The sequence below is a fragment of the Pelobates fuscus genome, chromosome 1 (genome assembly GCF_036172605.1).
Source record: "Pelobates fuscus isolate aPelFus1 chromosome 1, aPelFus1.pri, whole genome shotgun sequence".
NCBI classification, from domain to species: Eukaryota; Metazoa; Chordata; class Amphibia; order Anura; family Pelobatidae; genus Pelobates; species Pelobates fuscus.
In genome coordinates, this window is record NC_086317.1 from 496,309,480 (window position 1) to 496,553,272 (window position 243,793).

Below are 243,793 nucleotides of genomic sequence, written 5' to 3' on the forward strand. Positions count from 1 at the left end.
TACTGTATTAACTCAATTATCTTCAGGCAGAAAAAAACAAATTTTCCCCCAAACTTCAAAAGCACTCCAAAACACATAAAATCCCCTAAATGTTACAACCCCTGATAGCCCTGATCTGAGTGACCAGCATATCCAAAAATCACCCAGTTCATTTCAGGAGTTTAGGAGTTGCATGGATGTCTTAGTGTAACCGACTGGACACGAGGCTCCTGCCCAGAAATAGTTCCATGAGTTCAGATTGTGCGGTTGGACTATTTCAGAAACTCTTGAAACCGAATAAATCCACGAACAGTACCCCCTGGCTCAAAGTAGCGTTTGTTCTCCTAGTTTGTGGGAACAAAACTACCGAACAGCGCTTTCCTAGCTGTTCGGTAAAAGGAAGGAGGCTGTGACAAACTGCCCTTTGCGACTGTTTTTTTATATGACAAACGGCCCTTTACCCCTGGCTTTTGGAGAAGCCTGATTGCCAGCCTCCTACCCTATGACTATGGGCCCTGTAACTTTCTGAGGTTTAAGGCACTTGGGACAGAACCCTCTGTCCCTGGATTGCATCTTTTGCCTTACTTGTTTGGATTTGAACATTTCCCTGTGGATTCGCATATTGGTTCGTGCAGTTCTAGCTCTATTATAGCCAGGATAATGCTGTTTGTACAGACGAACAAACTGCTGAATGGCCGACCACCCTGTCTGTGGAGTGTGCTGCTTGTTAGCCACCCAGAAGCTGTGGTTAACTGCAGCTTAATTGACAAATGCCTGGGTGGCCGGCGTTCATATGAACGAACACGTGGTGGTGGCCATTTTGTTTAGTCGAACGCGCTCAGCGGTGTTTGGTCATCGAACTCCTGGAACTGTTTTCGGCTACCAGTTTCACGAACACCGCTGAGACTTCTACCTTCCGTGCGTTCGGCTAAATTCATACGAATGGAGCGCTAATTTCAGGGAATAAACTGTTGAACGTGCTGATTACAATGAAGCAATGCACGAACGGATCTGTTCGTGAAAATTGTACTGTATTTGAAGGTGAAGATAGACCGACCGCACAGCCTAAATCTATAGAACTCTTTTGGGCAGGAAAGCCATGCTTGAGGTCGGTCAAATATGACTTCCAGCTATCTTCCGAACCACTGGACCAATTCGTATGCTTTTTGAATATGTTTGTTCACTGATTATGCTGGTTCAGAAAATATCACTTTTATGGAAATTGCATGTATAGTTTTGAAGTTAGGAATATTGTGTAAAACTGTATATTTTCTGCCTGTGATAATTAAGTTAGAGCTCTTGTTCCTGATCCTGCTTCACTCTCTGGGAGGAAGAGAGGTTTCCCCACTGGAACCTGGAACCTTGTCGTAGGTCCAGGGTGGATAGGAGACGACGAGACACCAACCCAGCAGCGGCGGTTTATGGGGTCTGCAGTACTTATGGTGTCTGTGGTGCTGATGGTCCTTGGTGAGCGCTAGGAGCATCCTTTCTACGGTCCAACCCTCAGCTAGCCTGGGGCAACCGTAACACAGGCGTTCGTAAAGTTTGACCGATGTTCGGTAAGTCGAGTGTCCGATTTTAGTTCCAGACACTCGACGACCAAGTCCCGCTGCCTCCTTTCGTGCGAACAAGATGGCCACCATTTTTCTCCTACACGTGGCATTCTACTGTACACACAAGCAGTAATTCCTTGTTCTCTTTGAAATTAATGAGCCAGGGGGTGGTCTTTGTTTGGTAGTTTCAACTAGTGTTTCTTCACATTGGGTTACTGTTATTCTGTGGATCTATGCCAGGGTCTCTAGGTTTCCTGGGTGTAACGGAGCTCCCTGTACCCCTGGCTGGGTACCTCCACCAAGGACTTCTTCCCAATCTAGAACAGGGGACAAACCACAGCACTTCTGCCCTCAGTCACCATGTCTTGACTGGGGCCCTGGAACCGCTCTCTCCTGGAGCCAAATGGGGAACTCGTTCTAGCAACCCCCAGTCCTGGGAGCTCTAATCTTTACAAGGACTTTCCCAGTTGAATCCTCCATACTGGAACAGTGAATAATGAGTAGCAGTTTCCCCAATAAGATACTTATACTTGGGTGCCTCCACTAGTCGCCTGGAGTACTATAAGCTCTGCACCAGATACCATAATCACCGTAGCCCCTTAGCCAACATAGCTTGGCTGGGGTCTCCCTGTCCTCCACCTACCCTGGACCCAAGTCCAAGATCCAACTTCACTGGGTGGACCTCTCCTACTCCAGAGAGTCTAGCAGGTATAGCTATGTAGCTCCTACAAGAGCTAGTGATTATAGCCAGTATAGCAATCCGAAGCAGGTATAGCTGGTATAGCTGGTCCCTACAATCACGAGACAAAGCTGTGTGTTGAGGGTGAAGTGAACTGACTTTAATGGGACCACACTCTGCCTTATATGCAAGTCCCCATGCAAGGGGCACTCCCCCCATGGACCACAGCAGAAAAAAACACAAAATTACATTGGCTCTCAGATCCAGGACACTCCCATACATAACAAGATAATCCCTCCTCTGTGCCTGGGAGATAATTGGATCAAGAACTGTACTCATCTAATCCAAATATCTCCAAGTACAGAAAAACACTTTTTCCCAAATGTTAAGACCTGCAGGGGTGATGGTGCTGCGGTCTCTTGTTCCTTTCCCAGCTGCTGAGTATAAGTGATCATAGCTCCAGCAGGGGGTAGAGATGAATACAGCTTCCAGACAATCCTTCCCAGTAGATAGAATATTCCTTCCCCAAACATGAGCCAAGACTTCATGAAGGGTGTAACAGAACTAAAGCTTTATTGAAACAGGCTGGCTTTTATGGGGGTCCTCATGCAAGAGGACCTCCCAAAACAAACAAACATATCACCAATCACTGTACAGTATTTTCTTAATACACGCCCTCCCTCTGCCTGGGAGATAGTGAGATAAGTTAAGGAGTAAATCAATTATCTCCCGGCAGAGGGCACACATTTTACCCAAACGTTGGAACACCCCTTTCCCCACAAGGTATCCCCACAAAATACATATCCCCTGATAGCCCCGATCTGGTTCAGAGGTTCTTAAAAAGTGTGGAAGTCTTGTTTTACCGACCACACACAAGGCTCCTGCCCAAAACAGTTCCACGAATTCAGTGTGTGTGGTCGGTCAATTGTAGAAAAAGGCGAAAGCGGTCAAAATACCGAAGATACCCTCCTGGCTCATAGGAGCGATTGTTCCCCTGGTCCATACGAACATAACTACCGAATGCCGCTCTTCTGGGTGTTCGGCAAGTAGGAGAAGCGGGCGTTCGGTAGTTCTCAGCGGTACTTCGTACGGTCGAGTGTCCGATTTTAGTTCCAGACACTCGACGACCAAGTCCCGCTGACTCGCCTCGTGCGAATGAGATGGCCGCCGTTTTCTTTTCCTCGTGGCGTTCAGCTATACGAACAGCGGCCACCCAGGGAACACTTAATTGCCGGTGCTTTAGATCACAACAAGCCAGGAGGGAGGTCGGGGTTCGGTAGTTGCAAACTGCCAAACGAATAATCCACTATAGGCAGAAAAAGGAAACAAAATGCACAGAAATAGAAGAAAAGGTCGGATGAGGTCTCTTTTCTTCACACCAAACACCCCAAAAGTACCCCCAAAACACACAAAACCCCGCAAAAGTTACATCCCCTGATAGCCCTGATCTGGGTGACCAATGTATCCAAAAATCACTCAGATCAGTTCAGGGTTTCAGGAATTTCCTGGAAGTCATTTATTTGACCGCCTGCAGGCATGGTCCCATGCACAAAACAGTTCCAGAGAACCAGGGCTTGCGGTCGGTCTAGTTCAGTAGTTTGAAAACGAACTAATGAACAGGGTCAATAGTCTTACCCTGGAGCTTGTTCCCTTCATCCAGATGAATTATTTCACTGAACAGTGTCCTTCTAAGTTGTATAGAACCGAACGCAGGTGATGATGAAAGCCCAGCGGTGTTCGTGAGTTTCTGTGTCCAATTTTTGTTCCATGAGATTCATGCCCAAACACCGCTGCCTGTGTTCATGCAAACAAGATGGCTGCCACCTTGTGGTTGTCCATAGGAATTGCGGCGACCCAGATGAACAATTATAACACTGCAGTGAAAATGTTACAAAGTAGCAATTTAGGCTTTTTTTTTTATATAAATCTTTATTTTTCGTATGTGAAAATGATGAACATATGTGTAAGGTCACAAAAGCCTGTACACATCGAAACAGTAAATATCATGCGCATGGATGACTAGAATCGTTTCACAAACATTTTATAATTACAGTTGGTCTCAATGTTATAATGAGTAATGTAAGTCGTGTAATCGTGATGGTAAAGGGTACCTGTCTGCTAATATCACCCCTTGTATTTCAGGGTCGTGCGCTGCGGGGAGAGGGTGGGAATGACTAAGTCTGGGTACTATGTCTAACGTCTTGCCCTATGTCCCGTGGATGTGGGTTTATGATGTGGCCCATCTGTACATAGGTCCGGAGTAGACCATGGTGGTCGTGGGATCCCTCTGTGGGTGTCTCTTTTAGGTCTGGGTCCGCTCTCATGTTCGTATCTGACTAAGGTTATTAGGTGCACCTGTGTGCATGGCATGTAAGGAGTCTTAAGGTGCCCCTTCTGTCTATTGGTGGCTGCGTATAGTCGCTAAATCAGTTCACAGCTATGGCTAGTATGTCTAGACGATTACAGGTCGCTATAGTATGACAGGTTCAGGTCGAACCCGTGTGGTTCCAGGTTATGGTCCGTGTAGTTATGTCGCCCTCGATATCGGTTCCCTATAACCCCAGGGAGAGGGGGGGGGAGGTGTCGTCGGAGCAAAGGTGGTTGGCTCTAGTGAGCCTCGTTCGTACTGCAACAATTGTGAGAACGAGAAAAAATAAAGAACCACATATGGTTTAAAAATCAGGGTTAGCTACACAAAACATTTAAACGAAATAAAATGTTCGAACAGAAGCCTAGTCGGCTGTCGGCTTAAGTATGTCCCTCAGGTCTTGGGTTTGGCACCTCTGCCTCTTCCAGGAGTCTCGGTTATGTCAGCTTCGGATGTCCCAGGCTGAGGGTCTAGTGGTGTCCCCATATTCGCTGTAATGTTTGGTAGTCCCAGGGCAGTCATCAGTGCTGGGCCCTCCGTGGGTTCGGTGGCCTTGAAGTGCTTGTCGTCCTTAGTGATCCAGAGAGTTCCTGGGGTCGCCCACCTATAGGCTATATCCGCCGCTTGGAGTTGCTTGGTGATCGGGTGCATGCTTTTGCGCCACTGTAGTGTGGCTCTGCTCAAGTCCTGGAAGAAGGAAATTTTGCATGTTTCGAAGTCGAATGGGGTCTGCCCTTGTATTGCTGCCATTAGCCCCAATTTGTCTGCCATTGATTGGCATCTTAATATTACATCCCGTGGAGCTGAGGTGGGTGCTTGTGGGGATTTAGCTATCCTATAGATCCTGTCGAATTGGAATGTTTTGGCCTGTTTGGCTGGTAAAAGTGTGGCCACAAGGCGTCTAGCGAAGTGCGGCAATTCTTCCAATGGCACTGATTCCGACACCCCTCGAATTTTAATATTTTTGCGGCGCCCTCTGTCATCCAGGAGATTAACTTGCCTGGCCATTATCAATTGTGAGGTGTGTAAGTGTTGCACTTTCTCCCCTAAGGCTAGGTAGTTCTCCCTCAGTCCCTTGACCTCTTCTTCGATTGTCTGTGTGTGCGTTGACACCGCGTGTACGTCCAATTTGAGTATTGCTAGATCTGCTTCCCACATTTGTCTGAGATTCTGCTGAAGGCCTGTCAGCATGGCCTGTATGTCACTTTTGGAGGCCGGTGCGCTAGTGTCTGCTGTCTATGTGGGTGTTGGATGCTGGGGACTGGGGTGTGGATTGTCCTGTGTGTCTCCTTCCTCTGAAGGCTGTGGGGATGTGTCTCGGGGAGTTTGGGCCTTTACTGCGTTTGAGGTCTGTAGCATTTGGCCTATATCGCGCTGTGGCTTTGCGGTGTTTTGGGGCGTTTTTTGTGTCTTGCGGCCCATCTCACCTGAGCTCAGTGTGTCGGGGTACCAGTCCTCAAAGTCTGGGACGTTCCAGGGCCAGTGCGTTCCCGAATGGGTCTGAGGTTGCCCTCCCGTCCTGTAGGCCTTGCCGCCTCGGCGTTTAGTTTTGGAGCCGGGTGTCAGGAGGAACGACATCGGCGGGTCAGTGTGGTTCTCCGAGGTCAGTGCTCGGTTGTGTGGCTGTGGGTGATGTGGATTCTCCCCGATTTCTGCAGATTGCAGTGGATTGTACCGGAGCTCCGGTAATGTGCGGCCGCTCCGGTCCGTGTCAGGCTCCGCCCCCTCTAGCAATTTAGGCTTAACAAACTCCAGGGTGGTCTCCGGTTTGTGCGGTTGTTCGGTAACGGAACCATACAGTCCCAATTGCACGAACAGAGTCTTTTTAAAGTATTTTAGCCAGGTCTATTGCAGGGGTCATAGTCCTGGGGCAGGAGGCTAGGAAGCAGGCTCTTCCAAAGGCCTGTGGCGAGGTCCAGTTCGCCACAGAAAAAAATACACAATTACATTGTTTCTCATTGTTTCCTCCCCCCCCCCCCCCCCCCGCCTGGGAGATAATCGAGTCAAGTACTGTATTAAACTAAATTATCTCCAGGTACAAAAAACACACACATTTCCCAAACACCCCAAAAGTACCTTAAAAATACATAAAACCCTGGGGCTGCATGGCCCAATATGGCGCCTCAGTATGATGCATACTCTTACTCCTCCGAGGACTTCTACACTGATGTGGATGAAGGAGCCGTGCTGGGAGCAGTGCCGAACGTATGACATGCACCACCTGCTGACCAAGAACCGATCACTAAGGCCATGCTGCAATCCCAAACACCCCAAAAGTACCTTAAAAATACATAAAACCCTGGGGCTGCATGGCCCAATATGGCGCCTCAGTATGATGCATACTCTTACTCCTCCGATGACTTCTACACTGATGTGGATGAAGGAGCCGTGCTGGGAGCAGTGCCGAACGCATGACATGAACCACCTGCTGACCAAGAACCGATCACTAAGGCCATGCTGCAATCCATGCTGGCGGAACTGCGCTCCAATATAGCAGCCAATATCTCGCAATTTAAAGCGACAGTAAATGGGGCACTCACCCGACTTACACTCCTAGAGGCCACCTCCAGCCAACATGACTCTAGGCTAATCACCATGGAGCAGAGGCTGAAAGGGATCCACTTGACCCAGAGAGGCATGGAGGCCAGGGTTGATACCCTAGGAGACCAGAAGCGACGGTACAATCTCAAGCTGGGGGGATCCCCGACACAGTGAGTACTGAGGAAGAACCGCATTATATAAGGCAGCTCATTACCACCCTGTTAGCCTTAATTTTATCGGCGGTGAAAGGGAAAACCCCAATACAATTTTTAAGGATCACTATAGGGTCAGGAACACAAACATTTATTCCTGACCCTATAGTGTTAATACCACCATCTAGCCCCCTGGGCCCCTCATGCCTCCGTAAAAATAGCAAAATCTTACTTGGATTCAAGCCTGAAACTGTAACCCTGAATGCTGTTTGACTCAGAATAGCAACCTGTCTGCTGACATCATCAGAAGTGGTGGCCTGATCCAATCACAGTGCTTCCCCATAGGATTGGCTGAGACTGACAAGGAGGCAGATCAGGGGCAGAGCCAGCATGCTTCAAACACAGCCCTGGCCAATCAGCATCTCCTCATAGAGATGAATTGAATCAATGTATCTCTATGAGGAAAGTTCAGTGTCTGCATGCAGAGGGAGGAGATACTGAATGTTTGGATGCATTTTAGGCAGCCAAAACCCGGGAAGGATCTCTTACAGCCATCTAAGAAGTGGCCAGTTAAGTTATCACTAGGCTGTAATGTAAACAGTGCATTTTCTCTGAAAAGGTAATGATTCTACTCACCAGGACAAATTCAATAAGCTGTAGTTGTTCTGGTGACTATAGTGTCCCTTTAAGGCTCATAACTACTAGTGTTCCCTGACCTAACAAAAAATACATTACTCTGGCGTAGGTCCATGAAACCTCTGTTAAGATCCCAGGAAGTAGCATACTGCTGGGAAAGCCCCATACTTCTAATACTTACCCATCAAGGAGGCACCTACAGAGCTAAGAACCCACAAGACCTAGAGGCCAGCATGCGCAGCCTGAAGATGCTACCTCAACCTCTCGTATTCAGAACATGGATTCGTCCAGGTCAACCCCTGGATGCCTGTCTGCAACACGATAACCTGAATGACCCAATACACACAGTCCTCCTGCTGGGGGTATCTCCATCAACAAGCCAGAAGGACTATATAAGACCGCACAATCTTGCCTAAAAGTTACCTGTCAACAGTTCCATAGGTTTTGTTTTTTATTTTTGTTGGCTTTCCTTTTTATCCGTTGCTGTGCTCCCACTAATTCTTTGTTACCCTTCTCACCCTCTGCGACACTGCACTTTAACTCAATGGGGTGCTGACATACCCTGACCTGGACACTATCCAGATATGATCACTCAGAGGGTGTCATGATCTGCTCTGCTCTGTTCTGATGTCTGGACTTGACTTCTGGTATCCAGTACTCTTTTTGCTATTCTTGCTTAGTTTTCCTTGGTTTTTTGGTTTTCTATTCAATGTCTGGTTTTCTTTATGCTGGGATTTCTGGGTTAATTCCTATAGTCCGTCCCTGGATTTCCCAGTCTCCAGGTTTCCTTTAAATGTTTGTTTTATGTTGCCACACCCGTTTGTTTTCCATTATTCCTTTCTGTTTCAGAGTCCTGCAGGCAGCTGCTCAAAGCTTCTGCCCTTTCTTGCAGGTAAGTGCTATATATGTCTACTTAGGATGTTTTAGCATACATTAGGCAGTGTAGGACCTGCCAGATATGGGGTACATTGGCGTTGTTGGCAGGCTTATGCAATGTATGATCATATAGTGTGACTAAATCCCCATGATTTCCATATGTAGTACTTAGTTATTTCTCCTCTTGTTTTGCCTATGTTATCTTGTCTTGTTTTAGTTTGTATCCCAGTCCATGTACAGTCCTGTCCAGTCTTGCCCATGTTATGTTCATGTTTTCCTCATGTCTTGTGTATATGTTCTGGGTTTAGCTTACTATCTTTCTCTGGTTCTGGGTTCTATTAGTTCTGTCTTGTTTTCATGTTTGGTGCCTATCTCTAGTCTTGCCTTGTTTCTAGTACTGGATACAATCTTGCTGCAGAGCCTCCCTATTCAGCTCCTGGGAGGTCTGCTTAATTTCCAAGCTCCTAGTTCCTGGTATCCGCTGAAGCTGATTCAGGGTCTTGGTATGTGGCTGCACAAACGCTGGTGCTCAACACCAGGGGGCGTGCGGTTACCCTGCACCAGACCCTGCTAATCCTTCTCCACGCTGAAGACTCCCACTTAACATCAGGCATATTGGGTCCCGGTCCACGCACCGCCGCCTGGACACTGTGTCTGGGTTCTGGGCACCGGACCGCCACCCTAACAGAGGGTGCATAACACTAAAGAGGACCTGGTCTAGATGATAGTACAACAACAAGTAAGCCTGTGAATGATGGGAAATAAAAAGTCTCACTAAAATAGTAGGATAAAATAAGGGTGTAAAAAGTGTGAATAGTCATATAAAAGTCTCACTAATATAACAGGATAAGATAGGGGTATAATCCTCAGGAGTTGATCCATCAGTTATAGCTCTTACAAATGTGAGTTCTCCTGGTTATATTAGTCTATGGTTCTATGCTGGATTGTTTGTATCTTCTGCTTTGTTTTAGTTAATGCTTCTTATCACATTTTCCTTTAATTTCTTTAATTATTGTTTTATAATAATTTTTGTGGATCAATTTAAAAAAAAATATTTTTAAAATAAATTACTTTTCTTTTTCAATAGGATTGTCTCGGAATTGCCTTTACAGCCCCCCATTACAGAGCGAGCCCGGAGTGTTACACAGTTGACTGGATTTGATGCAGCAGATCTGCTTGTCCGATACAGACACCTAGAAAAGTGTGTGTTTCTGTATCTGAACCATGACAAATCCCTTCACTCCTGGTAAGTACACCATTCGAGGACTTTCTGTGATGATAGGTTTAAATCCCAAGTGCTGCAGTGATTATAGCTCTCCTGTTTCCAGCAGAGTAGTGATTAGAGCTCTCCAATCCGCCAAACGTGAACCTAGACTTCATGAAAGGGTAAAACGAATGTCTTTAATCCAGGCTCAATGGCTGCTTTTATACAAAACAGGCAGGGCCGGCGCTACCTGCAAGGCAACCTAGGCAGCCGCCTAGGGCGCACCTTAGCAGGGGGCACCGGGTCCCTGTGCCCGGAGTCCCCGCTGCGGCTCCTCATGCTGTGCCACCTGATCGCTTTAGCAAGCCCCAGGCAGCGCAGCACTGCTGTATGGAGGGCGGCCGGGTTTGAGTGACCGGCAGGAGGGAAGCGCAGAGCACTCCCTCCTGCCGGTCTCTCAATGTAGCGTGGCCGGGCGGCCGCGGAACGCGGGATAGGAACCTCTGTTTCCTGTACCCGGCCGCCGGCGGACTGAAGGGACTGAAGGGACAGAGGTTCCTGTCCCGCGTTCCGTGCCGCCCGGCTATGCTACATAGGCAGGAAGGAGGGTAAGGACCATTAGGGGAGGGGGGAGGAGTAAGGACCATTAGGGGAGGGGGAGGAGTAAGGACCATTAGTGGAGGGGGAGGAGTAAGGACCATTAGGGGAGGGGGAGGAGTAAGGACCATTAGGGGAGGGGAGGGGGGGAGTAAGGACCATTAGGGGAGGGGAGGGGGGGAGTAAGGACCATTAGGGGAGGGGAGGGGGGGAGTAAGGACCATTAGGGGAGGGGAGGGGGGGAGTAAGGACCATTAGGGGAGGGGAGGGGGGAGTAAGGACCACTAGGGGAAGGGGGGAAGAGTAAGGACCATTAGGGGAGGGGGAGGAGTAAGGACCATTAGTGGAGGGGAGGGGGTTAAGGACTACTAGTGGAGGGGGGGGAGTAAGGACCACGAGGGGAGGGGGGGTAAGGACCACTAGGGGAGGGGAGGGGGGGGTAAGGACCACTAGGGGAGGGGAGGGGGGTGAGGACCACTAGTGGAGGGGGGGTAAGGGCCACGAGGGGAGGGGGGGAGAGTAAGGGCCACGAGGGGAGGGGGGAGAGTAAGGGCCACGAGGGGAGGGGGGGGGGGTAAGGACCATTAGGGGAGGGGGAGGAGTAAGGACCATTAGTGGAGGGGGAGGAGTAAGGACCATTAGGGGAGGGGGGAGGAGTAAGGACCATTAGGGGAGGGGGAGGAGTAAGGACCATTAGTGGAGGGGGAGGAGTAAGGACCATTAGGGGAGGGGGAGGAGTAAGGACCATTAGGGGAGGGGAGGGGGGGAGTAAGGACCATTAGGGGAGGGGAGGGGGGGAGTAAGGACCATTAGGGGAGGGGAGGGGGGGAGTAAGGACCATTAGGGGAGGGGAGGGGGGGAGAAAGGACCATTAGGGGAGGGGAGGGGGGGAGAAAGGACCATTAGGGGAGGGGAGGGGGGGAGAAAGGACCATTAGGGGAGGGGAGGGGGGAGTAAGGACCACTAGGGGAAGGGGGGAAGAGTAAGGACCATTAGGGGAGGGGGAGGAGTAAGGACCATTAGTGGAGGGGAGGGGGGGTAAGGACTACTAGTGGAGGGGGGGGAGTAAGGACCACGAGGGGAGGGGGGGTAAGGACCACTAGGGGAGGGGAGGGGGGGGTAAGGACCACTAGGGGAGGGGAGGGGGGGGTAAGGACCACTAGGGGAGGGGAGGGGGGTGAGGACCACTAGTGGAGGGGGGGTAAGGGCCACGAGGGGAGGGGGGGGAGAGTAAGGGCCACGAGGGGAGGGGGGAGAGTAAGGGCCACGAGGGGAGGGGGGGGGTAAGGACCACTAGTGGAGGGGGGGAGAGTAAGGGCCACGAGGGGAGGGGGGGTAAGGACCACTAGTGGAGGGGGGGGTAAGGACCAATAGGGGAGGGGAGGAGGGGAGTAAGGACCACTAGGGGAGGGGGGGAGTAAGGACCACTAGGGGAGGGGGGTAAGGACCACTAGGGGAAGGGGGGGTGGTATGGACCACTAGGGGAAGGGGGGGTGGTATGGACCACTAGGGGAAGGGGGGGTGGTGGTAAGGACCACTAGGGGAGGGGGGGGTGGTAAGGACCACTAGGGGAAGGGGGTGGTAAGGACCACTAGTGGAGGGGGGGCGTAAGGACCACTAGGGGAGGGGAGGGGGGAGTAAGGACCCCTAGGGGAGGGGAGGGGGGGGAGTAAGGACCACTAGGGGAGGGGGAGTAAAGGCCACTAGGAGAGGGGAGGGGGGTAAGGACCACTAGGGGAGGGGAGGGGGGGTAAGGACCACTAGGGGAGGGGAGGGGGGTGAGGACCACTAGGGGAGGGGAGGGGGGTGAGGACCACTAGTGGAGGGGGGGTAAGGGCCACGAGGGGAGGGGGGGAGAGTAAGGGCCACGAGGGGAGGGGGGGTGAGTAAGGACCACTAGTGGAGGGGGGAGTAAGGACCAATAGGGGAGGGGAGGAGGGGAGTAAGGACCACTAGGGGAGGGGGGGGGGCGTAAGGACCACTAGGGGAGGGGAGGGGGGGAGGAAGGACCACTAGTGGAGGGGGGGAGTAAGGACCACTAGGGGTGGGGAGGGGGGGAGTAAGGACCACTATTGGAGGGGGGAGTAAGGACCACTAGGGGAGGGGAGGGGGGAGTAAGGACCACTAGGGGAGGGGAGGGGGGAGTAAGGACCACTGGAGGGGTTTGGGGGAGGGAGGACCACTAAGGAGAGGGGAGGAGGGTAAGGACCACTAAGGGGGGGGGAGAGAGGGTAATGACCACTGGGGGGCGGGGGTAGGAGATTACCACTGAGGGGGTGGGAGGAGGAGGGGAAGGTCTACTAAGGGGTTTGGGAGAGGGAGGACCACTAAGGGGTTTGGGAGAGGGAGGACCACTAAGGGGTTTGGGAGGGGGGGACCACTAAGGGGGAGAGGGGAGAGTGAGAAGACCACCAAGGGGGGACTGCAGAGGGACAGGGGGCTAAGGGAGAGCACTAAGGGACAGAAGGGGAGAACACGGAGGGACAGGAGGGAAGGGGAAATCAATAATTGACAGGATGGGAGAGCACTATGAATTTTCTTTTAAAAAATAAAGAGCTGCTTCCCTCTCAGTCCCTATCCTACCCCACAAACCCTCTCTTTTACATTACACACATACATAATGCATCCCCACACACACAGCAACATACAATGCATTCCAACTCACACACTGACACACCCGAAACACACAATGCATCCCTTACGTTCACACAAACACTCATTCTCTTACACACAGAAACAAAATGCATCTCTTACACAATCAATGCACCCCTTACAGACACACACTGCATTCAATTACATACACAGAAACACACCTTGCACCCCTTATGTAGCGGAGAGCCGATCTTGCACAGCTATTCTCCACTAGAGATTCCAGTGAGGCTCAGGAACAAGGTGATGTTAAGTCCATAGGCAAGGTTTCCAGCAGGTAAAGTAATACAGCAGTATCCCCATCGCAATCCCAATAACTGGACGACACACAGTTTCAGGAGTAGACTGACAAGCTTTATTCCACAGTTCCTTATAAAGCCCTCTCCCATGCAAGGGAGGAGGTTCTATCACTTAAGACATTATCCAATCTCTAAGTAGTAACCTCCCACAGATCTCCTCCCCTCCTCTAGCATCATAATCCCCTTATTGTGTACACAGTTTTCCCCGAGTTTTGGATGTACCCTAAATACTTGGGGTACATCCACAAATCCAACATCCCCAGATAGCTCTATTCTGGGGGACCAACATACTTAAAAATTAGCCCATTCGGATGAATGGTTCGTGAGATATGGGGTTCCAAAGATTTGACCGACCGCATGGGTAAAGTATCCGAAAACAGTTCCATGCATTTTGGCCCTGCGGTCGGTCACAAACAAGGGAATGAAAACAGGCGAATTGCCTGTGTTATAGAGCCTGGAGAGGGTTTGAATGAATTCCCTTGTTTATGGGGCTCTTTCTACCGAACGGCGGGTCATTCGGTAGTTTCCATACGAATTTCTGGAAGTATGGAGGTCTCAGCGGTGTTTGCCTAGTCAAGTGTCCGATTTTAGTTCCAGACACTCGACGGCAAAACACCGCTGTTCGGTAGTTTAAGATGGCCGCCGCCACGTGTTTGTTTCCCGAATGGCGGCCACCCAGAGGACAAAGACCACACTGCACTGATTGCCAATTACCTGTTTGCAACATTGTTGCAAACGGTAATTGGAGGCACACTCATTCCTGGGTGGTCTGGTTGTTCGGTAGTTTCATTCCCTTGTTTTATTTGAATGATTCTACCGAACAACTAGAGGAATACAATTCTTTACATACATTTAACTGTCATTATACCCGGATACCATGCTTTCTATACATGTACATACACATTAAACCAGCCATATGACCAAATACACTTATTCTCATACATGTCGTGGGACAGCCCGGTACCAATCCGCTACACTGCTCCCCCTTGCCCACAAGCCGGCATACACAGTCTGATCCAACACGGATCGGCTTGGGGATGTCCGGGGGCTCACGGATCATTTCTCTAAGTCAGTTTGTCTTGACAACCCGTCAGCATTTCCATTCTGCTTACCCGGCCGGTACTGGATATTAAAGTCAAAAGGCTGTAGCGCCAAACTCCAGCGCAGCAGCCTGGCGTTGTCTCCAGCCACCCGGTTCAGCCAGACTAACGGGTTGTGATCCGTGAGCAAGGAAAAGGGCTGTCCATATAAATAGGGTTGTAGCTTCTTTAGGGCCCACACCACAGCCAGGCATTCCTTTTCGATGGCGGCGTAGCTTACTTCTCGAGGTAACAGTTTGCGACTGATGTAAGCCACTGGATGTTCCCCGCCATCGGCCCCGACTTGACTCAGTACTGCCCCCAATCCAAACATAGAAGCGTCTGTGTGAACAAGAAAACGTTTAGTTGGATTGGGAGCTGCCAAGACAGGGGCATTTATCAGTGCATTTTTCAATTGTTGGAATGCCTGCTCACACTCCGGGGTCCAGTTTACTTGGCGGGGAAGGTTCTTACGGGTCAGGTCAGTGAGGGGTTTGGCCAGGGCGCTATAATTGGGAACAAACTTCCGGTAATACCCTGCTGTCCCTAGAAACGCTAAAACCTGGGTCTTAGTCCTAGGGGTGGGCCACTGGGCTACAGCCTCTACTTTGGCGGGTTCGGGTTTTTGTTTACCGCACCCTACTCTATGTCCCAGGTATTGTACCTCAGCCATGCCGATACTACACTTGGCCGGCTTCAAGGTCAGACCTGCTTCCCTTATCCTATCTAGTACAGCTCCGATGTGAGCTAAGTGTTCCTGCCACGTATTGCTAAAAATAGCAATATCGTCCAGGTAGGCACATGTATAGTCCTGGAATCCATCTAGGAGTCGATCCACCATCCTTTGGAAGGTGGCTGGGGCGTTTTTCATCCCAAATGGCATGACCTTAAACTGGTACAAGCCAAATGGGGTGACAAAGGCCGACTTCGGGATGGCGTCTGGGGCCAGGGGGATTTGCCAATACCCTTTACACAAGTCAATAGTAGTGAGGTATTGGCCCCTGGCCATTCTGTCCAGTAACTCGTCTATCCGGGGCATCGGATAGGCGTCAGATACAGTCTTCTCGTTCAATCTCCTATAGTCCACGCAGAAGCGGGTCGTACCGTCTCGCTTTGGTACGAGGACTACAGGAGATGCCCAAGGACTGTCTGAGGGTTCAATCACCCCCAGTTGGAGCATTTCGTCGATCTCCTTACGCATGTTTGCCCGTATCGCTTCTGGAATGCGGTATGGCGTCTGGCGCATGGGTAGTTGCCCTGGGGTCTCGACCCGGTGAGTTGCCAGAGGCGTGTATCCAGGTACATTAGAGAACGTGTCGCGTTTCTCTTCCAATAGTTGCTGTACCTCGATCCGCTCCTGTGGGCTCAGCCGATCTCCCAGCGTAACCTCCCCTAAATCTCCGGACAGCTGCCCATCCCCCAGCAAATCGGGGAGGGGTAAGCTGTCAAACTCTTCCGTGTTAGGGGCACAGATGGCGGTTACCTCCTCAGTACGCTCGTGGTAGGGCTTCAGCATGTTCACATGGAGCATGCGTCGCCCCCCAGTCCCTGTGCAGGGGCCGATAATATAGGTGGTATCGCATCTTTGCTCCACCACCTTATATGGGCCCTGCCAGGCGGCCTGTAACTTATCATGTCGGACAGGTTTTAAAATTAGTACCTTCTGCCCGACCTGAAAGCTACGGTCCCTGGCTCCCCGATCATACCATGTACGCTGGCGGGTCTGGGCCTCCTGAAGGTTTTCCCGTACCGTCTTGGTCAACGCTTCTAGGCGGTCCCGAAAGGCCAACACATATGGTAGGATGGGAGTGCCATCTGTGCTCCGGTCTCCCTCCCAATGCTCTCTAATAAGATCCAATGGGCCTCGGACCCTCCTTCCAAACAATAATTCAAACGGGGAGAACCCTGTGGATTCCTGCGGCACCTCCCGGTATGCAAATAGGAGGTGCGGCAGGAATCGTTCCCAGTCCTTGTGGGTCTCTGCGAAGGTTCGGAGCATCTGCTTCAAGGTACCATTGAATCGTTCGCAGAGCCCGTTCGTCTGGGGGTGGTAAGGGGCGCTGATAATAGGCTTAATGCCACAGATCCTCCAGAGGTGTTGGGTGAATTCTGCGGTAAACTGGGTACCCTGATCCGAGATAATCTCCCTGGGTAATCCCATCCGGGAGAATATCCGCATGAGGGCATCCGCGACCGTCTCAGCGTGGATGTTGGTCAGAGCCACTCCTTCTGGATACCTGGTGGCATAATCTACGACCGTTAAAATATACCGTTTTCCTGACGGGCTAACTTTATTGAGGGGGCCTATCAGATCCACCGCTATTCGGCTAAAAGGTTCCTCTATTATGGGTAAGGGGTGAAGTTTAGCCTTCCTGCGATCCCCCCTTTTTCCCACTCTCTGGCAGGTATCGCAAGTCGTGCAATATCTGCGTACTTCCTGGCTAATCCCTGGCCAGAAGAAACTCTGGGTTAGTCTGTACCTGGTGCGACTAACCCCTAGATGTCCGGATAGCGGAATATCATGCGCTATCCGGAGTAATTCAGCCCGGTACCGCTGTGGTACCACTAATTGTCTCCTCGCTATCGGGTCTAACCCCGTAATCTGTTTGGTTGTTTCCCTGTATAAAAGTTGTTTATCCCAGATAAACTTCTCTCCCTCCGCCCCGGGGGAACCCGTGCCAACCTTGTCCCTATACACCTGAAGCGTGGGGTCTGTTGCGACTTCAGCTACAAATTCATTAGGTGGAGCCCAGGGGACACATTCTAGAGGGGGGGTAGGGTTGCTTACCTGGACCTCCGGCAGTGTGTTGTGGTCCTGGGTGCGGGCCTGTTGTCGGGTGACTACAGGGTTGACCTCTCCTGTGGTGGGTGACTGGGGCTCAAAAGCAGAAGTGAGCCTCCCCAGATCGTTCCCCAATAAAACCTCCGCCGGTAAATGTGGCATCAACCCCACCTCCACTTCCCCTGCCCCCGCTCCCCAATGTAAATGTACCCTTGCTGTAGGTAGCCGGTACACTGCTCCCCCAGCTACCCGGACGGCAACAGTTTTGTTCAGTTTTGCCTGATCTGAAATCAGGTGGCTCTGTACCAAAGTGATGGTGGCTCCCGAATCTCGTAATCCCCGGACTGCTGTACCATTCAGATATACCGTCTGTCGATGGTGCCGTAGATTATCCACATTGGCCTGGACCGGATCTGCCTCGTGCAGTACCTCCCATTGTTCCACAGTAGTAATGGGGACTGCGGAACCATATGGGGTGGTGACTAGGTCCTGGTAGTGGTGGGCTGCGGCCGCCCTGGGTGGAGGTGGGCCTGGACGAATCCAGGTGGAACGGTCCCGTAGCTGTGGGCATTCCCTTTTATAATGTCCCCACTTCTGGCAGTGATGACAGGGGCCAGCGGTGGGTTGTCGGAACCGGGGCTGTGCAGCGGGTGGTGGAGGTGGTGGTAGCGGTCTCGGTGGAGCTGGGGTGTAGTTGTTTCCCCCGAATGTTTTAAAGGTTGCTTTTGGAGCTGCAGGTTTTTGTGACCTGCGTGCATCCAGGTAGTCATCCGCTTTCCTAGCCGCCTCGGTAAGGGAAGTAGGGTTTCTGTCCCTTACCCATTCCTGGACCTCATTGGTTACTCCCTCATAGAACTGCTCCATCAGCAACATTTGTATTACATCCTCCATAGAACGTGCCTTGCTAGCTTGCACCCACCCGAGCGCTGCCCCCTGTAATCGGCATGCCCACTCTGCGTGCGAGTCCTTCTCTGTTTTCTTTAGATCCCGGAACCTCCGCCGGTATGCCTCGGGTGTTATAGCATACCTGGCGAGTATAATTTCTTTCACTTTACTGTAATTCCTTATTTCGTCATTAGGTACAGTCCGATATGCCTCTGCTGCCCTCCCGGTTAACCTTCCGGCCAAAATAGGTACCCAGTCCTCTGCGTTAATTTTATGCAGTGCACACAGTCTTTCAAAGTCTTGCAGGAAAGCGTCTATATCTTCCTCTGCCTCCACATATGTTTTAAAAGCCTGGTATGGTATTTTAGGCTTACCTTCCTGTGGCACATTAATTGCAGAGCTTTGTTCTGGTGCCTGTGTCCTTAGGATGAATTCTTGTACCTCGGCCATTGTCCTGGTAACAATTTCTGTTGGGGGGTTTTCCCCATAAAAGGATAGCCTGAACTGAACCTGCCTCTGGAATTCCGATCGTTGTGGTGTTCCTCCCGGCTCCCTCTGTGCCGGAACTGAATCGCCCTCCATTCTGTACTCTGCCATGAGTTCTGTAACAAGTACTGCTTTCTTCTTATTGCTGGCTTGTATACCCCTTGCCTCTAGGAGGTCCTTTAGCGTGGAGCGTTTTAGCGCTGAAAAATCAATCTCCATCCGTACTCCATTTACGCTTGTTCCTCTGTGAGTTTGGATCCCAGCGCTGCCAACCAATGTAGCGGAGAGCCGATCTTGCACAGCTATTCTCCACTAGAGATTCCAGTGAGGCTCAGGAACAAGGTGATGTTAAGTCCATAGGCAAGGTTTCCAGCAGGTAAAGTAATACAGCAGTATCCCCATCGCAATCCCAATAACTGGACGACACACAGTTTCAGGAGTAGACTGACAAGCTTTATTCCACAGTTCCTTATAAAGCCCTCTCCCATGCAAGGGAGGAGGTTCTATCACTTAAGACATTATCCAATCTCTAAGTAGTAACCTCCCACAGATCTCCTCCCCTCCTCTAGCATCATAATCCCCTTATTGTGTACACAGTTTTCCCCGAGTTTTGGATGTACCCTAAATACTTGGGGTACATCCACAAATCCAACATCCCCAGATAGCTCTATTCTGGGGGACCAACATACTTAAAAATTAGCCCATTCGGATGAATGGTTCGTGAGATATGGGGTTCCAAAGATTTGACCGACCGCATGGGTAAAGTATCCGAAAACAGTTCCATGCATTTTGGCCCTGCGGTCGGTCACAAACAAGGGAATGAAAACAGGCGAATTGCCTGTGTTATAGAGCCTGGAGAGGGTTTGAATGAATTCCCTTGTTTATGGGGCTCTTTCTACCGAACGGCGGGTCATTCGGTAGTTTCCATACGAATTTCTGGAAGTATGGAGGTCTCAGCGGTGTTTGCCTAGTCAAGTGTCCGATTTTAGTTCCAGACACTCGACGGCAAAACACCGCTGTTCGGTAGTTTAAGATGGCCGCCGCCACGTGTTTGTTTCCCGAATGGCGGCCACCCAGAGGACAAAGACCACACTGCACTGATTGCCAATTACCTGTTTGCAACATTGTTGCAAACGGTAATTGGAGGCACACTCATTCCTGGGTGGTCTGGTTGTTCGGTAGTTTCATTCCCTTGTTTTATTTGAATGATTCTACCGAACAACTAGAGGAATACAATTCTTTACATACATTTAACTGTCATTATACCCGGATACCATGCTTTCTATACATGTACATACACATTAAACCAGCCATATGACCAAATACACTTATTCTCATACATGTCGTGGGACAGCCCGGTACCAATCCGCTACACCTTACACACACACTCACACGCAGAAACACACACTGCATCCCCTATAAACACACTACATCCCTTACACAAATTGGTATCCCTATACACTACATTCCATAAGAACACACACACATTGTGTGACGAAACCAATCTCGCCACATTGTATTGGAGGAGCCTGGTTGCCCGCCTGCTGCCTTTGGACTATGGCCCTGGGAGATTGGGCCCTTTACAAACAGTATTCGGCCCTAACAGAGTGCATGTCACTCATTCTGGCCCTTTAAATACAGTGGGGCCATTCGGTAATTGCCCTGTGTGAGCAGTGATACCCCCCAGATAGCTATGCCATGGAGCCTATTCATATAATGAAAGACTATGGGAAAGACTTTGGCTCCATGGCAATTAAACTGTATTTGTGTGGTCTGCGTGCCATTCACCTAATAATGTGCACGCAGACCTGAGCTATCTGGGGATATGTTAAATGTCTGTGTTTAATGTATAAAATATGACTTTATGTATTTTAAAGAGTTTTATGTTGTTTTGCAACCATGTGGTTAATGGAGTCTGCCTCTAGTCCTGGATAATTAGATTTCTTCTCCAATTATCTCCAGGGCAGAAGGGAGGAAGCCAGGATGCATTGTGGGGATGTTTTACTTTTACTGTTTGAGCCAGGGGGAATAAAATATACTTTTACTAACTTTTGAACCCCTGGTCTGATTCATGCCATTTTTTAATATGTTGTTCCCCTGAATGGATTGATTGTGGATATGTATTTTTATGTGAATGTGATGTATGGTTTTAAAGTTATGAAAGTTGTGTAAAAGTATATTTTGAACTGTACACATAATGGGATTAAGTGTCACACTAAGGGGAGGGGATGTGTGGGAGGTAACATCTATGTTATTGGTTATTTTATGCCTCCCCCTGGGTGTGGCCTGTATGTGTACTCATGTAATAAAAACCAGGCTGGGTGCCCAGCACCTCAGACCACTGCTTGACCTTCAACACGGAGCCTTGTCTCGTTCTTGGGGGGATTCACTGTATGCTGTTGGAGATTTGACTGCTAGGAGTGTAAGCTGATGTCTGCTTTTCCTATTCATCTGCTAGCAGCTATTCGTGAGGTTCCAGCTTGGAGTGCTATCTTATTCCCTGGTATGCAGTTCGGGAGTTTGATGCATTCGCCTGTATCTAGTTCATGAGTTTTGATGTTCTGCAGTAGCTGTGCCTTTCTGAGAAAAGGGGATTATCGCCTAAACAGATTTTAACCCCTCATATGCTGAAACGGTCCGTTACACATTGCATCCTCTACAAGAACACATAAAACATCCCCTACACACATACACTCCACTTCCTGTGAGAGAACTCATGGGTGGGCCATGTAGGTGGATTTATGGGTGGGCATTGTAGGCATACTCACGGCCAAGCCCTGGGGGCCCAGACCTTGAGCTGTGTAAGGGGCCCTAAAAAATGGAGCTGCTTCCTGTTCGTTAATTGTTGTGAGCACTGTTAAAAACAGTCTCCAGAGAGCCTCTTCTACACCAGACCTGTGGAGCCTCTGTGTGTGGCTGTCTGCCTGTGTGTATGTGTTTTACTGTCTGCCTGTTTGTGACTGTCTGCCTGTGTGTGTGTAGGTAACTGACAGTGTGTGACTGTCTTCCTGTGTGTTTGTGCGACTGCCTGCCTGCCTCTGTGTGTCTGTGTCTGTCTGTCTACCTGTGTGTATATGTGTGGCTGTCTGTGTGTGACTGCCTGCCTTTGTGTAGCTGTCTGCCTGTGTGTGGCTGTCTGCCTCTGTGTATGTGTGTGTGGCTGTCTGTGTTTGTGGCTGTCTGCCTGTGTGTATGTGTGTGGCTGTCTGCAGTGGTTTATCCTGGTTTTGTGCTGCCCTCGCCATGACAAAACTCAGGCACCCACCCTGCCTTGTAAAAACACCTACACACTCACTGACAGCAGGGCCGCCATCAGGGGGTTACAACCATAACTGTTGTCACGGGCCCGGCGGCCCTGGGGGGCCCGGCCGTCCGGGCCCCACGTGGAGCGGCAAAACTGCCGCAAGTGCATCTGCACCAGGGCCCATCAGGTGGCCCAAGCATTTAGGGCCACCCGATGGGCCCCATATCTTCAGGGGCCCGGTCAGCGCTGCGGCCGGGTAATTGCGCGACCGGGCCCCTTTAAAAAAAAAAATGCGGCTACACTGCAAGGGCTGCTGGGAGGAAGTGACGGCCGGTCACTTCCTCCCAGCTTACTGCGCGCGGGAGGAGACCGGAGGGAGAGGAAAAAGGACAGGAGAGAGGAGAGGCATCCGCTCACTCCCATCATCCCCAGCCACCCTCCTGCAACTTAAAGGTAAGAGAAGGGTGGCTGATAAATGAGGTGTGTGTGTATGTGTCTGCATATATGTATGTATGTCTGTGTGTATGTCAGTATGTCTGTGTGTCTGTATGTGTATGTATGTATGTCTGTGTATGTATGTCTGTATATGTATGTCTGTCTGTGTGTGTGTATGTCAGTATGTGTGTATGTATGTCTGTGTGTATGTATGTCTGTATGTGTATGTATGTATGTATGTCAGTATGTATGTATGTATGTCAGTATGTATGTCTGTATGTGTATGTATGTCTGTATGTGTGTGTGTATGTATGTCTGTATGTGTATGTATGTGTGTGTATGTATGTCTGTATGTGTATGTATGTGTGTGTATGTATGTCTGTATGTGTATGTATGTGTGTGTATGTATGTCTGTATGTGTGTGTATGTCAGTATGTATCTCTGTGTGTATGACTATGTGTATGTCTGTGTGTGTATGTCTGTGTGTGTATGTCAGTATGTGTGTGTATGCCTGTGTGTATGCCTGTGTGTATGCCTGTGTCTGTGTGTATGCCTGTGTATGTGTGTATGTCTGTGTGCGTGTATGTCTGTGTGCGTGTATGTCTGTGTGCATGTATGTATGTCTGTGTGTATGTCTGTGTGTATGTCTGTGTGTATGTCTGTGTGTATGTCTGTGTGTATGTCTGTGTGTATGTGTGTATGTATGTATATAGATGTCAGTATGTATGTATGTATCTGTGTATGTATATATCTATCTGTATGTGTGTGTGTGTATGTCTGTATGTATGTGTATGTATGTCTGTTTGTATGTATGTGTGTCTGTCAGTATGTGAGTATGTATGTCTGTTTGTATGTATGTGTGTCTGTCAGTATGTGAGTATGTATGTACGTCAGTGTGTGTATCTGTGTATGTGTCTATGTGTGTGTGTCTCTTAGTATGTGTGTATCTTTCTGTGTCTGTGTCCTTTTGTGTCTGTGTGTATTCCTGTGGGCGGGGCTTGGAGGCGGGCACACGGGGGCCCAGACCTTGAGCTTTGTTAGGGGCCCCACAATTTCTGATGGCAGCCCTGACTGACAGACACTTACACACTCACTGACAGACACCTACACACTCACTGACAGACACCTACACACTCACTGACAGACACCTACACACTCACTGACAGACACCTACACACTCTGTGTCAGACACCTACACACTCTGTGTCAGACACCTACACACTCTGTGTCAGACACCTACACACTCTGTGTCAGACACCTACACACTCTGTGTCAGACACCTACACACTCTGTGTCAGACACCTACACACTCTGTGTCAGACACCTACACACTCTGTGTCAGACACCTACACACTCTGTGTCAGACACCTACACACTCTGTGTCAGACACCTACACACTCTGTGTCAGACACCTACACACTCTGTGTCAGACACCTACACACTCTGTGTCAGACACCTACACACTCTGTGTCAGACACCTACACACTCTGTGTCAGACACCTACACACTCTGTGTCAGACACCTACACACTCTGTGTCAGACACCTACACACTCTGTGTCAGACACCTACACACTCTGTGTCAGACACCTACACACTCTGTGTCAGACACCTACACACTCTGTGTCAGACACACATACAGTAGCTAACATACATACACACTCACTAGCAGACACACACATTCACTAACAGACACGCACACACTCTCACTAACAAACATGCAGATACACACATAATAACACTTTCGCTAATAGACACACATGCTGAAAGACGCACACACTCGCTAACAGACACACACACTCCCTAACAGACACCCTCACTAACAGACACACACACTCACTAACAGACACCCACACACTCACTAACAGACACCCACACACTCACTAGCATTCACTCAATTTTTTTTTAATTCAATCCCCCATGCCTCCCTATTATGATTGCTGGGGTGGATTATCACTTTCCCTGTGGGGCTGCTGGACGGCCGGCCAGTGACTACATTTTCCTGTTCAGCTCCCTCGTGCACCGCGTAGTGATGCTGTGACGACATATTCAGGCTCCGGCATCACTGCGGTGCGTGCGAGGGAGCTGAACAGGAAGATTAGTGCTCCCTCGCCGCCCGCCCGGAAAGTGCCACCGCTGCCAGCCTGGGGGACCCTGAGGTGGCCACCTGGCCAGGGCGATTGGGGAGCGTTTTTTTTTTGCCGCCCAAGGCAAATGCCATGTTTGCCTTGCGGTAAACACATCCCTGGCTGTCTGTGTTTGTGTGGCTGTCTTTGTGTGTGTGTGTGTATGTGTGGCTGTTTGCCTGCAATTGTGTGTGAGTGTGTTTATCTGCCTGTAACTGTGTATGTGTATTACTGCCTGAAGAGGAAGATTCGTGCTCCCTCGCCACCCTCCCGGAAAGGCCGCCGCTGAGATGGCCACCGGCCAGCTCCTGGGCCCCCCAGGACAAGAGGCTGGCAATGCATTTGCCAGGGCGATTGGGGAGCAGCTTTTTTTGCCGCACCGCAGAAAGTGCCGCCCAAGGCAAATGCCTTGTTTGCCTCGCGGTAAACACATCCCTGACTGTCTGTGTGTGTGGGGCTGTCTGCCTGCAATTGTGTGTGAGTGTGTTTATCTGCCTGTAACTGTGTATGTGTATTACTGCCTGTACCTGTGTGTTTCTGCCGCATCCTGTGTATGTGACTATCTGCCTGAGACTATGTGCATGTGGTGGATTTGACAGTGTATATGTATAACTGTGTGCATCTGACTGTGGGACTGTGTGCACATAACTCTGCAAAAATATACACCTGCATTCACACACATGCCTTAATGCATACATTACAACATTGTTAACTGAATAAAACAAGGAGATATTAACCATGGGATGGGTCAGAAAATCTTCTACCAGCTAGAACCATAGGCTAGGAGAGACCTATGACCACATACCCTGGTCAAAAAGAGGTCACCTAGTTGTACTGGTTGAGCAGAGGATAACCCTAATTGCTAGACATAGAAAAAGAACAATGTCCAAGACATTCACTCCAAATGGAAGTGGTTATCTAGGAATAAGTACAACTTAAATTAAATTAGTAGCCTAAATGCCAAACAAAAATGTAAAACCTTTATTTGTCCTTAAGACATAGAGCTACCATTACCAATTAAAGGGTCCTAAATATGAACAGTACTACCTAACAAGTGCAAAAGTGCATGATTAAAAAGTGGAACCTGACGCGCGATTCAGCATATTATAACGCAGTCGTCAGGGGCAAAGTGAGCTCTCTCATCAATTCAATTCAATTCAATTAAATTCCATTTAAATACCCAAGGGTTCATTAACCCTAATTAGGATCAGCCGTTTAAGGTTTTACATTTTATTTGGCGTTTAGGCTACTAATTTAATTTAAGTTGTACTTATTCCTAGACAACCACTTCCATTTGGAGTGAATGTCTTGGATATTGTTATTTTTCTATGTCAAACATTACATCATATTATAGTATATAAAATGCATATTACTCTGTGTTTTATAGTTAGGGAGCTCGGTGATACACTAATAGACACATTACTTAGAGTTGTATTGTTGTGTAGTGTATGATCTTGTCACAGAGCTCCACATTGCTGGTAGTTTTATTGTTGTGGAGCTCTGATAAATGGAGAAGTAGCACACATATTTTTATTCCAAACAGGGCCAGATTAAGAGCCCATTGGACCTGGTGCTGACAATTATGAGGGGCCTAAGTACAGAATCCTATCGACCAAAAAACCCTAAAACAGTCATAACTCTCAAGCGTTCCGTATCTGGTGGAGATGTTGCTGGAGGGAAACTCGTAGGATGCATCTATAAGAAAACTCACATTCTCTTAATATATGCTAATTTCTCTCTAATTCATACTTTCGTCTTTCAAGTTAATCCATACCCCCTAACAGCAGTGTCCAGTGATGCAGGGAGTTAATGGGCCGTGTAAAAGGGTGGGCCACTGGCGCTTGTCATCTAACCAGATCTCCTGAAAGGGAAAAACATACCCAAAAAGGAGGAGTCTGCCCAAGGAAGTGGAAGGCTAGTCTGGCAGGAATGCATGTCAGGCTGCCTGACAATCATGCATGTTGGCCAACAGCTTCCTGAGCTTGACATAAATGCATCTCGCTCCATGCTTCTTAAGGACTGTCCCCTAGCACTCACATGTCCACATGTCTCCTTACCTTCTTACTAGCAGGCAGAAGCTCCTGGTATACAGCCTGAGACTGCGTAAAGGTGGATGTAGTGAGTGTAGAGGAAAGGGAACATGGCACAGTGTTAGAGAGACCAACGTCAGCACTAACTTAACTCATTTCATTTTAGCCAGTCCTCACACGTTTTGTTTCCATATATCCATCTTAAGTTTCCATTTTTAAGCAAGAGTATGTGAAGAGTAGTTAGGGTTGCCACCTTTCTTGGGGAAAAAATAGAGGCCTTACTAATTTGCATAACTATTTATGTTTGTGTGACATCACATGATGTAAATCACAAGAAGTAAGAGAAAATTCTGTGAAATCACCAAAAAACGACTTCCAGTTTGATTCTGCTGTATAGATGGATTGCTCCCAGTGTCTCCCTGTCTCCCAGTGTCCCAGGTTCTCCCTACATGGATTCTTAAATTGCTATCTGTGTCAAAAAAAATCAAGATTTTTTTTTTTTAAAAAAAATTGGCATAGATTGGTGGTTTCATAAAAAGAGTCAAAATACCCCAAGTTTAATACCTTAGGTTGTGTTCTTATAAAAAATATATACATGTGAATGATTATTCAGGGATTCCTGACAGATATCAGCGTTACAATGTAACGCATTAACTTTGAAAAAAAATGGTTTGGAAATAGCAAAGTGCTACTTGTACGTATTGCCCTATATATATCTAAAAAAGCTAAGAACATGCTAACATTGGGCATTTCTAAACTCAGGACAAAATTTAGAAACTATTTAGCACGGGTGGTTTATGATGGTTGTAGATGCGTAACAGAGTTTGGGGGTCAAAGTTCGAAAGTGTTTGTTTTTTTTACATATATTTCATCATATTTTATATATTTTTTTTATAGTAAATTATATGATATGATGAAAATAATGGTATCTTTAAAGGCAAGAAAAACGGTATATAATATGTGGGGGTACAGTAAATGAGTAAAAGGAAAATTACAGCTAAACACAAACACAGCAGAAATGTAAAAGAGCCCTGGTCCTTAACGGTAAGAAAATTGAAAAACAATCTGGTCACTAAGGGGTTAAAACACATAAAACCCCCCACAAAGTTACATCCCCTGATACCCCTGATCTGGGTAACCAACATATCCAAAAATCACGCAGATCGGTTCAGGGGTTTGAGATTTTCCTGGAAGACATAATATGACCAAACGTACACATGGTTCTATGCCCAAAACAGTTCCAGGGGAAAAGTGGTAGCTGTAACGGAGCTCCCCGTACTCCGACCGAGTACCCTCCGTTGATGGACGGTTCCTTGCTTGCTTGACCACAAGCACCGGACACCACAACCACCGCAGACTCCACAACCGCCGTAGCTTAACTGGAGTCTCGCCGTCTTCCTTCCACCCTGTATGAACCTTCAGCATCCAAGACCGTGTGGGGAAGACCTCTCCTCCAAGAAGAGCGTAACAGGAGCAAGCTCTCAAAAGAGCTAAGTGATTAAAGCCCAAGGGAGTATGCAGAGCATAGCAATCCCCAGTGTGATATAGCAGTTCCCTCCAATAACGAGACAAGGCTACGTATTGAGGGTCAAGAAGATCTGATGTTTAATGGCAGGTACTCTGCTTTTATGCAGTGCTCCCCTGCAAAGGAGACGCCCACAGGCAATTAGGCATTAACCAACCAGATAACGGTTACATCCCACACATTCCCTCCCCTCTGCTTGGGAGATAATTGAGTTTCTTACTGTATCTACTCAATTATCTCCAAGCTAAAAACTTATACTTTTTATACATTTTAATAACTTTCTGATTTTTCATCACACAGGAATAAAACTTATATTTTTATAATCAACACAACTTGGGAAAAAACATATTCAAAATTCGTACAATTCCGCTCAGGGGTTCCAGAAATATTAAAAAGTCTCTTTGGACCGACTGCACGCCTGTTTGCATGCCCAAAACAGTTCCACAGATTCAGGCTGTGCGGTCGGTCTAATTCTGCCCTGAAAAGTCCCATCCGAAGGTGGCGTTCGAATCGTTGAACGCACTTCGATTTGTGTCGAAGTGAAACCAGGCTTGCGTTTCCGTGGTGTTCAAATGTCTACTGGAGGTCTATTTTACACCCAAAATGACAAAGTCCTGTTCGAACGGGACTTGGTCTCCAGCCGCAGTGTCGAAGGGACAGGGAAGGTACAGGTCAGCGGTGTTCGTTCAAATGTGTGGCCGATTTCCGTTCTAGGGATTTGACGGCACACACCGCTGACCGCGTTCGACTGCATTGAAATGGCCGCCGCCACGCGTTCGATTGTCTAATGGCGGCCACTTCAACTACTTCGGCACTTTGATTACTTCGGCACTTCGACTGCATCCGAAGTGCCAGTTTAAAAGTACAAACCCTTTCTTTGTACAACACAGTTAAAGGGCCAGAAACAGTAGAATATAAGTCTATAAGCCCCAACTCAGTTCCTTAAAGGGCATTACATCCCAGGGCCATGGTCGCAGGGCAGGAGGCTAGCAATCAGTCCTCTCCAATGCCCAGTGGCAAATGGCAGTTTGTCACAGTAGCGGTCGGTCAAGTTCGGTAAATTTAAAAGAGAACAAACTGCCAAACAGAATCCATCGCCATACTGTGGAGCTTGTTCCCTTCATCCAGACGAACGATCCCATCGAACAGTGATCTTCTAAGTTATATAAAACTGAAAACAGGCGGTCATGGAAGTCCAGCGGTGTTCGGAAGTTTCAATGTCCGAAAATTGTTCCATGAACTCGACAACCAAACAACCCCTGCCTGTGTTCATGCTAACAAGATGGCCGACACCTCGTGTAATTCATACGAATTGCGGCCACCCAGACGAACGATAGGAACACTGTGGTTAGGATTGTTACAATGTATGTATTAGGCTTAAAAGACCACTATAGTATTAATAGGTCCCCCCCACCCTCATGGCCCCCTTCCCACCGGGCTGAAGGGGGAGGAAGGGGTTAAATCACTTACCTTTCTCCAGCGTCGGACTCCCTCGGCGCTGGGGACTCTCCTCCTCCTTGGGAAATCATCGGCTGAATGCGCATGCGCGGCAAGAGTCGCGCACTCATTCAGTCAGTCAATAAGATTAAGTCAGTCTAGAGGCTGGATTAACCCATATGTAAACAAAGCAGTTTCTCTGAAAGTGCTCTGTTTACAGCAGGCAGGATTAAATCTGAGCTTAAGTGGTCTGGGTGCCTATAGTGGTCCTTTAACAAGCTCCCGGGTGGTCCATAGTTCATGCATCTGTTTTGGTTTTCCGAACAGCATAGGTAAATCACACAAACCAAGCCAGTTTAATAGTCTTTTACAGGTTTCCCTGCCGGGCCCATAGTCTCTGGGCAGGAGGCTGGCAAGCAAGCTTCTCCAGGAGCTTGTAGCAAATTCATGTAGGAAGCAGAGTTTGACACAAGGTGTATTTCTTATCTATAGCTTGACCAGGCTCGACAAAATGTCTTGAAGAAATAAAGTAACATCTACCTAAGTTCTTTAGCCTGCTGAAGAACAGGTTACCAGTGATATAGAATAACCAGTGTTCCAGAATACGGATAGTTGATTGCCTAGTCAATGAACGACAACTTCAGTGGAAATGTTATTTAGGCTATAATGACTAAGAATGGCATGTAGCCCTGGGTAGCCGGAGTGCACCTATACACATACCCTCTCATAAAACTTTCAAATCCTATGTGACGGACCGCTGGCACTCCGACAGAGTACCTCTGCCAATCGATGCTCCTAGTGCTCGCTGAGGACTCCAAACACTCCAACCGACGCCATCAGCACTGCAGACCCCATTTCCATGGATGCAGCTGCGCCGGTGTCTCGCCATCTCCACCCACCCAGGACCCAAGGCCAGGATCCAGCTCCCAGTGGGTGAACCTCTCTTTCCCCAGAGAGCGTAACAGGAACAGAACAGCTCTTACAAGAGCTCAGTGATTATAGCAAGAGAGTATGACCAGCATAGCAATCCCTTGTAGCAGATTCCCCCAATAAGAGACAGGACTCAGATTGAGGGTGAAGAAGAACTGCGATTTTTTTAATGACACACACTCTGCTTTTATGCAATTCTCCCGTGCAAGGGAGATGCCCACAGACAATTATGAATTACCCAATCACACACTGGTTACATCCCACTCATCTCCTCCCCTTGGCCTGAGAGGTAACACAATTAGCCGTACAGTTTAAAACATACTTTTTACCCAACTTTCATAACTCTTAAACTATACATCCAATATTAATAAAACATATTATTAATCAGTTACATATTATTAACCCTTTAAGTCCGGCGGGCGTATATTTACGTCCTTTTAAAAGCGGCTCTAAACGCCGCAGGACGTAAATATATGCCCGCCGTTTTTTTTTTAACTTACCCGGTCGCCGGTGGTCCCACGCCGGCGATCGCGGTTGGGGGGACTCCCAGGGAGCCCCCCGGCGGCAGACCTTCCTCCTCCGGTCCCTCCCGGTCATGTGAGAGTGAAGTCCTTGCGAGGACCTCACAATCACATGGCCGGTATAGCTGGCTCAGGCATTGCCAGCAGGGGGACCAACTGTAATGACAGTTGGTCCCCCTGCTGGATGGAAATAAAATTAAATAATGTTAAAAGTGTAAAAAAAATAATAATATATATACTTAGATCATATATATATATATATATATTATATATATATGATCTAAGTATATATATACACATATACACACATACACATACACCGTCTAGGTGTATTTTAATATTAATATATATATAATTATATATATATATATATATATATATATATATATATATATATATTAATATCAAATTACACGTAGACTGATACTGATTAAATATATATATATAATTATTGTTATATATATATATATTTATAAATAATATAAAAAAATAAATATGTAAATACGTAAAAAAATTAAATAAAAAAAATAATTAAAAATAAAATATTAAATATATAGATGTGTTTTATTTCGTTCTAACTGTATTGTGATATTAATATATATATATTTATATCAAAATACACGTAGAACGAAATAATATATATATCTATATACATAAATATATACGAATATATCACTATATATATATACCTATATATAAATAAAAATATTAAAAAATATATATATATACGTATATATACACATATGTATATATATACATATATTAATTCTACACATATATTTATGTAATCATTTTACATAATTAGGTATGCTAATTAATTACAATTAGCGGGACCTGCCTGACAACCCATGCCGAAAGTATAAGGAATTTAATTTGCTAGCACTATATTTAACCCTATAACTTTCCAAGACACCATAAAACCTGTACATGGGGGGTACTGTTTTACTCGGAAGACTTCGCTGAACACAAATATTAGTGTTTCAAAACAGTAAATTGTATTACAACAATGATATCGACAGTAAAAGTGACGTTTTTTGCATTTTTCACGCACAAACAGCACTTACACGGACGATATTATTGCTGCAATACTTTTTACTGTTTTGAAACACAAATATTTGTGTTCAGCGAAGTCTCCCGAGTACAACAGTACCCCTCATGTACAGGTTTTATGGTGTTTTCAAAAATTACAGCGTCAAATATAAGGCTTGTGTTTCATTTTTTTCACATTAAAATTCGCCAGATTGCTTACGTTGCCTTTATGACCCTATGGTAGTCCAAGAATGAAAATTACCCCTATGATGGCATACTATTTGCAATAGTAGACAACCCAAGGTATTGCAAATGGGGTATGTCCAGTCTTTTTTAGTAGCCACTTAGTCACAAACACTGGACAAAATTGGCGTCTTTTGCATTTTTCACACACAAACAAATACTAACGCTAACTTTGGCCTGTGTTTGTGACCAAATGGCTACTAAAAAAGACTGGACATACCCCATTTGCAATATCTTGGGTCGTCTACTATTGCAAATGGTATGCCATTATGGGTGTAAATTTATTTCCTGGGCTACTATACAGTCTCAAAGGCAACGTAACCAATCTGACGAATTTCAATTTCAAATGTAACACGCTATATTTGACCCTGTAACTTCCCAAAACACCATAAAACCTGTACATAGGGGGTACTGTTTTACACGTGAGACTTTGCTGAATACAAATATGTGTATTTTATTGCAGTAAAAGCAAACAGTATTATGACATTGACAGTTAAAATGTCATGTAGAACTAAAAAAAAAAAAAAAAAAATCTTATTTTCTCCCACGTTTTTCATATTAAATTATGTTTCATAGCTAAATATTTGATATTAAATGAAAGCCCTGTTTCCCCTGAATAAAATGATATATAATAAGGGGGGGGTGCATTTAATATGAAAGAGGTGAATTACGGTTTGACAGACATATAGCGCAAATGCCAGGTTTTGTTTACATTTTGTTTCGTTCACAACTTGTACATTTGGCTGCGGTGTTAAGGGGTTAATCAGCACATTTCAAATACAAACATACCCAAAAATCATTCAAATCCGTTCAGCTGTTCGGGAGATAGATATAAGTCACCTAGATATAAGTCAATTTCACACAGAAAAAATGTCTAAGTCTCATTCGAATGCACGAACGGGGCAGTTCGTGCAAATAGCCCAGTCTAACAGTGCGTTCAAATTGTCGAATGCACTTCGATTCCAGCCGAAGCGTCAAAGTTCATGAGAAGGTAAAGGTCAGCGATGTTCGTGCCAATGTTTAGCCGATTTTAGTTACATAGATTCAGTGGCACGCACCGCTGACCGGGTTTTACTAAATTAAAATGGCCGCCGCCATGTGTTCAGTTTATGAATGGCGGCCACTTCGACTACTTCGGCACTTCGACTGCATCCGAAGTGCCAGTTTAAAAGTACAAATCCTTTCTCTGGGAGTTAAAGGGCCAGCAGCAGCACAACAAAAATCCATTATGCCCAAATCTTGTATTTAAAGAGCCAAACCTCCCAGGGACCATAATCACATGGCAAGAGGCTGGCAAGTAGTCCTCTCCAGGCACAAGTGGCGATGTTAATTTTGGCACATCCTACTCCCACCTTCTCTTCCTTTCTATCCTTCTGCTCCTAGCAGCTGGAGATGTCTCTCCAAACCCCGGTCCCACCTCAGCAAACCCACCATGTACTATCTCATACCCATCTAATGTTACTCTTCCTCTAAATCCTGCCCTCTGGAATGCACGCTCTGTTTGCAATATTACTAAATCCACTGCTGTCCACAACCTTTTCACCTCTTGTTCCCTAGACTTACTAGCCTTAACTGAAACATTGCTTTCCCTCTGACACTCTGATGGTCTTCAACTTACCCACAACCCAAGACACTCTGAATGTAAAGGTGGTGGTAGGGTTTCTAATCTCACCTCACTGATCCTTCAACCCTCTACCCAACCCCCCTTTCCTCTTTCTCATTATTTCAAATTTGTATTAAATTCTGCTTCTTCTGTATCTTTCTGTGATTTCTCCAGTTGATTGATATATATATATATACGTCTTTTGTATATATAGTCTTGGGTCAAAGGTTCGCAACATTAATATACATCTATATAAATGAAAAGTACTAATACGCAATCTGACTTACGGTTTCTTACGGTTTATACTTAGTTACTGATAAATAATAAAACAACAAAGGATGTTACATGATCATGGATGTTCAACAGCAGATGGTAATTGCTGGACTCCTGAAGGGAGAGTTACATCGTTACATCGAGAGAGAGAGAGAGAGAGAGAGAGAGAGAGATCTCGTGTCCCTTTGTTCAGTTACTATATAGATGTGCCCATACTGACGTCAGAGTATAACTCTAGCCATATAAGGACAAGACCCCCAATCCACATTCCAGACTTCTCAGACAAATAAAGCCTTGTGACTTATACCATCTGTTACTTATGTCAATCCAGACATCCATAAATAATCAATAGAAACATAGAAAATGCAATATTCTACAAAATTCATTCAATTCGCCTTTTCAAACCCATCTCTGCTAACATTGCCGTTATTTATTGCCCCCTCCCTGGTTCCCCTCTCCTCTTCCTTGATCACTTTGCTGCCTGGCTACTTCTTCTCCTGTAATATTCCTTCCCTAATTCTCGGGGACTTCAATATTCCCAATAACCCACAATTGACCTCAGCAGCCTCTAAACTACTTTCAATTACTTCCTCCCCCTGGCTATTGCAGTGGGCTAATTCTCCCACCCATGTAGCTGGCAATACCCTCAACCTTATCTTCTCTTATGCATGTACAGTGTCTAAATATCTGCAACACTCCATTTCCTCTGTCTAAACACCACCGTTTAACATTTGCTCTCGAGAACCCAACAACCTCGGCCTAATCCGCCTCAACTCAGGAGGAACCTTAATTCTGTTGACCTCCAGCAGCTGTCAGCTGGTATTGATTTACAACTCCTATCCATCCCTTAGGTCAACTGTCCCTCACTGGCCATCTCTTCATATAACACTACCCCTTCGTCTCTGTGAAAGCTGCAGCAAGCTCCTAACATGCACCTCGTTGTGCTGAACACTCATGGAGGAAGTCTCGCACCCAGTCAGACTTTTTCCATTATAGATTCATATTTTGTTCCACAACACAATATGACCAAACAGTCATACTTTTCCTCTCTCATTAGTTCATGCTCCCACAATCCCAGGTGTCTCTTTGACATCTTTAACTCTCTTCTACGCCCTGCTGTGGCCACTACCCAAACTAACCTTACAGCCGATAGCTTTGCATGCTACTTTACCGACAAGATTGAACAGCTAAGGAAAGAATCCCCTCCCCATCTTTCCTCTCTCTTTCTCAATCACACGTAGATCATGCCTTTTCTACCCTTCATACTTTCTCCACAGCTACTGTACAAGAGGTGGCTGCCATTCTCATTTCTTCTCGCCCCACCTCTTGCCCACTTGATCCTGTCCCATCTCACCTTATCAGATCTCTTTCCCCTTTTCTTGTGCCTTCCTTAACACACATCTTAAACTGCGCTCTCTCTTCTGGCGTTGTCCCTGCTGACCTAAAACATGCCACTGTAGTACCCATCCTCCCACCTCTTTAATGACTCAGAACACCGACCACCCCTGGCTGTTAACGGCAATTAACCTCAGTGCTCGTATAACCAAACACACATGGTCCAGTGCATGGGGGCCATTTTGGCCATTTTTGCATTCGCTACCTATGAACCTGGGGGAGCATTTGTTAGTGTTTGTACAGGAACCCCCTGTAGACGAGCTCCCTGTACCCTGGCTGGGTACCTCCGCCATGGACCGCTTCCTAGCTGAAACAAGGGACAAACCGCAGCACTTCTGCCCACAGTCACCGTGACTTGACTGGGGCCCTGGAACCGCTCTCTCCTGGAGCCGAATGGGGAATTCGCTCTAGACACCCCCAGGCACTGGATGACACTCAGTCCTGGGAGCTCTAGTCCTTACAAGGACTTTCCCCGTTGAATCCTCCACATTGGAACAGTGATTAAAGAATAGCCCTTTCCCCTCCCAGTATATGACACATAGTTCTGAGAGTAGAAGCTGGAATGCTTTAATGGCAGCCACAACTGGCCTTATATGCATGTCCCCATGCAAGGGGCACTCCCACTTGGACCTGAGGGTAACCCTCCTCTGTGCCTGGGAATATTTCCATCATGTGTCCTTAAGGGGTTAATGGCAGCCACGACTGGCCTTATATGCATGTCCCCATGCAAGGAGCACTCCCACTTGGACCTGAGGGTAAACCATAGTAGAAACAAATACACAATTACATTGGCTCTCAGATCCAGGACACTCCCACACATAATCAGATAATCCCTCCTATGTGCCTGGGAGATAATTGGATCAAGAGCTGTACTTATCTAATCCAATTATCTCCAAGCACAGAAAAAAACATACTTTTTTCCCAAACACCCCAAAAGTACCCTGAAATACATAAAACCCCCACAAAAGTTACATCCCCTGATAGCCCTGATCTGGGTGACCAACACATCCAAAAATCACCCAGATCAGTTCAGGAATTTCCTGGAAGTCATTTGTTTGACCGAATTTCTAATTCCTAAGTCGGTCTTATCCTGGATCTTGTTCCCCTTGTTGTTGGGAACGTTTCCACTGAACAGTGTCTTTCTAAGTGTTGTCGAACTGAACGCAGGCCATCATGGAAATCCAGCAGTGTTCGGGAGTTTCAGTATCCGTAACTAGTTCCATGAACTCGGCGACCAAACACCACTGCCTGCGTTCATGTGAACAAAATGGCTGGCACCTCATGGTCGTCCATAGGAATTGCGGCCACCCAGACGAACACTTGGAACACTGAGGTGGAAATACAAAGTAGAAATTAGGCTTAACAAGCTCCAGGGTGGTCTCCGGTTCGTGCGGCTGTTCGGTTCCTATACTATATAGTTCAAATACACAAACGGAAACTTTCACATCACATTTTACAGGGTCCATAGTCTATAGGCAGGAGGCTGGCAAGCAGGCTCCTCCAGGAACTCGTGGCAAACTCACTTGAAAAGGGGAGTTTGTCACACCCCCTAACAAAACTTATCCCGAATGGCCATTTTGTTTCACCGAACCAATCGGAGTGCTTTTTAGATATGTTGGGGCTATTCTGGAATATAAGACTTGTGTGGACCCTATAATATTTTTGGGTAGGAGCAGTGTGGCGAAACCAACCTCGCCACTGTGCACTGGAGGAGCCTGGTTGCTCGCCTGCTCCCTTTGGACTATGGCCCTGCAGGTTAAAGCTTTTATTTTCCCTGCAGAAAGGCTTGTTCGTGCCTTTCTGCCGGGGTGTTCGGTAGATTCCAGCTACCGAGCAAACTACCATACGAGGGACCATCTAGGAGCTGGAGTGTGCCGTCAATTAACCGCCCAGAAGCTGCGGTTAACCGCAGCTTAATTGATGAACGCTGGGTGGCCTTTGTTCGTTTGCCGAATACGCTGCAGGGGCCATTTTAACTCCAGAACGGCCAGTGGTGTTCAGCGCTCAAACTATGGAACGGAAAACGGACACTTTATTGCGCGAACACCGCTGAGCCGCTAGCCTCCTTACCTCGGCATTCGGTAGTGGAACCGACTGGCTGTTCATTCGGTAGTTTGACCGTATGAACAGCCTCACCCCAGATAGCCATGCCATGGAGCCTATTCGTGTAACGAAAGACTATGGGAAAAACTTTGGCTCCATGGCGATTGAACTATATGTATGTGATCTGAGCACCATTCGGTAATAATGTGCGCTCAGATCTAAGCTATCTGGGGATATGTTGCATATATGTGTTTTGTGTACTAAATGTGTCAGTGGGTAATGTTGTGTCTTTTACTGTCCTTTTGTCTGCCATGTGGGTAATGGAGTTTTGCCTCTGTCCTTGGAGATAATTGGATTACTTCTCCAATTATCTCCAGGCCAGGAGGAGGGATTGTGGTGCATTGTTGGATTGTTTAAAGGTGTATGTCTGTGATTGGTCAGTGTCCTATATGTTTCCCAGTTTCCCATCTGGTCCCCTAGGGTGGGAAACCTGCATAAAAGCCGGGCAGGTAGCCCCAGTAAAGGAGTTCCTGCTTAACCCTCAAAGTGAAGTGTCGTCTCATACTTGAGGGGAATTTGACTGTATGCTGATTGCCAGGAGTGTAAGCTGTTCGCAGGGCTTTTCCTGTTCGGCTGCTTCCAGGCTTCGTGTGTTTCCTGTTCGGGAGTTGGGGGGATTCGGGAGATTGGTGATTGCAGTAGCTGCTGGTCTATCTGAAAGGGGATTATCGCCTCAATGGTTTTTATCCTCTTGTGAGCGAAACGGTCCGTTACAAGCAGTGGACAGGAGAAGGTCATGGGCTGAGCAGAGATCTGAGCAGAGATCTGTGAAGAGATATAAGAGGGGCAAGAATTGGTCAATGCTTTATAGGTGTGGATTAGTACCTTGAATTGACTCCTATAGAATACTAGAAGCCAATGTAAGTACTGAGGGGTGATGTGTGAGAGGAGCGACTGGAGAGGAAAATCAGTCTGGCCGCAGCATTCATTAAAGACTGTAGCAGGGCAATACGGCTTTTGGGAAGACCAATTAGGAGAGAGTTACAATAATCCATGCAAGAAATTACTAGAGCATGGACAAGCTCCTTCGTAGCAACTTGCGTAAGAAAGGGGCGGATGCAGGCTAAACACAACTCTAGTGGATGTCTTCCCTACAGATATTAGAGGGTGCTGCGCAAGTTAGACTTGGTTGTTTGACGTTCGACAGCTGCACGCATTGCATGAGAATACCAACTTTGTATTCAATGTTTGTCTACGCAATGCCTTTCATTGAGGTAGTTGCATGCTGCACATGCAGTTCTCATCCCCATTGCTTCTCTATTTGAAGCATTGGATTGGACGAGAAGTAGGGAGGAGGTCTGCACTGGAAACAAGGGGAGTAAAAAATATTACTTAACTTTACTAAATGGAAAATGAGTAGGGACTGTGGTCAGTGTAATGGCAGGAATCTCATAGTCCTGAAACAGAGAATATTATTTTCAGGACTATATATTCTATAGCGTGCATAGTCCCATACTTTGGATCCAGACCTGAAACTGATATTGTGTCCGTCACTTCTTCATGCCACCAGGGACATCCAGCAGCTACTGCAGTAAGCTGGTTCCTTATGGTTCAGGAAAGGGATGGACGCAGTAGCAGATCAGGTCTGAATTCATACATAAACACATCATGTATGCTTGTTGGTGGCGACTAACTTTTAAAGCCTGACTAATATGTCAGGAAGTAAACTTTTAATCAAATGTCAGGAAAATTTGCCTGTGTGCTGTAAAGTGTCAATGCATATTGTGCCGGACCGCCTGGCACCCTGACTGGGGCCTCCGCCAATCGATGCTTCCTAGCTGACGATGAGGAACATAGGCACAACACCTAGTGATTATAGCCAGTATAGTAATCCACAGAGCAATCCCAGGAGCAGGGATTATAGCTGGTATAGCTGTTCCCTACAACAAGAGACAAAACTCAGTGTTGAGGGTGAAGTAAGACTGTTTTAATGGTAGCCACATTGGCCTTTTATGCAAGTCCCCAAGCAAGGGGTACACCTCATGGACCTTGTTGGGAACAGGGACACAAACTTACAAACCAATAATAATACATTTACAATGTAAGGCACTCCCACACATGGCAAACAATCCCTCCCCTCTGCCTGGAAGATAATTAAATCAGATACTGTATTAACCCAATTATCTCCAGGCAGAAAAAAACACACATTTCTATGAAGTCCCAAAAGTATCCCAAAACACATATGTAACAGAGCTTCCTGTACCCCGGCTGGGTACCTCCAATGACGAATGCTTCTAGTGCTCACCATTATCCCATCAGACACCATCAGCTCTGCAGTCCCCACATCCAGCGTTACAACTTGGCTGGGAACTTGCCGCCCTCTACCCACCCTGGACCTATGACAAGGCTTCAGGTTCCAGTGGGTGAACCTCTCCTCCAAGAGAGAGCAGCAGGAACAAGCTCTTAAAAGAGCTTAGTGATTATAATCCCTGGGAAGTACAGTGATATAGCAATCCCCAGGGTAGATGCAGCCTTTCCCCCCCACACATGAGACAAGGTTCTATGTTAAGGGTAAAACAAGAACTCAGCAGATCTGAGGGTTTATACAGTTTTCCCCTCAAGGTTACCACCCAGGTGGACCTTGTGGGGCACAGGGACACAGGAACAACACGCCAATGAAAACATAGTTTTACATTCAGTCACTCCCATACAGTGTACACAATCCCTCCCCTCTGCCTGTGATATAATTAACAAAGACAAAAAACATAAATTTCTCCAAACCCTAAAAAGTACCCCAAAATACAACATATCCCCTGATAGCCCCGATCTGGGTGAACAACATATCCAAAAATCACCCAGATCGGTTCAGGGATTCAGGAATTTCCTGGAAGTCTTATTTTTGCCCCGCCGTGCACATGGTCCCTTGCCCAAAACAGTTCCATACACTTGACGACAAAACACTGCTGGACAATTTAAGATGGCCACCGCCACATGTTTGAATCTGTTCCAGTTAAAAGTCCAAGGGGCAGAAACAGTACTTTTGAACATGGGTTATCACAATACCCATAGTCCCAGGGTAGGAGGCTGACAAACAGGCTCCTCCAAAAACCAGTGGCGAGGTTACTTTCGCCACAACATAATATCCCCACAAATGTTACATCCCTTGAAAGCCCTGATCTGGGTGACCAACATATCCAAAAATCACCCAGATCAGTTTAGGGGTTCAAGAATTTTATGGAAGTCATTTATTTGACCGACTGCATACATGGTCCCATGCCCAAAACCGTTCCAGAGAATCAGTGCTTGTGGTCGGTCTAGTTTGGTTTGAAAACAAACAAACTACCAAACAGAGTCAATAGTCTTACCCTTCATCCAGACGAATGATCCCACCGAACAGTACTCTTCTAACTGGTATAGAACCGAACACAGGCGATGATGGAAGTCCAGCAGTGTGTTCGAAAGTTTCTGTATCCAAGGAGATTCATACCCAAACACAGCCGCATGCGTTCATGTGAACAAGATGGCCGCCGCCTTGTGGTTTTCCATAGGAATTGCGGCAACGTAGACGAACAATTAGAACACTGCGGTGAGAAACGTTCCAAGTTGTTAATAGGTGTTAACATGCTCCAGGGTGGTCTCTGTTCGTGCAGTTGTTTGGTAAACGAACCATATAGTCCCAATTGCACGAACAGAGCCTGTTTGAAGTATTTTAGCCAGGTCTATTGCAGGGGCCATAGGTAGGAGGCTGGCAACCAGGCTCCTCCAAAAGCCAATGGCGAGGCCACTTCCGCCACACGTATAAAATTGATGTACTGGTACCTGCAAAAGTAAATTCTCATTAAAACATATAAAATTAGACAAAGATGAATATATAGTGTAGTATATTTAATATTACATAAAAAGATATAGAAATATTTTTATATTGTAAGCTCATGGGCTATCTAACTGAGCACTTTGTATAAAATAGCTTCAATGGCTAAATCCCAGCTCATGGACAGGGTCCTCTTTACCTTTTGTATTTGTCTGTGTATATTGTTGCAGCAAAGCTCTAGTCCTGACAAGGACTTTTCTCTGCTGGATCCATGGTAACAGGAACTCAGGAACAGGGCGCTGTGAAGTGAATAGCTCTCCTCCTACACAGTAACTGGATGACACACAGTTCTGCGAGTACAACTGAGGTTTATTGAGCCACAACCGTCTTTTTATGCAAATGAGCCCCCCCAGCATTGGCTCTCCATTCAACACAACACAAACTCCTCCCAGGCGTCCCTGCGTCTGTGAGATAATTGAGGCATAGACCAGTAACATATACAAAATACCCCAAAAATGCATTCAAACGACACAGGAACCCCGCAAGTAGGGTAGAATTGAATCGCCATTCCGGTGAAATTCTGACTGGCCGGCCACGAGGTGACAGCCCAAAACAGTTCCAGAGAAAAGGAGGCAATGGCCGGTCAACTTTCGGGAGTTCCTGTGCGAACACCAATGAATGCTCCCCCTGGCTTTTATGGAGCGAATGGTCCCTTCAGTCACTAATCTTTCTCCCGAACAGTGATCTCCTAACTCGTCTGGGAACAGAACAGGCAGTGGTACAGTTTTCTCCTGGTTGGCGGGATCGCATAGCCGAAAAGAGTGCCACACGCTCGACAACCATGTACCACTGCCTGCATTCGGAGGACGAAATGTCCACCATTCACTAAAGCATGTGTGTTAGGTTATACAACCGAACGGATAGGTGAACAGGTCTGCTACATGATTGTACATTCACCCCCAATTGTACAGCGCTGCGGAATATGTTGGCGCTTTGTAAATGCCAGTAATAAATAAAAAACAAATAAAAATAAAAGCAATGGAAATCCACACACAATACAAAATTGTGCAAACTGCACTTTGACACAAATAAACCTCCCGATGTGTTCCCCCTGCCTTCGTACACCCCTAATTTTCATGCCATTTTTATTTGTCCAAATTGTTTTTTCCCAAAACATTGCTTAGATAAAATTTGAAATACCACATGGATGAAACATGAATTGCCACATACAATATTTACTTAACAAATGTTGTGAAAGATCTTATTTTTCTGTTTGCACAAGTCTATCAGTTACCCCTCTTCTGGTTGTAATGTATAATTTGGTGGCTGCCGCATAATGACTATTCATCTGTGATACAGGGTATGTGGTGATTTCTATCTAATGGAAATTTTTGTTGTGTCACTTTCATGTGGGCTTTGTAAATCTTTAAATGGGCATTAATCTAAGGTCTGGGGTAAAAGCTTGTATCATTGGCGATGAGACTTGTCATCACCATGACAAGATTTCCTTGAGCAGAAACCATGTATTCTTCCTGGAGGTTCATTACAAAGACTATCCGACAAGCAGCTTCACATGCAAAGTTGTAAGCAGAGCTTATTTAGTTACCTCCAATGGCCATTAGAGGGAATGCCGACCTGCCACGTCAAGGCAAACCTCTTAGGTGGGTCCTACACTAACCATTCACCTTGCTTCCCTGAGCTTCAGGCAAAAATATCTCTAATGAGACAGATAGGGGTATTTTTTATATATATATATATATATATATATATATATATACCCCTACATGCTTATTAACCCTTAATGGCCATTGGAGTAATTAAATAACCTCCATGTGTTTAAATATACATAGAGATTTGGGAGAGAGTGCAGGTAACTTTTTTCCTTTGGTTTTTACTGTAAGCAGAAGGAAGATACAAAACCATTGTTCCTCAGAAGTCAAATAATTCCCTAACCAGAGCAATGCCTTTTGTGAAATTAAGTAAATGTTTGATGTTAACAGATTCAACTGTAGAAATGTATAACATGGACCTGTACTCTTGTTTTGCAGTTTCTATGACCTACTAGTCACATCACCATCCTGTCTGCAGCCGGACCATTGGGTCTTTTCATGTTTTGGGATACTCCATGTTAGCCCAGAGCATGGCACTGAAACCCTGGAGCTTGGTGCTTGGCATCGGGAAGCCATTCTGTGTAAAGCCCTGACAAACATTCCATTCTTTAGACACTTCCTAAAGATGCGGACTTTCAATCGGTGAGAATTACGTTATTAATATTGTTAGTTACAGTTAGATCAGCAATAATATATCAAATAAGAAATAAGCATAAGCTAAGTAAACTAGAAAAAACATTCTAGAATCATAATTTACTGATAAACTCATTATACTCAAATCATACCAGTCCATTTATGGATACCATACCATCTATCCTACCTCCTCCCCATTCACTGATACACCTACCATCCATCTATCATACAGCCACCAATGCACTGATACACCACTATCCATCTATCATACTGCCTCCTCATTCACTGATGCACCTACCAGCTATCATACAGCCCCCATTCAATGATACACCTACCATCCTTCTATCATACAGTCTCCCCATTTACTGATACACCTACCATCCATCATACAGCCCTCCCATTCACTGATACACCTACCATCCCCCTATCACACAGCCCATCATTCACTGATACACCTACCATCCATCTATCATACAGCCCCCATTCACTGATACACCTACCATCCATCTATCATACAGCCCCCATGTACTGATACATCTACCATCCATCCATACAGCCCCCATGCACTGATACACCTACCATCCTTCTATCATACAGTCTCCCCATTTACTGATACACCTACCATCCATCATACAGCCCTCCCATTCACTGATACACCTACCATCCTCCTATCACACAGCCCATCTATCATACAGTCTCCCCATTCACTGATACACCTACCATCCATCATACAGCCTGTAACGGATTCCCTGGCACCCCGACTGGGCACCTCTGTTGACGGGCCCTTCCTAGCTGACACCGAGGACCATAAGCACCGGACACCACAACCACTCCACAACCGCCGTAGCTTAACTGGAGTCTCGCCATCTTCCTTCCACCCTAGATCAACCTCTGTCCTCCAGGAGAGTGTATCAGGAACAGCTCTTAAAAGAGCTAAGTGATTAGAGCTCAGGGGAGTATACAAAGTATAGCAATCCCCAGTGTGAATATAGCAGTTCCCTACAATAACGAGACAATATTGAGGGTTAAGCAGGAACAGAATGAACTGAGGGTTATTGTCTCTTTTATACAAGTTTTCCCACAAGGTTACCACCCATGTGGACCTTGTGGAACACAGGACACGTAGTTACATAGTTATATAGCTGAAAAGGGACTTGCGTCCATCAAGTTCAGCCTTCCTCACATTTGTTTTTTGCTGTTGATCCAAAAGAAGGCAAAAAAAAAACCCAGTTTGAAGCACTTCCAATTTTGCAACAAGCTAGGAAAAAAATTCCTTGTTGACCCCAGAATGGCAGTCAGATTTATCCTTGGATCAAGCAGTTATTACCCTACATTGAAAGATTATATCCTTGAATATTCTGTTTTTGCAAGTATGCATCTAATAGGCGTTTGAACATCTGTATGGACTCTGATAAAACCACTTATTCAGGCAGAGAATTCCACATTGTTCTTACAGTAAAAAAGTTACAAAGCCAATCAAAACACTCTTGTACAGTTAGGCACTCCCAGATAATGCACACAAGCCCTCCCCTCTGCCTGTGATACAATTACCAAACACAATGGACTAACTCAATTACCCACAGGCAGAAAACACACATTTTTCACAAAACACAGAAAACATCCCAAAACACCACATATCCCCATCCAACATCCCTGGATAGCCCTGATCTGGGTGAACAACATATCCAAAAATCACCCAGATCAGAGCAGGGGTTCAAAGGTTTTGTGGAAGTCACATTTGACCGACCGCAAGCATGGTTTTCATGCCCAAAAGAGTTCTACAGATTTAGGCTGTGCGGCCGGTCTATCTTCTCCTCTATCCGGAAGATAATTGGCTTAAGTGGATGTCCGAAAAGCACTCAGATCTCACGAATACAGTTGGATCGCCATGGGGTTAAACAATAGTAAGGGCTGATGAGAGATTAAGGACGGACAAAGCAGCCAGTTTCAACTGGTCTGGCAGTGTCCCTGGGACAACACCCTGCTGGAGAACAATAGGACAGGAAAAAGGGGGAGAGGAAGATGCGCATTTTCCCATGGAAGTCCCTTTTTAGCATGTCTTTATGCTAGTCTTGGTGCATGAGGCTGGCAATCAGGCCCCTTCAGAAGCCAGTGGCAAAGGGTAGTTCGTCATGCAGCCCTCCCATTCACTGATGCACCTACCATCCTCCTATCATGCAGCCCATCATTCACTGATACACCTACCATCCATCTGTCATACAGCTCCCTATTCACTGATACACCTACCATCCATCTATCATACACCTACCATCCATCATTCAGCCCCCCATTCACTAAAACACCTACCATCCATCTATCTTTCCCCTGCTCGCCTGGCAGTTCCGTAAATACCATTCTCCTGGCCTACTACCTTGTTTGACAACCGGGATCTTGTTTGACAACCGAACAAAGTACCGAATGGCAGGCCACCCATATGTGGAGTGTGCTGCTTGTTATCCCCAATTACCGTTGTTCACACGGTAATAAACCACAATTACATGAACGTTCCAAGCGGCTAGGTGCCCACCTTTCGTATGTGCGAACTCGTCCCTGTTCGTATTTTTAGATACGAACAGGGACAGCAGTGTTTGGTCGTCGAGTGTATGGAACTAAAAACGGACACTCGATGGCGAGAACACCACTGGGACTTCCACCTTCAATCATATTTGTGGGGATTCAGACGAACTGAGTGGCATTCGGCGGGAGCGAACTCCCGAACAAGATACACCTAACGAATGTACGCACTAACAGTTTTGTATTAGTTTTTCATGTAGTTTATACTCCTGAAAGAGACCGACCGCACAGCCTGATTTCATGGAATCTTTTTGGCAGGCGCCTCGTGTGTGGTCGGTCTAAATTATATCCTGGTGGTGTTTCTGCTGCGTTAGTAAGTTCTGAGCACTTTTCGGATATGTTGGGCGCCCAGATCCAGGCTATCCAGGGATTGTGACAAACTACCCTTTTTTTACATGAGTTTTCCACGAGATCCTGGAGGAGCTTGCTTGCTAGCCTACTGCCCACAGACTATGGACCCTGTAAAATATAATGTTAAAAAGACTCTGTTCGTGCAATTGGGATTATATGGTTCAGTTATCGAACAACTGCATGATCCAGAGACCACCATGGAGCTTGTTAACACCTATTAACAACTTGAAACGCTTCTCACCACAGTGTTCTAGTTATTCATTGGGGTAGCAGCAATTCCTATGGACAACCACGAGGTTGGGCCATCATGTTCGCATGAACGCAGGCAGCAGTGTTTGGGCATGAATCTCATGGAACTAAAATCAGACACAGAAACTCCTGAACACCGCTGGACTTCCATCATTGCATGCTTTCGTTTCTTTACAACTTAGAAGGGCACTGTTCGATGAAATAGTTAATCTGGATTAGGGGAACAAGCTCCAGGGTAAGACTATTGACTCTGTTTGGTAGTTTGTTCATTTTCAAACTACCGAATTAGACTGACCGCAAGCCCTGATTGATCTGGAACTGTTTTGGGCATGGGACCATGCCTGCGGTTAGTCAAATAAATTACTTCTAGGAAATTCCTGAACCCCTGAACTGATCTGGATGATTGTTGGATATCTTGGTCACCCAGATCAGGGTTATCAGGGGATGTAACATTTGTGGGGATATTATGTGTTTTTGGGGTACTTTAGGGGTTTTATAAAAAATGTGTTTTTTTCTGTCTGGAAATAATTGAGTTAATACAGTATCTGACTCAATTATCTCTTGGGCAGAGGGGAGGGATTGTATGCTATGTGTGGGAGTGTCATGTATTGTAACACTAATTATTGGTCTGTGACTTTGTACCGTAGTCCCCCACAAGGTCCATGTGGGAGTGCCCCTTGCATGGGGATTGTCTTAAAGGCCAAGTGTGGCACCATTAAAATCAGATCCTGCCTACTCTCAACATAGTCTCATCTCATGTGTGGGGGGAACAACTGTATCTGCTTGGGGTATTGCTATATCACAATACTCTAATCACTAGCTCTTATAAGAGCTGTTCCTCTGGAGTAGGAGAGGTTCACCCACTAGAAGCTGGATCCTGGTCTTGGGTCCAGGGTGGGTGGAGGACGGTGAGTCCCCAGCCAAGCTGTGTTGGCTAAAGGGACTTTGGTGTCTGGTGGAGTGCTTGGGTCCTCGGTGAGCACTAGGAGCATCAATTGATGGAGGTACTACCATCCATCTCTCATACAGCCCCACCATTCACTGATACACCTACCATCCATCTCTCATACCGCCTCCTCATTCACTGATACACCTACCTTCCTGCACCACTACTTCACAGTACCCCAATATCAGTGGATTCTACAATAATTCCAATGTGGGGGTGTGTAGGATTAACCAATATTGGGGTACTGTGGGGCACTTTTGTTAAATTGGAAATTTTAAGGCATTTGTGGGTATTGTTATATATTTAGCGACTGTGATTTCCTTGGTTCTAAAAAAATCCATAAAAATCCAGGTAATTATTGGCTTTTAAGACATTGGTACGTTGTTTGAAGGGAGCGCTGTCCAGTAAAACAGATGCTCGGATTTATGACTGTCTATAGGAAGTCATTTGGGAGTTTTTGTAACTTTAAGTCTTTGGATTCCTTTAGAATGTTTTTAATGGGATAAGATGATAGAAACGGCTTACTGTTAGGGAATGTTATTAGCATATGTTGTTGGATGCCTGTTAGATCGTGTTGTGCGACAGTTTTTTAGTGAAAGATGGAAACTAGAGTTTTGACAGAAAACTGATTTATTACGTGAAAGTGGGAAACACATTTTTCAAATAACTTCTATGCTCTGCTGTAAGATTCTTGTATTATCAGACAATCCAGCTTAGTCTAGTATTTTGCTGTGAATTAGGAGTACATTTAGTCCATGATTAGTTGATATATAGCTGTGTAGCGTTTTGAACCTATGTTGTAAAGAGACAGGTATAGTATTAATGTTTTCTATTGTGAGGAAGTTGTCTAAACAGTGTATCACCACTGGGCATCTGCATTTGTTGAGGAGCCAGCATAACATTTCAGCATAAACAGTTTTGGCTACTTTAAGTGCGAACGTTGGCCTTGTAGCAAGGAAATACTGGGTCTCCAATTTAACCCCATGCAGCAGCCGCAGAGCAGGGTGTATAGGAAGGAGGTTAAATGCATTGGCTATGTTACTTTTACTTATCGGCCCCCGTGCCCTGTGTCAATTATTGCTTTGATAGTGTTGTAACGGAATCCTCCATTACCTTGGCATTTAGAGAGGACTGCAGGTCAGCCCCCTTACCACTGACTATGGGCCCTGGCCTCGAATGGAGTTCTGTTTTGGTGAGGCAGGTACATGGGAGTCATTCGGACTGCTTTCCCCTCCAGGTTGGGTTTGCAAGAATTCCTTGACTCTCCATTGCACTCTGTTGGTGAAAACTGAAAAATGCATTGATTTATATAATTAGCAATATGCAAATAGTAAAACTGACAAACAACTGACCAGTTGCATCTGTACCGCTGTGTATTTCTATAGTTTGAAAAGCTTTGGAAAGCTTTAATTGTATTATATATTTGATACAGTATTATGACGTTTATTTTTCAAGTTATGTATGTTTGTTTATATTTTTATATCGTTTTCACCACATGCTTAAGGACTAGTCGGCTGAGGCTGGTCCTTTTTCAAAATAAATGTCACGACTGCTAGTGTGGTCCAACACGCAGAAACTATGTAAACCTATACATAGAAATAAGAAAGGAAATAAAAGGACAGAACGTAAACCGGACCTCAGAATGGCCGGACTAATACGTTAGAGACAGAGAATGGTCAAATGGAAAGCCAAGGAAACCAGAAAATACACAATACCATTTAAACAAACCAAGTCAGGGGAACCAGAAATCGGAATAACCAGGAAAAGCCAAGATCAGAATACCAGAATATCAATGTTTTTTGGTACTCCATGTAATCGAAAGATCTCCTTCATGAATATTTTGACAAGATCTTGAGCAGACGGCAATTTTTTAAGAGGTATAAAATGTGCCATTTTGGAGAATCTATCTATAACCATCAGGATGGTATTATACCCATTTGAATTGGGGAGATCCACGATGATATCCATGGCTAAATGGGTCCATGGAGCGTGAGGGATAGGAAGTGGTTGTAACAACCCAGGAGGAGGTTTGTGGGGTGTTTTAGAAACAGCACAGATTTTACATGCCCCTACATAATCTTTAATGTCGCTCCTAAGAGTAGGCCACCAGAACTTCCTGAAAATAGCAGAGGGTCTTATTTTTGTTATGTTTGTTCTGAGGTTTTTCTACAGGTGCCTGAGTTTGATCTGCTATGATGGCACAGAAGAGTGGAGAAGACACTTCGGAAACCGTAGTAGTAATAAAACATTCTAGGGGTACGATTGGGAATACCTCTTGTTCAGGAAACTCATCTGTCTCAAACTGTCTAGAGAGTGCATCTGCCTTGGTATTCTTTGTCCCGGGCCTGTAATTAAAAAATTGAAACGGGAGAAGAATAATCACCATCTAGCCTGTCGGGAGGACAATCTCTTAGCTGTAGCGTTACTCACCTTTTCCAGGGGCCGGCCGCGGTCCTCTCTTCAAGCCGCGCGTGGTCCTGCGGCTGCACGAGCCGCGCGCTGCTCATCCGACTCTTCAAACAGGAAGGCGGGCAGTGACCGTGAGATGCGGTCACGTGTCCCGCCTGAATCTAAGAGCGTGCCGCGAGTCTCGGGCGCGTTCTTAAAGAGACAGTGGGAGCCTAAATTACCAAAAGGCTCCCATTGGCCCCTGTCATGCCACACACCCCATACACTTACCTTTTGGGGGTGTGGAAGTGACAGGAGCCAATCACATTAGTTTGGATGCTACTTATACTTACCCTTTTCCCTTAGTTCCTTGCCCTATCGTGGTTTCTGCTACAGTTCCCTTTAGCGCTTGTGGTGTTCAGTTGTGTTCCTCCGTATTTGACCTTGGCTTTGTATTCTGACTTCGTTTTCACTTTATCCTTATTTGTTCTGTTTGCCGGCTTGCTGTTTCCTGTGTACCAGACCCCGGCTAGTCCTAGTTTACGCTGTCTCTTTGTGCCCTTGACCTCGGATCATTCCTGACTCTGTACTTCTCCTATATACGTCGAGTCCGGCCACTCTAAGGACCGGTAGACTATATTCCCTCTGTGTTGTCTTCTGTTTTGCTGGATCCTGCGTGTTGGGGTATAGTCTCGTTACATTACGATAGGGCCATGGACCCCGCAGATTTAGCTCAACAGATGGCGTCCCATGAGGCTAGATTTGTAGAGCAGGATCACTGAATGGATCAGATAGCCCAGGCTCTCCAGACGCTCTTAGCTAGAACCATTCCAGCAACCACACCTAACCCTCCAGCACCCCTTCTTCCTGAAGTATCTACTTTGCCTAATACTTCGGCCCATTTAACACCTCCTCCTAGGTATGGAGGGGACTCTAAGACATGCAGAGGGTTCATTAACCAAATAGAATTCCACTTTGAGATGTATCCACATTCATTTCCCACAGAGAGGTCTAAAGTTGGGTTCTTTATGCACCAACTTACCGATAAAGCACTTGAATGGGCAAATCCTATTTGGGAAGCTAATGGACCTATGGTGCATGATTTCAACAGTTTTCTTAAAGCTTTTCGCAGAACTTTTGACACAATGAAAAGGTCTAAGAATGCCGCAAGAGCATTAATGAGAGTTAAACAGGGTTCTAGGTCTGTGGCTGATTACGCCATTCAGTTTCGTACCCTTGCCTCACAGGTAGATTGGACCAACAATGGGTTAACTACTGCCTTCATGGAAGGTTTATCAGATGAGGTACCAGCTATTGGATGAGGTACCAGCTAAGAAGCTTCCTATTGCCTTAGAGGACCTTATTGACTACCTCATTGATATAGATAATAGGATTCGTGACAGGCTCTATACTAAGAACAGGAATAGACGTTTTGTTACACCTATTCACCCCAGAGTTAATATACCGGAGAGTGTTAAAGTATCTGAAGAGGAACCTATGCAATTAGGGGTTGCCAAACTCTCTGATACTGAGAAATTACATAGGAGAAGGGAGGGACTCTGCCTATATTGTGGTAAGAGAGACCATATGGTAAAGGAATGTCCTTTGCTCCCGGAAAACTCTTGCACCTAAGACCTTATAGGGGACTGGCCTTGGGTGTGATTTCTAAGTCTCCTACATTGCCTCCTAACCGACTGCTTCTCCCTGTTTCTTTACATATGGGAGAGAGTTGTATAGTTGAAAACATAGACGCTCTGGTTGACTCCGGGGCAGCTGAAAATGTTATAGACTCTGGTTTTGTAAAGAAAAACAACATTCCCATCAGAGAGAAGGATATACCCTTGGCCGTTGAGGCCATAGATGGTAGACCATTAATTTCTCCAGTTGTTACTCATGAGACTGCACCGTTACACATGTACACAGGGGTTTTACACTATGAAACCATTCAGTTCCAGGTCATCACCTCTCCCTCTTCACAATTAGTGTTAGGGTATCCATGGTTACGTGCCCACAATCCCATTTTTGACTGGGAGACAGGGCAGATAAAATCATGGAGTGAAGCCTGCCACGAGTCTTGTACTATTGAAGTCACGCCTGTGAATTCTATTAATGTTCCTACCATTCCTCCTTTGTCTACGGCTATACCCTCTCAGTACTTATCTCTAAAGACTGTCTTTGACAAATTACCGCCTCACAGACCCTACGATTGTGCTATTGACTTGTTGCCTGGCACTATACCTCCAAAGGGCAGAGTGTACCCTTTATCGGTTCAAGAAAACCGTGTCATGGAGGAATACATTAAGGAATCATTAGACAAGGGATTTATTAGGAGATCCTCTTCTCCAGCTGGAGCGGGGTTCTTCTTTGTATCGAAAAAAGAAGGTGATTTAAGACCGTGTATCGATTATAGAGGTCTAAATAAAATCACCATCAAAAATGCATACCCAATACCGTTAATTACAGAATTGTTTGACAGGCTCAAACATGCCACGGTATTCACCAAACTGGATCTTAGAGGAGCATACAATTTAATACGTATAAAGAAGGACCACGAATGGAAGACAGCATTCAACACTAGATCAGGCCATTATGAGTATACTGTTATGCCATTTGGGCTTTGCAATGCCCCAGCAGTATTCCAAGAATTTATTAATGATGTCTTAAGAGACTTTATTCACACGTTTGTTATTGTATACTTGGATGACATTTTTATATATTCTACAGATTTACACACTCATCACAGACATGTTACAACAGTTCTGAAGACCCTTCTTGCTAATGGTCTTTATTGTAAACTAGAAAAATGTCTATTCGACCAATCCGAAGTCCAGTTTTTGGGGTATTTGATTTCCGCTAAGGGTTTTCGTATGGATCCCCAGAAGCTCGCTGCTGTCATAGAATGGTCTCTACCGCAAGGTCTGAAAGCCATTCAGCGTTTTCTTGGTTTCTCCAATTATTATAGACTTTTTATCAAAGGTTTTTCGTCTATTGTAGCACCTATTACCCGTATGACAAAAAAGGATGGTAATACTCGTGTCTGGTCTACCGAGGCACTTCTGGCTTTTGAATTTCTTAAGCCTACGTTCGCCTCTGCACCTATTTTACAGCATCCTGTCCCCTCACTGCCCTATATACTTGAAGTTGATGCTTCCGATATCGGGGTAGGTGCTGTCTTATCTCAAAGAGAGTCACCTGAAAAGCCATTGCATCCTTGTGGCTTCTTTTCTAAACAAATGTCCAAAGCAGAAAAAAATTATGATGTGGGTAATCGCGAACTCCTTGCTATCATTTTAGCACTCAAAGAATGGAGACATTTGTTAGAAGGCACTAAGGATCCCATCCTCATATTTACGGATCATAAGAACCTATCCCACCTTAGCGAAGCTAAAAGATTGTCTTCCAGGCAGGCTAGGTGGTCACTGTTTTTGTCTCATTTCAATTACATTATCACCTATAGGCCAGGTGATCGGAACACTAAAGCGGACGCTCTGTCCAGACAGTTCGAAACTATTGACAAACAGGAGATTGATGTTACTCCTGTCATTTCCCCAGACAGGATAATAGCAACTACTATATTGTCTATTTCCTCGTCCCTCTTGCAGGCCATACAAGCGAAACAAAGCATGGCACCTAGCGAGAGGCCTAATGATAAATTGTTCGTTGATGTTCCCGAGAGACGGGATATTCTGTCACTATATCATGATATTAAGACTGCTGGACATCCAGGTATTTCCAAAACGGTGTCAGCTGTTTCTCGGTATTTTTGGTGGGATTCCTTACGAAAGGATGTCACTGACTATGTAAGTGCTTGTACTACTTGTGCCTGTATGAAATCCTCTCGTAGAGTTCCTTGTGGGCTGTTGCATCTGTTACCCGTTCCCGAGAGACCTTGGTCTAACCTATCAATGGATTTTATTGTTGAATTACCCCCTTCGAATGTTAACACAGTCATCCTGATGATAGTAGATCGGTTTTCCAAAATGGCTCACTTTGTGTCTCTTCGCAAGTTGCCCACATCCAAGGAACTGGCTCTTATCTTCGCTAGAGAAGTGTTTCGGTTACATGGTATTCCCGTATCTATTGTGTCCGATAGGGGTAGCCAATTTATTTCCAGGTTCTGGAAAGCCTTTTGTTCGGAAATGGGTATTTCTCTCTCATTTTCTTCCGCTTACCATCCCCAGTCTAATGGAGCTGCTGAACGTGCCAACCAGTCTCTGGAGCAGTACCTCCGTTGTTTTGTGTCTCACCATCAGGACAATTGGTCTGACCTGCTTCCTTGGGCTGATTTTGCTCGGAATAATGCCACTCATGATTCTTCCGGCAAAAGCCCTTTTTACGTTGTCCATGGCCAGCATCCCGTTGTTCTTCCGGCTGCATTCTCCTCACAGGGCATGCCAGTTCTGGATGAGCATTTGGCTAGTTTGCGTAATACTTGGGAGCAGGTTCAGTGTTCTTTGGTGGACTCTGCTGCTCGCCAGAAGGCTCAGGCTGACAAACATCGCAGAGCGGCTCCTTCCTATGTTGTGGGGGACAGGGTTTTGCTTTCCACACGGAATATTCGCCTCCGGGTGCCTTCTATGAAATTGGCTCCACGCTTCATTGGTCCTTATCGTATTATACATAAGGTTAATCCCGTTTCTTATGCCTTGGGTCTGCCTAAGAATCTGCGTATACCTAATGTCTTTCACACCTCATTGTTGAAGCCTTACGTACGCAACCGCTATACCCGGGCATGCTCCTCCTCCCCCTCCTTTCTCTGTGGAGGGTCATGAGGAGTTTGAAATGTCTGCTGTTCTTGACTCTCGTTTCCTTAGGGGTCGGCTATGATGGCACAGAAGAGTGGAGAAGACACTTCGGAAACCGTAGTAGTAATAAAACATTCTAGGGGTACGATTGGGAATACCTCTTGTTCAGGAAACTCATCTGTCTCATCTGGTACATTGGAAGGGTTATGGGCCTGAGGAGCGCAGTTGGATTTCTGCTGATGCTGTTCATGCTCCCCGCCTTGTGCGTTCTTTCCATTTGCGTTTTCCTGCCAGACCTGGTCCTGTCCTCAGGGGGGGGTACTGTAGTGTTACTCACCTTTTCCAGGGACCGGCCGCGGTCCTCTCTTCAAGCCGCGCGCGGTCCTGCGGCTGCACGAGCCGCGCGCGGCTCATCCGACTCTTCAAACGGAAGGCGGGCAGTGACCGTGAGATGCGGTCACGTGTCCCGCCTGAATCTAAGAGCGCGCCGCGAGTCTCGGGCGCACTCTTAAAGAGACAGTGGGAGCCTAAATTACCAAAAGGCTCCCATTGGCCCCTGTCATGCCACACACCCCATACACTTACCTTTTGGGGGTGTGGAAGTGACAGGAGCCAATCACATTAGTTTGGATGCTACTTATACTTACCCTTTTCCCTTAGTTCCTTGCCCTTAGTTTCTGCTACAGTTCCATTTAGCGCTTGTGGTGTTCAGTTGTGTTCCTCCGTATTTGACCTTGGCTTTGTATTCTGACTTCGTTTTCGCTTTATCCTTATCTGTTCTGTTTGCCGGCTTGCTGTTTCCTGTGTACCAGACCCGTAAACTAGTCCTAGTTTACGCTGTCTCTTTGTGCCCTTGACCTCGGATCGTTCCTGACTCTGTACTTCTCCTATATACGTCGAGTCCGGCCACTCTAAGGACCGGTAGACGTATCTTCCCTCTGTGTTGTCTTCTGTTTTGCTGGATCCTGCGTGTTGGGGTATAATCTCGTTACATTAGCGTCCCCAATATAAGCCAAATTCTTATGATCGGTGAAAATCAAAAGTGGCTCTTTGGAACCTTATAAGAGTTGCCTCCATTCCTTAAGGACAAGTACAATGGCCAGTAATTCCCTATTCCCAATGTCATAATTTTTCTCTGCAGGAGTTAGTTTTCGAGAGAAAAACCCACAGGGATGTAAAGGCGCATCAGGACTCTCTTTGAGACAGAATGGCTCCTACTCCTGTTTCTGACGCATCTACCTGTAAAATAAAAGATTTGGTCAGATAGGGGTGTGTCAGGACAGGTGCTGAGGCAAATAAAGATTTTAATTTTTCAAATGCCTCCTTTGTTTCCTTGGGCCTTGAATTGCAATTTGCTCCTTTCTTGGTTAGGTTGGTAATGGGAGCAATTACTGATGAAAAACCCTTAATGAATTTACGATAATTATCAAAACCTATAAAGCGCTGTGTAGCTTTCAGACCTTTAGGTAACGGCCATTGCAATACTGCATCCAGTTTGCATGGGTCCATTTTAAAACCAGAAGGGGATATAACATATCCAAGGAACTGTATCTCAGTCTGGTCAAACTGGCATTTTTCAAGCTTACAATATAAGCCGTTCTTTAACAAGGTTTTGGTAGCACGATTCTCACATGTTCGTGATGTGTTTCTAGATCTGGGGAATATATGAGAATGTCATCTAGATACACCAGTACAAACATGTGGAGATATTCTCTAAGGACATAGTTTATAAAATCCTGGAATACCGCTGGGGCATTGCATAAGCCAAACGGCATAACCAGATATTCATAATGTCCCATTCTCGTATTAAACGCTGTCATCCACTCATGTCCCTCCTTTATTCTGACTAGGTTGTATGCACTCCTTAGGTCAAGTTTAGTGAATACTCAGGCACCTTTCAACCTGTCGAATAGCTCAGAAGTAAGGGGAATGAGTAGGCGTTTATCGTTATTTTATTCAGACCTCTATAGTCAATGCAAGGGCGTAGGTCTCCTTCTTTTTTTGGATACGAAGAAGAACCCAGCCCGAGCAGGTGAAGAGGACCTTCGAATGTGGCCCTTTCTTAGAGCGTCTTTAATGTATTCCTCTAAGCAAAGGGTTTCTTGAGGAGACAGTGCATAAATTCTTCCTTTAGGAGGCCTAGTGCCTGGTAACAAATGTATGGCACAATCATAGGGTCTGTGTGGAGGTAATACCTCCAAATACAGTGGTGGGATTTTTGTGGTTAGGGGGGCGCTATAGGTACATTGATGGTACCAATTCGTTGTGGCATCTGTAGTAAACAATGACCTCTGCAATTCTCTCCCCAACTCACAATTTCTCCTTCAACCCAATCCAAACGTGGATTATGTTTCTGGAGCCAAGGAAAACCGAGTATTATCGGACATGTAGGGTTAGATATAATTTGAAAAACCATTTCCTCAGAATTTAAGACACCTACTGAGACAGTGATTGCCAGTGTTTTGTGTGTGATGAGAGGTTGAGTAAGAGGTCTCCCATCGATAGCCTCTACTGCTATGGGTCCGTCTTTCTGCCTTAAAGGCAGGAGATGTTTGGCAGAAAATTCCTTATCAAGGAAATTCTCCGCTGCCCCAGAGTCAATCATGGTCTCACACTGAACAGTAGTTTTCTTATAAGACAGAGTAATCATTATAAGGAAGCGGTTCTTAGTCAATTTAGGGGACATATACATCACACCTAAGGTCGGTCCCCGAACGTGCCTTAGGTGCGCAAGTTTTCCGTCCGAACCGGACTTGAAAGCCTTTGATGTCCTCTCTTACCACAATACAGGCACAACCCCTCTGCCTCAGTTAAGAAGTGGTGAGTGGTTAAGAAGGTCTATATGAAAAGAATACCATCCCCACTGTGAAGCATGGTGGTGGCTCACTGATGTTTTGGGGGGGTGTAAGCTCCAAATACATGGGGAATCTTGTGAAAATTGATGGCAAGATGAATGCAGCATGTTATCAGAAAATACTGGCAGATAATTTGCATTCTTCTGCATGAAGGCTGCGCATGGGATGCTCTTGAACTTTCCAGCATGACAATGACCCTAAGCACAAGTCTAAGTTGACCCTACAGTGGTTACAGCAGAAAAAAATTAAAGTTCTGGAGTGGCCATTTCAGTCTCTAGTGCCAGGAAAACAAACCCTTTTTAATGGCACTCTAAAATTCTACAGTGCCCCCGTCTTCTACAGTGCGGATTGTCTTCATTTTATCCCTGGAGTACAGTAACACAAGTAATCTTTACTTAGTATTAGTAAATTTTAAATCATTAATACGTCATTTTTATTGTTTGTTTAAGAAATGTAGGGTGCAGAAGGGAAAAGTCAGTTGTCACATTAACAATCGCATGGATCACGTCATAGTTCAGATACATCTGTTATACACATATTATACTGGTACGCCTTTATGTTCTCGCCTCATGTATTTGTGTGGGGGGCTTTTCTTTTTATGGTAATACGTCTTTGGTCATCTCTAGCATCCCTGTAAACCCTTTCAGCTATTCTCCCCTAGGTAGGTCATGTAGCCTCTTTGGTTGATTTAGGGTTAGGTTGGGGTGATTCCTGTATCGGTTTAGGCTGTCAGGGGAATCTGTCATTATGAGCGATGGTTTCTAGGTTACTAGGGTGGGTCCCTGTCAACCCCTGGCTCATGGCTGTTTTATGTGTGCCCAGTCCGTCTGAGGTGTTGTCGCCTACTATCTCCTAGCAGAAGTGGGTTGTGAAGTGGAGGTAATGTCACTGGCTTCACTAAGCATTTTATGTTTCCCAAATTAAATTCACCTTAGATGTTCTATCAATCGTAAGTTCGTCATCTTGTAGGGTCGGGCCTCGCGAGCCTCGCCAGTTATATCTTTAAATAGGTGTTGGAATCATGAGAGTCCAAGCGTATCTCAGTTGCCATCATTCTATATGTGTGTTTTTCTAATGTTGTGTGGTTCGCTTGACAACCATTAGGGGCCCAGTATTGGTGCGTGTCGTGATAGAGGTGTGCGTTTTGGTGCTATCCATGTCTCACACCTGTGCATTGCATTCTCAGTGTGGTCGTTTGCCTTTCAGATTGGGCTGGTGAGTATTATTAATTCTGCAGGGTGATGTACCTCTTGCCATCTCCCCCCATACTACCCACCTCTGGGGTTCTAGGTTCAGGCTGATAGGGTTCGTGGCCTGGGCTTCCTTGGGGGCCCAGGTCGGGTCACGCTGGCGCCGGGCTAAGATGCATGGTTGGGGTAGGTCCTACGGGGGAACTGGGGCACGCACGTGTCCCCAGCTACCACCTGCAGTGTGTTCCTCACCCCCACCTTTCCATGTGTGTGTTAGGTCTCCATAGTTCGGTATGTTTGGTGCTTCGTCCCAGCAAGTCTGCGTATTTTGCTTCTGCTGTACGGATCTCCTCCACTCTCTGTAGCCATTGTGTCGTGGTAGGTGGTTGGGTTTGTTTCCACATGGCGGGGATCAGTGATTTAGCTCCATTGCGCAGATGTCTCAGGATTGACTTTTTAAACTGAGCGGTTTCGATGTTGGGGGAAGCTCGTCCAGGACATTGGTCCAGTTTGATCCCTTATCGCAGTCCCACCAGATATGTTGGATAGTCTCTGTCTGTGTTTCGCATCTCCAGCAAGTGTCTGGGACCTCTGGGAATATTCGATGCAATAACGAGGGCGTGCGATACCAGTGGGAGATCAGTTAAAAGTTGACTTCCTGGTATCTGGAGCTGATCGAACTTTTGTGTTGCATAAAGAGAATCTGTTCCCATTGAGCATCCGTGAATGTCCTTTCTGTCAGGTCTTCCCATTGTCTCTTAACCCCTTAAGGACACATGACGTGTGTGACACGTCATTATTCCATTTTATTCCAGAAGTTTGGTCCTTAAGGGGTTAAAGGCGATATTCCTGACCCGATCTCCCAGTATGAGCTGTTGGTATAGCACGGATACTCTGACGTCTGCTTCAGTTTCTGTCATACACAAATCTTCTAACTATGTTGTTTCCCGATGAACCGCCGCTCGGTTTGGAAGGTTGTAGTAAAAGTGGCGTAGCTGCGCGTAGTGGAACCTGTGCATCAGTGTGGGGTTGTCAGCAGTGGACTATTCCTGTATGTTTTTCAGTCCTTAGCACTGCACTCAGGGGGATAAACTCACCTCCATCTGCAAGGAGCCATGAAGTCGGTGGCACTCCGCCTGCTATGGCAGTGTTGTTTGTCAGTGGAATCAGCGGGCTCGGTTGCAGAGATATTTATGAGTCCTTTCTCAATAAGGCCCATGTCTTCAGCGTCTGTGCGATGGGTGAGGTTTTGCATATGTGTTGCGTCGCTCCAGTCTGTTGGTGCCATATGTGTGTGTAAAGGGTTTTATTCGTGCTTTCTCTGTCTAGTGACACCCATAGTCTGTGGTCAGGTGCTGCATGCCAGTCCTGTAACTGTTGGAGTACGGCCGCGTGAAAGTATTTGCACAGGTCTGGTAGTGCTAGTCCACCCCAAATTAAGCATAATTTGTCGTAACTGAGGCGCACTCGGTCCCCTCTCCAGACATATTTACTGATCAACTTTTTTAGTGTTGTGAAAAAGTCTGGTGGTGTGTGCCAGAGGATAGTGTTGAAGTAGTAGAGAAGCCTCGGTAGAATGTTCATCTTAACCACCGCTATGCGTCCTTGCCAAGAGATGTATTTGTGGTTCCGTAGTTCAAGGTCCGCCAGTATTTGGTTGAGGAGCGGGGTGTAGTTTCGGGCGTATAGGTCTTTAGGGTCATGGGGGATCCAGATTCCCAGGTATTTCATTTGTTCGCTGCAACCGAGGAAGGGGAAGATTTGTTTGATTCGGTCCTTTTCGACCTTCGGGGTTGTGATGTGTAGGATTTAGCATTTTGACTGGTTCAGTTTGAGTCCCGAAAGTTGGCCATACGCCTCGAACTCCTCCAGCAATGCAGGCAGGGATTGCAAGGGGTTATCTACAAGAAGACCATATCATCTGCGTATGCCGCCACCTTATGTTCCCATTCTTTATATTGAAATCCTCGGACCGCGGGTGTTTGTCGGATCTTATTTTATTTATTACTGGTATTTATAAAGTGCCAACAGATTCCGCAGCGCTGTACAATTAGTGGAGAACATACAATATACACACACAAATACAAAAGGTAGAGAGGGCCCTGCCCGTAAGCTGAAATCTATACAAAGTGCATAGGTAGATAGCCCGTGAGCTTACAATCTAAAGGATACCATGGGGATTTGAGACAAGAGGTAGCAGGGGAAATTTGGAAGTGATGACTAAATAAGGAAACAGAGAGTTGCAGCTATTGGTAGAATATAGAGGGAATGAGGAGGTAAGTGAGTGAGAATTTTAAACAGCTGGAGGAGCATGCTATAAATTTAGGGGGAACCTGGGTGGGTTGAGCCGAGTAGAATTGTAGAGGCATGCAGTAGGGATGGTGTGGAAAATGGGCCTAGAGAGGGAGTAGAGACAAACAGTTATATCAAGGTATTTACTGCTAGGAGTGGCAAGCATGGGGGGAGGAGTGGGAGGGGACAAGAAACAGTTGTGGTTTACAATTCAGAATTTTGCCAATCAAATCCTAACAGCCAGATTATTAATGAATGCATGTAGCTGCAAGTACAAGATACTACAGTAACACACTATAGATAACAATGAAAACATTATTAAAAAGAAGCAATCTAATGGCAAAGGTGAAAGAAATCTGGTGGAGCATCTTCTGAGTTCCAAATTTGTACCTTAAAGCTGTTGTGTTCAATTGTAGAGGCTTGCAGTAGGGATGGTGTGGAAAATGGGCCTAGAGAGGTGTGACAGATCCATCTGTCCAAGTAGTATCTGCTGGTTCATCTATTTTGTTATACATTCGTGGAATTACCTGCCCGTACATCCCTGTTCGTTTGTTTCAGTTTATACCGAATAAAACTACCGAACGGCCGGCCACCCAGAAGAGAAGTGTGCTGCTGGTTAACCTATTGGCCTCAATTAGAAAGTTTTGGTTAACCGCAGACACCTCTTCATTGGAACCGTATGCTGGGTGGTCGTCGTTCGTATGCCGACCACGAGGCGGCGGCCATTTTAAACACGCGAATGAACAGCGGTGTTCGACGATGAACTTATGGAACTCAAAGCGGACACTTTTTCTACCGAACACCGCTGAAACCACCGACGCCACGCGGTACAGGCCTTGCCCCCCCCCCCCCTTTGGACCGGTGGGGGTCACCCTGGTCTCAGGAGACTGTCTTCACGATCCACAGCACCTATGCCAAGGAGGGCTCCCCATAACCAAAATGGCAGAAAAACCTCAAATGGCGACACAGCCAGAGATCACATGTCACAGCTGATCAGCTTTCTCAAGGCTTTCCTGATGGTGAAAAGGCAGAGGGGCTCCTCAACACAGCTAAGTTACTACTTACCGATCTATAAACATGTGGGATTCCCGGTGTGGCGAAACCGACCTCGCCACGTGTCCTTGGAGGGGGCTGATTGCCCGCCTCTTGCCTTTGGACTATGGACCAGACTTTATGGGAATGTGATACCCCAGATAGCTATACCATGGAGCCTATTCATATAATGAAAGACTATGGGAAAGACTTTAGCTCCATGGCAATTGTACTGTGTGAGTAGGATCTGCGCGCTATTCGGTAGTTTTGTGCGCGCAGATCCCAGCTATCTGGGGATATGTGAAATGTCTGTGTGTAATGGTTAAAAAGTAACTTTCTGTATTTTAAAGTGTTTTATGTCTTTCTGTAACCATGTGGTTAATGGAGTCTGTCTATGTGCTGGAGATAATTAGATCACTTCTCCAGCACAGAGAAGGCTCTGTAAAAAACAGTCTGAGCTGGGAAGCTAGGGGTTTTAAAAGATACTTTACTAACTTTTGAACCCCTGGTCTGATCCATGCCATTTTTTAATATGTTGTTCCCCTGAATGGATTGATTGTGGATATGTATTTTTATATGAATGTGATGTATGGTTTTAAAGTTATGAAAGTTGTGTAAAAGTATATTTTACACTGTATGCATAATGGGTTTATGTGTCACACTAAGGGGAGGGGATGTGTGGGAGGTAACATCTATGTCATTGGTTATTTTATGCCTCCCCCTGGGTGTGGCCTGTATGTGTGAGTTGGAAATAAAAGCCAGGCTGGATGAGCCAGTCCAGAGTTCCTGTTTTACCCTCAAAGTGATGTGTCGTCTCATTATTGGGGGAAGGATTTATTGCATGCTGTTCCAGTTGACTGCTAGGAGTACAAGCCTATTCATATGGTTCCTATTCAATGGTCTACAGCATTCATATGCTTGGGAGAATTTAAAGGTTTCTCGGATTCGGTGATTGTGGTGTCTGCCAGAGTGCTTGGAGTCCTCAGGAAGCACTAGGAGCATCCATTAACGGAGGTACCAAGTCGGGGTGCCAGGCGATCCGTTACACCCGGCTCCTGCTGTAATGTGCAGTCAGGACTTGCTACCCGGTCCCTTATCACTTAACGCTGGTACCCCTGCCGACCTGCATGGCACTCCTGCTTTCCAGCTGACTCCGGTTGAAGATCGGGTAGAGGCAAGGGATCACACACTAGGAGTGCACTCACCCCTCTCATCACACATCATGCTGGACTCACTCCTGTCATGCCAATGGCTTTGCAGATTGGGGGTTGGTTAAGCCTGAACTGTCTGAGGGACTCTCTCATGGTCTGGGCTGCATTAGGTGGAGATGGCTCCTGTTAATCCTTCCATCTATGCAACCTGATTTAATCTCTCTATACACTAAGCAGTTGAAATTACTTGTATTGCTTAAGCTTTATTCATTACCTTCTCTCTTAATAATTTAGCTCTGCATTAAGTCTCTCGTCTTAAATTACTAAAATTGTGCTGTTTACCATTTCTACAAATCCAGCAATTAAACTGTTAACTCTTATGCCAACTCTTATATATGTTTGTACCATTGTTCTTGCTATAAACAAGCACATCAAAAACAAAGAATTGTAAAAAAAAAAATTTTGCAAAATTAATTATATATGTGTGGCGGGACTGCTGCTTGTTTGTGAATTGCTGTAGTATATTTTGTGTATTTCCCTGTACTTTTCCTATGAATATGCCTGCTTCCCATTCGGGAGGTCCTACATAAAGGGAATGCATTTACCTCCCGAACTGGGACCACCCCGACAACTCATTTAGAATGTTGGTTTAGAACGTTCACACCTCGTAATGAGGTGTCGAAACCACAAACTGCAAGGTATGCCTCAGAGCATGCCTCACTGGGGAGGCGGGCCATTCATTATACGAACGCCGTTTGGGGGGAGTGTTCGCGGATAGCTTACCACCTCATTCGGTTCTCAAACGAGGAACTCCCCAGTGCCCCTTGGAATGTTCGCACCAATCAATTAGAACACTGGCAACTTGCAACATAAGTGTGAAACCGTAAGATAAGTAATTAATGAGTGCTCCCCTGGGTCGCCGCTATTCATATAGACTAATTTGATAGGGAAATGGATAGCTAGGCTAGTGTATTCAGTGTCCACTACAGTCCTGAAGGACTCATCTGATCTCTGCTGTAAGGACAGCACCCCAAAAAGCCCTTTTTAGGGCTAGAACATCAGTCTGCTTTTTTTTTTTCTGTGTAATCTAATTGCAGTTGCCTGCCTGCCAGCTTCTGTGTCAGGCTCACAGTGGATACTGTGCCCACTTGCCCAGTGCCACCACTCATATCTGGTGTCACAATAGCTTGCATTTAAAAACAAAAAAGTTTTTTCACTGTTATAGATTGAATAGCAGTTAGTTGTCGTCAAGCGTGTGTGTCAGGCCTACAGCGTGTACTCTGCCAACCTCTGCCAGTGCACAGTGCCACTCATGTCTGGTGTCACAATAGCGTGCATTTAAAAACAAAAAAGGTTTTGACTGTAATATAATAGCAGTCAGTGTCTTTCATAAGTGTGTGTCAGGCCTACAGCGTGTACTCTGCCAACCTCTGCCAGTGCACAGTGCCACTCTTATCTGGTGTCGCAATAGATTGCATTTAAAAACAAAAAAACGTTTTTCACTGTTATAGATTGAATAGCAGTTAGTTGTCTGCAAGCGGGTGTCAGGCCTACAGCGTGTACTCTGCCAACCTCTGCCAGTGCACAGTGCCACTCATATCTGGTGTCACAATAGCGTGCATTTAAAAACCCAAAAACTTTTTTCACTGTTATAGATTGAATAGCAGTTAGTTGTCTTCAAGAGGGTGTCAGGCCTGCAGCGTGTACTCTGCCAACCTCTGCCAGTGCACATTGCCACTCATATCTGGTGTCACAATAGCGTGCATTTAAAACCCCAATTTTTTTTTACACTGTTATAGATTGAATAGCAGTTAGTTGTCTTAAAGCGGGTGTGTCAGGCCTACAGCCTCTACTCTGCCAACCTCCGCCAGTGCACAGTGCCACTCATATGTGGTGTCACAATAGCGTGCATTTAAAAACCCAAAAACTTTTTTCACTGTTATAGATTGAATAGCAGTTAGTTGTCTTCAAGCGGGTGTGTCAGGCCTACAGCGTGTACTCTGCCAACCTCTGCCACTGCACAGTGCCACTCATATCTGGTCTCACAGTAGCTTGCACGCATAGTACCTCTAATCCAAAAAAAAATGACAGGCAGAGGCAGGCCACCCCACAGGGGCCGTCGTGGTCGTGGTGCTGTGATTCCCTTTTTCCCTAGAATAATGCCCAGTTTTCAGAGGCCACGTACCATGAACTTGAAAAGTTCTGAGGACATAGTTGACTGGCTAACACAGGACACCCAATCTTCTACAGCTTCCGCTCAGAACCTTGACGCACCATCCTCCAGCTTAGCTTCGGGCACCTCTCAAGATACCTCTCACCCACCTGCCGCCACCACCAACACTAGCACCACAGCCGCTTCACTTTATCTGTCAGAGGAGTTATTCACACATCAGTTTGAAAAAATGAGTGATTTGCAACCATTATTGCCAGAGGATGTAGATAACAGGGATATGTCTCAGTCAGGCAGCATTACACACATGGATGTACGGTGTGATGATGATGATGATGATGTTGTACCCGCTGCTGCTTCCTTTGCTGAGTTGTCAGATACAAGTGAAGCGGTTGATGATGACGATGCGTCCATGGATGTCACGTGGATGCCCGCTCGGCCAGAAGAAGAACAGGGCGAAAGTTCAGATGGGGAGACAGAGAGGAGGAGGAGACGAGTTGGAAGCAGGGGGAGGTCGTCGCAAGGAGCTAGTGGCACAGTCAGACAGCATGCATCGGCACCCGGGGTCAGCCAGACAGCACGCCAATCAACGCATGCTGTGTCCACCACCAGAATGCCGTCATTGCAGAGCTCAGCAGTGTGTAATTTTTTGTGTGTGTCTGCCTCTGACAACAGCGATGCCATTTGCAAGCTGTGCCAAAAGAAACTGAGTCGTGGGAAGTCCAACACCCACCTAGGTACAACTGCTTTGCGTAGGCACATGATCGCACATCACAAACGCCTATGGGATCAACACATGCTCTGAAAGCAGCACACAAACTCTAAGCCGCCATCCTCCTCCTGGTCCAGCATCTTCAGCCACATCAACCACTGCTGTCCTCCTTGCCCCCTCTCAACCATCCGCCACTCCGTCTCTCACCTTGAGCAGTTCCCGCTCATCTGCCCACAGTCAGGTGTCTGTCAAGGACATGTTTGAGCGTAAGAAGCCAATGTCAGAAAGTCACCCCCTTGCCCCGCGTCTGACAGCTGGCTTGTCTGAACTATTAGCCCACCAGAATTTACCATACAAGCTGGTGGAGTCTGAGGCGTTCAAAAAATTTGTAGCTATTGGGACACCGCAGTGGAAGGTACCCGGACAAAATTTCTTTGCACAAAAGGCAATCCCCAACCTGTACTCGATTGTGCAAAAGGAAGTAATGGCATGTCTGGCACACAGTGTTGGGACAAGGGTCCATCTGACCACTGATACCTGGTCTGCAAAGCATGGTCAGGGCAGGTATATCACCTACACTGCGCATTGGGTAAACCTGCTGACGGCTGCCAAGCATGGAATGCGTGGCTCTGCAGAGGAGTTGGTGACACCGCCACGACTTGCAGGCTTGACCTGTGGCCTGAGCTATCCCAATTTGCGATAGAACTTCTGGCCTGCCCCGCTTCAAGTGTCCTGTCAGAAAGGACCTCCAGTGCAGCAGGAGGTATTGTCACTGAGAAGAGAAGTCGCCTAGGTCAAAAAAGTCTTGATTACCTCACCTTTATTAAGATGAATGAGGGATGGATCCCAAAGGGACTGACAGTGGGCGATACATTCGACTAAAAAAGGCCTGATGAGATGAGCTGCCTTGGGCTAAAAATGGTCCACACGCTGCTGTATTTTAGCTCTGAATGCCGGTTGACTTGCGTGACTTATCCGCCACCAACTAGGGTTCAAGCCGCAATGTTTTAGGGCACTTTCTGCCTGGGAAACAATACCTAATTTAGCGGCTGCAACAATACCTAATTTTTCAGGCATGTGTACATGCCTAATTTTTCTGCCCTCTGGTGCTGCTCTGTGGCTTCAAAAACCAAACCAAAAAAAAGGCACATAACGGGGATTAAACTGATAGGAATAGTACTACTTAACACACCACTACTATCTGGTGGCACATTAGATTGCACGCGCAGTGCCCCAAATTTGAAGTAGGAGGACCGACCAAGCATCTTTTTCCATCTCCCGGTTCCTAAAATCGATGCCATATACACGTCCCCTGATAAGGCGTCAGCTCGTTATTCTCTTGGGCTCCAGCTCGTTATTCTCTTTTTCACTTCACTAGGGACACTTTACTGCACTATGGGCACTATTATACTGTGCTGACCCTTTAAGAACTGCATTTGGGCTTATGGACTTTTATTGTACAGTGCTGACCCTTTTAAAAAACAGTGTACGGACACATGGAAACTTTTTGGACACTTTTCCTTCCCCTTTGAATCCCTGGGAAGGTGAGGCTCTTCCCCTCCCCCAGCTCCATTGTTCTCCAGCAGGGCGTTGTCCCAGGGACACTGCCAGACCAGGTAAAGCCCTGCTGGCGAGGGATAATAAAGGGACCTCATCTAACTTTTTAACCCCTGTACGGATTCATTTTTACATATGTTGCTCCCCAAGTTATGCTGATCACAGAAATATAAGTTTTATCCGTATGTGATGTAAGATCAGGGGGTTATTAAAATGTATAAAAAGTGTAACTTTTCAGCTTGGAGATAATTGAGTAGATACAGTAATTGACTCAATTATCTCCTAAGCAGAGGGGAGGTATATGCTGGGTGTGTTTCTATTGTCCCATTGTGTCTGATTGGCTGCTGTACTTGCATTGTATGAGTTGTAATGTGTTTATTGGTTGTGGACCCTGTGGACAGTACTATGTTTTGTGGATTGTAAATAAAAGAGGATATATGTGCCAGTACAGGGAGTTCCTGTTTAACCCTCAAAGTGAAGTGTCGTCTCATTATTGGGGGAGGATTTATTGTATGCGGTTCCAGTTTGACTGCTAGGAGTACAAACCTATTCGTATGGTTCCTATTCAACTGTCTACAGCATTCAGAGGCTTGAGAGGATTTATATGCTTCTCAGATTCGGTGATTGTGGTGTCTGCCAGAGTGCTTGGAGTCCTCAGGAAACGCTAGGAGCATCCTTTAACGGAGGTACCCAGTCGGGGTGCCAGGCGATCCGTTACAAGTTGGTTAAAAGGTTAAACTACATTTATATGTGCAACTGTGTAAACATTAGATGACTCTTTACAGGAAGAGGCCCTGGGGAGTCATCGCAGCTAAACGGACAAGGGCACATGGATGAGTGTGGGGATGGTGCTAGTGATTGTCTATATGTGTTTAGGGGAGTGGTTATGGGTTTGTAGTGGGGCAGGATCATCTTACCTCAGTGCCTTTTGGGATTCTGCCAAACAACTTCCCTCCCACCCACCCTAATTTTCTGTTTTTGTTCCGTCACAGCTAGCCGGGAGCGTGTACTTGCCAACAGGGTTGGGTAGCAGATGGCATGTCAGGAGATGGACATGGTGGGTCTCAACCTCCCCTGCTCTGTAAGGTAAACTTTTAAGTTACCGAATAGGACGTGCCCACCGAGCAAAAAGCCGGCTGGTGGTAGAGCATTTAAGATGATGGGAATTTTTGGTTTGGACGAGGGGGGAGGCGAGACACCAGTGGGTAAAGTTTTTGGTGCATAGGCACCTGGTTAAGTTCGTTGGCAAGGACAGTTATTTAAGTTGGAGGCTGTAGGGCAATAAGTGTAATTTATATGTTAATTATGGTATGTATATATATATATATATATATTTATGTGTTTATTTATATTTGAATTAAAGAAAAATAATAAAGTTCGGATGAGTCCTACAGTTGTAAGTTTAATAAATGCTGTGGCCTGTTTCATCCAATATTCGTTGTTGTCATTATTGGGGGGAGAATTGGGGTAGTCTCCTTACTCTTAGTCGCACCACATTCCCCGGTTTCTAGTATTGTCTTATGTATCAGGGTCCCCTGTGAGTCTCCATTCCGAAGGGTCAACCAAATTGTACGGGGTTGATACTCTGGACTAAAACACTTAGGTTCTCCTGCTCCTAAATGGCATACACTATAATCTATACCTAAGTATCTACACTTAGATACATATCCTTTACACTCATATTGTGAATGCCAAATAAGGGTCTGGGAAATATGATTACCTGTTTTTGTAGTCTTAATGCAAACCTCACAGCCAGGTGTGTCGGTACCTCTACCTTCCTGAATAATTAAAAACACAAATATACACATTATCAAATGCATTTCTCCTGACATCTTTATCCTAATTCTTCGTCCGTGCGATGGCACCTCAGCTTCCAGAATGCAAGGGCTGCAGGGAATGGAGTTCTTCAAGTCCTCTCTTCCCTTCACAGAGGTCCCTTCAAGACACTCTGGCTATGTAACATGGGTAGGTGGTCAGGCTTTATTATGGCCGTCAAAACACCTACTTGCTGATCTCTTTGTTTACTCTTATTATTATTATTATTGCCATTTATATAGCGCCAACAGATTCCGTAGCGCTTTACAATATCATGAGAGGGGATTTAACTATAAATAGGACAATTACAAATAAACTTACAGGAACAATAGGTTGAAGAGGACCCTGCTCAATTGAGCTTACATTCTATAGGAGAGCTTACATTCTATAGGAATTCCCAATATCTCCTCGTCACTCCGACTGAGTCGTGCGCTTTAACCGGATCTTGCAGGGATTCTCTGGATCTGGTGTAGCTTGCCAAGAATCTACTGCTGCTGGTTTAACCCTGGAGTGATGAATCCACAGAGTCACTTCAGCCACCTTTATAGCTGTAGGGGTAGACAAAAGAACAACATAAGGACCCCTCCACTTTGGCCCAAACGGTACACTGTTCCACTCCTTTATCCAAACTTGATCTCCTGGATGATAACAATGGACAGGTGGATAAATATTCACAGGTAATCTATCTTGTACCCATTTCTGTATCTCCTCCATAGTTTTACCCAACTCTACAACCTGTTGCCGGGTAATTCCTTCTCCCAACTGACTCAAATCCCCCCTTAAGTTACCAAGTACAGGAGGTGGACGCCATACATAATTTCAAAAGGTGAGAGACCCATCCTTCTGGTAGGTGTACTACGAATGCGCAACAGAGCTATTGGCAAAAGAACATTCCACTTAAGTTGAGTTTCTTGACACATCTTTGCCAATTGGTTCTTAATAGTTCTGTTCATCCTTTCCACTTTCCAAGAGCTCTGAGGCCTATATGCCGTATGAAGTTTCCACTTAATACCGAGCATATGAGTCAGTTGTTGTAGGCACTGGTGAACAAAGGCTGGACCATTATCCGATCCTATAGAACATGGTAGTCCATATCGGGGTATTCTTTCCCGCAACAGAAATCGCACAACTTCTCCTGCTTTCTCTGTACGAGTGGGACATGCTTCTACCTAACCTGAGTAGGTACACACAACTACTAGTAGGTAGCGATGTCCCCCGGATTTAGGCATTACCGTATAGTCTATTTGGAGATCGGACATAGGGAGTGGACTCCCGGTGGTTTCACTGGACCTTGCCTTGCGTTGTTCTTGGCACATATCACACATCTTCGTACAATGGCTTGAGTCAAGTTGGACAATCTTGGTATGTAGAAATGCTTCCTAAGAGATTCTTCCATACTATCTCTCCCGGAATGTATCCCATTGTGATAATTCTGGACAATTTCTACAGCTAGCGATGCTGGAATAACTATTCTTCCATCTTCTAACTGATACCAATTGTTCTCCAGGTACTTCCCAGCTTCAGTCTTTAACCACTCTTCTTCTTGAGCTGTATAAACTGGAGTCCATTGAGACAGAGGGGTCGGTATAAGAGCAGCTATATGTTCCACATACTCCTGTTTTCCTGATTCAGCGGCACGCTTGTGTCAGGGTACCTGTGGTCTCTACCTCCGAAAGAGGTATAGACTTAGCTGTTCCTCCATCCAGACGGTCTGATGGCTCCCTTCCCCGCGGTCTATCCGGTCATGCTAGGCCGGCCGCGAGGGAGTGACTGCCTTTTACAGCATCTAGGCAGGAAGTAGTCATCAGGACACTCCCCCGGAACGACCTGTCAGTCAATTGCTGCAGGACCAATCAGGACGCCTCGGAGGCGTGGTTACTGCTCTGAACAGGGTATTTAACAGAGCTTCTTTCATTAGCTCATTGCCCTGTCGTGGTTCTAGCTTGTTCTAGTCACTCAGTGCTTGTGTATTCTATTTTCCCTTTTGGTTTTGACCCGGCTTGTTTACCTTACTCTGCTTATCTCTGTTACCCTTGATTCGGCTTGTCTCTCGCTTATCTGTCTTCTGTTACCCTCGACCTCGGCTTGTCTTTGACCATTCTATACTGTACTACTTACGTTAGTCCGGCCATTCTAAGGTCCGGTATACGTATCTGGCTACTGTTTGTACTCTGCGTGTTGGATCCCTGTCCCGATCCTGACAGCTTGGCTGCATTATCTGCCATCCGATTTCCTTTTATTACATCACCATCACCTTTCAGATGCGCTCGACAATGTATGATAGCAACTTCTTTCGGTTCCCACACGGCTTCCAATAGTTGTAATATCTCAGCTGCATACTTGATTTCTTTACCCTCTGAGTTCAGTAGTCCTCTTTCTTTATACAAAGCTCCATGGGCATGAGTGGTTAAAAACGCATACTTGGAGTCCGTATAGATGTTCACCTTCAATCCTTCAGCCAATTGTACTGCTCGTGTGAGTGCAATTAGTTCTGCCTTCTGTGCCGATGTTCCTTTTGACAATGGCCGAGCTTCTATCACCTTGTCTATGGTTGTCACTGCATATCCTGCATAGCGAATCCCTTCTTTCACATAACTACTGCCGTCCGTATAGTACTGGACATCAGGGTTCTGCATGGGAAAATCACGAAGGTCCGGTCTACTTGAGAACACTTCATCCATCACCCCCAAGCAATCATGTTGACTCTCAGTAGGTTGTGGCAAAAGGGTAGCTGGATTCAAGGTATTGACAGTCTCAAGATGCACTCTCGGGTTCTCACATAACATAGCTTGATACTTAGTCATGCGGCTATTACTAAACCAATGATTGCCTTTATAATCTAGCAACGTCTGTACTGCGTGCGGGACTCGCACGTAGAGTTCCTGACCCAGAGTGAGCTTATCTGCTTCGGCTACCAGCAGGGTGGCGGCAGCTATGGCTCTTAGACAAGGTGGAAGACCACTGGCCACTGCATCCAGTTGTTTGGACATTTATGCAACAGGTCGTTGCCATGATCCCAAGTACTGTGTCAATACTCCCACAGCCATTCTTCTTTGCTCGTGTACATATAAGTAGAATGGACGTGTATGATCAGGTATACCTAATGCTGGGGCGCCTTCTTCACATCTTCAAATGCCTTTTGCTGTTCGGGGGTCCACAGGAAGGGATCGTGTTCTGTACCTTTTATAGCTGCATAAAGAGGTTTGCCAATATCGCATAACTGGGAATCCATATCCTACAGAAGCCTGCTGCCCCCAACAACTCCCGCACTTGTCTTCTATTCTTGGGTATTGGTATTTGGCATACAGCTTCTTTTCTCTCTGGCCCCATTATCCTTTGACCTTCAGAGATATGGAATCCCAGATACTTGACAGTTGGCTGACACAAATGGGCTTTCTTCCTGGACACCTTGTATCCTGCCTTCCAAAGAATGTGCAGTAAATCATGTGTTGCTTGCTGACATATTGCTGACATATTTCTCTTGTAACTGCCGCTATCAACAAATCATCTACATATTGCAATAGTACACACTCTCCTGGGATGGACTTGAAATCCAGTAGGTCTTGACTTAAAGCTGATCCAAATAGGGTAGGTGAATTTTTAAACCCTTGGGGTAGTCTTGTCCAAATCATTTGGCGCTTCGAGCCCGTTACAGCATTTTCCCATTGGAATGCGAAGATACACTGGCTTTCCGCAGCAATTCGTAGACAAAAGAAGGCATCTTTGAGGTCTAAGACTGTAAAATAGGTAGCCCCGCCTGGAATTAAAGCAAGCAGGTTATATGGATTGGGCACAACTGGATGTATACTTACTACCGCATCATTGACTGCTCTCAAGTCCTGCACAGGGCGATACTCATCTGTACCGGGCTTTTGAACAGGCAACAATGGGGTGTTCCAGGGGGAAGTACAGAATTTTAGGATACCATACCGTATGAACTTATCCAAATAAGATTGTATGTTCTTCTTGGCCTTTTGTGGAATGTGATATTGTCTCAGGCTTACTGGATAAACCCCAAGCTTTAGTTTGATACGAATAGGTGGAATATTGCGAGCAAGTCCTGGTGGGTTATTCTCTGCCCACACTCCTGGTATATTAAACAAGGATTCATCACTCTTAGGGTTTTGGCTGGTCAACACTGTATAAAGTCGCCACTCTTCTTCCTTTGGTACTTGTAACGGACCGTTTCAGCATAAAAGGGGAAAAATCAGTTTAGGCGATAATCCCCTTTTCACAGACAGGCACAGCTACTGTAAAAGCACCAAAACTCACGAACTGGATATAGGTGAATGCACCAAACTCCCGAACTGCATACAAGGGAATAAGGTAGCACTCCAAACTGGAACCTCACGAATAGCTGCTAGCAGACGAACAGGAAAAGCTCCCAAGCGGCTTACACTCCTAGCAATCAATCTTCCAGCAGCATACAGTGAATCCCCCCAAGAACGAGACAAGGCTCCGTGTTGAGGGTCAAGCAGTGGTCTGTTTATTGAGGGCTACCTGCCCCGGTATTTATGCAGGTCTCCCACCTGGTGGACACTCCCCTAGGGGACCAGATGGAAGACAAACAGCAGACAGACATGTATCATTTTCGTACACACAGCCACAATACTTTCCCACCATGCATCCTGGTTTCCTCCTCTCATGGTATTGCTATCTGGGTTAGAACATTCACATAAAACATAAAATACCGAATTTCCCTGCATTCACCAAATTCATACGAATGAGATCCAGGGGCTGGAGGTTCAGCGGTGCCTGCACGGAAAAGTGTCCGATTTTGGTGCATGAAAGCCGGGCAGAAAAGTGCTGGCTGCCCGGGCAGCTCCAGAACAGCGCTACCTAGCGGCCGCTTAGTGTAACAGCGGCCACACAGTTAACAAGCAATTAAGCTGCGGTTAACCGCAGCTTCAGGGAGGTAAATAGGAGGCACACTCCAGCTTCTGGGTGGCCAATTAACAACGCCGGCCGGCTTCCCACGGCTCTGGGGAGGTTGGTGAACGGCTGTTTGTTCGGTAGATGAAATCTACCGAACTGCTGTGCAGAAAGGGAGAAATAAATCCTTCTGCACAGTAAAATTAACCCTTTAGCTGCCGGTCCATAATCCAAAGGCAGCAGGCGGGCAACCAGGCTCCTCCAATACAATGTGGCGAGATTGGTTTCGTCACATCTCTCCCCCTTTCCAAAAAGACTAACAGGGTACCTGACCTCCTGCCGGTCAGTGCCCTTGTTAGTCCAGCAGCCCACCCACAAAGGAGAAAAAACAGTACAGCCCACCCACAATAAATGGTTACTACACCTGGGTAGAGGAGAAGTTTGTCCATGTCCAGGTGCCTCACCACGGCTGTGTGGGGAACCGGTAGGCTGCCTTGGTGACCAGCGGTACTCTGTCCTGGTGCCAGCACTACCACCGGAGTAGTCTGGTTGGAGCCTGGTTGCTGGAGACGGACTGTCTCCCCCTTAGCTGCATAGCTCTGCTGTGGAATGGGGAGACCGGTTGTCTCCCCCTTGGATACACAGCTCTGTCGTGGGGGGGTAGGACCGACCATCCCTACCCCCTGTGTGGTAAGTGCAGAGACCACGGTCCCATCTGCACCGGTGGGGGGCTTACAGTCTCCCCCTGGTACATTAAACTGCCGCTGGGGAGAGGGGGTAACAAGCTCCTCTCCCGATAGAACACTCTGCCCATTGATGATCCGCCGCTGGGGAGAGGTGGTAACAATCTCCTCTCCCATACATGCTTCTAGTTTTTGCGGAGGGAGACCGACTGTCTCTCCTCCCAATACAGAGTCCTGCTGCTGGGGAAAGGACTCTGTATTGGGTCTCTCTATTCCCTGCTGGATACTCTGCCGCTGGGGACTGGAAACTGGGCTCCCAATTCCCGGCAAATAACACTGCCGCTGGAGAATGGAGACTGGGCTCCCAATTCCCGGCAAATAACACTGCCGCTGGAGAATGGAGACTGGGCTCCCAATTCTCGGCACATCACACTGCCGCTGGGGAATGGAGACTGGGCTCCCAATTCCCGAAAAATCACGCTGCCGCTGGGGAGGGAGGACACTGCTCTCCTCTCCCTGTATTTCCCACTGCCTTCCTGGCATACCGCTCTGCTGCTGGGGGGCAGGAACAACTACCTCTGCCCCCTGTAACTCAGCCTGCCGCTGGGGAGGGAGGACGCTGCTCTCCCCTCCCTGTACTTCACATTGCCCTCCTGGCATATCACTCTGCTGCTGGGGGGCAGGAACAACTACCTCTGCCCCCTGTAACTCAGCCTGCTGCTGGGGAGGGAGGACGCTGTTCTCCTCTCCCTGCACTTCACACTGCCTTCCTGGCATATCACTCTGCTGCTGGGGGGCAGGAACAACTACCTCTGCCCCCTGTAACTCAGCCTGCCGCTGGGGAGGGAGGAAACTGCTCTCCTCTCCCTGCACTTTACACTGCCGCTGGGGAATGGAGACTGGGCTCCCAATTCCCTGCAGGACCGGTGGAGAGACCTCGGTCCCATCTCCACTGGCCACCTGGGGTTCTTCCCAGTAAAACTGTACAATATCTTCCCAGCTGAAGGGGTCTGGATCTGGGTCTGCGCTTCCCTGCTGAGCCTTCTCACTGGAGTGGAACAGATTTTGGTAGCCCTGTTCCAGCTCCATCTCCCGTGTCACCAGGTGGACCAGGTCTTGCTCAATCTTATGAGTGTCGTCCCAGTCATACCTGCTCTCCCTCCACTCAAAGAGATCCTGGAACCGGGCTTGTGTGGTGCTCCCAAACTCAGGCTCTGCAAAAGTCTCCCATAACAAGCCAGGACCATCAAACTCGTCTCCCTCTGGCTTGTCATGCTCGGCTGTCCAGGGCAGGTACTGTGCAACATACCACCAAAGCGCCTGGTAGGCATCCTCCAGCCACATCTCCTGCCATACTAGGTGTTCCAATTCTCTCACCCATTCCTCCAGGGGCTGCTCTCCCAGGAAGGGCATCCGCAGGGCTACTCGCTTCTGCAACCGCTGCTCTTCCTTGGGGAATCTCCCGTCCTGCTGGTATTCCACAATACCCAGTGCCTGGTACCAGATGCCTTTGCGTACTGCATCTCGGTCATCCATGTCACCCTCATCGAACTCCACTGCTGGTTCCATGCTGGTGCTGTCAGGGTCGCTGTACTGAGACATGCGTTGCCCTCAAATTGTAAAATCCAGAGCAATGGTGTCTCCTGTAGCTGTCCTTCTGGCTGTAGGAACGATCCTGCCGCTTGCCACCAATTGTTACGGACCGTTTCAGCATAAAAGGGGAAAAATCCGTTTAGGCGATAATCCCCTTTTCACAGACAGGCACAGCTACTGTAAAAGCACGAACTGGATATAGGTGAATGCACCAAACTCCCGAACTGCATACAAGGGAATAAGGTAGCACTCCAAACTCCCGAACTGGAACCTCACGAATAGCTGCTAGCAGACGAACAGGAAAAGCTCCCAAGCGGCTTACACTCCTGGCAATCAGTCTCTATCAGCATACAGTGAATCCCCCCAAGAACGAGACAAGGCTCCGTGTTGAGGGTCAAGCAGTGGTCTGTTTATTCAGGGCTACCTGCCCCTGTATTTATGCAGGTCTCCCACCTGGTGGACACTCCCCTAGGGGACCAGATGGAAGACTGTAACAGCAGACAGACATGTATCACTTTAGTACATACAGCCACAATACTTTCCCACAATACATCCTGGTTTCCTCCTCTCTGTCCTGGAGATAATTAATAAAGTAATTAAATTATCTCCCAGGACAAAGGCCAGACTCCATTATGCACGTGGTGACACAGAAACAGACTATCACTTTAAAATACATAAAGACACATTTTATACACAAAACACAGACATGTAACATATCCCCAGATAGCTCAGGTCTGGGTGCACATTATTAGGAGAATGGCACCCAGATCACACAAATACAGTTTAATTGCCATGGAGCCAAAGTCTTTAATTATACGAACAGGCTCCATGGCAGGCTATCTGGGTTACTACAGTTCACATAAAACATAAACTACCGAATTTCCCTGCATTCACCAAATTCATACAAATTAGAACCAGGGGCTGGAGGTTCAGCGGTGCCTGCACGGAAAAGTGTCCGATTTTGGTGCATGAAAGCCGGGCAGAAAAGCGCTGGCTGCCCGGGGAGCTCCAGAACACCGCCACCTAGCGGCCGCAAAGTGTAACAGCAGGCACAAAGTTAACAAGCAATTAAGCTGCGGTTAACCGCAGCTTCAGGGAGGTAAATAGGAGGCACACTCCAGCTTCTGGGTGGCCAATTAACAACGCCGGCCGGCTTCCCACGGCTCTGGGGAGGTTGGTGAACGGCTGTTTGTTCGGTAGATGAAATCTACCGAACTGCTGTGCAGAAAGGGAGAAATAAATCCTTCTGCACAGTAAAATTAACCCTTTAGCTGCCGGTCCATAATCCAAAGGCAGCAGGCGGGCAACCAGGCTCCTCCAATACAATGTGGCGAGATTGGTTTCGTCACAGTACTGATATCGTCATTATACCTGAAGGTCCATTGAACTTCAAAGATGTTGTTCCGTTAGGCAGAAATGTTATTTGTGCTTGTAATTTCTACAACAAATCTCGTCCTAACAGTTGGACTGGACATTCAGGTATGTAAAGGAACTGATGTTTTACTACGTGGCCTCCCAATGTACAGAGTCGACTTTTAAGACCCGGTTTAGCGGCACTCCTTGCAGTTGCTCCTATTACGGTAATAGTTCTTCCTGAAGGAGGAGCGACTAGGTCAGTCCCCACCGAATGTTCAGCACCAGTGTCAATCATGAAAGAACTCCTTTTCCCCCCTATTGCTACATCGACCATAGGCTCCGCTCGGCCAAGGGGGATGGAGCACAGTCGGTATCAATAGTCCTCCATGACTGTGTCAGCCAAACCCACGAAGTCCCTATCCTCTCTCTCTCGGGGTCTCTGCGCTGCTGGGTAATACCTATCTCCACTAACACTTCCTCAATTATTCCCACTATTTCCTCCAGGACCTCCTCTTCCTCTCGCTCTGCCTCTATAATTATTACTATACCCTGCCCTAGGTCTGTCTCTCTCATATTGTTCCCTTCGTGGACACTCACTTCTCCAATGCCCTTCTTCCCTACAGTACGCGCATTGGTTCCTACTCAAAGGCTCCCCACTCCACTTATTCTCGCCTTTATCCGTTCCCCTATACGCTTCCTTTTCCCTTCTATCTACGCCTGCGATAGCTACCGCTAGCATATCTGCTTTCCTTCGCATCTTTCGCTCTTCCTCCTTTTTCATCTCTGTCTCCCTATTCATATAGACCTTATTTGCTATTTCCATTAGTTGGGTTATAGACATCCCTACAAACCCCTCTAACTTCTGTAGCTTGCGCTTTATATCTCCGTAGGCTTGGCTGACAAAGGCAGAGTTAACCATCCGGGAATTCTCTGGAGCCTCTGGAGTAAAGGGGGTATACAACCTGTATGCCTCCAGTAATCGATCATAAAAGGCACTGGGCGATTCATCACATTTCTGCAATACCTCAGCCGTCTTAGACATATTAATCACCTTTTTCCCTCCGACTTTCATGCCAGCAATAATAGCGTCCATGTATGCTTTTAAATGGGCCATATCTGCGCCATTGACATTCCACTCCGGATCAGTATTTGGATAATGGGCTGCGGCCCATGCTGCCGGGTTGGCCTGGTTTTGTGTACGGACCACTTCTTCCAGCGCTTTAATTGCCGCTTGGTTTATCCGTGTCCTTTCCTCGTTATTGAACAATGTCATAAGCAATTGCTGGCAATCAGCCCAAGTGGGATTATGAGTCTGGATTATGGAGGTAAACAAATCCGTCATGGCTTGAGGTTTATCGGTGTATGAGGAGTTATGGGTCTTCCAGTTAAATAGATCAGTTGTAGTGAAGGGAACATAAACGAATACAGGATCTGCGTGTTGTAACTGGCCCTCACCGTTAATGTGTGTCGGGCCCGGTGTCAGTCGGAGAGGCATTTGATAATGTCGGGGTTGGAGGGTACCGGTCAGTTGTCGGATTAGTATGGGGCTTCGTTTAGGAATGTCAGTTAGGGGTTCTGGTCGAGGGGTAGTAAGACGAGGGGAAGGGGACACTTTTTCTTTACTAAGGGGGAGGTCAGTAAGTAAAATATTCCGTGCCGGGCTAGGAGGAGCCTGACCAGGAACTAGAAATGGCGCCAAATCTGGATAGGTGGGGTTAACGGAGGTAGGTACCGGAAGGGGAGGGTTTAAAACAAGAGGGCTGGACTCTGAGCTAGAGGAGGGGGTAGGTGGGGACAACGAGCAAGGGGAGTAGCGTTACCAACTTCCTCTTCCTGTGGAGGAGGAGTAAGGGGGCGGCATGGGGATCTCTGACTCAGGAGGCGTGTCCAAAATGGGCGTAATTACGGCCTTAGTGGACAAGCGAGTTCTGGCCACCATGAGGCAACATTGTTCCTCGTGGCATACCCGGATCCATTTTGGCAAGTCATTTACGGCCTTCTTCCAACAGTCAATATACGGAAACTGGCCGTAAAGTTCAGGCCTACCTGATACAGCCACGTGTACACGCTGTACCAGATTAGGATCCAAACTGCCACGTGGTGGCCATGCAGCCAAAGTAGGCTATTCCCTACTACATAAAGTAGTGTTGGAGACATCTTTACCCCCCAAATCATACACATTGTATCCCTTTTTAAAGTTTTTCAACATACATCCTAAGGGATCCATAACCGTTGAATCTGACGCACCCATACTAACAATGAAGCGTCGTCTCCAACAGACACCAAACAAACACACTCCCAACGGTCACACCCGTTCCCTCGGCAACAGCACCATGTGGTACAGTTACTAAGCGAAACGCACACAACAAAACACACAGGGAATTCCCGTACACACACAGCTGTTACACCAGTCACTAAATAACTATTACTGTGCCTTTTGGCGAAACTATACAGTTACCCATGCTATAATTCCCAGTATCTGAATTACCCGTCTATAACACACCCCAGTAACATTGTCTTTACAAACAGTAGTTATAGTACGGTTAGCATTGGTTAGAGTACAATTTAAAGTCACAGTTCAATTAGTAGTGGTTATGGTGTTAAACATACAACATAGACGACAGTTATTAGTAGTTATTTACAGTATCAGTAGTTATTATACATGGTTATGGTACCGTGCGCTATAATACAGTTACACACTATTCACACTCTCGCTAGACGGCAGAGCTCACGCTATCTAGCAAGATATACACGCTACTACAACAATCTTTAACACATTTACAATTACCAACTAATCTATTAGCCAGTACCTCGATGAACTACCTAAAACTATTTACATCCGTTTTGGTTAGCCACGCTGCCCAAGCACCACATATAGTGAACTAGAGGGCGGAATTTACAGCAGCACCCTCTTAGTCTATATACTCTATCAAAAGTCTAGTGGGTTCCAAATTTACATGCCTTCCCACTTAGCCAAGATAGGTTGAGATCTAGCGGACCGAATTTACACAGACGCCGCTTAGTCTCCCGGTCCCTCCGACCTAGCGAACGTAATATACACCCTAGAACGCTAGTCTAGACAAGACACCGGTGTCCGGCTTGGGCTATTTACACAGAACCCAGCCTGACTCCAAACCAAAATTAAACGGGCTGACTACAGGGCGTTTAATTACGAGCGGTGCGCCTTCGCTCCTTCCCTCCACTGGAGGGGGCAGATTCCATACACAAATAACCACTTATGGGCCTACCGCACAATCGGTATCCAATACCCCTAGTGGGTCCACCGTCTAAAACAGTAGTCGTCTTACCTCCTCGTTCCTGAACCTGAGTTCACACTCATCGACGGGGACACCCCAGCACTTACTACGTAGAGGCCGATGATCTCCTGGACAACAGACCAGTGGCGCTGAGACGAAGGGAGGTCCACGCAGAAGTTCAGGGGTGCAGCCGTAGAGAGCGTGGGCAAAGATAGACCGTCTCACGCAGGGCCAGATTAAGAGCCTAGTGGGCCTGGTGCTGACAATTATGACGGGCCTAATTACAGAATCATATTGACCAAAAACAGTAAAACACTCCCACGCGTCATGTATCTGATGGAGATGGTGCTGGAGAGAAAGAAAACAGCAGCTATAAGAAAACACATACCCTATGCTAATCTCTCACTAATTTATGTTTTCATCTTTCAAGTAAATCCATAACCCCTAACAGCAGTGTCCAGTCAAGCAGGAAGTAAATGGGCACGGTAAAAGGGTGTGCCACTGACACAAGTCATGTAACCTGCCAAAAGGGGCGAACATGCCCAAAAAGAGGACATGTCTGCCCAAAGAATTAGAAGGCCAGCCTGGCATGAATGCATGTCAGGCTGCCTGCCTATCATGCAGTTGGCAAACTAAGGGCATACTATGCAGACAGCACCCTGAGCTTGGCATAAATGCATCTAATGATGCGCTCGCTCAAAGCTTTCTAAGGACTGTCCCCTAGCACTCGCTGGTCCACTTGTCTCCTTACCTTCTTACTAGCAGGCAGAAGCTCCTGGTATATAGTCTGGGACAGAGAAAAGCTGTATGTAGTGAGTGTAGAAGAAAGGGAACATGCCACAGTGTTAGAGAGACCAAAGTCAGCATTACCTTAAAGGATCACTATAGGGTCAGGAACACAAACATAAATTCATGACCCTATAGTGTCAACACCACCATCTAGCCCCCCTGGGCCCCTCATGCCTCCATAAATATAGCAAAATCTTACTGTATTCAAGCCTGAAGCTGTAACTCTGCATGCTGTTAGACTCAGAAAAACAAGCAGTCTGCTGACATCATTAGAATTGGTGGCCTGATCCAATCACAGTGCTTCCCCATAGGATTGGCTTAGACTGACAAAGAGGCAAGTCAGGGGCAGAGCCAGCATGATTCAAATGCAGCCCTGGCCAATCAGCATCTCCTCATAGAGATTAATTGAATCAATGAATCTCTATGAGGAAAGTTCAGTGTCTGCATGCAGAGGGAGGAGATACTGAATGTTTGGATGCATTTTAGGCAGCTATGACCCAGGAAGGATCTCTAACAGCCATCTGAGGAGTGGGCAGTGAAGGTATCACTAGGCCATAATGTAAACACAGCATTTTCTCTGAAAAGACAGTGTTTACAGCAAAAAGCCTGAAGGTAATGATTCTACTCACCAGAACCAATTCAATAAGCTGCAGTGGTTCTGGTGACTATAGGGTCCCTTTAACCATATTCATTGTCAGCCAGTTCACACAAGTTTTGTTCCCATACATCCCTCTTAAGTTTCCATACTTAAGTAAGAGTATGTGAAAAGTAGTTAGGGTTGCCACCTTTCTTGGAAAAATATACCGGCCTTGCTAATTTGCATAATTAAATATGTATGGGTGACATCACATGATGTAAATCACAAGGAGTGACATAAGAGAAAATGCTGTAAAATCACCAAAAAACTACTTACCGTATATACTCGAGTATAAGCCGACCCGAATATAAGCCGAGGCCCCTAATTTTATCCCAAAAAACTGGGAAAACTTATTGACTCGAGTATAAGACTAGGGTGGGAAATGCAGCAGCTACTGGTAAATTTCTAAATAAAATTAGATCCTAAAAAAAATATATTAATTGAATATTTATTTACAGTGTGTGTATAATGAATGCAGTGTGTGCGTATGTGTGTGTGTATGAGTGCAGCGTGTGTGTGCATGAATGCAGCGTGTGTGTGCATGAATGCAGTGTGTGTGTGTATGAATGCAGTGTGTGAATGCAGTGTGTGCAGGGCCGGTGCAAGGATATTTGCCGCCGTAGGCAAAAAAAAATTTGCCGCCCCCTCCCCCCCCATATGTCCTGACTTCCCCTCCTCCTCCCTTAGTGGTCCTTACCTCCCCACCCCCGTGTTCCTTCACCCCCCCAGTGGTCCTGACTCACCCCTCCCCTAGTGGTCCTTACCCTCCCCTCCCCTAGTGGTCCTTACTTCCCCCTCCCCTCCCATAGTGGTCCTTATCCCACCCCCTCCCTCTCATAGTGGTCCTTATCCCCCTTCTCCCTCCCATAGTGTTCCTTATCCCCCCCCATCCCTCCCATAGTGGTCCATATACCCCCCCTCCCTCCCATAGTGGTCCTTATACCCCCCTCCCTCCCATAGTGGTCCTTATCCCACCCCCTCCCTCCCATAGTGGTCCTTATCCCCCCCTCCCTCCAATAGTGGTCCTTATCCCCCCCTCCCTCCCATAGTGTTCCTTATCCCCCCCCATCCCTCCCATAGTGGTCCATATACCCCCCCCCTCCCTCCCATAGTGGTCCTTATACCCCCCCCCCCATAGTGGTCCTTATACCCCTTTTTTTTTTTTTATTAATTTTTTATTATTATTATTTTTTTATTAATATATATATTTTTTTTCGTCCCCCCTCCCTGCTTGATATATGGCAGGGAGGGGGGCTCTCCTTCCCTGGTGGTCCAGTGGCAGTTGAGTGGGGGGGAGAGTGGGGCTGGCAGAGCTGTAACTTACCTGTTCTGCAGCTCCTGTCAGCTCTCTCCTCCTCTGCGCCGTCCGTTCTGCTCTTCTGTCAGCTTACACTGGAAGTCTCGCGAGAGCCGCGGCTCTCGCGAGACTTCCAGTGTAAGCTGACAGAAGAGCAGAACGGACGGCGCAGAGGAGAAGGGAGCTGACAGGAGCTGCAGGAAGGGTAAGTTACAGCTCTGCCAGCCCCCCTCTCCCCCGGTCTGTATTATGGCAATGCAAATTGCCACAATACAGACCTTGACTCGAGTATAAGCCGAGTTGGGGTTTTTCAGCCCAAAAAATGGGCTGAAAAACTCGGCTTATACTCGAGTATATACGGTAGTTTGATTCTGCTGTATAGATGGATTCTATACACTGGGAGACTAGGGGTCACTGGGAGACTAGGGACACTGTGTCCCCATGTGTCTGTGTCATAATGTCTCCCAATGTCCCTTAGTGTCTTAGTGTATGTCTCCTTGCAGCGTTTCCCCCCATCCCTTACTTCCCTGAGCTGTAGGCTGTCTCTGCAGGGTGGAAGTTGCTATCTGGACTCTCTGTAGCTGCACCCCTGCAGATCAGTGAGTATAGATAGGCAGGGAGGGATATGCTGGAACTTCCTATCCCTGCCTGTCTCCACACACAGCGACCCCTACTGGCCAGTGCTGGTATTGCATAGCAGTCTCTTGTGTATACTGAGGAAAATACCAGCATTTGTATTGCCAGTATCACTGCACTATTGGCACCAGCCAGGCAGCTTAAAATACTGTCTGTGCCAATAGAATAAAATCCAGGTAGAATCCCTAAGAGTAGTGTGTGGGGGAAAAAAAAAATGTAAAAAAAATTTTTTCTTTTTTTTTTTTTAAATCAATGGGCCTATTCCATGGGCCTGGGCCTGGAGCTGCAGCTCCATCAGCCCCTATGTTAATCCGGCCCTGGTCTCACGCCTCTACTTCTCAGCTACCGTTGAACGATGAGCTTCCCGGCCAATGCACCAAATGATACCGGAGAAACTGACGGAAGCCGAGCACAGAGAGATGGACACAGGTTTCTTCAGGAAGGAAGAGATCTTTATTCGATTCACCGACAGGGACTCAGAGGGACTAATGTCACCAAAATACAACAAGATCTGAGCCCCGAACAACAGTGTAGGTCCCTTATATAGGCATATAACTCCACCCATAATAAGCTCCACCCACACATACTCTTACCCAATCAACCGAACAAAGACTAACTTCCTGTTTGACCACATGGCTTGCCAAGCACAATGGAGGAGGGGAATACTATATCCTGTATTCTTGCACATGCTCCGTACACTACTGATTGTATCTTTGACACGTGCAACCAACCGACTGATACATCAGTATATGCACGTACACATACCACGTGGCAATCTCGGACTACTAAATTTATTTTTACCGAGATTCCACCACACTATCACTAGAGGAATTGCTTTTATTAAGCAAATACGGACTATGCGAAGAGAATGCAGTCCGCGGCGCGTGATTATCTGGCTTGACAGAACCAGACTCTGTCCAACTTGACTTGCTAGTAATATGTGAACAGAGGGGCACGTTGTGACACACGTAATACATACAGTAGTGATAGTTGTGGTTTGTACACTATGGTTTATGGAATAATATGTTTATCGCATCCTCCTCACTGTTTGTGTCCATTTATTTAAAGATGGCGGCAAAACATTCTGAAAGTCCATTTCATCCAGAAATGCCAAATTATAAATGAGAAACTTATCCTGGCAGTTCCTCATTTTATGGTCAGCGTACAACATATACACAGGTATGTAATACACAGTAACCGTCATACAGCCTCCCTATAGTACATATACAGTGTGTAATACACAGTAACCATCATACAGGCTCCCTATAGTGCATATACAGTATGTAATACACAGTAACCGTCATACAGCCTCCCTATAGTATATATACAGTGTGTAATACACAGTAACCATCATACAGGCTCCCTATAGTGCATATACAGTGTGTAATACACAGTAACCATCATACAGGCTCCCTATAGTGCATATACAGTGTGTAATACACAGTAACCATCATACAGGCTCCCTATAGTGCATATACAGTGTGTAATACACAGTAACCATCATACAGTCTCCCTATAGTACATATAATGTGTAATACACAGTAACCATCATACAGGCTCCCTATAGTATATATACAGTGTGTAATACACAGTAACCATCATACAGGCTCCCTATAGTATATATACAGTGTGTAATACACAGTAACCGTCATAAAGTAACCATACAGTAACCATACAGGTGTTTTCTTTGATGCATTTTCTGGTCCTTTCACAGATTGCTGATGGAGCTGTCTAGAGTGGCATGGCTCCCGCAGCACCATCTTGCTCACTATTCATACCAGGAGATGCAGACTGCACTCGGTCTGGCAAAATCTGAAGCCAAAAGCCAACTCTACAAGTTCCTGAGTCTGGTCTCCCAAATCCTAAAATTGGTAAGCTAGACTATTATCACCCGAAATTGTAAGGATACATACCTTGTGCTATGCCACTCACCTTCCCAAGTAGGCACCTTATCATTTTCACATCCTCAGACACCTCTGTGTCACAAGGTATAACCCTAACACGCAGAGTACAGAGAATGGAAAATAAACGTGTTAGACAGAGAGTAAAACATAGTCACAAAACAAGCCCAGGTCAGGGTAACAGAGAGACAGCCAGAGTCGGGTACACCGTAATAGTTAGATGGGCAAACAAGACCGGCAAGGGTTAAATAGAAACTCAGAGTCAGGAAACAAAGCCAAGGTCAATACCAGAATATAATACTATATCACTAAGTGGGGGTGGAGGGCGCGCTAAGCCCCGGGTGCCACCAGGTAGGGGGTGCCATAACCCAGGACGTGTGAGCTGTGCCCCATGGCAGCTCACAGGCAGAGACAAGCAAGCTGAAGTGGCCGCACAGAAGTTTGGGGGCGGGGCTATGACCATTTGGGGACGGAGCCAATCCGAGAGCGGGGGTGGGGCTTAAAACAGCCCTTACCCGCTGCTGATACTGCTGAACATGGAGGTGCAGCAAGAAGAAATCCCTGCTCCTTGAACTAACAGGCTCCAGCCAGGGAAGGACTTCAATGAATCCAGTCCTCCTCCAGCCCACACTGTCTGTAAGTGTAACTGTTTGCCTGTAATGGTGTGTGTATGTGTGTATGTATGTGTGTGTGTAACTCTCTGCCTGTAACTGTGTGTGTGTGTGTGTGACTGCATGCCTGTAACTGTGTGTGTGTGACTGCCTGTGACTGTGTGTGACTGTCTGCCTGTGACTGTGTGTGTGTGACTGTCTGCATGTTACTGTGTGCGTGACTGCCTGTCTGTAACTGTGTGCATGTGGCTGTCTGCCTGTGACTGTGTGATGTTGCCTGTAATGTGTGTGTGTGTGTAACTGTTTGCCTGTAATGGTGTGTGTATGTGTGTATGTGTGTGTGTAACTCTCTGCCTGTAACTGTGTGTGTGTAACTGTTTGCCTGTAATTGTGTGTGTATGTATGTGTGTGTGTAACTCTCTGCCTGTAACTGTGTGTGTGTGTGTGTGTGTGACTGCATGCCTGTAACTGTGTGTGTGTGACTGCCTGTGACTGTGTGTGACTGTCTGCCTGTGACTGTGTGTGTGTGACTGTCTGCATGTTACTGTGTGTGTGACTGCCTGTCTGTAACTGTGTGCATGTGGCTGTCTGCCTGTGACTGTGTGATGTTGCCTGTAATGTGTGTGTGTGTAACTGTTTGCCTGTAATGGTGTGTGTATGTGTGTGTGTAACTCTCTGCCTGTAACTGTGTGTGTGTAACTGTTTGCCTGCAATGGTGTGTGTATGTGTGTATGTATGTGTGTGTGTAACTCTCTGCCGGTAACTGTGTGTGTGTGACTGCATGCCTGTAACTGTGTGTGTGTGACTGCCTGTGACTGTGTGTGACTGTCTGCCCGTGACTGTGTGTGTGTGACTGTCTGCATGTTACTGTGTGTGTGACTGCCTGTCTGTAACTGTGTGCATGTGGCTGTCTGCCTGTGACTGTGTGATGTTGCCTGTAATGTGTGTGTGTGTGTGTGTGTGTGTGTAACTGTTTGCCTGTAATGGTGTGTGTATGTGTGTGTGTAACTCTCTGCCTGTAACTGTGTGTGTGTAACTGTTTGCCTGTAATGGTGTGTGTATGTGTGTATGTATGTTTGTGTGTAACTCTCTGCCTGTAACTGTGTGTGTGTGTGTGTGTGTGACTGCATGCCTGTAACCGTGTGTGTGTGACTGCCTGTGACTGTGTGTGACTGTGTGTGTGTGACTGTCTGCATGTTACTGTGTGCGTGACTGCCTGTCTGTAACTGTGTGCATGTGGCTGTCTGCCTGTGACTGTGTGATGTTGCCTGTAATGTGTGTGTGTGTGTGTGTAACTGTTTGCCTGTAATGGTGTGTGTATGTGTGTATGTGCGTGTGTAACTCTCTGCCTGTAACTGTGTGTGTGTAACTGTTTGCCTGTAATGGTGTGTGTATGTGTGTATGTATGTGTGTGTGTAACTCTCTGCCTGTAACTGTGTGTGTGTGACTGCATGCCTGTAACTGTGTGTGTGTGACTGCCTGTGACTGTGTGTGACTGTCTGCCCGTGACTGTGTGTGTGTGTGACTGTCTGCATGTTACTGTGTGTGTGACTGCCTGTCTGTAACTGCGTGCATGTGGCTGTCTGCCTGTGACTGTGTGATGTTGCCTGTAATGTGTGTGTGTGTGTGTGTGTGTGTAACTGTTTGCCTGTAATGGTGTGTGTATGTGTGTATGTGTGTGTGTAACTCTCTGCCTGTAACTGTGTGTGTGTAACTGTTTGCCTGTAATGGTGTGTGTATGTGTGTATGTATGTTTGTGTGTAACTCTCTGCCTGTAACTGTGTGTGTGTGTGTGTGTGTGACTGCATGCCTGTAACCGTGTGTGTGTGACTGCCTGTGACTGTGTGTGACTGTGTGTGTGTGACTGTCTGCATGTTACTGTGTGCGTGACTGCCTGTCTGTAACTGTGTGCATGTGGCTGTCTGCCTGTGACTGTGTGATGTTGCCTGTAATGTGTGTGTGTGTGGCTGTATATGTGACTGTCTGCCTGTAACAGTGTGCGTGACTGTGTGTTACTGCTTGTAACGGACTGTGTGTATGACTGCCTGTGACTATATGTGTGACTGTTTGCATGTGACTGTGTGCGTGTGACTGTCTGCCTGTAACTGTATGTAAGGGGGTGCAGGGATTTTGTAGAAGTGACAGGGGTTTTAAAAAGTTTACAAATTTGTGCAATACATTTTAAAAAATGTAAAAAAAGAACACATTTTAAAAATGTAGTAGGTATTTTTTTGTTTTTGTTTTGTTTTTTGGGGGGGGGGGTGCCAAACCCAGGACCCGCCCCGGGTGCCACATGCTCTAGGTACGCCCCTGTAAAGGGTACTGGGAAAAGAAACCACAATAGTGCACATAATCTGGAGCCAGGTAAGTTTAAATAAGTCTATGTTTAATTTGATTGGTCCATGTCATGACGGCACCCCAAGACGTGTGTGCAGATGGGCGCTGGAATGATGTGGGCCAATGGGAGCCGACTGCGAGGTTAGAATCCCATTTACCCTTTAAGAACGTGCTCTTAATACTGTACGGGCCCACCAGGAGTGTTTTGAGCCGCACGTGGCTCGCCTGGAGGCAGGAGTGCTCAAGGGGAGGATCCCAGCCAGCACGAGGACCGCTACACTCTGCCAGCGTTTCTAATCCCACACTCTTTAGCTCCACCCCTTTTTATTATGCTATGAAGCCCCACCCACTTCACAAAATCTACATAAAATTGCATCATGGCAATTAATATAAGGAAAGGGAAAATGGCATTGGGATGAGATCAAGGGACCATCAATGGTAAAACATCTGTAGATAACACTGGACGGAATACCCGAACATAGAGGTACATAGGGACAATGTGATCGGTCACCTCATATAGCACCTACTAATTCTGTAGCACCTTTAGTTTCTGTATAGTGCTATAAAATATTTCACTTATAAAAAGAAATATAATATGATTCTTGGCCTTCCCTAGCTGCCAACAGCTTGGTCTGCTCCCTACCTGGCTGGACAATCATCCATAAAGACTTGGCAGCTTCTGCTGTACAGGTTCAGTTTAAGAAGATCCCAGGACAAAACATCCAGGAACACAGATACCAAAATCCCTGCTGGAAAGCATATAGGGAGTCAGAGGGAAAGTTAAGAGTTATGCTCACACTGAGCAGAGATAGAGACATTCTCATTGCAGGAATCCAACCTCAATCCCTCTTAGTCCACCCACTCTGCGAGCACTCACTCTGATCTCAATCCCTCTTAGCCTACCCTGTCTGTGTAATGGTACTTACCCGGTCTGTGTGCCGGCAGGGGTCATACATTTAAGCCGAATACTCCTGGATCCTGGCGGGCCGTGCGCACCGAAAAGTCTGATCGGGTACGCGGCCCATATATAATTGGGAATGCTGCTCGCATTGCGAGCATGTTCTTGAAGGGGGAATGGGAGCCTAAGATCACCGTCGTCTCCCATTGGCCCACGTCATTCCGGCGCCATCATTCACACACGTTTTGGGGCGCAGGCATGATGTGGACCAATCAAATAAAAAATAAAACTAGAACTAATTAAACTTACCTGGCCCTAGATTATGTGCCCTATTGGGTTTATGTTCCCAGTACCCTTTAGTGCGTTCTTTGTGATTAGTATTGTATTCTGGTATTGACCTTGGCTTTGTTTCCTGACTCTGAGTTTCTCTTTAATACTTGCCTGTCTTGTTTGCCCTTCTGATTGTTACCGTTTTCATTGTCTCTATGTTATCCTGACCTTGGCTCATATTTCAACTATGCTTTATTTTGTCTTACGTTACGTCCGGCCATTCGAAGGCCCGGGAAGACATTTAGTCCATTCCTTGCTATACTAAACTCTGTGTTTTAGGGTTGTACTGTGAGCACTCCCTTTGATCTCAATCCATCTTAGCCCACCCTATCTGCGAGCACTCCCTCTAATCTCAATCCCTCTCAGCCCATCCTGTCTACGAGCACTCACTCTGATCTCAATTCCTCTTAGCCCACCCTGTCTGCGAGCACTCACTATACCCTTTCGTGTATTTCAATCCCTCTTAGCCCACCCTGTCTGCGAGCACTTCCTCTGATTTCAATTCCTCTTAGCCCACCCTGTATGCGAGCACTTCCTCTAGTTTCCATGCCTCTTAGCCCACCCTGTCTGCTCTTTCACTTCACTCACTAATATTACTCGATTTTAGTCCCTCATTTTCCTCTCTCATTAATTTCAGGTGAAAGATGACACCTATACCATGGTGCAAACCTTGCAGAAGGATGCAATGAGCCCCACTGGCCAGGCAGAGAGAAAGGCAGTGGAGAGGTGCCTGCACCAGACTGAGTCCTGGATGTGTAGATTTGGAGCTTTGACCACATTGGTGGGATCCATGATCTGTGAGAACCTGCTCTCCTTCCTTCGGAGGGATATCTGTGGCTTCATAGAAGATGTAATCCAGGTGAGGCTTGGCCACCGGATCCTGAAAATCAGGAGTGTTAAACTTCACATTCTGTTAAGTACACATTCCATAACGCACCATTGTGACATGTTAAAAAAGCTAAACTGACTATCGCTGGAATCCCAACGCACTCTTCATCTTTCCAGCCTTGTGTTTAAGAGCTTTTCTGAGAAGCTTCCACCCTACCTGAGCAGAATACTCTCCCCAGCTGTTCCCACCTCCTCTAACCTCCGATCCAGTACCAACACTTTATTTAGTCTACCTCAATACAAAAAAATACAAAAAGAAAGCAGCCCGATCCTCCTCTTTCTAATCCCAGACTATTTAGCTCCACCCCTTTTTATTATGCTATGAAGCCACACTTCACAACATCTACTTAAAATCACATCATGGCGATTAATAAAAGGAAAGGGAAAGGGAAAGTGGCAATGGTAAAACATCTGTAGATAACACTGGACGGAATACCAGAACACAGAGATAAACAAGGACAATGTGAGATGTCCATTCATATAGCTCCAACTAATTCCGTAGCGCCTATAGTTTCTGTATAGTGCTATGAAATGTAATATGACTTTTGGCCTTCCCTAGCTGCCAACAGCTTGGCCTGCTCCCCACCTAGCTGGTCTGGACAATCATCCATAAAGACTCGGTAGCCTCTGCTGTACAGGTTCAGTTTAATAAGATCCCATCACAACACAGATACCTGAAATGCATATAGGGAGTCCATCAACCAATATTAATGTTTCCTATGGCATAAGTAATGAAAGGAGAGATATCAAAAAGGGTTTGTCTATTAAACATAACCATGAGAATTAGGAATGGCAGAAACCATACTCCCTCAAATAATATTACATTATAAATGGAATGTGGGCAATCTCCTGGGTGGCTGTCGTTCGTCATACGAACACGTGGCGGCGGTGGCCATCTTTGAATACGAATTATACCAGCGGTGTTTGGTCATTGAGTGTCTGGAACCCAAATCGGACACTCAACGGCACGAACACCGCAGAGACATCCTTGTGTAGGTTTGTGTAAATTCAAGGGAACAAGATGAGTGTTAGGTGTTGTTTTTAAACCATGTGTGTATTTCTAAAACTTACATTAATTGATATAAATATGTTACGGTTGCCCCAGGCTAGCTGAGGGTTGGACCGTAGAAAGGATGCTCCTAGAGCTCATCAAGGAACATCAGCACCGCAGACACCATAAGTACTGCAGACCCCACAAACCACCATTGTTGGGTTGGGGTCTCGCTGTCTTCTACCCACCCTGGGCCTACGACAAGGCTCCAGGTTCCAGTGGGGGAACCTCTCTTCCTCCCAAAGAGTGCAGCAGGATCAGGAACAAGAGCTCTAACAAGGTCAGTGAAGCTAAGGGAATATGAAGAGCATAGCAATCCCTGTAGTGATTATAGCTGTCCCCTCCAAACACGAGTCAAGGCTGCGAGTTGAGAGTTAAGTAGAACTGGTTTAATTAGCACACAGGACTTTCTTATATACACATTTTCCCACAAGGTTACCACCCACGTGGACCTTGTGGTACACAGGACACAAAGTTACAACAGCCAATCAATACAATACATTACAGTCAGACACTCCCAGCCAAGGCACACAAACCCTCCCCACTTCTTGTGATATAATTACTACACACAATGGGCTAACTTAATTATCACAGGCAGAAAATATACAGTTTTTACCCAAAACACATTGTAACGGATCGCCTGGCACCCTGACTGGGTACCTCCGTTAATGGATGCTCCTAGCGCTTCCTGAGGACTCCAAGCACTGCAGCAGACACCACAATCACCGAACCGAAGAAGCATATAAATCCTCTCAAGCATATGAATGCTGTAGACAGTTGAATAGGAAACCATACGAATAGGTTTACACTTCTAGCAGTCAAACTGGAACAGCATACAATAAATCCTCCCCCAATAATGAGACGACACTTCACTTTGAGGGTAAAAACAGGAACTCTCTGTACTGGCACATACAGTCTCTTTTATTCACAATCCACAAAACATAGTACTGCCCACAGGGTTTTGCAGAACAACCAATAAACACATTACAACACATACAATGCAAGTACAGCAGCCAATCAGACACAATGGGACAATAGAAACACACCCAGCATATTCCTCCCCTCTGCTTAGGAGATAATTGAGTCAATTACTGTATCTACTCAATTATCTCCAAGCTGAAAAGTTACTTTTTGTAAATTTTTATAACTTTGTGAGTTAACATCGTACATACATAAAACTAAAACTAAATATTATTTTAACCAGTATAACTTGGGGACAAACATATCCAAAATTCACTTGAATAGGTTCAGTGGTTTAACGGTTAGGTCGAAGTCCTTTGTTTTCACTTGCAAGCATGGCTTTTCCTGCTCAGACCAGTTCCCACTGGTCTGGCAGTGTCCCAGGGACAACACCCTGCTGGAGAACAATGGATCCGGGGGAGGGGAAGAGGAAGTGTCAAAAAAGTTTCAGTATTTCCCTTCACTGTTGTTAAAAGGCCAGCACAGTACAATAAAGTACAATATGTCCAAATGCAGTTCTTTAAAGGGTCCAATTTTCCCGGTACCATAATCACTGGGCAGGAGGCGAGCCAGCAGTCCCCTCCAGGAAACTGGGGCAGACTCTGGTGCAGGGTCCAGTCCGCTACACACATAAACACCCCAAAACAGCAACATAACCCCATAAATTACATCCATGGATAGCCCTGATCTGGGTGAACAACATATCAAAAAATTACCCAGATCAGAGCAGGGGTTCACAAATTCTGTGGAAGTAATATTTGATCAACCGCAAGCATGGCTTTCATGCCCAAAAGAGTTCCATAGATTTGGGAACTGTGCGGTCGGTCTATTTCACATAGTTCAAATGCTAAGTTCCATTCGAATGAACGAGTGGGTGCCCTTCGTGCAAATATCCCATGTTAACGTGGCGTTAGAATATTCGAATGCACTTCGATTTCCGTCGAAGTATTGAAGTCCCAGAAAAGGAAAAGTTCAGCGGTGTTCGTGCCGTCGCGTATCCGATTTGAGTTCGATGAACTCGGCGACCAAACACCGCTGAGCGCGTTTGAATGAATTAAAATGGCCGCCGCCACATGTTTATTTGTCGAATGGCGGCCACTTCGACTACTTCGGCTGCATCCGAAGTGCCATTTCAAAAGCACAGATCCTTTCCCATAGGATTTAAAGGTGCAGTAAAAGTGTCATAAAATTAAATATGTCCAAATAGAGTGCTTAAACGGCAATACACTCCAGGGGCCATAGTCACAGGGCAAGAGGCTGGCAAGCAGGCATCTCCAAAAGCCAGTGGCAAAGGGTATTTTGTCACAAAATCTAAGTGAGTTTGTGTTCTGCTTATAAATACTGAAAATATATAGACATGACAAGTGATTTTTTTTTCCATGAAAAGGGATTTTTTTTCCCTGGGTGATCTCCTGGGTGGCTGCCATTCGTCATACGAACACGTGGCAGCGGCCATCTTAGAATACGAATTATACCAGTGGTGTTTGGTCATTGAGTATCTGGAACCCAAATCGGACACTCAACGGCACGAACACCGCAGAGACTTCCATTCTTGTGTAAGTTTGTAAATTCAAGGGAACAAGATGAGTTGAACAAACCAAGGCACGAACCACATTTCTATACCCTTTCGTGTATTTCAGACTCTCGAAAGAAGACCGACCGCACAGCCCAAACACATGACACTATTTTCGGCTTACACCTCGTGTGCAGTCGGTAAAACTAAGACCTCCATAAAGCTGTCACACCCCTGAACCGATCTGGGTGATTTTTCAGTATGTTGCTCCCTCAGATCAGGGCTATTAGAGGATGTCAGAATTGTGGGAGTATGATGTGTTTTTGGGGTACTTCTGGAAATGTATGAAAATTTAGATTTTTCCATTTGGAGATAATTGAGTTGATACAGTAATTAACTCAATTATCTTCTAAGCTGAGGGGAGGGATTGTATGCAATGTATGGGAGTGACTGATTAACTGATCCTGTGGTTATTGGTTGTTTAATGTTTTTGCCTGTGCCCAACAAGGTCCACCTGGGTGGTAACATTTTGGGAAAAACCTGCATAAAAGGCCAGCCTGGCCATTAAAGTTTCAGTTCTGCTCCTAATATTGAGTGTCGTTCAGTTAATGGGAAGGGTGATGGGATATTCTTTGATTATTCTTGCTTATGCCTGCCTTCTTGAAGTAACATGCCTGTTCCTGAGTAGCTGTTGGAGTAACCAGCAGAGAAGAAGCCCTGCTGTAACCAGCTCTCCGCTACAAAACCCAAATGACATTGAGGCTGCGAGTTGAAGGGTCAAGTAGAACTGTTTAATGAGCACCAAAGGACTTTCTTTTATACAAGTTTTCCCACCAGGTTACCATCCACGTGGACCTGGTGGTACACAAGACATGCAGTTACAATAGCCAATCAAAACAGAACAGTACAGTCAGACACTCCCAGCAAAGGCACACAAACCCTCCCCTCTGCCTGTATTATAATTACAAAACACAATGGGCTAACTTAATTATCACAGGCTGGAAAATATACAGTTTTACACAATATTCATAAATTCCAAACCATACATGCAATTTCCGCATATTCTGAATCAGCATAATTAGTATACAAACATATCCAAAAATCATATAATTTGGTCTAGTGGTTCAAAAGATAAATGGAAGTCCTATTTCACATAGAAAAAGAGACCATGCACGAATGCACGAACGGCAACGTTCGTGCAAGTAGCCCAGTTTAACATGGTGTTCGAATAGTCAAATGCACTTTGATTTCCGTCGAAGGTAAGGTTCAGCGATGTTCGTGCCGTTTTGTAGCCGTTTTCAGTTCCATGAGTTCGCCATGTATTCGCCACCACGTGTTCGACTATATGAACGGCGGCCACCCAGCGTTCGACAATTAATCTACGGTTAACCACCAGCCTGGGAGGTAAATTGGCGGCATACTCCACTTGAGTAAGGTCCGCCTGTTCGATAGTTGGTTCGATAAGCCCCATTTACCGAATCATAAGGGAAAAAGACACGAGCAAAGTATTGTCACAGTCTGGGGACACGGTTTTAAAGGGACATTGTTCCAAAAAGTCTCAATATGCCCATATACTGTTTTTAAAGGGCCATACACCCCAGGGGCATAGTCATAAGTCAGGAGGCTGACAATTAGGCTCCTCTAAAAGCCAGGGGCAAAGTGCAGTTTGTCACATACAAAACCAGTGACAAAGGGCAGTTTGTCACAAAGTCAAATACCAGAAAATCAAGATGAGGAACGCACTCTTGGATAACCATCAGGATGAAACCACGACAGAGCAATGAGCAAAAGGAGAATTGGGTTTAAATACCCCTCCTGTGGATCCTATTGGCTGTGTCCAGCCTTTGACCCCAAAAGCAATTACCAGGTTTCCATGTGCATGAATGCTGCTCAGCACAAACCCTCCTGTGGATCTGATTGGCCATGACCGGCCTTTGACCCCAAAAGCAATTACCAGGTTTCCATGTGCATGATTGCTGTTCAGTACAACTTTTCCTGTCAGGACCGTAATACTGCTCTGCACAACTTTTCCTGTTAGGACGGTAAATGCCATTAACCACATTTTTGTGTGCAGATGAATACGTGACAGGTTATGACTTGCCAATTCTAGCCCCTGCAGGCTCCCCCCACTCCCCATTGTGCCCCAGCAGTGTGGTACTTGTGTGTGGGTCCTCTGTGTTCTCTTTGGTATTCCTTTTTTTGTTGTTATATTTTTAGACCTGTGGAGTCTAGCTAAAATTAGGCTCACCTGCCCTATGCGGTAAAGGGTACAGGGCCTCCCATGGTTCCCAGATTTTCATTGTTTTAGAATGGAGCGCTCGGTGAGAGGATAGCCATAGGCCCGTATGCGTAGTTAAGGTTTATCTTGTCTATCAGCATTATTTCCTTGGGACATAGGTTAGATTACCAGTTGAGAGCAATAAGCACGCTAGACGCACGGGCAATGAGTGCTACCAAGGCCTTCTCATGGAACGCCACGCTAGGTGAAAACTCTAGCCAGAGTTTTCTAGCCTCAGGTTCTAATGGTACCTTTAGGTGGAGTGCCGCCACCGGTTTTGCCACTGTGTCCCACAGCGGTTTAATTACCCTACAGTCCCACCAAACTTGGAACACGGTGCCTCTATCCAAGCCACATCTCCAGCATATTGCCGATGCTGTTTTGTATATGATGCCCCAAAAAGTTCCAGAGAATTTGGTTGTGCGGCCAGTCTATTGCCAATAGTTACGAACAGGGCCGTTCGTGCAAATAGCCATAGTTAAAGTGCCGTTCGTATGGTCGAACGCTGTTCAACTCCCATCAAAGCGTCGAAGTTCTGGAGAAGGTAAATGTGACGGTAGTAAATCAGTATCACCATCTAGTATTCCTTTTCCCAATAGCAGAATAACTCCAATAATCCACAGGAACAAATATCGCTGGTATCGCCAAATAATCCACACATGAGCCAAAGCTTAATGCTGGAACAAGACTGATTTACTGGCACACAGGGCACACAATTTATACAATACAAAACTCCTCCTATGGGCCAGGCTAGATAATTGGGTTTGAGCAGCATGCTAAACTCAATTATCTACTGGCCAGAACATTTACAGTTTACAATTTTTTAAAACAATACTTTCCATATCACATATCAATATAAATTACATACCTGGGTAGCTGATGGTCTGGGGAGCAACATACTTAAATTGCACGAAAATCCGTTTGGTAGTTTTCGTGTCGCGTCGTGTTGAAGTTTGACCGGCTCACCGCGTGTTGGTATCCGATTTAGAGTTCCATGAAATTGGGGCTCAGAGCCGGTCTCTGTTTGTGTCAATTTACACGAAAACTACCTGGGTTAGAATGCAGAGATTTCATGGAAAGTGCTCCCCTCATTCGGTACTTTGAATTTCCCGAACGCCGTTCGTGTCAAGTTCGTGGAAATAAGTCAGATGGGACTTGCATGGGGGACCGGGTCATGCCGAAAATAGTTCAAGGCGCTCGACGCCTAAGTCCTGCTGACCGGCCATCCGGGAGTTTAAGATGGCCGCCATTCATTGTTCTCGCCACGTGTTCGGGTCCCGAAATGGCGGCCACCCAGGAGCACTCAATTAACTTGCGGTTTCACAAGATTCTAAGTTCTAATTGCTACCCAGGGTGGTCCTCGTTCGGTAAAATAGCTATTTTACCGAACAAGGGCTTTTGACAAATAGAAAGTAACGAATGAACTAGTAATAAAAGTAATAAATCTAACGAATACAGTAGCAGGGAGTGAAATAGTTGAATGAATGGAGGGTGATTCTTCACAGTAAAGTTCAGCGGTGTTCGTGCCGTCGCATGTCTGATTTGAGTTCCATGAACTCGGCGACAAAACACAGCTGAACGAGTTCGACTGAATTAAAATTGGCGCTGCCACGTGTTCGTATGTCGAATGGCAGACACTTCGACTACTTCAGCACTTCAACTGTATCCGAAGTGCCACTTCAAAAGTGTAGAACTGTTCCAATATAATTTAAAGGGGCAGAACCAGTACCTTAAATAAAATCCAAGCAATGACAAGGGAAAAACGAAGTCCAGGGACGGGTCCTTTGTTGTAATAAAATATCAGAAAGGAGAACCACACCATAATCACTGTAGGGATTTTGTTACACACTCCCATACACAAACAATAGAATCCCTCCACTGTGCTTGGGAGATAATTGAATTAGGAACTGTACTAATCTAACCCAATTATCTCCAAGCACAGAAAGCCATACAATTTTATGAAACCCTCAAAAGTACCTTAAAAACATATACAACCCCATAAACCTCCCCTAATAGCCCCGATGTGGGTGAACAACATATCCAAAAATCACCCAGATTGGTTTAGGGGTTCAGGAATTTCCTAGAAATCATAGTTTTGACCGACCGTGCACATGGTCCTATGCCCAAAACAGTTCCAGGGAAATCAGTGCTAACAGTCAGTCAAGTTCGGTAGTCTTTTACAGGTTTCCCTGCAGGGCCCATAGTCTGTGGGCAGGAGGCTGGCAAGCAGGCACCTCCAAGTACAAGTGGCAAGGTTTCTTTCTCCACATATCTTCCCTCCCAAGGGGAGAATAACCAGGTACCTGACCTCCTGTCGGTCGGTGCCTGAGTTAGTCGAGTGACCCACCCACAACAAACAATAACTGGACCTGGTGCCTCCTATAGTCTGTCTCGGTCCCTACGACCCCAAGGGCTACGTGGGCCTCTGGTACTCCCAGTTCCTTTGTTGCTCTTTGGCTTGGGGGTGTAGTTACTTGGTAGGCAGACACCAGCGGTGCTCTGTCCTGTAGCCAGCGTTGCAGCTGGGTAATGGGGTGAGTTGCTAGCTTGTGGATCAATGACCAGGGGAGGGCAGAGGCTAACTGCACTCTGTCCGGTTATCAGTGCTTTTGCTGGGGTGATGGGTACATAGTTATGCCCTGTAAAAAGGGGGCAGGTAGGGCAGGGGCCAGCAGCGCTCTTCCCTGATGCCAGGTCTTCTGCTGGAAGGGGGTCAGTAGGTATGGTAGTCCCATCCACTCCACTAACCCCAGGGCTCTTCTGGGAATTGGCTGGGGAGGGAAGAAAGCCTCTGCGGGTTCAGTTGGGGATCTGGACCGGCTGTCCAGCACACCTGTAGATCCGGTTCCATCTGCACCATTGGGGTCAGGAGTGCTGTCCCCCTTGTAATGGATCACCTGGCACCCTGACTGGGCACCTCCACCAACAGATGCTTCCTAGCTGACGCCGAGGACTATAAGCACCGCACTGAACTCCACAACCGCCGTATCTTAACTGGAATTTTGCCGTCTTCTTCCCACCCTGGTCCAACCTCTGACATCCAGGACCGTGTGGGAAAGTCCTCTTCTACTCCAGAGAGTGTAGCAGGAACAACTCTTAGAAGAACTAGTGATTAAAACCCAGTATAGCAATCCCCAGTGTGAATATAACAGTTCCCCTCCAATCACGAGACGGGGCTACGTTGTTGAGAATTAAACAGGAACTCAATTTGGGGTGCGGGGCCTGACTGCAGAGCTGAGAGGAAGAAAACCTCAGCAGCTCTTCCTGAATACAATGATTACTGTAGAATTTTACTACCCTAATGACAATTCAGCGAAGCAGAAAGATCATCAAATGAGGGGTGACTTCAAGCGGCATAAAATTATACCACCCGAGCAGCAGTGGGGGCAACCCTCGCCCAACAGGAGACTGAGGCCTACAAGCAGGGCAGGCGCAGGAGAGGCGGCCGCTCTCCCGCTGCCAAAACAGCATGGATCTCTGCGTCTGGGCCCTCGTTCCCCCCCCTTTGGACCGGTTGGGGTCATCCCGGTCTGCCTTTTGGAGGAGAGCACTCACCGACAAACGACTCCTGGGCACATATCAGATAGGTGGAAGCCACGAGGCCGAACCAAGATGGCCGACGGCACCACTTCCAACACAATGCACTAGATGGCACTAGATGAACGATACCCAATGAAAAGGCCTTTTTAAACAATATAGTCCCCAATATATAATGAAATACTATTTTCCTATGAACTGAACAGATCTGCTTAACTTTGAAAAGGCAGATCTTTGAGAAAGACATAAATGTACAAGCTCTAAGTACCTTACAATATTGGATCAACAGTAGTGGGAATTTATGGATTCACTGGCAAATCGGTTTATAGAATTGCATCCTTATAAATATAACTCGATTACTTAGTAGTATTATATCATGCAAGATAATGGGAGGAGCTATGAAGCGCACACCCCTAAGAAATAGGATAGGCGAGGAAAATATATTTTTAGAAATCACACGGAACAGAGGAGGGACTTATCCGTCAATCAAACCGCGTCATACCCCACTGTCCCGCCCCCTTACCGCACCTGATATGAGCAATAATGGAGGAATACACAGCGTGACTTATGAGGATCGGATTGGATTGGTCCATAGACATATCAAATCTGGAGCCAGCCGTAGGTAAGGTTATTCCCTGATGAAGGTGTAGGTCATTACACCGAAACGCACGTCAGGTTATTTTCTCTGATTTTAATATTCTCACCAATGGAGCACTATTCACTACTTAGTACCCATTATTAGATATTCTCTTTTTTGTTCTTTTCCTGATAGTTGATATACTGGATGGCTGAGTATACTGGGAGCAATAGACAAAGAGTGAGCATTAGAAGGTTTTTTTTTTCAGGAGACTTAGGGATTAATTGCAGTATTCAGTAATTAACTTGAATAATTGCATGGAAGCCAACCCTTTTTTCTCTTTTTATTTTCCTTCTATTTATACCGAAAGAGGGATCACTATAGAAGCACTGATTTACTGGTACTGATACTGTATATACTACCATGTTCTATATATATATATATATCTCCCTAGTATTTGATCTTAGCAGCCTAATAAGTTGTAAACCAACCATGTATATTTCTTTATCGCTGTCTGAGACCATTTGATGGGGAAAGAGTAGGCAGAGACTTTCTATTATATTGTTGTTTGCCACCCAACGAAAGATCACATTGCATCTTATTGTATAGAATCAAATAAAGTTATTCGTTTTTTGGATACATGTGACAATATCTTGAACTGTGGGGCATCAGACCTCCTATACAGTAGAAAACCTGGAGGGAACCTCTTTCAGCTGTTAAGTATTCCTTTCATTTTGGTTCTATTGATGCAAATATATCAGTATTGAGACCCCCCTTGTGGGGGCCACTGTCTCCTCATTTTCAATTGTATTAGAATCTTAGGGTTCAAGCCCATAGGTGGAGCTGATACCACCACACTTACCCCTGTCTCTATGTCCAACTAGTTTGGACATAGAGGCCAAAATGTTCTCTTGCTTTCTATATACCCATATAGCCTGGACCTGAGCGCCCAAGTTGTCATTATAGCACTCAGATCCATTGATTCTAGCCTAATCACCATCGGGGTAAAGTTTTGACGTTTCGGGAGTTCCCATACAAAAACAAACGAAGATTCCCCTTGCTCGTAGGGAGAGAATGGTCTCTTTGTTTGGGAGAGTCTTTTCACAGAAAAGCACTCTTTGGGCTTCTCTGAGAATGGTGTAATCAGCGGTACATCTTCACCCAACCTGATAATCAGTGGGTGAATGGGCGCTTAAAAATATATAAAGATAGGTGTGTATATGACCACAGGTGTTTCCCCAATCACCTATAACGGATATATGGATAAACAAGTTATAGTACAAATACTGCCTCTCATTTACAACACCCAGGAAATAAAATATACTTTACAGACAGTGACACAGTAGATATCCACACATAGATAGTAATGCAGCACTTGGGAATGTCCATGCATAGTGTAATCTGTAAAATAACAATCAATAGTAAATAATGGTGAAATCACACTCACAAGCAAGGTGCCAAGGCTGTCTAAGATAATACGTCCACAGGCAGGCTGAAGGTTAATCTCCCAAAAAAATGTTTCATTAGTAAAAAAGTATTAAATATATTTGTGTTAGGGGCACATAGCTGTATAAGGACTAAAGTTCCAGTATAAGCGTAGGGTAGTATTAAAGAGCAAGTCTGTTGTGGTGTGCCGGAACCGACGATACGGTAGGCCTGTAAATAAAGAGGGCAAAAGTGAATAATCAAAGATTTAATTCAGTCAACAAATATATACAATTAACCAGACATTTCCTTAAATGCATTTCGTATTTCTTGTACTGGTTTGGGTATGTACCATGTGTAAGCAGAAGATTTGATAATGTGCACCGGTATGTTAGCGCTGGAGGCTGTGGAGGCCGCCCCTATACGGAAGAAGTGACCCGAGTAGGTAGAAGGGTTGTGGCCTAGCTTGGTTAACAGAGATCTGACATATCTCATGAATGTAGCGGTAGTAAGCATTGAGCCTTGTACTAAAAAACAATGGCTGTGATGGTTGTGAAGTAGGGTTTTGAAGGTATGAATCTAGGACCGCAACTGGGCATCATTTATTGTGGGTAGGATAGTATGTTATCTCTACTGGTGGTGCGTGTTGGCTCGTTTTGGAATGTGGTAGAGCCAATATGTAGTGATCCATGTGTTTACATAGCTGGGATCGTGGAAGATCTGTCTGAGTGGTGGTAATGGTAGTAAACTATCTTGGCTTGAGAAAGCCGTAGAAGGTTATGTACATGGGTGCTTTAATTACTTTGTTGGTAGTAGAATTAAATGGTTGTAAATCTAATAGGTCAGATAAGGATTGGAAAAGTTGGTTGTCTATTGGTAATCTCTGATAGGTACGTGGGGGAACTGATTTCTGAATACCTCTGGAGTATGTTCTTTATCTGGTATGATGACATGAAGCTATGGTTGTTTGGCCATAGGATTAGCATGTGGTGTTGAATGCCTGTCAAATATAATTTTATGGTGTTGTAAGATAGTTTCACTTTAAGATGGCAAAAAGAAGCAAAAGGTTGAGATATGTCGTGTTCCAATTGGAATCTTTTAAACAAGGTGAAGGCTCTGTTGTACGTCCTACGAGTATTGGATGAAAGTGCTAATTGGGACAGTTTCCTGCTATGTTGCATGAGTATGTCCAATCCATGACTAGATGCTGGAACGATGGAGTGGCTTTGGCTGCTTGAGCGGCTGTAGGAAGCGCTTGATGAAATGCCTGGAATTTAAATGGAGACAAATTGTCAGCGGCTATGTTACAAATGCCTGGTACATGAACGCAAACCAAAGAAATTGTGACATGCGACCAACCAAGTGAGTTTCCTTAGAAATCTCATGATTGTTAGAGACTATGAGCGGCCCTTGTTGATGATATGGCATGTGGCTTGGTTGTCTGAGTAACAATGGACTGATGACCCTGACCATAAACGACCCTATGCCACAATAGGGTAGATCTCAAAAAAGAACTGAGGTAGTGGAAAAACCTTCAAAATCTTGGACTTCTACATGCCAACTGCCCCAAAGCCATTTGTTCCCATAGATTGCTGCAAAACCCGTGGTAGACATGGTGTCTGACCATATGGTTGGTGAAGTGTCAGACAATCCTGGGAGGAACATGCTTTTACCATTCCATGTGATTAAGAAATTCTTCCACATGCGCAGGTCTGCCTATGATCATCATGTCGGATGTGTAGAAAAAGGCAAAGTAGTCTGGATATGAAAGTGCGGCCTTGTGGTATGATGCGCATGGCAAAATTTAAGGAACCTAAAAGGGATTGTAGTTCCTTGCGGTTGCAAGTACCAAGCAGGAGGTAGTGATTGATGTTGTTGAGAATTTTCCCTATTTTGTCTTGTAGTAAACTTGCTTGCATGGATGCTGAGTCAAGTTATATGACCAGGAATGTGATGATAGTGTCTGGGCCTTCAGTTTTCTTAGGGGATACTGGGGCTGGGTGCAAACAGAACAGTGGTCAAACAGACTAATGGCTTCCTTGAGGCTTCTAGGGGGAAAGGTGTTCTCTTCGACCAGCAAGAAGTCATCTAGATAGTGTATGACTGTGGGGCATCTGGATTAACAACCAGCAAAGAGTTTCAGAGAATATATTGAAGATTTTTGGGCTACTCTTTGACCCAAAAGTTAAGAGGGAGAAGAAATAGTAACTATCCTACCCACATTTAATGCCATGTAAGTGCCAGAGTGTAGGGTGGATTGGTAGCAGTTTGAAAGTGTTAATGATATCAGTCTTACTTAACCAAGCTCCAACCCCTGCTTGAGTGATAGCTGTAAAGGCATGATCAATGGTGGCGTTTTGTAGGTGAAACTCATCAGAGGGTATGAGTTGAGACTTGGGGTAGTAGAGGTGTGCAGTGCCGATAAGTCTATGATTAGTCTTTGTTTGAGGGAAGATGTCCCTGTGACAATTCCAATGGGGTTTGTGCGCCATTCTGTAAATGGTGGAGATTGGAAAGGCCCAAACAGTTTCTTGGGCTATGAGTGTGTTTACAGCCGTTGGGTTCTGCTGTGCTGACTGCAAGTTAGGGCATTCTAGATTCCCTGAAGGAATATGTACGATACCTGTATGGAAGCCCTCTGAAAATCCAGAAATTAGGAAATCTACTAAATGTCTGGAAGGGTGATGAGTCAGTCGTGCTGAAAATGCATTAATGTTTACAGACGTTAAGTATGGTTTTGGGTACATTTCATTGGGACACATGGTTTTAGCACGTGTGCCCTGAAACATTTTGAACATGTATGCAACAGTCTGCATGCACTGTAACTACACGTACCCACATTAAAATTGTAGCAAATCTGGGATTTGCCAAAAAAGATAATAGGACGACCCAATTTGTCTCTGGTAGTTCTCTCCGTTCTACCAGAGGTGCTAGTGCCTGGAGCATGAGAGTGATTGTCCACTGTGTTTGGACAAAAAAAAAAACACCTATGGTAGTCATAAAATGCTGTACCACAATATGTATTGCCTAGGTCTACCAGCTTGTGCATATATAGGTCAAATTCTTCCCTTCTGTTAGGGTAAACGGCACAAATCACATCTCACATCACACACTGCATTCACTACACAAACACACACTGCATTCACTATACACACACACTGCATTCACTATACACACAAATGCCAAATGCCAAAACAAACTCTGGGATGGTCAGTTTCCTGTTTAACTTTGAATCCCTGGATCTGACTGTGGTGTATTACCAAACTCTATAAATTATTATGTACGCATACATATATAAACTCTGGTCCGTCTACTTTAACAAATATTTATTCAGAGACAAAACAACACATAATGACACACAATCTAACTAACTATACCAACAACAACAACAGCAACAACAACCTAACTAACAATAACAACTAAATCTTATAAAATCACCAGATCCCACTCACAGTTCACCATGATAAAAATTAGCCCATGTCTGCTTGAGGGTCTGCTCAGTAGTACATCCAAGGAACAGGAAGGAATGGAGATAGGGGGAAGTGGTTATCTCTTTCCTGACCTGTAAAGGTATTGAAATACCTAATTACCATATCAAAGGGTAAAGCTTACCCCACTGTAAGAAAGGCATACATGAGCTTGGTCACATGACCCCTGGTCACCATATTAGTTTGATGACAGAATGTCACCACACTGACCACCACAGATACATCATCATATGCATATGTCTTATTCTCGACAATATCCTGGGAGGCAATTAGTGATGCTAGGTTGACATCTTTACCTTCCAGGATATCTTTCGTAATGTGAGCTGGAATCATATGTGCAGGGTTAACGTCCTGAGCATCAGAAGAGGTGACTGACCCCCTAATTGAGTTTCAGTTGATGCAGGTTGTACTGTAGCGGAAGGCCCGGCCTTAGTAAGGGCTGTGGTGATAGACTCGCGATTCTCCAGCCTGTTGTTCACTTTGCTCATGGAATTCATGAGTGATGTTAACATAGCATGTATGTCACCTGAATTGGTATTGCTGGTGCCTTCCCCCGCCTCTATGTTATCCGTTAATGTGTGGAGCAGCTTAAATAGTTCCGCTTTCCTTGCTGTAGCTGGGTAGGGGATTTGTCGCCTCCATAGCTCGGTGGTAATGCATGGGACTGTCCAGGATCTGATTGATGCAGGACTAGCAACATCTCCTCTAAGTGAAGGTGTGCCGGAGTGCTAGGTAGAGAGAATTCCTTGCCACCTTCTTGAGACATACTAAATGTGACGAGACCAATCTCGCCACATTGCATTGGAGGAGCCTGGTTGCCCGCCTGTTGCCTCTGGACTATGGTCCTGGGAGATTGGGCCCTATAAAAACAGTATTCGGCCATACCAGAGTGTATGTCACTCATTCTGGCCCTTTAAATACTGTGGGGAAGGATTGGCACTTTTTATATGGCACTTCGGATGCAGCCGAAGTGCCGAAGTGGCCGCCATTCGACAAAGGAACACCTGGTGGCGGCCATTTTAAATTAGTCAAACGCGGTCAGTGGTGTATGCTAAAGAATCTATGGAACTAAAATCGGCTACGCAAATACACGAACACCGCTGACCCTTACCGTCGCCTCCACTTCGGTTAAAGTCGAAGTACGTTCAACAATTCGAACCTCCTGTTACAATGTGCTATTTGCACGAACGGACACGTTCGTGCATTCGATGGGGACTTAGCCATTTTTCTGCAGGAAATTGACCGCACAGCCCAAATCTATGAAACTGTTTTGGGCAGGAAAATGTGCTTGCGGTCGGTCATAAAGGACTTACATCTATCTTTTTATCCACTGGAGGGATTGGGATGATTTTTGATAGTGTTTATGTTTAAAATATGCTGAGTTTAAATGTGTAATTTTTATGGAGATTGGATGCATGGTTTCAAAGTTACAGGGTATGTGTAAAAACTGTATTTTTACTGTCTGTGATAATTATGTTAAACCATTGTGTAACATAATTATATCACAGGCAGAGGGAGGATTTTGTGTGTAATTGCCGGGAGTGTTTTCGGTAATGTACGTGTATGATTGGTTGTTTTGTAACACCCTGTGGGTGGTCCTATCTAATGGAAACCGTCATAAAATAAATGGTGCCAATAAACAGACCACTGCTTGACCCTCAACACGGAGCTTTGTCTCGTTCTTTGTGGGGGGGGATTTACTGTATGCTGATAGAGAGTGATTGCCAGGAGTTTAAGCCGCTTGGATGCTTTTCCTATTCGTCTGCTAGCAGTTATTCGTGAGGTTCCAGTTCGGGAGTTGGGGTGCTATTTTGTATCCAGTTCAGGAGTTTGGTGTTCTGTGTATTCTTTGTTTCCCTATGTAAATTGTAATGTATTGGTGTGTTTTATCTGCTCGACGTTCGGGGGACCTCATACGAACAGAACCTATTCGTCTCCCGAATGGGGACTGTAATGGAGCTCCCTGTACCACCGCTTCAGGGGACAAACCGCAGCACTTCTGCCCACAATCGCCGTGGCTTGACTGGGCCCTGGAACCGCTCCTTCCTTGAGCCGAATGAGGAATTAGCTCAAGTCCTTACAAGGACTTTCCCTATTGAATCGCCTGCAAGCTGGAACAGCAGACACAGGAGTAAATCTTCTTTCCCTCCAATAACAGGACGGCACACAGTTTTGGAGTGTAAGCTGGAAGACCAGTTTAATGGAGGCACACTGCCTTTCATACAAGTTTCCCAACAAGGTTGACGCCCATGTGGACCTTGTTGGGCACAAGACACAAAACATGCAAGCCAATAAAAACAGTGTAACAATGAACGACACTTCCACATGCAGTACACAATCCCTCCCCTCTGCCTGTGTTACAATTAATGTAGATAATACAATAACATAATTATCCCCAGACAGAAAAAAACACACATTTATACAAAGTCTAGAAAACACAACACATCCCCTGATAGCCCTGATATGGGTGAACAACATATTCAAATATCACTCAGATCAGAGCAGGGGTTCAGGAAATTCCCGGTATTCTCTTTTGACCGACCGCACGCATTATTTCATGTCCAAAACAGTTCCAGAGAATCAGGCTGTGCGGCCGGTCTATTTCCAATGATTAAGTTCACTTCGAATAGTCGAACGGGATCATTCATGCACAAAGTCAGTGTTGAAGTGCCGTTCGAATTGTCGAACACCGCTCGACTCCCGTCGAAGGGTCGAAGTCCCTGAGATGGTAACTTTTCAGCGGTGTTCGTGCCGTCGCTTGTCCGATTTGAGTTCCATGAACTTTACGACAAAACACACCAGAACCCATTCGACTAAATAAAATGGCCACTTCAACCACTTCAAAAGTTCTAAGGGGTACTGGTAAAAAAAAGTCCCAGCAGGCAGAAATAGTGCCTTAGAACAAAATAAGTCACAGGGGCAATAATCGCAAGGTAACAAGTAGTCCCCTCCAAGAACTCGTGGCAAATTCAGCTAAAAAGGGAAGTTTGCCACAGGGACCACCACGATACCTCAGTTTGAATGTTAGTATAAAACCTCGTAACGAGGTGTGAAAACCACAAACTGCAAGGGAAACAAGCGGCGCGTGCTTCCGCTGGGTGGCCGCCGGTTCGTATAACCAAACGCCAACCAGGGAAAGCATTTGTTTCCCAAATGGGCCTGCCGCACATTTCAGGTCCCTGAGTCTGGGATCGCCCTACCTGCTCCTAACGGAGCTATAATCACTATTCCCCCTACCCGGAGCTACAAGGCCAGGGAGCGCTCTCTCCGGGACCGCCAGAGAGATGCGCGAGCCCTAGCAGAATCCCTGGAGCTGTTAGTCGGCTACACATCCACAGGGGTCCCGCTGGCCGCCTGGAAGTCCGTGCCGACCAATGGGAGAAGGAGCGCCCATTCAAACTGGGTTTGCGTCATTCTCCGTGGCTGCCTGGGAGCGCTATCTCCGGGGTTGCATAAGTGGAGGTAACCGCCGGAGAGAAGCGTGAGCCCTAGCAGAATCCCTGGAGCTGTGAGTTGGCTACATATCCACAGGGGTCCCGCTGGCCGCCTGGAAATCCGTGCCAAGGAGCGCCTATTCAAACTGGGTTCGCGCCATTATCCTGGTTGTTCGGCATGAGGAAGCACCGATTGGTCGCTGCGGGGCACAGGCGACCAATCAGAAAAGGAACACCCGTTCAAACATGGTTTTGCACCTTTCAGCTGATTGGTTGTTGCTTGGTTTTGTCACGGTAATATACCCCAACACGCAGGAATAGTTCAACAGTCAAGAGACAAGAAACAGAGTTCGTCTTACCGGACCTTAGAATGGCCGGACTAGGACGAGAGAAAGACAGAGTCAGAACAAGCCGAGGTCTAGGGAACTGAGAGACAGCGTAACGTAGAACAAGCCGAGGACTGGTACACAGAGGACAAAACAGCGGATAAGCAAGCAAGGATAAAGAGAGAGCGGAGTCAGGAACAAAGCCAAGGTCAAGCACCAAAAAACCAACTGAACGATACAAGCACTAAAGGGAACTGGACAGAAACCATGATAGGGCAAGGAGCAAGGGAAACAGGTGAGTATAAATACCCTAAGGTTCACTTTGATTGGCCCCTGTCATATCCACGCCCCCAAAACGTGAGTGTATGGGGAATGTGGCCCGACAGGGGCCAATGGGAGACTGATTCTAATTTAGTCTCCCACTGTCCCTTTAAGAGCGCGCCCGAGACGCGCGGCGCGCTCTTAGTGTCGGACGGGACACGTGACCGCTTCTCGCGGTCACTGCCCGCCCGACTGATCTTATCGTTGGCTGAGCCGCGCGCGGCTCGTGCAGGAGCAGGACCGCGCGCGGCGAGAAGAGAGGACCTCGGCCGGCCCCTGGAGAGGGTAAGTACCGCTACAGTACCCCCCCCTGAAGACACGCCCACCGGGCGGGGAGGAGCAGGCCTTGCAAGAAAAACGAGCGTGGAAAGAACGCACAAGGCGAGGAGCGTGAACAGCGTCAGCGGAAATCCAACTGCGTTCCTCAGACCCATAGCCCTTCCAATGTACCAGATATTGGAGGCGACCCCGAAGCAAACGAGAGTCAATTACAGCCGCCACTTCAAACTCCTCATGGCCCTCCACAGAAACCGGAGGAGGAGGAGGGACATGCCGAGTATAACGGTTGCACAGGAGGGGTTTTAACAAGGAGGTATGAAACACGTTAGGAATGCGTAAATTTTTAGGAAGATACAATGCATACGAGACAGGATTAACGACATGCAAGATACGAAAAGGACCAATAAAACGAGGGGCCAACTTCATAGAAGGCACACGAAGACGAATATTGCGAGTAGAAAGCCAAACCCGGTCTCCCACAGCATAGGATGGAGCCGCCCTGCGATGCTTGTCTGCCTGAACCTTCTGGCGAGCAGCTGAGGCCACCAAAGAACACTGAACCTGCTCCCAAGTATTACGTAGACTAGCCAAATGTTCGTCCAGAGCTGGCATGCCCTGTAAGGAGAATGCAGCTGGAAGAACCACGGGATGCCGGCCATAAACAACGTAAAAAGGGCTGTTACCGGAGGATTCATGAGCAGCATTATTACGAGCAAACTCAGCCCAAGGAAGAAGGTCAGCCCAATTGTTCTGATGGTAGGACACGAAACAACGAAGATACTGCTCTAGAGATTGGTTGGCACGTTCAGCAGCTCCATTAGACTGGGGGTGGTAGGCTGAAGAAAACGAGAGGGAGATACCCATCTCTGTACAAAACGTTCTCCAGAATCTGGAGATAAACTGGCTACCCCTATCGGACACGATCGAAGTGGGAATACCATGCAACCGAAACACCTCCCTGGCAAAGATAGAGGCAAGTTCCTTGGATGATGGCAATTTGACAAGAGACACAAAAGGAGCCATCTTAGAAAAACGATCCACAATCATCAGGATGACAGTTTTACCATTAGAGGGAGGTAATTCAACAATAAAATCCATGGATATATTGGACCACGGTCTCTCGGGTATGGGCAACGGATGCAACAACCCACAAGGAACTCTGTGGGAGGACTTCATACTGGCACAAGTGCTACAGGCATTAACGTAATCGGTGACGTCCTTGCGCAAGGAAGCCCACCAGAAATATCTAGAAACTGCTGAGAATGTCTTAGAAATACCAGGGTGTCCAGCAGTTCTAGTGTCATGATATAATGACAAGATGTCTCGTCTCTCCGGTATATCAACGAATAGCTTATCAGCAGGCCTCTCCCCAGGAGCCAAGTTTTGTTTAGCCTGAATAGCTTGTAAGAGAGAAGACGAAATGGAAAGAACAGTAGTCGCTATTATTCGGTCAGGCGGAATAACAGGGGTAACATCGACCTCGAGTTTGTCAGTAGTCTCGAATTGTCTGGACAGAGCGTCAGCTTTAGTATTACGATCACCCGGTCTGTATGTGATTATGTAATTAAAACGAGACAAAAACAGAGACCACCTGGCCTGCCTAGAAGACAATCTTTTTGCTTCACTAAGGTATGAGAGGTTTTTGTGATCCGTTAAAATGAGGATGGGATCCCTAGTACCCTCTAGCAGATGTCTCCATTCCTTGAGCGCCAAAATGATAGCAAGGAGTTCACGATTGCCTACATCATAATTCCTCTCTGCTTTGGACATCTGTCTGGAAAAGAAGCCACAAGGGTGTAACGGGTTTTCAGGTGAATCTCTTTGAGACAAGATAGCACCTACCCCTATCTCAGAAGCATCAACTTCAAGAATAAAGGGCAGTGAAGGGACAGGATGCTGTAAAACAGGAGCAGAGGCAAATGTAGCCTTCAAGAATTCAAAGGCCTCGAGTGCTTCTGGTTTCCAGACATGAGTATTACCATCCTTCTTGGTCATTCTGGTTATAGGCGCTACAATGGCAGAAAACCCTTTAATAAAACGCCTATAATAATTAGAGAACCCCAGAAAACGCTGAATGGCTTTCAAACCCTGGGGTAGAGGCCATTCCATAATGGCAGACAGTTTCTTGGGATCCATACGAAAACCCTTGGCAGAGATTATATAACCCAAGAACTGGACTTCAGATTGATCAAATGAACATTTTTCGAGTTTGCAATAGAGACCGTTAACCAGAAGAGTTCTCAACACTAATTTAACATGCATGTGATGAGTCTGTAAATCAGTAGAATAAATTAATATGTCGTCCAAGTATACTATAACGAATGTATGTATAAATTGACGTAGGACATCATTAATAAATTCTTGAAAAACTGCTGGGGCGTTACAAAGACCAAAGGGCATCACAGTGTACTCGTAGTGGCCACTCCTGGTATTGAATGCGGTCTTCCACTCGTGATCCTTTTTGATACGTATGAGATTGTAAGCACCCCTAAGGTCCAATTTAGTAAAAACTGTGGCCTGTTTAAGCCTATCAAATAGTTCTGTGATCAAAGGTATGGGGTACGCATTTTTGACGGTGATTTTATTTAGGCCCCTATAGTCAATACAAGGCCTTAATTCGCCATCTTTCTTAGATACGAAGAAGAAACCCGCCCCTGCCGGGGAAGAGGATCTTCTTATAAATCCCTTCTCTAGAGATTCCTTAATATATTCCTCCATAACCAGATTCTCCTGAGGAGATAAAGGATATATTCTCCCTTTGGGAGGCATCGTACCAGGTAATAAATTAATTGCACAATCGTAAGGCCTGTGAGGTGGCAATCTTTCAGCCTCCCTTTTATCAAAAACAGATTTAAGAGACAGGTACTGAGAGGGTATGACCGTAGGCACGGGAGGAATATTAGTAGAATTCAAAGGGGTGACTTTAACAATACAAGACTCTTGGCAAGAATCACTCCAAGAAACTATTTGTCCTGACTCCCAATCAATGGTGGGATTATGAGAACGTAACCAAGGATACCCTAACACGAGGTGAGAGGAAGGAGAAGTAATGATCTGAAACCGAATGGTCTCAGAGTGTAACACCCCTGTAGACATATGTAGAGGAACAGTTTCATGTGTGATAACTGGAGAGCATAATGGTCTACCATCTATGGCCTCAACGGCCAAGGGTGTCTCCTTCTCTCTGGTGGGTATGTTATTCTCCTTGACAAAACTGGAATCAATAAAGTTTTCGGTCGCTCCGGAATCAACCAGGGCTAGTATATTCCCTGCTATGCAGTTACTATCAAGGTGCAGGGAAACAGGAAGAAGTAATTTATTAAGAGGCAAATGTGAGGACTGTGATGTCACACCCAAGGCCAGTCCTCTATACGGTCTTAGGTGCGATAGTTTCCCGGACGCACGGGACATTCTTGTCTCATATGACCCCTCCTACCACAGTAAAGACAAAGTCCCTCCTTTCTCCTATAAAGCTTTTCAGCGTCAGTAAGTTTAGCAACCCCTAACTGCATAGGTTCCTCCTCAGAACCTTTAGATCCCTCGGGAGTCTCAGCTCTAGGGGAGTTAACGGGAACAAAATGTCTATTTCTGGACCTGGTATATAACCTGTCACGGATCCTGTTATCTATATCGATAAGATAGTCAATCAGATCCTCCAGGGGTACAGGGAGGTCCTTAGCTGCTACCTCATCCAACATAGTTTCAGACAGACCTTCCATAAACGCAGTAGTAAGCCCATTATTAGTCCAATCTACCTGTGAGGCAAGGGTACGGAACTGGATCGCATAATCGGCTACAGATTTAGATCCTTGCTTTATTTTCATTAATGCCCTGGCGGCATTTTTTGACCTTTTAGTCGTGTCAAATGTTCTACGAAACGCTGTGAGGAAGCTAGTGAAGTCGTGTACCATAGGCCCATTAGCCTCCCAAATAGGATTTGCCCATTCTAGTGCCTTATCCGTAAGTTGGTGCATAAGAAAACCCACCTTAGATCTATCAGTGGGAAATGAACGTGGGTACATTTCAAAGTGGAACTCCACTTGATTAAGGAATCCCCTACATGTCTTAGCGTCCCCTCCATACCTAGGTGGCGGGGTTAGATGTGCTGAAGCATTAGGCATATTAGCAGTGTCTGGTATAGGGTTTACAGGAGGCGCAGGTACAGGTACCGGAGCTGATCTGGATAACAGTGTCTGGATGGCTTGAGCCATTTGATCCATACGGTGATCCTGTTCTGCGAATCTAGCCTCATGAGTGGCCATCTGTTGTCCTAAACCTGCGGGGTCCATGGCCCTATCGTAATATCACGGTAATATACCCCAACACGCAGGAATAGTTCAACAGTCAAGAGACAAGAAACAGAGTTCGTCTTACCGGACCTTAGAATGGCCGGACTAGGACGAGAGAAAGACAGAGTCAGAACAAGCCGAGGTCTAGGGAACTGAGAGACAGCGTAACGTAGAACAAGCCGAGGACTGGTACACAGAGGACAAAACAGCGGATAAGCAAGCAAGGATAAAGAGAGAGCGGAGTCAGGAACAAAGCCAAGGTCAAGCACCAAAAAACCAACTGAACGATACAAGCACTAAAGGGAACTGGACAGAAACCACGATAGGGCAAGGAGCAAGGGAAACAGGTGAGTATAAATACCCTAAGGTTCACTTTGATTGGCCCCTGTCATATCCACGCCCCCAAAACGTGAGTGTATGGGGAATGTGGCCCGACAGGGGCCAATGGGAGACTGATTCTAATTTAGTCTCCCACTGTCCCTTTAAGAGCGCGCCCGAGACGCGCGGCGCGCTCTTAGTGTCGGACGGGACACGTGACCGCTTCTCGCGGTCACTGCCCGCCCGACTGATCTTATCGTTGGCTGAGCCGCGCGCGGCTCGTGCAGGAGCAGGACCGCGCGCGGCGAGAAGAGAGGACCTCGGCCGGCCCCTGGAGAGGGTAAGTACCGCTACAGGTTTAGGTGCGAAGTTTGAATTCGCCAGACTAAACCAAGCAACTTCATGGGACTAATTTCGGGGATGTACAGAGCCTCAAGTCCCAGACTTTAGACAATGATTTCTTGGGCTCTGTACATTCGATCGCCCCGCTTTTTGCAGGGATCCCAAATGGGACCCGGGGCTAAATAGTGATGCAGGTTTTATCTGTGTGACCCTTTCCTTCGGTGCTGAGCCCCAAAGGTTACCCCCCATGTATGGAATATGTTTTAATGTGTGTCCCTGAAAACTGTTGGTATCTCCCAGAGTGGGAGATTGCTATCTGTAACCCAACCCCCTCCTGCGGTGGTCTGTGCATAAAGGCTGTTTGTTCCCAATAAAGATTGTCAGTGTTCTAACCTCCAGAACTGTGTCGTCTGGTTACTCAAGGGAAGGAAGATTTAACCCTTGTGTCTGCTGGTCCAGCAGTGGGGAAAAGACTAAAATAGCTAGTTTCCCAATCCGTTTCCCGGTTCCAGCTAGGCAGCTACCCATCTGGTGGAGGTAGCCAGCCGGGGTACAGGGAGCTCCGCTACGGTCGGTGTTCGGTTGGCTGTGAGTACTAAACAAGGAAAAAAGCACCTTAAGTTTGGGGAAACTTGGAAACGAAATAGGGGGAACTCTTCCCAATAGATGAGTAATCGTGAGTTCATGTGACATGTGAGGCCCTGACTGTGACCCTACAGAATGTTATGTCAGGCAATAATTACTTGGGCCGTCTTGAATGAAACATCCGTGGTAAGGTAGGGGGTTAGCCTCGCTGGACCATTGGATTAAGTAACTCTAAATGAGGGCCAGCTCCTTAACCTAACAGCCAGTTCTCTTTCCTTAGACGGGGGCTTCACGCTTATCTAATTGTAAACATAAAATGTATGTACCTAGGCATACAAGATAGAATCAGAGAGAAGAACTGTAAAAGTGCACCTAGAGAAATAAATACACCAATTAATTGTGTACCGTGAATTAGAAAGGAAATCTGGTGCCCAAACAGTCAGTGATGTTGCCGGTTGTCCTCAGATGCTACTTGGATGGGATCAGCCTACTTCCAGATGGTTGGATGGAGGGAAGTGACCTGGACTAGGAGCTCACTCCTCCTGTAGGTTGTAGGCCACTGCTTTTGAGGCCCTTGTGGGATGCAGTTCAAGGAGGGCTGGTTTTTCACTTGGGGACAGTCTCTCTGTACATTCCCTGTGCAGCCACACTCAAAGCATGTTGGCCTAGCTTTCTGGAGGGGACTGGCTGGTGAGCGACTGTATGTCTAGATGGAGCATCTATTGGACATGGCAACGGTGCCACTGGTCTTAGGGTAGGTCTGGTGCCTGTCAAGTCTGCCCGCCATGCATCCTGATACTCATCTGCATGGGTACTTGCTCCACAGTAAGGAGCCAGCAGCCTTGTAACCAGTCCTGACCACATCAGGCACCACTTGACATCTACAGCTTGCCATGATACCTTGCCTGCCAGGATAGAGACCCAGTCTCTATGGTGCAGACAATGTCATCTTCTGTCTAAATGAATGCTTTAAATGCCTCGAACAATAGTTGGTGTTGTCTGCATCTGGATCTGGCATTGCTATGCCAGCCGGGGTTAGAACTGGTGATCATCCTGTCTCTCGATGTTGCTATTGCTTCTCTGAGGTCTGCATCTGATGGTTGGTCCCACAAAGAGTTAACTTCTCGCATACTTGCATGTGGAAGGCTTTCTCCTCAGTCTTGGCCACACTGACCTCATGGTTCTGCCTCCTCCATTAGCTCTACTACAAGAACCACTTTGGATTTGTTGCTGGCCACTAGGCCCCGTGCCTCCTTTTCAGGCTGCTGCAGTATTGTTCCATCCACCAAGCTGCTGCAAGGGACTTGAATCTTTCTGTCATGGTCATAAAAGTGTGGAAGCACCCTGTCCCTTGTTAGTTACAGAGTTACAGAGCTATGGCTGCGGAGGCCTTCTCTCCAGTGATTATAGCTTTTCCTCCACACCTGAGTCCTTGTCACGGGTGGCGGTATGGAGACCGGGACCCCAGAGTACCTGATGAGAAGTTGTGAGTCTTAGCGTGAGAGTGGATTATCAGGGCCTGGTTCAGGGTAACCACACGCCCCCTGGTGATGAGCACCACCGTTTGTGCGGCCACATGCCAGAACCCTGATGCAGCTACAGTGGATCCCAGGAACTTGAAGCTTGGAATTAAGCAGACCTCCCAGGAGCTGAATAGGGAGGCTCTGCAGCAAGAATGTATGCAGTACAGAAAACAAGGCAAGACTAGGAGAGGCACCAAACATGAAAACAAGACAGAACTAGTAGAACCCAGAGCCAGAGAAGGATAGGAAGCTAAACCCAGAACATGTACACAATACATAAGGGAACATTAACTAAACAGGGGCAGGACAGGACAGGACTGTACATGGACTGGGAATACAAACTAAAACAATACAATATATGATAGGCAAAACAAGAGGAGAAATAACTAAGTACTATATATGAAAATCATGGGGATTTAGTTACATTATATGATCATACATTGCATAAGCCTGCCAACAACGCCAATGTACACCATATCTGTCAGGTCCTACTCTGCCTAATGCAAGCTAAAAGTAACCAAAGTAAACACACATAGCACTTACCTGCAAGAAAGGGCAGAAGACTCGAGCAGCTGCCTGCAGGACACTGAAACAAAAGGGAATGATGGAAAACAAACGGGTGTGGCAACATAAAACAAACATTTAAATGAATCCAGGATACTTGGAATTCCAGGGACGGAATAATGGAATGAACCCAGAAATCCCAGCATAAGGAAAACCAGACATGGAATAGAAAACCAGAAAACCCAAGAAAAACTAAACAAGAATTGTAAAAAGAGTACTGGATACCAGAAGCCAAGTCAGACATCAGAACAGAACAGAACAGAGCAGGATGTGACAGTCCTGAAGCGTGTGTATAAATACAATACAATGGCCTTTACAATAGTCCCCTCCTGGCAGCACTCGAATGTCTGGTGTTTTGATTACATTATCCTCAGCTAATGTTGAGGTATGATTTACAAAATGGCCCCCAGAACCCCCTTTGCCTGGACAGCACTCCCTAATACCCTATGTCACTGGAATGCTTGTCGCCGAGCACACTCATTGTCCAAATAGATTCACTAAATCATGGCACAGTTTCGATCCAGCGACAAGTTCCAGAGTATTACAGAGTATCACCCAGTGCGGCGCACTATGTGCAGGACGGGTCCAGGCATCTCAGAGGTCCCCAATTCCATACCCACTTCCCATGGTGAAAAAATACCTTTTCTGTCCAAGTTGGAATAGGTGTTCCATGACAACCTTGTTTCCAATGAAAATAAAAAGATGTCTTGGCTCATAAGCTTACATCCAGGACAGACTTTATTGGATATGATAGCAGTCTTGATCAAACCAATATGTGTTGAAACATTGCCTTTTGTATCCAATAAAGTCTGCTCTGAATGTACCCTTTTGTGCCCAGACTTCTTAGATTACTTGAATTATGTTTGTTTCTCTCCTACAGTTTCGAGATGCAGTGTGTGATACGTTCCTTGAAATAAGTCTAGAATTTGGACCTCAGAATGAATTGACTCTGGATCCACCTGAGGATTCCTTGTATCAGAGCTTTCAGCAAGCCATTGATTCTGTGACTGACGTTGTTTTTGAGGTGAGTTCATGACATGATCAAGACATGATTACGTAGCTAGTATTTAATAAGACATGTCTACGCAGCTAGTATTTAATAAGACAGGTCTATGCAGTTAGTATTTAATAAGACAGGTCTACACAGCTGGTATTTAATAAGACAGATCTACACAACTAGTATTTAATAAGACATGTCTACGCAACTAGTATTTAATAAGATAGGTCTACACAACTAGTATTTAATAAGATAGGTCTACACAACTAGTATTTAATAAGATAGGTCTACACAACTAGTATTTAATAAGATAGGTCTACACAACTAGTATTTAATAAGATAGGTCTACACAACTAGTATTTAATAAGATAGGTCTACGCAACTAGTATTTAATAAGATAGGTCTACGCAACTAGTATTTAATAAGACATGTCTATGTAGCTAGTATTTAATAAGACATGTCTATGTAGCTAGTATTTAATAAGACATGTCTATGTAGCTAGTATTTAATATTACATGACACAGATGTTCATTTAATTCCAAATATTCTTTATTCCTCCATGCGTGGCTATATCACTCTTTGATTTTCAGGTTGCTGCAATTTTTGCCCAAAATGATGACAAGGAATCATCAGATTCAACTCTACGCCTCAAGACTGAGTCCAAAATACAAAGTAAGTGTTGTAGTGTGTGTGTAGTGCAAAGTGTGTTTAGTGAATGAAGTGTGTGTGTAGTGCAGAGTGTGTTTAGTGAATGTAGTGTTTGTAGTGAGTGCAGAGATTGTATAGTGAATGTAGTGTGTGTGTGTGTAGAGCAAAATGTGTATAGTGAATGTAGTGTGTGTGTGTAGAGCAAAGTGTGTTTAGTGAATGTAGTGTGTGTGTGTAGTGCAGAGTGTGTTTGTAAGGATTCAGTGTGTGTGTAAAGTAGGGGGGATGGGGAGTATTATTTTATTTATTTATTTGTGTATATTTAAATTTTATTTCCCCCTCCCTGGTTCTTACCATGCCAGGGAGGGGGGAGATCGCATTCCCTGGTGGTCCGGTGGCATGGTGGAGGGAGCCAGCCGCGGTACATTGAAGAGGGGGCCCAGCAGCACACACTGTCTTCCTTTCCAGCTCCTCTCTGACTAAATCTCACGAGACAGGTCTGCGTGCTGTGCGGAGCGTTGCCATAGTAACCCGTGGCAACGCTCTGGCAGCCGCAGGGCGCAGGAAAGTTAGACAGAGAGCAGCTGGAAAGGAGGACAGAGTGTGCTGCTGGGCCCCCTCTTCATTGTACAGGTAGCAGGGGGCCCTCTGTGCACATATATATAGCGAAAATCGCTCTCTCTCTATATATATATATATATAATATGTGCACATAATGAATGTGGGGCTCGGGGCCCCCCAGGACCGCCGGGCCCATGACAACCGTTATGGTTGTCATGCCCTGATGGCGGCCCTGGTGTGAGGTGTCGGTGTCGGTGTGCTGTGCGTGAGGTTTTGGTAAAAGGTGTGCTTTGTTTGTGAGGTGTCGGTGTAAGGTGTGCTCTGTGTGAAGTATCAGTAGAAGGCGTGCTGTGTGTGGGGTGTCAGTGGAAGGCGTGGTGTGCTGTGTGTGAGATATTGATGGAAGATGTGCTCTCTGTAAGGTTTCAGTGGAAGACTTTCTCTCTGTGAGGTGTCGGTGGAAGGCGTGCTGTGTTTCAGGTGTCGGTGGAAGGCATGGTCTGGTTTGTGTCAGATAGTAATGGAAGGTGTGCTCTGTATGAGGTGTCGTGGAAGGTGTTGAGTTGTCAGTGTAAGATGAGTATTAGCTATTGAAAGATGATGAATGCCATGAATGAAACTATAAATATAATTCTCTTTTCCATTTAGTGTCATCACTTAACTCTGGTCTAAATGAGGAGAGTCTGAGGATGGTTTTCCCAAAACCAGAACTCCCACTGATGAAAAGCAAAGATATTTCCACTGGATTGAGAGTTCAAGGGAACGTGGAGAGGGGTCACAACCTACACCTAAACATATACCCTTTACAGCATATGCTATATAATGACCAGCCGACCCAACAGGCCCGAGACAAGTTACAGGGAGTACTTAAGGTGAGGAGATTAACTGTTGGGAGTGAACTGCCCTGTGCAAAAGGTGTTGAGAATTAGTGACCATGTGCCAAGAGTACTAGGGGTGAGTGACCATGTGCAAAGAATACTGGGGGTTTATGATCCTGTGCATAGTGCTGGGCGTTATTGACCCAGTGCAAAGAATTCTGGGGTTTAGTGACATGTTTGTGTTCCTGAAACTTTAGTGTTCCTTCAGCAGCAGGGCCCGCACACAAAAAGGGCCTATTGGGTGGTCATGTATTTTCAGAGACGCAGTAAGCAATGCGGACTCTTAACGGCTTGACTTTAATGATTGCAGTGCTGGGAGAAAGTGACAACCAGTCACTTCCTACCAGCTAACACATAGCTAAGGGAAGGAAGTCAGAGTGGAAGGGGGCACGGAATACTCTAAACAGCTTCATGCAACAGAGTGGACCCCATGGAGGAGACAGGAGGGTGGCTAAAAATGTACATTCTGTGTGTGTATGTGTCTATGTGTATTTGCATATGTGTCTGTATGTGTATCTGTGGGTCTGTGTATCTGTGGGTCTGTGTGTCTGTGTTTGAATACATTTGTGTGTCTGTTTATGTTTCTGTGTGTATACATGTGTGTGTATCTGCACGTGTCAGATTAAGAGACCCAGGAGCGCTCCTCTCTGTTCGTGGATTTTCCCTCTCTTTCAAATGTATTTTCCCTGTATTTTCATTTGTTATGCCTGCCCCCCGTTCGGGAGCGCTCCCACAAAGGGGATTTATTCACCTCCCAAACGGGGACCACCCCAATACCGGATTTAGAATGTTAGTATAGAATGTTCACGCCTCCCAATCACCTCGCAACATAAGTGTTGAAACCGCAAACCACAAGGGAAACAATTAAAGGGACACTATAGTCACCGGAACAACTTTAGCTTAATGAAGCAGTTTTGGTGTATAGAACATGCCCCTGCAGCCTCACTGCTCAATCCTCTGTCATTTAGGAGTTAAATCCCTTTGTTTATGAACCCTAGTCACACCTCCCTGCATGTGACTTGCACAGCCTTCCATAAACACTTCCTGTAAAGAGAGCCCTATTTAGGCTTTCTTTATTGCTAGTTCTGTTTAATTAAGATTTTCTTATCCCCTGCTATGTTAATAGCTTGCTAGACCCTGCAAGAGCCTCCTGTATGTGATTAAAGTTCAATAGAGATTGAGATACAATTATTTAAGGTAAATTACATCTGTTTGAAAGTGAAACAAGTTTTTTTTTTTTTCATGCAGGCTCTGTCAATCATAGCCAGGGGAGGTGTGGCTAGGGCTGCATAAACAGAAACAAAGTAATTTAACTCCTAAATGACAGTGAATTGAGCAGTGAAATTGCAGGGGAATGATCTATACACTAAAACTGCTTTATTTAGCTAAAGTAATTTAGGTGACTATAGTGTTCCTTTAATGAGTGCTTCCCTGGGTGGCCGCTGCAGAGGGAAAGAGCGGAGCTCCCTGTACTCCGGCTGGGTTCCTAGGGTTGCTTCCTATCTGGAACCAGGGGAAACGGGTAGGGTGTGACGGACCACCTGGCACCCCGACTGGGTCCCTCTATCAATTGCTGCTTCCTATTAATCCTTGAGTACCATAAGCACTGCACCGGTCACCATAACCATCTCCACAAACCGCCGCAGTTTGGTTGGTGTCTCGCTGTCCTCCACCCACCCTTGACCTAAGACCAGGATCCAGCTTCCAGTGGGTAGACCCATAACGGTTGCCGTCCGGGCCCCACGTGTAGCGGCGGAACTGCCGCCGGTGCACTTGCACCAGGGCCGCACGCTGATGGGGTCCATTGAGTGGCCCATGCACTTAGGGCCACCCGATGGGCCGCATATCTTCAGGGGCCCGGTCAGCGCTGTGGCCGTGGTAAAGCGCGACCAGGCCCCTTTAAAAAATAAAATAAAAATGGCGCCGCAGCGCAAGTGCTGCTGGGAGTAAGTGGTCATTTCCTCCCAGCTCACTCCGTGTGGGAGGAGCGCGCGCCCGGCAATGAAGAGGGAGAGCCAGCCGACTGCCAGCCGACAGGAGGGTGGCTGGAAAATGAGCTGTGTGTGTATGTCTGTCTGTGTGTATGTATGTCTGTCTGTCTGTGTGTATGTATGCATGTCATTATGTGTGTATGAATGTCAGTGTATGTATGTCATTATGAATGTGTGTATGTATGGATGTCAGTGTCTGTATGAATGTATGTCTGTCTGTATGTCTGTATGCATGTCTGTATGCATGTATGTCTATCTGTATGCATGTCATTATGTGTGTACAGGGCCGGCCTTAGGCCTTTGTGCGCCCTGTGCGAAAAATCTTCACAGCGCCCCCCCTTTCCGTCCCCCACTCCTCCCCCTCCCCTTCCCCCTTCCCACACACCCTGTCACACACACACACAGGCAGACAGCCATACACACACACAAACACACGCAGGCAGTCACACACAGACAGCCACCTACACAGACATAGAATGTGACGGCAGATAAGAACCATTCGGCCCATCTAGTCTGCCCAGACAATCAGAAATAGGCAGTCACACACACACACACACAGGCAGACAGCCACACATACACACACAAACACACACAGACATAGAATGTGACGGCAGATAAGAACCACTCGGCCCATACAGTCACACATAGGCAGTCACACACACACACACAGGCAGACAAGTAAGAGGCTGACCAGCAGGCCCCAGAGTAAATATAGCTCTCCAATCCCCCAAACATGAGCCTAGACTCATGAAGGGTAAAACAAATCTGTTTAATGGCAGCCAGAACTGGCCTTATATGCAGGTCTCCAAGCAAAGGGCACTCCCCCCTGGACCAGCGAGTAGACTACAGTAAAAACATATACACAATTACATTGGCTCTAAGGTCCAGGACACTCCCATACAAAATAGGTCAATCTCTCCCCTGTGCCTGTGAGATAATTGAGTCAGCAGTGTACTAAACTCAATTATCTCCAGGCACAGAAAACATAAATTTTACAAAACCCCCAAAATACCTTAAAACACACCAAACCCCCACAAACATATCCAAAGTGGCCAACATATCTAAAAGTCATAATTTGACCGACTGCCCCCGCATGGTCCCATGCCCAAAACAGTTCCAGAGAATCAGGGTGTAGCGGATGGCATTGGACTGTCTTTAAGGGTTATGTTAAAAATGCAATTTGTGTGTTTATTTTCCTGTATAACTGAAATTGTATGCAGCATTCGTATGTTTGTTTGTTAGTTTTCATCCGTATTCCATACGAATGAAAACTACCGAACCAGTAGTCCACCCCAGAGAGAAGTGTGTACCTTATTAGGCTTGCACACTTCTCTAACCGCACATTAATTGGTACAATCGGTACTTTATAGATGTATCTGGTTGGCCGCCGTTCGGCATACGAACACGTGGCGGGGCCCTCTTACGCACGAAACCTCAGCGGTGTTTGGTCGTCGAGTGTCTGGAACTCAAATCGGACACTCAATTACCCGAACACCGCTGAGACCTCCAGAGCTCCACAACTCCCGAACTGAGGGGCCAACCAGCCCCTCGTTTGGTGAATTTAAAGTACCGAACAAGGGTATTCAGACAAATACCATTTTAACAGTGGATGCCAAGGATTTATGTTTATTTTACCTCCCGAACGAAGACCAAATTGTCTCTTCCATCTAACTCCCGAACCCCTGGTCCGATCTGGGTGAATTTTGAATATGTTGGTCACCCAGATCAGGGCTACCAGGGGGTGCCACTTAGATAATTGTACCTGGCTGTTTTAGGGTACATCCAGAAACCGGGTAAAACTGTAGCATGTATAAGTGGATTATGTGTCACACTGAGGGGAGGAGATGTATGGGAGGTAACTATTGTACCATTGGCTACTGTACCAATTACTGTAAATCCCTCCCTTGCATGGGAGAACCCTTTATAAGGAATCTGAGTGATTAAAAGTTCAGTTCTGCTCCTGATGCTGTGTGTCGTCCAGTCATTGCGATTGATGTTGGGATATTGTTGGATTGTTTTGCCTGCTGGAATTATTGCCTTATGGATTTCTAATACTTGTTCCTGAGCCTTACTGGGATCTTAAGTGGAGATAACCTGTGTAATAGCAGCTCTCCGCTACACAGGGCTTGCGGTCGGTCTAGTTCGGTAGTTTGAAAACGAACAAACTACCGAACAGAGTCAATAGTCTTGCCTTGGAGCTTGATCCCCTTGTTCGTGGGAACGTTTCCACCGAACAGCGCCTTTAAAAGTGTTGTAGAACCGAACGCAGGCGATGCTGGAAGTCCAGCTGTGTTCATTTTCAGTTCCATGAGATTAATGCCCAAACACCGCTGCCTGTGTTCACGGGAACAAGATGCCCGCCACCTCGTGGTCATCCATTGGAATTGCGGACACCCGGACGAACACTTAGAACACTGTGGTGGAAATTGCTACAAAGTAGCAATTAGGCTTAACAAGCTCCAGGGTGGTCTCCGGTTCATGTGGCTGTTCGGTTCCCGAACCAAATACAAAATCCCACAAACCAAGTTTGCTCACACAGTTGTTGTTTTTTTTCAAATATCTGTTTTTTATTAAAAAAATTCAAAATAGAATGAATGCCAATTGGGGTTACAGAAAGGAAAAAGGGGAGGGGGAAACAAATGATAATTATGTTCACATAGGTTTTAAAGGGCCCATAGTCTTTTGGTAAGAGGCTGACCCCTCCAAGAATACATGACGAGGCTCAGTTCGTCACATAGGGGAACTAACTCTCCCCGTTGAATCTCCCTGCAGGCTGAAACAGCTCCAGTAACCAGACGACACACAATTCTGGAGGTTAAAACACTGACAATCTTTATTGCAAACAGGCTTATTTGATGCACAGACCCCCGCAGGGGATCTCCATTTAGGACAACACAATCCCAGGCAGTGGGGGTTGGGTTACATATACCAACAGTACACAGGGACACACATTAAAACACATTACATACAGGGTGGGTGTAGCGCCACAGTTTTTTTGAGGGGCCTGTTTGCTTGCTTCCTACCATGTGACTATGGGCCCTGCATAATACCTTGCCCAATACACTTTAAAAGGCTCCATTCATATAATGTAAGTACTTTTGTACTCCATAAAGAGCGATCGACCGTTGGCCCTAATTCCCTGGAACTGTTTTGGGCATAGGACCATGTGCACTGTCGGTCAAAACTATGACTTCCAGGAAATTCCTGGGTGATTTTTGGATATGTTGTTCACCCAGATAAGGGCTATCAGGGGATGTAACTTTATTTTGTGGGGTTTTATGTGTTTTTAACAATCCGTTTTCCTGGCACTGGAGGGTCCCTCTCCTTCCCACCCCCCAATCCCCGGTTACTGAAGGGGTGAAAACCCCTTCAGTCACTTACCTGAGGCAGCGTCTCCTCCGCGCCGCTCCGCCTCTCCATTGCGTCGGCTGGCGGGCGAGACTGATCCCGCCCACCGGCCAAGGAGCATTCGCATTAGCGCTACCCATAGGAAAGCATTGAAAAATAATTTCAATGCTTTCCTATGGGGAAATGAGCGACGCTGGAGGTCCTCACACAGCGTGAGGACGTCCAGCGACGCTCTAGCACAGGTTTCCTGTGCTATGAAGGAGGAAGTGACCTCTAGTGGCTGTCTATTAGTTATAAAAAACTGCAATAATTACAGTTGCAGGGTTAGGAGCAGTGGGAGTTGGCACCCAGACCACTCCAATGGGCAGAAGTGGTCTAGGTGCCTGGAGTGTCCCTTTAAGGACTAAACTTCTGGGATAAAAGGGAATCATGACATGCCACACATGTCATGTGTCCTTAAGGAGTTAAGGTACTTTTTGGGGTTTCATAAAATTTTATATTTTTCTGTGCTTGGAGATAATTGGGTTAGATTAGTACAGTTCCTGATTCAATTATCTCCCAAGCACAGAGGAGGGATTCTATTGTTTGTGTATGGGAGTGTCCCACTGTATGACTCTGTTTTTACTGGTTTATTCACTTTGTGTACCTGTGCTCAACAAGGTCCACCTGGGTGTCCCCCTTGTTGGAAAACTTGCATAAAAGGCCAGTGTGCCTCCATTAAAATTCAGTTCCTGTTTTACCCTCAACATATGTGGGGGAAAAGGCTGTATCTACCCTGGGGTTTGCTATATCGCTATACTCCCCCTGGAATTATAATCACTAGCTCTTTTAAGAGCTCTTTTATGCTCTCTGGATTAGGAGAGGTTCACCCACTGGATGACTGATCCTGGTCTTGAGTCCGAGTGGGTGGAGGACAGCAAGTTCCCAGCCAAGCTGTAACGCTGGACGTAAGGACTGCAGTGCTGATGGTGTCTGGTGGAGTGCTTGGAGTCCTCAGTGAGCACTAAGAGCATCCGTTGCCGGGGTACAGGAAGCTCCGTTACGATGGGTAACCTTTGGAGCTTGGCACTCCGGGAAGGGATTACAGGGTTGAAACATACTGTAACGGATCACCTGGCACCCCGACTGGGCACCTCCATTAATGGATGCTTCCTAGCTGACGCCGAGGACTATAAGCACCGCACCAGTTATACAACCACCGCAGACTCCACAACCGTCATAGCTTAACTGGAATCTTGCCATCTTTCTTCCACCCTGTATGAACCTCTGACATCCAGGACCGTGTGGGGAGAGTGTATAAGGAACAGCCCTTAGAAGAGCTAGTGATTAGAACCCAGGAGAGTATACAGAGTATAGCAGTTCCCCTCCAATCACAAAAGGGAACAGCAGATCTGAGGGTTTATTGAACAGCTTGGTCTTTTATACAGTTTTCCCCACAAGGTTAACATAGAAACATAGAAACATAGAATGTGACGGCAGATAAGAACCATTCGGCCCATCTAGTCTGCCCAGTTTTCTAAATACTTTCATTAGTCCTTGGCCTTATCTTATAGTTAGGATAGCCTTATGCCTATCCCACGCATGCTTAAACTCCTTTACTGTGTTAACCTATACCACTTCAGCTGGAAGGCTATTCCATGCATCCACTACCCTCTCAGTAAAGTAATACTTCCTGATATTATTTTTAAACCTTTGTCCCTCTAATTTAAGACTATGTCCTCTTGTTGTGGTAGTTTTTCTTCTTTTAAATATAGTCTCCTCCTTTACTGTGTTGATTCCCTTTATGTATTTAAATGTTTCTATCATATCCCCCCTGTCTCGTCTTTCCTCCAAGCTATACATGTTAAGATCCTTTAACCTTTCCTGGTAAGTTTTATCCTGCAATCCATGAACCAGTTTAGTAGCCCTTCTCTGAACTCTCTCTAAGGTATCAATATCCTTCTGAAGATACGGTCTCCAGTACTGCGTACAATACTCCAAGTGAGGTCTCACCAGTGTTCTGTACAATGTCATGAGCACTTCCCTCTTTCTACTGCTAATGCCTCTCCCTATTCAACCAAACATTCTGCTAGCATTTCCTGCTGCTCTGTTACATTGTCTGCCTACCTTTAAGTCATCAGAAATAATCACCCTAAATCCCTTTCCTCAGATGTTGAGGTTAGGAGTCTATCAAATATTCTGTACTCTGCCCTTGGGTTTTTACGTCCAAGATGCATTATCTTGCACTTATCCACATTAAATGTCAGTTGCCGCAACTCTGACCATTTTTCTAGTTTACCTAAATCATTAGCCATTTGGTTTATCCCTCCTGGAACATCAACCCTATTACATATCTTAGTATCATCCGCAAAAAGACATACCTTACAATCAAGACCTTCTGCAATATCACTAATAAAAATATTAAAGAGAATGGGTCCAAGTACAGATCCCTGAGGTACCCCACTGGTGACAAGCCCAAGCTTCGAATATACTCCATTGACTACAACCCTCTGTTGCCTGTCACTCAGCCACTGACTAACCCACTCAACAATATTGGAATCCAAACTTAAAGATTGCAGTTTATTGATGAGCCTTCTATGTGCAACAGTGTCAAAAGCCTTACTGAAATCTAGGTAAGCAATGTCTACCGCACCACCCTGATCTATAATTTTAGTTACCCAATCAAAAAAATCAATAAGATCAGTTTGGCATGATCTCCCTGAAGTAAATCCATGTTGTCTCTGATCTTGAAATCCATGTGTTTTAGATGTTCAACAATCCTATCCTTTAACATGGTTTCCATCACTTTCCCCACTACTGAAGTAAGGCTTACTGGCCTATAGTTGCCCGACTCCTCCCTATTACCTTTCCTGTGAATGGGTACACCATTCGCTAATTTCCAATCTTCTGGGACTACTCCTGTTATCAATGATTGGTTAAATAAATCTGTTAATGGGTTTGCTAGTACACCACTAAGCTCTTTTAAGAACTTTGGGTGTATTGCATCAGGCCCCATCAACTTATTTGTCTTTACTTTTGACAGTTGAAATAGAACCTCTTCCTCTGTAAACTCACGTGTAATAAATGACTCATTTATCCTTTTTCCTGAGGCCCCTTTCCTTCATTTTCATCTGTAAATACTGAACAAAAATATTAATTGTGGCAGTCAGCTAGACCTTTATCCTCTTCTACATACCTTCCTTCTTTTGCTTTTAATCTAACTAATCCTTGTTTTACTTTCCTTTTCTCATTTATGTATCTATAAAAAATGTTATCCCCTTTATTACTGATTGTGCTCTTTTCTCCTCTGTGATTGATTTGGAAACTCTTATAACTTGCTTAGCCTCATCCTGCCTATAGATCTGTCTGTCTTCCTCACTCTGTTTTTTTAAAAATAATTAATAAAAGCTAACTTTTTGTTTTTTTACTATTTTGGCCACATCTGCGGAGTACCACAGTGGTTTCTTAATTTTTTTACTTTCACTGACAAGCGTGTTGCCTTCAGCAGTGCAACTTTTAAATAATCCCATTTCTCTTGGACTCCATTTAAATTCCTCCAGTATGATAATGACTCCTTTACACATATTCTAATTTTAGAAAAGTCTGTTTTTCTAAAGTCTAAACTTTTGTTTTTGTGTGGTAGGACTCAGTTCCTATATTAAACCACACTGACTGATGATCACTGGATCCTAAACTTTTACCTACAGTCATAACTGATGCCAAATCTCCATTTGTTAACACTAAATCTAGTATGGCCTCCTTACAAGTTGGTTCCTTAACGAGTTGTTTTAGATACAATCCCAGTAGGGAGTTTAGAATATGTGTGCTCCTGGCACAAGCAGCTATTTTGGATTTCCAATTCACATCAGGCAGATTAAAGCCACCCATGGTGATAACTTCCCCCTTCATTGTCATTTTAGCTATTTCCTCAACTAGTAGATTATCTAACTCTTCTATTTGTCCTGGGGGCCTATAAATCACACCTACACGAGTTACTGTGTGATCTCCAAATACTATCTTAACCCAACAGTAAAGGAATGGGAAAGGTAAGTATAAATAGGCATCACTTACGTCTGATTGGTCCAATTCCACTTGGAATTGACCACTATTAGTGGAAGATGCTTGACCTTCCTAATCTGACCTCTGACATCACTTAAATGCGCCAAATTTGTTCTGCTGAATTTCAAATTCAGTAGTTTGTTCAGCTGCATATATATACATGCTGCACACAAGCATGCATCGTCAGACGTAATGATGGAGGAGATTGCACCACCTGGAGCCAAGCCTACAGGTAAGCAGGCAGAATGCCTGACACTGGGTTAGTTCTATCTCCTCTTTTACAATAGTTTTGTGTTGCTGCTAAAATAGATTTTCTGAGATTGTCGAGGGTGTTATATTGGACCCACCAAGAAACTCTTAGTTGTACACTGTCTGTTAAATTATTTAGCAATACATTTCCCTATAGAGGCAACAAATAAAGCCTACATAGTGCTATGTGTGTTGGATAGAGAAATTATTATTACACACTGCCATACAAGGCGGCTTATGTCTATACTTTGTTTCCTTTTGATTATACTAATGTTGCAACTTTCAACAAATATCCATTTATTGTGTAGCGTGCTGGAGGGGGGAGTAGAATTGTGTAGGGTGCTGGGGGTAGTAGCATTGTGTAGGGTGCTGGAGGGGGAGTAGCATTGTGTAGGGTGCTGGGGGGAGTAGCATTGTGTAGGGTGCTGGAGGGGGAGTAGCATTGTGTAGGGTGCTGGGGGGAGTAGCATTGTGTAGGGTGCTGGAGGGGGAGTAGCATTGTGTAGGGTACTGGGGGAGTAGCATTGTGTAGGGTGCTGGAGGGGTAGTAGCATTGTGTAGGGAGGGGGGAGTAGCATTGTGTATGGTGCTGGGAGAGGTGCTGGAGGGGTAGTAGCATTGTGTAGGGAGAGGGGGGTAGCATTGTGTAGAGTGCTGGGAGGGGAGTAGAATTGTGTAGGTACTGAAGGGGGGGTAGAATTGTGTAGGGTGCTGGGGTGGTAGTAGAATTGTGTATGGTGCCAGAGGAGAATTGGAGGGGGTAGAAATGTGTTAGGTGCTGGGGAGTAGTAGAATTGTGTAGCGTGCCGGAAGGAAGTAGATTTGTGTAGCGTGCTGGAGGGGATTAGAATGTTGTAGGGTTCTGGGGGAAGTAGTTGTGTAGGGTGCTGGGGGGGGGAGTAGAATTTTATAGGGTGCTGTGGGGGTGATATTCTGCAGAGACGATCTAGAAAGTTCTGGAGTCACAGTAGTGGAAAAGGAGATTGTGGAGAGTGCTGGATGAGAATGACATGTTAGAGTACTGGAGTAAAATAATATACTGAATAGAGTTCTAAAGGAAAGCAGATATTCATGGAGCTAGATGAGACCTCTCTTAGAGTGCTGATGGAAGACTGAGCATCTTGTAAATAAATTAGAATCTGCAGATTGCTGGAGGTGTTGAAGACCATGTGGAGAGTAATGGAGATAAATGAAACTCTGCAGAGAGTACTGAATGTGAACATAACACGAGTGAGTGAGTACTGCTACAGGTTAGTGACCTCTCTGTTTTCTGTTTTCTAGGTATCTCTGTGTGAGGTGCAGCGGTTCTGTGTGGAACACTCTTGGTTCTGTGAAGTTAAGGATTTCATACAGAACTGGTCTCTAGGAATGTTGGAGAAGCTCAGAGGAAGCCCACCACAAACATACGAAGACCTCATCCTGAGAACACAGTCCTGGCAGGAGAGAATTCTCAGTTTGAAGGAGAGCATCACAACTGTTGGTTTCACCATCTCCTGTGTTCACATCAAGGCCACATTAGGTAACATTATCCAAATTTGTGTTATGGGTAATGTTTGAACTGTGCGTTACTAACCTGGTTAGACATTACTAGTAGTGATGGCCATAACATGAACATCGGCTGACAGTACCACTGTGAATTAAATCTTCAAACATTGTTTTGCAAGTTCCTGAATGTTTAACCTAGGGTGTCTGCATAGATGCATACATGTATTCATGAGTAGCCTCTATGGCTTCAATGTATAGCAATTGCCATGATTCAAGAATATCTGCCAAAGGTCAAAGTGAGGGCCAAGAAGACTGTGCAGTCGACACCTCCCAACAGCAGATATGGTCCTAGGACATGTAACAGTCAGCACTGGTCTCCATTGGCAGACTGGGGTCCAGTTAGATGGCGATGTTGGTTGCTTACCAAGAAACAGTTGCTGGTGAGTAGACTCATTATGAGAAATTAACTGAAAGAACTGTAGTCAAATAACCCATTATTGGTCAGTTTTTCCAAATGAATTTTTTTTTCAAAACAAGCTATGCTATGTATGGTGTGACAAATGCTCATTCCCACAAATGTTTGCCACAAGTCCTGGGGGAGTGTGGAAGCTGGCCTCCTGCCCACAGACTATGGTCCAGGTCAGAGACCCCGTTTGGTAGTTACCCTACACAGCCGCCATTAGCAGCTTTCCCTCATTGCCCTTGGTTTGGCACTTTCACTTCAATTGAATGGAACCAAACTCTAGGTACTTTTATGTTTTTTATGTTTTGTGTTTGGCTCCCTGTTCCTGGTAGATGATTAGCTTACCGGTCTTTAACTCAATTATCTCCCAGGCACAGCGATCTCTGTGAGGGGCTTGGATTGGATTGTTTGTAGACCCCCTTGGGTGGATCAGCTATACTCTCTGCGGGAGAGTTTAATCATTTGAAGCTTTACTTCCAGGGCGGGAAGCGTTGTTGAGACCCCAGCCAAGCTGCGGAGGCTAGGGGCTGAAGCACTCCTGTGTCACGGTGGAGAGCTAGCAAGCAGGCTTGTCGGAGGTACCCGGTCGGGGTACTTCTCCTGAGATATGATTTGAGACTTTCGGAGATGGCTTCTTCAGCAGAGCTAAAGTCTGGAAGCCCATAGACACGTGTGTGATGGAGCTCCCTGTGCCCCGACTGTGAACATCCGCCAAGCACGCTCCCTAGCTGGAACCGGGAAACCTCAAACATCTCTGCCCCAGTTGCCGCACTGGACTGGGGTCCCTCTGTAGCTTTTCCACCCGACTAGTCCGCAGCTCTCCTTCCAGGCAGGTATTGTCCCCTCTGCCTATACCACTGCAGCCCTTCTTACAGGCAGGTATCGTTCCCTCCGCATATTCCTCTAGAGCTCTGTTTATAGTGCTTGCTATTGCCTTTTCAAAGGCACTTGCAGCTATCAGGCCTAGCTCTCTTGACTTATCCAAGGCCTAAAAATCCACACAGGACATAAGTTCCAGAAGGAACTAACATGTAATACTGTATTTTACTTGGGATTAAAACGTTCATTACATAGGGCTTGCTGTGACACACTTAATAAAATACAAACAACCAAAACATGTCAGAAAACATACAGGGAATTAATAATTGTAACAGCATCCCGGGCATAAAAGGGGTTAAACGCTGTTTAGAGGATATTCCCCTTCCAGATACACAGGGAGCTACCAAAGTCACCAATTTGCCAAACAGGAAACCATATGAATGTCGTAAACAGCTGAACCGGAACCATACGAATGCTGTTAATAGCCGAATAGGAAAACCCATATAAATAGGTTTACACTCCTAGCAGTCCGTCTGGAACAGCATACCATAAATCCCCCCCCAAGAACGAGACAAGGCTCCGTGTTGAGGGTCAAGCAGGAACAGCCAGAGCTGTGGTTATATTGTTCTTATATACACATTCTAACACATTAGTACCACCCACAGGGTTTTGGAAAACAACTAATAAACATGCACCATACACTCAGACACTCCCACACAAAATCCTCCCCTCTGCCTGTGATACAATTACCTTACACAATGGGTAATGTAATTATCACAGGCAGAGAAATACAGTTTTTCCACATTATTCATAACTTTAAAAGTATGCATCACATTCACATAAATGTGAATCATTCACTTACATTTTCTGAATCAGCATACTCCAAATACCAACATACATCAAAATCATACAAATTGGTCCAGTGGTTCAAAAGAAAGATTGTAGTCCTTTGTGACCAAATGAAGCATGGCTTTTCTGTCCAAAACCAGTTCCACAGAGTCTTCTATCATGGAGATAATTGGGAAGTAATCCAATTATCTCCAAGGACAGAGGCAAAACTCCATTGAACACATGGCAGCAAAAGACAATAAATTACATAAAAAATATATAACTGTGCAGCCATTGCAAAAAACAGGTACATTCAACATATCCCCAGATAGCTCAGATCTGAGTGCACATTATTACTGAATGGCGCTCAGATCACACACATACAGTTCAATTGCCATGGAGCCAAAGTCTTTCCCATAGTCTTTTATTATATGAATGGGCTCCATGGCATAGCTATCTGGGGTATCACCGCTCAAACAGGGCAAGCACCGAATGACCCGGCTTTTGTGTCTTTGCAGGGGAAAATCAAGTGTTTCAACATGGGGCCATAGTCTAAAGGCAGCAGGCGGGCAACCAGGCTCCTCCAATGCACAGTGGCGAGATTGGTCTCGTCACAATAATAATAATAATAATAATAATAATAACATAGCAACATATTTATAAAGGGGTGGAGAAGACAATATTAAACACAAAATATCTCTCCTGCCTGCAGAATTAGCAATATCCAAATCTACCTGAATATGCAAATTAGCTATTCTGACCATTCAGGTAGTGCATATAGCTGTTGCTAGATCCGTGCAACCAACAGGTGGCGCTGTACAGGCTCCGCAGCCAAATCCACCTAGTGGATTGTAAGCATTAGGAAGACAGGAGAGTACACTAACATTTAACCCCAAAAACCACATTACACACACACACCCTGCAGAATGGATACAGGGTGACTTAAACATAGGAATAGTCCAGGAAAGGGCGCTGGGCAGGGAGACATTTAAACAGCTAAGGTGACTGGAGGGTTCGTCACAGTAAGTGCAATTAGTTCATTCTAAATTGAACTTCATCCTAATTTGTTGGAATCCGGTGTGAAGAAACTACACATTTTGTTTGTTAACTTTGATTTTCCTCGTTTGGTTGATAAAACTATCGAACACCGACCACCCCCCTGGCTCATTAACTACAAAGAAAACCACAGATTAAGTGTGTATCAGAATTTCCCTTTTCCCTTCCCTTTGTTCGGCTGTCCTACCCCTCGTTTGTTAACCGAACTCCTATCTGTGTGGCCCCTGAGTTCGGTTCATTTTGGGGCTTCATCTCGTGGCCGACCGGGCTAAACACTCAAATGGCGTTCTTAATCTACCGAACGGATCTGAGTGATATTTTGACAAAGGTGGCACTCAGATCCCTGCTATTCGGTGAATTAACTTTCGTGGAGTTCTGAGATATTAAAATATGTTTTATGTTGTTTTACAATATTGTATATTTTCTATACCTGGGAGATAATGTAATTAAAGATTTGTTCTTACTCAATTATCTCCCAGGCACAGAGGAGGAGTTTGTGAACTCTTTACTTGTCCTGTGTCCCCACTCAGGTCCACCGCAGGGCAGCCGGGCCCCCTGGAGTGACGGGCCTGGTTGCAGTTGTGACCCCTGCGACCGCAGTATGTACGCCGCTGAGCACCGCTACAAAGTGCTCTCTCTGTGCAGCCACCGTTTGTATGGCCGAAAGCCACGTGCGGCCATTTTGTTGCACGAAAAGAGGCAGCAGGACTTGGTCGTCGAGTGTCTGGAACTAAAATCGGCCACTCAACTTTCCGAACACTGGGCAACTTCGCAAACGCCTGCTTCTTTAAACCGACCAGCCAGGAGAGGCACGAACTAGGGGAACAAACGCAACCCATGTGCCAGGGGAACAGTTTGTGGATTTGTTGGGTTTAAAGCTCCCGAAATGGACCGACCCCTACCTCTGAAACTGTGGAACTGTTTTGGGCCTAAGATCATGTGTGCGGTCGGTCAAATAAGTGACTTCCAGGAAATTCCCGAACCCCTCCACCTATCTGGGGGATTTTTTGGATATGTTGGTCACCCAGATTGGGGCTATCAGGGGATGTGACTTGTTTTCATGCATTTCGGGGGTACTTTTGGGATATTTTTGTATTGTAAGTTTTTCTGTATCGAGATCATTTGTCTATGTTTACTGTAACCAAGTCTCCTCTCAGGTCCAGCAGGGAATGCCCCGGGAATGGGAGTTGGGAAACCCCTTGCAAGGGGAGTTGCATATAAACCAGCCAGTTGGCATTCCTGTTGTACCCTTCATCTAGTTTAGGCTGATGTTTGGGTATGCGTCTGATTACTTGGGGGATTTACATGCATGCTGTAATTTCATCTGGAGAAAGTTCGAATCAACTCCCGAACTGCGAGCTATAATCACTCGGCCTCTAGCAGTTCGTGAGAAAACGAACAAACTGGTATCTGAAATACCAACGTTCTTGACATCTGGTAATCTGGAAGTGTCAGAATTGACAGAAACCAAAACGAACAAATGTAGAATGAATTGAAATTAATTATTTTGGATCCATTTGTTTTAATTAAAATTGCAAATTAGGGAGTTTTCTAGTAAGCAACTGAAAGAGCTAAGCTAAGTAGAGGGAATTACTTAATGTTGCTATTTCAGCTGTTTAGTAGATAATCCCTTAATTTGTTATATTGTGTATATCACATACATTTTAATATGCACGTAGCATGTACATTCTATATACATGCATCACATACATTGTACATGTGACACATACATTCTATATACATACAGCATATACATTCTATATACATGTAGCACATAAGTTCTATATACATATATATGATTGCCATATTTAAAGGTATCAGATTATGGAGGGAGCTGTGTTTAGTAGTGAACTTCCTATTTTGGTATCCTTAAATATGAAAATCCCACAGTTAGAATGGATGTGCTGCATGTATATAGAATGGATGTGCTGCATGTATATAGAATGGATGTGCTGCGTGTATATAGAATGGATGTGCTGCATGTATATAGAATGGATGTGCTGCGTGTATATAGAATGGATGTGCTGCATGTATATAGAATGGATGTGCTGCATGTATATAGAATGGATGTGCTGCATGTATATAGAATGGATGTGCTGCGTGTATATAGAATGGATGTGCTGCATGTATATAGAATGGATGTGCTGCGTGTATATAGAATGGATGTGCTGCATGTATATAGAATGGATGTGCTGCATGTATATAGAATGGATGTGCTGCATGTATATAGAATGGATGTGCTGCATGTTTATAGAATGGATGTGCTGCATGTATATAGAATGGATGTGCTGCATGTATATAGAATGGATGTGCTGCATGTATATAGAATGGATGTGCTGCGTGTATATAGAATGGATGTGCTGCATGTATATAGAATGGATGTGCTGCGTGTATATAGAATGGATGTGCTGCATGTATATAGAATGGATGTGCTGCATGTATATAGAATGGATGTGCTGCATGTATATAGAATGGATGTGCTGCATGTATATAGAATGGATGTGCTGCATGTATATAGAATGGATGTGCTGCGTGTATATAGAATGGATGTGCTGCATGTATATAGAATGGATGTGCTGCATGTATATAGAATGGATGTGCTGCGTGTATATAGAATGGATGTGCTGCGTGTATATAGAATGGATGTGCTTGTATAATATCCATTTTATTTTCATATTATTCTCCCATACTGAACTTTCAGCCGCCGAGACCAAGTCCCATTCGGCAGTTTGAACTCACTGAGCCAAATGCACGAATCAGCCTGAAATAGACTAGTCGGTCATAAAGGACTCCCCGCTAACTTATTATCCACTGGATGGATTTGTATGATTTTTGGTTATGTTTATATTTAAAGTATGCTGATTCTAAATATGTTTTTATGAAGATTTGGTGTATGGTTTTAAAGTTACAGGGTATGTGTAAAAACTGTATTTTTACTGTCTGTGATAATTATGTTAACCCATTGTGTACCATAATTATATCACAGGCAGAGGGGAGAAATTTGTGTGTAATTGCTGGGAGTGTTTTCTGTAATGTTCGTGTGTTATTGGTTGTTCTGTAAAACCCTGTGGGTGGTCCCATGTAAGGAAAACCTCCATAAAAGAAGGCCATTTGGTGCCAATTAAACAAAATGACTTGACCCTCTAAATTGCAGCCTCGATGTTTGTAGGGGACAGCTATAATCACTAAAGGGATTGCCAGGGGCGGGCAGGGCCGGGGGGCAGGGAGGCAATTGCCCCCCAGGCCGCCCGAAATTATTTTAGGACCGGCCGCGGCCGGCCGGCCCTTTAAATGCTGCAGCCGCCGAGCGCTCTGTAAAGAGCGCTCAGGCGGCTGCAGCAGCTTTTCCCTCCCTCCCCTCCCCTGTAGGTGGCCGAGCTGCACTCCAGTCCGCGGTCCCGGCCGGAGTGATGGGAAGGTGCACACTGAGTGTGCACTTCCTGTCAGTCCGGCCGGGTACAGGAAACAGAAACTCCTGTTCCGCGCGGAACAGGAGTTTCTGTTTCCTGTACCCGGCCGGACTGACAGGAAGGTGCACACTGAGCACCTTCCTATCACTCCGGCCGGGACTGGAGTGCAGCTCGGCCACCTACAGGGGAGGGGGTAAAAAGAGGGGAGGGGGGAGAGTAAAAAGAGGGGAGGGGGGGAGAGTAAGAAGAGGGGAGAGGGGAGTGTGAGAAGAGGGGGGGGGAGTAAAAAGAGAGGAGGGGGGAGAGTAAAAAGAGGGGAGGGGGGAGAGTTAAAAGAGGGGAGGGGGGAGAGTTAAAAGAGGGGAGGGGGGAGAGTTAAAAGAGGGGAGGGGGGAGAGTAAAAAGAGGGGAGGGGGGAGAGTAAAAAGAGGGGAGGGGGGGAGAGTAAAAAGAGGGGAGGGGGGAGAGTAAAAAGAGGGGAGGGGGGAGAGTAAAAAGAGGGGAGGGGGGAGAGTAAGAAGAGGGGAGGGGGAGAAAAAAGAGGGGAGGGGGGGAGAGTTGTCAGGATCGGGACAGGGATCCAACACGCAGAGTACAAACAGTAGCCAGATACGTATACCGGACCTTAGAATGGCCGGACTAACGTAAGTAGTATAGTATAGAATGGTCAGCCGAGGTCGAGGGTAACAGAAGACAGGTAAGCGAGAGACAAGCCGAATCAAGGGTAACAGAGATAAGCAGAATAAGGTAAACAAGCCGGGTCAAAACCAAAAGGGATAATAGAATACACAAGCACTGAGTGACTAGAACAAGCTAGAACCACGACAGGGCAATGAGCTAATGAAAGAAGCTCTGTTAAATACCCTGTTCAGAGCAGTAACCACACCTCCGAGACGTCCTGATTGGTCCTGCAGCAATTGACTGACAGGTCGATCCGGGGGAGTGTCCTGATGATGACTTCCTGCCTAGATGGTGTAAAAGGCAGTCACTCCCTCGCGGCTGGCCTTGCATGACCGGATAGACCGCGGGGAAGGGAGTCATCAGACCGTCTGGATGGTGGAACAGCTAAGTCTCTACCTCTTTTGGAGGTAGAAACCACAGGTACCCTGACAGTACCCCCCCTCTCAGATACGCCCACCGGGCGGAATGAACCGGGACGAGATGGGAAGCGAGAGTGATACGCCCTGCGGAGACGGGGAGCATGAACATCCTCCTGAGGTACCCAACTCCTCTCCTCAGGACCATATCCCTTCCAATCAACCAGATATTGTACTCTCCCCCGGGAGATTCGAGAATCAATAATAGAGTTGACCTCATACTCCTCCTGACCCTCCACCTGAACGGAGCGAGGAGGGGCTATTGTGGAGGAAAATCTGTTACATATGAGTGGTTTCAGCAATGAAACGTGAAACGAGTTCGGAATGCGTAAGGTATTAGGAAGAGCTAAACGATACGCAACCGGATTGATACGGGTCAGCACCCTGTAGGGTCCAATATAACGAGGAGCGAACTTCATGGAGGGCACTTTTAAACGGATGTTCCTCGTGCTCAGCCATACCCTATCACCTGGAACAAAGACCGGAGCCGCCCTTCTACGTTTATCAGCGTGTTTCTTGACCAACATAGAGTTGTGCACAAGGATTTGTCGAGTTTGATCCCACAACTTCCTCAAATTGGCAACATGAACATCAACCGACGGCACCCCCTGGGAAGGAGAATCCGAAGGAAGAATAGACGGATGAAAACCATAATTCATGAAGAAGGGGCTTGAATGAGTAGAATCGCAAACGAGATTGTTGTGTGCAAACTCCGCCCAAGGAATCAAACCGACCCAATCATCCTGGTGTTCAGAAACAAAGCATCGTAAATATTGTTCAATTTTCCGGTTGGTACGTTCAGCAGCTCCGTTAGACTGAGGATGATAGGCAGAAGAAAAGTTTAATTTAATACCAAGTTGAGAGCAGAAGGACCTCCAAAAGCGGGAAACAAATTGGGAGCCTCTGTCCGATACAATTTGAGAGGGTATCCCATGTAGGCGAAAAATCTCCTTGGCGAATATCTCTGCCAATTCGGGAGAAGATGGAAGTTTAGGCAGGGGAATGAAGTGTGCCATCCTAGTAAACCTGTCAACCACGGTGAGGATAACAGTCTGTCTTTTAGAGATAGGTAGATCGACAATAAAGTCCATGGCCAAACAGGACCATGGTTTCTCTGGAACCTCCAAGGGTTGCAGGAGTCCACATGGAAGCGTATGGGGTTGTTTGGTTTTAGTACAAACTTCACATGCAGCGATGAACTCCTCAACATCCCTCCGTAAAGTAGACCACCAGAAGTCCTTAGAGATCAAGGCGTAAGTTTTGCGAATACCAGGATGTCCCGCCATCTTGCTATTATGTAAACACTGTAAAAGTTCCAGTTGAAAAGCAGGAGGAACGAAATGACGACCCGCAGGGGTCTGTTTAGGTGCGAGATGTTGCAACTTAATGATCTCGGCCAGTAATGGAGAATGAATCCTGAGATTCGTATTAGCAATGATATTGCACTTCGGAACTATAGAAGAAAGAACTGGTTCAGGTACAGTAGAAGGTTCATATTGGCGAGATAATGCATCGGCTTTAGAGTTTTTAGAACCAGGTCTGTAAGTCAGTACATAATTGAAGTGAGTCAGGAATAAGGACCAACGAGCTTGTCTAGAGGATAAGCGCTTAGCCTCCCCAATATATGACACGTTTTTGTGGTCTGTCAAAATCGTAATAGGGTGTAGGGTCCCCTCCAACAAATGTCTCCACTCCTTTAAGGCTTTAATGACTGCTAACAGTTCCCTGTCTCCGATGTCATATCTGCTCTCAGCCCCAGAAAGTTTCCTGGAGAAAAAACCACACGGGTGTAATGGTTTATCTACCGCTAATCTTTGTGACAGAACCGCACCTACTCCTGTCTCAGAGGCATCGACCTCGAGTAGAAACGGCAAAGTCGTATCAGGATGGACTAATATTGGAGCAGAAGCAAAAAGTTCTTTGAGCCTCTTGAAAGCAGCAAGAGCTTCAGGAGACCACGTCTTAGTTTCTGCCCCCTGTTTGGTCATATTGGTAATGGGCGCAATAATAGACGAGTAACCCTTAATGAAGCGCCTATAATAATTGGAGAAACCAATAAACCTCTTAATAGCCTTGAGTCCCTTAGGTAATGGCCAATCTAAAATAGACTGGAGTTTGTCAGGGTCCATCTTAAAACCTTCCCCAGAAATCACGTAACCAAGAAAATCTATCTGAGACTGATCAAAGCTGCATTTTTCCAATTTACAGTATAGACCATGTTGCAGAAGTTTCTGTAATACCGCTCTGACCTGTCTATGGTGAGTTTCAATCTCCCTAGAGTGTATCAGTATGTCGTCTAGGTAGACAATGACACAATCATGTTGAAACTCCCTAAGTACCTCATTAATCAGATCCTGAAATACTGCAGGAGCATTGCAAAGTCCAAACGGCATAACTGTGTATTCATAGTGACCGTACCGAGTATTGAACGCCATCATCCACTCGTGTCCCTGCTGGACTCTCACCAAATTATATGCCCCTCTGAGATCTAACTTGGTGAAGATTTTGGAGCCCTTAAGACGATCAAATAACTCGGTAATAAGTGGAATAGGATAGGCATTTCTGACAGTTATTTTATTCAAGCCTCGGTAATCGATACAAGGTCTCAGCGTGCCATCCTTTTTCTTAACGAAAAAGAACCCAGCCCCGGCCGGGGAAGAAGACCTCCTAATGAATCCCTTTTCTAAATTCTCCCGAATATACTCCTCTAGAACCAAGTTTTCCTGAACAGACAAAGGATATACATGGCCCCTCGGAGGCATAGTCCCAGGTAGAAGCTTAATTTTACAATCAAATGGCCTGTGTGGCGGCAAAGAATCGGCATTCTTCTTGTCAAATACTGCCTTTAAGTCTAGGTAAAGGTCTGGTATCTGTCTTTCTGTGGACTGAATAGGAGTCTCAGGTATGTTAACATTAGCTAATGGAGAAACCTTGCATAAACACCTATCCTGGCAACCCTGGCCCCACGAGAGTATCTCCCCTAACTCCCAATCGATAATAGGGTTATGTTTCATCAACCATGGGTACCCCAGAACTATGGGAACGGAAGGGGATGAAATGAGCAAAAGAGATAAATTCTCCACGTGTAGGATACCAACATTTAAACTAATGGGTATGGTTTCACGAAAGATAACAGGGTCTAGTAGTGATCTACCATCTATGGCCTCAACGGCCAAGGGTGTCTCCCTTAGCTGGGATGGGAAATTGTTCTTAATAGCAAAGGCTTGGTCGATAAAATTAAGGAAAGTTAAGGAAACTGGTAGCAGAAGCCTGTGATCTTTATAATTAGGAGTAGAGGACAAAATAGAAACACCCAAGGCTTGTCCTCTAGAGAGACTTAGGTGCGAGCGTTTCCCGGACGGTTAGGACAGTTCGAGAGTAAATGACCCTTGGCTCCACAATACATACACAAACCCTCTCTTCTCCTGTACTGTCTTTCCTCCTCAGATAGGCGGGTATAACCTATCTGCATAGGTTCAGGAAGCAAAGATACCGTGGAGTCAGGACTTGGAAAAGCGGGGGCTAACCTAAAAGAAGGTCTCCGGTTCCTCTCTCGAGTGTTCTGTCTCTCTCTTAAACGTTCATCTATACGAGAGATGAACAAAATTAAATCTTCTAAATTCTCAGGGAGTTCTCTGGTAGCAACCTCATCAAGGATTACTTCAGATAGGCCATTCAAAAATACATCCATATACGCCTGCTCATTCCACTTGACTTCTGACGCCAGAGACCTGAACTCTAGTGCATAATCCACCAGTGTTCGGTTCTCCTGTCTCAGGCGCAACAGTAATCTGGCTGCATTAACCTTTCTACCTGGAGGATCAAATGTTCTTCTAAAAGCAGCTACAAATGCGTTATAGTTATACACTAATGGGTTATCGTTCTCCCATAGTGGGTTGGCCCATCTCAGAGCTTTCTCAATAAGTAGGGTGATAATAAATCCTACCTTTGCCCTATCTGTAGGATAAGAGCGGGGTTGCAATTCAAAGTGGATACTAATTTGGTTTAAAAAACCACGACACTTCTCAGGAGCCCCACCATAGCGTACTGGGGGGGTAATGCGAGAAGAAGCACCCACTGTGGCTACCTCTAGACCTAAACTGACAGGAGAAACAGGGGTATTACGTATCTCCTCTGGTGGGTTATTGGCATGAGATAATAGAGCCTGTAGCGCAAGCGCCATCTGATTCATTCTGTGATCCATGGCTTCAAACCTAGGATCAGGAGAAGCCAGCTGACTGTTTGTACTTGCAGGATCCATTGGCCCTGTCGTAATGTCAGGATCGGGACAGGGATCCAACACGCAGAGTACAAACAGTAGCCAGATACGTATACCAGACCTTAGAATGGCCGGACTAACGTAAGTAGTATAGTATAGAATGGTCAAAGACAAGCCAAGGTCGAGGGTAACAGAAGACAGGTAAGCGAGAGACAAGCCGAATCAAGGGTAACAGAGATAAGCAGAATAAGGTAAACAAGCCGGGTCAAAACCAAAAGGGATAATAGAATACACAAGCACTGAGTGACTAGAACAAGCTAGAACCACGACAGGGCAATGAGCTAATGAAAGAAGCTCTGTTAAATACCCTGTTCAGAGCAGTAACCACACCTCCGAGACGTCCTGATTGGTCCTGCAGCAATTGACTGACAGGTCGATCCGGGGGAGTGTCCTGATGATGACTTCCTGCCTAGATGGTGTAAAAGGCAGTCACTCCCTCGCGGCCGGCCTTGCATGACCGGATAGACCGCGGGGAAGGGAGTCATCAGACCGTCTGGATGGTGGAACAGCTAAGTCTCTACCTCTTTTGGAGGTAGAGACCACAGGTACCCTGACAAGAGTGTAAAAAGAGGGGAGGGGGGAGAGTAAAAAGAGGGGAGGGGGGAGAGTAAAAAGAGGGGAGGGGGGAGAGTAAGAAGAGGGGAGGGGGGAGAGTAAGAAGAGGGGAGGGGGGGAGAGTAAGAAGAGGGAGGGGAGAGTAAGAAGAGGGGGGAGTAAGAAGAAGAGGGGGGAGTAAGAAGAAGAAGGGGGGGTAAGAAGAAGGGGGTAAGAAGAAGGGGGTAAGAAGAAGAAGGGGGTAAGAAGAAGAATGGGGTAAGAAGAAGTAGGAGGGTTAAGAAGAAGAAGGGGGTAAGAAGAAGGGGGTAAGAAGAACAAGGGGGGGAGTAAGAAGAACACAGGGAGGAGGGGGGGTAAGAAGAACACAGGGGGGGTGAGAACACACAGAGGGAGGAGTGAGAAGAACACAGGGAGGGTGGAGGGGGGATGAGAAGAGCACAGGGAGGGTGGGTGAGTGTGAGAAGAGACCGCTAGGGGAGGGTGGGGGAGAGGAGAGACCACTAAGGGGCAGGGGAGAGCTCTAAGGGACAGAAGGGACAGCTCTATAGGACAGGGGGCAAGACAGGGAGCTCTTTAACACTACGCGCACACACACACACACAATGCATCCCTATACATACACAGAAACACAGGGGGTAAGAAGAAGAGGGGGTAAGAAGAAGAATGGGGTAAGAAGAAGAAGAGGGGGTAAGAAGAAGTAGGAGGGTTAAGAAGAAGAAGGGGGGAGTAATAAGAAGAAGGGGGTAAGAAGAACAAGGGGGGGAGTAAGAAGAACACAGGGAGGAGGGGGGGTAAGAAGAACACAGGTGGGGTGAGAACACACAGAGGGAGGAGTGAGAAGAACACAGGGAGGGTGGGTGAGTGTGAGAAGAGACCGCTAGGGGAGGGTGGGGGAGAGGAGAGACCACTAAGGGGCAGGGGAGAGCTCTAAGGGACAGAAGGGACAGCTCTATAGGACAGGGGGCAAGACAGGGAGCTCTTTAACACTACGCGCACACACACATACACAGAAACACACAATGCACCCCTATACATACACAGAAACACACAATGCATCCCTATACATACACAGAAACACACAATGCATCCCTATACATACACAGAAACAGAACATGCTTCCCTTACACACAGAGAAACACACAATGCATCCATTACACACACACACAATGCAACCCTTACACACAAAGACAATGCATCATTTGCACACATACACAGAAACATACAATGCAAACCCTTACACACACATGCAAACACACACATTGTTTTCTTACATACACACAGAAACACAATGCATCTCTTACATTCAATGCACACACATACAGACACACACCTTGCATCCCTTATGCATACAAACACAGATTCACACAATGCATCCCTTACACACATCCAGAAACACATAATACATCCCTTATACACAAATACACACTGCTTCCACTACACACAAACACACTGCATCACCTGCACAAACTGGTATCCCTATACACTACATACCATAAGCACACATATTAGATAACACATAAAACATCCCCTACACACTCCACTCCGTGTGAGCGAGCTCATGGGTGGGTGGAACATATAAGTGGACTTATGAGTGGGCCTTATGGGCATACTCACCGTCAGGCCCTGGGGCCCAGACCTTGAGCTGTGTAAGAGGCCCCCCAAAAATGGAGCTGCTTCTAATTCTCCCAGAACATTGAATTTTGTGACCACAGTTGCAAACAGCCTCCAGAGATCCTGTTCTACACCAGACCAGTAGAGCCAAATTGCAGCCCATCATCATCCTCATCTAATTGTAAGTAGGCAATCTAGTATATTATTAGTGACACTAATCTATAATTTACCTCACATTAAAGGGACACTATAGCCTAATGAAGTGGTTCTGGTGTCTATAGCTGGTCCCTGCAGGCTTTTTAATGTAAACACACACTGTGTGCAGCACTGGCGTTAGTTCATATGGCAGATCATATGGGTGGGGCATTGTGATGTCACATGGGGGGGGCGGCAAATTTATATTTTGTCTAGGGCGGCAAAAATCCTTGCACCGGCTCTGATCCTGGGCAGGTGCACCAGTCTACTGGTGACCCACAGGAGGGGAGTGCACTGATTGCACTGCACTGTCCTCCTGCCCAGACCCGTCAGTTCTGCTTGACCTCAAAACGAAGTGTCGTCTCGTTATTGGGGGAATTGGATTGTATGCTGATTGCCAGGAGTGTAAGCTGATTGTATGCTTTTCCTGTTAAGCTGTTTACAGCATTCATATGCTTGAGATCATTCGTATGCTTCTCCGGTCCGGTGGTTGGGGTGTCTGCTGCAGTGCTTGGAGTCCTCAGGAAGCGCTAGGAGCATCCTTCAACGGAGGTACCTAGTCGGGGTGCCCGTCGATCCGTTACACTCCACTGTGCCTGTAACGGACCGTTTAAGCAGACAAGGGGTTAAAATCGTTTAGGCGATAATCCCCTTTTCAAAGACAGACACAGCTACTGTAAAATCACCAAAACTCATGAATTGGATATAAGTGAATGCACCAAACTCCCGAACTGCATACAAGGGAATAAGGTAGCACTCCAAACTCCCGAATTGGAACCTCACGAATAGCTGCTAGCAGACGAACAGGAAAAGCTCCCAAGCGGCTTACACTCCTGGCAGTCAGCCTCTATCAGCATACAGTGAATCCCCCCAAGAACGAGACAAGGCTCCGTGTTGAGGGTCAAGCAGTGGTCTGTTTATTGAGGGCTACCTGCCCCTGTATTTATGCAGGTCTCCCATCTGGTGGACACTCCCCTAGGGGACCAGATGGAAGACTGTGACAAAAGACAGACAAGTAGCATTTCAGGACATACAGAAGTAAAACATCCCCACAATGCATCCTGGCTTCCTCCTCTCTGCCCTGGAGAAGTAATTCAATTATCTCCCAGGACAAAGGCAAAACTCCATTACACACGTGGGGACACAAAGACAGACTATCACTTTAAAATACATAAAGTTACTTTTTATACATAAAACACAGACATGTCACATATCCCCAGATAGCTGGGATTTGAGCGCACAAAACTACCGAATAGCGCACAGATCCTATTCACACAGTTCAATTGCCATGGAAAGTAAAAAACAGAGATAAAGGATGGCGCTAACAGTTAATTATAATGTATTAAAATATCATATATAGAACCAGTGCAGCACACATGGAGCCAAAGTCTTTAATTACACAAATTGGCTCCATGGCATGGCTATCTGGGTTAACATTCAGATATACAAACTACCGAATTAACATGTATTCGGTTAAATCCGTACGAATTAGAACCAGGGGCTGGAGGTTCAGCGGTGCCTGCACGTAAAAGTGTCTGGGTTTGGTGCATGAAAGCCGGGCAGAAAAGCGCTGGCTGCCCGGGGAGCTCCAGAACACCGCCACCTAGCGGCCGCTAAGTGTAACCGCGGCCACCCTGTAACAATCAATTAAGCTGCGGTTAACCGCAGCTTCAGGGAGGTAAATGGAGGGCACACGCCAACTTCTGGGTGGCCAATTAACGGCGCCGGCCGGCTCCCCACGGCTCTGGGGAGGCTGAAAAACGGCTGTTTGTTCGGTAGATAGAATCTACCGAACGGCTGTGCAGAAAGGGAGAAATAAATCCTTCTGCACAGTAAAATTAACCCTTTAACTGCCGGTCCATAATCCAAAGGCAGCAGGCGGGCAACCAGGCTCCTCCAATGCAATGTGGCGAGATTGGTCTCGTCACAGTGCCTATCTTATCAGCCTTATGGTAGAAGACATGGACTTCATGAGACTCATCACTTTGTTTGCCAAGGTTGCATTGACAACCAACTTTCCCCTAACCTTGCAATAAATATTTTTCTTCTGTCTTGAGAAAGTCAAACTGTGTCTCTGTGTTGAAAAGGGCTCCCAGATATAACATGGAGTGGGATGTAGGCAGATGCCTTTGGGAGGTATTGATCTTCCAGCTATGTCCAAGTAACTGAGTACAAAGTAGTCCATGGTTTAACAGAGAGCTCTTGCTGTTTGTCAGGATAATGATTTTGTCCTGGTAAAGATAGATTGCCATTCCCTTTCCTAAAAAGACCACCAGTTTGCAACAAATGATCCACACAATCAGAATCCACACAATTCAGAAGCTGAAGAAGAAACCAGTTCCCTGAATGCATCTTTTCTGATAGATCCCTGTAGCGGAGAGGCAGTACAATCCACAAGATCTCCGCTGGTAGACAGGAACACAGGCAATAATCAGCATAGGCAGGTACAGCATACAATATTCCAGGTAGCGTAATAGGAATCCTTTCCCTCCCAAGAACTAGACGAGACATAGGCTGGGAGTCAACTGAGTGCTTTATTCACAGGTCACAGTATTTATGCAATTCCCCATGCAAGGGGTTTCCCTACTGACATTGCAGGGGTTGTACAGTAGGGGACTAGATGGGGAACTTAGCAACCTGGACATTTCTCCCACAATACACTGCTGCACGAGAGGGACACTCCCACCAGAATGTACAGTTAAGTGGATTATCCCCTCGTGCAGCAGAACCAATATTTTACATAAAAATATACAATTTCCACAATATTCGTCTGATTTCAATGAATGGATGTTAGGTAGATAGCTGGGGTCTGAGCGCACGTTTTGTGAAAATATCCCAGCTTAAATAACCGAACGCCGCACGAAATACATATATTTTCTAAGTTACCTTCAAACTACCGAATGACTATGTAGAAACACATTACCGAAGGACCGGGGCTCCCGAACGGCTTGGAAGTCCAGCGGTATTCGTGCCGTCGAGTAGCCGATTTTAGTTCCAGGCGCTCGACGACCATGTACCGCTGAACTTAACAAAGGATCCAAGATGGCCGACCGCCGCGTGGTCGGTAGCCGAACGATGGCCACCCTGAATCCTCTTAATTGCCGATTGCAACAATGTTGCAATCCTTAATGGGCGCCACATGACCTCCTGTGTGTGGTCTCCATTCGGTAGTTTGTTCGTTTCACGAAGGGTGTTGATTACATGAATGATGGCGGTTTTCTTATGCCGGCAGCATATGAATGCTAGGATACCTTAGAACACAGAACACACACACTTGGTTCTTAAAGGTATATACACGAATGCATAACATTACATATACACAAAGGACAATGAACAGTGGCTGGATTTGCCACAATCCCTGTGATGACTAATGTTGAGAACATACTAGTGGATCAGGATACTTTGGCCTCTGCAAAATTGCCGGCCTCTTTGATGCATTGAGGAACCACCTGCTAAAAATAACACAAAATGTCTGAAGCATGGGCAAAGGGACTTGTTGCTGCTCTCAAACAACAAAAGAACACTTAGTAATGCATCAAGACCTCCAAGGAACAGCTGACACTCTCAACCGATCCATGTGACAGATGTTGGCAACATAGCAGCTCCTGTAGCGAAAATGCAGTGAATGCCCCCGGACATACAGAATTAGTGAGGTTGGAGTTCAGCAGTGATGTCCTCACCCCATATATACAATTCGTAAGGTTGGAGTTAAGCAGTGATGTCCTTCTCCAGCAGTGATGTCCTCACCCCATGTATAGAACTGGTAAGGATGGATTAAGCAGGGATGTCATCACCCCATGTATAGAATTAGTGAGGTTCGAGTTAAGCAGTGATTCCTCACCCCATGTATGGAATTGGTGAGGTTGACGTTCAGCAGTGATGTCCTCATCCCATTTATATAATTGGTGAGGTTGACGTTCAGCAGTGATGTCCTCATCCCATTTATATAATTGGTGAGGTTGACGTTCAACAGTGATGTCCTCATCCCATTTATATAATTGGTGAGGTTGAGGTTTAGTAGTGATGTCCTCACCCCATGTGTAGAATTGGTGAGGTTGGAGTTCAGAAGTGATGTGTCTGTATGTGTGTGTGTGTGTGTGTGTGTGTTACTGTTGATGTGGTTAATTATTCAATAGTAGTGATGTGTCTTATTAAGAATATAATGTGACAGTAAATGATTTAATCCAATTTATTTTTATCTTTTAGCCCAACCTCTGGCCAATATAATGCAGGATATTCTTAATTTCCTGACTTCAGAAACTACCCACAGATCACAGACACTAATAGAGGAACTGAACATCGTTCTGGAAACATTTCAGTCTGTGAGCATCGATATACCTTCATTTACTGAGTTAACCAAAAAGGTAAGTGAGGACTTCAAGAGTAAAGAAAGAAGGGTGGAGTGAGCTATATCATGAATATACAATGTTGGTAAACAGCTGAGCTATATCCCAGATATACAGCCAAGCCAAGCTGTATCCCAGATATACAGGGTTAGTAAATAGCTGTATCCCAGATATACAGGGTTAGTAAATAGCTATATCCCAGATGTAGCGGATTAATACCGGGCTGTCCTACCACATGTATGGGAATAATTGTATTTGGTCATATTGCTGGTTTAATGTATGTGAACATGTATAGAAATCATGGTATCCGGTTATACTGGCAGTTGAATGTATGTAAAGAACTGTATTCCTCTGGTTGTTCGGTAGAATCAGTCAAAATAAAACAAGGGAATGAAACTACCGAACAACCAGACCACCCTGTGTAAAGTGTGCCTTCAATTACCGTTTGCAACAATGTTGCAAACAGGTAATTACCTATTCGTGCAGTGGGGTCTTTGTCCTCTGGGTGGCCGCCATTCGGGATACAAACACGTGGCGGCGGCCATCTTAACCTGCCGAACAGCGGTGTTTTGCCGTCGAGTGTCTGGAACCAAAATCGGACACTTGACTAGGCAACCACCGTTGAGACCTCCAGACTCCTAATACTTCGTGGGGAAACTACCGAACGGCCCGCCGTTCGGTAGAAAGGACCCCACGAACTAGGGGATTCATCCGAATCCCCGTCAGGCCACTTAACAGCAATACTTCACCCGTTTATATTCGCCTGTTTGTGGCCGACCGCAGGGCCAAAATGCATGGAACTGTTTTCGGATACTTTACCCCTGCGGTCGGTCCAAACTTTAAAGTCTCATAACTCCCGAACGCGTTATCCGAATAGGCTGATTTTTAAATATGTTGGTCCTCCAGACTATATCGGATTTATGGATGTACCCCAAGTATTTAGGGTACATCCAAAACTTGGGGAAAATTATGTACAGGATAAGAGGATTATGATGCTAGAGGAGGGGAGGAGACCTGTGGGAGGTTACTGTTTGTAGATTGGATAATGTCTTAAGTGATAGAACCTCCTCTCTTGCATGGGAGAGGGCTTTATAAGGAACTGTGGAATAAAGCTTGTCAGTTCTACTCCTGAAACTGTGTGTCGTCCAGTTATTGGGATTGCGATGGGGATATTGCTGTATTACTCTACCTGCTAGAAACCTTGCCTGCTGACTTATCATCACCTTGTTCCTGAGCCTCACTGGGATCTCTAGTGGAGAATAGCTGTGCAAGATCGGCTCTCCGCTACATTGGTTGGCAGCGCTAGGATCCAAACTCACAGAGGAACAAGCATAAATGGAGTACGGATGGAGATTGATTTTTCTGCGCTAAAACGCTCCACGCTAAAGGACCTCCTAGAGGCAAGGGGTATACAAGCCAGCAATAAGAAGAAAGCAGTACTTGTTACAGAACTCATGGCAGAGTACAGAATGGAGGGCGATTCAGTTCCGGCACAGAGGGAGCTGGGAGGAACACCACAAGAATCGGAATTCCAGAGGCAGGTCCAGTTCAGGCTATCCCTTTATGGGGAAAACCCCCCAGCAGAGATTATTACCAGGACAGTGTCCGAAGTACAAGAATTCGTCCTAAGGACACAGACGACAACCGTGCCAGAACAAAGCTCTGCAAGTAGTGTGCCACAGGAAGGTAAGCCTAAAATACCGTACCAGGCTTTTAAAACATATGTGGAGGCAGAGGAAGATATAGACGCTTTCCTGCAAGACTTTGAGAGACTGTGCGCACTGCATAAAATCAACGCAGAGGACTGGGTACCTATTTTGGCCGGAAGGTTAACCGGGAGGGCAGCAGAGGCATATCGGACTGTACCTAATGACGAAATAAGGAATTACAGTAAAGTAAAAGAAATTATACTCGCCAGGTATGCTATAACACCCGAGGCATACCGGCGGAGATTCCGGGATCTAAAGAAAGCAGAGAAGGACTCGCACGCAGAGTGGGCATGCCGATTACAGGGGGCAGCACTCGGGTGGGTGCAAGCTAGCAAGGCACGTTCTATGGAGGATGTAATACAGATGTTGCTGATGGAGCAGTTCTATGAGGGAGTATCCAGTGAGGTCCAGGAATGGGTAAGGGACAGAAACCCTACTTCCCTCACCGAGGCTGCTAGAAAAGCAGATGACTACCTGGATGCACGCAGGCCGCAAAAACCTGCAGCTCCAAAAGCAACCTTTAAAACATTGGGGGGAACCACCTACACCCCAGCTCCACCGAGACCACTACCACCACCACCACCACCCGCTGCACAGCCCCGGTTCCGACAACCCACCGCTGGCCCCTGTCATCACTGCCAGAAGTGGGGACATTATAAAAGGGAATGCCCACAGCTGCGGGACCGTTCCACCTGGATTCGTCCAGGCCCACCTCCACCCAGGGCGGCCGCAGCCCACCACTACCAGGACCTAGTTGCCACCCCGTATGGTTCCGCAGTCCCCATTACCACTGTGGAACAATGGGAGGTACTGCACGAGGCAGATCCTGTCCAGGCCAATGTGGACAATCTACGGCACCATCGACAGACCGTATATCTGAATGGTACAGCAGTCCGGGGGTTACGAGATTCGGGAGCCACCATCACGTTGGTACAGAGCCACCTGATTTCAGATCAGGCAAAACTGAACAAAACTGTTGCCGTCCGGGTAGCAGTGTACCGGCTACCTACAGCAAGGGTACATTTACATTGGGGAGCGGGGGCAGGGGAAGTGGAGGTGGGGTTGATGCCGCATTTACCGGCGGAGGTTTTATTGGGAAACGATCTGGGGAGGCTCACTTCTGCTTTTGAGCCCCAGTCGCCCACCACAGGGGAGGTCAACCCTGTAGTCACCCGACAACAGGCCCGCACCCAGGACCACAACACACTGCCGGAGGTCCAGGTAAGCAACCCTACCCCCCCTCTAGAATGTGGCCCCTGGGCCCCCCCTAATGAATTTGTAGCTGAAGTTGCAACAGACCCCACGCTTCAGGTGTATAGGGACAAGGTTGTCACGGGTCTCCCCGGGGCGGAGGGAGAGAGGTTTATCTGGGATAAACAACTTTTGTACAGGGAAACAAGCAAGCAGATTACGGGGTCAGACCCGATAGCGAGGAGACAGTTAGTGGTACCGCAGCGGTACCGGGCTGAATTACTCCGGATAGCGCATGATATTCCGCTATCCGGACATCTAGGGGTTAGTCGCACCAGGTACAGACTAACTCAGAGTTTCTTCTGGCCAGGGATTAGCCAGGAAGTACGCAAATATTGCACGACCTGCGATACCTGCCAGAGAGTGGGAAAAAGGGGAGACCGCAGGAAAGCTAAACTTCACCCCTTACCCATAATAGAGGAACCCTTTAGCCGAATAGCGGTGGATCTGATAGGCCCCCTCAATAAAGCTAGCCCGTCAGGAAAAAGGTATATTTTAACGGTAGTAGATAATGCCACCAGGTATCCAGAGGCAGTGGCTCTGACCAACATCCACGCTGAAACGGTCGCGGATGCCCTCATGCGGATATTCTCCCGGATGGGATTACCCAGGGAGATTATCTCGGATCAGGGTACCCAGTTTACCGCAGAATTCACCCAACACCTCTGGAGGATCTGTGGCATTAAGCCTATTATCAGTGCCCCTTACCACCCCCAGACGAACGGGCTCTGCGAACGATTCAATGGTACCTTGAAGCAGATGCTCCGAACCTTCGCAGAGACCCACAAGGACTGGGAACGATTCCTGCCGCACCTCCTATTCGCATACCGGGAGGTGCCGCAGGAATCCACAGGATTCTCCCCGTTTGAATTATTGTTTGGGAGGAGGGTCCGAGGCCCATTAGATCTTATTAGAGAGCATTGGGAGGGAGACTGGAGCACAGATGGCACCCCCATCATACCATATGTGTTGGCTTTCGGGACCGCCTAGAGGCGCTGACCAAGACGGTAAGGGAAAACCTTCAGGAGGCCCAGACCCGCCAGCGCACATGGTATGATCGGGGAGCCAGGGACCGTAGCTTTCAGGTCGGGCAGAAAGTACTAATTTTAAAACCCGTCCGACATGATAAGTTACAGGCCGCCTGGCAGGGCCCATATAAGGTGGTGGAGCAAAGGTGTGACACCACCTATATTATCGGCCCCTGCACAGGGACTGGGGGGCGACGCATGCTCCATGTGAACATGCTGAAGCCCTACCACGAGCGTACTGAGGAGGTAACCGCCATCTGTGCCCCTAACACGGAAGAGTTTGACAGCTTACCCCTCCCCGATTTGCTGGGGGATGGGCAGTTGTCCGGGGATTTAGGGGAGGTTGCGCTGGGAGATCGGCTGAGCCCACAGGAGCGGATCGAGGGACAGCAACTATTAGAAGAGAAACGCGACACGTTCTCTAATGTACCTGGATACACGCCTCTGGCAACTCACCGGGTCGAGACCCCAGGACAACTACCCATGCGCCAGACGCCCTACCGCATCCCAGAAGCGGTACGGGCAAACATGCGTAAGGAGATCGACGAGATGCTCCAACTGGGGGTGATTGAACCCTCAGACAGTCCTTGGGCCTCTCCTGTAGTCCTCGTACCAAAGCGAGACGGTACGACCCGCTTCTGCGTGGACTATAGGAGATTGAACGAGAAGACTGTATCCGACGCCTATCCGATGCCCCGGATAGACGAGTTACTGGACAGAATGGCCAGGGGCCAATACCTCACCACGATTGACTTATGTAAAGGTTATTGGCAAATCCCCCTGGCCCCAGACGCCATCCCGAAGTCGGCCTTTGTCACCCCATTTGGCTTGTACCAGTTTAAGGTCATGCCATTTGGGATGAAAAACGCCCCAGCCACCTTCCAAAGGATGGTGGATCGGCTCCTGGATGGATTTCAGGACTATACCTGTGCCTACCTGGACGATATTGCTATTTTTAGCAATACGTGGCAGGAACATTTAGCTCACATAGGAGCTGTGCTAGATAGGATAAGGGAAGCAGGTTTGACCTTGAAGCCGGCCAAGTGTAGTATCGGAATGGCTGAGGTACAATACCTGGGACATAGAGTAGGGTGCGGTAAACAGAAACCCGAGCCCGCCAAAGTAGAGGCTGTAGCCCAGTGGCCCACCCCTAGGACTAAGACCCAGGTTTTAGCATTTCTAGGGACAGCGGGGTATTACAGGAAGTTTGTCCCCAATTATAGCGCCCTGGCCAAACCCCTCACTGACCTGACCCGTAAGAACCTTCCCCGCCAAGTAAACTGGACCCCGGAGTGTGAGCAGGCATTCCAACAATTGAAAAATGCACTGATAAATGCCCCTGTCTTGACAGCTCCCAATCCAACTAAACGTTTTCTTGTTCACACAGACACTTCTATGTTTGGATTGGGGGCAGTACTGAGTCAAGTCGGGGCCGATGGCGGAGAACATCCAGTGGCTTACATCAGTCGCAAACTGTTACCTCGAGAAGTAAGCTACGCCGCCATCGAAAAGGAGTGCCTGGCTGTGGTGTGGGCCCTAAAGAAACTGCAGCCCTATTTATATGGACAGCCCTTTTCCTTGCTCACGGATCACAACCCGTTAGTCTGGCTGAACCGGGTGGCTGGGGACAACGCCAGGCTGTTGCGCTGGAGATTGGCGCTACAGCCTTTTGACTTTAATATCCAGTACCGGCCGGGTAAGCAGAATGGAAATGCTGACGGGTTGTCAAGACAAACTGACTTAGAGAAATGATCCGTGAGCCCCCGGACATCCCCAAGCCGATCCGTGTTGGATCAGACTGTGTATGCCGGCTTGTGGGCAAGGGGGAGCAGTGTAGCGGATTAATACCGGGCTGTCCTACCACATGTATGGGAATAATTGTATTTGGTCATATTGCTGGTTTAATGTATGTGAACATGTATAGAAATCATGGTATCCGGTTATACTGGCAGTTGAATGTATGTAAAGAACTGTATTCCTCTGGTTGTTCGGTAGAATCAGTCAAAATAAAACAAGGGAATTAAACTACCGAACAACCAGACCACCCTGTGTAAAGTGTGCCTTCAATTACCGTTTGCAACAATGTTGCAAACAGGTAATTACCTATTCGTGCAGTGGGGTCTTTATCCTCTGGGTGGCCGCCATTCGGGATACAAACACGTGGCGGCAGCCATCTTAACCTGCCGAATAGCGGTGTTTTGCCGTCGAGTGTCTGGAACCGAAATCGGACACTTGACTAGGCAACCACCGCTGAGACCTCCAGACTCCTAATACTTCGTGGGGAAACTACCGAACGGCCCGCCGTTCGGTAGAACGGACCCCACGAACTAGGGGATTCATCCGAATCCCCGTCAGGCCACTTAACAGCAATACTTCACCCGTTTATATTCGCCTGTTTGTGGCCGACCGCAGGGCCAAAATGCATGGAACTGTTTTCGGATACTTTACCCCTGCGGTCGGTCCAAACTTTAAAGTCTCATAACTCCCGAACGCGTTATCCGAATAGGCTGATTTTTAAATATGTTGGTCCTCCAGACTATATCGGATTTATGGATGTACCCCAAGTATTTAGGGTACATCCAAAACTTGGGGGAAATTATGTACAGGATAAGAGGATTATGATGCTAGAGGAGGGGAGGAGACCTGTGGGAGGTTACTGTTTGTAGATTGGATAATGTCTTAAGTGATAGAACCTCCTCTCTTGCATGGGAGAGGGCTATATAAGGAACTGTGGAATAAAGCTTGTCAGTTCTACTCCTGAAACTGTGTGTCGTCCAGTTATTGGGATTGCGATGGGGATATTGCTGTATTACTCTACCTGCTAGAAACCTTGCCTGCGGACTTATCATCACCTTGTTCCTGAGCCTCACTGGGATCTCTAGTGGAGAATAGCTGTGCAAGATCGGCTCTCCGCTACACCAGATATACAGGGTTAGTAACTAGCTATATCCCAGATATACAGGGTTAGTAAATAGCTGTATCCCAGATATACAGGGTTAGTAAATAGCTATATCCCAGATATACAGGGTTAGTAAATAGCTGTATCCCAGATATACAGGGTTAGTAAATAGCTATATCCCAGATATACAGGGTTAGTAAATAGCTGTATCCCAGATATACAGGGTTAGTAAATAGATGTATCCCAGATATACAGGGTTAGTAAATAGCTGTATCCCAGATATACAGGGTTAGTAAATAGCTATATCCCAGATATACAGGGTTAGTAAATAGCTATATCCCAGATATACAGGGTTAGTAAATAGCTGTATCCCAGATATACAGGGTTAGTAAATAGCTATATCCCAGATATACAGGGTTAGTAAATAGCTGTATCCCAGATATACAGGGTTAGTAAATAGCTATATCCCAGATATACAGGGTTAGTAAATAGCTGTATCCCAGATATACAGGGTTAGTAAATAGCTATATCCCAGATATACAGGGTTAGTAAATAGCTGTATCCCAGATATACAGGGTTAGTAAATAGATATATCCCAGATATACAGGGTTAGTAAATAGCTATATCCCAGATACACAGGGTTAGTAAATAGCTATATCCCAGATATACAGGGTTAGTAAATAGCTATATCCCAGATATACAGGGTTAGTACATAGCTATATCCCAGATATACAGGGTTAGTAAAGAGCTGTATCCCAGATATACAGGGTTAGTAAATATCTATATCACAGATATACAAGGTTAGTACATAGCTATACCCCAGATATACAGGGTTAGTACATAGCTATATCACAGATATACAGGGTTAGTACATAGCTATATCCCAGATATACAGGGTTAGTAAATAGCTATATCCCAGATATACAGGGTCAGTAAATAGCTGTATCCCAGATATACAGGGTTAGTAAACAGCCTGTAACGGATCACCTGGCACCCCAACTGGGTACCTCCTAGTGCTTCCTGAGGGCTCCAAGCACTCCACTCAACACCATAAGCACTGCAGACTCCACGAGCCGTCTCCTACCCCCATGGACCTACGACAAGGCTCCAGGCTCCTTCAGAGAGCGAAGCAGGAACAAGCTCTTAAAAGAGCTTAGTGATTATAGCCAGCATATATACAGCATATACACAGCATATAGCAATTACCAGTGTAGATGCAGCCTTTTCCCCCACACGAGACGAGGCTCTATGTTGAGGGTAAAACAGGAACATAATGAAGTGAGGGTTTTTATACAATTTTATACAAGTTCTCCCACAAGGTTACCACCCATGTGGACCTCGTGGTACACAGAACTCAAAGTTACAAAGCCAATCAAAACACTCTTGTACAGTTAGGCACTCCCAGATAATGTACACAAACCCTCCCCTCTGCCAGTGATACAATTAACACAATGGACTTACTCAACTACCCACAGGCAGAAAACACACATTTTTCACAAAACACAGAAACCACCCCAAAACACCACATATCCCTACAAATTATACATCCATGGATAGCCCTGATCTGGGTGAACAACATATCCAGAAATCACCCAGATCAGAGCAGTGGTTCAAATGTTTTGTGAAAGTCAAATTTGACCGACCGCAAACATGGCTTTCATGCCTAAAACAGTTCCACAGATTTAGGCTGTGCGGCCGGTCTATCTTCTCCTCTATCCTGGAGATCATTGGCTTAACTGGGTGTGGTAAGCCAATTATCTCCAGTAACAGGAAATATCTCTAAGTCCAAAAACCGTTACAAAAACCACATAAAAATACATAACTCTTATAATACAATGTTTAACCTATATGTTCAACATATCCTCAGATAGCTTGGATCTGAGCACTCAATATGTCCAAAAACGCTCAGATCTCACGAATACAGTTGGATCGTCATGGGGTTAAACAATAGCAAGGGCTGATGAGAGATTGAGGAGGGACAAAGCAGCCAGTTTCAACTAGTCTGGCAGTGTCCCTGGGACAACGCCCAGCTGGAGAACAATGGACAGGAAAAAGGGGGAGGGGAAGAGGCACATTTTCCCATGGATTTAAAGGGGCAGAAAAAGTGTCCCAAAATCCAACAAGTCACAGGGACCATAATCACAGGGCAAAAGGCTAGCCATTAGTCCTCTCCAAGAACAAGTGGCGAAGGGCACTTCGTCACACATCTCCCCTTTGGGAGGTAGACTAACCAGGTACCTGACCTTCTGTCGGTCAGTGCCTGAGTTAGCCAGAGCCTGGTGGCCGGCTCTGGCCTCTGTGTCCCAGGTCGCTGAGTGGGGGGTTAGCACACCTGATCCCTCTGGCGCAACTCGGCAAAATGCTGGTGAAACTTGGGGGGCAGAGGCCAGCGGCGCTCTGCCCTTATACCAGCGCTTCTGCTGGGGTAGCCTGGATGGAACTTGGCTGGGGAGGGGAGACATCGCTTACCTCCTCCTTCTGGTATTCCTGTGAGGGTAGTTGGGGATCTGGACCGGTTGTCCAGCATTCATGTAGGTCGGGTGCAGAGACCACGGTCCCATCTGCACCATCTGGGATATTAATGTCTCCCCTTTGTAGGGTAAGCTGCCGCTGCGGAGAGAGGGCGATATGCTCCTCTCCATGAACCACATGCTGCCGCTGGAGAGTGAGACTGATCGTCTCCACTCCCATAACATTGTCCTGCTGCTGGGGAGAGAGACTGATTGTCTCTGCTCCCTGTAGGACACACTGCTGCTTGGGGGTGTAGCAGAGAGCTGTTCTTTCACAGGTTAACTCCACTAAAGATCCCAGTGAGGCTCAGGAACAAGTAAATATATACCATAGAATAATAATCACAGCAAGCAAGGTAATCCACGAATATCCCAATACAGATCCCAATGACTGGACGACACACAGCATCAGGAGCAGAACTGACTTTTAATACACACAACCTTCTTTTAAAACATTCCCCCATGCAAGGGAGGGATTCACCATAATTAGTCCAGTAGCCAATAATGTAACAGTTACCTCCCACACATCTCCTCTCCTCAGTGTGACACATAATCCCATTAAACATACTGTAGTTTTCCCAGAATTCTGGATGTACCCCAAAACAAGCAGCTAGAATAATACTTTGGGTACCCCCTGGGTGACTAACATATTCAAAATTCATCCAGATCGGACCAGGGGTTCAGGAGTTAGGTGGAAGGTGTAATTTGACCGACCGCACAAGAGGTGGTATCCGAAAAAGGCTCCATTTGTTTTGGCCCTGCGGTTGGTCTCCGTTCGGTAGTTAAAACATACAGTAATCCTTGCCATCCACAGCTGATCTTATATTCGTATGTATTCCCTTGTTCGGTACATTTATTTTACCGAACGAGGGGCTGACTAGTCCCTCCGTTTGGGAGTTATGGAGCTCTGGAGGTCTCAGCGGTGTTCAGGTGTTTGAGTGTCCGATTTGAGTTCCAGACACTCGACGACCAAACACCGCTGAGATTTTCTTGCGTAAGATGGCTGCCGCACGTGGTTCATATGCTGAACAGCGACCACACAGGCACATACAATATATCAATTAAGCTGCGGTTTACAGAGTGTGAACGCTTAACGAGGCGCACACTTCTCACTGGGGTGGTCTGATGGTTCGGTAATTTCATTTGTATGAAAACTACCGAACAATCATACACTTACAGATATACAGGGAAACAATTACACGAATACATTTTCAATACAAATTCTTGAGGACAACCTTAATGCAATCCGCTACAGTGGGGAAGATCGCTTGTCTCTACTCCCAATACAATACGGCCGGTTGCCTCCTCTTCCTGCAGAACACACTGCTGCTGGGGAGGGAGACCAGTTGTCTCCTCTCCCTGAAACTCACCCTGCCGCTGAGGAGTGAGACTGATTGTCTCCACTCCCTGTAGGGAACACTGCCGCTGGGGAGGAAGGACGACTCCTTGTGCTTCCTGGGATGCACACGGTTGCTGGGGAGAAAGACCTGTTGTCTCCTCTCCCTGGAACACACTCTGCCGCTGGGGAGGAAGGACGACACCTTCGGCTCCCTGGGATGCACACTGCCTCTGGGGAGGAAGGACGACACCTTCGGCTCCCTGGCACTAACACTGCCGCTGGGGAGGAAGGACGACACCTTCGGCTCCCTGGAACTTACACTGCCGCTGGGGAGGAAGGACAACACCTTCTGCTCCCTGGGGCACACACCTTCGCTGGGGAGAGAGACCGATTGTCTCCTCTCCCTGGAACTCGCTCTGCCGCTGGGGATCTAGGTTGGCTGCCCAGCATCCCTGTAGGGCCAGTAGAGAAACCTCGGTCCCATCTCCACCTGCCATCTGGGGGTCTTCCCATGACCAGTCTATGCTGTCTCTCCTGCTGAAGGGTTTGTGACGGTAGTAGAAAATATCCCCGTCAAGCATTCCCTTCTTCCCATAAAAGTAAAATCACCCAATATTCCACAAGTAGAAATATCCCTGGAATCGCCGAATAATCCACACATGAGCCAAAACTTAATGCTGGAACAAGACTGATTTACTGGCACACAGAACTCACAATTTATGCAACACAAAACTCCTCCTCTGGGCCAGGCTAGATAATTGAGTTTTAGCAATATACATAGCTCAATTATCTGCTGGCCAGAACATTTACAGTTTAACATACTTTTTACCTAACATTCATAACTCTAAAACCATACATCACATTCACATAAAATTACATATTCACAATCAATCCATTCAGGGGAACAACATATAAATAAAATGGCATGAATCAGACCAGGGGTTCAAAAGTTAGTAAAGTATCTTTTAAAACCCCTGTCAGCATGGCTAAATCTGGCTTAAGCAGATTTTATAGAGGCCTCTATCCTGGAGACAAAGGGGAAAGTAATTCAATTATCCAGGGCTAGAGGCAGACTCCATTAACCACATGGTTACAAAAAGACATAAAACCCTTTAAAATACATTCATTCTTGACATTTGGAACCGAACAATATAGACCTTAGAATAGCAGGGAGAGAATTAAACTGAAGCATATAGGCAATTGCATAAAAGTCCTTCACAGGGTTGTAGGTCTGGGTCTGCCGGGAGGGTAAATGGGGGCTGAATCGAGCAGAGCATGGTTACTAGGTGGATCATGTCTGGTTTCACCTCGTTGTCATCAGCCCAAAAGTGCATGCCCATCCTGTAGTCAAGAATGTCCCAAAACCTAAATTCCTCTGTGCTGCTGAAATCAAGCTTCTCCCCCATGGCATCCAGTAGTAGACCAGGGCCATCGTACTCATCACCCTCAGGCCAGTCGAGCTCCTCCATCCCGGGGGTATGCTGCACCGTATGCCACCATAGGGCCTGGTAGGCATCCTCCAGCCAAATTTCCTTCCATACCAGTCTCTTGAGCTCTGTCAACCACTCGTCCAGAGGTTGCTCTCCTAGGAAAGACATTCGTAGAGCCACTTGCCTTTGTTGCCGCTGCTCTTTACTGGGGAGTCTCTCGTCTCGCTGATGCTGCACATCCTACAGGGCTTCGTCCCAAAGTTCCTTTCTGGTGGCCTCTCGGTAGTCCATCATGGCCTCTTCTGATATAGGCCCATCCTGCAGGGTCAGGATCTCCTGCAACCTCCAGTCAGGGCCGGCGCGTCCAAAAGGCGGCACAGGCGGCCGCCTTAGGGCGCACCGGCTCTGGGGGCACAAGATTTCGTGACCGGCAGGAGGGAAGCGCTCCCTCCTGCCAGGTCACCTTCTGGACCCCGGGCGGGCGGCAGCGTTCTTATGAGAGGCGGCGAGGGAGCTCTAACCTGTCTGCTATGCTCCCTCGCGCGCCGTGTGCTGATTCTGCGGGAGCCGGAATATGACGTCATATTCCGGCTTCCGGCATCAGCAGACAGCCCGCGAGGGAGCAGAGCAGACATGTTAGAGCTCCCTCGCCGCCTCTCATAAGAACGCTGCCGCCCGCCGCACTGAAGCCCCACTGGACCCCAGGGACACATCCACACCAGCTCTCTCCAGGTAGGGAGGCTGGGTGGATATTTATTATTAATTTGTGTGTGTCTGAAAGTGTATGTGTGAGTGTGTGTGTCTGTGAGTGTGTGTGTCTGAAAGTGTATGTGTGAGTGTTTGTCTGAGTGTGTGTGTCTGTGTATGTGTTTGTGTGTGTGTGTTTGTGTGTGTGTCTGAAAGTGTATGTGTGAGTGTGTGTGTAAGTGTTTGTCTGAAAGTGTATGTGTGAGTGTGTGTGTATGTGTTTGTCTGTGAGTGTGTGTCTATGTGTGTGTGTGTCTGTGAGTGTGTGTGTGTGTGTGTCTGTGAGTGTGTGTCTGAAAGTGTATGTGTGAGTGTGTGTTTGTCTGTGAGTGTGTGTGTCTGTGAGTGTGTGTATGTGTCTGTGAGTGTGTGTGTGTATGTGTTTGTCTTTGTGTGTGTATGTGTTTGTCTGTGAGTGTGTGTCTGTATATGTGTGTCTGTATGTGTCTGTCTGTGAGTGTGTGTGTCTGTGCATGTGTGAGTGTGTGTATGTGTCTGTGTGTATGTGTTTGTCTGAGAGTGTGTCTGTGTATGTGTTTGTCTGTGATTGTTTCTGTGTGTGTGTGTGTGTGTGTGTCTGTGTATGTGTTTGTCTGTGAGTGTGTGTGTCTGTGTATGTGTGTATGTGTCTGTCTGTGTCTGTGAATGATTGTATGAATGTGTGTCTGTCAGTGTATGAGTGTGTGTTTGTGAGTGTCTGTCAAATCAGTGAGATTATGTTTGTGATTGAGTTTGTGTCTGTCAATGAATGAGTGTGTGTCAGATCAGTGAGTCTGTGTCTGTCAGTGACGTCTGTGTGTTTGTCATTGAGTGTGTGTGGCTGTTAGTGAGTGTAGCGTGGCGGAGCGGAGCGGAGTACAGGAGCTTCTGTTTCCTGTACCTGGTCACTGAGAGAACACTTCCTGTCAGTCCAGCCAGCTACAGAAAACTGAAGCTCCTGTAGAGGGTCTGCTCCGCAACGCTACAAGACAAGTAGGAGGCATACCAGAAAGGGGAGTGTGACCGCTAAGAGGGTGGGGGGTGCACCAAGGGACAGAGAGGGGAGGGGAGAGAAAAACCAAGGGACAGGGAAAGGAAGGGGAGGGGAGAGGAACACTAAGGGACGTCATATTCCGGCTCCCGGCATCAGCAGACAGCCCGCGAGGGAGCAGAGCAGACAGGTTAGAGCTCCCTCGCCGCCTCTCATTAGAACTGCTGCCGCCCGCCGCACTGAAGCCCCACTGGACCCCATGGACACATCCACACCAGCTCTCTCCAGGTAGGGAGGCTGGGTGGATATTTATTATTAATTTGTGTGTGTCTGAAAGTGTATGTGTGAGTGTGTGTGTCTGTGAGTGTGTGTGTCTGAAAGTGTATGTGTGAGTGTTTGTCTGAGTGTGTGTGTCTGTGTATGTGTTTGTGTGTGTGTGTGTCTGTGAGTGTGTACCTGAAAGTGTATGTGTGAGTGTGTGTGTGTGGCTGTGTATGTGTTTGTCTGTGAGTGTGTGTCTGTGAGTGTGTGTGTATGTGTCTGTGAGTGTGTGTGTGTCTGTGAGTGTGTGTCTGAAAGTGTATGTGTGAGTGTGTGTTTGTCTGTGAGTGTGTGTGTGTCTGTGAGTGTGTGTGTGTCTGTGTATGTGTTTGTGAGTGTGTGTGTCTGTGTATGTGTTTGTCTGTGAGTGTGTGTGTATGTGTCTGTGAGTGTGTGTGTATGTGTCTGTGAGTGTGTGTATGTGTTTGGCTCTGTGTGTGTGTATGTGTTTGTCTGTGAGTGTGTGTCTGTATATGTGTGTCTGTGTATGTGTGAGTGTATGTATGTGTCTGTGTGTGTATGTGTTTGTCTGTGAGTGTGTGTCTGTGTATGTGTTTGTCTGTGAGTGTTTCTGTGTGTGTGTGTCTATGTGTTTGTCTGTGAGTGTGTCTGTCTGTGTATGTGTGTCTGTGTCTGTGAATGATTGTATGAATGTGTGTGTCTGTCAGTGTATGAGTGTGTGTTTGTGAGTGTCTGTCAAATCAGTGAGATTATGTTTGTGATTGAGTGTGTGTCTGTCAATGAATGAGTGTGTGTCAGATCAGTGAGTCTGTGTCTGTCAGTGACGTCTGTGTGTTTGTCATTGAGTGTGTGTGGCTGTTAGTGAGTGTAGCGTGGCGGAGCGGAGCGCAGTACAGGAGCTTCTGTTTCCTGTACCTGGTCACTGAGAGAGCACTTCCTGTCAGTCCAGCCAGCTACAGAAAACTGAAGCTCCTGTAGAGGGTCTGCTCCGCAATGCCACAAGACAGGTAGGAGGCATACCAGAGGAAGGGGAGTGTGACCGCTAAGAGGGTGGGGGGTGCACCAAGGGACAGAGAGGGGAGGGGAGAGAAAAACCAAGGGACAGGGAAAGGCGGGGGAGGGGAGAGGAACACTAAGGGACGGGGAAGAGGGAGGGGCTGGTTAGGAGGCACATAGGTAAAGATGTTAATTTTAGAGGGGGGGGGAAATGCATCTTCGCCTATGTACCCAAAAATCCTTGCACCGGCCCTGTCCATTCCATCCGTATGGGGGGTCATCGTTCGTATGACGAACACAAGGCGGCGGCCATTTTGACACGTGACGGATCAGCGGTGTCCGGCGAGGATTCTATGGAACTAATAACGGACACTTTATCTACCGAACACCGCTGAAGACTACCGACCGCCCTTCTATTTCGTCAAGGCATACGAACCCCGGTCCGTTCGGGAGTTTGTAACGTAAGCATGGACTTAACCCAGATAGCTATCCCATGGAGTCAATTGTATACCGAAAAACTTGTGAAAGACTTTGACTCCATGGCGATTGAACTGTGTACATTGGATCTGAGTGCTATTCGGTAGAAATATGCACTCAGATCCAGGCTATCTGGGGATACGTTACAGGAAGCACATACATTCGGTATTTTCAGAATTATGTATTTTATTGTATTTTTATTGTTTCACTTAAAATGGCGATTTGCCTCTATCCCTGGAGATAATTAGGTTTTCTTCCCAATTATCTCCAGGCTAGAGAGGAGGGATTTATGTGTGTAAAGGGGAGTGCTTATACCTAAGCCACTGTGATTGGCTACTGTCCAATATGTGTTACAGTCTTCCATTTGGTCCCCTAGGGGAGTGTCCACCAGGTGGGAGACCTGCATAAATACCAGGCAGGTAGCCCCCATTAAACAGAATCCGGTTTTACCCTCAAGGTGGAGCTTGGTCTAGTTTGTGGGGGGATTGCTACTGGGAAAGTGCATTTTGTGTATTCCAGCCGTGGAAGGAGTTCTGCTATTTGAAAGTTTGTGAGTTACCGCGTTCCCTTGAACTCCGTTCGGGAGTTTAGCGCTTGGCCGTGCAGAACCTGCATTCCTATAAAGGGGGATTATCGCCTAAGCGGCGGCTTCATCTATTTCAGCGGTGAGTGTCTTAACAAACCATGAGTAAGAGACAAGGAGGATAGCAATATCCAAGTACCTCCAAAGAGTCAGACAGGTCCTGAAGTCCCAGCTCAATGGCAAGAACAAGATCCAAGCCCTCAACACATATGCCCTACCGGTCATCAGGTACCCAGCTGGAATAATAAGAGAAGAGCTGGTCACCATGGATGTCAAGACCAGAAAACTACTTACTATGAGAGGAGGATTCCACCCGAAATCCAGCACCCAGAGACTGTACACCTGCCGGAAGGAAAGAGGTCGAGGCCTGATGAGTGCCAAGGTCACAGTCCTGGATGAAACACAGAGCATCCACAAGTACATCACGGCTCCCAAAGATGAACTGCTAAGGGAATGCCTGAAACTTCAACAGATAGAGGAAGCAGAAAAAGAGGAGGTTCCCTGGCAAGACAAACCTCTCCATGGCGTGTACAACCGGCAGATAGTGGATGTGGCTCACGTGAAAAAATTCTACTGTGACGAACGCCCCCTTGCCTGGACATTCGCCACAGGCTCCTGGAGGAGTGTGGGGGCTAGCCTCCTGTCCACTAACAATGGGCCATAGAAAAGGCTGGTAAAAAGACTTGGTTCGTGGAATTATTTGTACCGTTCGGGAACCGAACAAACTCACAAACTGCGAACCACCTCTGGGCTTGTTAACCCCTTGTAACCTCTCCTGACAGTTCAATTATCATGTGTTCGGACACGGAAACTTCCGAACACCACTGTACTTTGACAAACGCCTGCTTCCTTCCCACACGAAAAAAGAAAAATGTATGGGAAGGAAGCAGGCGTTCGTCACAGTTCAGTGGTGTTCAAGAGTTTCCATGTCTGATTTCAGTTCCATGTGATTGACGCCCAAACACTGCTGCCTGCATTCCCCAGCCGCACAATTAGAAAACACGATAATTGAAGTGTCAAGAGGTTACCAGTCCCATGAACCAAGTCTTTTTACCAGCCTTTTCTATAGCCCATAGTCAGTGGGCAGGAGGCTAGCCTCCACACTCATCCAGGAGCCTGTTGTGAACATCCAGGCAAGGGGGCGTTTGTTACACATACCAGTGGTTGGAAAAGGCAGGACTGAAAGACAGCAATGAGGCACTAATCATAGCAGCACAGGAACAGGCACTCAGCACCAGATCAATAGAAGCCAGACAAGACCCAAGGTGCAGAGGACTCTGAGACAGTTCAGCACCTAGTAGCCGAATGCAAGATGTTAGCAGGAACAGCATACATAGAGAGACACAACTAAATTGCTGGGATTGTGTACCAAAACATCTGCACAGAATATGGATTGGACCTGCCTAAGTCCATATTGGAGATACCACAAAGGGTAGTCGAGAATGACAGGGCTAAGATCCTGTGGGACTTCAAGATCCAGACAGACAAGCAAGTGCTGGCCAACCAACCTAACATCATGGTGGTAGATAAGGAATGGAAGACTGCAGTCGTGGTGAATGTGGCAATACCCAGTGACTATAACATCAGAAGGTAAATGAAGAAGGTGGAGAAATACCAAGGATGTGGAAAGTGAAGGCAGTAGTAGTCCCAGTTGTGATAGGAGCACCCGGGGCTGTGACTCCCAAGGTGGGGGAAATGGCTTCAGCAGATTCCAGGTGGAACATCTGAGATCACTGTCCAGAAAAGTGCAGTTCTAGGAACAGCTAAGATACTGCGCAGAACCCTCAAACTCACAGCCCTCTGGTAGAGGACCAGAGAATGAGGAATAAACATACCACACAGGAGGGGTTAGAATATATATATATGTGTTTTTTTTTATATATATATTGTAGCGGAGCTGCAATGCTGAGACAGAGGAGAAATGCTGGAGAAAATTTCCACTGTAATCCTCTGGAGCTGGAAGGGAAGCGCTGGTTAGTAGATATAGCCCATTCCCCCAGTTACTGGACAACTCCGTTCTGGAAGTCAACTGATTTTATTTCGGCCACACACAGCACAGACCTTACATGGCCTCCTATATAAAAAATACATGGCGTTTCCTCTCAATATCCTCTGTGTCTGAGAGATAATTGCTTGAGAAAAAGCTATAACTCAATTATCTCTCAGGTACAGAAAAATCTACAATATTTTAAAACACCCCAAAAATGCATTTTAATATTTTAGAACCGAAAACAAACACCGACGAATGCTCCCCCTAGCTGTTTGGTTACGAACGCTCCCCCTGTTCGGTAGTTTATGCCTCCCGAACACCGTTGTTTGGGAAGTTGGATGGGCAGCGGTACCAGTTTACTGGGTGTTCGACGACCAAGCCGCCGACGACAATGCACCGCTGCCACCACTGCTCGGTAGACAAAATGGCTGCCAATTGTTTGAACACGTGCGTTCGGTTATACAAACGGCGGCCACACAGGGAAAGCAACTAAACTAATAACCAATTTGTGGTTAACAGCCGGGGGGGGGGTACTTAAAAGGTGCAAACAAGGGAACCACGCACAGTTGATTTTGTAAACGAACAGGGGTGTACACGGACAGCTGAACAAAAGAGAATACAACTGTATTAAGAGCGTCCATTCCGCTACATATATGTGTGTACTGTTGAGTAGAGATTTGATTTACATTTTTTATGTGTGTGTTTGTCATTGTGCCATGTTTTGGAAGGCGGCATCAGGTGGAGGGCTGAAGAGCCTAAACAAAGGGGAAGCGGAAGAGAGTTTGAGAGCTGTAAATATAAAACGAGTAAAAGAAAAGTGCTAAATATGAGATGCAAGCTTGCAAGTAAGAAGGGAGAAGGAGAGTTTGAGAGAGATGCAAAAAATAAAAGAATAAAAATAAAAGTGATAAAGGAGAGGAGAAAGTTGATAAAGAAGAAAGTAAGAGAGGTGCCCTCATTCAACAAGTGCAGCGTGTCTCTTCATTGAGGATGATGACGATTTCCATATGCTATGTTTTCTGTTAACGTTCCTACAACATATAGGCATTTGCTATGCTTTCATTCTGTATTAGTACTTAATAAGTTGGGTTTTCAATAGTAAAATTATTACATTGCTGTCTATGGGAAATTAGCTAGAACTAGGCTTCATAAACAATTAGTTCTTAAAGTCATAAACTACCTGTGTGTATATATACTCTCTCTCTCTCTCTCTCTCTCTCTCTCTCTCTCTCTCTCTCTCTCTCATTCCAACACCTACTAGCTCCACGCAGCGGACAAACATGGAAAACTAGATTTAGATTTGCACAAGTTTGTTTGGCTAGTACCTTTAGACCAGACTAGTCGGTTAGAAATCGGACATTCATTGCATCCTGTCTTGTTCTTTAGGTTGATTACTACTCAAAGAATTCTGACCAGCTCCAAGAGATCTTGGATTATGTGATTTCTTTAAATGCCATCGTACGAATGAATTTGCGGCCACCTTCTCCAGAGGAGGAGAATTTGCACTGCAAGGTAAGTTCCCAACTATCAGTTTTGCAAAGAGCAGAGCTCACAGTCACCCTTATGGGTGCTAGCAAATTGTGCGATGTGATATATGGAAAAATGGGTGTTATACTGCGTGGTGTGATATATAGAGAATGGGTGTTATACTGCGGGGTGTGATATATATAGAATGGGTGTTATACTGCGTGGTGTGATATATAGAGAATGGGTGTTATACTGCAGGGTGTGATATATAGAGAATGGGTGTTATACTGCAGGGTGTGATATATAGAGAATGGGTGTTATACTGTGTGGTGTGATATATGGAAAAATGGGTGTTATACTGCGTGGTGTGATATATAGAGAATGGGTGTTATACTGCAGGGTGTGATATATAGAGAATGGGTGCTATACTGCGTGGTGTGATATATAGAGAATGGGTGTTATACTGCAGGGTGTGATATATAGAGAATGGGTGTTATACTGCAGGGTGTGATATATAGAGAATGGGTGTTATACTGCGGGGTGTGATATATAGAGAATGGTTGCTATACTGCAGGGTGTGATATATAGAGAATGGGTGTTATACTGCGTGGTGTGATATATAGAGAATGGGTGTTATACTGCAGGGTGTGATATATAGAGAATGGGTGTTATACTGCGGGGTGTGATATATATAGAATGGGTGTTATACTGCAGGGTGTGATATATAGAGAATGGGTGGTGTTATACTGCAGGGTGTGATATATAGAGAATGGGTGGTGTTATACTGCAGGGTGTGATATATAGAGAATGGGTGTTATACTGCGGGGTGTGATATATAGAGAATGGGTGCTATACTGCAGGGTGTGATATATAGAGAATGGGTGCTATACTGCAGGGTGTGATATATAGAGAATGGGTGTTATACTGTGTGGTGTGATATATAGAGAATGGGTGTTATACTGCGTGGTGTGATATATAGAGAATGGGTGTTATACTGCGTGGTGTGATATATAGAGAATGGGTGTTATACTGCGGGGTGTGATATATAGAGAATGGGTGTTATACTGCGTGGTGTGATATATAGAGAATGGGTGTTATACTGCGTGGTGTGATATATATAGAATGGGTGGTGTTATACTGCAGGGTGTGATATATAGAGAATGGGTGTTATACTGCGGGGTGTGATATATAGAGAATGGGTGCTATACTGCAGGGTGTGATATATAGAGAATGGGTGTTATACTGCGTGGTGTGATATATAGAGAATGGGTGTTATACTGCGTAGTGTGATATATAGAGAATGGGTGTTATAATGCAGGGTGTGATATATGGAAAAAATGGGTGTTATACTGCAGGGTGTGATATATAGAGAATGGGTGTTATACTGCGTGGTGTGATATATAGAGAATGAGTGTTATACTGCGTGGTGTGATATATAGAGAATGGGTGTTATACTGCGTGGTGTGATATATAGAGAATGGGTGTTATACTGCGTGGTGTGATATATAGAGAATGGGTGTTCTACTGCGTAATGTAATATATAGAGAATGGGTGTTATGCTGCGTGGTGTGATATATAGACAATGGGTGTTATACTGCATGGTGTGATATATAGAGAATAGGTGTTATACTGCATGGTGTGATATATAGAGAATAGGTGTTATACTGCATGGTGTGATATATAGAGAATGGGTGTTCTACTGCGTAATGTAATATATAGAGAATGGGTGTTATGCTGCGTGGTGTGATATATAGACAATGGGTGTTATACTGCGTGGTGTGATATATAGACAATGGGTGTTATACTGCAGGGTGTGATATATAGAGAATGGGTGTAATACTGCGGGTTGTAATTGTGATGGACCCTCCGTCAATCAATGCTCCTAGTGCTTACCAAGGACCATCAGCACAGCACCAGACACCATAAGCACTGCAGACCCTATGAACCACCGCAGCTTGGTTGGGGTCTTGCCGTCTCCTACCCACCCTGGACCTATGACAAGGCTCCAGGATCCAGTGGGTGAACCTCTCTTCCTTCAGAGGAAGCAGGAACAGGTCTTAGAACCCAGGGGAGTATACATAGTATAGACATCCCAAATGTGATTATAGCAGTTCCCTGCAACACGAGACGGGGCTGCGAGTTGAGGTTAAGAAGGTCTGAAGGTCTGCAGTTTTTACAGCAAAGGTGACGCCCAGGTGGACCTAGTTGGGCACTGAATACAAAACATACAAACCAATTAAAACAGTAATTAACAGTACGACACTCCCACATACAGTACACAATCCCTCCCCTCTGCCTGTGATATAATTAAAGTAGTTAATGCATTAACTTAATTATCCCAAAACATAACATATCTCAATAAACCTTACATCCCCTAATCTGATCTGGGTGAACAACATATCCAAAAGATCAGATCAGGGGTTCAGAAATTTTGTGGAAGTCATATTTTTGCCCAGGCAAACCCAGGATTTCATGACCAAAACAGTTCCATAGAATTGTGTCAAAGTGCTGCAGGAGGACCGACCGGGAAACACAAGGTTTTCATGCCGAAAATAGTTCCAGGGCATTCGCGACTAAGTCCCCCTGAAGTCTATTCGGGGTTTTAGTCCATGCAAACAAGATGGCCGCCATCACGTGTTCGAATGGCGGCCACTTCGACTGTTCGGGAGTTCGAAAAAAATAGGCACAATTAGGGTTTCTCAGCCAAAATAAATTAAAGGGGCCGTAATCACAGGGTAAAAGGCTGGCCTTTAATTCTCTCCAAAAACAAGTGGCGAAGTTGATTTTGCCGCAGTGATACATAGAGTATGGGTGTTATACTGCGGGGTGTGATATTTAGAGAATGGGTGTCATACCGCTGTAGCAGAGACTTAATATCTCCACCGGAATCCTCTGGAGCCAGAAAGGAGGTGCTGCTTAGTCAGGGCTGGCCTTAGGCATTTTGACGCCCTGTGCGAAAAATCTTCACAGCGCCCCCCCCTCCCCCCCCCCCGTCATCCATGTATGCTGTAATGTTTGTGTTGTCTGTGTATGTGATAGTAGGTGTGATGACTGTGTGTGATATGTATGCTATGTGTGATATTTGTAATGGGTGTATTAACAGTGTGTGATATGCGTGTATTGGTTGTATGTGACACACACACACACACACACACACACAGAGTCAGACGGCCATACACACACACAGGAAGACATCCACACACACACACAGGCACACAAAGGCAGACAGTCTCACACACACACACACAGACACACACAGGCAGACAGTCAGTCATACACACAGACACAGACAGTAATACACACAGACACACACAGAGGCAGACAGTAATACACACAGACAAACACGCAGACAGTCATACACACAGACACACACAGGCAGACAGCCATACACACAGAGGCAGTCATACACACAATCACACACACAGAGGTAGACAGTCATACACACAGAGGCAGACAGTCATACACACAGAGGCAGACAGTCATACACACAGACACACACACAGAGGCAGACAGTAATACACACAGACACACAGTGGCAGACAGTAATACACACAGACACACAGTGGCAGACAGTCATATACACACACACACACACACACAGGCAGACAGTCAGTCATACACACAGACACAGACAGTAATACACACAGACACACACAGAGGCAGACAGTAATACACACAGACACACACAGAGGCAGACAGTCATACACACACACACAGACACACACAGGCAGACAGTCATACACAGACACACACACACAGGCAGACAGTCATACACAGACACACACACACACACAGGCAGACAGTCATACACAGACACACACACACACACAGGCAGACAGTCATACACAGACACACACACACACACAGGCAGACAGTCATACACAGACACACACACACAGGCAGACAGTCATACACAGACACACACACACAGGCAGACAGTCATACACACAGACACACACAGGCAGACAGTCATACACACACAGACAGTAATAAACACAGGCAGAGAGTCACACTCACCTGACAATCACACAGTTACCTGTGGAGTTCATTGTGGAGGCAGTGCAGCTCCTGGTGACTGTTTGGTGGGGAAGCAGGGACTCCTTCCTGCTTCCCCTGCAGCAGTTTTCCGGCGCTTTTAGCTCCGCCCCCGCCGCACGGTAAGCTCCGCCCCCGCTGCAAATTTAAAAAAAAAAAAAAATGTTTTTTTTTTTAAATCCACGGCGCCCCCTGCTCCATGGCGCCCTGTGCGGCCGCACAGCTCGCACACCCCTAAGGCCGGCCCTGTGCTTAGTAAATAAAGCCTATTCCCCCAGTAACTGGACGACACACAGTTCTGGGAGTCAACTGAACTTTATTAGCTCACACACGGCTTTTTATGTACAGCCCCATAGTGTGGGGTTTCAAGATCAAATTTACAGGGAATTTTCCCAAGAGGCTCTGGGTCTGAGAGATAATTGAGCTGGGAAAACATGATAACAATTATCTGTCAGATCCAAAATGACAAAATATCACAAAAAACATAATAAAACATTACAGGGAACCCACAATTCTTACATTCCCGAATAGCATGTGTCTGAGCGCATAACATATCCGAAAAGCGCTCAAATTGGTTCGGCGGAACGAGATCGCTATTCGGGAGAAATTTTGACCGGCCGACCTTGAGGTGATGCCCCAAAAGAGTTCCAGATAATTCAAGGCAGTGGCCGGTCTCTGTTCAGGAGTTCCGGCACGAACACCGACGGACGCTCCCCCTGGCTCTTAGGTAGATCCTGAACGTGGTTCGTTTAGTTGCGAGGGAAAGTATACAGGCAGCAGTACCATCTTGACCAGGATTCGCCAGGACGTGTAGCCAAAATTAGTTCCACATACTCGAAGACTAAGTACTGCAGCCTGTGTTTGGGAGACAAAATGGCCACTATGCACTGGACCATGTGCATTTGGTTATACAAACGGCGGCCACTCAGGGAAAGCACTCAATGTAATCCTTAATTGCACAAAAAACAGCTAGATATGAATTAAACACTCAGACCTATACTAGAGTGCTATACATTAAAATAAAGGGCACACATTTACTCTAAAATATTTAACTCAAACGATGAGTAGACACATATAAAAGGAAGAGAAAAAAAACACTCATTCAAAAGTGAATGGGATTCAATCTCACTCTAGAAGATTACCTCCTAAAGTAAACATAACAAAGAAAATGGTAATAACCTCTAGTAAACTAAAATTAAGCAAAGAAAATATATATAATAGGTATAAAGCTTACCCTGGATAGAAACACCATAGAAAGTTGTGTTAGTGAAAATCACATAAAGGTGAGGAATTATTGGATTTCCCCTATAGTTTATATTGCCAAACGAGACATATAGCCTCCCAGAGAGTCTGTATAGCAGGGTCGGCTACCTAGCTCTACACCCGTTTGTGCTTCTTCGTGAATTTATTTTCCACCAGTGAGCCATCTTGATATACTCTATTGAGACACTTTTTATAATAACCACAGTTTAACTCCAGTACCATATCGGCATTTCTACTATCGCTAGGTACCACGATCCCAGCTATATATACTACTTACAGATTTTACCGTTTTAGCGCGACTTGGTTTATTTAATTTTCACCTTTTGTACGGAGCAGTCTGTACTTATGTTCCGTTTCTCCTATATATTGGTCCACATATCGGATGTCCCTATAGTCTTATTTGGTCCTCTTTCGAGGCCTTACTACTATTTATTTTAGTGGACTTTATACGTATGTGCACATACAATATATATATAATTTTCTATGAGATTAAGGAACATATCCCCAGGTTTGTAATTCCTCACCTGTATGTGATTTTCACTAACATAACTTTCTATGGTGTTTCTATCCAGGGTAAGCTTTATACCTATTATATATACATTCTTTGCTTAATTTTAGTATAATAAAGGTTATTACCATTTTCTTTGTTACGTTTACTTTAGGAGGTAATCTTCTAGAGTGAGATTGAATCCCATTCACTTTTGAGTGAGTGTTTTTTTCTATCCCACTCTTTCAGTTGGTAGTTATTAACTTGTTGTGGGGTTAAGCCCCCTTGTTACCTCTTGTAACCTACTTTGGGGTTCTGATGTTGGCTAGTCCAACATCACCACTCCTATCTCATATCCACATATAAAAGGAAACAAGAAAAAACAATATAGTGTAAATCTATTTTTAAAAAAAATAGGTATCAGATGTATAGTACACGTATGTCAACTCTAGGGGAGGGGCTCAAATCCCATCAACAGTAGTGTCGTAGGTGACACTGCACCCTTTTGTGTCCAAAAATGATATCCTCAAGAAATGAGAGAAACGTGAGAGAAAACTTTCTGGTGTAGTATGGTCTATACATGTAAATAGAATTTAAATGCAAATATTTTGCTCACCTTTTTCAGAGCCACAGAAACCTGGCTCTGAGTATGTTGGCTTGTGTGCCTACAGAGGAGGTACCTTCCCTTCTTTAGCAGCAGGTAGTGGATAAAGTCAAGTAGGACTTAGAAATATGTATTTACTTACAAATCAAACAAATACAAAGAAAAAAGTATATAAATTAAAAAAACATACATACATAAATATTAAGTGTAATTGTACAAAATAATGCTTTTAGTCCGAGACGTGTTCCACCCGAAATTATGGGCTTTCTCAATCAGCTTATAATTTCCATTCGTTTTAGCTGCTTTTAAATATCCCTGGTCTTGAATCCTATTCATCCGTTTTGACGGCGTTCCTCCAATTGCAAGCCTGGATGAATAGTAGTAAATTCTTCCACCTGTTTCTTGTTTATATATAGTTAGAGTAATCGGAAGTGGCATTCCGTCCCAAATCGCGTCACTTCCAATCGCACTCTGGGTCCATACTACTTTGCAGGGTAGGTTCTTCTTGGTCAGATCATTGAGGTGTTTGGCAAGGGCGCTAAAGTTTGGAACAAACTTCCAAAAGTACCCAGGCCACTCCTAGGAAAGCTAGAACCTGGGTTTTGGTATGGTGAGTGAGTGGGCCACTAAGCTATGGCCTTAACCTTTGCCAGTTCGAGTTTCTGTTTCTCACACCCCAACCGGTATCCTAAATCCTGGACTTCTGCCATTCCAATATGGCATTTGCTCGGCTTGAGGGTTAAGCCGGCCTCTCTAATCCTGTCTGTAGCGGGACCTGGGTAACCCGGCTGGTTACCCCCGCTATTAATGTATTAAGAGACCCATTTCCCCCCAGTAACTAGTTTTGGAGGTTTAAGCACTGACAAACTTTATTGGGAAACAGGCTTCTTTTAAGCACAGACCCCCACAGGGGCTCTCCATTCAACATAACACAATCCCAGGCAGGAGAGTGCTGGGTTTCAGATAACCATCTCCCACTCTGGGAGATACCAACAGCACACAGGGTTACATCTTCCAACACATTACATACAGGGGGTGTAAACTTTGGGGCTTGGTGCCCCGGGAAGGAAAGGGGTCTCACAGGTAAATATATCGTTAGATAGCCCCGGGTCCCATCTGGGATCCCTGCAAATAGCTGGGACATCGGGTGACAGAGCCCGAGATACCAGCGTCTAAAGTCTGGGGCTCGAGGCTTTGTACATCCCGAAATCAGTTCCACATCAGTGCTTGGTTTGGTCTGGTGAATTCAAACTTTGCACCCAAACCAAGCAACAGCCAATCTGCAGAATGGCACCAAACCAATTTGCGCCAATCAGCGCTCAGGAAAGAGAGGGGTTTCGCGGCCCAATCAGAAGAAAGGGTGCCCAATCTGATTGCACCAATCCACTGAAAGGCGCAAAACCAATTTGCGCCAATCAGCGCTCAGGGAGAAGAGGGGTTTTGCCACCCAATCAGAAGAAAGGGCGCAAAATTTGAGTGTGCACTTCTGCTCTGATTGGTCGCCGGCTCCTTGCAGTGACTAATCAGCGCTCCCTCGTGCCGACCAACCAGGATAATGGCGCAAACCCAGTTTGAAATGGTGCTCCTTCTCCCATTGGTCGACACAGACTTCCACACAGCAACTGAGGCCCTGTAGCCATGAGGCCGACTCACAGCCCCAGGGATTTCCTGTTGGCACGCATCCGTCTCTCGGGTGGATATCCCCATGCTGGGATCCACCCGATAGAGCATTTCCCTGGGCAGCCACGAGCCTAGCCTCGTAGCTCACAGGTAGGGGTGTAAAAGTGATTATAGCTCTGTTGGAAGCAGGTAGGATGATCCCTGACACGTGGATCGAAGACAGTGCGCGCAGGCCGGTTCAGGATGCGAATGCTCCCCCTGGTGAGCATTCGGTGATATGAACCGGTGGCCATCCAGGGGAAGCACGTGCCGCTTGTTTCCCTTGTGGTCTGCAGTTCTAACCACACGTTCTAAATGGAGTATCTGGGGAGTTGAAGCTTGTGGTCCAATCGTTTTCACACCTCGTTAGCGAAGTGTGAAGATTCTAACTAAACATTCTAAATGGTGCCCTCGTGTGGTTAAAAAGTAATTTGCATTATTTAAGGGGGAAAATTAAAAAGGGGAAACACACATTCAAGGAGAGCACATCCACACATAGGAGAGGGCAATTCACAGTTAGGCAGCAGTCCCGCCACACAGCTCCCCCTTAACCAACAACGGGCATACACTGGGAAGTGCTCATGGATCATTTATCTAGGGCTGTCTGTCTGAACAGTCCGTCGGTATTGCCATTCTGCCTACCGGGTCTGTAGTGAATGGTAAAGTCATATGGTTGTAGGGCTAGGCTCCACCATAGCAGCCTAGCATTGTTTCCTGCAATCAGGTTAGGCCATACCAATGGGTTGTGATACGTGAGCAGGGTGAATTGCTGTCCATACAGATAGGGCTGCAGCTTCTTGAGAGCCCACACCACCGCCAGGCATTCTTTCTCAATGGCGGCGTAGCTTACTTCCCTGGGCAGCAGCTTCCTGCTGAGGTAAGCCACGGAGCGTTCTCCACCATCATCCCTGACCTGGCTCAGCACCACTCCTAACCTAATCATGGAGGCATCTGTGCGAATAAGAAAATGTTTTCTGGGATTAGGAGCAGCCAGGACAGGGGCATTTGTCTGGGGTCTTTGAGGGCTTGGAATGCCTGCTTACATTCTGTAGTCCAGCGTACCGGTCTGGGCAGGGACTTTTTGGTCAGGTCAGTGAGGGGCTTAGACAGGGCGCTATAATTAGGAAAAACTTCCTATAATAACCGGCGGTCCCTAGGAAAGCCAGAACTTGGGTCTTAGTGAGGGGACAGGGCCAGCTAGCTACTGCTAGTGATGTACCGAACGGTTCGCTGGCGAATAGTTCCTGGCGAACATAGCGTGTTCGCGTTCGCCACGGCGGGTGAACACATGCGTGGTTCGATCCGCCCCCTATTCGTCATCATTGAGTAAACTTTGACCCTGTACCTCACAGTCAGCAGACACATTCCAGCCAATCAGCAGCAAACCCTCCCTAGCAGACCCTCCCACCTCCTGGACAGCATCCATTTTAGATTCATTTGGAAGCTGCATACATTTTTATTTTATTTTTTATTATTTTTTTTATTAATTTTTTTTATTATTTTATTTTTTAATTCTTTATTTTTGTAGTGCATGGAGGTATAACAAATGAGCATGTGGTACCCCAACGGCATTCCTCATGCTGTTCAAGTAACAATTGTAACAATAGGGTATATGTTAATACCCTAGTCTGCGCGGAGCCCTCCATGGGTGAAGATGGATTCATTTTTTTTTTGCGCTCAGGTTTTTCATTTTAGTTTTAAGTTCGACGGGTATGATGGCTTTTTATTTGGCCTTTTTTGGGGCTGAAAAATGAAGATTTTAGAAAAAAGAAGACATTGAATAGTAAGTTGAATTTTACTTTACAGGGTAGTAATTTTATTCCCCCCTCACTATTTTTTAGGGTGAGGGGGTAGGTAAGGGCTTTTTTATTTGGGTGTGTGACTAGGGGCTTGGGGACCCCTAGTCACCTTTGATGGGGGAGGGAGGGATTTTCATTTAGGGCCCCCACCCGCCGCTCAGGGGTGGGGGCCGGGGGGGACAGTAGGTCCCCCCCCTATTGTTGTTTAGGGCCCACACCCGCAGCTCAGGGGTGGGGGCCGGGGGGAGGACAGTAGGTCCCCCCCCTCTTATTGTAACTTAGGACCCCCACCCGCCGCTCAGGAGTGAGGGCGGGGGTGAGGACAGTAGGTCCCCCCCTCATTATTCTTTTATAGGGCCCCCACCCGAGCCATGTTACTCTATATATAGAGGGAGCCATGTTTACACTGTATATAGAGGGAGCCATGTTACTCTGTATATAGAGGGGAGCCATGTTTACACTGTATATAGAGGGAGCCATGTTACTCTGTATATAGAGAGGAGCCATGTTTACACTGTATATAGAGGGGAACCATGTTACTCTGTATATAGAGGGAGCCATGTTATTTTGTATATAGAGGGAGCCATGTTTACACTGTATATAGAGGGGAACCATGTTACTCTGTATATAGAGGGGAGCCATGTTTACACTGTATATAGAGGGAGCCATGTTACTCTGTATATAGAGAGGAGCCATGTTTACACTGTATATAGAGGGGAACCATGTTACTCTGTATATAGAGGGAGCCATGTTACTCTGTATATAGAGAGGAGCCGTGTTTACACTGTATATAGAGGGGAGCCATGTTACTCTGTATATAGAGGGGAGCCATGTTACTCTGTATATAGAGGGGAGCCATGTTTACACTGTATATAGAGGGAGCCATGTTACTCTGTATATAGAGAGGAGCCGTGTTTACACTGTATATAGAGGGGAGCCATGTTACTCTGTATATAGAGGGGAGCCATGTTACTCTGTATATAGAGGGAGCCATGTTTACACTGTATATAGAGGGAGCCATGTTACTCTGTATATAGAGAGGAGCCATGTTTACACTGTATATAGAGGGGAACCATGTTACTCTGTATATAGAGGGAGCCATGTTATTTTGTATATAGAGGGAGCCATGTTTACACGGTATATAGAGGGAAGCCATGTTATTCTGTATATAGAGGGAGCCATGTTATTCTGTATATAGAGGGAGCCATGTTATTTTGTATATAGAGGGAGCCAGGTTTACACTTTATATAGAGGGAAGCCATGTTATTCTGTATATAGAGGGAGCCATGTTTACACTGTATATAGAGGGGAGCCATGTTACTCTGTATATAGAGGGAGCCATGTTATTTTGTATATAGAGGGAGCCATGTTTACACTTTATATAGAGGGAAGCCATGTTATTCTGTATATAGAGGGAGCCATGTTATTCTGTATATAGAGGGAGCCATGTTTACACGGTATATAGAGGGAGCCATGTTACTCTGTATATAGAGAGGAGCCGTGTTTAAACTGTATATAGAGAGGAGCCATGTTTACACTGTATATAGAGGGAGCCATGTTACTCTGTATATAGAGAGGAGCCGTGTTTACACTGTATATAGAGGGGAGCCATGTTACTCTGTATATAGAGGGGAGCCATGTTACTCTGTATATAGAGAGGAGCCATGTTTACACTGTATATAGAGAGGAGCCATGTTTACACTGTATATAGAGGGAGCCATGTTACACTGTATATAGAGAGGAGCCATGTTTACACTGTATATAGAGGGAGCCATGTTACTCTGTATATAGAGAGGAGCCATGTTTACACTGTATATAGAGGGGGGCCAGGTTACTCTGTATATAGAGGGAGCCATGTTACACTGTATATAGAGGGAGCCATGTTTACTCTGTATATAGAGGGAGCCATGTTTACTCTGTATATAGAGGGAGCCATGTTTACACGGTATATAGAGGGAGCCATTTTACACTGTATATAGAGGGAGCCATGTTACTCTGTATATAGAGGGAGCCATGTTTACTCTGTATGTAGAGGGAGCCATGTTTACACGGTATATAGAGGGAGCCATGTTACTATCTGAGGTGGTTAACTATGATTGGCCCTGGCATGTTTGTTAGTCTGGCCTGCATGGTTGTATGGCATGAATAAAAGTATCATGTTTCAACTATATTAGTAGTTAGACTAGTTTGCACTAAAACATGTGCAAATGGGGAGTTTGTGGTTGTGCAAATGGACTGTTTGCGGTTGTTTGCGGTGCGTTAAACGGGGAGTTTGGTCGGTCACTGTGAAGCGGGCGTAACCCTTACACTACCTGATCGATACAACATCATACCTGATGTTTTAAAGCACGTTATTCCAAACAACTTAGGAATGTTAGGTGATTTATGCCCTTTATGGATTAAAACCAGACTCTGCATCAACTGTGTAATTTTCCATGGGAGTTTTGCCATGGATCCCCCTCTGGCATGCCACAGTCCAGGTGTTAGTCCCCTTGAAACAACTTTTCCATCACTATTGTGGCCAGAAAGAGTCCCTGTGGGTTTTAAAAATCGCCTGCCCATTGAAGTCTATGGTGGTTCGCCCGGTTCGCCGGTTCGCGAACATTTGCGGAAGTTCGCGTTCCGAAAATTTTATGTTCGTGACATCACTATCTACTGCCTCTACTATGGCGGGCTCTGGCTTCTGTGTCCCACACCCCACCCGGTGCGCCAGGTACTGCACCTCCGTCATCCAATCACATAGGTAGTGTCCTCTTTCCACTCGACTACCCTGTATGGGCCCTGCCAGGCAGCCTGTAGCCTGTCATGTCGGACGGGATTCAACACCAGCACCAAAACCTTCTGCCCGACTAGAAAGCTACGGCTCATGGTGCCCCGATCGTACCATGTGCACTGGTGCCACCTGGAGATTCCCAATCCTTGTGAGTCGCTGCAAAGGTACGAAGCATTTGCTTCAATGTACCTTCGAAGCTATGTCTATGTTTCTATAGTTCAGAGAAGGGCTACTAAACTGGTTCATGGATTGCAGTATAAAACTTACCAGGAAAGGTTAAAGGATCTTAACATGTATAGCTTGGAGGAAAGACGAGACGGGGGGATATGATAGAAACATTTAAATACATAAAGGAAATCAACACAGTAAAGGAGGAGACTATATTTAAAAGAAGGAGAACTACCACAACAAGAGGACATCTGTGCCGGTCCCACCGCTTCCTCACTCACTGGCAGACATCGCAGGTCTGCATTGCTTCCTTCATGGCTATCAATTGCCATACCTGGATACGCTCTTGGGTGCCTAGCCGTTCTCCTAGCTGGACCTCATCTAGGGAACCTGTCTTATCATCTTTCTCTAGGTGGTCAGGCAGGAAAAGATTTTCAAACTCATCGGAGGCGGGCACACATATGTTTATGCCACATCCACAGTTCTCTTATAGTAGGGTTTGAGCGTCTTTACGTGGAGCATGCGTCAACCCCCACTACCCGAGCAAGGGCCAATCACGTAAGTGGTGTCACATCTTTGTTCCACCACTTGGTATGGGCCCTGCCAGGCGGCCCCTAGCATGTCATGGTGAACAGGTTTTAAATCAAAACCTTTTGGCCAATCTGAAAGCTACAACCCCTGGCGTCCCTATCATACCATCGGCGCTGGCGGGTCTGTGCCGCCTGGAGGTTTGTACATACGCATCATCAGTAGAATCTGTTAAACCCTTGGGTCGCAGGTTCAAATCAGCTCAGCCCTTCATCCTTCCAAGGTAGATAAAATGAGTACCATTAAATTGGGTAATCTGAATGTACCTTTCCTGGTTAAATACTTTGTTGTTATACATTCCTGCGAATAGGAGGTGCGGTAGGAATCACTCTCAGTCCTGACTCGTGGCTTTGAAAGTCCGAGCATTTGTTTTACTGTTCCATTGAACATTTCACATTGTCCATTTGTCTGGGGGTGGTTGGGAGAACTGATAATCGTCTTAATGCCCCACAGTCTCCAGACTGATTCGGGAGAATACTCACATCAGAGCTTCAGCCACTGTCTCTGCATTTATGTTCATCAACAGCTTCTGGGTACCGGGTGGCATAATCGACTTTAGTGAGGATATACTTTTTGCCAGACAGGCTTGGTTTGGATAGGGGTTGTAACAGAATTAACCTTGGACTGTTACCCTTATTCCTGCTATGTGCTGTCCGTATCTTGTCCCCCCCGTTATTTCCTATGTCTCGTGCTCATAGTCCCTGGATCATCTTGTTCTTTCCCCTGTTCGTCTGGTCGTTCGGTAAAATAGCAGTTACCTTGCATATTAACAACGTCTTGTTCGACAACCGAACAAAGTACTGAATGCCAGACCACCCATATGTGTAGTTTGGCGCTCGTTAACCCCAGTAACCTTTGTTCACACCTCCACCAACCGCAATAACCTGAACCTTCCAAGTGGTCGCGAACACTGCTGGGACTTCCACCTTCAGTTAGATTCGTTGGGATTCAGACGCACAGAGTGGCTTTCGTGGGGAGCAAACTCCCGAACAAGATACACAGAAAGAATGTCTGCATGAACAGTTCATGCCTTGTTTTTCGCATATTTGATACTCCCGAAAGAGACTGACCGCACAGCCTGATTTCATGAAACCTTTATGGGCAGGCACCTCGTTTCCGGTCGGTCTAAACTATACCCCGGTGGCGTTTTTACTGCGTTTGTGGGATCTGAGCAGTTTTCAGATATGTTGGGTGCTATCCGGAGATATAGGACTTAAGTGGGTATCTTGTGGGGAACTATATGTTTTGGGGTGATTATTATTATACATGTCCTGGACCTGAAAGTTAATGTAATTATGTTGTGTATTTTTTTCCCCACTGGACCTACTCTCAGGTCCAGTGGGGAATGCCATTGGAATGTATTTTCGGAAACCCTTTGCATGGGGACTCACATAAAAGGCCTTGTGTGGCTCCATTAAAATCAGTTATACCCCCAGAGCTGAATGTCGGCCAGTTGCTGGGGAGGAGGTAGGAGATTCCTGGAGTATTTTTCTGTGTTTGGCTGTTTCTTTGGAGTATTTTACTTGTTCCTGAGTGTATGGTGGAGGAACAAGTGGAAGAGAGTGCCTGCTAGGACTAGGGCTCCGCTACAGGGGTCCTACGAGATCTACCGCTACCTATCCGAACGGTTCCTTTATGGATAGGGGTTGTAATTTGGCCTTATGGCCATCTCCCCTCTTTCCTACCCTTTGACATACGTCACAGGTTTGGTAATATTGCTGGATGTCTTTGGAGATGCCAGGCCAGACAGGGGGATATCGTGGGTGATCTGGAGTAAATCTCTCCAAATTTCTGGGGGATGACAAACTGTCAGATAGGTACAGGTATAGAGCCGGCCGTAATTCTTTCGGAGTCTCTGTACAATAACCCTTGGTGCCAGGAATACCTCTCCCCCTCTAATCCTGCATGTGTATTATCCACTAGATCCCTATATACCTGCAGGGTATGTGTAACATATTCATCCTCACCTTGTGCCATTCAGCAGCTATGCACCAGTATACCTGACTCCTGCAACATGTTGGTGGACGCTGGGCGTGACAGATCCACGCCGTTTTATAGCCCCACGTCTGGGCACGACAGTGACGACGTGAACGTATGTGTGACGTCACGCAAAAGATGCACTCGCACGTTCTGGGGTCAAAGGCCGGTTATGGCCAATTGGATCCATAGGAGGCTTATTTAAACACATTTTTACTTCTTCTCATTGCCCTGTCGTGGTTTCGCTTACGAGGTATCCGAGAGTGTGTTCCTGAGCGTTTATTTCTGGTTATTGACTTTGGCTTCGTTTTGACTTTCCTGTATTCTGGTATCGTTGACTTTTGGCTTTCCCTCATCATTGTGTCTCCTTCTGTATCCCTGACCTTGGCAAGTATTCGGACTATTCTCTGGTACGTTAAGTCCAGCCATTCTAAGGCCCGGTAAGACGTTACCTTTAGTCCTAGGTGTGATACAATCCTGCGTGCTGGCTCTACTAGTAATCATGACCGTTTGGTTTCCTGCCCAAATTCTGTGGGGCTATCCCAGTGTATGGGCGAAAGTGTTTGGGGAAGTTTTCCTACCTGGACCTTTAGAGTACAAGCATTTTTTCCTGGGACTGGGTGGTGACGTGGTAGGTCTCGTTGGTAGAAGGCAGGAGCACAGAAGTTAACTTGATGAGGTCATTCCCCAGCAAGACGTCGGCGGGGAGTTCCTGCATTACCCCCATATTGATCACACCTTATCCGGCACCCCAATTCAAGTGTACTCTCGCAATGGGTAGCCGGTGCACTGCTCCCCCTGCTACTCGCATGGCTACTGAACCTCCAATTCGGTCAGTATCGGGGACTAAGTGTCTCTTTACCAAGGTTAGGGTGGCTTCCGCATCTCGGAGACCTTGGGCTGGCTTTCCGTTCAGTTGGATGGACTCGCGATAATGCTGCCTGTTATCTGTAGTGGCTTGCACCAGGTCTGCTTCATGGAGGGTACCCCATTGCTCCTCGTTGGATTCCGACCTTGGTATGAATGGGGCGGCCTCTGCATGATAGTAGTGGGCTTCTGTCTGGGCTGGAGGAGGTGGCCCTGGTTGAATCCACTGAGCTTGGTTGCACCCCTGGGTACAGTCTCTTTGACCCCTGGGTACAGTCTCAAACTGTTTGCACTGGTAGCACTGTACCCTGCTGTGTGATGGGAATCTGGGTGCCTGCGAGTTGGATGGGTACCCTCCTCTTTGCTGTACTTGCAGCCAAGGGTTGGTGGTCAGGGGTCTGGGTATTTGTCTTAGGCTAAGTCATTGCTGTCTGCGAGCGTCTTAGTGCTCATCAGCTTGGCGGGCTGCTTCTGTTAGGTTAGTGGGCTTTCTGTCTCTTACCCATTCTTGTATGTCGGGATTCAATCCATTATAAAATTGCTTCAACAGGTTCAACTGCAGTACATCTTCTCAGGTTTTGGCTTGGTTTGCTTGAAACCAGGCTAGGGTTGCCCACTGCATTTGACACACCCATTCGGTGTTATAATTCCTTTTCAAGCTTCTTCATTTCCCGAAAGTGTCGCCAATATGCTTTGAGAGTAATCACATATCTTGCCAATATTACCTCCTTCACCTGAACGTAATCTGTGCTATCCTCCTCCAGAACAGCTCTGTATGCCTCGGCTGCTCTGCCAGAAAGTTTTCCAGCTAGAATGTGCACTTAATCTTCTGGTGGTATTTGATATAAATGGCCATGCCGCTCAAAGTCTTGCAAGAACCCATCTATTTCCTTCTCCGTTTCCACACACTCGGTGTCTGTGCTGGCAATCTTTCCAGATAGAGCTGTTCGGCTATCTGGAGTTGGTTTTCCCATTATGCCTGTGCCGTGATGTAGGCATCTACGTTGGCAAGGGTTCTTGTGATGATCTCTTCTTAAGTGGTTCTCTCCATTGAAGACTAGCCGGCGTTTCACTTCCCGAACAAATTATCTATCTTCATGCTTGCAGGTGTATCGTTGCGGGACCGATCTCCCTCTGTCAGCTCTGCTATAAGCGGTGCTTTAGTTTTGTTGCTGGCTATCTACCCTCTGGCTTCCAGCAATTCTTTCAATGTTGTTCGTTTCAATGCTGCATAGTTCGTCTACATTCACGATTCCATTAGTGTAACCGAACCGTATACGAACCGCTGCTTCTTTTTGCTGCGAGGCGTGTATCCTGCCACTTGCCACCAATTATAGTGGACCTCGGATACCTTGACTAGATATCTCCACTATTCCTTCCTCGAAGCTGAAAGAAGCACTGTAATAATTCAAGACCTTTCCCCCCCAGCAACTAGACGGCACATAGTTCTGGGAGTCAAATGAACTTTATTCGGCCACACATGACTTTTATGCACGAACCCCTGGCATGGGGTCTACATAGCAACATTGCATGGGTTTCTTTTTCAAGAGTCTCTGTTTCTGAGAGATATTTTTTTTTTTTTGTCAATCTTACTTTTATTAGAGGCAAATAAGATGGGATACATAAGAGAAATTGGGGGAAACGGTCAAATGAATTACAGTATAGGGTCAGTACAGCAAGATTAAATGACATTTCCTGAATTGCGGTGCCTCAATTTTTAAATTTTTGTCGTTAAAACCTTAGTTAGAAAATACAGGCTAAGGATCATAAGATCCGGTAGGTAACATGCTAACATATTAGAGGTCCTACAGTTGGTTTCACATGCGTATACGAGAGGCTCACAGTTTAAAGTAACAGCGGTGGAACATTAGGTTAAATGTTATAAGTGTCGACCAGTGAATGAAAATGCAGGCTATGGATCAGAAGATCCGGTTGGGAACATGCTAAAATATTAGAGGTCATACAGTTGGTTTCACATGAGTAGACAGGAGGCTCACAATTTAAATCAGAATAGGCAGAAAAGTAGAGAGCCTATAATGCCTAACCCATCACTACTCAAACAAGGTACATTAATGCTTATAATGTGATTCGCAAAGCTTGTGGTAAACTTAATAGCAATGTGTAGGGATGACAAGCTTTACACCCAGGTTGTGGACTGAGGCTTGGGTTACAAAATAAAAATTTAGGCTGTAGGTACAGTAGTTTGCTAACTAAGTGACTGTTAAATATAACATGTTGTTTAGTCATTACTAAAGTAAATATATCACAGTATTGCAGTGTAACTAGGCGTAAACTATGACTAAACGCAAATATAAACACAAACATGAGAAATGGTTACCAGCAAATGAATAAAATAAAAATAAAGAGCTGGAGGGACATAATATGTAAAATGCTAAACCAGGCACAAGGTGGTCTGTTGATAGCATGAGAAGGGGCAAATACCACCAGTGGTCTGCCACTCGGGCTAGTCCTCATCATGTCCAGTGACAGGGGGCCAGATCTGGACCCAGAGTCCCGCTTGCTTTCGCTGACGTTAAGCCGTTGACCAGAGTCTCTGTGTTGGCTATGTTGCTTTTGAGGGCCGCTCGTCCTCTGCCTGAGGCCTTGATGGGCACTCGCGCCTGTGTGCCATTGGACCCATCGTCAGGACCGTGGGCCCAGGGTTCCGCCGGGCCCCTAGCTTCTCCCTGGGTGTATGGCAGGCTGTGGGGGGGGTTCCTCCCGATGAGCACCCAGCCCAGATGAAACGTGTGCGGACCTCTCAGCAACGAAGTATCCGTGAGCGGTATCTGTTAGGCTCTCTGTGTCAGGGGTATCTCCGGGTGTCTGTGTCCGTACCTGAGAATGCCTCGGGTGCCGGTGCGGATGGTGACTGCAGGTCGTCCTACGGGTCTCCGCCATCCTGTGCACGGGTCTAGGCTGCATGTTGGTGCACGTGTGGGGGGCTGGTAAGCGTGAGCTCTGCATCTGCAATTCTCTGGGCTTTAATGCTGTTTAAGAGTGTGGGTCGTGAGGTTCAGGCGACCCTGTGTACCACGCCAGGTCGTTTCTGTTGTCGGCTATATGCGATCACCACTCTCGTGACCTCCGCCATCTTGGCCACGTGTCTGAGGCCTGCATGATGGTCTGCTAGCTCCTCCGCTAGTAGCTTAAAGCATGGACCGGGATCTCCCCCCCGGTCCGGTGGGGGGGGAGACAGGACCGGGTCCGCCGATGCGCTTTGTGTGCTCCGGGCTCCGTTGGGCAGGATAGTGGAGCGGCGGCCGTCCACTCCACTCACCGCCAGGCAGGTACCCGCTGGTTGCTGCAGGGCACCCCTCCTCCGGGGGACTAGAACTCCTCGAGCAAGCCTCTCCCCGGCTCCGGTAGCCCGTGTGCTTTGCGGGTCGAGGTTGGTGGTAGTTGTTTGCAGGTTAGGTACCGATTTTCAGGCAAAATTGAGCATCTTGTGCGGGAGCTGTGCTTGCCTGCGACCGCTTGGCTCGGCGGCCCGGCCCCGCCCCCCGTTTCTGAGAAATATTTGAGCTCAAAATAAGATAACTCAATTATCTCTCAGTTACAGGAGCTAACACAAAATATCACAAATCACCCCACAAATACATCATAATAATATAGAAACCCCACAAAAGTCATATCACTGAATAGCTTGAGTTTGAGCACCCACTTTTTTTTCGAAATAGCACTCAGATGACTTTGGTAGTTTGGTATCACCATTCGAATTAAGTTTTGACTGGTCAGCCATGAGGTAATATCCCACAATAGTTCCACAAAAAACAAGGCAATGACCGGTCATCTTTCAGGGGTTCCCATATAAATACCGATGAATGCTCCCGCTGTTAGGGAGTGAATGCTCCCCATGTTCGGTAGTTATTGTCTCCTGAACACCATTTTCATAACTGTTCAGGAAGTTTGATGAGCAGCGGTACAAGTTTCCCGGGTAGTCATGGGGTCGCGTATCCGACATACAGTTCCACACAGCTGACGACCATGTACCTCTACCTGCGTTCGGGAGACAAAATGTCTTCCAATTCTTGGAGCACATGTGTTCGGTTATATGAACGGCAGCCACACAGGGAAAACACTTGAACTAATTGCTCAATTGTGGTTAACAGCCAGGAGTGGTCGGGGCTTACGAGGTGTTAACAAAGGGACGACACAAAAGGAATATAAGTCTATTTAACCCCTTAAGGACCAAACTTCTGGAATAAAAGGGAATCATGACATGTCACACATGTCATGTGTCCTTAAGGGGTTAAGAATCCCTTCTGCTACAGGGTCCTGTTATACTGCAGGGTTTGATATAGAGAATGAGTGTTACACAGAGGGGTGTGAAATATAGAGAATGGGTGCTGTTATACTATAAAGGGGGGGCATACAGAGAATGGGTGTTATACTGCGGGGTGTGATATATGGACAGTGGTCTTCTCTCTAATTTGCTTGAATGTGTTCTGCCTCTCTCAGCTAATTGATACTTGGGATAATTTCCATCAACATCTGAAAAAAGCTTCGGAGTTCTTGAGTGTGAACCGATTTTCCATGTTGAGCAGTCTCGAGCATTCCTTCCTGTCATGTTACAAGGAGGCTGAGAGTATCAATGGAATTGCTCATTCCCCCATCTACTCTGATCCTTCCCAAGATTCCATGCTGGTACTGGGAAAGCTTGGAGATATGTGGCGCAGACTTCACTTCCTGACTGGTCAACTCCATGAGTTTAATCGCTCCAGACAAGCTTTGCAAGGTAAGAGATTTCATCCAGATGTCTATGGCTGCAGGGCTCCAAACAAAGAGGCTAGACCAACAAAATAAAACATTAGCATAATGGACAGTGATTTAAAATTTGACCAGGATTCAAACCACTGTTATCCTTTATGTATTGCAATGATGCCATTCCTGCTCCCTCAGCTCTCCGAAGATGTCCGAAGTCAGTATGCCTAAGTTAGAGCAGCCGTTCCCAACCTTTTTTCTCCTATTTACCCTTTGCAGCTCATTTCCATAATTGTCCCCCTCATATTAGCAAAAAGTTTGAAATAAATATAATTGCTGTTATTTCAAATATTATACGAAAAAAACGAAAAAAGTCAACCACGAGCCTGATTTTAATAACACAAGGTAGAATACACAAAAAATGGGGGTAACCCCTAAATGGTTAATATCATATGGAAAAAACAAAAAAGAAAAAAGTGCCATTCTACCTGTGTATAGTTTGCTGAAAAGATTGTAAGCTTAAAAAGTAACTTTTAATAAATAAATCTAAAATAAATGTAGAAAAGAAAAAATTATAAAAGCAACAGGAGTAAGTGTAAAGCTCAGTGCCTATTAGTATAAACTGTAAAAGTTATACAAGTGATACTTTTATTTCCAGTTATTTCAAATGTATATGGTTTTCACTGCCCCACCTCTCCTTTTTCTCAGACTTTCCTGCTTCTCCTCTGCCCCAGGCCCCCTGCTTCTTAAGACTCCCACTGCTTCTCACAGTGCAGATAGACACACTAACACATGGAGATACAGACACATTCGGCCCATCTAGTCTTGTGGTGGAAGCTCGGTAGAAATTAAATTTAGTAGGCTGAGATTTCCACGTGGCATATGTGTAAATGTTGGTGTATCAGTTAGTCAGTTACACGTAGCTAAGATACAATCAACACTGTACTGAGCAAGTGCAGGAATGCAGAAACTGAAAACACTTCCCCCCTTCCATTGTTCTGGGTGAGCCATGTGGTCTAACAGGTAAGGGAAGTTAGGCTTTGTTCAGCTGATTGGGTAAAGAGTATATGTGGGTAGAGTTAACTATAGGAGGAGCTATATGTCTATATTATGCATTTACACAGTCAGTTCTGGGCTCAGATCTTGTTGTATTTTGGTGACATTAGCCCCGGTCGGTGAATCGAATAAAGAATCTCTTCCTTCCTGAAGAAACCTGTGTCCACTTCTCTGTGCTTGGCTTCCGTCAGTTTCTCCGGTATCAGTCTGGCTAATTGTTTTTAAATACTTTCATTAGTCCCTGGCCTTATCTTATAGTTAGGATAGCCTTATGCCTATCCCACGCATGCTTAAACTCCTTTACTGTCTTAACCTCTACCACTTCAGCTGGAAGGTTATTCCATGCATCCACTACCCTCTCAAAGTAATACTTCCTGATATTATTTTTAAACCTTTTCCCCTCTAATTTAAGACTATGTCCTCCTGTTATGGTAGTTTTTCTTCTTTTAAATATAGTCTCCTCCTTTACTGTGTTGATTCCCTTTATGTATTCAAATGTTTCTATCATATCCCCCCTGTCTCGTCTTTCTTCCAAGCTATACATGTTAAGATCCTTTAACCTTTCCTGGTAAGTTTTATCCTGCAATCCATGAACCAGTTTAGTAGCCCTTCTCTGAACTCTCTCTAAAGTATCAATATCCTTCTGAAGATACGGTCTCCAGTACTGCATACAATACTCCAAGTGAGGTCTCACCAGTGTTCTGTACAATGGCATGAGCACTTCCCTTTTTCTACTGCTAATACCTCTCCCTATACAACCAAGCATTCTGCTAGCATTTCCTGCTGCTCTATTACATTGTCTGCCTACCTTTTAAGTCATCAGAAATAATCACCCCAGATGTTGAGGTTAGGACTCTATCAAATATTCTGTACTCTGCCCTTGGGTTTTTACATCCAAGATGCATTATCTTGCACTTATCCACATTAAATGTCAGTTGCCACAACTCTGACCATTTTTCTAGTTTACCTAAATCATTTGTCATTTGGCTTATCCCTCCCTGTTACATACCTTAATATCATCAGCAAAAAGACATACCATACCATCAAGACCTTCTGCAATATCACTAATAAAAATATTAAAGAGAATGGGTCCCTGAGGTACCCCACTGGTGACAAGCCCATGCTTCGAATATACCCCATTGACTACAACCCTCTGTTGCCTGTCACTCAGCCACTGCCTTACACATTCAACAACATTGGAAACCAAACTTAAAGATTGCAGTTTATTGAAAGGCCTTCTATGTGCAACAGTGTCAAAAGCCTTACTGAAATCTAGGTAAGCAATGTCTACTGCACCACCCTGATCTATTATTTTAGTTACCCAATCAAAAAAATCAATAAGATTAGTTTGGCATGATCTCCCGGAAGTAAACCCATGTTGTCTCTGATCTTGAAATCCATGTGTTTTTAGATGTTCAACAATCCTATCCTTTAACATGGTTTCCATCACTTTCCCCACTACTGAAGTAAGGCTTACTGGCCTATAGTTGCCCGACTCCTCCCTATTACCTTTCTTGTGAATGGGCACAACATTCACCAACTTCCAATCTTCTGGGACTACTTCTGTTAACAATGATTGGTTAAATAAATCTGTTAATGGTTTTGCTAGTACACCACTAAGCTCTTTTAATAACTTTGGGTGTATTCCTTCAGATCCCATTGTCTTATTTGTCTTTACTTTTGACAGTTGAAATAGAACCTCTTCCTCTGTAAACTCACATGTAACGAATTGCTCATTTGTCCTTTTTCCTAACTGAGGTCCCTTTCCTTCATTTTCATCTGTAAATACTGAACAAAAATATTCATTGAGGCAGTCAGCTAGACTCTTCTACATACCTTCCTTCTTTTGTTTTTAATCTAACTAATTCTTGTTTTACTTTCTTTTTCTCATTTATGTATCTAACAATGTTTTGTCCCCTTTTTTTAACTGACTGTGCTATTTTCTCTTCTGTGTGTGATTTGGAAGCTCTTATAACTTGCTTAGCCTCTTTCTGCCTAATCTTATAGATCATTCTGTCTTCCTCACTCTGGGTTTTTCTAATTAATTAAAGGGAAATTCCAGTGCCAGAAAAACGATCCGTTTTTCTGGCACTGGAGGGTCCCTCTCCCTCCCACCCACCAATCCCCGGTTACTGAAGGGGTGAAAACCCCTTCAGTGACTTACCTGGGACAGCGGCGATGTCCCTCGCCGCTGTCTCCGCCTCCGCGACGCTCCTCCTAGTGTTTACGTCGGCCGGTGGGCGAGACTAATCTCGCTCACCGGCCGAGGAGACCTAATGCGCATGCGCGGAAATTCCGCGCATGCGCATTACGTCTCCCCATAGGAAAGCATTGAAAAATCATTTCAATGCTTTCCTATGGGGTTTTGAGCGACGCTGGAGGTCCTCACACAGCGTGAGGACGTCCAGCAACGCTCTAGCACAGGAAACCTGTGCTAGAACCCAGGAAGTGACCTCTAGTGGCTGTCTAATAGACAGCCACTAGAGGTGGAGTTAAACCTGCAATGTAAATATTGCAGTTTATGAAAAACTGCAATAATTACACTTGCAGGGTTAAGGGTAGTGGGAGTTGGCACCCAGACCACTCCAATGAGCAGAAGTGGTCTGGGTGCCTGGAGTGTCCCTTTAATAATTGTTTTATTAATAATTACTAAATTACTAAACCACATTGACTGATGATCACTGGATCCTAAACTTTCACCTACAGTAATATCTGATACCAAATCTCCATTTGTTAACACTAAATCTAGTATGGCCTCTTTATGAGTTGGCTCTTCAACGACTTGTTTTAGAGATAATCCCAGTAGGGAGTTTAGAATATGTGTGCTCCTGGCACAAGCAGCTATTTTGGTTTTCAAATTCACATCAGGAAGATTAAAGCCACCCATGGTGATAACTTCCCCCTTTATTGTTGTGGCAGACCTCTCTGCCTTTGGATTATTACGGTTTTGTCTGTTTGTTCGGTATTTGCCGGTTGTTCGCCTTCATTCACCTAAATCCGAATGAACTACCGAATGGCAGGCCACCCAGCAGGGAAGTGTGCTGCTCGTTAACCTTTCTGCCCTCATTAACATTGTGGCTAACCGCAGACACTTCCAACTCCGGTCGGCTGGGTGGTCGTCGTTCGTATGAACGAACACGTGGCGGCGGTCATCTTGGACAGTCGAACGCCCAGCGGTGTTCGTCGACAAACTTGTGGAACTAATTTCGGATACTACTTCCCACGAACACTGCTAAAATCACTGACCCTTCATCATTCTGTTCAAGGTTCATACGAACGCTGTGCCGTTTGGTAAATTGACAATGCACAAACAGAACTACCCAGATAGCCATCCCATGGATCTCATTCGTTTCGTCGAAAGCACCCTGTACAAGACTTTAGCTCCATGGCAATTATTATTATTATTTATTATTATTGCAATTTATATAGCGCCAACAGATTCCGTAGCGCTTTACAATATTATGAGAGGGGATTTAACTATAAATAGGACAATTACAAATAAACTTACAGGAAACAATAGGTTGACCAGGACCCTGCTCGATCAAGCTTACATTCTATAGGAGGTGGGGTGTAAAACACATTAGGACAGGAATTGAACTACATGTATGGGATCTGAGCGCTGTTCGGTTATATTAAGCGCTGAGATCTGAGCTATCTGGGGATACGTATGTGGGGATTTTGTTCGGTATATTTAGAAATATATATTTTTATGTATTTTTACTGTTTATTAAAATGGAGGATATTCTCTATCCCTGGAAGTAATTGAGTTACTACTAGCACTTAACCCAATTATCTCCAGGATAGAGAGGAGGAGTTGTAATGTTCATGTGGGAGTGTTTATTACTGTAAATGTATGTGATCCCTATGGGAGTGTCCCTTGCTGGAAGACCTGCATACAAGGCTGGCATGTAGCCCACATTAAACAGATTCTGCTTGACCCTCAGTACAGAGCCTCGTCTCGTACTTGGGGGATTATTCGTGTGTTTACTGTTCAGCGCTTAGAAGTGTTCAGTAGCTGACTTTGTATTCGGGAAAGGGAACAGCTTGGGTGTGTGAACCCCTTCTATACATGGGGTGCCGTTACAATTGTCATTTTTGCTATTTCCTCAACTAATAGATTATCTAACTCTTCTATTTGTCCTGGGGGCCTATAAATCACACCTACACAAGTTACAGTGTGTGTCGAGGTGCCCCTCGCCACAGGGCATTGGAGAGGACTGATTGCCAGCCTCCTGCCACATGACTATGGCCCTGGGGTGTATGGCCCTTTAAAACCATTACTTGGTCTTATTGACTTTTTTTTGGACTAGTGCTGGCCCTTTAAAAACAGTGTATGGACATATTGAATCTTTTGGGACACTTTTTCTACCCTTCAAAACGTAGCCTCATCTCGTTATTGGAGGGGACAGCTATACTCACATTGGGGATTGCTATGCTCTGCATACTCCCCTGAGCTTTAATCACTTAGCTCTTTTCAGAGCTCTGCCTCTCTATTGCTCCAGGGATCCAGCAGATGGGACATCACCTCTCCCTTACAGCATCTTGCCCGGAAGAAGTACGTCGCCAACGGCATATACCCCTCTCTACCCTGGGTAGCCGTTACAGTGGTGGCAGCAGTGGGATGGCTTCTATAGTGCAAGGAGCAGCATCCTGGGAACACCAAGCAAGCCTGGAGTATTGGTACAGTCACGTATGGTTTGACACTTTACTGAAGAGGCGGTTGGCTTTGTATGGACCCAACAGAGCAACGTATACAGAAACTGAGGAGAGATGTGGCCGAGGAGATTCAGAAGGAAGCAGAATATTGTGCAGAGATGGCAAAGTATTCTGTCCCTGTGCCCCAACAACAGCGTATCCGTCAGGGAGAGGAGACAACTGGTCTCTCTCCCCAGCAGTGGTGTGTTCTGCAGGGAGAGGAGGCAGCCGGCCTCTCTCCCCAACGGCAGTATTCCCTACAGGGAGTGGAGATAAACTGCCTCACTTCCCAGCGGCAGAGTGAGCCCCAGGGAGAGGAGACAACCGGTCTCTCTCCCCAGCAGCAGTGTCTCCTGCAGTGTTCCCTACAGGGAGGGGAGTTAATTGGCCTCACTCCCCAGTGGCAGAGTGAGTCCCAGGGAGAGGAGACAACCGGTCTCTCTCCCCAGCAACAGTGTGTTCTGCAGGGAGAGGAGGCAGCTGGCCTCTCTCCCCAGCGGCAGTTCTGCAGGGAGAGGTTCTGCGGCAGAGTGAGTTCCAGGGAGAGGAGACAACCGGTCTCTCTCCCCAGCAACAGTGTGTTCTGCAGGAAGAGGAGGCAGTCGGCCTCTCTCCCCAGCAGCAGTATTCCCTACAGGGAGTGGAGGTAGTCGGCCTCACTCCCCAGCAGCAGAGTGAGTTCCAGGGAGAGGAGACAACCGGTCTCTCTCCCCAGCAGCAGTTTATCCTACCAAGGGGAGACATCAATCTCACAGATGGTGCAGATGGGACCGTGGTCTCTGTGCCTGACCCACAGGGATGCTGGACAGCCGGTCCAGATCCCCAGCTACCATCGCAGGAGTACCAGGAGGAGGGGGTAAGTGATGTCTCCCCTTCCCAGCCAAGTCCCCACCAGGCTACCCCAGCAGAAGCGCTGGCATTGGGGCCGAGTGTAGCTGGCTTCTGCCCCCCAAGTCCCCACAGCGTGTGTGGCGAAACCAACCTCGTGTCAGGGTACCTGAAGCCTCTACCTCTAAGAGAGGTAGAGACTTAGAAGTTTATCCGTCCGGACGGCATGTCTCCTCGGTTCCTCGCGGTTCACCCGGTCTTGCAAACGCCGGCCGCGAGGGAGCCACTTCCTTTTATAGCAGGAGGCTCAGAGGCCGACGTCATGACGCCAACCCGGAACACCCTGTCACTCAAATCAGTGGAGACGAATCAGGACTCGCCGGAGGCGTGTCTTCTCTCCCTAACCAGCATACTTAACAGTGGCTATCTCATTTACTCATTGCCCTGTCGTGGTTCTAGTCCGCCTAGTCACACAGTGCTTTGTTATTCTCTTGTCTTTTGGTTCCGACCCGGCTTTGATATTTACTCTCCTGTCTTTCTGTTATCCTTGACCCGGCTTGTCTCTCGCTTACCTGTCTTCTCGTTCCCTCGACCTCGGCTTGTCTCTGACCATTCTATCGTAGTTATACGTTAAGTCCGGCCATTCTAAGGACCGGTATACGTATCTGCTACTCTTTGTACTCTGCGTGTTGGATCCCTGACCCGATCCTGACATTACGACAGGGCCATGGATCCTGCAGGTACAAATTGTCAGCTTGGTTCTCCTGATCCTAGGTTTGACGCCATGGATCATAGGATGGATCAGATGGCTCTAGCACTACAGGCGCTGCTGTCTCGTCCTATTAATCCACCTGAAGAGATGCGTAATATGTCTGCTTCTTCTGTGGGTTCAGGGCTAGAGGTAGTTACTGTAGGTGCTTCTTCCCGAGTTACCCCACCTGTACGTTATGCTGGTTCTCCTGAAAGGTGTCGTGGCTTTTTGAACCAGATTAGTATTCATTTCGAACTACAGCCTCGTTCATACCCTACTGATAGGGCAAAAGTGGGATTTATTATTACCTTACTCATTGAGAAAGCTCTGAGATGGGCTAATCCGTTGTGGGAGAATGATAATCCATTAGTCTATAACTATAATGCCTTTGTAGCTGCTTTTAAAAGAACTTTTGATCCCCCTGGCAGGAGGGTCAATGCAGCCAGATTACTGTTGCGCCTTAGACAAGACAACCAAACACTTGTGGATTACGCACTAGAGTTCAGGTCTTTGGCGGCAGAGGTAAAATGGAATGAACAGGCCTATATAGACGTATTCTTAAATGGATTATCTGATGTAATACTTGATGAGGTAGCGACAAGAGAGCTTCCCGAGAATCTGGAGGACTTAATTTCCTTTATCTCTCGTATTGACGAACGTCTAAGGGAGAGACAAAATACTCGAGATAGAACCGGTAAATCTTCCTTTACACTAGCACCATCATTTCAAATTTCTGAAACCAAAAATCCACAGGTTTCAGAACCTATGCAGTTAGGCCTTACTCGTCTATCAGAGGAGGAGAGACAGTACAGGAGAAGGGAGGGACTGTGTATGTATTGTGGGGCCAGAGGTCATGTACGTTTGAGCTGTCCCAGTCGTCCGGGAAACGCTCGCACCTAAGTTTCTCTAGAGGACAGACCTTGGGTGTTTCGATTTTGTCCTCTACTCATAACTACAAAGAACATAGACTCCTATTACCGGTCTCTTTAACTTGGGAGAAGGGAACTTTAGAGACTATGGCATTGATAGACTCCGGCGCTGCTGAGAGTTTTATCGACCAAGAGTTTCTCACCAAACACACTATCCCATCCCAGTTAAGGAAGACACCCTTGGCTGTTGAAGCCATTGATGGTAGACCTTTAGTTGAGCCTGTGATTTTCCGGGAGACCATACCTCTTTACTTAACTACTGGTATTCTACACAAGGAGGAAATATCCCTACTACTCATTTCATCTCCTTCTGTTCCCATAGTCCTGGGATACTCCTGGCTTAAGAGACATAACCCCGTTATAGATTGGAGATCAGGGGAGATAGTTTCGTGGGGTCAGGATTGTCAAGAGAGTTGTTTAAAGAAAGTGTCACCTCTTTGTAGTGTCAACTCACTTAATAACGCTACCGACTCTACCAAAGTACAGATACCGTCCCTGTATCAAGATTTAAAGGCAGTATTTGACAAAGGAAAGGCTGATACCTTACCACCACATAGGCCTTTTGATTGCAAAATTAATTTACTTTCTGGTACCATGCCCCCCAGGGGTCATGTATACCCTTTGTCTACGAATGAAAACTTAGTTCTAGAGGAGTATATTCGTGAGAACCTAGACAAGGGGTTCATTAGAAGATCCTCCTCTCCTGCTGGGGCTGGATTTTTTTTTGTTAAAAAGAAGGATGGTTCTTTAAGACCCTGCATTGACTACCGAGGTCTTAACAAGATAACCATCAGAAATGTATATCCGATTCCCTTGATCACCGAGCTTTTTGATCGATTAAAAAGTTCTAAAATTTTCACTAAGTTAGACCTTAGAGGTGCTTATAATTTGGTGAGAATTCACGACGGTGACGAGTGGAAAACTGCATTCAATACTCGATATGGGCACTATGAGTATACTGTAATGCCTTTTGGTCTCTGCAATGCCCCGGCGGTATTTCAGGACCTTATTAATGAGGTTCTTAGGGAGTTTCAAGATGACTGTGTGATTGTATACCTTGATGATATACTTATACATTCCAGGGATATTGAGACTCACCACGGACAAGTCAGAAGGGTTTTACACAAACTCCTTCAGCATGGCTTATACTGCAAACTAGAGAAATGCAGCTTTGACCAATCACAAACTACCTTTCTTGGTTATGTGATTTCTGGGGAAGGGTTTGAAATGGACCCGGAGAAGCTCCAATCCATATTAGATTGGCCTTTACCTAAGGGTCTCAAGGCTATCCAGAGATTTATTGGTTTCTCCAATTACTACAGATGTTTCATTAAGGGATACTCCTCTATCATTGCTCCCATCACCAATATGACCAAACAAGGGGCTGACACTAAGAATTGGTCTACTGAAGCACTTCTGGCTTTTAAGACACTCAAGGAGCTGTTTGCTTCCGCACCAATTTTAGTTCACCCTGATACTACACTACCTTTCCTACTCGAAGTTGACGCTTCTGAGACAGGTATAGGTGCTGTTCTGTCCCAAAGGTTGGGTGTAGATAAACCATTACATCCTTGTGGATACTTTTCCAAAAAGTTGTCAGGTACTGAAAGCAGATATGACATTGGTGACAGGGAACTACTAGCGGTTATAATGGCCTTGAAGGAGTGGAGACATTTATTGGAGGGTACTTTGCATCCTGTTACTATTTTGACAGATCATAAAAACTTATCCTATATTGGAGAGGCTAAACGACTATCATCTAGACAGGCTCGTTGGTCCATATTTCTCACTCACTTCAACTACGTACTCACATATAGGCCAGGTTCTAAGAATTCTAAAGCCGACGCCTTATCTCGCCAGTATGAACCTGCTGCCGTATCTGAGCCGGTTTTGTCCTCTATAGTACCCAAATGTAACATTATTGCTAATACTACTCTCAAAGTTCATTCTCCGCTACTTGATCAGATAAGGAGCTTGCAGCATCTGGCACCTAGACTGACTCCGGCTTCCAGACTTTTCGTTCCTCCTGAACTCCAATTGGAGCTCTTACAGTGTCTTCACGAGAGTAAGGTGGCTGGTCATCCGGGTGTTCGCAAGACGTATTCTTTGATCTCCAAAGATTTCTGGTGGCCTTCGCTACGGAAGGATATTAAGGATTTTATCGGAGTTTGTGTGGTCTGTACTAAAACTAAATTACCGCATTCGCTTCCTTGTGGTCTTCTGCAGCCTCTGGAAATTCCTGGCAAACCTTGGTCCTGTGTGGCAATGGACTTTATTGTGGATTTGCCTGTTTCTAAAAAGCACACTGTTATCCTCACCGTAGTCGATAGGTTTACCAAGATGGCACATTTCGTACCGTTGCCTAAACTCCCGACTTCTCCTGAATTGGCGGAAATCTTTGCTAAAGAAATTTTTCGCTTGCATGGGATTCCCTCGGAGATCACTTCTGATAGAGGCTCCCAATTTGTTTCACGCTTTTGGAGATCATTCTGTTCTCAATTAGGCATCAAATTGAATTTTTCCTCCGCCTATCATCCTCAGTCTAACGGAGCTGCCGAGCGTACCAACCAGAAGATTGAGCAATACCTACGTTGTTTTGTTTCCGAACACCAGGACGATTGGGTCGGTTTGATTCCTTGGGCGGAGTTTGCGCACAACAATCTCGTTTGTGACTCTACGCATTCAAGCCCCTTCTTCATGAACTATGGCTTTCACCCATCTATTCTTCCCTCGGTTTCTCCTTCCCAAGGAGTGCCGTCGGTTGATGTCCATGTGGCCAATTTGAGGAAGTTGTGGGATCAGACTCGACAGATTCTTCTACACAATTCTATGCTGGTTAAGAAACATGCTGACAAACGTAGAAGGGCGGCTCCGAATTTTGTTCCAGGCGATAGAGTTTGGTTGAGTACTAGGAATATTCGCCTTAAAGTTCCTTCCATGAAATTCGCTCCTCGTTATATTGGTCCCTACAGGATCTTGACTCGAATTAATCCAGTGGCGTATCGTCTAGCTCTCCCAGCCGCTTTACGCATCCCAAACTCCTTTCACGTGTCATTGCTGAAACCTCTAATCTGTAACAGATTCTCCTCCACAATCGCCCCTCCGCGCCCTGTTCAGGTGGAGGGTCAGGAGGAGTATGAGGTTAACTCCATTATTGATTCTCGTGTCTCCCGGGGGAGAGTACAATATTTGGTTAACTGGAGGGGTTATGGTCCTGAGGAGAGGAGTTGGGTACCACAAGAGGATGTTCATGCTCCTCACCTTCGCAGGGCATTTCACTCCCGCTTTCCATCTCGCCCCGGCTCCTTCCGCCCGGTGGGCGTATCTGAGAGGGGGGGTACTGTCAGGGTACCTGAAGCCTCTACCTCTAAGAGAGGTAGAGACTTAGAAGTTTATCCGTCCGGACGGCATGTCTCCTCGGTTCCTCGCGGTTCACCCGGTCTTGCAAACGCCGGCCGCGAGGGAGCCACTTCCTTTTATAGCAGGAGGCTCAGAGGCCGACGTCATGACGCCAACCCGGAACACCCTGTCACTCAAATCAGTGGAGACGAATCAGGACTCGCCGGAGGCGTGTCTTCTCTCCCTAACCAGCATACTTAACAGTGGCTATCTCATTTACTCATTGCCCTGTCGTGGTTCTAGTCCGCCTAGTCACACAGTGCTTTGTTATTCTCTTGTCTTTTGGTTCCGACCCGGCTTTGATATTTACTCTCCTGTCTTTCTGTTATCCTTGACCCGGCTTGTCTCTCGCTTACCTGTCTTCTCGTTCCCTCGACCTCGGCTTGTCTCTGACCCTTCTATCGTAGTTATACGTTAAGTCCGGCCATTCTAAGGACCGGTATACGTATCTGCTACTCTTTGTACTCTGCGTGTTGGATCCCTGACCCGATCCTGACACCTCGCCACTGGGCCCTGGAGAAGCCTGTTTGCTAGCCTCCTACCTGCTGACTATGGCCCCTGGGTTATTTGGGGCATATTGTACTGTATATTGCTGCTACTGGCCCTTTTAACAGCATCTATGGACATATTGGGACTTTTGGGACTACTGTCCCTTTAAGACTGTGATACATATTCTAGTGTACTGCCTGTAATATTATATGTGTATTAAGTTTAACCTGGGATATGTATGCAGCATTCATCTGATTGTTCGGTAGAATCACTCCATTTATTATATTGAGTGAAACTACCGAACAACCAGACCACCCAGGACTAAGTGTGCCTCCAATTACCGTTTGCAACAATGTTGCAAACGGGTAATTGGCAATCAGTGTAATGTATTCTTTGTCCTCTGGGTGGCCGCCATTCGGGAAACAAACACGTGGCGGCGGCCATCTTAAACTACCGAACAGCGGTGTTTTGCCGTTGAGTGTCTGGAACTAAAATCGGACACTTGACTAGGCAACCACCGCTGAGACCTCCATACTTCCAGAAATTCGTATAAAAACTACCGAATGACCAGCCGTTCGGTAGAAAGAACCCCACAAACAAGGGAATTCATTCAAACCCTCTCCAGGCTCTATAACACAGGCAATTCGCCTGTTTTCATTCCCTTGTTTGTGACCGACCGCAGGGCCAAAATGCATGGAACTGATTTCGGATACTTTACCCATGCGGTCGGTCAAATCTTTGGAACCCCATATCTCACGAACCATTCATCCGAATTACTTGAATTTTGGATATGTTGTCCCCCTGAATAAGGGCTATCCAGCGATGCTGGATTTAAAGGTGTACCCCCGGGTTTTGGGGTACATCCAGAACTTGGCTGAAAAAGTGTACCGGATAATTGAGTTTAATGTTATCTGAGGGGAGGGGATGTGTGGGCTGAACCATGTATGTGATTGGTTATTTTATGCCTCCCCCTGGGTGTGGCCTGTATGTGGATTAGTGTAATAAAAGCCAGGCTGGATGAGACAGTCCAGAGTTCCTGTTTTTACCCTCAAAGTGATGTGTCGTCTCATTATTGGGGGAAGGATTTATTGCATGCTGTTCCAGTTGACTGCTAGGGGTACAAGCCTATTCGTATGGTTCCTATTCAATGGTCTACAGCATTCATACGCTTGGGAGAATTTAAAGGTTTTCTTGGATTCGGTGATTATGGTGTCTGCCAGAGTGCTTGGAGTCCTTAGGAAGCACTAGGAGCATCCATTAACGGAGGTACCAAGTCGGGGTGCCAGGCGATCCGTTACAGCGTGTTCCCCCATCACCCCAGAGGAATACCCAGGGGCAGTAACTGGTTGTTGTGGGTGGGCTACTCTGGTACCTGTTTTTTGTGGGTGGGTGGATCGACTAACTTAGGCACTGACCGACAGAAGGTCAGGAGTCTGGTTAGTCTTCCCCCCAAAGGGGAGATGTGTGACGAGGTGCCCCTTGCCACTGGGCATTGGAGAGGACTGATTACAAGCCTCCTGCCACATGACTATGGCCGTGGGGTGTATGGCACTTTAAAACCATTACTTGGTCTCATTGACTTTTTTTTTGACTAGTGCTGGCCCTTTAAAAACAGTGTATGGACATATTGAATCTTTTGGGACACTTTTTATACCCTTCAAAAACGTAGCCTTGTCTCGTTATTGGAGGGGACAGCTATACTCACACTGGGGATTGCTATGCTCTGCATACTCCCCTGAACTGTAATCACTTAGCTTTTTTAATAGCTTGTTCCTGATGCACTCTCCTGGAGGAGAGGTCTTCACCACACGGTCCTGGAGGACAGAGGCTGATCCAGGGTGGAAGGAAGACGGCGAGAATCCAGTTAAGCTACGGCGGTTGTGGAGTCTGCGGTGGTTGTGGTGTCCGGTGCGTTACTTGTGATCCGCGGCGCAAGCTAGGAAGCGTCCATCAACGGAAGGTACTCGGTCCGAGTATGGGGAGTTCCGTTACAATGTGTGATTACCAAATTTGAACTTAACCCATACGGACTCTATGTTCTCCTCACTAACCTTTATTAGGCTAGATTTTATGCTATCTGTAGTGGAAAGCTGTTTTCCCACAGACTATTTCCACTGGTAATCCAAGTATGGCTCAGGAACAAGTAAGAGATCCAAGAGAGTAACAGGCACAATCAACAATATAATCCAAGAATATCCCATCACCTTTCCCAATAACTGGATGACACACAGTATCACGAGCAGAACTGATCTCTTATTCCACATATCCTTGTTTTATGCGGTTCTCCCCTGCAAGGGAGACACCCACAATAATTATTACAGTAACCAATCACATAGACGTTACCTCCCACACATCTCCTCCCCTCAGCTTAAAAGATAACACAATTAAAATTTACACATTTTTCCCCAAGTTCTGGATGTACCCCAACCAGACTAGGTACACCCTGATCTGGGTGAACAACATATTCAAAAATCACCCAAATCAGACCAGGGGTTCGGCAGTTATGTGAAAGTAAACTTTTGACCGACTGCACAGGCAGCAGTAGCAGAAATTAGTTCCATACAGTTTGGCCTGGCGGCCAGTCTTCTTTCGTGCGTTAAAAGTCCAGAAAATATATGCCATTAAGGGCTGAGATGGCATTCGGATGAATCCCCTTGTTCATGTGATTCATCCTACCGAACGGTGGGCCGTTCGTGAGTTTCAGTCAGTATTTTCTGGAGCTCTGGAGGTCTTAGTGGTGTTCGCATTGTCGAGTGTCCGATTTGAGTTCCAGACACTCAACGACCAAACACCGCTGTTCGTGTGTTAAGATGGCCGCCGCCATGTGTTCGGGTGCCGAAATGGCGGCCACCCAGGGACTTAAACAATGCGTTCATGCTTTTTCCAATGGGAAGGCAATGAAACGAACGGGGATGTTAATTATAGCCATGCTTCACATCAGGGTGGTCTGGTTGTTCGGTACTTTGGTTCGGATGGTGAATGAAGCAGTTCAATTAAGTTTTATAGGGCTTTTTACCGAACAAACTGGCAAATGCTTTAACTGTATAATAAATCCACACAAAAGTCTTTAGCAAAAATCCACACGAAAGTCTCTGGGGTCACCTAGCAAATAAACAGGGATTATGCTGGACAGCCAGAGGGTCTCTGCTACACTATCCTTCACATATAGGGCCACCCCTCCCCCTGTCTTGCCTTCCATGTCTTTTCTATATAAAGAGTACCCTGCTATTGCTATGTCCCAGTCATTTTTCTCATTATACCATGTCTCAGTAACAGCGACTAAATCTATAGTATCAGTTATTGTCACAAGATCATGGATCTTATTCGCTAAACATTTGTAGACATGACTCTAAGCTTATCATTCTTTTAACACACTTGCTACAGGCACCTTCTGTCCTTGTTTTGGGGGACAATTGGATTGATGTTTTATCACCCTTTTGCCCCCCCCCCCTCCTAGTTTAAATACATCCTAGCAAAACCTCTGAACTGCTCACTGAGAACATTTGTTCCCTTTTAAGAAAAATGCAAACCATCCTTTTTGTACAGTTTATTTCCATTCCAAACAGACCTACCATGAGAAATAAAGCCAAATCCTTGCTCCCGACACCATTCACCAAGCCACACGTTAAAGTCCCTAATACGCATCCACCTATCATTCTGATTGTTATGCACTAGCAGAACTTCAGAGTATGACAGTGGTGAAGCAACCTGCCGTATATCATTGGCAAAAACACAAAAAACTTTACCTCTGAAACCTCATTGCAAGCCAAGTCCCTATGGACAAGTATATCCAATTCCCCTTCCTGCTTTGCTCGCTTAACAATATTACAAATACATATCCTGTCTCTTTGAGCAGTAGCTCTGGGAAGACATCTCACAAGACCACCATTGCCCAGCTCCACACCTCTTATGATAGAATCCCCCAACAACAACTGCTTTCTATTAGACCTCACCATAGACTCCAAGCCTGTCTCCACAACACCACTACCCTCAGTGCTTGAGCCTGTCTCCACAACACCACTACCCTCAGTGCTTGAGCCTGTCTCCACAACACCACTACCCTCAGTGCCTGAGCCTGTCTCCTCAACACCACTACCCTCAGTGCCTGTCTCCATAACACCATTACACTCTGAAAGTGCAGAAAATGAATTGTGTAGAGCAACAGACTGTGCAATATGCCTTTGATACACAACTCTAAGTCTACCAGATCCTACAGTAATCCATCTGCCATTCCTAGTACGTCTCTGCAGCAGTGGCTCCAAACAATGACAAAATCTCACACATATAATAGTGAGAAGAGTGGTAGAATATTTTATAAATAATACTGTGGCAAACCTAGCCACTTCTGGACTATACTGTACAAAGGTTGTCCGTAGGCTGTATGGGGTACTGTGTATATTTTGTTGTGTATGTATTATATTATGGGCGTTCGCATGCTGGCAGCCTTAAGCTACCAGCATGCAAACACTTCGTTTGACGAACCGCGGCTATCCGGGCCGTTCGTCAAACGAATACGGGCTCCCCAGGTTGCAATCGGTAATTAAAGGCTCTCCTAGGTGGCCGTCGTTCGACTACCGACCATGCGGCGGTCGGCCATCTTGGAGCCTTTGTCTCTGCAGCGGTGTTCGGTCATCGAGTGCCTGGAACTGAAAATGGCTACTCGATGATACGAACACCGCTGGACTTCCAGAGCGTTCGGGAGTTCCGCTCTCATCACATTCTGTTCCACATCGGTGTTCAGTAGTTTTAAACCAAACTGCGGCGTTCGGTCAGTTCAGCTGGGAGCTGAGCGGTATTCTCCCAAAAGATGCGCTCAGACCCCAGCTATCTACCGAACGTTCGGTCACGTTAATCTACCGAATAAAACTCAGAAACTGTATTTTAATGTAAATTGTCAGTTCTGCTGCACGAGGGGATAATCCACTTAATCGTCCATTTTAGTGGGAGTATCCTTCTCGTGCAGCAAAGCCTGTTGGGAGAATTATACTACATGATGGGAGAAATCCCCTGAAACATCTGTATGGAAACCCCTTGCATGGGGAACTGTATAAATATGCAAGCTGAGAATAAAGCCAGTTAGTTGACTCCCAAACTGTGTTTCGTCCGGTTATTGGGAGGATTGGGGATATTGCCTTGCTTTCTAACTCTGACTGTGGATTACCTGTGATACCAGCGGAAATCGTGGACTATACTACTGCATTCCGTTACAAATACAATTTACTTACTAGTAGACATCATCAATGTTTAATGGGTTGTCCGCTTTGTTCTAGAAAATTATTATTTAGCCTAATATTATCTCCAGACCACTGGCACAGCCATGGGCATCAACCTGGCACCTCCTAGGCAAATTTAACTGTGGGAAACTTATTACGTCTGCTCTACATCTAACTAATTTTGGATAATATTGTGTTCATCAAAAGATTTATAGACGATGTCCTATTAATTTGTTAAGGAAATAAAAAAAAGACCTATAGGGATTTGTTGCTAACTACAAACACTAACAAAATTAGTTCGCAATTTACCCACGAGGATAGTACCCACGAGTATAGTACTAACTATAATAATATTCTTAGACTTAAACATATTTCAGGACCATGCAGGCTGCTTACAAACCAGGAATCACAGGAAAAGGTAGACAGGAGTGGACATTATCCAAACGGGATCCGTAACATTCCAAAAAGTCAATAGATGAGGGTGAGAAGAAATGGCAGCAACATCTGATGAAAAAGAAAACATTATGATCCCCAGCATTTACACACAGTACAGAAGGGTGTTATGGAAATGGACAGAATATCTCACTTTGCCACTACTTTGTGGATGATAAGGTGTATGGAAGGCAAGGGTTACTCCTAAAGCAGCCCAAATTTCTTTGGTTACTGATGCTGTGAAAGCTGGGCCTTGGCCGCTTTCAATTACTTCGGGGAGTCCAAATCTACATACAATTTCCGTAAGTAGACGTTTTGCCGTTGTCTTAGTGGTGATGTTAATTACTGGGTAGGCTTCTGGCCATCCTGAGAACATGTCTACTATCACTAGTGCATATTCATAGCAACCACTCTTTGGCATCTGGATATGATCTATCTGAATTCTCTGGAATGGATACATAGGTTTAGCCAGGTGTTTTGAAGGGACTTTGGCTGTTTTTCCCGGATTGCACTTAGCACAAATGACACAGGCCTTGCAGTAGTTGTTGGTTAGTATAGTAATTCCTGGTGCATCATAGTACTTTTGTACAAGAGCATTCATTAGATTCTTTGATAAGTGTGCAGGTCCATGTGCCCATTGAACCACCGCTGGGTACAAACTCTTAGGGAGGCAGAACTTGAGGTTGTTGTAGTACACTCCATCCTTTAGAATTGCCCCTTTCTGCTTCCATTTCTGTATTTCCTCAGGGGCAACTGCAGCCTGTTGTTCCCGTAGGATTTTTAGATCAGTTGGAAGAGTCTGCAGAGTAAATATGGGGGTTTCTTCATTTCCGGACACTCTTCTTTCCACTTCCTGCGGTTCTCTTGCAGCTTGCTTTGCAGCCTGATCAGCCAGATGGTTGCCCTTTGTTTCATCTGAGTCCAACTTCCCATGTGTCTTTATCTTCAAAACAGCCACTTCTTCTGGAAGTAGGAGGGCGTCCATCAGCTCCTTGATTGCAGAACTGTGCTTGACTGGTGTACCGGCAGTGGTGAGAAATCCCCTTGTTTTCCAAATCAGTCCGAAGTCATGAGCCACGCCCAGTGCATATCTTGAATCTGTGTGGATATTGGCGCGCTTCCCTTCAGAGATCTTGCATGCTGAAGTTAGGGCTTGTAATTCAGCTTCTTGCGCAGACTTTGTTGATGGTAATGATGATGACTCAATAATTTCATCTGTTGTGGTGACGGCATATCCTGTGTGGTATTTTCCTTCTTCATCAGTGTAACGGAATGCAGTATATTAATACACGATATCCGTTGGTATCCTCAGGAAATCCACAGTCAGAGTAGAAAGCACGGCAATATCCCCAATCCTCCCAATAACCGGACGAAACACAGTTTGGGAGTCAACTAACTCGCTTTATTCACAGCTGGCATATTTATACAGTTCCCCATGCAAGGGGTTTCCATACAGTAATTCCAGGGGATTTCTCCCATCATGCAATATGACTTTCCCAGCAGGCATTGCTGCACGAGAAGGATACTCCCACTAAAATGGACGATTAAGTGGATTATCCCCTCGTGCAGCAAAACTGACAATTTACTTTAAAATACATAATTCACACAATATTCGGTACTTTGGAATAACCGAACGTTCGGTAGGTAGCTGGGGTCGAAGCGCATACTTTGTGAGAATACCGCTCGGATCCCAGCTGAACTAACCGAACGCCGCACAGAATACATTTAAACATTGAAGTTAGCTTAAAAGTACCGAATAAGTACGGGGAACATAATGTACCGAACGCGGAACTCCCGAACGCTCTGGAAGTCCAGCGGTGTTCGGATCATTGAGTAGCCATTTTCAGTTCCAGGCTCTCGACGACCGAACACCGCTGCAGAGACAAAGGATCCAAGATGGCCGACCGCCGCATGGTCGGTAGTCGAACGACGGCCACCTAGGAGAGCCCTTAATTACCGATTGCAACAATGTTGCAATCGGTTAATTGGTGCCACACGACCTGTGAATGTGTGGTCGACCTGGGGGGCCCGCATTCGTACGGTGAACGGCCAAGATAGCCGTGTTTCGTCGTACGAATGCTTGGTATGCTGGCAGCGGACGGCGGCCAGCATGCGAACGGCCATAATACAACACATATACATTTAACGGTACACATTATGCAGTCAGCCTACGGACAACCTGTGATGAATATAGTTCAGAAGTGGCTAGGTTTGCCACAATGCTCCCCCAGAACCAAGCCGGCATACACAGTCTGATCCCGACGGATCGGCTTGGGGATGTCCGGGAGAGTACTCACAGATCACTTCTCGAGTTCCGTCTGTCTGGATAACCCGTCAGCGTTACCGTTTTGTTTTCCTGGCCGATAATGGATGGTAAAGTCAAAGGGCTGCAGCGCCAAACTCCAGCGCAGCAGCCTGGCATTGTCCCCAGATACACGGTTTAGCCACACCAACGGGTTATGATCTGTGAGTAAGGAAAAAGGTTGTCCGTACAAATATGGCTGTAACTTTTTAAGGGCCCACACCACGGCCAGGCATTCTTTCTCAATGGCGGCGTAGCTCACTTCACGGGGCAGCAACTTGCGGCTTAAGTGTTCTCCGCCATCGGCTCCCACTTGGCTCAGTACTGCCCCCAATCCAAACATTGAAGCGTCTGTGTGAACAAGAAATCTTTTAGTTGGATCAGGAGCAGTTAACACAGGAGCATTAGTTAGAGCTGTCTTGAGTTGTTGAAATGCCTGCTCACACTCTGGGGCCCAGACAACCAGTCGGGGAAGGTTCTTTTTAGTCAGGTCCGTTAGGGGTTTGGCCAGGGTGCTATAGTCGGGAACAAACTTCCTGTAATAGCCGGCCGTCCCTAAGAACGCCAGCACTTGAGTCTTAGTCCTGGGGGTAGGCCACTTTGCTACGGCCTCAATCTTGGCTGGCTCGGGTCTCTGCTGCCCACACCCTACTCGGTGTCCCAGATACTGCACCTCGGCCATACCTATATGGCACTTGCTAGGCTTTAACGTTAACCCAGCCTCCCCAATACGATCTAGGATCGCCCCTATATGGTGTAGGTGGTCTTCCCAGGTCTGGCTAAAGATGGCTATGTCATCTAGATAGGCACAGGCATATTCCTGAAAACCGTCCAGTAGCCGATCTACCATCCGCTGAAAGGTAGCCGGAGCGTTTTTCATTCCGAAAGGCATGACCTTGAACTGGTACAGGCCAAACGGAGTGACAAACGCCGACTTGGGGATGGCGTCATCGGCTAGAGGAATTTGCCAGTATCCCTTACACAAGTCAATGGTAGTGAGATACTGGCCCCGTGCCATCTTATCTAACAGCTCGTCTATCCGGGGCATCGGGTAGGCATCAGACACCGTTTTGTCATTTAGCCTCCGGTAGTCGACACAGAATCGGGTGGTGCCATCCTTTTTAGGTACCAGGACTACCGGCGATGCCCAGGGGCTATCGGAGGGTTCGATAACCCCTAGCTGTAACATTTCATCCAGTTCGGCTTTCATATGGGTATGGACTGATTCCGGAACCCTATATGGGGCCTGCCGCATAGGTAGCTGTCCCGGGGTTTCCACTCGGTGGGTGGCTAGCGGAGTGTACCCAGGTAAATTGGAGAAGGTAGCCCCTTTAGCTACAATCAGCGCTTGTACCTGGGCACGCTCCTGGGGGCTTAGCCGCTCCCCCAGCTGAACTCCCCGGAAGGGCTCTATCGGTTCCTCTGGTTCTAGTAAGTCAGGTAAGGGTAGGTTTTCCTGATCCTCTAAGGAGGAGGCACAGATTGCCGTCACATCCTCGATCCTCTCATGGTAGGGTTTGAGCATGTTCACGTGGAGCATGCGTCTCTTCCCTACCCCTGAGCAGGGGCCAATCACATAGGTAGTGTCGCATCGCTGCTCCACTACCTGGTATGGGCCTTGCCAGACGGCCTGCAGCTTATCTGTGCGGACGGGTTTTAAAATTAAAACCTTCTGTCCCACCTGAAAGCTGCGGTCTCGGGCTCCCCTATCGTACCAGCGTCGCTGGCGTTTCTGGGCCGCCTGGAGGTTGGTGTGCACAGCCTGAGTTAGCGCCTCCAAACGGTCCCTGAACTCCAGTACGTATGATACGATAGGGGTCTCGTTAGTAGTACTCTCTCCCTCCCAGTGTTCCCTAATTAAGTTTAAGGGTCCCCGCACCCTCCTCCCAAATAGTAACTCAAACGGGGAGAATCCTGTCGACTCCTGGGGAACCTCTCTATACGCAAAGAGTAGGTGAGGTAGGAACCTCTCCCAGTCTTTGTGGGTCTCCCCGAATGTCCGAAGCATCTGCTTCAGCGTCCCGTTGAACCTCTCACATAGTCCATTGGACTAGGGGTGGTAGGCGGAATTAACTATTGGCTTAATGCCACATACCTTCCACATATGTTGGGTAACTTCGGCCGTAAATTGGGTGCCTTGGGGGAACCCTACCCGGGAAAACACTTTCACTAAAGCTTCAGCTACGGTCTCTGCATGGATATTAGTGAGGGCCACAGCTTCGGGGTACCTGGTGGCGTAGTCCACTACAGTTAAAATGTACCGTTTGCCAGAGGGACTGGGTTTTGGCAGGGGCCCTACGATATCCACCGCTACCCTGCTGAAGGGTTCTGCGATAATGGGTAGGGGACATAGCTTGGCCTTGTGGCGATCTCCTCGTTTACCTACTCGCTGGCAGACGTCGCAGGAGGTGCAATACTGGCGCACATCCTGAGAGATCCCGGGCCAGAAAAAGGCATGCGTTAAGCGATATCAGGTACGGGTCATCCCTAGGTGTCCTGACAAGGGGATATCATGAGCGATTCTAAGCAGCTCCTGCCTGTATTTCTGCGGTACCACTAGTTGTTTGTTAGTCAGGGTGACAGATCCCCCCACATCCTTAGCCGTGACCCGGTATAATAACTCTTTTTCCCAGGTGTACCGCTCCCCCTCTAGCCCTGCTTGGTCCGCTTGTGTCCGGTCCCTATATATTTGTAGGGTGGGGTCTGTCTGGACTTCGGTCGCAAAGGTAGTCGGGGTATCCCAGTACATGGGGGTCGGTTGGGGGTCATGGTCTCTTACCTGAGCCTCAGAGTGTATCGGTGTGGCCGTGGTGCGAGCCTGCTGCCGGGTGGTTACGGGGTGGGCCTCTTGGTATGGAGCCTGGGGAGTAAAAGCAGAAGTCATCTGGCCCAAGTCATTCCCCAGCACAACATCTGCAGGTAAATTCTGCATGAGCCCCATTTCCACAGTGCCCTCTCCCACACCCCAATCCAAATGTACCTTGGCGGTGGGTAGCCGGTATACTGCTCCCCCGGCCACCCGTACTGCCACTGAGCCGCCAGTGTGGGTTGCGCCTGGTACCAAATGTGGTGCAACCAAAGTTAGAGTGGCTCCCGAATCCCGGAGCCCTTGTACCTCCTTCCCCTCTAGGGTTACTAGCTGCCGGTGATGTTGCCGGTTGTCGGTGGCTCGGACCGACATGACTTCGTGGAGCACCCCTAGAGGCTCCTCGATTTGAGCGCTCAGCAATTCCTGGGTGGCGGGTGCTACCTGGTAGTGGTGCGCAGCAGCCCTTGGTGCTAAATTTTGTCGCACCTGATTCCACGCTTGTCGGCTCCGGTTTTGGGTGCACTCCCGAGAAATGTGTCCCCACTGCTTGCAGGTGTGACACTGAATGTTAGCCCGGCCGTTGTATCGTGAGGGGGGTGGTGGAGTATTCAGTGCTGGCCTGTGCAGGGGTACGGTGGGGAGTAAAAGTATTGGGTGGCCCGGTAATCCGAGGGAGAGTCTTATTCTGGGGTCCGTGATGCCTCCTGGCATCAAAATGCTGATCCGCCAATCTAGCGGCTTCTGGTAGGGTGAGTGGTTTACGGTCTCTCACCCATTCTTTTGCCTCTGGGGACAAACCATTAAAGAACTGTTCCAGCAGCATTAACTGTCGCAACTCCTCCATATTAGTAGCGTTGCTGGCCTGTATCCAGCCTAGTGATGCTTGATCCAGCTTGTGCGCCCACTCTGCGTGAGAATCTTTCTCAGGTTTGCGCAAGCCCCTGAACTTGCGCCGGTACGCCTCTGGGGTAATAGCATACCTCTCCAAGATCGCCCTCTTTACTTTAGGGTAATCTTTGCTGTCCTCTCGAGGCACAGCACGGTAGGCTTCAGCTGCCCTACCCGATAATTTGCCTGCCAGCAGCGGCACCCATACTGCGGGTTCCAAATCGTGCAAATCGCACAGCCGCTCAAAATCCTGGAAATACCCATCAATTTCGTCCTTTTCTTCACAAAACGCTTTAAATGCGTGATGTGGGACTTTGGGCTTTACCTGTCCGTAGGTGGAGGCAGTAACAGACTCTGCCCTAGGCGGTGTCTCTGGGGTGCGGGTCGTCATCACATAATCATGTACATCCGATACCAGCACGGTCAATATTTCCAACGGTACTGGTTGCAGCAGAAACGCCAACCTGGTTCGTAGCTCTTTCTGGAATGGGGTCTCTTCCATGGCTGGTGGAGGTGTAGCGCTGTGGGCTCCGTCTCCCTCCATCAGTTCAGCGATCAGCACAGCCTTAGATTTGTTGCTGGCTATCTTACCCCTGGCTTCCAGTAGCTCTTTTAAAGTCTGTCGTTTCAGTATGGTATAATCAATCTCCATACGAATTGCCCTTGCTTTCCTTGTTCGGTAGTTCCAGTTTACACGAACGCTGCTTTTCGGCTGTAAGGTTCGGATCCCGTCGCTTGCCACCAATTGTAACGGAATGCAGTATATTAATACACGATATCCGTTGGTATCCTCAGGAAATCCACAGTCAGAGTAGAAAGCACGGCAATATCCCCAATCCTCCCAATAACCGGACGAAACACAGTTTGGGAGTCAACTAACTCGCTTTATTCACAGCTGGCATATTTATACAGTTCCCCATGCAAGGGGTTTCCATACAGTAATTCCAGGGGATTTCTCCCATCATGCAATATGACTTTCCCAGCAGGCATTGCTGCACGAGAAGGATACTCCCACTAAAATGGACGATTAAGTGGATTATCCCCTCGTGCAGCAAAACTGACAATTTACTTTAAAATACATAATTCACACAATATTCGGTACTTTGGAATAACCGAACGTTCGGTAGGTAGCTGGGGTCGAAGCGCATACTTTGTGAGAATACCGCTCGGATCCCAGCTGAACTAACCGAACGCCGCACAGAATACATTTAAACATTGAAGTTAGCTTAAAAGTACCGAATAAGTACGGGGAACATAATGTACCGAACGCGGAACTCCCGAACGCTCTGGAAGTCCAGCGGTGTTCGGATCATTGAGTAGCCATTTTCAGTTCCAGGCTCTCGACGACCGAACACCGCTGCAGAGACAAAGGATCCAAGATGGCCGACCGCCGCATGGTCGGTAGTCGAACGACGGCCACCTAGGAGAGCCCTTAATTACCGATTGCAACAATGTTGCAATCGGTTAATTGGTGCCACACGACCTGTGAATGTGTGGTCGACCTGGGGGGCCCGCATTCGTACGGTGAACGGCCAAGATAGCCGTGTTTCGTCGTACGAATGCTTGGTATGCTGGCAGCGGACGGCGGCCAGCATGCGAACGGCCATAATACAACACATATACATTTAACGGTACACATTATGCAGTCAGCCTACGGACAACCTGTGATGAATATAGTTCAGAAGTGGCTAGGTTTGCCACAATCAGCATACCTTGAGCCGTCCACAAACAGGGTGATGTCGGGATCTATTAGTGGATCCTCATGCACGGTTGGTAGATGTGTTGTTTCCATTTTCATTTGTTCAAAACAGTCATGGGGTGTTTCTGGATCATAGTCGTGCTTTATGACCAGATCTTCAAATTCCTCCTCCAGAAGGTAGCGTGGCCATGCTTTTACATGTTCAGGTTCAGTTGATGGATGCTTGACAACGCCTATTTCCTGGAGCTGTGATTCGTTCATGGTGGCCCATAGTTTTGCCATAGGCCCAAGATCACCCCATGACTTAGTTTTTGATTTAGTGACAGGGACATGTGGAATGGCTGTGTCCCAATGATGATACAGGTGTTCAAGTCCATGTGGTAATTGGACTAAAACCATACTATTGCTTTCAGTATCGCAGTAGAAATCTTGTAGAGTGAGCTTGACCTCTACTAATTGGTAAAGTTCATCTTCATAATGAGGGTCAGGGTTGATGGTTGGTTTGTACCACATGGTGCAAAAAGCATATTCTGGCCCGTCACAGGATGGTAAATTGGGGTGCATTCTCTTGGTGGTGTGGCCATAAAGTAGGACATAGGATTCATCCATGATAAACCCATAATAGCTACCCCCCTCAGGGAGTGGCAGAAGAGTGGACGGATTTAAAACCTGGCATCTTTGAAGGGTGACATTGTCAGGTAGCAGGAGATGGCATTGGAGACGAAGATGTCTGGCAGCAGTAACATGTTTGATTTGGACCTGGTTAATTATGGCAGAAATATCGTGAGGTGCCAAAACAGTAAGAGAGTGGCCAAGAACCAGGTCCCCAGTACTTTCAATAAGTTCTTGAGCAGCAAAAACAGCGCGAAGGCAGGAGGGAGTTCCTCTAGCCACGATGTCCAGTTGGCAGGAGAAGAACCCAATAGGCCTCTGGCGTCCGCCAGGACCATGTGCTTGAGTGAGGACTCCTGTAGCGTGGCCTTTTCTTTCAGACACAAATAATTTAAAAGGTTTGTCGTAGTTTGGTAGGCCAAGAGCGGGTGCAGAGGCAATGGCACGTTGGAGAACATAAAAGTTGTCATATGCTTCTTGGGATAAACAGAACGGGTCTGATTTGAGAGCGTCATACAAGGGTTGTGTAACGGACCGTTTCAGCATATGAGGGGTTAAAATCCGTTTAGGCGATAATCCCCTTTTCTCAGAAAGGCACAGCTACTGCAGAACATCAGAACTCACGAACTGGATATAGGGGAATAAGGTAGCACTCCAGCTGGAACCTCACAAATAGCTGCTAGCAGATGAATAGGAAAAGCAGACATCAGCTTACACTCCTAGCAGTCAAATCTCCAACAGCATACAGTGAATCCCCCCAAGAATGAGACAAGGCTCCGTGTTGAAGGTCAAGCAGTGGTCTGTTTATTCAGGGCTACCTGCCCCTGTATTTATGCAGGTCTCCCACCTGGTGGACACTCCCCTAGGGGACCAGATGGAAGACTGAAACAGCAGACAGACATGTATCATTTTCGTACACACAGCCACAATACTTTCCCACCATGCATCTTGGTTTCCTCCTCCCTGCCCTGGAGATAATTAATGAAGTAATTCAATTATCTCCTAAGACAAAGGCCAGACTCCATTATGCACATGGTGACACAGAAACAGACTATCACTTTAAAATACATACAGACTCATTTTATACACAAAACACAGACATGTAACATATCCCCAGATAGCTCAGGTCTGGGTGCACATTATTAGGTGAATGGCACCCAGATCACACAAATACATTTTAATTGCCATGGAGCCAAAGTCTTTAATTATACGAACAGGCTCCATGGCAGGCTATCTGGGTTACTACAGTTCACATAAAACATAAAATACCGAATTCCCTGCATTCACCAAATTCATACGAATTAGAACCAGGGGCTGGAGGTTCAGCGGTGCCTGCACGTAAAAGTGTCCGATTTTGGTGCATGAAAGCCGGGCAGAAAAGTGTTGGCTGCCCGGGGAGCTCCAGAACAGCGCCACCTAGCGGCCGCTAAGTGTAACAGCGGCCACACAGTTAACAGGCAATTAACCACAGCTTCAGGGAGGTAAATTGGCAGCACACTCCAGCTTCTGGGTGGCCAATTAACAACGCCGGCCGGCTTCCCACGGCTCTGGGGAGGTTGGTGAACGGCTGTTTGTTCGGTAGATGAAATCTACCGAACTGCTGTGCAGAAAGGGAGAAATAAATCCTTCTGCACAGTAAAATTAACCCTTTAGCTGCCGGTCCATAATCCAAAGGCAGCAGGCGGGCAACCAGGCTCCTCCAATACAATGTGGCGAGATTGGTTTCGTCACAGGTTGCATGAGTAAGGAGGCCTCAGGGATCCATGCTCTGCAGTATGAAATAAGGCCTAGAAAGGCATGAAGAGATTTTGTAGTTCGTGGAGGTGGAATGGCCAAAACTGCTCTGACACGATCACGGGTGAGGTGTCTAGTGCCATGGGACAGGCAATGGCCTAGAAAAATTACAGTAGGTTGGCAAAATTGAAGCTTGACAAGAGACGCCTTACATCCCTGAGCTGCAAGATAACAAAGAAGATCCAGAGAACACTTTTCTGTCGTAGGGACGTCGTCTCCACAAAGGAGTAGGTCATCCACATATTGGAGCAGGACAACCTCAGGGTGGTCAGATTGCCAAGGGTCAAGGATGGAACACATTGCTTTTGCAAACTGACTTGGAGAATTGTGTGCCCCCTGGGGCATAACAGTCCATGTGTATTGCTGTTTTTCATGTGTGAAAGCAAACAGATACTGGCAGGATGGATCCAGGGGGACACTGAAGAATGCATTGGTCAAGTCAATTACTGTGAAGTATTTGGCAGAGGGTGGAACGCCAGAGAGGAGTGTGTGCGGATTTGGCACAACGGGGGTGTCCAGAACTGTGGCCTCATTCACTACTCTGAGATCCTGGACCATTCGGTATTTCTCGGGTTCACCTTTAGGTGTCTTCTTTTTGACAGGAAATAATAGAGTGTTGCACGGTGATTCGCACTTGACAAGAGCCCCTTTCTCTAGTAGTGCCTGGACTTGCTTAGTGATGGCTGCAGCTTGGGCTGGTTTCAATGGATATTGAGACTTTCTTGGCAATTTGGCTCCTGGAATTAGCTTGACCATCACAGGTGGGACCTTAAGATGGCCTATATCCTCTGGGCCTGAAGACCATAGCTTCTTAGGGACACTGTTCATGAGAGATTCTGGGAAATTGTCCCTCAGGGCCTTAGCATCCCCATGGGGTTTCTCTAGATGAAGCATCAAAGGTAGGGAGCACAGGGCTGAGGTGTCTGAATCAGATAGTGCAGAGGATAATTCCACTTGGCCGTCTGGTGTGAAGGTGATAGATGCCTGCAGGCGGGAGAGAACATCAGCACCTAACAGGTTAAGTGGGCATGTGGAAGACACCACGAAACGGGCAAGCAGACTGGGGTAGCTGCCAACCCGTAAAGGAGTGGTTAGAGGACTCTGCCTTGGAAGGCCATCCACTCCTACACAGGAGACATCAATATTGGAAAGGAATGAAGAATCAGGCAGGTCTTGTTCTCGCAGAACACTTCGGGCTGCACCTGTATCGACAAGGAAAGTGGTGGGGTGACCTTCAATAGGTAAGGTAACAGTGGCTAGTGGCCCCCCTTGTTCCCCTGTAGACACTGCCATAACAGGGGTTAATGATACAGGCTTGCCAATGTCCTAATCTTCTTGGGCTGAATCAGGCGAGGGAGGTTTTGGGGCCTTTGTTGTAGATGTAGGACTATATACTTCCCTGTCAGCAAATGTTTTTTGGTATTTAATGGGCGCAGGGCAATCACTCATGAAATGACCCTTTTCCCCACAATTAAAGCAGAATCCATCAGCAGGCTTAGTGCCTTTAGGGACCGGTGAGCGTGACACCATAATAGGAGCGGAGTTAGATCTTCTAGGAATCTGTGCTGACTCTAGTCCTCTGGCAACTAGAAGCAGCTTATCAAGGGGAACCACTCTATACTCAGGGCGTGCAGCAATAATACCCTTGCGTATAGAGTCTTTGATGCCTAGGACAAAGGCACCAGAAAGCATTTGGGCGTGTATTTTGTTGCTGAGGTCAAACCCCAGGTCTGTGAACACTTGGAAAAGTCTAGCATGAAACCTCTCCACAGATTCACCTTTTTCCTGGACAACATCATTAAGGCCAGCTGCTAGGTCCGCGTGCTTATCTTTAGCCCAGGCCTTCAGTTGGTCACAAAACTCAATTCCTGATATATAGGCAGTATCACTGACAAGCCAGTTAGTGCAGAGGTGGCGGGCAATGTTAGGCCAATAGGCATCTCCAGCCTTTATGGCACAGAGGCTCAACAAATCTCGCCATGCGGCGGAATGGGTCTGCTGAATCTGAACTATTCTTCTATAGAAGGGCATGGGCTGCTTTTCAGGGTCAGGGAGTGATTTCATCAGGGCACTGGCCTGTGTTGGGTTGAAAGAGACATACATTATAGGAGCCTTTTCTCCCTGAATCCAGGCGACCAAAAGGGTAATTTATAGAACAACGGGGCGGGCGGGGCGATGCCTCCCTGGAGTCTGGTGGGATCTGGTAACCATGAGAGCTAACTGTGTCAAATTCATCTTCACGTGTCACACGGACTCCCGGAGGGTTTGAGGCTACCTACGGTGTCAAAGGCGGGGGCAGAATAGGCACCCTACCAGCCGGGGCTGCTGGTGAATTATGAGCTGGTGGTATCAGATCATTTGGAAGGACTGGCATTAGAGGTGCTGGGGGACGTCATATTGGAGGCGTGGAAGGAAGTGGCGTTTGGGTTAAGTGAGGAAGTGGCGGCCATGTTGGATGTGGGCACGGTGTGGGTAGGTTGGGGCGGAGTAGGCGTGATCGGGGTCGGCTGCGTGACTATGGGAGGTACATGGGAGATGGCTGAATAGGGCGGGAGTGCGGGATAAGGGTAGGTGAGAGGCCAGGGCATTTGGGCAGATGCCAGGGCGGAGTAGGTGTAGGGCGGTGGCGATGGATAGGGATTAGGGAGGGGGGAAGGATATAGAGGATACGGATATGGGGACGGGGAAGGTGAGGGATGGGAAGTGGGTGGAGTAGGAGGGGAGAAGGTGGAGTAGGAGGGACTGGAGGAGTAGGTGGAGGAGAAGGTGGAGTAGGAGGAGCAGGAGATGCGGGAGGGGGAAGTGAGGGAGCAGTAGGAGGGGAGGCGGATGGAGGGGATGGGTCAATGGGAGGGGAAGGGGGAGATAAGCAGGCAGGGGAGCATGCAGGTGATGCAGCGGGGGAGGACGGGCGGAAGGGAGGCAGATTGGATGGGAGAAATGGACTGGAGGGAGATGGGTGGGGTAAAGGATGGGATGAGGATGATGGGAGCTGTAGGACTGACGGGGGGAGATTAAGGATCCATCAGTATTCAGGACCGGGCAAACGGGGGCAGTGGCAGGGAGGGGACCAGGGGTGGGGACCATGGTCAGCTGCATTTCAGTCATTGCTGGCGTGATGCTGGGAGTGGCCACCTCGTGTGCGCCATAATTGGGCGCTGGCTGGGAGAACTTCCCGGCAACACAGTTCTTATAGTATACAAACAATCTTAAACCTTTGTGATCAACCTCTTCCTCAATCCATCCCTCTTGCTGAATAGCTCTTGCTACTCGGTACCAGGCTTCTGCTGTACGGACCAAATCATGGTCCAACAGCTTCCCTTTCTTTTCTGTCAGTAACTTACGCCAGCTCTCTGGCTGTAATCTACCGCACGGAGGTACGGCAATTCCACATACTTTAGCAATCTTATCAACTTTCTTATCCATCTCTTCCCCTTCTCTATTTTCTACCAAATCACATGCTAACCAACCCTTATTGGGTTTATCTAACTTCTGTCCCATCCTCCCTGTAACGGCTACCCAGATAGAGAGAGGGTTTCTGCCGTTGGAGACGTCCTTTTTCCCTGCAAGCTGCTGTGGAGAAGTAGGCTGATATAATCCCATCCACGATATCCAGAGCGAAAATCAGGTTCAGCTGCAACAGGAACAGAATAACCTTCCCAAACAATCCCCTTTCAAGAACGAGACGAGGCTACGTTATGAAGGGTCAAGATGAACTGAGGACTGGGACACCCAGCCTGCTTTTTATTAGAAAAGGGTACACACAGGACACTCCCAGGGGGAGGATGAAAACAACCAATTATGCACAGGGTAACACCCCCACGTCTCCTCCCCTCAGATAACCACATAATACAATTAGAACATACAATATTTTGCCCCAGTTCTGGATGTACCCCAAAAACAGGGGGTACACCTTTAAATCCGGCACCGCTTGAGAGATCTTCGTTAGGGGAACACTCTGTCCAAAAATCAGCCCGATTGGATGAACGGTTCGGGAGTTACAGAGTTTCAAAGTTTTGACCGACCGCACAGACCAACTAGCCGAAAATAGTTCCATGAGTTTTGGCCTTGCGGTCGGTCTCTGTTCGCACGGTAAAACGGTATGAAAATCTTGTCATCCATCCGAATCGTGGGGTTCGCTGAAATCCCCATAGGTGACTGAGTGTAACTACCGAATGGTGGGGTGTTCGGTAGTTTCTGTGCGAACTTGTGGAGGTCTGGAGGACTCAGCGGTGTTCGCCTGTTTGCGTATCCGTTTTTAGTTCCATGCGGTTACAGGCAAACACCGCTGTTCGCACACAAGATGGCCGCGAACACGTGTAGAGTCCTGAAATGGCGGCCACCTATATTTCACATATGGACTTCGCACGAAATCAGGCGAACAGAGGCATGAACCGAACAAAAGAAAAGACTAAGTTGGAAGGATCTGTTACACTGCTCCCCTTTTGTGGAACACTCCGGCAGACCCGGATTGATCCTTTTCGGGTCAACTTGGGGCTGTCCGGTCCCTTGTTAGGGTAATAGTTCTGTTTGTCTGGACAGACCATCGGCATTCCCGTTAAACCTGCCCGGGCGGTATTGAATGGAAAAGTTGTAGGGTTGCAGTGCTAGGCTCCATCTCAACAAGCGTCCATTATCTCCAGCTACTCTGTTTAACCACACCAGGGGGTTATGGTCGGTGATTAGTGTAAATTCCTGTCCGTACAAATATGGGGTGAGTTTCTTTAATGCCCAGACCAGGGCTAAGCATTCCTTTTCCACTGCCGCGTAGCTCACTTCTCTAGGTAACAGTTTCCTACTGAGATACGCGACAGGGTGCTCGCCTCCATCTTCTCCGACCTGGCTTAGAACTGCCCCCAGTCCATACATGGATGCATCTGTATGAACGACAAATCTTTTGTTAGGGACGGGGGCAGACAGGACAGGTGCATGAATCAGAGCATTCTTTAGGGCCTGAAAGGCTGTTTCACAGGCGGGAGACCACAGGACTATCCTAGGCAAGTTCTTTTTGGTTAGGTCTGTTAATGGTTTTGCGATGGTACTATAGTCAGGGACAAACCTCCTATAATATCCTGCGGTCCCCAAAAATGCTAATACTTGAGTTTTGGTGTGGGGTGTGGGCCAGTTAGCTACAGCTTCAATTTTAGCGGGTTCTGGGCGCTGCTTCCCACATCCCACTCGATGTCCCAGGTACTGGACTTCTGCCATGCCGAAGTTACACTTTTCTGGTTTCAGAGTCAACCCTGCGGCCCGAATCTGATCCAGTACGGCCTCTACATGCCTTAAGTGCTCTCCCCAGGTTTCGCTATAAATCGCAATGTCATCCAGGTACGCGCAGGCGAAATCCTGGAAGCCATCAAGGAGGCGGTCCACTAAGCGCTGAAATGTAGCCGGGGCGTTTTTCATCCCAAATGGCATGACCTTAAATTGGTACAAGCCAAATGGGGTGACAAAGGCCGACTTAGGGATAGCCTCCTTGGCCAGGGGAATCTGCCAATACCCTTTACACAAATCGATGGTGGTCAGATAACGTCCCCTGGCAATCCGATCTAATAGCTCGTCTACTCGGGGCATGGGATATGCGTCTGTCAGGGTTTTGTCATTGAGACGTCGATAATCGACACAGAACCGGGTAGTCCCATCCTTTTTGGGGACTAGGACCACCGGTGAGGCCCACGGGCTGTCAGATGGCTCTATCACTCCTAGTCTTAGCATCTCCTGGATTTCCTTCCTCATCTCATCTTTTACTGCCTCAGGGATCCTATAGGGAGTTTGCCGGAGAGGGGGTTGACCTGGGGTCTCTACATAGTGAGTTGCTAAGGGGGTGTATCCGGGCTCTTGGGAAAATGTCAACCTCTTTTCAGTCAGCAGTTGTCGGATCTGTCCCTTTTCAGCGGGGGTTAGTCGCTCCCCTAGCTGTATGGTATTGAGCAGGGTCTTAGGTTCCGAGTTAGCTAAAAGGTCGGGTATGGGTAAGCTGTCAGGGTCTTCAGTGGCTGGTATACATATGGCTGCTATATCCTCGGGCCTTTCTTGATATTCTTTTAATAAATTTACGTGAAAGGACTTCTGGATCCTTTCATCTTTGCTGCTGGCAATTACATAGGTGGTGTCACATACCTGTGCTACCACTTTGTAAGGGCCCTGCCAGGAGGTCTGGAGCTTATTCCCTTTGACAGGTCTAAGCACCAGCACCTTCTGGCCTACTTGGAACGTTCGCTGGCGGGCGCCCTGATCGTACCAACGTTTCTGCCGGCCCTGGGCCGCATGGAGATGGTCCCGTGCCATCCGGGCTAACTGTTCCATGCGGTCCCGCATTTCTAGTACATATGGCACGATGGGGACACCCTCATGTTCTGTCTCTCCCTCCCAGTGCTCTCGGATGAGGTCGAGAGGGCCTCGTACTCTCCGGCCATAGAGCAGTTCAAAGGGAGAGAACCCTGTGGATTCCTGTGGCACCTCCCGATAAGCGAACAGGAGGTGCGGCAAGAATCGTTCCCAATCTTTGTATTCCGCTGTAAAGGTCCGTAGCAATTGCTTTAGGGTACCGTTAAAACGTTCACAGAGACCGTTAGTCTGAGGGTGGTACGGGGAACTAAGTAGGGGTTTAATACTACAAACCTTCCATAGCTGCTGGGTTAGGTCTGCGGTAAACTGGGTCCCTCTATCGGACAAGATTTCCTGAGGAAATCCCACTCGGGTGAATATCCCGACTAGAGCACTGGCGACAGTGTCAGCCTGGATATTCGTCAGAGCGACAGCTTCCGGGTAGCGAGTAGCATAGTCCACTACGGTAAGGATGTATTTCTTACCAGAGGGACTGGGGTTAGGTAGGGGTCCCACTAGGTCGACTGCCACCCTGCTAAATGGTTCCTCGATCACAGGCATAGGTAACAGTCGAGCTTTAGGGTGATCTCCTCTCTTCCCTACCCGTTGGCATACGTCACAAGTGCTGCAGTAACGTCGTACATCCTTTGAGATCCCCGGCCAAAAGAAGGTCTGGGTGATCCGGAAGGTGGTACGGTTACCCCCTAGATGCCCTGCCAACGGAATGTCGTGGCCGATTCGGAGAAGCTCCAACCGGTACTTTCTGGGTACCACTAGTTGGCGCTTCTGCGAAGGGGGACAGCCTCTCTTTTTCCCTTCCGTCAGTCTGTACAACCTGTCCCCATCCCATAGGAAACGTTCCTGTTTGCCCTCCCTACTGTCTGCTAATTCTCGATACTTTTGGAGGGTGGGGTCCTCTCTGGTTTCCCTCCCAAACTCCTCTGGGGTGTCCCAAGCTATGGGCCTGCTTGTTGTAGTGGGGTTACATGTGGGTGCTTGGCTTACCTGGGTCTCCCGGCCTGTATTAGGGTCATCTGTGACACGGGCCTGTGAGCGGGTGGTTACGGGACAAGCGGCAGCAGGTGTGGGCAAATATGCTGAGGTCAAGGGGCCAATGTCATTTCCCAAGACGACCTCGGCAGGCAAGTTGTCCATGATGCCAACTGTAGTTTTCCCCGATCCGACTCCCCAGTCTAAGTGTACTCGGGCAGTGGGCAAGCGAAAAACAGCGCCCCCTGCGACCCGAACAGCAACAGTGCGGGTAGACACATTCTCTGGCTTTACTAGGTGTTTTTGGATCAACGTGATGGTAGCCCCGGTGTCTCTTAGGCCTTGTGCTGTTTGTCCATTCACCCGAACTTCCTGCCGATGATGCTGTCGGTTATCTGGCGAAGCAGCTTGTATGGGATCTGCTTCATACAAAATCCCCAGGCATTCCTCAGGGCCCATTTCAGCTTCCACACAGTGAGCTGCAGAGGGTCGTGATGCAGGGGCCTCTGCGTTGGGAGTTGTGCGTCTCCAATTGTTACTAGTGGATCTTAGGGGACAATATCGAGCAATATGTCCGAGGTTGCCGCAGTGATGGCACGTTACTTTCGACAAATCTCGGGGGTAGTTGGTAGGTCCCTGAGGACGGGGTGGTCCTGGTGGGACTGGAGCTCGAAACTCTGGGCGTGAGACAGCGGCTGGGGTACGTGGCTCTATCTTATGAGCTGGTCGTGGAGTACCCTGGCTTACTTTCCTTGTCTCGGCGTATTCATCGGCCAGCCGAGCCGCCTCATTTAAATTAGCGGGGCGTCGGTCTCGTACCCAGTCTTGTAGGTCCGCAGCCAAATTTTGAAAGAAATGTTCCATTAAGAATAATTGTAATATCTCCTCTCCGGTGTTGGCCTTACATCCTTGGACCCAATGTGATGCCACTCTTTGTAGTCGGTTGGCCCATTCCATGTGGGAGTCCACAGCTTTCTTTTTGGACTCCCGGAAGCGGCGACGGTAGGCTTCTGGGGTTACCGCATACCTGGTGAGCAGTGCCTCTTTTACTGTTTGGTACTGCGTGATCTCCTCTGTAGTGAGCGCTCGAAAAGCCTCACTAGCTTTTCCTGATAGTTTTCCCGCCAGGATAGTGACCCATTGCCCTGGCGGTATTTGATGTAGCGAGCACTGTCTTTCAAAGTCCGCCAAATACCCATCAATTTCCTCTTCATTTTCTGCAAAGGTTTTAAATGCATTGAAGGGAATTTTCTTTACTGTAGTAGTGGGTAGCGGGGTAGGAACTGTCTGTGTAGTGAGCTGTCTGGCTCTTACCAGTTCCATTTCTTGATCCCTCTTGGTTTGGATCTCTTCCCTTGTTTCCCGGAGTAGTTGGGTTATTAGCTCTGTAGACGTGACTGGATACAACGCTAATCTCCGCTGCACAATTGCCGTAATCACATCGTCCTCACTGATGGGTGCCCTGGGTTCCGTTACCTCCATGGACCTATCCATCTCGTCCAGCTCCAGCAGGTCAGCTATCAGCTCCCTCCGTGGTCTGTTGCTGGCACTCCTACCACGATTCTCCAATAAATCCTTTAGTGTGGGTCTTTTTAGTTTGGCATACTGAGACTCCATTCAGCACTTGCTCCTTGGATAAAAGGACCATCCCACCGCTTGCCACCAATGTAACGGCTACCCAGATAGAGAGAGGGTTTCTGCCGTTGGAGACGTCCTTTTTCCCTGCAAGCTGCTGTGGAGAAGTAGGCTGATATAATCCCATCCACGATATCCAGAGTGAAAATCAGGTTCAGCTGCAACAGGAACAGAATAACCTTCCCAAACAATCCCCTTTCAAGAACGAGACGAGGCTACGTTATGAAGGGTCAAGATGAACTGAGGACTGGGACACCCAGCCTGCTTTTTATTAGAAAAGGGTACACACAGGACACTCCCAGGGGGAGGATGAAAACAACCAATTATGCACAGGGTAACACCCCCACGTCTCCTCCCCTCAGATAACCACATAATACAATTAGAACATACAATATTTTGCCCCAGTTCTGGATGTACCCCAAAAACAGGGGGTACACCTTTAAATCCGGCACCGCTTGAGAGATCTTCGTTAGGGGAACACTCTGTCCAAAAATCAGCCCGATTGGATGAACGGTTCGGGAGTTACAGAGTTTCAAAGTTTTGACCGACCGCACAGACCAACTAGCCGAAAATAGTTCCATGAGTTTTGGCCTTGCGGTCGGTCTCTGTTCGCACTGTAAAACGGTATGAAAATCTTGTCATCCATCCGAATCGTGGGGTTCGCTGAAATCCCCATAGGTGACTGAGTGTAACTACCGAATGGTGGGGTGTTCGGTAGTTTCTGTGCGAACTTGTGGAGGTCTGGAGGACTCAGCGGTGTTCGCCTGTTTGCGTATCCGTTTTTAGTTCCATGCGGTTACAGGCAAACACCGCTGTTCGCACACAAGATGGCCGCGAACACGTGTAGAGTCCTGAAATGGCGGCCACCTATATTTCACATACGGACTTCGCACGAAATCAGGCGAACAGAGGCATGAACCGAACAAAAGAAAAGACTAAGTTGGAAGGATCTGTTACACTCCCTATACAAGGCGTCCCAGATATAGAGAAAGAAAAAGGAACAGAAGGTCTACAGTGCTCGACTGCTACGTAAGAATAAATTCCTACGTACGTCTTCCCAAAACGTAGACTAGTCACTGATTCCGCCTACCCGAGGTAGCCGCAGATTGGAGCGTGGCAAGAAGTGTGTGACCAATCACTTCTCTCAACAAAGAGAAATAGGAGGGGAAAGTGCAGATAGTACAGAGAGTAAGATAAAAGTAAACAAAACAGGGTAGTACTAGCGCTAATTTGCAAAGAGTGAACAATGGATAAGCAGCTTTAACACCAAGTTCTTATCTTTAAGAGTGAGTTCAGTGGTAGTGTACTGGTGAAGCGCTATACAATATTAAATTATAACAATAGTGTTTTTTCCTATTTACAATTGGTGAATAAACTTTAACATGCGAATATATGTATAAACAGTACCTTTTAGGTATATACAGAGGTGTTCTAAGTTGGTAATCAGTACCTTAAAAAAAACAGAATATACCAAACATAGTGTAAACTGTGACAAAAAATGAAAATAGATTTAAATTAAGAGGGAAAATTCCCACTCACACTTTGGAGAGCTAATAATGTATAGCTCAATTTGATCGCCTGTGGGGTCCGTGGAGGCGACCCTATCCCTTCTTTTTGCTGGATATTGTTGTCTTAAAACTCTGAAATGTTAAAACATATATATGGTGCAGTACCGTATGGTTCCAAATATATGTGAAAAAAAGAACAGATTTGTACTCACAGACACAGAGCCATCCACATCGGCTCTGATCACGGGTATATGTGGTTCAGGACCACACACCTTCTTTAAGAGCAGGAACAATGCCACCAGTGTTTATAGAAATGTAAGTATATTTATTACATAAAATTATTTATAACAATAAAAAACTATATATAGCAATATAAAAACACTGTATAGGCATAAAAAAAGTCCAAATAAATAAAGACCGGTATTCTCCAAGTTCCAGGACGCGTTTCGCTTTAACAGCTTCCAGTAGAAGAAATAGAGACTTTTTTTTTATCCAGTTGAAGAAGCTGTTAAAGCGAAACGCGTCCTGGAACTTGGAGAATACCGGTCTTTATTTATTTGGACTTTTTTTATGCCTATACAGTGTTTTTATATTGCTATATATAGTTTTTTATTGTTATAAATAATTTTATGTAATAAATATACTTACATTTCTATAAACACTGGTGGCATTGTTCCTGCTCTTAAAGAAGGTGTGTGGTCCTGAACCACATATACCCGTGATCAGAGCCGATGTGGATGGCTCTGTGTCTGTGAGTACAAATCTGTTCTTTTTTTCACATATATTTGGAACCATACGGTACTGCACCATATATATGTTTTAACATTTCAGAGTTTTAAGACAACAATATCCAGCAAAAAGAAGGGATAGGGTCGCCTCCACGGACCCCACAGGCGATCAAATTGAGCTATACATTATTAGCTCTCCAAAGTGTGAGTGGGAATTTTCCCTCTTAATTTAAATCTATTTTCATTTTTTGTCACAGTTTACACTATGTTTGGTATATTCTGTTTTTTTTAAGGTACTGATTACCAACTTAGAACACCTCTGTATATACCTAAAAGGTACTGTTTATACATATATTCGCATGTTAAAGTTTATTGACCAATTGTAAATAGGAAAAAACACTATTGTTATAATTTAATATTGTATAGCGCTTCACCAGTACACTACCACTAAGATAAAAGTAAGCACAGGAATCTGTGTAACAGACAATTAAGACAACATTTCAGTGTAAATACAGTGCATGCATCACAGTTCAAATACATCAACAGTAATCCCTTTCCTTTACTCGTGTGGACAAAGCCACCTCCCTCAACCTCGTAGTGGCCCAGCTCGGGGAATGGCGTCTATATGTCCCACTACCTGGCGGCGACGGAAAACAGCAAACACCGGGCCGAGTTCTGTACGCCTCCCTAGTTACAGTGGTTCTCAACCACCTCTACCCTCACTCCCGTAGTGCACCTGCAGACCCACCCGCAAATCTCACTACCACGTGGTGATGGAGACAGCAATGCCTGCCCGAATCCACACGCCACAAAAGGAAAACCGGAACACTACCAGCTTCAGCGCTCGAGGCTGAAGTGTTCCACCTATCTGCAAGCAGAGTAAAGTGTCCAATGAGGCTAGCTAAGCTGTCAAAGCGACACCATGGGAACCCCCAGGAAGCAGTGAGTCTACACAGACTTCCACAGATCCCCCCTCCTCTTTTTCCTTACTGCTAGAGCCACTTGGCACCTAAAAGAGGTAAACAGGCAATTGAGGACCCCCAGGAAGTGGCGAGTCCACGCAAACTTCCACAGATCCCCCCCCCCTCTTTCCTTACTGCCAAAGCCACTTGGCACCTAAAAGGGGTAAACAGGCATTCACTCTACCCGGGCACTAAGCTAAGGACAAACCAATACAAACACACCCAGGCAACAGATAGTCAACATGTGCAGGTAAATTAAGTATTAACAGGTAAAATGCAAGGTCTCTGGGCAAGTTATTACCTGACTTTGATGTCCTCTCAGCAGCAGTCACAGACACTGGGACAGGTCAATCACAGGGGCAGGAACATACCGGCTAGGTGCTGCAGCAATCTCTACCGTGTATTCAGAGGTGATCAGACTCCTTTCCTTCCCCCAGGATTCATCCACCCAGCGTCTTCTTGGACGGCTGTCCAAGTAGGGCATAACCCAGAGCCCCACGGTTGGGCGCCAAATTGTAGTGGATTCTTTTATGCAAACCAATAAGTTTGAATGACTATCTGTTCCTGTACAAATTAGAAATAATAAAGTTGCGTGCACGCAGAAGTAAAATTCACACTGAGACACAGGGTTCAGGTTAATGAAAGAACTTCAGGAAATTTAATGGCAAGAGCACAGAAAATGGGTGCGCAGACCCTTCTAAAGGCATTATTACATCACTAAAGAATTCAAGATAACAACAAGTAAACATTATTAATTGGTTTAAGTGTTAAGTGGTTAGTTAAATGCCCTCCCATCAAGAGGTGTTGACATCCTTGACACGGGAGTGGGCACAAGATGCAGGCGCCATCTTGTTACCATGCGGTGCTCACTCGATGGGAGGGGTGCTTCGGCAGCCATTTTGAGTAGTTGGCACTGTTAGTCTCAAGGTTAGTTCTCAAGGCTTTTAGTAACTTCACATTTTATTAAGACTATCATGTAGGCTAGCTGCTACAATGTTTCACTCAACGGGAACCTAATGTTTCTGCTGACGCACAATTTCTACTAACAAAGCATTCTTATAAGACAGGAATTATGAGGCCTAAGACAAAAATTTATGGGGCCTAATAATTCCACAACATTTGTATTTGGAGTATGCTGATTCTGATAATTTATGTGAATGTGATGCATACTTTTAAAGTTATGAATAATGTGGAAAAACTGTATTTCTCTGCCTGTGATAATTACATTACCCATTGTGTAAGGTAATTGTATCACAGGCAGAGGGGAGGATTTTGTGTGGGAGTGTCTGAGTGTATTGTACGTGTTTCTTGGTTGTTTTCCAAAACCCTGTGGGTGGTACTAATGTGTAAGAATGTGTATATAAGAACAATAAACCCACAGCTCTGTCTGTTCCTGCTTGACCCTCAAAACAGAGCATTGTCTTGTTCTTGGGGGGATTTATTGTAGGCTGTTCCAGTTTGACTGCTAGGAGTGTAAACCTATTTGTATGATTTTTCCTATTAGGCGGTTTACGACATTCATATGGTTTCCTGTTCGGCAGCTTGGTTTCTTTGGTAGCTGCCTGTAACAATCATGAATATCAATGTCTCAAGTCTCAAATTGTCCTTAGCAATTCATATACAAAGTTAAACCACATCTCAAGGGCTAAAAAGTGATGGCTAATTGATTGGGTCAGTGCGTGTCCAAAATGGCAAGTCTTGTGGGGTGTTACCGGTATGCAGTGGTTAGTACCTACCAAAAGTGGTGCAAGGAAGGACAACTGGTGAACCAGCGTCAGGGTCATTTAAGAGCCCAAGGCTGATTGATGCACCTGGGGAGCGAAGGCTAGCTTGTCTGGTCTGATCATGCAGAAGAGCAACTGTATCTCAAATTGCTGAAAAACTTAATGCTGGCCATGATAGGAAAGTGTCAGAACACACAGTGCACCACAGTTTGCTTTGTTTAAGGGCTGTGCAGCTGCAGACAGGTCAGAAAACCCATGATGATCCCTGTCCACTGCTGAAAGGGCCTTTAGTGGGGACGTGAGAGGAAGAAGATTGCCTGATCTGATGAATCACGTTTTCTTTTAGATCAGGTGGATGGCCAGTTGTAAAATAGGGGAAGAGAGTAAGCGCTAAATAACAAAAAGGCAGCAACCCTATAAGGGAATCCCTCAAAAACCCTTAGAAAATAAGACAAAGGAAATAACAAAAAAAGGCTGCGCCAAGGGGAATCATTATATACACCACAATAAGTCCAAATAAAAAAGAAAGTCTTATCTAGAAGATGCTCCTATGGAGAATGAGAAATATGTAGATCCACGGTCAGGGGAAAGTTCCTCGCTGATCTTCTTCTTGGGAATTCACTCGTATGTGAAAAGATAAAGCAGATACAAAACAGGATAGTGCAATATGTCTGGTAGTAAAATGGATAAAAAATTAAAAGCTGGTATAAAACTCACATTTGAAAGAGCTATAACTCGCTCTAGTGTAGAAGGCGTACAGCGGTACAATCCCCGCTTATGGGATATAGGGAAAATTTCCTCCGTCAGTGATGTGTTCCACGCTCAAAGATAAAAGAGAAACAACCAATAGTGCTCACTGGGTAAAATACTGCTAAAAAATATGTATAAAATGGTACTCACAAGAGAGGAGCAGACCAACTGCTCCTTGAAGATAGCGCTGGTGGTATTATCCCCACCTCGGATTACTTGGAGTCCAGGGAAATAAAAATGGCAGGTAACAAAATAATATACGGTGTAAAAAAAGATAAATGGCACTAAATAAAAAGTGTCCAAATAATCTTTAATTTTAAAATACACAGTAAAATTCCACAAACGCGTTTCGCCAATACGGCTTTATCAATATGGATTAAGATAAATCTTAAATCTTAATCTTAATCTTAAATTTTAATCTTAAATCTTAATCCATATTGATAAAGCCGTATTGGTGAAACGCGTTTGTGGAATTTTACTGTGTATTTTAAAATTAAAGATTATTTGGACACTTTTTATTTAGTGCCATTTATCTTTTTTTACACTGTATATTATTTTGTTACCTGGCATTTTTATTTCCCTGGACTCCAAGTAATCCGAGGTGGGGATAATACCACCAGCGCTATTTTCAAGGAGCAATCGGTCTGCTCCTCTCTTGTGAGTACCATTTTATACATATTTTTTAGCACTATTTTACCCAGTGAGCACTATTGGTTGTTTATCTTTGAGCGTGGAACACAAGCTAATCAATGTATTTGACATTTTAATTATTCTTTATAATAATAACGCTATTGCGGGCTCCTCTTGACACTTGTTTTCCAGTGTGATAAAGTGAAGGCAGATAGGCCTATAACATTTAACGCCAGGGTGAGTATGTGTAGTATGTGTTGTAGGTAACACAAACCAAAGTTTAGTTATGGGCCCCTGGGGTGGAGCATTTGGAGAGCAGGGTGGGCCAATGCTCCACTGTGTAGTTTGCATACAACTGGGAGAAATAAGTTGATCTGTCTCCAACCCACTGCTCAGCTGCAGATAATCAGCTGCAGCAGTGGGAATAAACCACTCCCTGCTAGGCAGGTAAAAAGAGGATTGCTGGCTTCCTCCCAGGAAGCAGGTAGGAGAGAGGCTGTTCTGTCCTGTGATAGAGTCAAGGAGACTGAACACTGGGAGTGCAGAAGGAAGCAGTCAAGGCTGGCTTGGAGCACTGGGAGTGCAGAAGGGAAAGCAGCAGGCTAGCTGAGAGCACTGGGAGTGCAGAAGGAAGCAGTCAAGGCTGGCTTGGAGCACTGGGAGTGCAGAAAGGACATCAGTTACGGCTGGCTTGGAGCACTGGGAGTGCAGAAGGAAGCAGTCAAGGCTGGCTTGGAGCACTGGGAGCGCAGAAGGGAAAGCAGCAGGCTAGCTGAGAGCACTGGGAGTGCAGAAGGAAGCAGTCAAGGCTGGCTTGGAGCACTGGGAGCGCAGAAGGGAAAGCAGCAGGCTAACTGAGAGCACTGGGAGTGCAGAAGGAAGCAGTCAAGGCTGGCTTGGAGCACTGGGAGCGCAGAAAGGAAAGTAGCAGGGTAGCCGAGAGCACTGGAGTGCGGAAATGAGAGATAATTTTGTTTCTTTCTAGAAGGAATGGAAGCCACATGCTAACTGAGTGTGGAGTGCAGAGAGTTGACAAAGGCACTAGGTTGCTGAAACCACTTCTTGTTCTGTGATAGTTTAAACCCTTGAGAGATAGGGAACTTGATGAGTGCTCAAACCGAGCTAGGTTTTCGTTTATAGGGATTTGTGTTACTGTTTAATTTTTAATTTGCTGCTGTATCTGTGGTGGAGTTTAACAATAAAGTGCCTGGAATTAAGTTGCCTTAAAAGACTGTGCATGTTTGTGCCCAAGAGGACCGTGCTACCTGCAGACAAGGATCACACCAGATTTCTTGTAATAGTGAATAATTTGATGTTGAGTGTGGAGGACACATACCCAAGGAAGGAGCTACATGGGATGCATCCACTAAATTAATTTCATTTTGTTACATTTGTAATATTGTTATTAGTTATCTATCTGCAATATTAGTGGATAGAAATAAGTACAAAGGCAAAAAAAACACATTTTTAAAGGATTTAGCACAGCAATTGTGTTCATTATTTTATCACTTTATGATGAGAAAAGGCAGATTTTTGTACAAAATTCACTAACCAGGCTTTTTAAGGAGCTTACATGTGAGAAAAGAGATGTTGGTTTTACTGGTAACTAATATTTAAATGTAGTAAGAGTTATATTTAAACTCTGTCTGTGCGAGAGTGTGGGGATGGTGCTAGTGATTGGCTGTATGTGTTTAGGGGGTTATGGGTTTGTAGTGGGGCAGGGATCAGTTTGCCTCAGTGCCTGTTGGGATTCTGGCCAGCGAACAACTTCCCTGCCTCTGTGCTCCTGTTTGTCCTGGGCCTGCATGCTTTTCTGCCATCCTGTGCTCTTAGAGCTTCAGCTGCATTGGATGGCAGGCACCTGCGTGAGCACTTTGCTCACCTTCACCCTGGTTTGGCCGCCGGCGCGGTGTCCCCCGCAGCCAGGCCTCTGCTGAGTCCTCCCTCGCGGCCACAGTCCCTGTGGGCCGCATGAGCATGGACCGGCGCTCACACCCGCCTGCTTGTTTAAGTCCTGATGTGGCGCCCCGGGCCCGAGGCACCACCAGGCCCGCGTGTCTGGCCCTTCTGGCATGCGTTCAGGTCCCCCTGAGATTCCCGATGTGCCCCCGGCCTTGTACAGCGGGCTGGGGGTGCCAGAAGACAGTCGGCGCAATCTGGTCGGCCTGGAGCAGCTGGGTGGCCCTCTCGGACGCCATGTGGTCGGCGCGACGGCAGACCTGTTCCCGGCCCGGTGGTGGTGAGTGGGCCCTGTGGGGCTGCGCGAGGCACACCGGTGCTGCCATTGGGAGGTGGTGGGGTCCTGCCCGGGCTCTGCTATGTCCTCTGCGGATGAGGTTCGGCCGGGGGGGTATCTACCGCTCACATTTCCCCCTCCCTTCCCCTGCTGTGGTTTCTCTTTTGTCTCTTGCCCCCCACCCCCCCACCTTCCCTTTCTGTGGTCCCCTTCTGTGTCCAGTTCTGCTCTAGGTCCCCTCCCTGGTGTTTTCTTTCCCCCCTGCCCCTCTCCCTTTTTCTGGGTTCCCATAATCTGTCTGGTCCCTCTGTGTCTCCCCTTGGTCCCCTGTGACTACTGGCTACTCACCTCGCCTGCCCTCCTCTGCGGGGTGTGAGCTTACCTCCTCGCCGCTGCTCTTCTCACAGGATCTGGCTGTTTTTCCTCGGACTGTCCAGCAGGTGGCGCATGGAACATCTGGTAGTCTGCACAGTGAAGAAATTCAACTTACCTCTGTCCTGCCTGGATGATCTTCGCTTCCTTTGCCACAGGAGGTTCCTCGGGCATCGGCTGGGGAGTACACTCCAGTCTCTTCTTTGCAGGTTGGGGGTCCCTCGCTGGGGAGGGGTTTCTGTCCAGGCTTAGGGGTTTTCTGGATCAATGGGAGCGGGGTGCGCATGCTGGGGGGGGTGTCCCCTCTTTACACAGTCTGGTTCGGGCGGCTTGGTCCTCAATGCAGACACAAGGGGTTCAGGCGGCCCCTGGGGTCACAGGGTCCCCTTCTCCTGGGATGAGTGTCCAGGCTGGCCTCTCTGCCTTGGTGTCAGGTGCCGCGGCGCCTGCTGTTACAGAGGTGTCTCCAGCCTTGGGGGACCCTCCGGGTGTTTCTGACGTGGCACGTGGTTCCGCCTATATGTGTTGGTCAGGTCCTTTGGGCCTACTCTTGCAGCAGGAGGTTAGGGTGGGGGGGTTTGGGGGAGGGGGATTTGTGGATATTTTCTCGCTCCTCCGTTGGTGGAGAAGGATGCAAAAGAGAAGGAGAAGTACCAGTACCGTAGATCCCCAAAACTTTCGGTAACTGGATTCGCGCATTTTCAATACTTGCCAGTGTCATTGGAGAAAAGGCCTGGAGAAGTGCCCCACATTGTTCTGTTAACAGGACACCATTTGGAGTGCTTGTCCAAATTTATGGGGGGGGGCATGTTGGCCAAGGCTTAGGTGGAATCGGCATTCCGTTTGCTACTGGTGCACCTGGACTGTCACCATTTTCTGGTCTATGTGTTTGAAGACAGGTATTATGTGGATATGTGCCTCCCGATGGGTGGTCCATATCCTGCTTTTAATTTGAATGCTTCAGCGCATTCTTGGACTGGGTGGTGAGGAAGGAGGCGGGGATTGACTCCTTGCTGCACTACCTTGATGATTTCCTTTGCGTGGGTCTTGCCGATTCGCCAACCTGTGAGATGCTGCTGCGAGTTTTAGGTGTGGTGTTCCAACGTTTTGGGGTCCCACTGGCACACGATAAGACGGTGGGCCCAGTCACTTGTCTCAGTTTTTTAGGCATTGACATTGACTCTTTAATCAGCGTTTGGCTGCGGCGACGTCGGGGGTCACTGGCTCCGTCATTTTATTCGACTCACCACTACGGGAGGATTTGGCGGTGTGGGACTCCTTCCTGGCTTCTTATAATGGTCGGTCCTACAAGCAACTGCCGTAGGTCTCCAACACCGACCTGCACCTCTTTGCGTATGTGGCTGGCTCTGGAGTTTGGGGCCATTCTGGGCACCAGTTGGTATGCCGCCTTGTGGCCGGACAGTTGGCATGTTTCGGGGCTCACAAAAATCTTGTTTTTGGAGCTGTTCCCCATCTTGGTCGCGGTGGAGGTCTTGGGGACCCGTTTTCGGGATAGAAGGGTGGTCATTCATTTCAACAATTTGGAAGTTGTTCAGGCTATCAATCGGCTGACAGGACGGTTATTTAAGTTGGAGGCTGTAGGGCAATAAGTGTTAATTTATGTTAATTATGGTGTGTATATATATATATATTTATATATATATATATATATATATATATGTGTGTGTGTTTTATTTATATTTGAGTTAAAGGGAAAGAATAAAGTTCAGATGAGTCCTACAGTTGTAAGTTGAAGTGGGGTAGTCTCTTTACTATTAGTCCCACCACATTCCCCGCTACATACATACAAGATGGATTATTACATCCTTAGCTTTTTACAGTGAAATGCCTGATTAGCTTAATCCTGATTTTCCACACTAGATTCACTTAGCTTTGGTTATATATGATCGTCCTTATTCTGTTATTGCTTACTTATGGTGTTAGGGAACGTGACATTGAATCTCTGAAACCAGAGAACACCTCATTTTATCCCATCCCAGTGACAGCAGCAAACTGTCTGATCCTTATTGGAGTATATTATATATACTATTATACTATTACTGTATTATATATATATATATATATGAAAATATAGTTACTTGTTTTAGATTGTAAGCTCTTGTGTCTCTTCGGACATGTCACAGACAAATAATTTGTTTTCCCAATTCTGTTGCTGCTTTAGGTAAGATTTTTGACACATCGATGATCACTCGAGCAGAGAAAGAGCTTCGGGCACGGGAGACTGTGTGGAAACTACTGGAAAGAAGTAGCGAGCAGATCGCAGTGTGGAAACGTACGCTCTTTATTGAGGTAATGATTTCCATAAGATTGCTAGAACATGGATCATCCAATAATGGCTGTGGCGGATACTGCAACGTGGCTGTGGATTACCAGGTGTGCCTCTTGGAGAGTAGATACAGGGCAGCCTTGTATCCAGTTTACCCCTGCGTGATGCATCCTGCAGACCCGGTCCCGTAAGCGCTGGTGGTATTCCTCGAGTCTAATAGTAACTCGGACAAGAGCACTTCCTTGACCCGATGATAGTTCCTTAAGTTTATATCGGAGATGGACTCTGTAATCCTCTGTGGCACATCCTGAGAGTTTCCCAACCAGGACTGGTCAATCTAGAACAATAGGTTACCACCCTGGTGTCTCTGGGTCTGGGAGATAATGTAATTAAGTACAGTTAGCTTTATTCAGTCCTCAGGTGCCATAATAATAAAACATGAAAAAAAAATTAACATAAGTTACAAATCATATATCACTGCATTGGTTTTATCCCCAGAAGGAGAGAGCTCAAAAAGTGCAAGAAATCGTGGCTCTACCTGGGACCGTTTAACAGCCTAGAGATGGATCTTTCAATACAGTAGGGGTTTGGAGAGGGTATAGGGTGGCCAGGGGTGCAGAAGTTTTTAATTTAGGTGTCTGGCACTAGTTAATTCACAGCCATGGTGCAGGATTCGCCACACCGGCCATAATTGCAGTTATTTATGTAGCACCAACATATTGCACAGTGCTGTACACTAGGTAAAACAAGACGAACAATTCATTCTAACACAACACATTTGGAGGGCGAACTGGAGCATATTTGCTAATGAAGGAGGAGTTGTAAGCAGGAGCACGGTTGGTTATGGAGACCTTTGTAAGTATCACTGGAATTTTGCACTGAATCCAAAACCAAACAGGAAACCATCATGGAATCAATGGAATCTCATATTTAACCCCTTAAGGACCAAACTTCTGGAATAAAATGGAATCATGACGTGTCACACACGTTGTGTGTCCTTAAGGGGTTAAAGATACAGTGCACTATACACCCCTCTCTCCTGGTGACACCATGCACCCCTCTCTCCTGGTGACACCATGCACCCTTCTCTCCTTGTGACACCATGCACCCTTCTCTCCTGGTGACACCATGCACCCCTCTCTCCTGGTGACACCATGCACCCTTCTCTCCTGGTGACACCATGCACCCCTCTCTCCTGGTGACACCATGCACCCCTCTCTCCTGGTGACACCATGCACCCCTCTCTCCTGGTGACACCATGCACCCCTCTCTCCTGGTGACACCATGCACCCCTCTCTCCTGGTGACACCAGGCACCCCTCTCTCCTGGTGACACCATGCACCCCTCTCTCCTGGTGACACCATGCACCCCTCTCTCCTGGTGACACCAGGCACCCCTCTCTCCTGGTGACACCATGCACCCCTCTCTCCTGGTGACACCATGCACCCCTCTCTCCTGGTGACACCATGCACCCCTCTCTCCTGGTGACACCATGCACCCCTCTCTCCTGGTGACACCATGCACCCTTCTCTCCTGGTGACACCAGGCACCCCTCTCTCCTGGTGACACCATGCACCCCTCTCTCCTGGTGACACCATGCACCCCTCTCTCCTGGTGACACCATGCACCCCTCTCTCCTGGTGACACCAGGCACCCCTCTCTCCTGGTGACACCATGCACCCCTCTCTCCTGGTGACACCATGCACCCCTCTCTCCTGGTGACACCATGCACCCCTCTCTCCTGGTGACACCATGCACCCCTCTCTCCTGGTGACACCATGCACCCTTCTCTCCTGGTGACACCAGGCACCCCTCTCTCCTGGTGACACCATGCAGCCCACGTCTCTGGTCACTGGTGGGCAAGGAGGTGAATGGATATTACAAATAATGGAGCATTTATTATACATGTTGTTTTGAGGACATTCTGAGGTATCAGGACTTATATGGAGATTCTGCAGACCTATGACTGATTTGCTTTATATAACAGTGTTGAGGTTTTGTTTTCAGTTTGTAGTGACCAACTGACTCTATTTACTACCTTCAATCTATTCACAATTTTGCACCGAGTCTGTGCTCCATCCATATGGCATCAAATTCTTTAATATACAATATCCATGTGAACATCTGTTAAAAATGAAACTATTTTGAAGGGTGTTCAACGTTGGGTACCATGTTTTTTTATCTATTCCGTGGAGGGATCTACACGTGTCTGTGTCATTTCCTTTATTCCACATGGTATTTGCGCTTTTATTCCCTATTCTGTATTCTAGTAACCAACCTGTGATGGACCGCCTGGCACCCCGACTGGGTACAGCTTCAAGTGATTAATCTCTCCTGCAGAGAATATAGCTGATCCACCCAAACACTAGCCCAGACTGAGAGAAGGGTGAAAAGGAACTCAATACAATAATTCTACAAATAATACATCCCCAAATAGCCCTGATCTGAGAACCCAAGTTCTCCAAATAGTGCTCAGATCCATGCAGTGTAGCAAGGAGCTAATAATATAATAGTAACCCAGGGGAGACCTAATATCCCTTCAGGCCTCATCCATTGATGGTTGGTGTAGCGGAGACCTAGTTTCCCATAGAGTTCTCCGCTGGTATTAGAACAGTGAAGTAGGAACAAGAAGTTAACCCAGGATAAACAGCATCAAGGATAATAAAATAATCCAGTAATATCCCATGACGATTCCCAATAACTGGACCACACACAGTATCAGGAGCAGAACTCGAGATTTATTCCACATACTCCGCTTTTAGGCATTTCTCCCATGCAAGGGAGACACCCACAGTAATTAGTACAGTAACCAATCATTTACACGTTACCTCCTACACATCTCCACCCCTCAGCTTAACAGATAATTCAATTATACAGTACCTGGTTTTCCCCTGTTTTTGGATTTACCCCAAATATACCAGATAGACCCAGAAATCCGCTGATAGCCCTGATCTGGGTGAACAACATATTCAAAAATCACCCAGATCGGACCAGGGGTTCGGGAGTAAGGTGGAAGTGTTCATTTGACCGATCGCACACGAGACAGTAGCCGTAATCAGTTCCATACATTTTGGCCTGGCGGTCGGTCTTTGTTTGTGGGTTAAAAGATACAAAAATCCTTGCCATCCATACTGACGTTCTTATGAATCCCCTTGTTTGTGGGATTCATTTAACCGAACGGCGGGCTGTTCGTGTGTTTGGTTCGGTAATTATGGAACTCTGGAGGTCTTATCGGTGTTTGCGTAGTCGAGTGTCCGATTGGGGTTCCAGACACTCAACGACCAAACACCGCTGGGCATTCGTATGGCAAGATGGCAGCCGCCACGTGTTCGTATGCCGAACAGCGGCCATCCAGGGAACACACACAGAGCATTTGTCTAATTGCTAATTAGACTGCGGTTTATCTTCTCCTCTTTTTTTCTTCAACTTCTACAAATATCTGATTAAACTTCCTTTTCCTCTCTGGGGTCATATAGCTGACACCTCTCCTCTTACCCTCTGAAAATTCAATTTTTAGGATATATTTCCACATCTATAACTTTACAAAGATGGCCAGAGTATTGGTATCACAAAGTCTAGGAACAGAGAAGGGGGTAACCCAAATAGAGGAATGTACTAAAAAAGAAGGGAGAGGGAAAATAATATATTAAATATATACAAACAATTAAAAATCCTTTATTGGTGAATAATTGGACATCAAAAAACTATCCCAGCTG

The 243,793-nt window shown here is 46.5% G+C and overlaps 1 protein-coding gene across 1 annotated transcript; it reads left to right on the forward strand.

Moving 5' to 3' along the window:
* The first annotated feature begins 86,519 nt into the window (after positions 1-86,519).
* Positions 86,520-240,268, forward strand: LOC134586278 (dynein heavy chain domain-containing protein 1-like). The gene is made up of 10 exons (XM_063441766.1): positions 86,520-86,669; positions 91,513-91,734; positions 119,454-119,597; positions 120,161-120,242; positions 121,428-121,651; positions 132,565-132,802; positions 151,291-151,448; positions 171,028-171,153; positions 191,790-192,066; positions 239,973-240,268. The coding sequence occupies exons 1-10, from the start codon at positions 86,520-86,522 to the stop codon at positions 240,266-240,268; spliced, it is 1,917 nt and encodes a 638-aa protein (XP_063297836.1).
* Positions 240,269-243,793: the final 3,525 nt, after the last annotated feature.

Bases quoted from the DNA above. Each gene is read 5' to 3' on its own strand.
- LOC134586278 (XM_063441766.1), top strand. From the start codon at position 86,520: ATGGAGCTGTCTAGAGTGGCATGGCTCCCGCAGCACCATCTTGCTCAC. The intron at 119,598-120,160 runs GTGAGTTCATGA...TTTGATTTTCAG, and splicing joins TGACTGACGTTGTTTTTGAG to GTTGCTGCAATTTTTGCCCA. The intron at 171,154-191,789 runs GTAAGTTCCCAA...TGCCTCTCTCAG, and splicing joins AGGAGAATTTGCACTGCAAG to CTAATTGATACTTGGGATAA.